At 43.7% G+C, this 288,358-nt stretch overlaps 5 protein-coding genes across 6 annotated transcripts; 2 read left to right on the plus strand and 3 right to left on the minus strand.

The window, feature by feature from the left end:
* Window positions 1-69,211: 69,211 nt before the first annotated feature.
* On the minus strand, window positions 69,212-188,188 carry ARHGEF28 (Rho guanine nucleotide exchange factor 28; the record flags this gene model as incomplete). Its single annotated transcript, XM_082013625.1, has 36 exons — window positions 69,212-69,372; window positions 86,769-87,069; window positions 90,039-90,518; window positions 92,356-92,403; window positions 92,493-92,531; window positions 96,106-96,191; window positions 96,917-97,048; window positions 99,626-99,808; window positions 101,198-101,292; window positions 101,822-102,000; window positions 102,690-102,766; window positions 103,739-103,993; window positions 104,881-104,998; window positions 105,391-105,513; window positions 106,440-106,690; window positions 107,142-107,282; window positions 108,173-108,294; window positions 108,400-108,547; window positions 109,112-109,163; window positions 110,668-110,723; window positions 111,090-111,222; window positions 112,592-112,715; window positions 113,303-113,342; window positions 114,353-114,433; window positions 116,443-116,554; window positions 117,854-117,998; window positions 120,483-120,781; window positions 123,210-123,340; window positions 145,428-145,488; window positions 147,035-147,081; window positions 151,031-151,103; window positions 154,471-154,651; window positions 155,947-156,130; window positions 167,259-167,552; window positions 169,406-169,553; window positions 188,156-188,188. 36 exons carry the CDS (start codon window positions 188,186-188,188, stop codon window positions 69,212-69,214), a joined length of 5,133 nt encoding a protein of 1,710 aa, XP_081869751.1.
* Window positions 188,189-213,408: 25,220 nt separating this feature from the next.
* On the minus strand, window positions 213,409-223,021 carry UTP15 (UTP15 small subunit processome component; the record flags this gene model as incomplete). The annotated part of the gene is made up of 12 exons (XM_082012994.1): window positions 213,409-213,632; window positions 214,169-214,227; window positions 214,739-214,872; window positions 215,076-215,177; window positions 215,370-215,519; window positions 217,831-217,915; window positions 219,058-219,193; window positions 219,826-219,951; window positions 220,776-220,954; window positions 222,026-222,210; window positions 222,295-222,387; window positions 222,932-223,021. The coding sequence occupies 12 exons, from the start codon at window positions 223,019-223,021 to the stop codon at window positions 213,409-213,411; spliced, it is 1,563 nt and encodes a 520-aa protein (XP_081869120.1).
* A 1,318-nt stretch (window positions 223,022-224,339) lies between these two features.
* Window positions 224,340-236,831, plus strand: ANKRA2 (ankyrin repeat family A member 2; the record flags this gene model as incomplete). Its single annotated transcript, XM_082013130.1, has 8 exons — window positions 224,340-224,640; window positions 226,688-226,846; window positions 231,092-231,157; window positions 234,732-234,829; window positions 235,025-235,150; window positions 235,520-235,586; window positions 235,678-235,758; window positions 236,776-236,831. 8 exons carry the CDS (start codon window positions 224,340-224,342, stop codon window positions 236,829-236,831), a joined length of 954 nt encoding a protein of 317 aa, XP_081869256.1.
* Window positions 236,832-251,069: 14,238 nt separating this feature from the next.
* On the minus strand, window positions 251,070-258,184 carry BTF3 (basic transcription factor 3; the record flags this gene model as incomplete). 2 transcript variants are annotated; one of them, XM_082012757.1, is made up of 5 exons in its annotated part: window positions 251,070-251,116; window positions 251,575-251,631; window positions 254,708-254,909; window positions 255,105-255,218; window positions 258,116-258,184. In XM_082012757.1, the coding sequence occupies 5 exons, from the start codon at window positions 258,182-258,184 to the stop codon at window positions 251,070-251,072; spliced, it is 489 nt and encodes a 162-aa protein (XP_081868883.1). The 2 variants fall into 2 exon arrangements, with proteins under 2 accessions (XP_081868883.1, XP_081868884.1); XM_082012758.1 differs by lacking the exon at window positions 251,575-251,631.
* A 10,866-nt stretch (window positions 258,185-269,050) lies between these two features.
* FOXD1 (forkhead box D1) lies at window positions 269,051-270,316 on the plus strand (the record flags this gene model as incomplete). The annotated part of the gene is made up of 1 exon (XM_082013255.1): window positions 269,051-270,316. The coding sequence occupies one exon, from the start codon at window positions 269,051-269,053 to the stop codon at window positions 270,314-270,316; it is 1,266 nt and encodes a 421-aa protein (XP_081869381.1).
* Between the last annotated feature and the right edge of the window lie 18,042 nt (window positions 270,317-288,358).

The following is a 288,358-nucleotide window of genomic DNA, read 5'->3' on the forward strand; positions in this document are numbered from 1 at the left end:
TTTCAAAGACACAAAAGGGAATTGGGTACTTACTTCCTATCCAGTGCCTAAATCTCCTCTGTGCCACTGGAGACCTCTTCTTAGACTAATAACCAATGAACTCTGAAGAACCCATTTCCAGATGTGAAACTGGATTTATGATACTAGAAATTCTCAACAGTGGCAAAGTAGTGAATTTATAGTTCACGTTTGGATGCTTTCAAAAAGGCTCACTTGCTAGTATTTTTTTTGAGGTTTTCCTATTAATCGATATAAAAGTTAAGATGAGGAAAAAATCAAGGACTGACTGGCAGGTGCCCGCAGGTTTGCAGGCATTTGTTTTGGTGACATTTATGAAATGTTAGAGAAGTTGAGTGTTCCCAAAGTGTTCATCCACACTTTGCAGGAAGTCTAAGTCATTTCATCCTACAGAGAAAACGAAAAGAGTCTGTTTCTTTAAATTTTTAATGAGATGTGGCACATGCTGCACCAGGGATTTAAAAGCTAAATACGCTTTGTGACCTGCTTTATATCTCTGTTCTTTGACATCTACAGTAAATAAGTACACTTTAATGCATTATACTTAAATGATATTGTTATTCCTCCTGTTATTTTTTGAGGCAGTGTATCTCAGTCACTGCATACTGGCAGTGTGCAGTTTAGGTAGCTCTAGGGATGCTTCAAAGTTTGGAAGTGAGTAAGCATCAGTGGTGAAATTGCCAAATTGCTTTGTGAGCGGTAGTGGTCTGGCTTTGCCGGAGTAGATACCTTCCAGCTGTACGCTGACTGCAAAGTAACAAGAAATGGCAAGCATTACTGGATAAGAATAACTCCTGGAAGTGACAGATGGGTGGCCTCCCCAAAAGGGATAAGAAGGGAGAATTGCTTCACCTTCTTGGTCCCAGAGCTATGGCATTTCTCTGAAACCTGCAAATTTCTTCCAGGCTGTCTATAATACTACAATGCCAAACCACTAGCAATTCATTACATTCCTACCAGCAAAACCTGGCTCTGGCAACTTAGTACTTTAGTAGCCAATATTAGCTTATTATCCTAAGTAAAACTATTTGTAACAGGTGTGTGCCAGACACATTTCCGATCTAATTAAGAAGTTAAAAAACCAAATAAGGCAAAAGGTGGATTTCGGCTGCCATCCAAAAAAGCATATACATGGATATGTACTTTCAAATGTGAAAAATCTCACTGCTTTCAAAGCACAAACATATGTCCTTCGTATTAGTATTTAGATGACCACTTGACTTACAGTTGTTTTTTATCTCGAGTGTTGTAAAAATGCTTGATCATCTGCCCTAAAATCTTGTATCTTGGAGAGTTCCTGAGTAGACATAAGTAAGCTCCATAACTTCTGCCGTGTGAAGGCTGACGGTGTGCGTGCCTGCATCCGTGCCTCTGGAAGCAGGGTTAGAGAGGGCCACAGGCAGAGCACAGCCTTGCTGGGACATGGCCAGCATGGAGCCTGCCTGCTCAGTGCAACCTGTGGGCAGAGGAGGAAGTGTGAAGCTTCATGAGCTTTACATGAAGGATCATTCCTCACCTTGGAGCTGCTTCATGGCTCCTACTGAGGGTAGCAGTTCCGGGCCAGGCTTACAAAACTAAAAGCTCAGAGTTAAACCCCATATGGGTAGGCACCAAAACAAGTATCCAAAGGACTGTGCAGACCTAAGTGTCACTGCTTCCTCTGGAGACTTACCATGGAGAAGTGTGCAGGCTTATGAAATGGAAAGTGATCATCACTAACCTCCAACATGCTGCTGGAGAGCTTCAGGATCCAGTGCCAGCAACTGAGTTAACCTTCAGAGCAGTACTCGTCTAAGAAAAGAGGTAATATGTAGAGTTGGATTCCTTGTTCATTCTTTTCACTGTGGTACTTTGTACTGAAAATGTTTTTCAAGGAAATTTCAGTTTGTATCTCCTAGGTCTTCTTAAATAGTTTTAGTGATGTCCAGATCTCCGTATCGTAAAGTTCCTGGGGTAGGAATATATCCTCTAATTAGTAAACTTTACCTGTAGCGCAACACTGACCACTCTGGCAGTACTGCAGGCAAGTAGGACTAAAAAGTGCATGGAAAGTGATTAAACAATTTGATCTGAATTCAGAGACAAGCAGAACCTCTCAGCTGCTAGGAAAGAAATACTGGTTCCCACAACTCAGTGTCCCATATCCTTTAGTTAGTCAAAATCCAACTTGCTGCCTTATCAAAAGCTTCTGGTCCTGCTGCCATCACAGAAGTGTTTGTACCCGACATAAATACTTTTCAAACAATGGTTTGTTGTTTCATGTTATACCAAAATATGTGTCCTCTGAGGAAGGCCTCTGCAGTGCAACTGCAGACTGCTGACTGCCATTCCAGTCACCATGCTATGGTTGTTTAAACTGTCTTTAATCTGAACTGTGAGAGTCCTGGAGTACTTGGACTAACAAAAGTTTATTGTCATAATAGCCACTAATTATTTTAAAATAAGCCTCTCTTCACCCAAATAACAGTTAATAATTCCTTATATTCTTCACAGATATTTTATTTCAATCCTTGCTCCTCATGAATCTGGAGCAGCTCCTCTTGTCTCAAGCAAACATATAAGGAAAAACATAAACCTTGATCTTCTAGACATATGGAGAATATCAGATTCACTCCAGTGCACTTATTTTTAATCTTTGTCACTGCCTATATTACAATTTTCAGTTTACAATTTTAAACAATTTTCAAGCAGAAATGCCCCTTAACTTTGGTTAGTAGTTTCACTTTAAAATCAATGACATAATATATCCCTTGGGAAAGAAACCATTTCTGAGAATAAATGAAGGCACAGATTTCTGAATCTTGGAAATAGAACTAAGATCTGCTAAAATGCAAACCAGCTGTTTAAGAAGCTCCTCAGAGGCTTCTAAAAGACAGAAAAGATTTGGCAATTGATCTTCAAGCAAAAGTGTTTAGATTAAAAAATAAGTAACGTTAACAAGACTTTGATGCCTTATTATCTAAAATTAGGCACTTCTTAGCTCACTAATTTCCTCTGGTTTTCATTTCGTGCAATTAACCTGCAGGAAACATACCCAGTGCGTTAGCTAAACACCAACTGGACGACAAGGAATGGATTGAGGTGACACAAATCACAAAAAATACAATTTCTTAAGAGGCCTTGTAAAGGGCAAGAAGTAGCTTTTGTTCTATTCATCCAAATGCATTTGTGCCAGAGCTTTCTGGGTTATGCTAGCAACTGGAAGCTGCCCTTCCAAATCAGTGAGCTTCTGGGTTTTAATCACTTCAAGTAAATGAGCTATTCTAGTTACCAACAGGGAAACAGTTGCCAATCATAGTAGAGAAGAAAGCAGACCCACTGCAGGGCATGAAATTAAATTTTCCAGGTAGTAGCCAGTAATTGATACCACAATGTGACCTTTGCCTAAAGCAGCCAATTTAGAGCGGTATGGAACAGCAACAGGGGCAGGACAGAGTCTGTGACCACCAGCAGACTTGCTCAGCAAAGAAATGACTCTGGCAGTACTCTCCACCTCCTGGCAGGTAGCTCTGTGACTGTAATCTGCATGAAGTGAGACTCACCTGATGCAGACAGCATCCCAAGAATATTTTTATACAGATCTATTTTTAATTTTTTTTATAACATGGCAAAATAAAAGCACAGCAAATTTGCATAAATGTTATTATCTAAATAACAGATATAACATTTATATGTTACAATATATATAATATACATTATATATTTATATTATATAAATAATAGACAAGGAACTGATAATTTTTCTTGATACAGCATATTGTATGTGCCATCAGGTAATGCCAATTTCTTTTCCCAAGCTTATAGCTCAAAAATTAATGAGGAACCTACCTGAGTAATCCTCATTGTACTCCCTTCAGAAATCAAGCATAGCTTCTTCCAGGAGGACTCAGTACAACTCTTAAATTGTCAAAGCCTCTGGACTCTCATTGACTCAATAGCAAGTGAAGGTGTTGATTCCCATGTGAGATTCACACTCAGCCTTGAGCTGTACCCACAAACCAAGCCACCTGCGTAAGGCACACAGCTGGCCCAGCCACCCCATGCAAGAGTAACAGGTATTGATGGAAGGGTATTTATCTCAGCTGCAGGCTCAGGCAGCCTCCGGAGGTTCCCATCTCACGTTCACTATTGCTCAAAGAGAGAATTGAGAGTCACCAAACTCCCCAAATAGGCACCTCAGTTAAATGACCAAAGCAAAGGAGGATCATTCTTGGTCTACCTTATGAAGCCAACAAAAGCTTTTTCCAAGAACTTCAGATGAAGATCTAAACTGTCATCTGCTGCCAATGAAATCAAGAGGAGCTTTGTCACCAACACCACACCGACCAGATCGGGCTACAAAATTGAAAGCCCAAATAAGGGAGTCTTTGTAAAGTGACTATCTTTCACACCTTACAAAATGCAGCAGCTGCTTAAAAATGAGTCCTCATGCCCACGGAACAGAGGGCCTTCTATGGATTTTCTCCAGCACATTTTTCTTCATAAAATTAATAGGACTATATATGTGTTTAAAACCAGAAAGGATTCACCAAACTGGTGCCTGGAACAAGCCCAGTATCACTCGGGCTTCCTCACAAAGCACCGTTTATAGTACTGAATATCAAATCTGCTGCTGACATTTTTACGGCTCTGCTGTAGGAACAGTAATGCATTCTCTCAGGCCACTGGAGTTTGAAGTTGTGCACTGAACAGAAGACTAATAGACCCAAGAAACACTGAAAATGCTATCAGCTGTGAGAAATTAGATATATATCATTTAGAAATGCTTCTCCAACCCCAGTTGTTTCCCAGATTATTTCTTCTTACAAATATGCATCCATAATCAGACATGAAATTCTAGCTATTTGATTAGAAATGCCTCCTGAGTTTGGACTTATTAGAATATAAAACCAAGCACAGAAGCAGGAAGAGATTAAAAAAAAAAATCCCCACACAATTAGATTTAGCTCTCTCAGCCATGTCATTTTATGATTGCAGAAAACTGGAAAGTCACAGCTCCCTATTCAATTTAGATTGCAATCAGATTCTAATTCAGATTTCAATTAATATTCTAATTTTAGGGGAAAAATGACACAATATAAAGAGAAAAATGAGCTGTAGGGACTCTCCATACAGAATTAAATGAAGGTCAAAGTTCAGAAATGCAGGGATGAATAGAAACCCCATGCTGTTCATTATGACCACTGCATACTAGGGAAGGGCAGCTAAGCAGGAGATGTCCTTTTGCCTTTTGCTTGGATCACTGCAAAAATAACTTCCTAACTCTCTCTCACCTTGCCTTCCTGCAAATGAGACCTATAGCTGTCATAATCTTCTTCGACATGCCAGTCATGCTGACAAAGGAAAGACGACACTTGTCTGTCCTGCTGTCGTAGCTTGACCTCACTCTCTGCCTGCTGTCACTGAATTATATTACACTAGCAGTGAGGGCTCAAGTGTCTCTGAACCACAGAAAAAAGAAAAAAATATTTTTCTGCTCCAGGAAAAGGATTAAATGACTTCCTGGCACAGGATATGTGTGACATGTTCCCTTCCACCCCTGCACCCACCCACACGCACACACAGAGACCTTGTTTTCTTCCTGACACTGAGCAAATCCTCTTCTGCCACATCCCCTCCTCCTGGAGGGATGCGCCTTCCCCTGCTGCGGCAGCCCCCAGCACCTCCCCTGCACCCCCTCTCCTTGCAGCCTCTCATTCAGGTGCCTTCTGCACCTACTCTGTTGGCCCAAAACCCTGCAAGGTACCTCAGTTAAATAGCTAAACCCATGGACAAATGGCTACTGACAGCCATCAGCATGTATAATCAAGTAGGCATCTGCTTCTGTTTGGCTTTCAGGTTGGCTGTGGTCCTCTGCTCATTCAGGGACTTCCAGCAGACTATGAAAGCCAACCCATACTGGTAATGGAAGATCAGAGCACTGAGGGACTACGTACAAAGAAATAAACATTTTCCCTGTTTTTAAGAGCAACTTGACAATAGGATATGCCATAGCTAGAATGGGAATTTTGTGTGAAGAAGCTGCTTGAAATTATAACATGGAAAACACCCCAGATACTATACAAAACTGAGATATAAAGCATAGGATAGCTTTTAACCAAGCTTAGTCTTGTTCATGTGTGGTCCTGAAGAAAAAAAAAAAATTGGACATAATTCTCTGCTATTTGCCCTTGAGTATTGATGTTCCTTGTAGAGGAGGATAAAGTACCCCCATGTGGAGGCAATATCAAGATGCTGCCCATCAAGGCACCAAAAGCCAGTGCTTCCCAGCAGGGAGGCAGAGGCCAGGCACTGGGAGACCAGGGCCAGGCTGTGACCAGAAGCACGGGCAGATGCCTGCATCAGAAGCAGAGATGCCGGAGCTCTTGCTTCAACACCTGCTCAGGTGAGGAGGCCATTAGCCCAGCAATGACCCAAGCTGATAAAGCCTTCCAAAAATTAGGGCTTACTGTCTGAACTCTAGAGCTAGTGACCACCGGCCCTGCACAGCCAAGCCCGCGCCGCACCACACTGCTCTGTGCTTCCCAGTGCTCTCCCAACCCGCTCAGGCTTCTCCAGCACCACTCCTGCCATCCTCCCTTTCACAGTGTAGTTGTACCCTGCGCATGACACATTGAAAACCACATTCACATTCTTTTCTTTCCATTTCAGTGACACTTATTCTTGAATAAAAATGGAGCTACAAGCACTTTGCCCCCTTGCAGAAGAATGGTTACGGGGCCCAATGACTGGGAGTGCGCTTTGTGCCTTCACCTCCTCTTACCAGTGCTCCTCTCGCTGCTCCCTTGCTCGCCGTTTTTTTTGTCAAGCCATGAAATTTCAGTGTTAATCCCTATGAGAGGTAAGAACAGACAGCCTGTCTCCTGAATTTACTCATCATCAGCTAGATAACTGCCTCATGAAAAGAAATTCAGCAAGCGTATTATTTCTGTCCTAATGAAGTCCTCTTTTGGATGAGTTAAAGGCAGTACAGCCCCGGCCAGCCTTTGGTCGCCCTGACCTTTTCAAGGTGCCTTGTCGTGAAGATTGGCAGCTAGCCCAGGGCAAAAGAGCTCCGCACAGAGTCAGGCTGAGACCTTGGCGAACCAGGACAATGAGAAGTTCAATAGCCAATAAATAAGACAGCCATCAAAATTAACATTAAGGGTGTCTCATAGGGAACATAATTAATTTTATGATAACACCTATGAACTAATAGTCATTAAGAGATGACATTGCCCTCAAAGCTTTTGGTAAAAGCAATTATCTAGCTGCATGGAGGTTGTTGTTCTGGCTACATCAAACGTTGAGGGAAATAAAGTGTAAAAACACCAGAGTTTCTTTATAAGCAACAATGTAGGCTGTGTAGGTCACAGTTCAATGCCTGTATTTGTGTAGCCATGTGAAGCTTGGTGTTAATTTTTTGAGACCTTCCTCCCTAATCACTTATCTGCAGCACTCAGCAGCTCTCGTTTGGTTCGCTGTTACAAGCTCTATTCTGAGGTAGAAGTTAAATTTTTTTAAAATTGTTGAATAAGGAAGGCTATATTTTAAAAGTATAAGAAATAGGGTTCATTTATCTAGTAATTCTCACTGAAATTAATATCCTATATGAAATGCCATTAATGTCTGTATGTCTGTTATTATTATTTCTTCATATGCATAAATATGCATTAAAAATGTACTTTTGTACCCATACAGCATTTTGTGACAACAAACTACTCTTTTAACCTCAAAGAATGTTCTGATCCACACCAGCCAGAAAAAGTTTAATTTGGACAAAGTCCAGATACGGTTCTGAACTTCACAGCTGTCACAGTTTTCTTCAGCAAGCAAATCCAAAATACCAGGTTTTAAATGCTCTTTCCACACAGTTTCCCCCCACAACAATATGCCTGGATCAGGGTCAGAAATTCCTGAGTTTATGGCTTCAGTTTAATCTTTTTCTATGTCTCTCATTTAGATACAGACCGAAATGGAAAGAAGCGTACAAGGCTTTCTGCTTCTCAAGATGGCAGGGTTCTCACAAATTCAACAATTTCCCTGACATTTTTATTCTAGGATGAAATCCGACAACACAGATTTTGAAGTTTTGACAGGATTAGGCCCTAGTCTCAATTCAGATCTGAGTTCTCAGCTATACCAACCTCGTCTCATTCAACCAAAGTCTCATTCAAATGCTTCCTAATGCTGAAGAGGAACAGAAATGTTTTCCAGACCTACTTTAGGACATTACTCCATTCTATCTCACAGACTTTTACTATGATTTTTATTAATGTTCTAATTTCTTTTTCCAACTCTCTATTTCAGCCATTTCAGAATACCTTCTGAACCTGCTTTGCTGTGAAACCTTAGGAAGGTTTTCTTCTCTCATCATAATGATGGCACAATGGATTTTTTTTTATCTTATTGCTGATTGGAAGTGGCAGATTTTTTTAACGATGTTTTTGTGTTGTGCTGGCCTTCTTAATAGTCTTTTTACCTGATGGGGAACAAAAAGTAGCACAAGGTATGATATTTCAGTTGAGGTGTCCTGATCGGAAAGGACTCAGTTCTGACCTGCAACACATAAAAAAATAAATGGAAACATCAGAAGAAGTGAAAAAGCATTTTGCACTGTTAGAAAATGTTATACCAAAAAATAAGCCTATATCTGGATTTATTAGGATTATAATTCATTGCTTGTGTGTAACTTTTCACAAGAGCATCTGGAAATAGAAAGGGGCTGTATATAGACAGTGCATAGCCTTGAATTCCTAGAATACTGCAAGAAACAAATCTGCAGGGCACCATCTGTACCATTTCTATTGTCATTTTGCTGAGAATCTTGAAAGCAGCCTTTTTTATAAAGAACGACTGTGCTGTTTTAATTACAAGTTTAGAAAAAAAGCCAAAGAGAATTTCTGGCAGCACCCACACTGACAGGAAATTCAATCGTCTTCAAGCACATAAGCCAACGAAGCTGCTGAAACTGAACCCATTTGGAGCAGGACTTTGTTTTGATGTGTGCGAGATGAGCCTGAGGCTGGAGGTGACTGTGTCAAACAGAATGAAAGAGAAGGAGCAGGAGGAGGAGGGTGAGGATGAATAGAGCACCAAAACATGGTTTTTCTGTGAGTGTTTGGTGGGTATTTCCATGCCCAGCCTGCTGCCTCCCTGCTCCTCCTGCATCCGTGCAGAAGCCATTTGCCCCTTGGGCATGATGCCAGCCCTAAGCAGAGTAGCTGGGACTTGCGTGGCAGGAAATCAGCATTTCCTGATGCCCTTTGGGGTAGACCATGCCCACAGGGCTGGCATAAGTTCTCCTCCTTTCCAATCTGTGCCAGCTACTTACAGAGACTGACACTGTAATTTTACTCCCTTTCTGTCTTTCCTCTGCTTGACACATGGTGCACCATCCCCTCAAATTGTTAATCATCAGCACAAATTCCCTCTGGCTTTCTTTGAGTTGTTTGCAAAAAGATCCTGATTTTTTTGATCTAGCTGTGTATTTATTCTTCCTGATCTCATTTGCATTCATGCACATACACACAGGCACATCAATTTTACAACCACTATTAGCATCAGCTTAAGGTGAACTCTGGCAGCCAGACAAAACACAGCCCATTTTGATCTGCCAGGCTTCAATGAGTAGAATCTATTGAACTGAGAGCAGTGACAGCAAGATAACATAACAAATTGGGAACAAAGCCTTTAAGATTATCGGCAACCAACACACTTGGAAAATGACAACGTACAGAAATCCAATTTGCCCTCCTGAGTGGAAGGGGAAACAAAAATCGAAAACAACCAACAACACCAGCTAACTTCCCCATCAGTCAGCTCTTCAGTCCTTTACTTGTATTCAATAATTTGACTCATATATGCAACGTTTCATTTTCTATAGCCATTGTGTTCCTGCTATTGCATTTACCTGCTCTGCTCTCAGTTCTGTGTGGGTTGCTCTTCACAGGTCAAACAAATGGCTGTGAGTTTTTGTTTCTAAAAGAAGAAATGTCTTTTCACTCCAAAAAGATTTCTATCTTGGCTACTGCTGATCATTTTCTTTCCTCACTAATAAAGCAACTACGTAGTTCTTTTTTTCCTGAAAGAGAATGACATCTGAAAGACTATTTGAGCTGAATTAATAATCTTAGCTAGTGGTTCACCGCAAAGTGAGGAAGGCTTTGCACAAACAGGCTCCCCACACACTACTTCCTGCGCAAGAACTGGCAGCAGTGTCCTTCACTGAGTTCCCATAAGCTCTCTGGAAGGGACACAGTTGTGATGACCTGTGGGCAATTCCTGCTGCTACACAACCAGCAAAGTTGGCAGGGGGCAAGAAGGACTGTACCCTGAAATGTAGCTCAGCTGGCACATGCTGCCCCTCTACTCATAGGAAATTTGGAGGAACATTCAATGACACAGTTCTTGTTTTGGATCTTGTAGCCAGAAGCGTTGATGGTGCCATTCTTTTTAGGAAACAGCTGAGCTTCTAGTAATGAAGGAGGTCTGCTGAATATAGCATTTTAAAATATTACTAGTATAACTACACAAAATGAGGCATTGATCCCTCTGCATTTTTCATGTATGGATATTGTGGAAATGCTGTCACTGCAGTCTGAATATTGGTGTCCAGAAAATCATGATTGCAAATCACTGCACAACCGGATCCTAGAAGACCAAGAAAAATGAATAGCTTATGTTTGTGTTCTCTGAATGCACAAATAGTTCCTTGTATTGTAGGGCACAAATACTGCTCTTTACTGGGCCAAAACCAACGAGGTTGCATTTCTGTACCTAAGAAGTATAACCCTTGACCTTTTTCTCTTCTTAGAGCCCAATGCTATTCTGGCTGCCTTCTGCTACTTGCACTTGCGGGTTCTTTTCTTCAGCCTTGAGAGAGCTGAGTTGGCCCTGTAGGGACAGTGATAAATGTGGAATTCAGGTAAGAACAGGCTTCTTTACCTCAGTTGCCCTTTTCCACCCTAAATTGCCTCCACCCTGTCTCAGCCTTCCCTGGAGGAGCAATCAGCCCTCAGCATTGCCACTGACTGGCAGTCCTTGCTATTGCCAGCTCTCATGCCTTCTTTCCCACCTTCTGCTAAAGGCTTTCTTTCCCAAGCTCTTCAAAAGCATAATATTACATGCTTTGCAATTTGGTTTGTATATGTCTTTAATTAAATCTTCCTATTCTGCCGAACTAATCTCACACTTTCTGCACCCTGCAGATTAGTTTGCTGTTCATTTCCACAGTGCTCTGATGAGGCAGGCTCTTCTTCAGGTCTGTGATACTGCTTTCATGGCTAATTTACTTCCCACTGTTAGAATAGGAATTTTATGAATCTACTTGAATTGCAAATCCTCTCCATCATGTTCTTAAGGATTTTCAAACTTCCAAGAAATGAAACTGTTCCTCTTTCTCAATAAATTTCATAAATGTTGCAATTTGCTATAGTGTATTTTACAGTGCGCTTACACAGGAGTATCTGTGGTAGTATGTATTAATAGGACACCCATGATTCTATAATGTTGCAGTATGACCAAAGAATAAGTCTGGGGAAAATGAGGATGGGAGTACGTTCACCTACGTCTTGGATTACTCCTCACAGTTTATAAAACACTTGGTGTCCAGACCGTAACGTCGGTGGGAGCAGAGGGTCAGCTCTGCAGCCAGTGAAAGCAGATGGAACTCAAGCAGTTCCAGTCCTTTTATCTGTGTGCAGTAGCTGGGACTCGCTCACCAGTCAGAAACATTTGGCTTCCTCGGAAAGAGAAAAATCCTGCTCTCAAAGTGTTGCTCCGTGTTGTGTTTTCCAATACAAACAAACAAAAAGGGGGCTGCAAGGTTCAGCCTGAATCCCCGACCTGGCATCGAGCGTGGTTCCACGGTATCGCTGGCCCAGCAGGCTGTGAGACTAAGTGTTACTTAGGGACCAGAATGAGCGGCCAGAGGCAGGAAAAGGTGGGGATCTCTTAAACCAGCTGTAGTGTAGTAAGGAGCTACACCCTGGGTCAGCCCAGGGGAAGCAGTTACACAGAGCAAGTCCTCTGCTATAATAAGCGCTGGTGATTTAGCTCAACTACATCCGGGGACCAGCAGTTGTGATTGCTCTGTAGCACGAGGCAGAGAAGTAGCTCAGATTTGGCCATCCCTTCCAAAAACTGTAACAAAAGTACCTTTTTCCTCACATTTTGCCCATGTGTTTGGGAGTCAATAGGCAACCTCCCCCTGAAAGCTGAGGCTTTTCAGCAAATTGGTGTTTGGATACCGGTCTGAGAAAACAGCCTTTATGGAGCTACAGGCCCCCTTTCTGTTCCTAGACACAGGTGCTCCCCCTCAGAGGTTCCTATTTACAGGCTGAAGTGCTGCTGAAACCATAAAAATTCAAGGGTTCGGTCGCTTTGTTTTCCTGGGGTGAGAACGAGGTGGCAGCTTTTGCAGCCCCATTCTGGCCAATTTTTTCCTGTCAGGGTGCAAACGCCAGCTGAGGTCTGGCACCTTGTTTTATTGTGTGAAGACTGGATAGAGAGATTTCTCAATTAGCTTTAAATTAACTGCCTCTTGTCATTATGAGATCCCTGAGGATGGGTGTGAGGGTGCTCTCAAAAAGGTCGTTAGAGAGCCTGCCTGTGTGTCTACTCTCTGGGCACTCACCAGAGCATGCCTGCCGTTTCTTATCTCCAGGTTTAAAGCTTTAATTAGGAACCTCCTGCATGTCTGGTCTTCACAAGCACCATATGGCACGCAACAGAAAATATGCTCCGTTTTCATTACTGGCAAATCCTAGGAAAGTCATTTGTATTCGTTAGAGGCAGGGACTGGAAGGGCAGAGGATGGGGGTAAAAACTTCCAGAGCATTTCAGAGTGGAAAGAATCCAATGGGAAAATGAAACCTGCATCCAAGCTTTGGTTTGCACTTACAACGTTTATGAACATGAAGTTTTAGGCAAACATTTTCATTGTCAGGACTTCTGCATATGGACTGTACTGCAGCATGCTGGAGCATGACCACATTTACCACTTCCCAAGCCAGAACTGGAAAATATGAGACTTCTTCTTATTTATGGCTTTGCTTTTCAGTGCGCATTGTCACCAAGATTCAACATTTTGTTTCCTCAAATTTCACAGCCACACAAAGGATTTTGTTACAAGCTAGAGCATGTCTGGTTAAATGCAAATCCTAACTGACTGCTGCAATTTTGCAATATCCTGCTTTGAGAAATGTCTGTAACTTTTTCATATTAATACACTCATCTTCCCTTTCTATCACTCTTCTTAGCAGATTGCTAAGCTGTAGATCATAATTCTAAATACTCAACTGTAGCTGCTGAGACACAGCTCTGATTAAGAAATCTGTGAATGAAGAACAGGCACCGCAGTGTCCAAAATCTTGAAAGGCTATCCGAACATGGTTGCCTGTAGTATCTGTCAGTCTAAGAGAGAACAACATTTTCCAAGGCATGTTTTGGAAACATTACAGATGGGGAAACCCACAAACTATTATTTATATTTGTAATGCCTCTTCCTCTGATAGTCTGCTATTGAGATGAACTGCAATTGCTCCAGCCTTGCATGTCACAAAAAATACACCACAATAGGACAAAAATGTATCCCAACCAGAGCTGGCTGCTGGGAGGCCAGATTTATCCATGGCAAGCTCAGAGACAGCAAGCAGCACAATGAAAGAAACCACTCAACAGATCTTTCTTCAGTGCTGCAAATTACACAAGAATAAAATCTGGAGTTTTAACAACTCATTTCTCCTTCAACGAAAGAAGCATGAGTCCAACTAGCAAGGTAAGGAAAATACAAATAGGAGAAGTGACATTTAATGTGTCTGTACCAACTGTAATTTTGAGAGATACATAAAGGGACAGAGCCTTAGGCAAATGAGTAGCACTTGTAAGGAACAGTGGCCAAATACAGACCCAGTTGGATTAGGTTTCTTACTGCAGGAAGTAGTTTAATAGGTGTCTCTTCTTGAGGTTTATATTGGACCGTTATCTCTGCATGGGGCTGGTGAAAACAGCTTTTGGATATGTCAGCTTTCACAAAAAAGTAGCACAAAAGTTCTATTTACATGTAGTCATTTTGCGTGGTACCTGCAGTGCAAATAGAAGTCTTCAGGCTAAACAGTAACTGAGCACCAGTTTCTCTCAACCTGCCTTCTGTCCTTGTGTTTATGCCTGCTTTTTTCTAAAATCAGCTGTAATATTGCTGTAGTGCCATATTTTATGCTGGAACTGGCTGTATTTTCATGATGAAATTATTGTATATAGTAAAGGACTGCAGGATTATTAGCCTAATATATGCTAAAATATTATTAATGTTCAATTTGGTTTGAATTTTGGATGCAAATTCCAGTCAGTGCTTATTCCATGGGAACCGTTGGTCTTAACCCTCAGGGTTTAAATCCCCAGGTGATAAGAAATGCTATATAACCTTTAGCACTGAGGAAACCAAAACACACTGGGCCATTATTCTTTGCGGTTGCACGCAGAGAGGAAGGAGCGACCCTTTTCTCATCCTTCATTTGGTTTCCCGGTATCCCCAGGGGAGGTGTGGGGGGCCACCGCAAGCACACATAAGAATGGCAGCCAAGCCTTAGGTCTCCAAAATTCACCTTCAGCAGCTGCTCACCAAAGCATTTGGAGGGAGGCTTTTCAGAAACTCCCACTGAGAGCAATTGGGAGCTGGTGGGTGCCTGCTCGCTCCGTTGAAAACCCGTCCTTAATTGCAGGCGGTGAATGCTCTGGCAGATCTGCCCCCTTCTCCTCCCCTGTAAACTCTCGTGCTTTTGAACTCTCTGGACACAATTACAGGTCAAAGTCTTTGTGACCAGTCCTGACATTATGGTTTCAATGGTATTTTGCCTGGGGGCATTAACATGTCCTTCTCCCGAGTTGAGCTGAGAGGACCTTTATTAGCTTGTAACTGTTGTTTTGTTAATCTAGTGAATAGCTTTTTAGGAAACAACAGAGAAAATGCTTATTATTAATGAGGAAAGCTTCATCCATTATAAAATACCATGCCTCCAAAGAGATCAGAAAATGATGAAATGGAGAAGGAAATGTTACTTTGCACATACCTATCAGTCTTAATAACTTACCATATCATTAATTTTATCGGATCCTTAGAGAAGGTAAAGGCCAGCATCTCATAGACCCATGGTAAACAGCAGGGACAACAAAATGGTTATCGAAACCAAGTTTTTTGTCACAAAATAACATTCACTGCTGTGTTTGGCTAGAATACTGCTCTGCACAGATAAATTGCTCTGAGTGAAAAGTGGTCAGAGAACTGGATTTTATGTCACCGATACTCTGAGAAGGTGTCTTAATTACTTTTTAAAAGACCTAAAATGTACTAATGTAATCTGAAAAAAAAATTTTTCTTGGAGTGTGAGCCATTTTCATAACTCAAGCAGCACTTGCAGTGCTACTAGCTATTCTAATAGGAAAAAATAAAAGTAAAATTGCCCCTTACCTCCTACCCCAGTATATAATTTTGCACAATAATATCTGATTTATCACACTCTAACATAATGACTCAGATGCATTTCTTTCATACACTATTCTTTTCACCCTCAAGAGAAAGAGGAAGCAATGTACTTGCTGTGCAGGGACCTCTTTCAGTTACAGCCACAGAACAATTAACATTACCTCATTAGCTTTTGTGGTTCCTTGAAAGCAGAAAAATCCAGATTTTTCCTCTCTCCATCTGCCATTATTATTCAGCACAGACGGTTGGGTGAGAAGTAAGTTGCTTTAATTTGAAAAAAATCTTCAGGGCAGAAATCCATGACTGCTAAAATGAATGTCCAGACTAGTCGGCTGCTCCCAAACTGGCTAACTAGGAAGCCAAAATTAATTTGTACGCTAGTAATAAGACAGGGGACTGTTTAATTCTCTCTTTTTTCTTTTTCTTTCTTTTTTTTTCTTTTTTAACAGTGGCACAAGTGGAACACTTGTGTAAAACCCTAGGAGAGAGAAGGCACAGCTTGTAGCACAGATGGCTGGCAGGATGCATCGCACTCCTCCTACCCCTGAATCCTGAGCTACAGACCTTTGGTAGGTGGAAACAAGGGCATGCAGAGTATGCAATAGCCCCAGCTGAAAAGCTGAGATTATGACCCTGTCTATATTTAGGTCATGTATTACAGTGAATCAGGGACCTCTGAGTTTTCTGAACAGCATAGTCTGCCAACACCAGGGCTGAAAGGGGAGGTGTAGCATGTATATATGTCGGCTGAAGGAATGGCCAGGCATCAGCCAGTGCCTGCTGACCATCACAGGAGATGTACGGTATGGCTGTGCTGCACAGAGAGGTGGAACTGTAGCACCTTGGGCCTTCCAGTGCCAGTGCTGATGTACCCTGATGGCAGAAATTACATGTAGCAGACACCGACTCAGTCTTAGGAAGCCCTTCAAGGTATGCTTCTGTATGGGACTTTTGGTTTTATGGCCCTTCAACACATTAAACATCTATGAGGTCACTGTAAATTAAACAATGGAGCATTACTATATATTTTGCCCTCTGTCTCCGTATTTCTTGAATTACACTGAATTCACTCCAAGAAAGGTATAGCAGCACTGTGAGTTAGGAGAACACTCAGCACATACATTCTTAGATAAATTTATTATCAACACTCTCCATGGTCTCAGTGTTAAGTCTTTATGTCATTGACTAGATGTTTTTTCTGGAACATAAAGGAAAATGCTAACACTGTTCCACAAATGAGACACTTCATCACCAGTAAAGTTAATGCCTTTCAAATCTTGGTATGCCACTGGGCACAGCTATTTAAAGTAACCGTTGAATACTCTGGATCCTTCCCTCCAAGCAGGGGGGAATACAGCAAACATCCCAGCAGAATGAATGTCCCCAGTAGAGTAGGGGCCAATACCTAACTCTAAGTGCCAGTTTCTGATGAGGAGTGGTCTCTTTGGGATGCACAGCTTCCCTCCAGCTTACTGTGCTATACTCCTACAAAATCTACCTGAGGAGAAATTCACACCCACCCTGCTCCTCCAGGTGGTCTTTAACCATGATTAATCTTATTTAGGACCTGGTTCAGTAAAGCATATAAGCAACTACTTAATTTAAAGCAGACATGTATGGCCATTGTTTTTAAAGATTTGGAGTAAAAGTCAGCCAAGCAGGTTTAGTGAACATATTCATTTGAAGGGGTAACACAATAGTTATTCCAGAAAAAGTCTGGACAAAGTAAAATGAAAAAGCAAAAAGGTAAAAGTATATCTATTTTTACCTTTTAGAAAGGAATTATATTATTATATTTCTGGAATTAATTTGCAGAATTTTTGAGTAAAGAAAGGCAGCTATTCTCATTGCAGAAGATTAGACTCCCATCTAGCTGAACGTTACTATGGTGACAACTGCTAAAGGAAATATTGTAAGAGATAGCTAGATAATTTTTTAAAAGTGAATAAAAATTAACCTTGCTGGGAGCAGGCATAACTACAGTGACTTAAATAGATTACTCCTGTTTTCAAGGCTGTAAGATTGACCTAGTGAGTGAAAACAGTCAGACTCTGAGTGTCCTCTTGCCGCTCATCCTCCATTACTTGCTGGCTGGCTGAAAGGGTAGGATGTAAAGGAGTGATGTAAAAAATTATCATATAATACATACTAACAAAAAAAAAAGAAGTATGAAAAGCTTTCTCACCCCTACAGTCTGTTAAGCTCTTAAGGATTGCTATAGCCATATTGAGATCCTTCCATGACATTGCTCTTCACACCATACCTTGGGAAATTGCAGCTGAAGTGACTCAAGTGCTCCTTCTGGGTTTTTCCAGACTGCAGCCTTCTGGGTATAGACAGCACCTTTTAACCACCTATCCAGTCACAAGTCTTAAAATTTCTAATAAGTGTAGCAGGAGACTAAGTATCAGTTTCACCAAAGTAGCACAGCTCATGGTTATAGTATTTATTTTGTTTACCCAATTAAAAGTTTGAACGTGAGTAAAAAAGCAGCAACAGCAGCATTGCACTGCATATGACAGAAGATATGCAATTAGTATGTCTCTCTGGAAGCTAAGAGGATATCGGCAATTGCTATCAAAACCAGAATTCACATGGAGATCATTACAATTCAAACAGCTATTTGACCTGACTTTTTAAAAGACCAGAATAAAGTAGCCTGATTGGATTCCCCAGGGAATCTGGTGTTCAGCTGGGAGAGGCTTTAGCTTTGTTAACTGTCTAAGCACTGGCAAGTGTTTAAACTGGAATAATAAGGTTTGAATTCCCAGGGTCAGCAGGCCAATGCAGAAAGTGTATTTTAAAAGAAAAGCATGCTTTATAAAGCTATTAATAAAACTCAGACCCTAAGGTGACATCTGTTCCATTTATTTCAAGAAAAACATTGCAGAGTATCAGCAAATTGCCTTATTTCTTTGTTTGAGTTCATTTGAAAATGTATCTAATTGTAAAAGAGTCCCCAGAGGACTGCCATCAGGTAGAGCAGTCACATGTAATTCTCCTGGGCTCGACTTTGTATAAGAAACCATAACACACATTTCACTGAAACCGAAAACCAAACCTGCTGTATGAGGGTGACAGCCATACGTTCTCACTTTCAGGTAGGTTGGTATTACCAGGCAAAGCAAGCTCTTGTGCAGTCCTAATTTATAAAAAGAACCACCAAGTCTTTTCTATTATTATTTTCCTTTTCTTTCTGTTTTAGTTATGTTAATCCACTAAGTGAGCAGAGCAGTATCACTGGCGATACTCTTTTAGGAGGACATCTCAGTCTGGCAAGAACCATAATTACATGGACATTAAATTTCTTAATTAGCTATGCCTTTTCCTCCTGTGCTTGAAACATTAATCTCTGGCTTGTTTCAATATGAGTTACCCCATACCTTTTTATACAGCAACCTTTGGTCTGATCGTATAGACCCACTGTAAGTCAAAAGCAGCTTTAGGTTACCACGGAGCATGCCTTGTCTTCTTACATGTGCTGTAAATGCCACATGGCTTGTATAAATCAAATAAACTACCGGACATTGTCAGGATTTAGGTTTGTGCTGCTGCTCTCTTTATTCCAGGCTTACAAAGAATATTTCAGCCTCAGGGACTCAGCAGGCAGTTAAAATAAACAGCATTAACAAATCATTACGTATTTGTAATGGAAAGTAAAAGGAAAAATAAATATACATTTTTCATTTTAGAAAACTTTTGTTTAAATTTCCCAACACAGTTTGATACAGCGTGATCCCTTACACCACTCGTGCAGATTTAGCTGCACTGCAGAGACTGTGCAAGTAAGTTAACAACATGCATTTATAACCTGACCTCTATACCAGCCCTCGTGGAAGGCATTAACATGAGAACCCTGCATGTGCGATCTGAGGGTCTGTGCAAGGGAAGATCAGGGAATGTTTTCAGAAGTATCCCATATGTTGCCTGCAGGATCTGTTTTTAAAATAGACATCGGTACCTCTCTCCTGTTAAACTCCATGTAACAAATCACCAGCATATCTTTTCACGTTTACCTAATTCTTTTGGTGACAGTATAAGAACTAAGTACAAGACAGTTCACTTGAACTGGTGTTAATGCAAGTGTTTACCCTGTACTCACACTGTGCAGCTTGAAAGTGTTACCATGTCCAGCCAAAACTTCTGTACAATAATTGATACTACTAACTCTGCAGCAGCAGTGCATCATATGGAACAAACTATGCCTGAAAACACAAATCTAAAATCTTCATTTTGAGTTACTCTGTGAATTTAAAATATTTAAAATTTTTAAATTCTGAGAATTCAAAAAATAAAGGGTTGTTTTTCAAAGCAACCTTGAGCAGTAAATTCCTACTCTAGCAAAAGTGCTGTACAGTGCGTCAAGATAATCCTTTTCCTTGTTTACCCTTTGAAGATAACTTCTACTAATCTTTGAAACGTGTGCAACTTAGGGATTATGATGGTTGCGATGTCTGTGAGACTCCTTGGAGGCTGCAATATTTATCTGCTAGTTGTAACAGTCCTGCAGAAAACTGAATTCAAATACCTAAAGAGTAGGAAGAATTTTGATTGCATTTTTTGGAGGTGAGATGAACTAAATCCAAAGTAGATAAGGAACATGGGCTTTCCACAGTTAACTCACTTTGTATTAATAGTTATTTCTCTTGTAATCAATGGCTAATCCTGCCAGTGACATTCATAACTCATTATCAATAGTTAATTCTTTGGAAAATTGCATGTAGAGGGTCAGCTTTGTTCAGCTATTTTTAAAATCTCTCCCTCTGCGTTTAGTTGATCAAAGTTGCCTCTTGGTTAAGCTCTGTGTAAGAAAGTACAGAATAGCCTCCTCTCATAAAATACAAAACTACTCAGTGCTTCTCCTCCTTGGGGAAACAAACAGCTTATGCCTTCAGAGCAACACCAAGACCAAGGCAAGAGAGATGAACTTGCTTCTGTGTAGTTCCAATACTAACCTCACAGAATCCTCCTCATCTTCCAGAGGCAGGAGAATGGGATGATCTTCAGATGTAGCAGAGCAGAAGCAGAAGGCTCCTACCCTTCCCTTTTGTCATCTCAACCAGAGCCACGAGGAGGTAAAGCGAAGGGCGTTGGCTTGACGTGAAGAGCTATGATTTTCAATCGTTATCTTCAAAGCAGGCAGCATCTCGTCACCTGCTGTTTGTTTTACCTGCCAATTAAGGTAAGACACCTTCACTTTGATGTTTAAGGTTGGCCAGCATCATAGCTTCTTCACGGCGTTGCTCACAGTATGAGGAAATATTTAACTCAAAGCTCTTCAGTGTTTATTAATAGAACAAAGGACAACACACCCATGTCTCACTTCTCCGTGTACCTAAAGCATTACCATGGCATTGCTGACCTGTTAATTGGCTTTTAAACAGTATCGGTCATCTGACTTTGGGGATAGGGAAATGTCACTGCAACTTAGGAGCCATTGCTTCTCACGACCCTATCCCCCGAGCCTAGATGGAAATATTGTCACTTCCAGCACCACAAGAAAATGACCTTTCTGAACTTTTCCAAATACTGACGCAAAATGGAAGAGCCACTAGTAGTTTATCCTTGTGTGTTTTCCAGATGGTACTGCAGCTGCAAGGTTGCAACTGACTTCACAGCACAAACCAGACCACATCCTATGTGATCTGCTGTTATCCCATGTGAGCTGCTGGTTGCTTAGCAGTTTCCCAGGCTGGTCACTTAGACAGCCATATAAGAATTTAGGATGGCAATTTAAAGTGAAAATTTCCAGGTAGATTAGTTATACTACTTAATGGTTGGAGCCTCATTTATACTGGTTTCACCGGAATAGCTGTATACAAATATGGAAACCTTTAATGAAAAACTGGTGTTGTCCCTTAAAGACATGTCCCTACATAGAAATAGGAGCTTACACAGGATCTGTAGCAGAGACATGAGCTCTCACAGGCTCCCACCGGCTTCAGCAATGACATTACTAATGCAGAATTAAATGTCCTTCTGAACTAACTTTTATACGATGCTTTTTCCACTAACCAGGCTATGCCAGGCTATGGCATGGATTTTTGTGTTTAGAGGATACCAAGGGCCAGGAGTGCTCAGGCTTTGGGCATACCAAAGCTTCAGCTGAGGCTAACCCTACAGATGTAAGTCTTCTGCACACATATGCAAAAGTTAATCAATCCTGACCCTACAGAATTAGCTGATTGTTGGAAAATGACAAACACAAGGTAAATCTTTAGGTCCCAGCCTCACCGTGATTGTAACCTTTAGGAAAACAATTATCTACCCTTTCCTGTGTCCCATCTGGGAGAGAGAAATGCCATGTTGCTTTCTGGAATGAGGCCTCAATGAATGTTGTAACCTCTCTAGGAAAGTTTATGCTGGGATATTTACAACCTTGGCATCACTGCAATAACTTTTCTTTTGAAATCTTCAAATTAAAGAAATTGATATTTCATGCCCTTCAGCTGTAAACAGCAGATTTAGAAAATGAGTTGCAGTAGAATAGAATAGCCTGATAGAATGAAATTTACAGATTTGCTACTTCTGCCATATCCTATTAAAATTATCATAATTTGATGTGTTTGACTTGCAATGGTCTTTAAAGAATCAAAACAAGGAGAAGGCACCCCGCTGGGCTCTGCAGTGCTCTCAGGTACAGTGCAAGGGTCTTTGCTGCTCCAAGTGTTCTATAATCTAAGTAATGTTTCAAGAAATAGTATAAATTGTGTTGTTCAAAATAATGGTGGGGAATCGATATTTACTGTATTCTTCCGCAGACAGTGCCTGCAAAGAAAGATTACATTTGATCTGTACTTTCTCCATTGATATTCCCTCACCCTGTTTTTCTACAGTTGCCACTCTCAGATGCTGAACCCTTAAAGGAAGCAGCACAGTTTTCCATGAACCTCAACTCACCTTCTGCATTGTATGACATATTAAGCTCTACCATGAAAAATACTGTTCAAATCTGTCCTGTGTAAAAAATAATGGTAGTACTCAAGTATTTCATATGTGGACATAGCATCTCAGTTTCCAAAGTGCTGCACAAATGTGAGCATGAATGAATCTTTATAATACTTACCAGATAAGTGCAGCAGGTAAATATTGTCACTTATTCAATTATGGAAGTGGAGACAAAGATTTTTACATGTTGTAGCATTAACACAAATGGTCTCCAGCTGGTCCACAGAACCACAGCTCTTGCAGTTTAATGATAAAAATGTCTTGTGACCTTGGTGAAATCCTGATTCCTCATTCAGAAATCTTGGGAAGCACTGACCTGTATAAAATCACACAATACTATGATTTAACACTGTCCTGAAATTTGTGCTGTCTTGTATTGAAGACACTTGACTGTCCTGTTTGGGAGAATGATCTGATTTTAGCCAGAAAAAGTTCAAAGAAAAGACAACCTGTGTCAAATTTCTGTAGTCGGTGCCACAAAGCGATAGCATGGTTCGGTTTTATTGTCTCTGCCCTGTCCCTGATGTGTGAGGACCTCTCCTGGGATCCCTGCAGGACAGGAAGCAGATCTCCCTCACAACGTTTGCTGTGCATTTCCTTATAATACAGGTACAAAAGGACAGATGTTTCACCAAGTGAAAATTGTACCTGAGTCATTAGGAAGAGGAGTTCATTATTACCTCTATAGCAAATCATAGTGGATATCATTAAAATCCCATCTTTACCGGCATGCCTGCAGAGCATCTTGTGTTTTAATTCTAGGAAGAAATCCAACTTCACTGCAAGTAATTTGGATAGTGGATTTTACTTTTTCAATGTCATTCCCTTTGTGAAACTGCCAGTGTTGTCACTGTCACATACTAGCTATGTTTTAACCTTACAGTTAAAAACCAGGTAGCCGTGAGATACCATTCCATGCAAATGGATGGACTGGGAGAAGCAGGACACTCTGAAACTCTCCTCTTTGCCATCAAGGCTCCATGTGGGGGAGATGAAAATTCTGGGTGGGAATGGGCTGACATAACCTTCAGTTTGGCTGAAAGAAACTCTTTTGCTAAAGGCAAAACTTCTCTCACTAGCATGTCAGATCACTAGGCTCATAGCAAGCAAACTTTCTGGGTTGAAAAAAGTATGAAAATCCTGCATAACAAACACTGAGCTCTGCAGATGAACATATTTGTCTAGGAGTCACAATCAGATTGTGGTATTTGACTGTAAGGAGGGAGATGGATACAAAGAGACTGCCTGCCTCGTGGGCAGCTAGTCTTGCCTTTCCTCTAATTTGTTGTTGGATTTTTTTTAACCACATTTTGATCTTCTTTTGAGGGATCATAAATTGCAATGAGAGCCCTCTCACTGGCCTAATATTTTAGGATGGCGACAGCAGGAGTAAGTCAATACATCCTCCTTCAATCATTTATACAGTGCCATGCTTCAAGAAAATGAGACAAAATGACAGCCAACCCCTGCGATCCCTCCTCCTGAGAAGCCCTGCAAGCCAGTGCCCAATTCAATACAACCCATAATTTTTGTTCAGTTTCTCTCTCAACACGAGCTATTGCTTTCTTACTGTGGCTTCTATGAAACAATGCGCTTGGCCAGTAAATAAAGGAAGATCCTTAGCACTGTTCCAGCAGCTCTTTCCCCGATAAAAGACAACACTGATGCACCATGGCGCTGGCAAGCGTGTTTAGCGGTCTCGTTTTCCACACTGTACACTGTCGTTACCATCCCACCGCCTCTTCGGTATTTCTAGGCAACCCACCGCCTCTCGCTAGCTATAAACACTGCAAAACGGGGAAGGCAGAAGCCTCACGACTGGCCGCAGCGGCAGGGCTGTTGGCTGCCCCTTTGTGCGCTGGCTGGTGCTGGGGCTTCCTCAGTCTCCCTGGGTCTGGACCAGGGGTGGCAATGGCACGGACCCACCCTAGCGGCATGCCAGGTGTGTGGGTCAGAACAACTGTTTTGTTTAGCAGTCAGAGAACATAAGGAGATCTACGGCATAATTCAGAGAAAAATGAGCCAGTTTTAGCATGATAACCGCAATCCTACATCACACTACTGGGGTACAATAAAGATCATCATTCTTAATACCTGAAGAGAGCACCACAGAAGCAGATGCTTCAGCTTAAAGAACAATCTCTTCCCCCCAGCAAAGCCCAGGGAAAAAGTGTATTTAAAAAGCTCTTTATGGTCAAATGATTCTTGAAAGGCTATTTTGGCCTGAGCCCGAGAAAACCCTAGAAGAATCTAGAAGATGATCTGATCTATATCCTCTGCCCATGTTGACAGAAAAACTATTTGTGGCGAGTTAAAACAAGGTGCATGTGGTGCTCCCAAGAGCTTTACCAGCATCCTGCGAATGGAGAGGTCCCTCCCCGTGGGGGAACGTCAGCTAGCAGCCCCAGCTCTGCCAAGATGGAGGAGCTCCAGCTGAGGAAACTATTACCTAGTGTTTGCATTGGCCCTCATGGTCTGAAAAGGGAGAGGAGATTGGCATTTAGTTTTCTTGAGTTTCCGGGGAGAAGAAATGACAAAAAAATATGGGCAGGCAGAACAAAGCTCTCCCTCAAATCTCCCAGCTGTCAAATTTGACAGGACGGCTAAGGAAAGGGAGAAGAGCAATCAGGAACCAGCAATCCCTGGAGCAGAGTTATAAAATGTCCAGAAAATGTGCTGTCTTGGCCTGAATTGCTCCTGCTTCCCACAGGAGGTATAAAGGAGGGCAACCTGCCAGGAGCTGTCTGTGCTGGAACAGAGTGGCAGAGGATTCAAGCTTAGGTGATGGTAAGGAGGATGCTAAGGATGGTAAGGAGGTAAGCGATGGGTAAGGAGGTTTCTGACCATCCTAAAGCTGCTGGTTTTCAAACAGGCTGTTCAGACAGCACGGCACCTGACCTTTCCATGCTGAGTCTCAGGCTTTGCTGCTGTGGCTTTGATCCTCCCTCATGTGCTCTCATGCAACACATTTTCTCCAAAATCTACATATGAATAAAATATGAAAAGGTGACCCCCATCTTCACACCCCATTTCTTTGCTTTATGTAGATACTCTGGCACATGTGCAGTGTTTGGTCTGAAAGAATAACCCAGGAGGAAGGAAACAGGAGCTGCAGAGTAATAATACTTGACGTTTCCATAACCCACTGTGCCCATGGCCTTCAAAGTGCACATGAATGAGATTCAGAGATTTGCTGCTACGCATTCACTCTTCTGCCAACCAGCATTATTCTGTCATCAATATACTGCAGGCATCCACCCTCGGCTTTTGTGTGTGTGTGCCTGCATTGAACATCAGCACTCGCTACCCTGGCTATGGCTGTAGTCAAGCCATATTAATGTTTTTTTGCATTATTTATGCAAAACAAACATGTCAGCTCACACAGCATCAACCCCTGAAAAAGGAAATCCCTATGCTTGCCTCCTAGCAGTAGGAAGATCACAACTCTTTGGTGTTTGATTCTGATCTCATACTTGCTCCCTGCTAATGGAATTTCCTTGACTTCAAAGCAGACATGTGAGTGAGATCCTTGTACAGCCCCGTGAGTGTACACTGCTCTCAGGCGGTCACACATACTGGTCCAGCAGAGTAATAATCAGTCCAGGACTGAGTTCTTCCTCTTCTTCCATAGCTGAAATCCCACTGAAGACTTGTTAACAGCAGTGAGTATATGTGAATCCTTCATTTTCCAATGTCTGACGTCACATCAGCACCAGTGGGATTAACCATCCAGGCCCAATCACAGCAAAAAAGTACCATGATGTCAGATTTTAAACATGACCTCAATGCTGTGAGCTTAGTGCTCATTTCTAGTGGTGACCTGGAGGGACAAAAACAAGACAACAGCCTGCAAAGGTCTTAATCATCACATATGAATTGCGGTTTCCAGCTTGGGAACTACGGATCCAGTTAAGCACTATTAGTGCTTATTAAAAAAAAACCAAAAGACACATGAATTAGTAATGACAGGAAAGATTAGAAGCTCCTGCAGGTACCAGCAGAATAAAAAGTGTGCACAATTTTCTTTCTGTGTACATTGTTTACAATGCTGAAAGAAATGGGTCTGCTGAAAGAGCCAGCACTTTCCAAGGGGAATCTTTTATCGCTTTGCCTCAGACCTATGAAAATACACAGGGCCATTAAGGAGATGGATAGGAAAAGCTGGTTTATTACTGCTTTCAGATACTGTTTTCTACACTAAGAGTAGACACATGGCAAATTTTACTTCTTCATGAGGAAGAAGGATGCAAAATATCAATCCAAATCTTTATCAGATACATTATTCTACAAATGAGTGTATGCCTGCATCTAAATATTTGTTCTTAAAAAAAAAAAGCCCTAGCAATAGATGCTGATTAAAATGAGGCATTGCAATATCAGTCTGAGACAACAATCAAGGTCGAGCCTGACAGCTGGAAGTTTCCACAATGAAATTCACACCGACACCATTTGTGTAAAAAGCAGCATGACAGCTACACAGCAAGCTATAGGAAAAGGACAATAAGGGGCATCAGAGACTGATTGTGAGGTTTCAGACTGCCTTCGTGGCCAGATGAGCTTGCGGGCAGCTTTCCAGACCCCACAACATGATATACAAAGACAGAGAAGAGCCCTGTTCCCCAGGGTGAGAAGCTACCTCCCATTTTTTGCAGATAGCCAACAAGCAAGAGCAGCTGATGCACTGCAAGCTCCCACCCTGCCCTGCACTGCAGCGACTTGTTCCCACTCCAAGAGCTACTTCTGACTGCGAACCATAAAACAACGAAGGCTGTTTGCTGACCGCCTGAGCAGCATACCAGCATCTTCATGTCTTTGCCAACCATAAGCAACCATTTGAGTGGAAAGTACAGTTGGGAAGTTGCTCATGGACAGGAGATGACAGGACTCAGCTAGCCAGAGCTCGCCGCATCCTCCACCCAGCCTCTGCCAAGAGCGCTGACAGGTCCCATGGGCTCACTTCCTCCCAAAGCTGGTGGGAGGGGAAACCTTTCCCCAAAGCTTTCAGGGTAGCACTCTCCAGCCATTGTCGCTTGGTGAGCCTCCAGCTTGGGAGATGCACTTGATCTCCTTGAGAGCTGTGTGTTTCTCTGACACCACAGCTGGCACCAAAGTGGGAAAATGAAGAATTGATGTATTTGTTCTGTCTGAAAAGCAGTGGGGAAAATGCATGATATTTGGTTGGGAACAGCCAGCACGGTACTAGCTCCAGTGTTTTCTGCTGGCCTTTCTGAACTGGATTAAGCTAAATGGCAGCAGATCATCAGATCAAACTCTATGCATATTATATAATATGCATAAATATTACATGCATTAAACTATATGCAGATTACATGGCATAGCAGGGAAGCAGCACAGGATCAACACAAGCATTAAAATAGCTATTAGGCTTTTAAATTCCCACTTTCAGCTTTTACACACTAACAGTCCCCTAAACACCTCATGTAGCCAAGCTCATAAACCCAACACATTAAGCAATAGATTTTGTCAGACTTTCCCACTATCCTAAATTATCTAGGTTTGATAAACCCTAATGATATCACTTTCTCCATTTTCCCACAGTGTCTCCTGGTGAGGAAAGGGAAAAACCTTAACTTCCAACTACAATAGTCTTCTCAGCTTTTAAATAAGGTTTCCGCCACCAAAAGAGGTTAGAACTCAGCTTTCTAACATTGCTGCAAAAACGGTCTCCAGAACCACAGTGCACTAAAGGCTCAGCTCTGTGCTGCTACATAGTGAAGTGGGTGCTTTTTTTACACTGAGGACCCCAGAAACCCCAGGGAGTCTGTGTGATACCTCTACAGAGTCTGCAGAAGGCAACTGAGAAAAGTAAGACCATGTCAGCAGGCTAAAATTTGCTACATAGGTGTCTGTGCACTCACTAAAAAAAAACAACCAACAACTGAAAACAACTGGTATAGCACAAATATAAACTACAATGACTTTTTTGCCTTAGTGTGCATGCATCTGGGACTACAATTTTTCCTCCAAAGAGGAAAACAATGCTTCAACATAAGATAGAAAAAAAGGGTGAGGTTTTATTTGTTTGCTCTTTAAGGCTAATAATAATCTACGATCCCTGTGAGAAACGAGTGCCGAATAAACTACTGAGGATCAAGAAGTGTTTGAGTTTTGGTGACACTCCTACTTATTTTGCGGGTTTTCAATGTTTAGAAAACTATGTGTGACCTGTGCCTCAGGGAGACAGAGTATGCTAAGAGGGCATGGACCGGTTACTCGACTGCTGAGAGTTTAGCATGGTGTTGGAGTGGTCCAAGCGGTTTGAGTTGCAATAGCCTAACATTAAACAGGATTCAATACCTTAACAGAGGTAAGATTTGGAAGGAAGAAGAAATGGACACATTTTTGGACACAAGCATTTCACTACAGCTCAGCCTCAGTTCATCCATGGCTACAACGATGTTACCCTTAACCATCATGCAGAGAGCGTGAGCAGGCATCCACCACTGAAAGGGCTGCACCTGCCTTCGAGTTTTCCCATTTTTGGCAGTTTTCCACCTGCCAAAAGTTTTCACCTCTGCCTCCGTTTTCCCCCCCGCGCCGCTACCTCCACCTCCCTCTTCCTGCCCCGCAGCAGTCAGAGGTACGAGCACTCCCCCTCTCCATCAGCACAGCGTCCAACAGTCAGCCCTGCAGTCAGTCTGAAGTGGGCACTGTGTCAGTCAGAGAGTTAAAAATAGAAAGAGGTCTGGTTTGTTTTCCTCAGTGGTCTACAATATCTGTCAAAAATGAAGTGGGTTGTTCTCAGGCTAATGTTTGCTGACCTGTGTTCCTGTACAGGGCAGGTAATCACTGAAACCCATGTTTGCCCTCTTAGCCTACCTATTACAATGAACTGAGCAACTCGTGATAAGGTTGTTATGTATTTTAGAGCAGGTATAAGTTGGGAGATGCAGGAAGGAAAGGACAAGCTGAGTGTTGGCATTCCTGCCTCCCTTTGTTTAAATCCCAGTACAGAGAAGCTACCCATGCAAATACTTCAAAGCATGTCAAGTGTGAGCAGCTACTCAGGGCCAGCTAACGTTGTATTATTACTGAAAGAGTAACAGCACGCCATTAGGCAAAATTCGCGTTGGGTGGTGGGTGGCAGAAAGCCATTACGGGCTTTGTTATTATTTGTTTCTGTTGAACAACTTCACACTTAACCTTACAGCAATATATTATTTCGCCCTAAGATACAAAATGCCCTCAGAGGCAACTGGCACATTTTACTTGTGCTACAGTCCTTTTGACTTTGATGTCCTACTCCCCTCTTCTCTCTGGTGTGTCATTAGACGTGCCCAGCGATAGGGATGTGGTGGAGTGTAATGAAGGGAAAGAAGTGATGAGGATTTGACACTCTTGGACTGTGTAATCTTGCTGTCCAATTCAATGTGCTACCACTTAGTCAAACTTTGATATGATAATTAGCCTCTGGCCCCTTTGTAGCTGTCTCTGCTTAACTCACTGGAGATTTTGAAGATTGGCACTGGTTTCTCCCTCTGTCATTACTGCTGCCACTGCCTGAGTGCTAACTTGCAATCACTGCAGGAGGACTGGGAGAGTCTGGACATGCAGAGTTAAATCAATCCAAAGGTTGTTTGTCTCACATTGAATTCGTCCTGCCATTTGCTATATACAACAAGAAGAGGGTCTCAAATGAGGTAATGCACATGGAAGGCATTGATAATATATTATGACAGGTATAGTAAATTAATTTGGAGACTACTATAAACAGTGTGAGAACATAGATTTTATTGCAGTTTCATGTGTGGAAAGATGGCAAAAATATCTCTTTTCTTAGTAATTTAAGAGACTGTAGTTGCTTCCAAAATACTTTGATGAAAACTTCAGCTTCTTAGACAAGGGAGACTCCACTTGACTGGCCAGAGTCCAGCAGAGCTTTAGCAATTTAAACCAGCTGAAACCATGGCCCGTAATACTGTGTTTACACCCTCAGCCCTGGAGAACATTTAAACAAGACAGATCCAAGTTTCTGCAGCCAGTGGAAAGACTAACATTAATTTCAGGTCTAAACTGAACCATTGGCCAAACTGAGTTGATTTGGTTTAGATGAAACAGAGGCATATATGAAAACAAGTAAAAATTTCAGTTTTGAAAGCACAGATTTCAGAAGGTGAAATGATTACTGAGGCCAGTCAGGCCAAAAAATTGTAGGGTACTTCAGCTGAAAGAGACCTATAATTTATTTTCAATAAAAGCTGCAAGGAGCTCTCTGGAATTCACTTCACAAGGAAAGGAGGAAAACTTACAGGAATAGGATACAGACTGAAAAGAATGGAGAATCGCCTTAGAAAGTCCAGCACAGCATCCATTTGGAAAGGAGGAAAAAGCTAATGAGCAAAGAAAACTTCATTTTGGAAGCCAGGAAGCACAGGGCTGGGGTAAACATTGCCAAAAGTCAAACAGAGCTAGAAGTTTGCAGAGGAAATTAAATAGTAATAATAAAAGGAAATCATAAAAAGTTATTTAGCTATTGAAACACAAAGATTTTAAAGGAGAAAAGAAGCAATGTTTTTATACTGAGAGGATTAGAGCTGGCGTAGGTGTGTGAAAATGCTAAATGAAACTCAGCTTTGGTTTTCTGTAAGAACATTAAAATCCAGAGAAAAGGAGGACAGATATGGGATGAGTGTCAGGAAATTGAAAATACCTCCTCGGGGGAGAAGCAAAACTCTGAGAGCTGGATGTACTCAGCCAGCAGGGAGCAGATCCCTCACCGCAGGATGCCTGGAGACCTGGCAGTCACTCCAAGTAATTTTGTCAAGCCGTGAAAGAGAGGGATCCACATGACTTGAGAACAGTAAATATAGTAACCATAATTAAGAAAGTGAACTTGCATCTAAAGGCACGTTGGCTTGATTGTAATAGTATGCAAGAGTACAGGGCGAATTTTAAAGGAAAGGAATAATTAATGATGTGATGATTAATGAAAAATCAAAGAAAGAACAACAGCCTGGGCCTGCCAGCTGGAGGGTATCAGGCCAGCCTAACACCTTTCCTTGCAAGACAGCTGATTGCTTTAAGGAAGGTAATTGCAGCTGTGTGAACATCAGAGAAGCACTCATGTTATGGAAAATCATTAGTTAAAATGGAGGGAGGGGGAAGGAAAAGCACACAAACTAGCAAGAGAGTAAGAAATGGCTTTAAAGAGAGATGGCAATGGGTGGTGTTGAAGGACAACTTGTAGCATTTCCTAGGGGAACTGGGATACCTTCAACTGTTTCCACCAAGGGCTATGGTTGAAAAAGTAGGTGTGTGCTAATGAAATTTGCTCATTAGCCACTTGCAGGACACAAATTGGCATAGAAAGACATCTGAGCACAGTACAGGTAGAAGCAGAAAACTTGCAAGTCTGGAATAATAGTAGTGTGAAATTTAACACCAATTTCAAAATCATGCCTTTAGTATCTCACAGGAGGGTTTCTGCAGGAGTCTGGGGGTTCACCCAGGGGATTCACTACTGCATTTCTGCAGGAGTCTGAGGAAGTGACAGAGAAAGAGAAAGAACAGAGAATTTTTTTCACTTACAGGGGTTACTATGAGTCACCAGGTTGATATGGCTGTACAAAATGCAAATGTCATTCCAGACTTTCTTAGGGAATGTACTTCTAGTAGATGTAGAGAAGTGTTCACAGCCTGGCACAGCACACTAATCGGTGTTACTTGGAATATCGAGAACAAGACCCGTAACCCACACTCAGGAGAGAGAAATTCATATGGAGGAGGTAAGATGAAAAACCCTGCTCTATGTCAAGAGACTGGGAGAGTTTAACTTGCTTAGCAAATCAAGGGCTCTAATGTGCTTGAAATACTGACATCTTGGTTAAATAGAGTGTATAGTCCGATGTGCATTTTGGGTTCAAAAAACAGGTATCCTTGCACATATGTCTTCCTGGGGATCAACCGTCATCTTCCTGTCCTAATTTCCTCAGAAATCTCTGGGGTGGTGCCAACCTGAGGGAAGGTGTATACCTGATGGTGCCTATCTCCATCTCTAGAAATGCATCTCCTATTTTGTATCTATTGGACTTCCTCACCTATCACACCTTCATCCTAGGAAGGGATGAAGAGACACCTTAAGATAAAAGGATGCAGTAATCAGAAAAGTTGCTTTGAAACCTGTCATCATACCTGGATTTAGGTATCTATCTAAAACATACCCATGTATCTGGGTACAAGTAACCAGAGGCCTGTCTTTCAGAGGGCTAAATGTAGAAGACATGAATCCTACATTAAGGGCTAGTTCCAAGGGTGTCCTTTCTTATTCTAAGAAACTGAGGTAGGGAGTCTTTTACAGAGTTTTTGATGTAATAGCTCAATGGCTAAAGTACTTGTTCAGGCAATGGGTGAGGTGGGCTGAGTACCTTCCTTAGCCTAGAAAGCTCAAACCTGTATTTTTCTACATTTCATAAGCTGTAGGTCAATCTGGGGTATGGACAAAGTCCACCTTTTGTGTTAAAGCCATGCCACTGGGCATCTGAAAACTGAGTATTTGTGAGGCTATGGAGGGAGCAAGCAAGAAGGAATGCAGCTTATTAAGAGGGCTTGACTGAGAGGAAGATAGGAAGGCAGAGCAAACAGCATGAGCCTTGTTCCCTTGAGAAATTGGAATAGAGTGTAAACAAAGGAAAAATCTTGCCCTTTCCTGCAGACAGGAATGCAGCCTGTTGTGTGATCTTTCTTATAAACAGATGATAATTCCTTAGAAGACCTGGAAGAGAAATACATGTGTCCTCATGCATAAGATCACGTGGTGAAATGAGGCTTGGATCACGTCCATCAAAGGACTTACATGTAAAGGCACAAGGCTAGTGAATCCCAGACACACATGGGTGTTGAAATGGGTGCCCATTTAGCCAGTTTATCTGTCCATCATTTGGGTTAGCTCTTTGGAGCTAACAATTCCTCTCACCAGATCAACAGGGGACATCAAGTGGAAGCTAGTTTTCCAGGTGCCCCCATGATCAGCGAAAGGCAACGGGTGGTTCAGCAGTCCGACCTCGTGTGCTCGTCCCACATCAAGGTAGACCAGCCTGCTGTCTTCACAGGTATCTCTGCTGGTTACAAGGAGAGCTGGAAAGCCAGCTTAGATGACACATGCTGTGACTGAGAGCTAACACCAGGTAGGACAAATCACACCATGCAGACCTTAGCACGCAAAGATCCAAGTCATGGGGACTTGGGCTCCTCCACGGTTCAGATGCTTTTGGGAATTGTACCTGGCAAAAGACAGGTTGGAGAATGAAGATCAGCTTGCCTGCAAGAGACTTCAGGCCAAACAGCTGTGGATCAAAGAGTTTAATAGCTCCATTGGCAAAGATGATAGACTTCTGCATGTTCAGCAAACCTAATCTCTTCATTTAACTTAGAAAATTTACAAGCTCTCCTGGCGCAGTTGGTGGAGCTTGTAACCTTTGTGATCAGATGAAGCCAATGGAACATATGTGTTATGAGTGCCAAGTAGTTCAGATGTTCCTTTCCCTCCTTCTTCCTTTAAAACAGCAGAAAAATAAAAGTAAACAACTCCTATTACAATGAAAGAATAGAGCATTCAAATTCCAGGAAATCTCCCAAATCAGAGATCCCACTGCAGAAATAATTCTCTCCCACTTACTTATCTTTCTACTTTCTGTGAGAATTGTTATCATCAACATGTAGTAAGACCACAGAGATTATCATTGTTCTACAGTTGGCAATGTTCACTTCAGGAATATCTTTCCTGTTTCAGGGCTTGATTTCTCAACCTGAATTTTTTCATTAACTTTAATGCTTCACTTTTCATTATCCTCCCATTGGGAAATTACTTGACAAAATAATTAGGAATGCCAGTTTGATGCAGGAGTTCACTTATCACACGCCTACTCATTTTCCTGTTTGCATTTGTGTAACAGGGCTCTGCATGTGTAGATAAACAAAGATGAGTCCTGCACGTCCAGGAAAAAGTCAAGTATAAAGAAAGAAGCAGGTAAGCCAAGCTAACTCCTTACTGCCAAATAATTCTGAGCTCAGACACATTGATGGTTTAGAAGGAGCTGAAGTATGTTAACAAGGCCAGACACAGCACAGAAACAGCAGTCCTGGGGGAACATGCATCTAAAACCAACCTCCTGGGCAGATGTGACCCCTGCACTCAAACATTCCCCACAAGTGAGTCCACTGCCTATGCACACCTCTGGTACAAGCTACCCACAGACAGTCTCTGCAGGCTGCCACTGAGGTGGGGTGGGATGGGATAGGGTGGGAAGCATGGCTGCTCTGGAGACCATTTTCCAAGGCAGTAGAGAGCTTCTGAGTACAGAATTTGACTGAAAAAGGCCCACCTCAAAACACTCCACAGGGAAAAGCAATAGCAAAGAGTCAGCAGTGCTTAAGGGAGAAATCTTGGTACCAGCTTCAGAGGTTTCACACTGTGGGGAATCTGACCCAACACCCAGGCTAGAAAGAGTAGCTATAATCCTTTTTATGTGGACACAGGTGTAGCTGGTATTGCAAAGGTATCATTATAGAATCACAGAATAGTTTGGGTTGGAAGGGACCTTTAAAGGTTATCTAGTCTAACCTCACCTGAGCAGGGACATCTTCAACTAGATCAGGTTGTTCAGAGCCCCATCCAACCTGACCTTGAAGGTTTCCAGGGATGGGGCATCTACCACCTCTATAGGCAACCTGTGCCAGTATTTAATCACCGTCAGTGTGAGAAATTTCTTCCTTATACCTAGTCAACATCTATCCTCTTTTAGTTTAAAACCGTTTATTAGCAAACTCAAAACAAACTAGTTTATCCCTTGTCCTATCACAACAGGTCCTGCTAAAACATTAATTCCCATCTTTCTTTCTAAAATCCCCTTTAAGTACTGAAGGGCCTCCTTCCTATGATAAGGTCTCCCCAGAGACTTCTCTTCTCCAGGCTGAACAACCCCAACTCTCTCAGCCTGTCCCCAGAGAGATGTTCCATCCCTCTGATCATTTTGGTGGCCCTCCTCTGCACCCACTCCAACAGGTCCACATCTTTCCTGTCCTGAGGGCTCCAGAGCTGGATGCAGGACTCCAGGTGAGGTCTCACCAGAGTGGAGTAGAGGGGCAGAATCCCCTCCCTCGACCTGCTGGCCACACTGCTTTGGATGCAGCTCAGGATATGGTTGGCCTTCTGGGCTGTGAGCACACGTTGCCGGCTCTTGTCCAGTTTTTCATCCACCAGAACCCCCAAGTCCTTGTCACCAGGGCTGCTCTCGATCCCTTCATCCCCAAGCCTGTACTGATACTGGGAGTTGCCCCGACCCATGTACAGGACCCTGCACTTGGCCTTGTTGAACCTCATGAGGTTCTCACAGGCCCATTCCTCAAGCTTGTCCAGGTCCCTCTGGATGGCATCCTGTCCCTCAGGCGTGTCAACCACTGAGGTTGGTGTCATCTGCAAACGTGCTGAAGCTGCACTCGATTCCACTGTCTATGTAATTGATGAAGATATTAAACAGTACTGGTCCCAATATGGACCCCTGAAGAACACCACTTGTCATGGATCTCCCTCTGGATATTGAGCCATTGAGCACTATCCTCTGGCTGCAACAGTTCAACCAATTCCTTATTCACCAATCAATCTACTCATCAAATCCTTCTCTCTCCAATGTAGAGAGAAGGATGTTGTGGGGCACCATGTCAAAGGCGTTACAGAAGTCCAGAGAGATGAGATCTGTAACTCTTCCCTTGTCCACTGATGTGGTCATTCCATTCTAGAAGGCCACTAGGTTGGTCAGGCAGGACTTGCCTTTGGTGAAGCCATGTTGGCTGTCTCAAATCACCTCCCTGTTCTCCATGTGCCTTAGCACAGCTTCAAGGAGAATTTATTTCCTGATCTTCCCAGGGACAGAAGGTAGAAGCATCCTTTCATCTCTCCTTCATCTTTTCACCCTGCAATACTTGTGAGGTTGTTTTAAGCAAAAGAGATCTTATGCCCCCTCTGACTCTTGTGCAAGGTGAAGATCTTGCTACATGAACAACACCCTGAAACACCTCTGGTATTTATGACATATTGCTTAACTGAATGGGACCTACGGCCACGGCAGTTTCACAAACATCTGATTTTTTTCAGAAGGGATAGTAACTATTGGCTTCTAGGAGTCAAGATCTGTGAATGTTTTCTGGAAGTGCAAGTGTGACTGTAAGACCATGGTCACAATGAGAAAGGAGCCACAGTCTTAGTGCTGTGACTTTTAGCTTGTGTCTGGGTTTTCTATGCATCAGGAAGGTCAGGCTCTGTGAGACACATTGAGTTCATGACTGAATTAGAGTAATCAAATGGGGATCTAGATCTGCATCATCTTTTCCATGAAGTCCAGAAAACAATTCTAACGAGGATTTTGGTTCAAGTTTGCCTCCAGAAAGCTTGTTCTCTGTCTTTACTTTCTAAACTCAGTTTTGAAGTTATACACATGCACATATGTATTTCTTTTCCACCTTTTTTAAAGAACTGCCATCTTTTCATAACTAAAAATCAGGATGTATGCTTACATTTGATATCTTGCAACTGAAGAGCAGGCAAATTGCTTATTTTTATTACTATTTCACCAATCTCCTAGGAAAGCAAGATCTTACTACCTTTCTCTTGGGCCATATTTCCTGTGAGCTTTTGAGCTCACTGCCAGTTGCAATCACATTTGACAGAGGGACAGAAAGTCTTAATTTCTAGTTTTATTAAAATCAGTAACTACTTAGAAGAGAAGATTAATTTCTTCAGTGAAGGCAAGTTTTCAGGGCATCAATTTCTCCACCAGCCAGCACATCCCACCTGGACGCCAAGCCCCTCAGCTATCTGCTGGTGGGGCACAGCAAGGAGTTGAAAAGGAAGGACTTAGGGTAGATGTGGAGGGAAGAAGCTGGAGCCTCTCTGTCAGGCACTGGTGTTACTGCTCTGAGGTAAGGGTAGGCTGTTTTCATACGCTGCAACTAAGTTTTAGCACATGCCACTCCTTGAATTCAGTAAGAAACATGCAGCAGCCCAGCCACATAGTAAACATGCAAAGAAAGCGGTGTCGCGCTCCCTTCAAAAAGAGTGCTAGTATACCTAAACAGTTCCCAGACACTCTTTCTATTCCACCAGATAAACTCCCATTTATCTTAGAATAAAGAATGTACAAGAATGTACCACTTGGAAGTGATTTTTCTATTTTTGAATTAAGAGGAATTTTGCTGCTTCTGCATCTTCCTGGTTGGTTGGATTCACATAAAAGTGCCCGATTCCTGCGGCTAAACTTGGAATTAACGTATATGCAAGCCAGCAATCTCTCTCTTTTTGATGTATTTCTGCAGTGGAAGAGTAATATAATTCTCATTAGTTCCCCAATTTTAGCTATTTTTAGAATGGAATGTAGTGCACGTGCCTTTTGTGCCCTTCTTTTGAAACAACAAGAGGATGTTGCTGACTGGTAGATCAGCATCAGGTCAAGTCTTTTACAAGCAGTACAACCCAATGTTAGAAAGATCAAAACTACTTTTCAGTTCTTTGTGTGAAAGTGTGTGCATTCACACTTGCTCTTTCTGATTGACAGGCTCAAATCTTTGCTGTTGCTGCTCATGGCAAGTTCTGATATATATCTAGGATCAGCTTTGGCACTACTGTTCTGCCTGTTTCAGCCTGAAGTTATTCTATTCCTCATCATTTGGACCCTGAGCACTTTTGCTCTTAGTGACATGTTGTCCAGTGCAAGCTTCAGTTGTTTTCTGCGAGCAGGAGAGCATTTTTCTGTGGACATGTACAATCCTTCAGCAGAGCCATGGAGGACACCTCACAGCCAGCTGCAGCATTAGCTGCAGTGCCATAATTAATGCTGATGATAGGTACCATCATTAGGCATTGAGCTGCCCTTAGCGGGTGAACCTGCGGGAGGACAGTGCAGTGATCACAGTCACAACGGCACCGTAATCCTAGTCCTCTTTCTGCTGTCTCTCCGCTCTACTACAGTTTCATTATTACTTTTAAATTTCCACCGTACGCAAGTTGGTAGCTCGTTGGGTCTGAATTAGTGATGGCTTACATAACTTACATGACAACTTATTCTGTTCTTAGTAGTGGCTAAAATTCGCCACCTTTGCTCCTAGCCATGTCCTCACATCAGGTCCCAGGCAAAGGCCTTCCTGCAGCACCTCAGGGCACCCAGCACACACGTGTCTGCCTGTTCCCTTACGTGCTGCATCCTGCCAAGCAGGACCATCCACAGTCATGAGTCAGGCCTCAACGTTGTGTCAGAGTGTCCTAAAAAAAACCAGTAATTCCTGGTAATTTTACTCTTAAGGAACTTTTGGGGAGTTACGGCTTGCAACTTGTTTTACAGAAATGTAGGAGGGTTGTTCTTACATCCCTGTGAATCAGGTTGCCCCAACCCAGTGGGAGCCCAAGCATCCCGCTGTTTTCATTGCAGCCTGCTCTGGACCCAGGCTGAAGGCAACTGAGAAGCGCTGAAACGTCCCACGGTGCTTTTTGCTCTGGCCTGATCTGAGAAGGAAGGCAAGTGAGATGATAATCTTTACCAGGGAATGCTAGAGAGAGGATCCTGAGCTATCTATCTGCCAGCTAATGCTGCCGTGGCAACAGTTTAATGGGCAACGGCCTGTACTTGAGTGACTTCAAGAAGAGATGTAATCAACCATTCGCTATCTTTCTTCTTTCCATTAAGTTCAAAGTACTATATAATCACTTCAATTTTCTTCCAGTGGTGATAAGGCTCAAGTATAAACCACAAAGCCTGAACTCTCCGTCATCCTCCACATTTTATCCTGGATTAATCTTCAGCCATCATCAGGTGCTGTCTTTCTGCCTGACCCTGTATGGAAACTGGCCTCCAAGGAGGGTCGAGTGTTCACTTTCATACTCCTCTGTGCTGAAATGCTTTTCCTGGCAAGATTAGAGAAAGCAATCTCTTTTCATTTCAGGCCATCCCAAGTAGATGCTTTATAAAAAATCTACTATAAAGCAATTCTTTTTCTCATTTGCTATAGGTTTGTAGATTGAGACTATGGTCAGGCTATTTTTATATTCACTGTGCCAGGAACAAAGCCCAGTAATTTACTCTGCTTGTAGAAAAAAATTGATTTTTATCTTAAAAAGACATTTGGAGGATATTGTCAAAGACTCCTCTCCCAGTCACTACCTGGTCAGAATCTGCAATATGACTCAGAGCCAGATCCAGTAAAAGCATTTAGGGGTGCAGTTCAATTAAGTGCAGTTTAATTAAGTACAAACTAAGCAAAATTTGCATTATCCCTGCATTTTACATTGAACAGCCATTGATGAAACATAGAAGCAGTGTTGGCAACAGAGGCTGGGGTTTCCCCTTCTGTGAGTCCTCACCACGTGGCCCTTCTCTTGCACACCAGGTGAAGCTCGGCTGGCAGCAGTACCAGCCTCAGGGGAAGGGAGAGTGCCACCGGTTTTCCTATAGCCTAGAGCAGGAGCAACAGCTGGGACAGTCTCCTGAGGTGTGGGAAATGGGAGTTCATACCTCTGTGAAGGATGTACTAAAAGCCTCCCCTCCTGTGTGAATGTCCTTGCCACTTGGCTCTCACCAAGTTTGTCATTTAAAGGTGGGATCACACTTTCAGATGGTTTCTACAATGTGCCTGAAAGCCTGGGGCACCACCGCCTTGCAGGGACTCATTCATATGGTGAATGATGAATTCACACTCTGCCTGCCTGGCCGTTCCTCAGCCCCACCAGGCTGTGGCTGTTGGACCCCACACCTCCTGCCCCCCCAGACCTGAACAAGAGCTGGGGCCATACAGGTGGGCATTGGGGCTTGTCCTTCACCCAGTGACCGGACAAACAAGCACCCGCTGAAGTACACAGCCCATGTCCTCAGCTTGGCAGTGATCCTGCACTGCTTTGAGTGATGCAGCTGTCCCTCCTCTCTTTGCTGCAGTCCATAGGAGGGATTTCCACATCTCTGCATCTCTGATGCAGGTGTTGTGATGCCAAAATGTGGTCCAGCTGCCCTTTTCCCTTGGTGATCTGCTCCACACCGTCTGAACAGTAGCCAGCGTGGAGATGGGTACGTGCAGTGTGCTGCTGCTTTGGCCATTCCATGTCTCCTTGCTTGGGGGGAAATACCTGGATGTCCAAGGCCGTGCCCCCACCTTTGGTGTGGGGGGCCCCACAGAGGAGCTGTCGCAAGCAGCAAGGGGCACACCTTCACTGAGAGTGGGGCAGCAGGGTGCACCCCCCTGCTCTGAAGATCATTGTTGAATGCCAGGACACGGTTATAGCTCCGAAGTGAAATCAGTCATGTGGTAAGTCTCTCCAGCATCCTTGCACAAGTGCGTGCATGCACACACATGCACACTTTACCTGCACAGACACACACCTTTCCTTCTGTGCATGCACAGGTATGATTCAGTACACAGATGGTGAACCCCAGTAGCCAGAGTACTCTCCAAAAATGAAATACAGGTATGTATCCCCATTTCAGTGTCTTCATCATTCAGAGAATGAGGGAGCTTTCAGGTGTGAAACATGACGGGACATGCAGCAAGGACACAGAGTGCTTGCAACATACTTTGGAGCGGTGAAATTAAATATTACAGACAGGGCTGGTAGCTCCACCCATTCTTAAGGTTACCAGACACTTCCCGTGGTAAGACCCTGTCTTCAGCTCCTTATAAAACAAATGTTGACTGCCTGGACTGACATTTACATGTGCCAGATGTTTGCATCAGGTTTCTGCAGTATTGGTTTCTGCAGTAGTAGAAATTGCAGAAAATTGTTATTCAGGCACTTAAAATTACAGAACTAGGGAAGATAATGTTGCTTTGCCTTTGTTAAAAAAATTTTCTTGAGGCCTTTGCTGTGAACATGTCGAGGTGTCCTGTCAGCTTTACAAAAGATTTGACAAGGTGAATAAGATTGCTTTCGCCCTACACATCTGCCTTCTGCTGTGATGTGAAATCATTCCCAAATTTGTCCAGCTTGTAAGTTTAAAAAATCACACCTACTGAGTGGGGACCTTGATTTTATCAATGGAAATCCTGAAGATTATTTACGTAACACCTGCCCTGCACACATCATGCTGTGTTCACACCTGCAGAGTTCATGGGTCCCCTGTCCGTCCACCTTCAGCAGCTGAATGACCAAGTCCAGCAGGGGAACAAAGCTCTCCCTTTTGCCTGGCATGACCAGGGACTCAGAGCCCTGAACACTAGATCCAAGCCAAAAGAAAGCCAATCTCCACCCAGCTGTGCTACACACCTCCCCTCACCCTGCTTGGGACAGAAGGGACCCGATGAGATCAAGGGACCTGATGAGACCAAGGAACCTGCTTCGGCTGAGGCAGGAGCAAGGGATGAGTGTCCACAGGAGTGAAAGGGACTCCAGATCTTGGAGGCACCACATATATGCTTGCTCATCTGGGATCTCACTCACCCGCATCTTAAAAGTACCTTTCTTTGCCCATTCTCTGGGTAGAAGGCCACTGCCTATTTTGCTGATGTTTTAGCATCTTCCTACAGCCCAAACATATTTGTGGGAAGTTTGTAACTATTTGTTCTCATGCCAATGCTGCCTTTTAACAGTGGTTTTCTTGCTTAGGAATATTTTCTTGGCTACATTTGTAGGCTGCAGCAATATTGGTAGACTGAGCAAAGACAGAGCCAGCATGAGGAGCTCAAAGGCAGAGACTGGAGTTTCAGTATGGGGGAAAAGCCCTGACTGCAAAGTGGAGATGAGATGAGTGGCTCAGGGTCTAAGTTCTAAGCTGGAAATGCTCACTGTTTGTCCTCTACTAGCTACAAAAATATTTCATCTTTCACCTAAGGGGACCAAAACAAATCCTAACCCAAAAGCAGTGGACGGTAAGGAAAACCCTTTTGTCATCTGATCAGCAACTACAGCTTAGTACAAACTACATAGTCACAATCTGTTTTTTTCCAACAGCATGCAGTGTGCAAGATAGACCAGCCTCAAGGGTGAAACAAATGTTCTTCCAATAACAACATAAAATGTCTTGCTATAAACAGTCTAAGTACCCCATATACTCAAAAGTAAGTGTCTAAACTTAGGGAATACTTCTGATGCTAATCACTCTGTGCTTCACCTTGCTAGGTCTAAAATGGAGATAATTCTCACCATCATCCTACAGAGCCAGTGGGAGGATATATTCATTATTGTTTGTGAAACATTCAGGCTTCATAATGGTAAGTACCACTGAAAAGCCTATAAAGCAGTTAATAACTTCATCCTCATGGCAGGATTTATAGGGATGAGTAATAAATGAGGTATAAAACCTCATATTAAATAGCAAGGATGGAATAAAACACTGAGTAATTGCTCACTAAGGGGACTCATCTGCCCTGTGCACTTAATGAGGCATAGGCATATTGGAAAATTAATATATTATCTTCTTAAAACTCTCCATGCTGCATAAGGTATGAGAGCAACAGAGTTAAGAGCATACAGGCAGTCTTCATTCTGGCATTTCCTACATTTTGATTAACAGATATAGCAACCTTAATAATGTGCTTTAGCACTCTTACTTGTCCGTGCGTGTGTTGTGATACCAACATAGAGGAAAAAAGCTACCCATGCTTTCATCATATTATTTTTACAGCCTCACCATTGCTGCCCTTTTATTCTTCTGGAAAGCATTACGCAGGGTTGCTGTGTAAGGCAGCTCATGTTTCCAATACAATATCCTGGGTTTAGGCGCTTGTCCCACAAAAAGAAACGTGCCAGGCTGGGTCTCAGCCTGCTCAGCAAAGCAGAGAGGGAGAGCTGCAAAGCTGTAGACTTTATTAAAACCCCCTCACACAAATGAGACATCTGCCCACAATGTATTTTTCAAATGCTTCAAAAAAGGATGAACTGTTAAAATTATCATTTTGCCACCACCCTACTGAGCCAGCAACTTTCCCAACACCAGCCCCCATCTCTGCCCACGGTGGGTTTTCTGGTGGTGACAAAGGCATGTGCGCACCTCAGCTGTGAAACAACTGATTATTTTTCCCCCTGCCTGATTATGGACCTGACATTGGAAATAGGGTTTCTTACCTGGGAAAGACCTTTTCAACTGTTCACTCTGAGTGAAAACCCTACAAAGGAGTGAGTGATGGAGGTATCTGAGCTCTGTTCCCTGCTGCACCCAGGCATGGCAGCACGGATGGGCTCCAATGTCATCTTGCTGGAGCGTGGCATCCCCTCCAGCCTGCACTAGCACAGGCAGGAGCGTGGATCAGGGCTGCAGGAGGGCATGATCTGATGGCTGCTGAGATTTGCAACATGCAGTAAATGTCCTGTAGCTACGTGGTGACTCCTGAGTGTTGGTAATCTCAAGAGAACCACTAAGTTTAAAATAAAAATTAGAAGGGACTATGCAATTTGCCTTTCCATTAATACAAACAGCTTGCATTAGGCATCAAGAAGACCAAAAAGGTAACACTTCATGCATCCATATATACACATACGTACACACAAACATATTTATGTAGGTCTCTGTGTGTTTCACATATAGCACAATAATAGCACGTACCCTGTTTAAGGAGGTGGCATAATGCACCCATACTCATGCAACAGGCCAAGGGCATGCCTGGGTAGAGCAGGCAGGTTCCCTGCTTCCCAGTTCAGGCCTGTCCTCAGGACTATGTTAGTTAGTATCGTGGGAAACCAGCTTGTTAACGATACTGGCAGCCTGCAACTCAAGCAGCCTGCTGTAATTAAATGATGACTGTCTCTGCTGCAAAGAAGGACTGAGAACTTCAGCAGTGCACAAGGAGGAAAATGCTCACCCCCTCGCTAGCACACGCTGGACCTCAGGAGCAATGATGTGGACACGGTTGTCCGAGTACACAACGCTAGCTCAGGTTTCCAAGGCAATATCCGGAGCTTAATGTGCTGATGTCTCAAAATACAGGTCCCAAGCAACCTAGTGCAGTGGTATAGGTTCAGCATTATGTTTAAGGTCATTTTTAATACATCTCCTTTGTGGTTGTTCTTTCCCTTTTTATTTCTTCTTCTGTGCTGGAATAGGTATTTCATGCAGTTTCTTTGTTTCCACTCTGAATTTTATAGTTGTGGCTCCCTTCTTTTTTTTTTTTTTTGTCATTGTTGAGCTTCCTGCTCTGCTGCAACTTATTAAATGATTCTTTTTTTTACAGGGCAGCTTGCATGGTTTCCTCTAACTCTCTCTGGAGATCAGGGTTTCAATAAATACACCTCACATGACTCTTACAGTATTCCTCCTTTTTTGTTTTCTACCCAGGAAATATAGAAAAACAGATCTGGAATCAAAGAACACATCCACAGAGATAAGTAAATGTGGAAAAGAGCCTCATTCCCTCTGGAGCAACAGCATCGCTTCCCAGCAGCTCCTGAGCAGGTCCTTCAGGACCAACATGGGAGATGAGGCATTTATAGCTAGCATCACTCTCTCTCCTTTCTTTATGAGTTACTGGTTGTGGGCACTCATCAGTTTATTTCTGAGCTAGTTCTTTCAGACTTCTCAATAATTTATGTTTCAACAGTGAAAATTGCCATCCGAAGTACCCCCATAAATTCACTAATGACACCTAAGCTTTTGAAAGCTGAGACCGCAAAATCCTCCCAGTGATTCAATTTAATGCCAAACTCCTAACTTCTTGACAGCTTTCTGAGACTTACATCGACAATTTTAATTGTTTAGCCTGGCTGACTGAGCCCTGGATGAGGAAACAAAGCTCCCTTTTAGAGCTGTTCAAAGCTTCGACTGAGGGCTGCTGGTCATACCAGGACGTATTGCAAAGGTGTACGTTTTTATGGGCCTCTCCTCAGTCCTTTTGTATTATCTCCATCTTGGTAAGAAGAGCTAGCCATTGCCAATATAACCTGATTTGGTGTTGTCGCCCTTTCCCTCATGCTCAGACACAGGTGAGGCCATTTTTGGCAGCTGCCAATTCAGATGACAAACCCTCCTTGATACAACACAATGCATCATATCTGCAACACAGAAGTTGTGAGGGAAATAAATCTTTGCCCCAGCTGACTGAATCAGGTGTATGAGAGAGATATATAAGATATGGCAGGCTTCGTATGAGGTCTCCATGCTGCATATTGCATGCAGTGTCTAATAAAATATGAAACATTTAATTACAGTGAGTGATTACTCTCATTTCTTCAGGACCCCTAGAGCTGTGGTACTTTGATGAGGGAAGATTTGAAAAATGATGCATGAGAACAGAAATGATGAAATATACACTGCATGAGAAAAAAACTGCTACCTAAACAAGGGCACTGCAGTACTGTTAAAAGAAACCTCAGAGTTTTGATTAAAAAAAAAGGCCTCTCCTTTAAAAAGAACAGCCTGCTTCTGGACCAAGATACAGCAAATGGCACTGGTTACACTCACAGGCTTGTCTGTGGATTTCAGGATTAAAACAGACTCATTGGTAAAAAACAGTGGGATGTGATCTCTGTGTTTTATCAAAATTATTATTCACTTGGAAGTCTCTTACAAGGCCATGTCACAGTATTATCTCTCTTAAGCCCTGCTTACGTTGGGGTTACAACACAAACATGTGTGAGTTATTGTTCTATCACCTATGAACATATTTTAAAAAGGACTTAAGAGGGACGAAGCTAAACTAACCAACCTGTTTGGCTATTTTGCAGAAGAGCTGCCTCCCTCGTCAGGGCACCAGAAGGTTATGGAGGGCTATGAGCTGGGAAGACCACCTTATGGTCCTTTGCAGAGCATCCATGCTGACATGGCAGCTCTGAGTAGATAGCCACAGGAGGAAGGCCAGGAAAGGGAGTGATGGAGGATGTTAAGGCCATGTTCACCTCTCTCCTTCGGCGAGTTTTGCTTTGGATGAGGAGACCGCTCCCCTCTCTTGCAAGATACCCCTCTAACTGATAACAGCTGCTGACAGCAGCACAGTCTGTTTCTTCACAAGTGACCACTCAACTTGTGCACATTGATCTACTGCTTGGCAACGCAACAGTGTGGCAGGGCAAGAACACAAGCAGCTATAATCGCTATCAAATGCCATTTTGCTTATTTAAAGGGAGTAAAGCTCTGCATGCTCCTGAAGCAGCCACTTTTATAAATGAGACGGGTTATGACTCAGCTTTGCAAGAAATGATGTAGCTATGATGCCCTCTGTCCAAATGTCTTTAATGCTCATCACCGAGTTACTAGGAGATCCAATCCCTGTTTTCCAGAGGGTCTGTGGGTATCTGGGAACTAGCCCATGTCTAAGCACCTGCCTTTTAACCCTGGGGCCTCTGGCATACAACCACAGTGCAACATCTGCCCAGCAGCCCCTTTCCTATTCTCTGTTTCTCAGGTGCAGTCCTGGCTCTTGAGTGTAAGAACATCCACTCCAAAAAGGCTGAACATTCTGTCCTACAAAATATCTTTGTGAAGCCTTGGACAGAGAGGAGCAAGCAGACATGCAGATATAAATAGTCTTTGCAGACACCAGGTAATGACACTGTTGTGTTTCCTTACAAAATAAAACATGAGAGATCAGGTGTCATTAGAAAAAATAGCATACCCCTTAAGTGTAAAATCTGCCAGCCCAGCTACCCTCTCCTCAGAGATCCCTGGGACTCTGACAGAGTCTGACTTCTCCAGCTTAGAATGATACCCTAAGCCAAGTTTGCATGGTTACTAAGTCCACACCTGCATATGTCCTTAGCGTCTCTGGTGTCCATCCCAGTGATAGTTTTTAGGTTGCTTCTCTTTGTCCTGAAGTTCATAATTTTTCATTTTTTCCAGTTCTTCAGACAACAGGAAGGGTCACCGCCACCCAGCTTTGGCAAAAGCACCATCCTGAAGCTCTTCATCATCTGTAGGTGATGACAGTGTTCAGGCCATCACCTCTGCCTTTGTGCAGACATAGCCTAGCTTGCCTGTCCGTGTAGATAACTCACGTAGTGACAAGTACAGCAATTCCCTGGTCAAAAATCTCATTGTACTTGTCAGGATCCACCAGCTGTACAAAGGGGCTCCCCAGATTGCCCCAGCAGTGATGGCATATTAACTGCATTTTTGCCTAAAAGGCCATAGACTCCAGACATGGGTGGGATTTCTTAGCCTGCCTTTTCATTTGCCTCTCAGGTGGGACTTAACATGGCTTAACTGCTATAATGAAAAGGTAAAATAAAAATTAAAAAAAGATAGCACAGCTGTACACCACAGGCAGCTCAACAGCTAGCTGATCAAAAGATGCTATTACAGGAATCTGAATTTGTAGTCTATTATCAGTAAAAAATACTGAAGCCATTGCAATGTTTTTATCAGCTATTTGCATGGGATTTTTTTTTATGAGACTGAAAACATTCATAAAGCATGATCCACAGGATCATATCAGGTGTATCTTTGATTTGTGAATATGTGTCTCAATTTTATTGCACAATTTAAAAAAGACAAAGAGAAAGAATTTAGCTTTAATCTTCCATTAAGGTGAGATATTTTTGCCCATATGCCTGTGAGCATAATATAACACTCTGTAGAGACTAGGCTTTCAGAAATGACTTTCAGTGAAAATACCTTGTCTTTTACACAAACACAAACCACAAACTTTCTCAGTGTGAGTTTGACACACTTCAACTGCATTGTTAGTATTACTCTACAGTTATTTGCTATTTGTGTTATTGTAGCACTTGTAAACTGCAATTCCAAAACAAGAGATATTTGGTGGGCACAGCTAGCACAGACAAGCCTTATCCCAAAGACCTAGCAAGCCAAATATAAAAGCAAGAGACAAGAGACATTGAAATTGGTGCTGGTTACAGAGAAACAAGAAGACAGTGTTGGTCAACATTACACACACTGGTTGTTGCCCACTGGCAACCTAGCACCTGTTATGTCTTTGCAGGATGCCATGGGCAAAAAATGAGTTTTAAAGACATCTAGACACAATTTTAGCTTGGAGTGAAGGAGGTGGTTCTGCAGCACAGATGTAGCTCAGGAAACATTGCAGAGCTGACAGGGTTAAATTTATGTTTCTGGCTAGGACTACTCAGAGATAAGAGGTAGGGACAAACAAGAAGGCAGCCAACAGCAGGCTGTACAGGGTACTGCGGAAAGTTGACAAGGCAGCAGGAGCATCCCCTGAAGGATCTACCTCGCTGGGTAATTAAGAGATGACAAATTACAAAGGAATCAGAGGAGGATATTCTAGTTTCATCACTAGTGTTAAGACATTTTCTTAAAATGAAAAAAATTAGTTTAATTGTCTATGAGGTAGCTTGTTCTGAGAGTGCTCTCCTCCCGCAGCTCGGTGCCAGCAGGCGGTACGATCAGATACTCTCACATCAGTTTCAAGTCAATTACAAAACAGAGAATAACCTACAGAGAGAGGCTGGTTACTTATTTTTAGCATTAATACTTAGACCAGTTAGGATGGCAGAACATACTTACTCTCTAAGAGGGATTTTGCTATGACTTAATCCCAAAACAGAACATCTAAGGTACACACCTACTGGCCACCATGAAATTTTCTTTCTGAGCCTTATAATGCTCCCTTTTCATCCAAACTTTACAAGCTTTGTAAAAACTTATCAACAGATTTCAAGGTGTTGTGATTTTATAATTTGAGATCTTGAGTGCTTGGTATTTGTTAGTCATGGGCTTTGCTGAGCTAAATTTGCCTCACCACAAGGAATGTACATACCCAGACGATTTCCTCCCACCTTTCCATCACACGCCTAGGCAGGCACCCAGTTTTGGGAGATGCTGAATTAGTCATGTGACACTGCCTGTGGCTATTAGGAAATAACTCTCACATCTGTTTTCTTGGCATCAGACAAAAAAATGCACTTACACATCTGAAACCTGGCTCTTAGGAACATTAAAGGTGTGCACAGTTTTTAAATCTAACCACTGCTGTTGAGGCAGCTTTTGATGCTTCTCTCCCTTGGACTTCATGTTCCAGCTGTGTTTTTCCTCTAGTGGAAGGAAGCCTCACTCCTGACACCAGTGCCTGCTCCTATTGAAGTCAGAAGGAAACATGCCATTACCTTGGGCTAGAGTCTCAAAGGGTATAAATCAGCATAACGTCTGTCTCCACTAAATGGGACATAGGCCAATGCACACTGGTTGCAGATCTGCCCTTGCAGGTTCATACATCTGCTCTGCAGTTTGCTGATTTCCCGGATTAAGAATGGGAACACAGGAAGACGCTCTCAGAGGTGATGGGTGCAGTCCTAGCACTGTGTGGCATGACTATATTTACCTTGCAGTGCTAGACAAGCTGCAAGATGCCAGAGAGAAACTGATGTCATGCAGGAGTAAAAATCTGTAGGAACTTGCCAGCTTTCTACTATATCAGAAGTAAGGGCTTGTACTTCTCTTTCAGGTTCATTCACTCCATGACACGCCAATGTTTTAGACTTCAAAGTCTTCCCATTTTTTCTGTGGGGATCAGCAGTTTCTCAGCTCGGGGTGGGATGAGTAATCAAATCTTTGTAAGCATGCTATAGCATTTACAGGGGATATAATTCATACAGAAAAAACATAAATTCGTGGATTTTATTCCTGCGCTTTCTGCAGTCCATACGCAATGAAAAAAGAGAATTAATGTAAAACATCACCAATTTGATGTGACATGTTTTACAGCCAGAGCTCACTCTTCCCAAAAGTGTAAATAACTCCACATGATACAATCAGGTGAACAGATCAGTTATAAATTTCTAAGAATTGCTACTGCAGGCCTAAGCCTTAATGAATGCCCCATGAATGAAGCAAACTCTATAGCTGGCTCCAAACAACTTACTGCCTGCTTCAGTAGCACCTGCAATATCATTTCTAATTTTAAAATACCATGCAATAAGACACTGGAGTAAGTTCATCCAGCACAACTGAGACACACAGTGTGTTGGCCTTTCCCTCAGACCCAATGCTTGGGGTTTTTTTTTCCCTGCTTACTTCATGCCAGCTCTCAGCCTTTGCATTTCCCTCATAACATCCCCTGCTTTTCCACAGCAGTAAGTGCCAGTACTGGCAAGACAGAAAACGTTTCCCTTTGAGTAGCCCTTTTTTCAGCACATTTCCCCAATTCAGGCTGGCCAAGTTGATTCATTTTAAGCACCATATTATGCTGTCCATCCAGTAATCAAATGTGAATAACAGCAAATCTTTGCAGACTTTCTGCTTGCTTTCTTTTTTTTTTCCCTGAAACAGAGTGTGTGTGGTGACAACCGCTAGATTACTTCAGACTGGCCCTAGGAAAACTAAACAGAGTTATGGTAAAGATTCATGTCCTGGGCCCTTACAGTGATTTAACCATATGCAGGGAACTAAACAGAGATTTTTGCCCTAAGCATATATCTCTCCAATTTCTCCTGGGGGGATTACCATTTTCTCCATCTACCCACCTCATCTGAGAGTTCATCTTGCCTGGAAAGAGCTGCTCTGATTCAGTCCCAGCTCCCAAAGTAGCACAGAGAGGGACACTTAATTCCTTAGACTGGAACAAAACTGACCTGGCTTGAGGGCCTGGAAGCTGGTTTGCAAAACCAGAGCCAAACAGACCCCTCAAAGCTTTATCACTCCTTTTCAGGCAATGGCAAAGACCTGGTCCCCATGGAAATGGGAGGCAATGTTTCTGCTGACAACCTGAGGCCACAGTTTTAACCCACTAGCATCAAAGCTGGCCATTCACTTTCTAGGCCAGCAATCGAATACAAACACTAAGCCATTTTGCCATGCTGTCACAAGATGGGGAAAACTGATAAATGGATTTAAAAAGCTCTCACCCATATAGAAAGAAAATGCCAAGGTGTGGGGCAGGCATATACGCTGCAAGGACATGGGTCAGAAAATGTTCAAGCCCTGCCAACACATCCCAGGACTTCTAACTCATCTCCTGGTGTGTGGAAAACCGTTGTTATGGATTGCAGGGAGTTGATTCCTTGAGGAAAAAGACCTCTGAATCATCAAGTGCCCTTCCTAAGGCTCTCACAGGATCTCCTCCACCTCAAGGATATCAAGCAAATCATGCATCAACAAAGAAAGAGTAGCAGAAGAGATGCCCTGAAGGCCCTGTGATCATCAAATTGCAATTAGGATTTTCCAGGATTTTTTAGTCTCTTAAGTTACCCTGGTGAAGAGAGCGAACTGGTGCTAGGCTTCTTTGCTGCCATGGTCCTTGTTTGTAGGGCTGTGCCAAGCCCTGCTTTAGCGAACGGAAACGATTCCACAGGTCAGGGGTCCTGGCCCTGAGCACAAACACAGCCTCACATCCTGGACATCAAGGACCATGAGCTTACTCAGCTCATCCCTGAACCCATGTAGACTTACAGCCCTTGATCTAAGCCTTCCCTCCTGCCTTTCAGCTGAGCTGGAAAAGCCAAGGTCCCCATCTCCTCTCTCCACAGACAGGATTTTTAAGCTGCTTTTCACTTCTTTGTGGCTAGGCTGCTGCAAAGTGCCTGGCACACTCTCCCCTGGACACTCAGTATGCAGCCACAGCTCCAAGTCTGCAAGGCAAAGAAACGTCCAGCTTGCAAATCTGCAAAAGAAGATTGTGGGGATAGGACCCGAACAGGGTGGTTGCCTGTTTGCAGTGCCAGCTCAGAGTTTGGGGGGGTGTAGCGGGTGACGTTAGGGCTTTTTTTGCACCCAGAAACAGCCCCACTGCTGAAAGGGCACAGCCCTGCCCCTCAGTACTGCTTTTCTAGGTATTGGATGGAGACATGCTGCAGCCCTCGACTCAAGCAATTAATCATGTTCCTTAAACATTGTTGACAGAGGCTTGTTTCTCATTAAACCACCTGAAAGCAGATCTACTGACAGTCCCAAGAGGAAAATAAAGAAGAAAGGTATTTGTTTCCAGACATGGTTCAAAGGCAACAAAACTAAGGACTGCTGAAACAGAAACAATTATGGTTAATTTTTTTTCCACAGCCTAAGATAAATTCCCCAAGTGATATCTTACTGAGGGAGGGCAGCACGGCAGAGATACTAGTCTACTATTGCATGTCTTCCACATGGGGTGAGAGGAGGTAGCTTGAGAAATGGCAAATTACTGGGACAAAAATCTCATTCTCAACTCCAGAGATGTAGATGGGCATGAACTCATTGGGGTCAAAGATACAGTTACGGGTTTATACCAGCATAATCAAAACTCTGATCCCACAGCTGCTCGGTGAAATACGGTCAGACAAGCAAATACAGATATGTTTAGAGATAGAGAGATAGAGAGATAGGGAGATAGAGAGATAGATAGATAGAACAATGCATCTGAATTTTCATTCCCCCTCTTTGCCAGCAGGTCCAGCTGACCCAGTGCAATGCTGATCTGAATTAGCAGAGCAGTGAACACTCATAGTCAGAAGTGTCAGCTCTCTTCTGCAAATAACAGGTTAAAGCCCTTGCAGCTGGCGGTGGTACAGGAGGCTTGATGTTGGCTGCAAGCCTGCTTTTTTTTTCTGATTTTTTTGTTTGTTAACCTCTATATAAGTAAAATACACCTGTTTTTGTGAGAGGACACAGCTGCACTTTCTCAGCCTGGACTTTGAATTCATTGTTTCCCAGAGTGTACCTTATCTCTGTGCTTCCTGAAAAATTGCTGCAGTCCGGCATGCCAAAGGGCCAGGCTGTGATCAGGGAGATAGGAGAATCTTGGGAAATCCATATAGAAGAATGCCTGGCTGCTAGCCCTCTGGAACTAGTGGCCTCTGGAACTCCCTTGCTTTTCTAGCATGCAGCACCCACGGCCTCCCCGCAGCCCTGTGCTCGGTAATGGTTGGCTGCATGGCCGTACGATAAATATGACCAGGCCCCAGAGATCGGTCATGGGTGCTGCTGAAAACTTTGTCACTGCTTGGTTTAGTAAAGCAATGCTTCCTCGACTCCCACCCATAAAATGGAAAGGAGCTTCCTTTGCTCCTGCAATTGCACCCAGTTTGGCTCTGCAGCGAGACGTCCAGGTAACCCTGCAACCTGAAGGAGGATTGATCGTACCCACCGTGCCCCTGCAGCAGCGAGCACTGGTGGTGGGAGAAGGGTCGCACGAGGAACGGCCAGGACGAGTCAGGAATGAGGCAGACGCTTCCCTTCCTGCCTGCTGCAGCCACAGAAGACTGAAACCATGAGGTCCCTCATTTCCCTCTAGCACATGGACGGCTGATGACACCCCGTCACTAAACCAGTTTCCCCTCTCTCTCCCTTTCTCACGTTGTTAGTCCACTTGGGCTTGGAGGGGAGAAGTGTGCCACTATGTTGGCCAGACTCTCAACAAATCTTTAAAGTTTGTCATTTGCTTTTGTTTTCCAGATATTATTTCCTGGCTGTCAACAGGGAAACTCACTCTGACACTGGTACTAGAATATCAAAGGAACTGGTGACATTTAAGAAACTGAACAAATGGGTACATCATCCTCAGATGTACAGACACCAGACATGCCCTCCTTAGCTTTCGCTCTTTCCTCTAGCAAGACTGAAATAAAACCCCAACTTTCATGATTAGTGAGCAAAAATATATTGCAAATATGAAATAATACGTCATCTCTGGTCACCGCAGCCCTGACATCCTGCTCTTCATACCAAGGAATATCAGAGGTGATTTGATTTTCCAACAAATATTTTCTAATTGCTCTCAGTCTGTCAGAAAGCTCAATATCTTCTTTCTGCTATTGTTAACTAATAAGCCACATCCATTTCTACAGCCTTTCTTAAACCATCAGCTAAAAACAGTAACTCCACCCAAGTGCTGGAGTCTTTGCTGGCATGCCCTGACCCTCAGCAGCATCTCCCAATGCCCATGTTCTAGCTCCCAGTGTAGAGGGTGCACACTGTGGCAGGAAGAGTCTGAAAAATTTCTCCCCAGAAGCTGTCTTAACACTCAGCATGCAGGATCTGGCATTCCTTCTGCTGCACGGTGCTAGATCCAGCTCTCGTGCTCTGCGTTTCCGAACCAACCCCAGCAGTGGTGGCCAAATGCTTTGACCTCCTTCAGAAAGAAACACCTTGCACACTGCCCAGCTGGTCATCAAATAATACAACTCCATCTCCTTCTGCCAGCTCAGGATGGGAGCTCGGGATCTCCGTGCCGCTCCTTGGAGGCGGATGCTCGCCTCCCTGCGAGCCATGGCTGCAGGCAGCAGTCCCAGGCAGCCCCACCAAGGTCAACGGAAGAAGGACCAAACGCCGCTACCCTCTTTGTCACCCCCGTGGGTGATATGTCGTGTGGTCTGGCAATGGCTTTTGCACCACTAGCCCTTCTGTCTCTGGTAAATAAAGGGACACCTGCACGTCTGGCTGGCACCTTGCCCAAACGCTGACAAGGGCATTTGTCCCGGGACCATTAAAGCCAGTATGAGTCTACCCCTTCATTTCAATGGGTTTCTTAAAAAGCTTAAAGAAAATCCCATGTAACCTCAAGCTACGCATCAGTGCAAGTGAAAGAACTTGAAATTCAATCCTCTGTGTTTTAAAAATAATTAGTAGGATTTAAATGATAAAAAAGAGACACAAATTACTTTGAGTATGTATCATAACCTGTGTGCAAAAATACCTATTAAGATCACAGGCTTTCAGCAGCAAATTCTATGTTAGCTAAGATTTTATTCTGTAGCTTTGATAAACAAATGAAACAATGTGGACTGATGTTTATCATGTTTCAGATCCTCAGTTGCCTTAGGTACTATTTCTAGACAGCATGTGAAGCCAAGGCTTGTGTTCTTCAGTCCAAGAAGAATATTTTAAGAAAAAATATTCCAGCCCATCTCCTGAACCTACCGCCTGCAGAAGATCAGCTAAATTGAAGGTGAAACAAAACAAATAATCCAGAGAAGTAAAACTCCTTTTGGGTGTTATACTTAAGGTAACACGGTAACATATCATCCCCTACAGAGAGCAGTGACTGTAATAAAATCCAGGGTAAAGAACGGTGACCATGAGAACTGTATTGATAGAAAATAACTCTGTGTAATTGCAGAGTATGGAATTTGAAATAAGAGTAGAAGCTTGTCTGTTCACAGCAGTAAATATCTGTCATATGCCTCCTAAGTCAGAATCAGAATGAAGGTGGTGGTAAAACCCAAATGAAACGCCAAGGTTCTAGTAAAGCAATGCAGATAATAAAGCTTTTATATGCTGGTAGATAAGATGGGACAGGACAGATTTGTAATTGTAATTCTCACAAAATCAGAGAGTTATTTAATTGGAAAGAGATCTTTAGAAGTGGCTGTTCCAGGTTCAGCCAGGCTGTTCAGGGTCTTGGCTAGATCTGTTTTGAAAATACCCAAGGATGGAGATGCCACGGCCTCTCCACACAACATGTCCCTGCATGTGTCCCCCACCACGGTGAAGAGCTTTTCTTTTAAACGCAGTGGGAATTCCCCTTGCTGCTATTTGCATCTGCTGCCTCCTGCCCTTCCTTCCCCTGGGCAGCTCCCAGAGAAGTCTGCCTCCATCTTCTCTATATCCCCCGTCAGGCAGCTCAAGGCAGCAGTAAGAGCCCAGCTCAGCTCTCTCTTCCATGGACTAAGCCATCGTGGCTGCCTGAGACTCTCCCTGTACAGTATCCACTCCATCCTCCTCTGGACCCCCAAACTCCAGGTTCCAAAAATTGTCTTGTACTGGGTCCCCAAGCTGGACACAGTAACCATGAAATAACCTCACAAGTACCAAATGGAGGGAAATAACTGCTTCCCTTCACCTGCCGGCTATGCTTTTGGCTAACATGGCTGAATTTGCAGCTCTGACTTCCCCACTGCAAGGATGCATTGCTGACTCAGCTCAACGGGGCCACTGGGGTCCAATCACTCCTTTTCTGAGTCTCCAGGCCCCTTGCATCTGGATCCCCAGATTCCTGCCTCTGCGGCTCTCTAGCATTGCTCCAGCACAGACGCAAGACTTTGAATTTATCTTTGTTGGCAAATACCCTGCCCAGTTTGGTTTCAGGAGGGACAGGAGAAGCCGTATTGAAAGCCTTGCTGAAGAAGTCCAGTCATAAATTCAGTAAGAAGTGCTAGGCAAAGAAATTAAGGCCTAAATACAGAACATGAATGCCTACCCCTGCCCTATTCAATAGTTTTAGTACCAAACAGCTCCTGAGAGAGCCCTGGGATTTTTTGACATGGAAGATGCAAAACACCTTAACAATGTCCAAACTCTATTTCAGCAAGTTAGCTTGGATACCACGAACACTTCAGACACAGCTGTATGGCACTCACTACAGGTCATTTTCCCTGCCAAGGAGTTTAGCACATGTGGGGCTTGAGGTTGTCACAGCTACATTGCGTCTAGTGTCCCAGCTAGTTGATTTATACCTAGCTGAAGGCTCATAATGGTGTTGGCTGGTGTAGGCATATTCCAAGAACCTTTAGATACAAAAGATGATTTCAAGAGTTATCATTTTATTAAGGAAGACAGACAAGCAAGGACCTCAGGGAAAGTAAAGATTAATTTGAAGGCCAGGAAGGAGAACGGTATGTGAAAGTGATCCAATAAGGAATTGTAGGAAGGCTTTCATGTAAATATTATAAAAACATAACAACATTTCACTGTGTATTACTAACAAAAGGAAAAATAGTTCTTGACAGAAAAAGATCAGCCAACAACATGCAAAATCCCAGAGTCAAGAACCATGAGCAAAATGGTATTTGGGCACCTACCTAAAACTGAAAAAGCATCTAAATTGCCATTGAAATCAAATAGCTGGTAACTAAACACATGTATTCAGAAACTGTTGATATAAGGAAAATTTGGAGTAGTGTATTAGGACAACCTCTGGATGAAATTTTTCTACATGTCTAAAGAGATAAGTCTACACATACTTGCAGAAATGGTACACGTTTCATTTGCTTAAAGGTTCAGGATTAGGGGATGGACAGAGCAAATTTACTAGAACTAAATTTACTTGAATTTCATCACATATCTGGGGACACTCCTACTAGATGGTTCATTTAATTTCTGACTTTTCCTATTGACATGGTAGCTGAATCAGTACCTCCGGTCTATTTCAGTCCTTTCTATTTAAAAGGTTATCTATGTTTAATTTAAGCATATTCATTTGATCAAAACCATTCAGCCATTTCCGTTGATTTTTCAACTTTCTCTCAAAGATTTATTTTTTCACATTGTGGATTAGATTGTACTTTTCTTTCTGCAAAGAAGTTTTCTAAATCAAAGAACGAACAAGCAAGCCTCTCATTAACAACAAGAAGAACAGAAATAAATCTAGACTCATTCAAAAAGCAGGCTGTAATCTTTTCTAATTATTTCCATAACCCTAAGGAAGCCACATTTCCCAAAAGAGCATCTGAGATAATCCTTGAATATTAAGAAATGAGCGGAAAATGCAGCAGATTTAGCAGGCAAATTGGAGAGAGAAAGAGAGGATTGAGCACCTGGGAAAGAGACATGCTTCAGCATACATTAGACTGGCTGTTATTTCTCACAATCTGGAAAAAAACATCCATCACTTTTCATTCCTCAGTCACACAGACGATTCAGAGGATTTTATACTACAAATAATTCTATTTTTAAAAAATAAGTGTTTCAAGTACCTGATTGTTACATGAGCAGCAGACTTGGGTATGAAATTTTGCCAAAAGTGCTTAGAAATCAATTTTTTAAAATTGGATCCAGGATGAGAATTGTGCCACAGAAATATTTTATTTAATACCTCTCTTGCCCTCTACCTCTTTAAATGAAAACGCCTAATTTTGTCTTACTACTAGGAGTGGTAGGAGCACATTTTCTAATCAAGAAATGCTAGACACTTGTCTTCTTAAAACATGGAGCTCTCGGGCTTTTGCAAAATCACACTTGGAAACACTGCAAAGACGTTTCCCCCACTGTAGAAAATGTGTGCAGTTCTGAGGAGCTGATTTCTTTTCAATGAAATACTCTAAGAAAACACTGTGAGCACTTTTTGCATTTCTTTTTCAAGCAGCTGCAGTCCTAGTGCAACCAGTTATTCACAAATCAACCACGACTGCTACAGAGTAGTGTATTCCCACTTCCTAAAGGCTCAAAATACCAAGTTCAGGTAATGTTTTTTCCATGGGACAGCTTATGACTGTTTTCCTCCCTCTTGCTTTTGCATGAGGCTTTCAAACTTTTGGGACTGTCCACCTCCCCATGCGAAGGTGGAGGGAGAACAGGAGCAGTGGTGGAAGAGCAGATGCCCACCACCACATTGACCTCCCTCTTTGGAGGGTGCCACCCCTGTGTGTGGTCCCTTATGCCCAATAAACCTCCCTTGCGAAGTTCATGGCACGTGCTGAAGCACCAGTAGAGAACTGGGCATTACTCCCTCACCATTAGGAAAAGAGGAAAGAATTTAGTGCCATCTTAAAGATGTCCAGCCCTGCTACAGCTCATTGAGCACAATCATCAACATCGAAATGATGACTCAGTGCTTCCTTCGAGCTCAGCAGTACCCAACAGACTTCAGTAAAACAGCAAGGAGGCCTGAACTTCACGTATAGGTGCATGTGTATAAGCTAGCCCCTCTCTCTTTGCGTGCATAAATTTATGTATGCATATAAAAGTCCCCAAAAATGATGATATGTTTGATCTTTCTAGACTAACATTAAATGCAATTCTTCAATCTTAATCTATTCCACAGGCGAACCGGGTCTTCTGAACTCCTGAATTTTGTAGGACCAAGGAGGGAAGCTTGTGTCTTTGATTCTGGCTTTTTCGTGTGAATCAGGATGACCCAGCTAGATGCTGATTTTGATAGTCCCTTTTTTCTTTCTTTTTTAATCTGCACCTTTAGCAGGTGTAGAAGCACCACTTTTCACATAGCAATAATTCATTTTACCTGAAAAGCTGTCACACACGAATTAAGGTGGGTATCTCTCTTGTCCCTTGTTTCCCACCCACCCCACCCCCCAATCTTAATGACAAGCAGAAAGTACAAATGACACTACATACTACAGAGCATCTGCTCAGGCCTTAATTAATCCAACCTTCACACAGTCCCCATGGCAACAATGCTCAAAAGACTCCCCTGACTTGGAATATTCAATAGAGCATCTTATTCTACATATTTTATTCAACTTATGGCCACAGAATTACTTCTGTGTTAGTAATGTAGTGTCAGTGTTGATGGGAACAGAACAAGTCCTTGCTCTACTTGACCCCTCCTCATGCATTACCTCATTAAAATGTATAATGGCATTCAAGCTGTCACATTAAAGCAGACACGCTCTTTTTCAAAGCCTAAAAAGAATCCCATTACCACTTTTTTATGTTTAAAAGAAACTCTCAGGCTTCAGAAGATTAATAGGAATATTTTTCAATTCTGCACCTGCAACTCATATCATAAAGGCGATTATGAAAATATCGATAGTAAAAAGGTATTTCCTAGGTGTATTTCCTATCAGCTTAGGCTCCAGGCACATGGAAATGCATGCAGAGAGGGGCTAGCTTATACACATGCACGTGTATGTGAAGTTCAGGCCTCCTTGCTGCTTTACTGAAGTCTCTTGGATACTGCTGAGCTCGAAGGAACCACCGAATCATCATTTCAAACCCCTTTTCCCTCCCTGTGCTCAATGAGCATTTGCTCTGGTGCTGTAGCAGGGTTTGAGGTCTTTAAGATGGCATTTAAGTTCTTTCCTCCTTCCTCTTTGGCAAGATGTGATCCTCATTATTTAAATCTTAATGGAGGTTGGAATAACAGCGGCTGTTACAGGTAATGGAAGAGCTGCTTATTGCAGTTGCTGGGTGGCCAAGGGACTCCCATTCTCTGTTTTCGGCCGCACCTTCTTCAGCTATGTTGAACGAGGGACTGGACTGGATGTCTCCACCACGACGGTGTCAGGCTGCTCTGCCAGCCGGGCAGCAGGACCCCCTGCTTCCCAGGAACGAAAGGCTCATCTCAGTTCCCCAGCCAAGGCAATCCTGATGGCCAAAGGCCAGGAGAAACCATTGCCAACCCCGTCTCTTCCATAGCCAGTGTGGCACTGGGAGGCTGTTTGGATAAAACCCCTTAGGCCAGCCTCAAAGATGGCAGCATGAGCTGTCCCTGCTGTTTTCCACCTCGTACATGCCCAGCAAGCCCCTTCCCCAAGGACAGCTGTGGGAAGGGGCCAGCAGAGGACCCCTGTGCCCGTGAGCCAGGCTCCCTTGGTGGGGCTCAGGCAGGGAGCTGCATGGGGCCAGAATCACACCTGCCAGTTATCAGCCTGTAAACCCAGAAATTATCCCTGTGTAAAGAAACCAAAAAAAACATGACAAGTGACTCAAGAAGCAACCTGGGTATAACAGCAGGTGGGGAGGACACAGGAGCTTCAGACCTTGACTGTGCACCAGTGACAAGTAGATGGAGGGCACGCTGGGCTCGGCAAACCGCTAAGTGTTTGCATCTCGTAGGATGCCATATCTGTCCTCTGGGTATTAAATTACAACTTTAAACACTGACAGCATACAGTGCTGTTGAAAAGAATTATTTTGCTATTGTATGCAGACAACCATGTTGCTCTGAAGGTATGTGCAAATTAAATGTTAATCTGAGTCCAGGGATAATCTAATTATTGCTTCCTTTTGAAGTAAGAGGAACAATATTTACTGAGTAAATTATGGACCTCTAAAGGTAAAACTTGCTTTGAAGATTAAGCAACACACATGTTGTCAGTTATTATAACTATACTTGACCTTGCTGCTTTGTAAAAATTTAAATGAATTTTGAATTTTCACAGAGATGTTGCATTTCAGAAGGCACTACTTCTTATCCCTGCCAAACGCCTTTCCACAGTAGCTGAAATGGCAATGCAACAGAGAACACCAGATATGTGAAAAGCTGCTTGTGTGATGTGTAGTGCACAGCTACTCTGCAATACAGAAGAAACCCCCATTTTAGCATAGAGGGGACACTGGCACCACGGGGAAACCATCCTCACCACCATGGGCCAGGTTTGTGGGCCAGCTCCCCACACACTCACACCTCTGCCCTTGCGGAGAAGAGCCTCGGCTGGACACCTGCTGGGAAGGGCCCAGAGCATCCTGGTTCTGTGGTGCAGGGGTGGTCACAGCAGAGTGGTGGACCTAGAGGCAAGGCCTGGCATCTCCAGGAGAGTTTAGCAGCTCCAGCGGGACCAGACGGTGCAATCTCACACTCCTCCTTTGCCAGTCATGGATCCTTGGTCCATGAAAAGCCTTTCCATGGATGAAGACAATCCTTCCTGCTACCTGGCCGTGAATTCTTGCGCCATATTAAACCCGGTCCATCATATTCAGCTTTACTTTCAGCACTAGAGCTACCCAGTAATTTAATTATACACTAAATCCCAGTTAACAAAACCCACAATCAAATAATAACAAATTGTTATAATAATGTAATTTCATAGAACATCCATATGGATTTTTTTCATCAGTAACTCCCTGAACACTATACAGAAGCAGAGATTTTTGCTATTTCTTGTGCTGCCTATTTCCCCAACCACTTATTTTTGAGTCTGTATCACTTTGTCTGACAGTTCATAATCTGAGTTTGAGAAACGTTGCATTGAAGTGCAGCATTTTGCCTGAGTCTTTCAAGCTAGGATTCAGGTCTGCGTGTTCCAAATATCTGACAGCCTTCGGATCTCTTTTATGTCAGGGCCCATGTCTGTAATTACCCCAGAATCGCTGACAGAAGTTGCAGAAATAATAGGTTGGAAACTTGTGAGCAACATTCAGGGAAATGTTTCTGCTTATCAGAAGGCAATCAGGAAATTAAGTGGTGAGCACTAACTGAATTACGTTTAATTGAAATTATAGATGGAAGGACTGCATTCTGGGGAATTTCAGTTGATGTTCTGAGCTCCAAATTTCCCAGAAGGGAGAATATTTTGAGTTTGGTGTCTGTAAACCATACTCTGTTAGTCATGTTCAGAATATTCAAGAAGCATGTTCGAGTCCGAGCCACCTCATGGGTTTTTTAATTTGTGAGACTCCAATGCAGTCTGGAGGACAAACAGAAGTGACTAATCTCTTACAAATAAATTAAACTGTCTCCCCTCTTTTTGACAGTCTCATGCAATGCAGATACGTTGTCCTTGAAAGTTGTTATCCTGATCTCTTTGAAAAATTATGCTGTAAATCAAATGAGATCAGCTGGAGTCAGAATTAGAAGTGGAACCATTTCTGCTGTGCAAACCCAGATTTCCAGCAAAACATCTGCAGCGCCCGACCCTTTGTCAATAATCACTTTGTGTTGTGAAATACCCTTCAGCGCTCAGCATTCACTTCACACGCCACGAGCAGTTTCCCAGGGCTGGAAGCTTCCTTTCACAGCCTGCACACAACCATTCAACCTCAAGATAGGTACCCGAGGGGTAAAGGCCAGACAGGGGGGTGACCTGACCCACGCAAGGGATCCCCAGGGGCTCCACTGCCCCGCCGTGCAGCAAAGCCGGGTTGAACGTGCAGCCAGCTCCCAGCATGACCTGTGGCATCAGCTTCAGCGGCGTCGAATGGCTTGGTCCTCCCGCACCGAGGTTTTCTGGATTACCAAGCTGACAGCCGCGTACCAGCCCCAGAACTGGAACCCTTTCCTCCACACCCACCGTTCCTGTTAAGGGCCATGTGGAGGAACATGCCTCATAGCTCACCTGCAACATTAGCAAGCACCTGTGGTTTCTCAGGGGGTTCGCTCCCCATCTGTGGGTCAGCCACAAGCAAGTTTTGCCTCCTGTACCCCTCAGTTTCACCTGATGGTAAAAAATTCTGCCATGCCAGACACAGAAAAATATCACCCATGCCCTCTAGTCTGGAGCTTTACATGTTTACTGAGGACTTAAAACTAAAGAAAATTATCTCCTACAGAGAGCCTGGGCCACAACTGGAAGTCTGATGTGCTTTAGACGTGTTCCGCGGCATCCAAGAGCAGCAAAAGGATTTCCTACAGTCTCATGACTTAATGCCCAGACATTTTGCATGGCTGTAGTCTAGATACCAACTGAAAGTCAGCTGAAGCCAGGACGTCATTTCCATGGTGGGATAGCGTCTTCAAACCACCTGGAAGAAGGAAAGGAATCTTACTCACAGATACAGCTATGTGCAAGCTTTTTCTGTCCACAGGGCATCTAGAAGCACTCCCAGATCTCAAAGTAAATGACTGATTTGATGCATGCTTCCAAGGAAGCCACACCTTAGCTTTGGATCCTCAAAGTCTTTCCTTCACCTGCAGTATTGACACTGTCCAGCCTTCATTGATATACAAGCTGTTTTGATATTACTCAAGCATCAGGCACTTGGAAATAATTTTATGAAGTCCATGCCCCCTTGTCAGTTTACCCGGTGGCTGCACACAGGTTTAAAATCAGACCACATCTGCTCGTGTGGGACTCTGCAAAGGAAAGCAACATCAGCAGAGAGGCACTTTCACTCCTTCTGATGTTTTCCTTTTCACTTTGAGTACAAATGATTTGAATACATCACTTCAAAACCTTGCTCCTTGCACATACAGAACACCACACACAGTCAACAGCATCAAAAGCTGGAGAGAGGCCCCAGAGGGTGAGAATGGTTACCCTCCACTGACTGAAAGCAGGAGATGTTCAGTACTATTAAAGCTATTTTTGTCTTCTTGGCTGCCTTTGTATCCGGATTGGCCTTGGTTTGAGGAGTTTATAATTGACCTACAATGGCTTGTTGTAACATTCATTCAGCAATGCTAGGACAACTGTGTGCACGTAGGAAAAGAGGAAATTTTAATTCCAAGTCCGGCATTACTTTAACCAGGAGCAAGACCAATTTCTCATGTTTCTTGCACTACTCAAGAGGAAGACGAGTAGGTCTACAGCTTGACGTGAGCATCCTGAATGAGCTGAACACGGGGAATGCAGGCATGCCGTTTGTTCACTTGCACAGAGGGCAGGAAACTCATGCTGGTCTTGACAAGCCATCTTCAGTTCACGGGATTGTTCCATCCGTGCAGGGTTTTGTTGTTAGCGGTGGTAACCTGGGCTAGCAAAAGGTTCACATCTCTGCATAGCTCCTGTAGGCATGGTTTGGCAGCTTTATAGAAAGCTGATAAGAAAGTTCCCTTGGGTCTGCAAAGCAGCCTCCACAGCAGAAATTCTTTGTTTCAACTTGCATGCTTCACTGTCACTTTCACAAATCGCTGATCCTCACTCCATCTGGCACTGGATTTAAAAATATGGCATCTAACCAGTTGTCAGCTTATCAGTCTAACAAACAATAAGTAGTGTGATAATTACTGACTTTTTTTTCTCCAATAAAAAAGCTTGTGCCATGAAGGAGCCTAGAAAACATCCCATGGTAAGGGTGACTCTTCCTGCTTTCTCTATACCGAGAGTGCCTTTCTCACATTTCTTTTCTCTCCTCGTGGTCTCCACCCAAGGTATTTCAAGACCCAACCTCAGAATCCTCTGGGTCCCACAGACCTCCCTTGTGGCAGAGGCCTTCCATGTAAGGTGTGGGAACATCCCTACCTGAGACTGAGGGAGCAAGAAGAAAAGGAAGAAACTTCTGCATAGCTGATCCCCAGGATAGGAAACGTAGCTCTCTGGGAATTTGGGACCCAACTACTGACCTGGATAGAGTAGCTGCCAACACTGCTCTGCAGTGAAAAACTGCAGTGAAAAACATGGACATTCCCAGATGAGGTACCTGGACCACCAGGCCTGCAAAACACTTGCAAATTCCTCCACAACCCTCTTGGTCTTTGGTGATCTGCTGATACAAGAAGACTAGCAGTCCATTGTCTGATGCACTTTTGCAGAGAAAAGGCTTGTGTTAATGACAACACCTTAGATTAATGCCAGCAAGGTTATCTTTTGAGGTTTTTCCTTTATACCGAAAAAACACTCTGGTTTCACATCAGCCTGAGAAAGGGAGCCTTTATGCAAAATACAAGCCACTGAATTCAGGCCATCCTCACAGTCTTATCCTAGAACCTAGCAGCAAGTGAGACAGGAAAACCTTTTTGGAGGTTAACAGGTAGCTGTCCTTATGACTAAGATTACCAAGAATATTCACAGCTACTTCTGCAGTGCTTCTATGTACAGATCTTTACTCGGGATGAGAAAGCAACAAATACATCCATTTACCTTGGCAAAAGAAAGTTACAAGCGACTGCAATTCCACAAGAAAGAGCAGACATCCAGCCTCTTACCGTATGCTAATACCCCACAACCTATGCTGTTTCTACCTCTGTAATACAAACTGGGCACAGTGAGGGTTTTGGATGTGAAGCACCTAGGTTTGGAATTCTTTTCAAGCGGAATATTCATTAGAAGGTATCCCAGCAGTCACGCTACTTCCCCATTTGTCATCAAACGTGTAAGGAAAACTGCCTCATCTGCAACTCTCCTTTGCTTTCAAAACCCAGTCAGAGCAAGTTGTACACGTTACTTACCACAGCACAGCCTCTTTGCTTTTCTCTGAATGAACACCACCACGAACATGATTTTCCTGGCGTTATGGCACATTACTATAGAATTTGCACCTACTTGATTAAGAAGCAATGAAAAATCTTACTCACTTTTTTAAATTGAATGGGTGGCATATAAATTAATGCAGCCCACAGGGCACTCTAAGTACAATGATTCATGTTCCTTACATGGCAAACATTAACAGATTTTTTTTTAATCACTTCAGTAAACAATCTTTGGGGAGTTTTGCTGAGAGCCTAATCTGTGTTTAATTGGGTCATTTGAAAATTACATGGATGAGCTTTGTGAAAAATCTCTTTAAACTGCAACTAAAAGTGTGTTGTTTACCTTAATACTCAAGCAGCAGCCAAGTGAAGCGTTTGTTCTATTCTGGCCTCACTCTGTAAATGGCTGAATACATAAATCCAAGGTTCTGGATCCAGCCCACTGTACACTTGAGCCCTTCATTAATTCCTTCTTTACCATTTTTATAGTATTGCTGCAAAAAGCTTTCTTGCGAGCTTCCCTTAAAAATCTCTCAAAGTTGTTAGATCTGACAGCTTTACTAGCATACAAAGACATTAAGGAGAAAATGCAGGACAAAGTCTAGGTATTACAGTAAAGAAATCCCCACTTTGTTAAATTATGGAAGAAAGTTAAAAAAAAAAAAAAAAACGAAAACAAAAACAAAGAGAAAGAGAAAGCCCAGCCCGGTGCAGCAGAGATTTGCAGTACAGCGACTGGTCCTTTAATTTAAACATTGAAATGAATGACTAAATTGATTTTAAGATTTTGGAGGCAAGATGCCTTGAGTAGCATGGCAAAAAGAAAACACAATATATGGGATGAGTTAAAAATAATAACAACAGGCCTTGCAAATAAGCCCACTTCAAAATAATGTAATAAAGGTGAGAGAGAGAACTTCTGAATATATTTTTCTAATTAAAAAAGACAACGAATCATTAATATATGCCTGGCAATGATTGAAAATGCAGCCTGCTAAAATGGCTGAGTCTCACTGGGTCTGCATTTAAATTCTTTTAAGCATTAAGAAATGCCTAAGTAATGGACAGAGTTCAGGGGTGCATAATACATCTTGTTACAAAGAGCACCTACCGAGACCGTACTGGCCTATAGTTTAAACATTTTCTACAATTAAAATACCTAAATCTAGAGGCCACCTGTTTCCTGCCTTTGCCTTCCTCCAGTGCCAGAAGTTTTACTGTAAACACAGGTGAGCAAAATAAGATGCTGCCTGATGTTAGGGGACTTGAGGAATTTGCACAACAGCTGAAGTCCTGGCCAGCCGCTTTTCGACTCCCAGCCCTTCAATTAAAACTGATGAGAAGCAGTATCCTCTCCTCCTCTCCCAGTGGCAAGATGCTTACACGGAAATTCCCACACCGGGCTGGGACAGCAGCTATCCATCCAGCAGCTTGGATTTGACAGTAACCAGTACCAGATGTTTCAACGAAGGCATAATAAAATGCAAAGAGAGTAATTGTGGAGAGAACTACTCAGTTTTTCCCAGTTTCCTGCTGGTCCCTGGGCAATGCACGTATCCTGGGACACACTGCATACCAAGAAACTGGTCTGGCTATTCAGAAATTTGCCAAAAAGCTGTCCAGATGGCAACCCTGAATTCATTGCTGACTGGTAAAATAGAGAGGCTGTGGACTGTCCTTACTGTAGGACCCTTAGGAGTGGCTGGATTCCCATTTTGATTCTAGTCTGCAAAATGCAAAGGCGGCAAACATTTCCAGAAATTCTAAAAAGGTTTTTTCTCTTATAAGGAGACATATTAAAGATGCGCTGTCAGGTGAGCAGGAGTCTCGAAGGCTGGATATAGAAACTGGAAGATACATCTGCAGGCCCCGTCTTTCCCTGATGACAGTGGCACACCAATACCAGTTGGGATACACACAACAATACCAGTTGGGAATCAGGTCCTGCTCATCGAGAAGGCCAGTCACTCAGCTGTTAGCCCAAGATACCAGCTGAACAGCTAGCCTGGTAGCCCAGGAAGATGCAACTCAGAAAGCCCTGCTTTTGAATATTCCCAGCAGCACACCAGTCCCCGGAAGAGAATCATCCGCATCAGGAAACCCTTGCAAACAAACATCTATCTAGAACTCTGCCCTCTGCAACGCGAGGCTTAGGGTAAAATGGAAACCCTACGATGCTCGGGGCTTATCCAAATGGGCAGGGACAACCCTGCGCTCCTCTGCCCCGTGAGCTGGGCAGATGTGAGGCAGCTCTGATCCAGGAGCTGTGCAGTGGCATCCCTGCTGCGCCGCTGCCATCAGCCACGCTAAGCGGCACCTGGCCAGTCCGGAGGGCTGCCCGTGCCGGCTCAGGTAGGCACGTCCTTGCTTTTGCCAGCTGATGTGCCTGGACCAAGGCCGGCGTACCTGCAGCAGGGTACAGTGCAAACCAGGCAAGGAGACGATCCTGCCCCCCCTTTTTCAGTTTTCAGAAGTTTTCAGACTTCTTTGGAAGACCTGACAATGAATCAAAGTTACAGTTTTGCAGAAATGCACAGAATATTTATTCAATTCGACAGCGGTATACAAATATTTCTGAAAGTCAAAAAGGCACGAAACAGGTCACATTACTGCCTAATGCACAGATATCCCCTGAACCTGAAAGCAGGAAGCTAGCTGGCTCCTACATGGGAAAGCAGCACAGTTTCAGAAAGGTTCAGTTAACTAAAAGACTACTATTTTTCCCCTTTCTCTTCTTTTGACCAGTGAGATAGTTTTCATCTGGTGAATTTTAATGTATAAGGGCACTTACTGAAACGAGGTACAGTTATAATACAATAACAAACTGATTTACTGCAGGTCTGCACAGAAACTGGCAGTAGTACCAAAATGGTGATAAGCCTTGGGACCTGAACAAACACTTACAATTACGCAGTTACGTTGAGACTATAAAAACATCCTCTTCTGAGCAGTTCCTGAGACAGGGGATAAGGGAAATGACCCGGTAGTTAAGGGTACATATAGCACATTTCAGCGAAGACTACACCATCACTCTTGCATTGCTGTCTTCTCATGTTATACCACAACTGTTAGAAGGTTACTGATCCATACCCTGAAATCTCAAATTAGCAGGCCCATCTCTCTTAGCTTGTCCTTTTAAAAAGAGGACTCAAGAGAAAATCAGCAGTAGATTTCACAGCTCTTGGTTGCATCTTTACAATTCCAAAATGTTATGTCTCCCCTGCTACCCATTGCTTCTTGCAATGCATTTGAAATCATGTCATAAATTAAAGATTATAAAATAAAAAGGCTTCAAAATAACTTAATTGTTATATTTATCATGGGGAAAATCTTGAACTGAATATTAAATACTATCCTTAAAGCCATGTGATCATACCCAGAGCAACTACAGACGTTTAGAGAAGCAAACACAATTATATTTCCAAAGTGCTACTGAGATTAGGAAATAAGCCATCAGAGGTAAACAATCTTCTCCTCTACTCTGCCTCCACCTTCTGCATCCTGCGGGCTCTCAGGCTCATGGGTCAGCAGCAGTGTGTCTACCCGTGGCAGCTGGATGGATCCCTGGTTCGGAATGCTTGTTTGGGGACCCTGGGTCTGTGATGCATTCAGATCTGTAAGGCACAAGAGAAGGACATGTGACAATGCATCTTCTGACATGCCTGTGCCATCATAAAGAGCAAATTCTGACTTTTTCATTAGCACCATCTTCCAGTTTGCTGCATCCATCTAGAAAGGAACACACTGCTGTATTACAAATTATACTACAGCCTGGTGAGAGGTACCTTACCCAAATCTATCAAAATCTATTGAAGTCTGTCCACTGTCATCCAAGGATGATCATTGTCGCTATTTTTACAATAAAAGAAATTTATACCCATACTTCACTAACCAGACACACAATAATGGAAAGGCATAAATGCTGTCAGAGTTGGGCTGGAGGGAAATACACAGCACATAATTAGTACCTTTATTAAATTAATTTTGTAAAATTAATATTAAATTTACATAAAAACGTAAAATGAATACCATTTCCATCATGACAGAGTTTTATTTGCAAGCCTTCCTTTCACAGACGAAAAAGAATCAACTGAGTAAACCCAGTTAAAAGTCTACTTGACTGGCACTTGCAGCCTGTAGCAGATGTATAACCATTCAGCTTCTTCTGCCAAGTTTATCTGTGTTTATTTGCACAAACTAGGTACTCTATTGTTGTCTCAATCCTTCAGGTGTGACGTGGAGATAATACTTGCACCCAAACACTAAGAAATTATTTCACAAGGATCTTAATCTGTTATCTTTCCAATTTTCTCCTGCAAATGCAGAGAATCAAGTACCTGTTTTCTAGCTTTAAGCTCTAAAGGCTTTTGTGATGATCAGTGCATTACTTTAAAACAAACAAACAAACAAAAAACCAAAAAACCTACAGTTGGGTTTTCTCTCTAGTCAGTTTTCTGTACCATTTCAGGCCCTCAGGAACTACACCTTAGTATCTGGGTTTTCTACATCTTTATTTCTGCAAAGCAGTTTTTACCATAAAAACCAGCTGCATACCAAGGAAGCGTCTATCCTTGCACCTAGGGATGAGAGAAGTCCACAATGGACAGGCTGCAATACTTTTTCACTGTACTCTTGGCCCGACCGACCTCTGCTATTGCATCAGGAGGGTTAACTTTTCATTCTTCCCTCTGCAAAAAGGACTCTGCAGGAAGGAGGGAAGCTTGGCACCCCTCCCATCGCATGGGTAACGCCAGAAGCAAGCAAACCCAGCACTGGGGTCCTTTGAGCCTTGGTCATTCATGCGAAGAGCTAAAAAGACATTTCATGCGTGCTCTGGTCCCTACCGCTTCAGACATGTATGGGCACTGAAAATCTACTATAAAGGAGATATTTGCGCTCTTTTTTTTTTTTTTTTTTTTTAACACACCGCGTTGCTCTAACTGGTGGCAATACAAAATGACACCTGCCCACATCTGGCATTCCCCCGACGCACGCGGCTTTCACCAGTCTTGCTCTCCGAGGCAGGAGTTTAAAGCAAAGCACGCTTGCTGGCATCCTGCAAAGCCTCGGCTGCCCGGCTGCTCCCCGCCAGCGGGCGGGTGGAGCGGTGGGAGATGATTATGCGATGGGCATGTGGGAACACATCGTATCGCTGCCGCTGCCTTCAGCACCTTCTACTCTTTTGATATTCGCACAGCTGGGAGGACCAAACAGGCTTTGGGGCTTCAGCTCCCAGCATAAGCCACACATATGTGATACTGGCTGCTGAGACTGCAGGGTCGGTGGCAGGGGCGAGGTATTTATACGCAAGCAGTGCTTGGTCATAGTGGGATGACACAAGATGTTAAGAAAATTAATCCCAAATTCCCTTTCTTTTACTGTTTTACACTGGATTTAAAGGATCAAGTTTCAGCCTTGGTGAAAATCCAGAGTAAGTCTTGATTGCAGGTGAGTTATTTGCAATATGTAACAGCAGGATTTGACTCCCTAACTTACTTGAACAGCCCTGCTTTGTTAAAGATGACTTTTGCATTTATTTCTTCTTGATAGCCAGATTAGAAAAAGATTACAAATTGCAGCAACAGAAGAAACCAGAAATATCCTATGTATCCTATGTCTGCTTTTTTTCAAAGAAACTGGATACTTCAGTTTTATTTATTTATTAAAAAGAGCCCAACTAGTGGAAGGTCCTCAACCTCTAAACACTTACATTTCAGGGTAATTTTACCCACATTAATATTCCTTTTAAGTCCTGTGAGTCTATTCACCCTAACAAAGTTATGTGCATAAGAATACCAGGCAGTAAGCATTTACTTGAAAGATCTGTTTCCAAAGTTTATGAAGTACATAATTGGAGAAGCCTAATTACAAATTTGAAAAAACCCAGAAAAGAAAGAGAAACATCTTACATGTAGTTATTTTCTGCCATCAAAACTAAACAGTAATTGCTTCACCAATTAAAACTGTTTCCAAACAGGTAGCTGTTTCCAAACCATTTCTCATTAACTGTTAAAACTCTAAGCAGCAAGAGCTGAGCAGTGGAAACTGAGTTCTGGAAAAACAAATCAGATTCTGTCACTATAGAAATAAATGATTCATTGCTAGTTTAGCTGCTTGTCTGTTTTTTTGGGGGGGGGGGGGTTGGGTGTTCTTTTTTTTTTTTTTTTTTTAATATTCTGTTTCATCCAGAGAACCTGAACAGCAGGAGAGCACCCAGGAGATGAAAGCCCAGCTGCTTCTGGGGTGACAAGCGGCTTCTCGGGTTGAAAAGGTTCTGCTTAATCCAAGTGAGGAGGGTAGGGGCTGGTTTCGGCTGCGCCGAGGGTGGCACTCAACACAGGCTCTGCCTAATAAAAGCACAATGCGTCCCCGGGCCGACACACTCAGCTTGCCGGCAGGGAGGTGCCTGCTGTCTCCCTGCCCGGTGCCATGCTGGAAGCAGCCGCGCCAGGAGACCAGCTGGTATCGCAGGCGGCAGCGTGATGCGCCTCGAGAGCAGCTGCTCGGGGAGGATGGAAGAACTGCCAGAATTGGTAATAACAGCCTCAGGTGAAGCGAGAGTGGGGAAAGCTGACCGACCCGCCAGCCAGCAGCGGTTCTTGTTACGCAGAGCAGCGGCTGCTGCCAAGAAGCCTCCCCCTGAGCTCCCCGGTCCAGCACGGGGAGACCGGCTGCCCTTGGCCCTAAGCAGAATGGTGGGAGAAATCCTCCTCTTTAAATGCTCTCCAAAAAAAGGGGATCAAACTCCAGAACAGCCTTGAAAGCATCAGCTGCTGCCTACTAAAGAACTCTGAGAGCTGAGAATGCAAAAAAAAAAAAAAAAAGAGAGAGAGAGAGAAAACAAACAAATTATCAGTGCACACAGTGAGGCAGAGGAGGGCTGGCGAAGGGGGCTGCTACCAGAAGGTGACAGCGGGGAAGCTCTCCCATGCTCCCCAGGTAGCCGGGGCACCCACGGGAACCTCCCCAGCCCCTCTCCAGGTCCGTTCTCTGCAGCACTATGACTGACAGTCAGAACTCGGTACGGATCAAGAGACAGCTAAATAAGGACCATTGGCCTTTTATAAGCCTCCTTTGTTGTGACTGTAACAAAATGGGTTTGTATGATTCCTTTTCTTTAAATTCAGCATTTACTTATCTTTTCTTCTGCTCCCCTCCATCCTGCCGAGTGATGCTCGGACTGGCTGTGCTCAGCTCAACAGCGCACCCACCAGACCAGCACCCACAACACCAGCACCCAGCGAACATGCTCCCACTGCCCTTGCCTGCACCCCTCCTGCCTGGGCTGGGCGCTGTCCTCTGAGACAGAGGTTGCTCCTGCACCCCTTGCACAGAAAGGACCAGCGAAGGTGACTGTACCTAGCCACAGCCTTCCTTTTGCTCATGTATGCCGAAGGAAGACAATGTTTCCTTCCTGTTTATATAAGGGCAGAAAATATTCCCAGGTTTCCAAAGCTTTAACAAAGCTGAGCTGTAGCTCAGACCCTTTCACAGGTCTTCTGCGAGACTCCCAGGTCTCCACTCTCTTCCATTTCTGCAGTGACCAAGGGCTGTCAGCATCTCACCACATCCCGGCCCCTGGAGCTTCTGTGCAACTCGTTTATGTGAAACACCCTTTAAATGCTTCTCAGTTATGCAAAATTTATTTCTGCTACAACACTCCTGGTAACTTTTTCCTAAAGAGCCAGAGACAGATGCTCAGCTGCACCGTGTATACCCTAGCCAAAACTGAACAGCAGACCAGAAAAATCCAGTCATTCAATGTTGGACTGGTCAAACTCCCCAGCAAAGAGGGATGTGCTTGAAGCTGGAGGACAGGCATTAGGTGATCTGTGACAGCACTTTGGTATTTTGGGGCTGTGTAGCCTGTTCAGCCCAGAGTGTTACAGTACAGCACAAAATACCACTTATGTCCAGCTTTTCCTGAGCTCATTTCATTAAATCAGGAAAACCCAGGCATTCCCTGTTGTCTCCCCCACCAATTTTCTCAAAAGAAGTTATAGGCTGTTTCTATCAAATTCTGGAAAAAAATCACAAATTGTCTCATGCACATGGACACACGCTGCCAAATCCAACATTAAAAACAAATCCAATGTTCCCCCCACCCCGTTTTCTATGAGTTTTGCTCTGGTACCATGAGGATAGGTATCAGGAAACTGCAGAGACACTCTACTCCCCCAAAATAAAAACACTTTTGTAGGCAACCTAAATATAACAAACTGCAGGCCTGCAGCACGTGAGTCCAGCTTTTACAGGAGTTTGAGGGGATCTCAGTTCTCCAAGTGTGATCTGGGCACCAACTCAGAGAAATGACAGCTCCTGGCTAAAAACATGCTGATGTTGTATGGGAAATGGAAAAAAAAGTGGCATTCTGCATCCTAACTACCATACCCTACCCTTCCTGAAGCACTAAGAGACAGGACCAGTGGCATTGCATAAACTGCTGGGAAGGCGAAGGACAAAGCAATGGCATTGGCAGGAATCTCAGATCAATACACACCAAAACAAACACAGCCCATGCTCGGGGGCGGGAGTGTGGGGGGGTGGTACAAAAGCCAAGTAAACAATTCATTAGTCACACGGATTCTCACCTTCTGTCTGTTGCCATAGGACGTAAGCACTTCCACATCGAATAAATGCCACGGATTTTCTCCTTCACCCCTGCTCTCTCTCCCCCGTGGATCAGAGCTCTTCAGGTAAGCCTGGAGTGCCCACAGTGATGATTACGGGAAGGACAGGAAGACATTATCAAGGCACTGGGAAACACTCCAGGAAGAAAAACCCTCTCAAGTCTCTGCTTTTAATAGAAAACCCTCAATTTTTCTCTGCCAGCTCTGACCCAAATTTCACAGCATCACAGGACAATTCAAGTTGGAAGGGATTCTTAGGAGGCCTATGCTCCAAACTCCTCCTCAAAGCTGGGTCAGCTCTGAGGTCAGGCCAGGATGGATGCTCGGGGGTTTTTCCTTCCCAGCTGTTTAAAAAAAAAAGCTGGGGGGGGGAGGTTTGGGGGGCAACTCACCACACAGATTTTGTAGAAACTGCATATATACACTGAGTTAATCTGCTGTGACTTTCAAAGATCTGTGTCACACGCTGGCCCTTTTTACAAAGTAAAATTTCATTAAATGAAGAGAGGTTTATGCCACTTCTAGCAACAAATATGTTAAAGACTCTCAAAATCATTACTCCTCTGAAAACAAATATACAGAGTTAGGTTTTGGGTTTACCATTTATTTGTAATAACTGGTACCAGTTTTTACACCAAATTCATCTAGACTGACAGCTGACACATCAACTTCAGGTCAAAGCTATTTGAAATGGCAGAGCTCCTCTATTTAATCCCCCCACTGGCACTCATGCATAATGCAAAGCACAAGCAGATACCTAAAACAGTGCTAAGTCTACCAGGTCTTGGATATTCAAAGGAATTCAAGGGTAACAGGCTCCCATTTGCCATTACAGTTCAATAGCAAATGGCAGCCTAACTCCCATGAGCTCCACTGAAAATCCCCACCGGCAAATCCCACTGCACCTCTTTGTCTCTAAAGATGCTTCCAGTGGTTCCCATGCAGATTCATTAGCGACAGCCAATTCCCCAGGGAACTCCGGGCACCTCAGCCTCTCTCCCCTTCCTCCCGGTAGAAAGGTACTACGATTGATCTTGATCGCATTTTTTAGTGCCTACTAAGACTCTCCCGATTTCTGATGGATTTTCCATACCACAGGTTCAGCTGTTTACGGAGCTGATGGTTGGTGGCAGAATGGGAACATCACTCGGCAGCAGTGGACTTGCTGGGGCAGGGCAACCCTTTGCCGGCCGGCGGAAGAGCCAGGACACCGCTGCAGCCGTGCAGGTTCAGACCACTTGATGTAGAAAAATCTTCTAATAAGCTTTGAGGATCTGAGGACAATTCCCAGCAGTTCCACTGGGAGCTGAGATCTCAAATACCATCGAGAAAACGGACCTTCACACCTCAGTAAATCTGTTTTCTAACAGTGGGAACTGAATCTGGTACCAGGTCTCAAAAAAAGCTGGGAAAAATATTTTGACCCTGAAGCTACCAAGAAAAGCAGAGCCTAATGAACTTCTCAGCTGACTGAATAAGGCAGGAAATCAATCTGAGAATTTTAATACTGCTATTCTCTTTTAACCTGCCTAACCCTGTGAAAAAGCAGCAGCTGCTTTTCTTAGGCAAAGAAGCACCTTCATGAATAGGAGGTCTTTTCACAAAAAGCAGATAAGCAATTAGATCATAATAGATCCTATGTCAATTCGTCTCATCAGCTTTTGGTGCCTTTTTTTTCGGTTTCATGACAGAGAATAGCAAGAATTCAAAGTCTATGATGAATAAGGTCTGCAACATAAGTCTTCTTCACGTTTGTACTTCGGATTTTTAATCATGGTAGAATTACTGGAAATGCCATTATTCTGCATGTTTCTGTTCTTTGTTTAGTTGTTGGCTTAGGTAAAACAATGCAATTCAGTTTTCAAGTTTTGCCTCATAATTCTTTAGAGAAGTTTGGTCTAGAAAATTTAGACCAAATTCTTGGCTAAGACAAAAATTACATTTATTCCACCGAAACTGCTTTATCATAAAGGACCATAATGGTTCCAACTAATTTATTTGATACTTGGCTTAAGGCTCCAGGTTTTGGAGTCACATGGTGATGCAGCCGTCTTTTCTTTTATTAAAGCCCAGTAAACACAGTATTTCTAGCATTGGTGTTATCAAAGAAAAGATTTTAAAAACACCTCAAGCTCAGACACTGCCAGTCATACCACTTTAATATCAAGTTCATAGCATGCCCCTAGGTTGAAATAACTTAAAATTTTAACCTACTTACATGGCTACATTATCAGTTGTGTTGGCTTTAAAGCACATGGCTTCTAAACTATTTTTGGCATGCCTTTTTTTTAATGCATATCAATAAGAGAGACTTAAAAATAGGACTGACTTGAAATCATAACTTGTCTCTGCATTAGATACCCACAGTCTCACCTTGGCAGGGCATACCGCCTGCCAGCTGTCTGCTTCTGCTTACTATTAATTTATTTAGGTATGAATTCTCTATTAAGTTGTCTTTGTGCTAAGCTTTGAAGCTTTAGATGGTCAATTACAGACACACACATGGTCCAACAGGTATTCTGCTAACAACGAACACATGTTTTATTGACCTACTTCTTTTCCAGCTCATTAAACACAGCTGCACTCAAATGATCAAGAGAAACTAACCATAAAACCCCAAGAACACCCTTCCTACGAAGGATCACAAGGAACGTGGCCAGCTGCCGGCACGGGGCCACTGCTCCACCCAGCGCAAGCAGCGCGCCCGCGCCGCGCACCGCGCCGGGGCGACTGGCGCGACCGCCGAGAGCGGCGGCAGGGAAGCGTGGGGAAACGCCCGCAGCCTCTGCCTTTGGGTGTTTAGTGCGGGGGTGTCTGGAAGGAAGCTGCAGCGGCTTCCCCCCGCCCTGCCGAAGACGGGTTTGGCCAGCAGGCTGGACTCAAAGCAACCTGCGGCCAGTGGGTAACGCTCCCGCCTGAACGTTTGCTGGAGAAACGGAAATCCCATAAAGTTACGGGCCCAAGCAGCCTTTCCAAAGACTCAGCAGACGATGAAACCAAGTCCCCGTTCCTGCTGCCAGCCAGCACACCTCCACCCCTCTCCCGCCCGCTGTCCCAATTTGCACCCCGCAGGTAAAACTTCAATTGCAGTGAAGCTTCCTCTCCTTCCCTCCCAAAGAGAGTAACAGTTAGCATCAACCCTGAAAAAACAGTGTCTCTGGCACAAGAATTCACTCCCTGTGAAACAAAAGGGGACATTTACACATCAAAACTATTCTTTTGAGCTCTCTGTTACCACAGACAGACATTATTGTGCTGATTAACTTTGCTTCATATTTTATGGATGGTTTTGGTTTGGTTTTCTTTTAAACTGTAATTTCGCTTTGAAATAAACATTAAGTCAAAGACCTTGGCAAACAATTGATTTTGTCCCCAGCTTTTGGCCAGTCCTTCAGATGCAACACAAAGGAGTGTGCTCTGGACTTTGGCAAATATTTTCTTAAGTAGCAGGAGGGCACAACTCTGTTACAAAAGCCAAAAGGTGGAGGTCATAAAACACTCTCAAGTCTTCTCCTAAGTACTTCGGTTTCATGTGGTAGTTTCCTAACAACAGACGAGATCCATCACTTCTTACTCATAAAAGCTGACGAGATAAAAAAATACAAGCAGAGGAATACTGAACCAAAATACAGAATTGCTGCAAAAGCAAAAATTAAGGCAATGCACCTGTTTCAAATCAATTTTTCAGATCAATTACATGCTAATCTTACCCTTCAATAGAAGTTGCTGCTTATTGATTAATGCAGGAAAAAATACGACCTTTACTTTAAGAGTGAGCATCTGAGAAAAGCCACTTATCTGATAGAGTCAGAGATACTTGTTCTCCCCTGAGCACAAAACACAGGGAAATAGTCACTTATTTTTTACTGCAGTTTGACTATTAGCACAGCCATTTTTATACATGTTCAGTCAGGATGGCAAGAAGTACATGTACTGATGTTTGCTTCTTGCAGTCATTAAAAAACAGCAAAAATTGAAAAGTTGCATATTCCAAGTTTTGCATCATAAGCATAGGAAGTTTCAGGGTGTGATCAAATATTTTGAAATGGGTGCCCTTTTTAATTGTTTGCTAAATGCTCTGTGAACAGTGATTGAATATTTTGAAATGGATGCCCTTTTTAATTGTTTGCTAAATGTTCTGTGAACACATAACTGCTGTGAAAACAATTTGCATAAAAGCTAAAGGGAAAACATCAAAGCCAGAAAAAAAGCACAATTATCAAATAAGCATGTGCCTTCATCCCTTCGGCGAAGTGCTTTCCTTGAGCGCATGGAATGTACTTGGGTCCACTTTCCTTTCTTTTGCTCCCACTTCTCTCCACTATGGGCAACACTGGTCTTGCCCTTAAGCCTGATTCATCACCACCTCCTTCTACCTTGCATTTACTACAAGTTTTCTTTGTCTCTAGTCCCACAGCTGCACCTCTGTAGACCCCGGCTCTGCTTTGGTCTGACTCCCTCGGGTGCCTTCCCACCCCCTCGTTTCATCTGCTGCAGCCCTGCACCAGTCCCATCCCACCACTCCGGAGAGCAGGACACTTCCCCACAGTGGAAGAAAAGTGATGCTATGTCTTAAAACACCCTCCTGCATTCATTTTTGCCTTCAGTTCAAAACTGCCTGTGATTAACACAGAAGCCTTTCTTAGTAGGAACTTCATCCCCTTCCCATTGCCAGTATGCTGTAATGGCAAGTTCGTCTGCATAGGAGGAATACATAGCACAGGAGAACTGCTACTGTGCAGTTCTTGCTGTCAGCAACAGCTATCCTGCAATTCTCAACCTCAATTAAAAAAAAAAAAAAGAGAAAAAAAAATCTTTTCATCCTTGCCCAATATAGTAGTTTCCCTATCTGTCATGTATTCTTTATCACTGAATATACTTTTTTTTTTTTGAATATACAATGACTTTAACTTTTAATGACTTTAACTTTGAATATACAATGACTTTTAAAGGCAGAGGGGTTTCTTTGATTTTTCTATGGTGGACCCTCAACAAATACAGCCAAATCACATTTATTTTTGTATCATTTATGTTCCAGCTCTACATCAAACTTCCAAGGGACACTCAAAGAATCTTGGCAGGTGACTGTTGCAAGTTTTCCTATTCGATTAAACTGAAAACAGCTTCCATACCGGCACCAAGGCTCATCCCCTCTACTGCCCCACCAAAAATTTACACCCAACAGAAATTTTTCTATAGCATCTGGGGAGGCAGAACAAGATACGCCATGCAATCTCCTCTAGCAGTTTGGCTACAGCCAATATAATTTATGTGGAAGGCAACTGGGTGCTCCTGTGATGAATGCCAGTAAAAGACAGACAGACAATCTTCCCCAGTTTCTCAATAAATATTTAACAGCAGATGCTGCTGAGAAGGTTTCATATTACTAAGACTTCATTACTTTTACACAACATGCTACAGGCCATTTCCTGGAATATGTAAAGTATTACACTAAATAATTAAAATGAGATTGTACTTTTCAAAATAAGCCAGACAGATACACTCGGTGATTCAGCTACATGATTTTACAGGGTGTGTTTGCATACTCAGTATCTTTCAAAATTTGATCATCCATAAACAGCTTCTCCCAGCCATTAGGATGCATTATTTATTCATACTTGTGCATCTATTTCAGGCTCTAACTCCATTACAAAACGTATACAAAACATTTTTAATGTTCTAAAGCAGGGCACGCAACCAGGTCGCCACCCACAGATCGTATTACCTGAGGAAAACATGGACCTCCCAAGGTATCTTCCTGACATCAAACAACAATTAGCAAGACTCTTGTTTTGTGACTGCTCTTCCTGAGAGATCACCTCTTTTCTTGCAGACTTGCTGCCAAAGTCACAGCTCTGCACAACCCTGAGCTGGAGCTGCTTCACTACAAACCAGCTGTCTGGCAAAAAAAACGCTGCCCAGAGTCTTCTGCTTCACAACGTGTTCCTTTCCCTCCTTCTACTTCCCTGAAACTCACATCTGTTGGAACAATCTTATTTCAGTAAAGAATAAATCTGCATATAAGAGATATGGTCCAAACCATTCCAGTTTCATTGATGCCAGTAATTCCACTGACTTCAAAAACCACTGCACTGAAGTTGCACTGAACTTGCTGGAACTGTAAATATGAGGAAAATGAGAAAGATTTGGCCATCATTCCATTGTTAAGAAGTCTGCAGGCAATGAAACCCTAAGTATGGTGTGCAGATTTACACCAACATCAGTGGTACCTCAAAAGACGGGTATGGACAATCTCTTCACTCCATCACCTTAACCTTCTGCACTATAAAGTTCCCTCCTAATGAATAAGCTCTAAATGAGAAGATATTAGAAAGAATAAAATCAGACAGGCTTTACACAGGAAATTCTGTACTTATATTAGCGTACAAAATAAAACCAGAACATCATTAACTGACTTAATTAAAAGGTTATGTAATACTGCTGCATCTACTGTGGTTATGTTCAGAAATGAGAAGTATCCTGGGATGAGAAAATTAGTAACAGAACTACAAACCTCTAGCACTGCAGAGCTGAAAAGCAAGTGTTACTTGAAATATACAAATTGCGGATGACATATAACGACATATTTTTCACTTTGGTATCACACTGCCATGTGATTTAATCCCTTTTGCCATCTGCTTTAAACAAATGGCAGTGTCATTCCCAAGAGGGAAAAAATACTTCCCCTGTGACTCCTTTCCACCAAGTATCCCACAGACACCGATGTCTTATGGCAGAGCACGAAACTTGGTGTTCTGTGGTATGGAGAAGAGGCAAATTCGCTGTTGTCTGTTGCAGCATTAAAAGTAAGATCTTACTTGTTCTAATAAATCAATGCAATTCTGAACTTGGGAGATAAGGGTGCTGATGTTACTCAACTTCATATTCTTGCATCTTTCCATGTCATTTTATGCTCGTTGTAACTTATGTTGAGAACTGAATGGACTCTGTGCTCAGCTATGCAGCCATCCATGGCAAAAGCAGAAGGGATATGTTGAACACGGAAAGGGCAATTTGTAATTAATTGCCTGTTCTGAATTGCCAAAGACAAAAAATTTAAAGTAGCTCAAAATAACACATCTGCTCAGGAGGCTCCCTGACAAACTGGGAGGTCCACAGTCATGTTATCTTTTACTTTTAAAAGACTTCCCTCCTTCCCCCTTCCAAAGTGAAAGAGCAACAGAAAGAATTCAGGGGCAAACAGTGAAAAAAAAAAAAAGCCACTATTAAAAATATTGTGAAACACACCAGAAAACCTCAAAACAGGCAGAAGATCATCTTCACAATGCCATTCTGCAGGTGGTAGGGGGTTGGCCTGCCACTGGCTACAAAGGACACTTTAAACAGGAGACGTATAAGGTGGTAGGGGGTTGGCCTGCCACTGGCTACAAAGGACACTTTAAACAGGAGACGTATAAGTGTGTGCTGTACAGGGCACAATTACCTTCCAGCTCAGAAGACCAGCAGGTCAGAGGTACTCAGAAGGAGTTCATACAGCAGCAATCATACAGAAATTAACTCACAATGGTCACATGTGCAGAACTGTAATGACTTTTTTTTTGTGGGAGGTAGTCTTTATATATCAGGTTCCAAGTGATGAAAGCGATCTCATTCAACAAAGTCCTCAATATGGGATCCCATTAACCAGCTCCAGCGCTGGCAGTAGTAGCTTATTTGAATAAGGCCTTGAGTTGCTGAGCTCCACCCCTTGCCAAAATTCAGTGCTGACTTGGAACCACAGGGAAACAGCTTGTACCTCGTCAGATGACTTTTTAACACTGTAGTGCAATGCATATTTCACCTGGTTTGTATCACACTTGCATCAGCTTTCCATTTTATACCTCTTCTGACAGCAACAAATTCATTTTACACAAATAGGAGAAAAGAGCCAGGCCCATACAGCACTCTCCTCAAGCTCCCTGATGCAAACATATGCAGGCACTTCTATACCATATCATTAGGCCATAACCAATGTTAAGGTAGCCAAAAAACAATGTGTTGTTCTAAGCCTCATCTCAGGTACCAACTGGGAACTAAAACGAATGAATCTGATCTACAGTTTTAAGAACAGGTTCAATAGCACAATCACCATTAGCACAATCTGCCTTAGGGAATAGGAAGGGAACTTCTTATAAAGAATAAGGAAAAAAACATTAGTTATAGGATACTACACATTGTTTCTGGGTTTTCTGCTTTTTCTATTGCAAATTAAATATTTTACATCCCTAGAAAACATTTTCTTTGATGAAAACCACTATAAATTGATTATTTCACCAAAATCAAACTACCTCATTTGCTTATATGCATATATGTACAAATTTTTAAAAAAATATTAAAATCACATTAGTCAAATAGAGCCCTATTTTTGCTCCCTGGTTTTGCATGTGGCTGTTTATAGAGATCACATGTTTTTCTGTGTTCCTCATAAAGGTTTAAACTATATTTTTCACTACACCATCCATAAAGATCCTTCATGATACCACTGCAAACGATGGGGGAAAAGAACTTCCTACAATCATGTTTCAGTGCAGTTTTCGAGATATATCACTTTTCAACTCTATTCCTGTAGCTACAACACCTGAATAAAAAAAATTAAAGGCAGTACCAGTGAACAATGCTGTTCACTTCAAAGTTTAAAAGAATTAAAATTGTACTGATTCCTGAAATCAAAGAGGTGAACCCATAGGTAAATCCTTAGGCATCACTTCGGCTAGTTAACCTTACGTGTCAATTAAATGCAAGAGTAATTTATTCAATTCTCAGTCTAGTCTGACACAAAACGTATACTTCCCCTGATTCCTAATTAGCCAAATACTTGTCTTCTTTCATGCAGATAATTTCATAACCATTAGTGTAAAGCATTAACACATTTTCCTTTCAATCATATTTTCCTCCTGTTGACCGACACACCTTTTCTAGCGAGTGTACTTGTGCCAGTTTCATCTTTGTGGGAACTTGCCCCAAGGTCTTTAGTAAAGTTCCCTCCCATACACATAAAACAATGATATATAATCATGATGCTAGCTATGTGAATAGACATATGTATTACCTTAAAAAATATGAATGGAAAATTATGCACTGGAGGAATGTAGCCGTTTCCATTTGAGTGTATTTATGAAGCTAGATTGCATAGTATTTAACATATGGTAGAATGCAGCGTGATTAACTCCTTGACAACGTGTTCAGGTGGTGCTTCTCATTAAAAAATTAACGAATTTTTTGACAGACTAGACTTCTTACAGGATGCCTAGTAATTATAGGAAAATTAATCAAAACAAAGAAATTCCTTTTGTGTACACACAAAACTTACTATATACAAGATCTGACCATGTATGTATCTGGTACATGGCTCCAGCAAACTATACTCAGAATTTGTTTCTTAGTTCTACTTTGACTTACCATTTAGAAATGTTTTTTGAAATATGATTATGAGACTTTATACATAGAGCTGGTTCAAAAACGTGGGAAAATGCCAGGAAACATGCATCCACATGAAAATATTAAAAGTTTCAGCTAACTTTCAAATTCTTTCTAGTCTTTCTCTCACTGCATCTCTGTTGGTTTTCCTTCACGGTGATTGGAACCAACTATATCCTGCAGAGGTGTCAGGAAATGGAGGCACAAGGTCAGAGTTCTTCTCAAACTCTGCTGAATTCTCTGGGGAAAAAGCACGGCCAAAAACAACCCAACAAAAAGGAAATCAGCTTCCTTGTATTAAACATTCATACTGCTCAACTTGATTCACACCGCTTAGGAACAAGTGATTTACTTCATTTCCATGTGCAGAGCCACTTGCTGGGGCTTTGGATGCCATCTGTCCTTCAGAGGGAAGTTTAGCGTTCTTCTCATTCCCCACTCCCTGTACAGTGGCTCCTGACACATGACAGAAGCAAGTCTGAATCGTGCAGACTCATGCACTGCATGATGAAAGCATAAAATATTTGTCACCCTCCGAATCACAAATGCGACTGTGGAATGTGATGGGACATCTCTCTGGGGGGAGGCTCCCAGCTCTGCCTGCTCCAGCAACGCGCCGGGGGCTTCGCAGCACCATCTGCACCATCGGATGCTGCGATGATTTGCTGCGCTGCTTTGCCAAAGATGCCTTATGACTCAATCAAGGCAGTAACTGCAGGTTTTACGGACATGACTTAGCCAGAGAAACTTATACTAGCCTGTTACTCTACCTCTTGGGCAGGCTTTGTAGCCAGTGATGGTCCTCAGGCTGCTGGGACCACACCAGTGCCCTGTTACCAGGGCAAGGTAAGAATGTCTACACAAGATACAGTGACAGCAGCTCAACACAAAGCTGGCCCATTGTAGGCGAAGGGCATCTTTACATACAGAAGCTCCAGCAGCTTATCTTAGAATCAGTGCAATTAAACTGGTACAAGCCAGTTTAATTAAACCAGATGCTCTCATGTGGGCTCAATAGAAAGTATCCTGGTTAGCTTGCATCTGAACATTTGCCAGTGCAAGCTAATCCACTTTTGAGAGTCTAAACCCACGTGTATGTTTCTTTTCAAATTTGCACTAGCTTAGCTAACTTATTACTAAAATGACAACTTCAGTCAAACCAGAACAAGTTTCACCAGGCTAATTATTTAGGCATTTTCAGAAATATTAATCTCTTTTACTAATCAGCTTGGTTTGCTGATTGTGGTGATGAGACTAGCCTGCCCTACCTTTGATTATAAAATGGTATTTTGGCAATCTGTGTACCAAGGACTAGTAAGGCTACAATGGATGTCTGCTTAATACATTACAAGGAGTACTGAGGAGCAACTTCCTTAATCAAGGACTTTTTTAGTTGAAAAACTTCAAGAGTTGACCTAAGACAATTGAAAACCATTGTACCTGTGTATGTTTTCAACTTCTGATCCTGCTGCCGCTGGTCTTTGCTGTGACCTGAGCTGCATGCAGCTGGTGTGAGGACAGAAGGCATCCTGCACTGCCAGCTGCAGAAGAATCATAGGATCATAGAATGGTTTGTGTTAGAAAGGACCTTTTAAGGTCATCAAGATCAATCGTCCTGCAATGAGCAGGGACATCTTCAACCAGAGCAGGTTTCTCAGAGCTCTGTCCAAACTGGCCTTGAAGGTTTCCAGGGATGGGGCATCTACCACCTCTCTGGGCAACCTCTGCCAGTGTTTCACCACACTCATCGTGAAAAAGGCCTTCCTTATGTCTAGCCTAAATCTACCCTCTTCTAGTTTAAAACCATTACCCCTTCTCCTATCGCAACAGGCCCTGCTAAAAAGTCTGTCCCCACCTCTTGTGTAATGCCTCTTGAAGTACTACTGGAAGGTTATGATAAGGTCTCCCTGGAGCCTTCTCTTCTGCAGGCTGAACAACCCCAAAATCTCTCAGCCTGTCTTCACAGGAGAGGTGTTCCAGCCCGGGAGCTCGGGCACTACTGCAGTGCTGACTTGCCATGTTTCACCTGAATTTCACAACTGTGCAGCAAAATCACACCAGATTACTTAATCTATCACACCAAAAGCGCACCATTGTCCCATAAGACCTTTAGCTGTTCTGTTTTTTACATGCTGCTTTACAACTCTCAAAATAAGGAAAGAATGAAGACACCAAGTCAGATCAAAACTAGCATTGTGCAACATGAGAAATAAAACCCAGATAGTTTAGACTTTCCCATTAGCATGTTTTTCAGTCCTTCAGGAAATTTTCAGTGCAATGCAGTGTTCAGATAGGTGGCCTCTTCTACTCACTTTGGTAGCCACCATCAATAACTGCTATGCAATCTACATTATCTTTGGGGGTTCTGGTAAAACACAAGAATAAAGAAAGGTAATGCAGCAAGACCTATTTTTACTAACATGGAAACTTATTGTCAAAGATTATATTATCCCTTAGAAGTGATGTAATTTTCTTTCCACAATTACAGAGTCTTTCAAGACACTTTCATTTCATTCTCAATGAAGAAAGAAGAGGGTGGTTGACCACTGATTATCATTTTAAGATGGTAAATCAAAAGCTATTCTAACTAGAAGTCATCAAGTAATGCACATGTGTTCTAAAACAGCCCACAAAATGCACCTGAAACAGCAAGAGTTACTTCATCTTTTTTTAAAAAAATAAAATAAAATAAAAAAGCATTGGGAAAAGATTTGGAGAGAACAACATTCTGAGTATTGTCTTCCAGATAAAAACAGGGGGGTTGTGGGGTTTTTCCCAAAGTTTTCTGTATTTCTGTTCTGATCATTTTCTCACCTACCCTCAACAAGCTTGCAAAGTTTCAATTGTTTTAGCAAAATCTATTGCTTCCAATGCCACCAAGCTGTCTTTATTCCTAGGACTATTCATTCTGAGAGGGGACAAACTGTCCATAATACTTGTTAATTAAATAAAGTGTTAATTACCATTATTAAAAGCATCCTTGTTGCTTTTGCAGGAAAAAGACATCTGCTGGTAAGGACCAGTGGATTTCCACAGTGCACTGGTTAACGCTGGCTGACAAGAAGTGTCCATTTTGAGGTCCATCTGATTTTCACTAGTCCTTGCTGTACCAGAATTTGAGATGTTCAGCCCATACACACCATCCTCATGAACAAGAGAAGAATCTGATCTGTTGACACTGCTTAGAGAAACACACACTACAGCTTCATTTAAGTAGAATGTATTTTCGCTATGTAAGCTGTCCAATTGATTATGTCCCATTATCTGCAGAAGGGGAAAAAAAGACAGAGAAAAGCATTTTCACCTTTGTCCAGCACCAGAATCATAGAATCACAGAATTTCTTGAGTTGGAAGGGACCCATAAAGATCACTGAGTCCAAGTACCTGCTCCTTGCAGGACTACCTAAAACTGATACTACGAGTATCATCCTGAAGAATCCTTTTACCAGGATACATAAAATTAACTGCCAGACAGAATGGGGATTTATAGCAAATAGTCACCTAATTTCCCAGAAGTTAACCTCAAAACATGTTCAGTTGGATGTGTGTTCAGGAATAAACAGCGATAACACAGTACATTTTGTTTTAGTTCCCCTCAAAGCACAGGAAAACTCAGTAATAATTGTGAAATAGCAAATAACAAAAGGCTGACACCTTAGATGCACTGAGCTCTGCAGACTCCTTTCAGGGAGAAATTTTGCCCCACGGCTTGACAAGATACCACTTCACATATGTAAATCTGTGTACACTGCAATCCAAAAAAAACACCCTACCTCAGGTAGATAGGTAATCATAGAGGACAGGACTGCAGCAGTCAAATTAGGGATAGCAAACAGCATTCAGCAAGCAGCCATGGCTCCCAGGGCCTGAAAATGCAACTCCTGCAAAGACTCCCTGCATGCAGGTGTTCATCAAGGCTGAGCTCACAAAAAAAGCAGGAGTAGCAGTGTGAGTTACTGCAATGTTTGGCCATCCAAAACTATCTAGGTTCAGTGTAACGGCAAAAACACCGGGAAGGAAGTACTGGCTGACTGGGAAGCACTCAGCCAGCTCTGCTGCTGCAAGGAGTATGGTAGTGGAAAATGCAGGGCAAAGACTATCCCAAGGCCTGGAAAGCATCCAAAGCCATGTAGTTTACTTGAATAAAAATACAAGTGGTCTTACACATGAAATATTAGATTAGGAACTACTAGTCTTTAACACTCAGCATTTCATTATTTTGCCTCTCCGTCTGTGCAATCCTGGACACCCCTGCATCAGGCTATCATCCTTTCCAACTTCCTCTCCTCAAAAGATTTCAGAAGTCACATCCATTAAGGCTGATGGGCACGTTCAGTTTTGGTTTTATCATCCACTTCTTCAGCACTGTCAAGCAAGTCAAAATTGTACCACAAGCTATGCTAGTAAGAAGCGCCTTCATTGTTTGGGCTGGGCAAGCATATATGGATAAGTCATGTTCACACAATGTTCACAAAAGCTGGATGAAAAGGGGGAGGTCAGAGGCCAATCCTTTGCCCCCACATGCAGGCACAGACTTAGATGCTGAATGGTCACTGCCTGTTATGGGTCAGTTGCCAGCTGAAAAACCAGGGAGGTGATGGCCTGAAGAAAGACTCTATAGATTTTCTTGTGAAATCGAAAACCTGAGGGAAAAAAAAGCTGTCTGGGTCAGTGAGCTTTGCAAAAGCCAGGCAAAATGTTTTGATTTTCAGGTGTTTTAGAGAACAGTAATGGAAATGAAAACCGTAGCAACCAAGGCAGGTCTGGAGGCCAGGTCCCACCAGGCAGGTAGGCACCCAGACAGCTGAGTTCAGAGTCAGCCTCTAACCTTCACCCTCAACAAAAACGTAATCATTTTTAGTATTAAACGCTCAAGCAGCTTCAGAGCTACTTTAAATTGCATCTGCTAATAATGACCATCTCCAAGGAATTACACTGTCAAGGATGGAGCCACACACCAACCTCTTCCCTTAAGGGGCTGCTTGTTTCAGGAAGCAGGGCCTGACACGTGGGGTTCATGGGAGCCTGGCATTTACCACTCTTGGAGCAGCCACTGTTCCTCACTGGAAACAGTGCTCTTGTCCAAGAACAAGGACAGCAGCCAAAGACTTCACCAAAAGCTTTTTACGCCTCAAGTATTACAGTAATTTCACTTTCCTACAAGAGGTAGGAGACACAATGTATCTTGCAAATACAGCAGCAAAGCAGAATAAACGACAGATTCTCACACTCACAATTTCCATCTCCTCAATTTAATATCCATCGGTCTGAGCCTGGCTTCTGTAGGGCACCCAGCTTAAAATCACAGAATGGTTGAGATTGGAAGGGATGTCTGGAGGTCATCTGGTCCAACCCTCTGCTCAAGCAGGACCACAAAGAGCAAGTTTTCCAGGACCATATCCAGACAGCTTTTGAATAGCTCCAAGGATGGAGACTCCACAACCTCTCTGGGCAATCCGTGCCAGTGCTCGGTCACCCTCGCAGGAAAACACTGTTTCCTGATGTTCAGCGGGAACCTCCTGTGTTTCTGTTTGTGCCCATTGCCTCTACTCCTGTTACTGGGCATCACTGAAAAGAGTCTGGCTCCATCATCTTTACACCCTCCATTTAGATATTTATATACATTAATAAGAACCCCCATGAGCCTTTTCCTCTCCAGGCTGAACAGCCTCAACTCTTCTTCATAGCAGAGATGCCCCAGTCCCTCAAACATCTTTGTGGCCCTTCACTGGACTCCCATCCCCTACCTCCACCACCCCCCACACCGTAGCTCTATGACTTTTTTGTACTGGGGAGCCAGAACTGAACACAGTACTCCAGGTGTGGCTGAAGTAGAGGGGAAGGATCACCTCCCTTGACCTACTAGCAATACTTTGCCTAATGCAGCATAGGAGACCATTAGCCTTCTTTGTGGCCATGGCGCATTGTTTGCTTATGTTTAACTTATGTCCACCAGGACCCACTGGTCCTTTTCTGCAAAGCTCCTTTCCAGCTGGGTGGCCTCCACCATATATTGATGCATGGGGTTGTTCCTTTCCAGGGGCAGGACTTGGCACTTCCCCTGGTTAAACTTCATGAGGTTCAAAGCCCTTGGATACGCCTGAACCTCAGCTTCCTATGTGCTCACTAATTACGTTACCAACCAACAAAACCCAGGCATACTAGCCTATTCGTCAAGGCAAGCCTCTCTAGGCCTGCAGTCGAGGATATAATTACGGCGGGGAACCACACACCTCATAGCTCCCTGTGGATGACAACAGGCTGCTTTGCTGACCATGCTTCCAGTGCCAGAGGAGCTTCTTCTGCATTTTCACACTGTCTCTTTCTCTCTCCACCATTTTCTGGCCCTCCTGGAGCCTCTCCAGGCTCTGCTGGTACTCCTGCAGCTGCAGCGCCAGTCCCTGGCGGCTCCTCTCCAGCAGCTCCTCCTGGCATCCGCACTCCCTCTCCCGCTGGCCCAGCCGGCTCTCCCTGGCCCCCTGCTCCCGCTGCCGCTGGTCGCATTCACGCAGCCAGCGCTGCTGCTCTTGCTGAAACTGCTGCTTCAGTTTGTGTATGTTGGCCAGCTCCACCCTTTGTTTTTCCAGATTCCGGTATTTCTCTTGTTCCAGAAGGAGGTTTAGCCGAGAACCATGGCCCCGACCAGTCTTCTCATTCTCTTGCAGGAGTAACCTGTGCAGCTCTCTGTGGCTGTCCTGGATAGCTAGTGCTGCCTAGACACCACAACAAAATCAGACACAAATGTTTAAAGATTAGCATTAATCCATTTCTGCATTTTTACAAAGAAGCATTATATAAAAGTGCTTCAACCTCCCGTAATATCAGCACTTAATGCTTTTTGGGAGGTTATTCTTCATGCAAGTGGAGAAAATTCGGTGTTCATGCCTTTACCAAGAGATGTTTCTAAAAGCACTCAACTATTTCGAGCACTTTTAACACAGCTTCTGGTTTACACTTAGTATTCATATATATTTACGTTACAACTGTGCATACGCACTTCAGTTACAGCTGGGGTCCTGTTCTATCAGAGGATGTTAGGACAAATAGGAAAAAATATTTTTCATGGTTAAAGAAGGCATTAAAGCACTGGGAATGCTACACACAACGAGCTATTCCTAACACAGCTGTGGCTTATATAGATAATACTGTACTGTTTCCAGTACAGCCCACTCCAACCCTACGGCTCTCCCTGCTAACCTGCAACAGCGCAGTCCTAGTAAGATGAGTCCTACAGGCACCTGCCAACATACCCACGTCAACAGGACCACACTGCTACATGCATCTGGCTGAGATACCTGTGCCAGCAGAAATCTGCAGTACAGTAGTGAATTTGGTTTTGATGTTTCAGTAGTTTATTTTACAATGAAGAGCGCTATATTCTGTCCTTCACAAGGATGCCGTGACATTGTTTGCATTAAAGATTGTGACATCCTCCAGTAACACAAAAATAAACAGCTGGGATTAAGAAGAAAGAAAAGCAAGAAAGCCCTAGATCTGCTGAGGCACTTACTGCACAGCCCATCTTCAAGAGCTGACATGGGAATCTACTTCAGCAGACATTCCCAGAGAATTCCCACAGCCCCGTTATCCCATGCCGCCCACCCCAGAAAGAGTTTTTAACTTTATGCAATGTGCAATTCCCACTTTTCTTGGCTCTTCCTCCAGTATTGGGTCAGTTCCAGTGATTTGTAAACAGGGCAAGGACAGCATCCTCTGCTTGTTTCTCTGCACCTACGGTGCCAATTTACGGTCTGAATAATTAAGGCATGATCCCAAGCCTTACTTTAGCTCCCCTCTGGTGTTAAGCTATATGTTTTTCAATTCTTAAAACAATTTGCTTGAATCACAAGCTTTTTCTTTTGCTTTTACATTGCTTCAATCCACTTAGCTTCTAAGCCCAAGGTTTCCAGAATTATTATGAAATATGCTAATGTCAAGAGGTCTAAAAATTAAACATACTCAAATGAAACATGTTAAAATAAAACTATAAACCTGCACCTAAATAAGAAAAAATAAGTTAAAACATTCAAACTTGTCATGAAAGAGGCAAAAGCTTTAGACTAAGGTTCTACAGAACACACACAATAATTAATTGAGATTGAAATATCTCAAATGGGTTGAGTTTGCTACCCAAGTGGCAGAGGCACTGTTTACTAGTAGCCAGGAGAATATTCTAAACAAAATACTAAAATTTTTCCATATTTGGAACTGTAATTTCATAAATCTGTACATGAAATTACATCAGTTCAGTTAGAGACATCATTTTACTTTTTACTTTCCCCCTAAATTTTTACTGTGTACACATCTTTTTGTGAGGGTGGGAGGGGGGGGGTGATCCCCAAGCAAGCAAACATTATTCAGTTCTTAAAAGAAACCTACCACTGATGTACAATAAAAATATATTACATGACTTATACAGCTTATGCAACAGTTGTTAAGAGGTAAATACCCACTGACATAATGTCTAAAAGTAGGGCAAGATGAAAACAAACCTTAAGAAGTAAATTATTACGACTAATTATTCTACAAAGTTATCAGTGGAGTAGTCACCTGTATGCTGTACAAGAGACGGGTTAAGTTCTGGATTGCTTGTATGACCTAGAAAATAAAGCAGAAGGTTTTTCAAAGGTTTGACCACTGTTAACTAAATAGTTATTTAAACCCCAGACAGAATGTAGTAAACTCACCTCTGTCCCTGTAGATCCTGGGAAACTCATACTTCCTCCCTAAAATAAACACATCTTCCTTTAAAAGGTAGTTTTTAACTTTGTATCATCTTTTAACAATTGTATCATCTAGCTAATTTTCTTTTTTTTAAACTAGTGGAGACATTCATATCGCTAATGTATGCAGTGCTGAGTCAAACCTCTTTGTGGGCACATGAAAAAAGACAGAAGCAATAACCTATGAAGACTAATAATTCACCAACACTGGAGTTTCCGTGGAAATCACTAGAGATTCTAAGCACAACTGTAAAAACAAAAATATTTCATCCACAATTTTAATCCTCTCGTGACTAATGCTACACAGAAAAGACAACTCCATTCGTTCTTTGTTTACTTGACAGTTTTCATATACAGTAACCAGACTTCTGTAAATACAGCACAGTGGGTTTAGATTACTTATAGTAGGGTGAAACAGCACGAGACTCTTCAAAAACAGAGATATTAATGTAGCGAGAGGCTAGCAGGAGTCACACTAGCCAGTTACGGCAAGTTACAGCCCCAGGTGCGCTGCGAGGCGCTGAGCGAAGGTGCTCTGTGCTGCAAAACACCAGCACGGCGACCGATTGTCCGCTGCGGCGAGACACTTCACGCTTCCCACCCTGCTCCCTTTTCCTAGGAAGCTTTCTGAATTTATAGGGTGAAGCTACCCATAATCCCTTCAGCATGAAGAACAGCTCCTCTGAGAAAGGCGAGGTGAAATGGTGGGGAAACAGAACACAATCCCTTCTGAGGCTACAATGAAAAGACTTCCTGTGTGATTTTTTTCTCATTCTTTTTTCAGAGGAGCAGAGGAGGGTTTGAGGAATATTTGCTCTCTCTCTGATTCTCTGCTGAGTCTCATTTTCCACCACAGAGAGCAAAGCAGCTGCTCCATTTAGCGGTGATAACTGAAAACGAAGATGAAAAAGGCCCCACAACGCAGCTCAAAGCAGACAAGCCAGGGGGAAAGGGAGCACCAGCGGCAGCGTTTCCTCCACCCCTCCCTCCCTCTCTCATCATCTCCCCTCAGTATTTCCCCACAACCCCTCTCCACATCTTTATGTCCTCCTCCGCTTCTCACCGCACCCATGAGCTGCTTAACTGCTCGGTTCTGCTGTGAGAAGCTGAGGACGTTGCACGGATGCCTCTGTGCAGCCCAAGGACTGACACAAGGGAGCTCTGCTCCCCCCTTGCTAGGCTGCCAAAATGAGCAGTGGGCAAGGAGGAAGAGCAGAGCCAAGAGGGAGAGAGGAGAAGGAGACCCTGGCAGGGCGAGGAAGAGTGAGTGTACAAAGGAGAGGCTGCTTGCTGAACAAGAGTGGGGGTTCTTTCAGGTTTTTGAAGCCCTTTTTAATTTATTAAAGGAGGTGTCCAGGGGGATTGAAGGCTTAGCTGGCTTTGGCATGGCCAAGGGGTAGCAGGTGGCCAGCCCAAGCACCTCTGGTCTCCTCCCTGCAGCACCACTTGAGTGCTGGGGGATGAGCCCAAGGCAGGTTTACCCAAGCTCACCAGGAGGATAGCTGTATTGCAGCTGCACCGCTACAGCTTCAGCACAAGCCCTGTAAGTCCGGGTAGCTCTGAAGTAATATATTCAGCTGTTTAACCTGTGCTGCGGGCCACCATCATCTCCCTGACGCTCTTCCTTAGCACCTTGGTTCAGAGCAACGAGCGGCAGTGGAGATGAGGACGGTCCGATCCCCGGGCAGGTTGTGTGCACAGTGCCTCAGGCAACCCCCTCGAGATGCGATGACAAGGCAGGCGCAGGGGGGACAAGATGGGGACCACCTCCCACCGCTGCCTGCTGGAGACCCCACATGTTGCACAGGCAACGATCTTCCTTCTGATGCTTGGTCAGCATTTAACCCTCGAGCTGGAGACTGTCATTCCATCTGTCCAGCTCCTGGTTTCCCAGGCTAGCTGGTCTGCGCCCGGCGCTGCCACCCCACAACCCCAAGACTGCACAACCAGCCACCGAGGGCAGGCAGAAGAACATACTCCGCCCCTGGAAGCCCTTGTCTTGCCTCTTTTGTTCGCTCGTTCTGCCACCTCCTGGTTAAATCTGATTCTGACATGTGACATGAGTCGCCCGAATAATAGGCCAGACCAGAATAGAAAGTTAGCGGGGAAGAGTTTGCTGCAGACCCCTGTAGTCCAGCTGCAGCTCAAAGCAGGGCTAGCTACAAAGACAGACGGGTTTCCTCAGGCCCTTCTCCAGCCAAATCCGGGAAACCTCCAAGGATGGAGAACCCACAGCCTCTCTGGATAACCTGTTCCTGCTTGATCACCCTCGTGGTGACTTTTTTTCCTTATATACAGTCAGAATTTCCCTTGCTGCAACTTGTAATCTTGAATGCTGATCCTTTTGCTGTGCACTTTTGAGAAAAGCCTGGCTCTGCGTTCTCTATAACCCCAATGGCAATGTTTTCATGTGGAGCTACTGGCCATTTTAATGGGCTAGATCCTGAGCCCCTCTATCCTCTGTTAGGTTATTTTATTTCCCCTCACCTGGCTTCTGTGCTCCCTCTCTTAGATTTTTGTTTTCATCCCATTTTTTCCACATGCACTCTTCTTCCTACTCCCTTCTAACACAGCAGTCTAGTAAGTAAGATGACTTAGAGCTGAAGGTGAGGCAAGGTTAGAGGGAGATTAATGTATTAGCAAGAATCTTCCAGAAATAACTAGAAAAAAACCCCAAGGTTTCAGGCACACAAGCCCTCCTTCAGATCTGATCCAAAGACATTATGCTAACACTAAGTATCTCCTTTTCTAGCAAACTTTGCCTTCCATTTCAAGTCAAGTATTTTCTATTCTTGTCTCTCCCTTTTATTCCTTTCATTGTCCTGCTTCTCCACCTAAGGAGTCCACAATTACAGTTCAGTTTATTTCCACACAGTAATTCATACTGCTCGTACTCTTACACTCTGCTGCTACATTAAATTTGTCATTCCTAATTTTTCCCAGAACTGACTTTTGATTCTGCTTTTTCCCCAGATTTGCTTATGAGTTATAGGACTTTGAAAAATGGGCAGTTTCTCTTCTATTCTCTAATTGCTCCATTTTGTTTTAATTCAAAATTCTGAAGCAAGCTGGTGTAAGACAATCCATCCTATTTGATCTGCTTGCTCTCAGGACAAAGTTCTTCCAATGCACAAGTCTTCCTTGCATTAGCCAAGGACTCTATCATTGCAGAAGACTTTCATCATCCTGTGAACAGGAGGAGGGAGTAGAGGGAATACCACTGTCAGCTCCGTAGACATGGATGTATTGAATATGATGACAGCAGAGAACCAGGCTCTTACGTGGCCCATAAAAGGGGTACAAAAACATTATGGCTGTTATTGCAACCCATCGATCTGTGAACCTTGCAGGAAAAATGTTAGGTGTTTGGCTTGTTTATAATTGCTTTTTTAAAATTCATTATTAATTGCAGTGACCTCTATTAAATGGAATTATTTGGATTTGGGTGAAATGTGCCTATGCCATGCTTTGTGTTTTGGAACTGTCTTTAGATACCCCATAAAAATTTGGGCAGCATTTACATTCCCAGTGCCCAGAGTGCTATGTGCAACACAGGAAGAAACATTGGTTACAATACCTTATCCTCTAGGCTGGCAGCTGCCATTTCCTTTTCAACACTGAGATCAACTTCAGATGATTCTTCAACTTCTTTTATTTCTGTATCTAACAAATAAATCACCCCAAAATGCAAGAGAAAGGTATCAAAGCACATTCTGACTAGAGAAACAAAGGGCACACTTTTACAGCTACTCACAGGATGCTGAAAATAGAGAATTATGGAATTTGAAGTTACATAATGGATTCTAGGCTGAGGAAAACAAATTTGGAAGCCTGGATGGCACAGGTGGGACAATTCAGTTTTCCTACCTTAAAAACTAGTAGAAGTTTCACTTCTGAAAGTTTGAAGGTAAGTATAGCCACATCACTAAAAACGCTCTGCAGCAATGTTTTTTACAGGACTTTATTTCCATTTTTGCTGCAAGAAATCCATGCTATACCTTTTACAGATTAAATTATTGGAATGTCAATCCTGGTTTTCAGGCCTTCTGACAAAAATCAGCCGACTTCAGAAATAGCCTATACTGCAATACAGATCTGCTGTGGTGCTGGGCAACAACGACAAGAAAGCATATGGAGATATGCAAATCTGACTCAATATTGCTGAATGCAGGCATGTGCAACAGAAAAGGTGCAGTGGATGCAAGCCCTTCATCTACTTCAATGAAGTTATATGACAATTTACACTATCTGAGCATTTGCACAAAGAAAACTTTTATTACATTATTTTCTATTTATTCTGCCATAGACTGAGCAAGTTTTCAAAAAAAACAATCCAGTATCAACGATTTTAGCACTCTGAGTATGTAAAAGCATCAAATTTTACTCACCACCAGGAACAGATTCCAGGATGTCACTGGCACTAAATCTGTGCCTCACGCTAAATTCCTCAATATTTTCCTCTGGTGATCTGTCTGTTTCACTCAGTTGTGATGTCGTTACAGCAACATGGAGACTTTCAACTAGAGAGGAAAACATGCAGAATTAAAGAGGGCCCTTAAATAGCTCCCTAATGCATAAATCAATGACACAGAATCATAGAATAATTTAGGTTGTAAGGGACCTCAGGAGGTCATCTAGTCCAACTCCTGACCCAAAGCTGGTCAAACTAAACTTGGTTGCTCAGAGCTTTGCACAGACAAGCTTCTGACATCTCCAAAGATGGAGATTTCACAGCCTCTCTGGGCAACCTGTTCTGGTTTTTGACCACCCTCACGGTTCTTTTCATTGAAGTGGAATTGCCTGTGTTCCAACTTGTGCCTGTTGCCTCTCGTCCTATCACCATGTGCCTCCATGGAAAATCTGGCTTTTTTGTATCCTCCTGTTAGGCAGCTGAGGACAGCAGTGAAAGCCCACCAAGCCTTTTTCTCTCAAGGCTGAACAGACCAACTATCTCAGCCTCTCCTCAGACATCATGTGCTCCAGCCCCCTAGTCCTCCTGATGCCTTTCACTGGATTTGCTCCAGTTTGTCAATGCCTCTCCGGCTCAGGGGAGACCAGCACTAGTCACAGAACTCCAGATCGGACTCACCAGGGATGAGTAGAGGGAGGATCACCTCCCTCAACCTGCTGGCAACTCTTCCTAATGCAGCAGCCTGGGGGGCAGTTGGCTGTCTTTTCCAAAAGGGCACATTGCTGCCTCATGGTCAACCTGCTGTCAAGTAGGACTCCCAGGTCTACTTCTGCAAAGCTATTTTTCTACCCAGTCAGTGTCCAGCCTGTACTGACACATGGGATTACTCCATCCCAGATGCAGAACTGTGCACTTGTCTTTGTAGAACTTCTAGGAGGTTTCTCTTAGCTCATTTTCACAATCTGCAGAAGTCTCTCCAGCACATTGATCACCCTGCCTCATCTGGTGACAGCCATGAATTTGTTAAGAGTGTACTCAATCCCTTAGCTAACTTCATTAATAAATATACTGAACAGTATTGGTCTTGGGATCCACCTCTAAGGGAACCTCCTAATAACATGCTGCCAGCTGGACACTGTATCACTGACCTACTGGATACTACAGCCAGTGCAGACAGTGTTGAAAGCGTTGCAGATGACAAGGTAAACAACATACACTGCTCTCCTCTCATCATAAAACCCATCAGGTTGGTCAGACACAATTTGCCCTTGATGAATCCATGCTGGCTATTCCCAGTCACCTTGTCCTTCATGTTCTTCGAAATGGCTTCCAGGACGATTTGCTCTATCACTGTCTCAGAGACAGTGGTGAGGCTGACTATTTTGTAGTTCCCTATACATTCCTTCTTGAAAAGGGGTGTGATGCTTGCTGCCCTCAAGTCGTCAGGAATCTCTCCTGATCACTGTGATCTTTCAAAGGTGATAGAAAGTGGCATCACAATGACATTGGCCAGCTCCCTGAGCAGCCTTGGATTTATCCTGTCTCATCTCATTGGATTTGTGTATATCCTATTTGCTTAAGCACTCTCTAATTCTATCCTTCTCTACTGTGAGCAATGCTTTATTCCCATAGAGTCTGCTATTAGCAGTATAAGACCTAGTATTTCTGTTCTGGAAAATGATCCCCACAAATTGCCTACAGTGTAAGCAACTGTAAATTCCTTACAGTGTGCCGAAGAGTCATGAAATCCAATACATCATCAACATTAGCATGAGAGAAAGTGAAAATTAGAAGTGGGCAGAATAAGACGTGTAAGTACAGGTTGCCATTTTAGCTAAAATGACGTTTACTATTGCATCACTGACTTACATTCCCTACCCAAGTTTTATCAATTTTATCAATAAAATACCCTCTGACTTCATAATGATGACAGAGACCAACCTTCACTGCTTTATCAGCTGAAATGTGGTTATTAGCCCACAGCTCTCCATCTAGGTGATGCTAAAATCTTGTAGTCCATCTCAAAGAGCATACAGCTCATGCTGGATATGGCTCCATTTACCGGGACTCTTTTCAGATGAGTTTAGCAGGAGTTCAGCTGAACCTCCAGTTAGGCAAGGTATCCACAAATACCATTCCCCTCCTTCCTTCGGAGGAATGCACTGTAGATAGCACAAGGCTGTATCATCTCTATAGCAATTCTACAGCTCCTACAGCAATTCTGGCACGCATTCCTTGGCAGATTTGCCAAGATCAATGCAGTATGGTCTGTATATGACCCTACATGATTCTGATCTGTCGTCAAATCAGCCAAGGTCAGTGAAGATCGGGGACTAGATGCAATATCACACTGCATCCTGTGATCTGCTTCACAGGGCTGCACTGCAAGGAGAAGAGCTAAGGAAATAATCCTCAGGTGCAACCCAAGACCATGTACCTGCCTGCTTACCTATGATGTTATGCACTAAACATACCCCTTATCTTGCAATCTGGCAGGTACTATCTAGTGCACCTGACAAGCATAACCTTGAGAGATTTCTGTTCAATGCCTTTTGCCAAGTTTTGACACTGCCAGTTCTTGAGACTTGACAGAATCACAGCACAAGGAAACACAGCTGTTCTTTGCTACCTTGAAGTATCTGCCCACATGAAGAACCACCAGTCCACTCTTCCCATGCAAACTCACCTTCTCTGAGTGCTGCTGCCAGCAATGAAGCAGCCTGTGGAGTTTCTCCAGAATCAGGTTTGATAAGAAGGTGAGGTTCCACATGAACATCCTCAAACCCACTCATATTTCCCAGCTCTGCATAGATATGCAGCTTCTCTTCCAAATAACTGCAGATCTGCTGGTCCTGGTTAGTCAGTGATTCTGTCAACCAAAATTGAACACTGTATTAGTATTTTTTATCCTGCGGGCAAAGCACATTCCCCATTCACCCTTCTAATCCTTACACCTGTCCTGGTTTCAGCCAGGATAGAGTTGATATTCTTCACAGAAACTAGTGTGAGGCTATGTTTTGGATTTGGCATGAGAAAATGTTGATAACGTGCTGATGTTCTGAGTTGTTGCTGAGCAGTCAAGGACAGTCCAGCTTCTTGTGCTGGCCTGCCAGCAAGAAGGCTGTGGGTGCATGGGAAGCTGGGAGGGGACACGGCCAGGACAGCTGACCCAGGCAGGCCAAAGAGATATTCCATACCATATGACGTCATGTCCCGTACATAAACTGGAGTTGGCCGGGGGGCAGGAATCGCTGCTTGGGGATGGGCTGTCGATCACTGGGTGGTGAGCAATTGCTGTATTGGGCATCACTTGTTCTTGTACATTCCTTTGTCGGTATTTTTATCACTGTTGTTTTCTTCTCTCTTGCTGTCCTATTAAACTGCTTTTATCTCAACCCACGAGTTCTTTCCCCAATTCTCTCTCCCGTCCAACTGTGGGAGCGGGGGAGTGAGCGACCAGCTGCATCGTGCTTAATTGCCGACTGGGGCTAAACCACAACATAGAAATTGCTAACTCAAGTTCGGATTTTTTTTAAGTGGCCAGGAACCAAATTCATCCCATAGTCCATCTTAACAAAAGACCCATGAAGACCATCTGATGAGGTGGCCTTGGCTGCACTCTGGGGCCCTCAGCTACCTCTCATTGCACTTTACAGTGATCAACACTGGAAAAGCACTTGCCTCAGGCACCCAGAAAATGCACTGAGTCAGTGCCTCAACATCAAAGAACAACACCTACTGTCAGTGGAGGATGTCCTTCCTTTGTGGCTCTCTACAGGAAGGACATTGGTGGAACTTCTCTCCTCGCAGAAGTATAACGATGTGGAAGTCAGGTGCAGGGGAACCAAAGAAGCAGAATTTATCCCTATCAGCTACGTGTTCAGATAAAAATAATGGCATCAAAGGAGGAAATGCCATAAACAAGCACAAAGCCACACAATTGCTAAAGATTTGAGGTATTTTCACGACCTGGGAACTATCTGGCCCTGATGCTAATCTGGGAAATTCAGTGTTTATTCTGAGAGCACCTATTTTTCTTTTACTTTTGTACCCATGGTAAAGTAGCAAAATTACCAAGTGTTTGGGAAGAAATGGTTCTCTTTCAATAAACTCACATTAACAATCAGACCACGCCAGTTTTCTCTGCTGTGACCCTGTCTATCGAGCCACTCTGAACCCATCAGCCAGTATGGGCACATTATTCATCCTGAACTCTCAGGCTGCAAGTGGTCTCAGAGTGGCAGGAAAGGTACCCCACCTTGACATTTCTGAATTCTGTATGCTTTGGCCTCAGCGATACGTCTGTCCTCATCAGACTCACTCATTTTTCCTTCTTCTTCTTCCTCTGGACAACTTCAAAAGATGAAAGACAAACAAAGGTGGATAAAGCAATATCTGCATGTCACATACTCATCTTCAGTACAGTGTTGTGTTCATAATAAACAGAACACAACATCAACTAAGCATAAGCTTGGGCCCCATGAGAAGCAATGCTTTCCCTGCCATTCTTAAGCAGCTGACACCAAGATAACAGGCATGATTGGGGATTTCCCCCAGATGTTTGTATGGACACCTGCAGGACTCTGGAAAGCATCCAGTGCCAAAGGTAGAGGTGAGAGAAGCTTACAATGGCTGGTAAGAACTTCTAATGGGGAGCAGGAAGGGTCTGCTGGTTCAGTGGGAAACCAGAATTAACATCAGAAGTCTGGCAGAAGTGATGGTGAGATTTTGGGGTCTGTGAATCCTGAGCTCAGAGGAAAACCCAGCCTCACAGAATGGATCCAACACAAGGCAGAATAAAGAGCATGCTGCCACGAATATCTCACCGATCTCCCGTCTGCTTTGGACTACCAGGATGAAAACCCGAAGTCTTTTCCTGTACCTTTCCACTGCATCTTGAATATGCCTCATCCAGTTGTTACGTTCCTCTTTGGAGTTGGTATGAACCTCATACATCTCAGGCCCTGCAGATGAAGCGCTAATCAGAAACATCCCCCTTTCTTCGTTGGCTACTTCTCTTACTATGAGCCTCTGAAGCGAGATTACAGAAGGCTTCTGGTCCTGGGGGAAACAGTCAGAGCACATGCAAACAATAAATTACTCTCTTATAAAACACCACACTTTTAGACGAGGACGATTTTTTAATTCTAATCCTGGCATAGTCAGACTACATACGTTCTCACCAGGCATAAGAGCCTGCAAGTTTCCAGTATTCAGACATCTTTTTGAACTATTTCTTATAATACATTATAGTATTTATGAACAAGTAAAGCACTGGGTATGTGCTAAAAGGTAAATCCCAGAGGCTCAATGATACTGAGGCACAGTGTTCATATAGTGTTTGTATTTATATAGTTTGGGAACTTCTCTCTATGACCTTTCATACATTTTATGTGTGTTTACTACTACATTTGCAGTTAAAATTACTCTTCTGTTTCATTTTATAGAACCAGACGTTAAAATTAATTTTAGATAATTGAAAGAGCCTGCTCTGCTTCCTGCCTTCATAATTAGATGAGGCATGACACTGAAATAAACATTGTTATTTTCATCTTTCTTCCTAAAATATTATTTAATTTTGAAGATAAATTTAATTTTCCATATACTGGAATATTACTGTTCTGAATACACTACCAGGATTTTAGGAAAAAAAGCATTATGTGGGAATAACCTAGAAAAGGACCTACTTTTTGAGAAATACACAAATAGAAGTGCAATGTGTATATTCAAGTATCTGATAATATACTTACAACAGCTGCAAAGATGTATTTTTGATCTTTTTCTTGTAAGAACAGTAGTAGATCAGTTAGAAGCAGAGCTAAGGTGTCTTAAAATGAGAAAAGGAAAATAATGTTATTTAATTAAAGTTATTACAATTATAGTTAATTTCTTCTTTTATCTTTGGAACGGGAGAGCCCTGATCAATAAATACCCCACAGAATCCTACAGTAAACTAAATAGGAAATATCTGGATTAGCCTATGGTCTACATGAATTAACTGCAAGCCATCACTTTGCATGTCCCTGGAAAGACCACACTTTCTGCTGTCCACCCTCCTGCCACACTGTGCTGGAGCACTGGCCCGGGGGAAGAAGAAATCCTTGCTTCAGTGTCAGTACAGCTTCCCCAGACCACTCACAGGCAACCTGGCAAAGACTATCCCACATAAATTTTGTGTTGCCTGTGCTGTGGCATATACTTACAGCACAGCATTACACTGGTAAAAGTATTTCTGGAATAACGATGAACAGATAGCTTTATAAAGCTGTACAACAAATATTAGTAAGCTCCAAAAAAACCCCAAACCCTACATGTGATTAACATAAAAAATCAAATTCTGAGCTTGCATGTAAAAATTGGGATACAGCCAAATGTGGCTTCAGGTTTTCTTTTCCACTGCAGATGCCCCAGCACCACTAAAGAACAGCACGTGATTTTTCATGCATTATTTTCAGTGGCCAGTACTATGAACAATATAAATATACAAGTCAAAACTCTGTGTTATGGGATGAAACTGCAAACCACAGAACTAACAGGAGGGTACTGGAAGAAGAAATGCAGCTGATGGCTCTGTACGTGAACTTGCCTTCTTACCCAGATGTACAGTGGATTAATCACAAACGATGGCAGCATCTGGAACTACTCTTCTAGCAATTAGTGGCATATTCTCAATACCATTACCTCAGAAATCCATCTTTGAAATACAGCATAATAAAGTATTTTTATTCTTAAAGCAAAAAATCTTCATATGTTATTTGCAAATAAAGAATTAAAGGACTTTACTGCTCCGACGGAATACCTTTGAATCGACCAGTCGCTGTCTTCCAATACACTAAACCTTCATGAAGAAGTATCCTCTCTTTTCTTATCAAGTCTTGCTTCCTAAAAACATGGCCATTTTTCAGCTTTGTGTATGTTTTGTTTTCGGTTCTGCTGAGAATTTCCAGCAGCTTTTGCTTTTTCTCATATTCATTCACTTTCAAATCTACTGCTGCAATCATGTCCTTGATTAGGCGAAGGGCTTTGCAGAGGTCTTTATGTTCTTCTGTTCCTTCTGTATGAAACAAAAAATAAACAACGTGATAGTAGTCATCATATTCAAGAGAAGATAGCATTCCTTTCTTTCTGGGAACAATCAACATGGTGCAAAAGCTTCAACTGATAAATATGTCGTTTTAAGTTGAACCTGGCAGTCAATTTACTAGAAATATTTGAGGCATCTACCTTTGTTTTATTTGCCTATTAAAAGATGACACGTACCTCAGATTTATTCATTAGTCAAAACAACATGTAGCATAGTTTCTGACATATTTATGAATGCTTAGCATTTTAAAAAAATTACTGGCTAAGTAAATCATATAGTATATTACTCTTCTGGGTAGGTAAAAAAAACAAACCCTTGAAACAGGATTGCAAACACAAAGGGTTTGCATTCGGATATGCAGCTTTCTACAACACCCATTTATTGCCCATTTGGGGAGTAATATATGTAAGTTATTAGTATTTCTAAAATGTTCTAAGGAATTCCAGAGGTCATTCAAGCTTTGTTTGAAAAACTGGAGAGTAATTTACGAAATGTTTGCCTAGCCCTACTTACAAAAGACTCCACTGGAATTAATTTCAAAAAAGGTGTAGATGCATGCCTGAATTAGTTCACATCCTCTAGTCAAGATCTTTTCCTAAAAGAAGCATGCTCTTCTGGACTTCTATGGCTTAGCCAGCTGGAATACTGCAAATCGTCACAGCCCACCCTTGACAAAGACTACATACACCGGAGACCCTGCTTAGGAGACATTTGTCCGAACAGTAGATATTTATGTTGCCCTGGTTCATTACAGAGCAGTGAATTTCACCTTTCATTATGCTGTAGCAGTACGTATCCCTTACGTTAGAAAGACACTAGGGTTCCAGACATGAAGCAACACCTTAGCTTTCATTCACCTTTTGAGTACTGCAATATCCTTTCAACCAGAACAGGGTATTTGGTGATTCGCTGGGTGACGAGCAAAATGCACTCAGGGATTCCTCGGCGTCGTGCCAACAGGTTACTATTTCTCAGCTGCACAGATACAAATATATACCTTAAGTAGTAAATGCATATTAAACCACCGATTGACTAATAAGAAATAATATATAAATGCATTAGAATAAGCTAAAACAAAATGCTGGGTTATCTGAACCATCCCCATGGAACAATTGCTGCCCTGAGGGATGAGGTGTACTATAACAGCAACATGTGTGTAATACACTATGGATGCCAAAGTTTTCTAAAATTTTAAAGAAAAATGTAATTTATCAGCTCACTGGTTAAGAAGAAAAAAACTTTGCCATTTTTATTAGCTATTAAAAGTGAGTTACTGAATATAATTTCAATCCTAAATCTAAGTAAAAGCTATGTATCTTTTTCCTGATCGTTTTGTCAATAGTGATCACGTTTCCCCATAAACTTACTTTAATAAAATTCTGGAACTTCTTGTTTTGTTGCAACTCTTTGAAGAGATTAACAGCTTCTTTTTGATGGCTGCAAAACTCTCCGTATATTTTCTTCATTTTAGTTGCATTTTCCTCTGAAAACTGAAGAAATTAGTAAGTGAATTGTGCTCAACGTTGCGCCTAACAGGAAAGTGTACAACTTCAATTAATGCATTTTGTACAAATACGTAACTTTTATGCTACTTCTTTCTCAAGTTCTCTGAATTTCACTAGCATGGCCTGTCACTACAGAATGAAAACAGGCTAGCTGGTTTTAGGAGCAAGAAGAGCAAAGTAGGCTGGAGAGAGCACAAGCAGCCTCCACTACAGTCTTGCCAGTAATAGCTACAACAATTACTGTAACGGTGTTTCCTTCACCTCTTTGCAAACACAATCCCTTTGAGGCTTATTTGCATTTGTCTGATCTCCACGCTGCTTCTAGACAAGGTAACGGTTCAGCTTCTTTATTTCAGTGGTGTGAAAACTGGCTGACTGAAGGTGAAAAGCCACATTCTCTTGATTGCAAGGAACTAACGTGTGACCAGCAAGCAGTTAGTTAACTGTCCTCGGCCACCATAAACATGCTGTGACTACCCCTTCTCTAGTGAGCAGCAAGTCGAGATGCACTGGGACAGATTGCTACAAGAAATGAACAGGTAATTTCTTTTCCATCATCAGTCAATTCTTCACACCTCGGCTCAGCTATTAAAAAAGTGAATCCATTGCTTCCGTTTTTTGCAGCCTGTGGTATGATAGCAGCAGCCTTCTGCTGTGAACAGGACAAAGTTCACCACTTCTCTCACTGCTTGTACCATGTAGGCAGAAGTTCATCCCAAGTTCACACAGTTACCTGTCAGTAATGATTTCTTCTCATTGCTATTTCACCCTGCAGTAATCTGGAGGGGACAGTCTTTGAATTTTATGAGGCAACCATAGCCCTCTTCTTGCCCACAAATTTTTAAAGTCAATAAATGGTTTAATCTGGGAACCTTGCGTATGTAAAGGATTAACACAGCTGATGCCTCTACCTGCTGCACAAGGATGTCTCCAATTCTGCTGATGACAAAATTACGTTCATTCCCCGCCTCACATGATTCCTGCCGTCTCTCCTTCATTCTGCAAAAGAATTGCTTGTGCATCTCCCGTAGCTCATCTAAGCAGGGGAATATTCTGTCCACTGTGCTGTGGTCCAGCTGCAGTTCTTCTTTCATCCCCTTCCTGAATATTTCAGACATAATGAACAGGGTATGGATGTGATGCACTTCTGTTTGCATCAGCTCTGCAAGTATTAAAAAAAACAGCATAGTATAGTAATCAGCAGAACATTTTGCACACCTTCTAAGATAGACTTAGCAACATTCAAATATACAGTCATAATCATTCTTTTCTGTGTGAGCCTCAAACCTCATGGATTGTATCAGTAGGAAGACTTAATTTATCTGTCTCTGGCATGGTTCTCTCAACTGTATTGCACTGAACAAGCTGAGGTTGCAACTGCTTGAGCTGGGGACTGGATGAGGTCCCTTTCAACCTCAACCATTCTGCAAAAAGGGTAGACATGTCTCTGGTAGTCACTACTCTCCATTTCCTTAGCTCTAGGATACATCGTAATTTGTGACAAAAATGTTCTTTGAACCTTCTTATTATTCCGGACATAAAACGTATAGGTTCCCTCTCTCTTTTCTACACCAGATTGTTTTTAAACCTATACAAAGCTTTGAAATACTGACCGAAAATGACATCCTGCCTCCTGATGACATCCTTTTCTTGCTTGCTACAGAACACTGGATCCACAACAAGACTCCAGGACTCTGCCTCAAACTCTTGTGCATCTGTGCGGAGATCAGTCCACTGAGACAAATCCACATCATCTACGACAAAACGCATACCTCATTAACACCAGCATATGAACAGTAAGGGAAGTCCCTTTGCACCTGCAGATCTATGCACATAATAAGAGGAACACATCACAGGGATGACCTTTGGAGAAGGCTTCTGCAAACATTGGCAGTGGCTTTACAGAGAAGTTTGCCAGATGTCAGTATTATTACCAAAGTGTTGAAATGCAAATGTGACAGCGAGGGAGAACAAAAAACCCCACCTTTTTTTTCTCAGATTAAATCCTTTTTACACTTGCTTGGCAAAATTTTTAAAATTTAAAAATAAAACCCAACATTTTCAAAACTAGCTTTGGTGGTGGAGGGGCATTGGCCATTTTGCAGATGTCCAGTGAGAGATATCTGCACCATTCTTTGTGAGCAAATGCCCTTCAGCTTTGAAATTCAGTCTCACACGTAGCTGTAGAAAAAGCCTATTTCTATTCACTTCACAAGGATAATGTAGCCATTGTAGGAGGGCAGTTCACCAGTGAGAGGTAAGATTTTGGGGCTACTGAGGAAATAAGTGATGTAGGTTTACATTTTGCAATGTAGACTGTCAATGGAGATGAGTGCAGAAGAAAAGTATATTGCTGTTCTGGTTCTGCAAGCATGCCAAATACATTTATCCCAGTTATTTTCAAATGGTAACACCACACAAAAATACTCTAAAAGTTATCGAAGAGTTAGTTACAAGGAAGAAAGGAAAAGTTGTATTTTAAGATATATGCGTCTGATCATATCATTTTAATGAGGGACACAATTGTAATTATCAAAAATACGTGCTTTCTTTTAGCAGATGAAGTGGCTTCCTGTGTCAACTAAGGAGTTTTTCTATTTTGCACTTTCCAATACAGGTTTAGAAAATGTGCAGTACTTCTCACCTTCCATCATAAAAGGATCCATCGAAGAAAAGGTCCCTAATGCTTGTAACATCTCTTCAGACCGTGACTTGGACCTCCAGGTGCTGGTCTCGGAGTCTTGTTCAGAAAATGGTGCAGACCTCCTACAGCAGGAAAAAAAAAAAATCCCACATTTATTTAATGGTTTCAATTTTCCTAGAAAGGTTGAATGATGTGTTTAGGATAGTTCCCCGGCAGCTGCCTTCTACCTTTCAAAACTGGCACTGGGGACACTTTTGGACAAGAAGTGGGACTGTTGTGAGGCTTCCCTCCTTCCAGCAGACAGTCCGATAGGCACAGAGGAAGAAGAATGCACTGGGGAGAGCACTGTCTGTGAAACATCTCCAGGCAGGGAATCTGTGAGGCAAACCACAACGCAAAATTCTGACAAACAATGTAGAGTATGTCATCGACAGCACAGTTATATTGTGAAATGCTATCTCGTGTTCATATAGACCTACACTGGGTATCAAGAATGTCCGCTTGCCATGGTACAAGACTGTGATGCTGTCCCACGGAATATAAAGACAAGCCTGTAGGCAAAGAAGAATATCTCCAGTGTGAACATTACTGGTAGGAAAACAACCTCAAATCATACACACTCTAGCATTGCAACCTGAATGCAGGAGACCCAGATATTTGTGCATACGACCAAAAGCACAAGGCAGAACTGTCTACTTTTGATATTCACTTTCACTGAAAACAAAACATAGTAATACTCCCACTCATTTTAGCAGAGGAGGAGTTAATTCAAGAGCCATTTCTTTAAAAAAATCCTACTCATATCGGAGACACACACACTTTCTTACAGATACTTAAATGAGAAACACACAAATGATGTAGTAAAGTTCATATTTTCAGTCCCAGGATTTTTAACCATGGGTTAACTTAGAAGTGCTAGGTTTACTCTTCTTAACTTACTTGTTACACCTGCTTGGGGTTTGTTTTTATTATGGTATCTCTCCTGGGATTTCTGAAAAAAGAATTTTTTGAAATTGCAATGAAAACATAGCTCGTAACAGACTAAATAGTCAAGTAGTAACTCACTGCCACGTATCATCACACAATGGGCTTCAAGAAAATGGTCCTAAATTATGGTCCTAATTTCTACCTATAACCAATAAATCCAAGTTTATTACTTAACAGTAGATAACTATATCCAGAGTAGAATGGTATCATTTGTACTACTACTGAATCTCTTTATTCAAAACCAAGTCACTGAGAGCATTCTACTTTCTCCATATGACTACTGCCTGTGAAGGCTGCAAGAAAAGGCATTCACATTCAGGGCTTTATAGTCAAATAAACTTGAAGCACTTGTGGCAGGGCCCTACCTGAGGAAGCCTGGGTATCACACGCAGAATCAATCCCCCTTCTAAAGTGCACTGTTGCAAAACCTGTAGCAAAAGCCTGCTGTGCTTAAGCATGTATTTCAAGTGAGATGGGTCAGTGAACATTTTCTGCACCTCATTCTTCTTGAGAGGAGCCAAGGGTGGTAGGGGCTCTTGTGTCCTCATGACAGAAAACCCACCAGTCCCAGTAAGTAAAGCTACCACTTCAGCTGTCCTAATGCCCTAAAGTTGCCCAGAAATTTGTGCAAGGCTATAACGCAACAACTATAACCAAAATAAATAAAAACACCTGATTTATGTCCAGTCTAAGGCTGGTTTACCCTGAAGAGTCTCTGTGGAAACATGTTGTCCCTGCAAGTCACCATAATACAAAACTCAGCTACATCAGTAAAACACACTCCACTAATTTGAAAAAAGACCCGTATTGCTGCAGTATACTCCTCTGCAAGTCCCATTTTATTCCATGAGGGCAGAAACCTTACACAACTATTTTTGATAGTGACTTTTTTGTCATGATAACCTCACCATGCCTGTGTTGCTACCTAAAAGGAGACAGTATCCATCAACTCTAGCGCTGATTTTGCCCTGTCTGCAGTGGCAGCTGAGCACTGGGAGTGACTGCCTCTGGAGTCTACTCCTCCAGAGACTTTCCAGAAGACGTCAGACAAACATCTGCCCAAATTGTTACCTAGATGTCGGCCTGCCTGAGGGTAAGGAGATGGACTAGGTCGCCTCCCTAAGCCCCTTCCCTCTCTGCTTTCCATTATTCCAAACACAGGGGATCCTCCTTCCTACACGAGGGAATATCTGTGGTTTTGAGGAGCGTTTCCTTTTAAGCCCTTTCTGTATCCCTCCAGACACACTGTTTTATAATTTGACCTTGCAACTCTTCAAAAATAGAAATATTTCTTTACACTTATTTTTGACCCCCTTCTAAAAACTGTTGTTCAAGCACAGTGCTTGCTCTGCTGCTCACATTAGACGTTTTGACAGCCTCGCAGCCCCTTGCACACAGGCACTGGGTCTGGGCTGGCTGTGTGTACCTTCTTTTTTCCTTCGTGACATTTCTAGACCCCTTGGAAAGCAGGCATGCTGTAGTAAGAACAGTGCAGTATAGGAAGTTACCTTGGTGCACAGAGGAGCAGACTCCTTGCAGCTTTTATGAACAATCATGTTGCAATCTGAAACAGAAGGCGCATTTCAAAGACTGGCACCCAACAGGGTCCCCACAGAAAATGCTACTCTGAGGCTTCACATTTTTCCCTCTTCCATGTCCACTTACTAAAGTGGCCCTTAGATGCTTTGACGTTCCAGCCCCCGGCTAGGAAGGTGTCTTTGCCTATCGTGCTGGGGCTAGGAGATGGTCCCTCCTGAAGTTGTCACCCGCCGTCCTTCCTCCCACTGCCTTGCCAACCTCGGCTCGTTACATAAACCAGGTACATCCAAACCTAGGCAAGGTTTCTTCTTGAAACAAAACACTGAACCAGGATCCCAAAGCAGGAGTAGGAATACTCTAAGGTCACACGTGAAAACCAGCAACTACTTACGGGAGCACTGCAGTGACTCCTTTCCTAGGAGGGCCTTTTCACAGGCCATACATGGGACAACTCCCGAGAAGGTCCCGTTTATGAAATTGTGCCTGTTCAGCTTCTCTTTATCTTTGGTATCTTTATTTTTTGTCTTCATGCCCAACAGCAGAGGCAGGAAAAAAAAGTAAAAAAAGGGACATTAGAAAGGAAGATAAATTAATTCAGTCTTAAGAACACTAAAACAATCCCTTTGAAGAGCAAATTATTCTAAAACATTCATTCCCTAGAAGACTTGTAACAGTACACTATATTATTACATTTAAGTTTGCTGAAGTCCTAAAATGATGCAGGCATTGCTTTCACTGGCAGCTAATCAGGCAAGCATTATCAAGGAAGACTGGCAGAAATACATTCATAAAGCTGCAAAAAGGAAAGGGCTGGGGGGGGGGGGGGGCGGGGCGGGAAATCTACAAACTGTCATTGACTTGCTGCACATACAAACAAATATCAGTGTCTACACCTCCCTAAGGCATACATGCAAACTCGTGCCTCTGCAGTTAAACCTGCAGTTATATAAATTTAGACAACTTGTCTTTAGATCTTAAAAGACATTAGAAATAACCTATTTTTAACGAGTGTTAATGAATTTAATCAATTTGCCTGTTTTTACAGTACGCTGCTTGGTGCGAGTATACTTTTCCCCGAGCAGCCCTGATACTTATTCTTTAGGAGACAGGCTTATGTATGGCTGATGGGCAGGTCATACGTGTTTGCAGCCAGTTCTGTCACTTGTGAAGATACTGCCTCAGCCAACCATCCTCACATCTAGGTACGTTCAGATATCCTGGAGCACTGGAGGGCATACTAGAAAGCCTAAAAAACTGCCAGAAGGCCAGCCGGAAAGATCCTGTAGGCCAAATCCATCTCTCAAGCTGTTAATTGATGCTGTTAATCTAAATTTCAGATGTCTCAAAATTAAACACATATCATGGTATGCATGTTTGACTGTGCAGGCCTCAAGCCTGCAAGTCTTTAACACTAAGCAGTACTTACTCATGCAAGAAGTTCAAATAAGGCAAATTCAACTGATTACATGCCAACACAGAACTCACAGACTCACGTACTTATTGAGAGTAATTGCAAGAACAGGCCCATACTTCTTAATTTTATGTAACAAAGAAAATTATTTCTTAAAGACAATTCATCCATATAAACTTTGGCTAAATCTTCAAATGACATTATTAATAACATCACAAAAATGACAAGGGAAATACTTTATATTGTTCAGCAAAGGCTACTGTTGAAAAGGAAAGCTGTTTTCTAATATGAAGGCTATTTCAGGGTACCCTGCATATGTTTTAAAATTGAAAAATAAAGATAAAAGTTTCTTCCTATTACTTACATGGTTTTGTAACAAAAAACAACTTATCTTTACGTAAAAATTTAGATTCTCATCTATAATTCATTTAATTACAGTGACATAATTACACATAATAATATAGACATAAACCCCGAATTACCTTGCTCTTATTCCGTGTGCTGGTCATTCTGTTCATCAGAAAGCTGAAAGTCCGACTCACTTTACATTTTTCAGACTCGTTTTTTGAGGGTACAATGTATTTATTCCATTCCTCCTCCTGAATCCTAAACCAGAGACCAGTGAAAAAACCTTCATTCCAGTGGTAACAGTCCCTTAAAACAGAGCAGAATCTGGACTTTTGCTTGTTTCACCTAACACTTACAATTACGTTTTATTACGAGCTTAGTCGGTGTTATTAAAAAGACTGCAACCCCTCTTTGTGGGAAGGAGTAATAGGGGCCCAAGGAGTGCTCTGAAGGTGCAACATGTTACAAGCTTGCCCAGCTCACGGTCGGTATCAAAAGCCTCCCTACTTTCACTACGGTGTTTTTGGACCTTCTTCCAGTGGACAGGAGCTCCCGTCGCGAGCAGGGGCACATCCCTACTGTGCAGCTCCCGCAGCGGTGCCCAGCGCATCTCCGCCGCGGGAGGTGCGCGGCGAGGACGGCACGGAGAGCGCCGGGCTGAGCTCAGCACGGGGTTTAGGCATGGCCTTACAGACCCCCTGGGCAGGCAGCACTCCCCGAAACTGCTGCTAAAAACCCCGCTGCGAGGGGTGGCAAGGCTTCTTCCCCGCTCAGCTCCCTAGGTGGCATTCTTGCACAGACCTGCTCCCGCCGCCGCAGAACGCGGGTGCGACAAGTACCCGTACCTTTTCTCTCGGGACTGCTCGGGCAGGCTGTACGCTCGCTCTGCAAGACATAAACAGTTATCGGGCACTCAGACTGCAAGGTCGTCAGGTTTATTTGAAACGCACGACCTCCACCGGGCCGTTAAGCTTGTCATTAAGGGCTTGCAATGTCATTTCAAAGTTAGGAAAGCAAATACATTAGAAGCAGCATTCATGAGGGTAAGACCGCTGCCTGCTAAGCTTTGTTTAGTTGACAGAATCTGCCAGAACTGAGATGGATACCAGTGAAGGCCAGTATCTGCAAACAGTCTTTTTTTAAGAATAACAAAAATGTTTCTTTTGTTTTTCTTAACAACCCAGACTTGAATGATTCACACTTCATTTTGCTTTTTACACAATTTGTTGTAAAATACCTAAATTACATTCTTCTAATATTTGTAATTACCTATCTTATGCAGGTTTATCTACAGTATTAAAAAAATTTAAGTCTCTCTACATAAAGAAGAGTATTACTAGTCTATGTACTGCAGAGGATGTGTAATGTGTTACAAGTTTACATCACAGAAACAATAGAGAGGACTCAAGGGGACACTTTGCAACAAACTGTCTAAAAAGCAAAATAAAAGACAAATAATTCAGTTGGGTTGTTCTGGAAAGAAAAAAAAAAAAAACCACCACAACAAACACAATAGAGACCATACTACCATTTCCAAATTAGAAGCCATTCCATTCTGTAGACCTTTTTTGTAGAGCTACCACAGGTATGGTTCAGAAAGATACTTAAACACCTGCCTAAGTCAAAGCATCAGACGATGCCTTCCCTAGAGTTAGATACAGACTTAAACGTGCTTCGCTGAACTAGCATGTCTTCAGCCAAACACGGACTTCAGGTTAGTGAGAGCTAGAATATTTACCAAAGAAGCAGGGAGACTAAAAGGGCATTTCAGTTAGTTGCCAGGCACAACCTGTGCCTCAGGATGCTTTCAGAAAAAACGAAGGCCATGTACCCATGCGAGATGGAAGACAGCCTCATGCAAAACAGCACCATGGGGTTGGCACTAAGGTACTTACTACAAGGGTGGAGCAGAGACACTGACTTAGAGAGTGAAAGAGCCTGAAGGAGGGATCGACCACTGTTCGTGAGCACACCATCTACAGAGCAGGGACAAATCCTTTACTGGTACAGCCTGGTAATACCTTCTTGAATAAAAGCAGGTAGTTGTTTAAACCTGAGCATACTGAAAAGCTTCCAGCAGAAACGGATGGTGATTTCCCACTTTTTTCTCATACTTTGTGCAAGAAAGACCGTCCTGTTGCCATCCTGCATTCACCTGCTTTGGCTTACGTTTCTTTGCAATGTACAAGGTCAGCTGCGCCTGCCCCACACCACTGCCAGGTGCCAGACACTCTGTTCAACGTTCCTGTCCCCGCAAAATGCTGGCAAGACAAGGGACGAGGCAGGAGATGCTGGTGGCAGGGAAGGGACAGCAGGAACCTCAGCAGACCACCACCCTCCCTCCCAGCAGCACACCGCACCTGCCGTGCGGGCTGCAGAACAGCCCGTCTCCCAGGCATGGACAGGAAAGCATCTCCACCTTCTCCACAAGACAGGTAAAGGACCAGAACCGACTGTCCCAGGAGGAAGGGGAGAGAGAATGAGCAGGACATCACCCAAGACCAGGTCAGGTCAGAGCAGGTAATGGTGTCAGGATGAAGCTTAACGGGCTGACACCAACAATCCCTTGGCTGCAAGGTCAAAGGAATTCTGTTGTAACTTCAACACCACACTGCTGATCTGCCATTCTCTACTTCTGTGACATACTTCCCTCTTCCTTCTGCCTTGTTTTGTCAAAGACTTCTCACCTAATCTGTTGGATACAAACATTTACAAATACATTAAGAGATGGGGAAAAATACAACACAGCTGCGCACCGCAGGCTGCAATACATACTCCTCCTTACCAGGGGACACAAAATCTTACAGTGAATTTAGACAACCACAGACAAGTTATTCACTGCACTGTTTAACACAGTTTCTTAAGGAAAAAAAGATGTCTGCAGTCACTGTATGTCTGCCCATCAGTTTTCTCCATCTCAATCCCCAACAGCTTTTGAATTTGTTAACTGGTTTCAAAGTTAAGTAACATTTCCACAACTTTTGCGTGTTTTCACATTCAGTGTCATAGAATCACAGAACGGTCTGGGTGGAAGGGACCTTCAAAGATCACCTAGTCCAACCCCCCTGCCACGGGCAGGAACATCTTCCACTAGATCAGGTTGCTGAAAGCCTCACCCAACCTAAACTTGAACACTTCCAGTGACAGGGCATCCACAACTGCTCTGGCTGTCCATCCCATCTGGTTCAATCTAACTCACATGTCCTGCCTCTTGCTCAGGACTAGTGGAAAGCTAACAGGAGGGAGAGACAACCTGGAAGTATGGCAACAGACAAGGTTATAGCGACAGAGGTCAGGTCTCTTGAAATGCAAGTGGTTTTTAATTGATGTGATCTGTATGAAAAGCACAGTATTTCATGCTTTGCATGGTTTTCAAATACAACCCACACCCTCACTGCAAAAAGCGTGGGTTTTCTACTAAATACCAAACTACATGTCAAGAAATAAAGCATGTTAGAAACAATTTGTAAAAAATTACAAGCTCTTGGAGCTTTACCTCTGGTTCCACTTGATGGAGAGGGTGGGTTTTGCTCCCCAGCCTGTGGAGATAATAGCCCATTCCTGTTTCAGAGATTCCCCAGGATCTACAAGAAGCTGGGGCCACCTGCCCCGTGTGATGCCTGTTCTGCGTCCTCCTCCTGAGCTTCCTCATGGTCTCTGATGGGCACCCAGTGGGAGGCTGGGGTAATCATCTTCCAGAAAGAAGATTACTGCCCTTGCCTGCTTTACTTTGTCTGACTAATGCTCTCCCAGTTTGTGTGCCCTCACGAGGATCAGCTGCTGTATCACAGGAGGACATGACGGGGCAGTAGGCAGGAGAAGAGCGAGGGACAACGGTAGGGCTACATGAAGGCAGCCAAACTCTGCTTCCATGCATGTTGGCGAGGTCTGTGTACAGGACAGGCCTGAGTAAAGCCATCAGCACTGGGCCTGAAGCAGGCAGGTGTGGGGTGAAGCTGGGCAGGTGCAAAGCCAGAGCACTGACCTTCATTCAAATCCCCAACTGTGAAGTCCCGAGGAATGCGAGGTCTTCCTAATAAACCTTTGGGCGAGGAGCAGGAATAGGAGCGCGACCGAATCCCAGACACTGTGCATTCCTACAATTGCAGAAAATTAAAACTTGTGTCATTTTGAAATGCATCAGAAACAGAAACAAAATAAATCAGAGACAGAATTTCTGAAAGATGGCTGAACACACGCACACATTTTCTTGGCTTCATTAAAGCTTTTAAGTTGAAGTATGATTTTTGACAACTTCATCTGAATTCTCAGGAAGTCTGTCATATTTCCACCATGCTACATTTTTGTGTATTACAGGAAATAATTCGTGGGTGCAAGTTAGACTAAGAGAATGCTTATATTATTCTCCAGTTTGGTGGCAAGCACCATCCAAACAGTGTTGCTGGCCATTATATCTGATGACCAAGCTATCTTCTTTTACCAAGGGAACCATTAACCTTAGTACTTTAATACCTCAAGAACATCTCATATATACTAACACCCTGCCTTGGTAATTATTGATGTCAGAGTTTCCAAAGAAAGGAGTTAGCCTCTTTCTTTCTTCTCTCTGCGTTTTTTTTATTGTGCCTGAAAAGAATTTCTGATCTCCAAATATGTCGATGATAAGGCTTGAAAGGAAACCCCCTGATTTTTGATACATCATTTACATTTCAACAGAGCCAACTCCTGAACTGCTTACCTCATTGTTTTTAAAAGTAGCCCTAACAGAATTCAGTGTTTGTGCTGGACTTTTTTTTTCTCACTTCATGTAATCATTTGCCAAAGGTCAGATAAAGCTCTAAAGTGGCAAGAAGCCTAATAAAATCATGAAGAATCCCTAGGAACAAAAAGTAACTCTATGCAAGTGCCTGAAGATCTCAGAAATGGCACCATGGTCTAATGAAAATGAAGCTAGCCAGGATACTTTAGAAAACCATAATGAAGAGGAGAGATTTGCACTGGTCAATGCACAAAACCCAACTGAATTTCCCCTGAATCTAGCAATTGTTTTAAAACAGGCAGCAGGCTGTTTTATACTTTACAAAGCTGTTACCCTTTCACATAACTACAGCTGGTTAACCATTTCCTCACTAAATATATTTTGGTTAGAAAACCTCAGGTTCAGCGAATCAGCATATTTCCTACGAAACACTTCTGATAAATGATGCTTTTTTTAAAGCTGGAGCGAATCTCCAATGGACCTTTCCCATGGCTGCTGCTGATCCCAGACACAATTGAGGAGCTCCAGCTCCACAACCTTGTGTGTGCTGGTCTCCGGAGGGACTAGCACTGCCAGCTGGGAATGCATTTTTCCCCTTCAGACTCAGATGTTTCTCACATGTTTTCAGTGATATACTTAAAAGGAAAACAATGCAAACCAAGAGTGTATCAAATACCTTGGGCTGCAGACTGGTAGGTACGTCTAATCCATCTCTGCTACAAGCCATGGCTTCTGAAGAGCTGAGGGGAGCATAGTGAACATGGGATCTGTCTGAAACACCTCCACTTCCGCCGTCTACTTCAAGGTCATCGAGACTTGAACTGAAGCATACAACAAAGTCTATAATTACTATGAATTCTAGTTACAATCCATCTCAACCTTAATGCAACATGCAAAGATACTGCTGTATACACTGATCAATGACAACGCAAACCACCATGATTATGTCAGGTGAGTCATGCTCTGAGTACCCTCTCAGGTTTGCAGTCACCTGGTCAAGGTCAGTCACTCTGTACAGGACTCGTCTGACCCAACCCTGTGGATCTGCAGTACAGTCGTGCATCGCCCACGATCACACAGACTCCCACCGCAGTCAGCCGCCTCTGGAGGATGATTTTCAGACCCATGTTCTAAAGACCCCTTAAAAATGTCATGTTTTGTTCCACATATGTACCTGCCTCTCCACATACATGATAAGGGGAACTGAGACAACCAGCTCAGATTTCAGTATTAAGATACATGGGTATATACGGATACTTTGTGGGCATGTGTATTTGAAAGATATGACATGGCTATTCACAGACATCTTTTTTTTACATCTGTGACTTGATGGAGGATGGAAGAGAAAACTAACAAGACAGATGAAGGTGGGCCTGAGACCATTTTTGAGATTCATTCCAAAAGATATAAACTTAAAAACATACAGGACTATAAACAGACTGAGAAAAATCTCTGTCTAAATTAATATCCCAAACACCTAAAGGCTACTTGATTCGGGAGGGTTCCTGAGCGGAAGAGCACAGTAAGGTTTCTCAGCAGTACCAGGATTTCCCGGGATGGATCCCATTAGCTGCAAGAGCAAGTTCATGGTCTCTTCATCAGAGTGACTGGAAGGAACGGTTGACTGCTTGCAATAACATTCCAGCCTTACAACATAAAACTTTCAATTATGTGTGGTATTTCTAAATAGCCAGAGTTCCTACCAGGAATAATAGCACAATAATTCCTTCACACACCACTACAATTCACTTTGTTGAAGGGCAAATCTATCAATACTGTCCAAAACTACTTCCTTGTTACACTTCTGAAGACCTAGACCATCTTTCATAATGTTTCCTAGTAATAGCTCATGTGACATCTCAGAAACAAGGTATTTAACTGCATTATCAGTTACTGTCATATTTTAAAATTGGCAAAGCAATATATGTCTATGTCAATATACAAGCATATATGTTTTACTGGGGGTAACTTACACGGGGAATTTTTCTGACATAAAAAGCCGGTTTGGAGATCTGCTAAGTAACTTGCCACATCATCTCAGATACTTCAGAAAAGGCATTGCTGGGATTACATATTGATAGTCTCATTTTATGTGTAATATTTGGATCACTTATGGTTGACATATTAAGGTCAATCCCATCTCTCTGAAAATTCATATAAGCTCTTACAGCTCACATACAGGGACCTGACTTAGGTCTTAAGAAAGGTGGAAACATCTAAAAATACACAGGAGAAAAATGCTTATGACAGAAAGGCAGAAGAAGACTATTTCTAGTAATCTACATGATACCTCCATAGCTAGCAAAAATAAAAGGTGTGCGAAAGAACAACTCCTAGTCTGACAGTTATTGTCTTATCTGTATTAAGGTTCCTCCTAGTGGACTTTATAGTAGCATAAGAAACTCAAAATTAAGGCAGAGAAAATGTTATTGCCCCTTCAATCAACAACGGACAGACACTACTGCTTCCTTACTGTTTTTACATAGATCTGATGCCATACCTCCAGCTAGTCCAAACACTCTTAAGAGGTGGGAGACAGATTCAGATTTCCTCCTGTACAAGGAGGAACTGATTTCATGCCTCTTCTATCCAGAGAAGCCTGGACAGATGTCTCTTCTTATCCAGAGAAGCAATAAAGCCTTTTTGTAAAGGAAATCTACCAATTATTAAAAACAAAAATTATAAATTCATCTTCAAAGCCCTCTGCATTCCTGAAGCCAACCAGTTCACAACACAACCTAAAGCCATGTGGAGGAGTATCCTCAGACTGCTCTGCTGGCAGCAAACCTGCGTACCAGCAAAAGAGCACAAAAATAGTCTGAACTTATCAGAAACATGAGCTGTACTCTGCACTATGTCTTTTGAGGTAAAAAAATATATGCAAGTAAGGCGGTCCTTCTACAGGCCAGTGCAAAGAATGGAAAGATTCCCAGAGTTCAACAGATTTTGGACTATTTTCTTAATGGAAAATACAACTGAGGAAAACTAGGGTGAAATTCTGGTTTCAGACAAAAATGACACAATGGAAACTCTTACAGTGAACAGCTGATTCTGTTTTTTTTTTAAAGAACACATACAAGAAAAAAGGTATAAAAGTACAAATTTGCACCTTTCATTTGTTAAAAATGTCTTCATACCTATTTTATGAAAACAGATCATTAAGACAATTTAAATATCAGTGATTGAAAACAGTGACTTTACTGCAGTAATAATATTTATTACTCCAGATTCTGCTCCATCTTTTGAAATAAAAGGTCGTCATAAATAATCCTTACTCTGGCCAGATCATCAACTCAATTCCATACCTTCTTTTTTTCACATCAGCATACAGTTGGCCCCGATCCTTAATAAATCCGTGGGTCTTGAATGGAAAGTATGAATCTGCTCCATACAGATCAGAAGGTGAAACAGTATGTCTTAAACCTGCATTTTCTCCATTTTTCATTGACCTTTCATTTTCTTCATTTGGAACATATACATATTGGTCATTCTCCTCAAGGGAGGGTGACGAAGAGCTCTTAGCCATCAGGATTGAGTTGGTGGGATTCAAACATTCACTGCTGACACCATCTCCATGAACATAGTTAGTCTTTAAATCTCCAGCCTACAGAGAAAAAAATGAATGCTGGTAAGAGGCAGTAACAAGATGTATTGTCAGGGAACAAGGATCAGACTAGTTTACCATTTTATTTATGGTTATATGTTTTGCCTTCCCCCACTCCCCCATTGCTTTTTACAGCACATGAATTGAAAGCAAGTTATATGGCTAAGATATTTGAGACCTTGCATTACTTTTTTCCATAAATAGAGTAGCAACGAATTGGTATTTGGAAGTCTAATGGAATTCTCACTCATGTTTATACCTTTTGTTAAATGTATCAATTCATATATTTATAGCTTTGATTAAAAAAATATCCTTAAGTCAAGCAAAAAACATACCACTGTGAGAGACATATGGAGAAGAATTCAAAGACTGTGCAATTTAATTTGGAAAAATCAGCGTACACATCAATGCACTTTTAATTTTCCAGCACAAATTTCCTAAGCTTTGAGATGAAGACACATGACCTGGAACAGAGGTTCTCCAGGGGAGGAAGGGAAAGGAATCTTTATTTTTTGCCATTAAGCAATTATAGACATGAAGAACCCCTTCACTTGCACAAAGACAGGAATGGAGTTTGGAATTATGTCTTCTCAGGTACAGGGGCCAGGATTTAGTCCCTGGTAATAAATAATTCTTTGTGCAGCTGAGGTTGAATTCTCCTGTCAACTCTGCAGAGAATATTAAAATACAGTTTATTGTCAGTCTTTTAGTTAGATGCTACTGTCATCTATTTAGACGCTGAATAATACTGAAAAGTCACATTGCCACTGAAAACACTCAACTTCCAAAAAAAGCCTGTATAAAACCAAGAAGAAAGGAAGCGTCTCCAAAGCCATGGCCTTTCAGATTGCGGACTTCCTCCTCTCCAGCCCCACTTGAGATATGTTTTCATCCCCATTGTAATGATGTTTCTCTTTGTAAAAGACAGAAAGAATTGCTGGCATTTTTACAGCAGCCCGTGTTTGCATTCAAAGATTCGGCACATGCAAGTCTGGAATTACTTTTGTTGCGCTGTGCAGATGAGATGCACGAAGGTAAAATGCTTCTCCCAGGTCTTACACAGCTCTTCCCCCCTTCAAAGTTATTCCTGCTCAGGCAGCAATTCCCCTCCGCACCAGAGGCATCTCCTCCAGCAGCCGCTTCGGCTCCTGCTGCGTGGTGCTTAGCGGGAGAATTTGCCTCCAATCAGCAATTTAACAAATTTGCATGCGGTTAGGTATTGAGCAAAGGTTTGTAATCCAAGTTGAAGGACCCCCCCCAGCAATATACCCAGGCAATATCCACATCCATAACGCTTCTGCAGCTCTGTCCTTCCAACCTTCCAACTATTGTTAAAGTCAGGGGTTCACAGATTGCATATATAGACCCCTGCCAGTTGCTTGCTCCTAGGTCATTATTTCACGCATCTCTCAGTAACCTTAGGTGCATTTTGAGCAGGCTGGCCTCTGTCTGAAACTTCCGCCTCGGTTGTCACAACGAATCGGACCTGCAGTGAACGCTGTGGCTGAAGTGTTTCAGGGAATGGGGAAAAAAAAAGGGGGAAGGGGCAGAATCACACTTGCAAAATCTCAGTCTTCTCCTAACATTATGATCTCATAATTTCTTACTCCTATATTCCAACTTTCACGCCAGGGAGAAGCCACAGCAGGTTACAAATAAAGAAATCACTTCAACCATCACTGAAACACAGCTACGTGCCACCAGAATTTGGCCGCCGCTTAACTACATACAACCGCTATACACAAGAGTTCTACTAGTCCCCCCTGCCCAAGTTATGATATCCGAGTGTGACCATGAAGGAGAGATTTCAGGTGCAACATGGTGATATAAAATATGATTTGGTCTGGACACTGCAGCTCATCTCGAGTGCTGGTGAGAAATATATCAGAAACATGAATACTAAGTCAGGTTCTCTAGTATTAGAATGCTCCATGTCAGTTGTAGGTCATGGACTTCACCTTCTCAGCAGTATCACATTTTTGTTGAGCCTCTAAGCTTAGCTATGAGCTTATAATTAATTTCTAAAATTAGCCAGCATCAGCAAATTCACCTCTTTTGTGAATGTACATAAGAATTCAGAAAATCTGAAGTGCACATAAACAAGTTACATAGTGTTAATGTTTCTTGGAAAGAAGCAATGCCATCTAGCTCACAAACACACAGGGAAGACAGTAAGAGCTGCCTTAGAGTTCTCCCTACAGGCTAGGAAGAATAATTCCTATCATCAACTGAATCTGTTAAAAGAGGCCTCATAAACGAGTTACAAATTACAGCTGAGAAGTGTGAGGTATTACTGTTTTTATTTTAGACCTTTATTAATTGGCCACACACCATTGCTGACAGATCCAGAAGATCCTACTATCACACAAGTAAGTTACTTTAACAGAAGATGATGAAAAAACTCCCAAAAGTTCAAACATAAGCTTACTTGGTCTACTACCATGCAGTTTGCATATACTTCATCACTTCCACTCAGCATGGCAGAAAGTCTGGTTGCAGCAAAGAAAGTAGGTGGAGCCTTGAGTTTCCTGAGAACATCAAGGGTAGAGTGTCTCTGCTCTGGAAAAAAGAAATTGTGGAAGATATGCCATTAAATCTCAAACCGTTTTCTTCTCATGTATATATGCTGTCATAAAAATGGCAAAGTTAAACATTAAGCATCAAATCTTAGGATTACAATTTGAGTAATATTTGTGTGGCGGCCCAAAAATCTGCCCATTTTGTAATTGCCTCACTTGCTGTATGTGCCAAGAAGCCTATAGTTGACAAGCCTCTAAAAGGTACCACAGAATCATTCATGTAACTTAAAAATAAGTGTTCCTGTATCTTGGCTAGCAAAACCTTCTATTTTCCACCTAAGCTAGTACTCTGTAGAGATCTGTAGTTGCAAATGTACATAGGACAAGATTTATGGGCTGGGATTAAATATGCGTGATTCTAGCCTATACATTAAATACCTAACATCTGATACATTATATTAATGGAATACTGTTCAACTGCAGCCAAATAAGGACTCTCCTAAAGCACTCGACCTACTAAAAGCAACATAAATACTAATCTTAAACCAATAAAGCAGATTACTGTTTTTGGAAAAAAAACAGCAACAAAATTGTATTTATAGGGATATAAATAAAACACCACTGATAGTGCCTTTATAGACTGACAGCAATCAATCAAGATTTGACCCATGAACAACGCATTTAGGATGAAGACTGCATCTCATCTGCTTTTGGTACTGAAATGAGAAATTACCAGTTTCACCAGAAATCATTAACAGAAATTCAGAGTTTAGTTTTCAATAGTGTGTCCATGACTGCAAATATGGTAAGAAGCTGCACAGGCTGACCCTTTATTCCATGGCTTTGAGCAGCAGAAAACCTAACCAAGTGCTACAGAAACACTGTCAACCTGCCCTGCAGGCCCACTTCTCTTAAAGCTGCTTATAAATATGAAGAGTATGCACCAATCCAGCACTTGAGCTGGTAGTCAAGGCCTCATATTATCTTCTGATTGTAAAAGGAGCAAAATTTGAGAAAGCAGAAACCAATCTTCTTCTAGGTGGTGTGAGAACAGGCTTAAACAAAAAATCACAAGTTGTAATTTCCTTATTTTATGATGCTGCAAGTCAAACATTGCCACTGGAAGTGAACTGAGGTAGACTACCATAAGAATTATGTGATAGAGAAAGTTACCATACCAAGCAAAATATCCAAAATCAAAACTCTCAATGAACTTAACTCCAGTTTGTCTGTTATTGAAAATTATGCAAAAAATCCTTCTTAGTCTGCATCAGGAATTTATTTTCTGAAAAGGTGAAAAGGAAAAGGTACCACTAAAGACTCTCTCCAGGCTATATTCCTAAAGTAATGTAACTGCTTTTGGTAGATCATATAGCATGGTTTGGGTTGGAAAGGAACTTATTTAAATATCATCTAGTCCAACCCCCCTGCCATGGGCAAGGACATCTTTCTCTAGATCAGGTTGCTCAAAGCCCCATCCAAGATGCCTATTGCCATCAGACTGCAAGAAAAGTTGTAATGAAGAAATAGCACTGGATTAGAAACCACACTTACCAAGGCCTATGGCATTTGTTCCTTTGGGAAAAACAAAACAAAACAAAAAAGCTCACAGATCACTGCCAAAACTGCAATGCTACACCACAGCTTTTATTTAATTTTAAGAGGCTATCTCATAAAGCCCAGGAACAGTAAGCTCTATACTTAGAGAAAACTGGAAATTCTCATTTAGAAATGGCACACTATGAATTATTTGGTTTCTAGTCCTGGCAGGCCTTGTGGGATCTCATACCATTAAAATATCCTTACGCTTCTCATTTTGCTTCTTCCTCCTTCAAGAATTTTAACTGATTTTTGTGACTGCCATCTTGAGAACTGCTAAAGCTACAAACCACTTCCTCACATCTGTCAAGATCCCAAAGCCTTTGTTTATAAATGGTATAAAAGCATTGTTTTCTACAGCAGTTCATCAGAATTTGGCAGCTAAAATCATATGGAAATGTGATTTGGCAAAACTGGCCTTTTCTTGCGGCAAGTAAAGCTGCGAAAGGAATGGTCTTAAACTAACAACCAGGAAGAAAAAAAAAGTCACGCTTTCCATTGCTTCTTGTACGTTTATTATTACCTTCCCCAGCACGCACTCACTCCTGTATGTAAATCCCCTGGGTACAACTGGCAAGGGCGGTATTCGGCCCCAGTGCTAGGCTGCAAAGGTTCAATACATACGCCTGAAAAACAGCCCAGGTGTTAGGGATTCCCAAATCACGGCGTACACCCAAGCCTATGGAGACAGTTTCTTGACTACAGCAACAGTCCCCACTGCTGAGGTCTCTACAGTCAGCTAATGGACTCCACTATGAATTACATGTCCCGAGCCAGGAACAAGAAAATCCCCCTATTCCTTCACATCTTTTACTTACATAGCAACTTTTAACACTGAATTTTACATTATTTTAAAATTCTGTAAAAGACTAACAACCTAAGTAACAATTTCTGAAGAAAACCGCTGCAAATACAAGAAGATGTATCAGAGTATGTTATCTGCAGTGCTTTCCGTCAGTAAATCTGTATTATCACTGACAAATGCCATATGTTCTTCTCGCGATGTTCTGGTCAGTCTGTTGTTAAAGGTGTCTAAATACATATTCATTGGGGCTTTAAATGAACAGACAAAAGGTAGCAGGTTATTTTGGGCTTCATGTTGCAATATGACCCCACTGTACCTCCTTACTCCCACTCTGCCCCCCAGTTTCAAACATGCATGAAAGGACCACTACATCAAACTAACTTTGTAACGAGAGAAGTATTTCAAGACTTTGCTGAACGCAGGGGAGAGCATCATTAATTACACATTGACCGTGCTAGTAACTTATTTCCACTGGACAAGCCTGCATAGTTTAAAAAGTGACAAAACCATCGCAAACGTCCGGATCACACACTGCATGCCTACAGCCCCACTAATTGCCTCCAGCCTCCCTCACTGGCTACAAGTCATCTGGGTCTTATGGGGACCATTAGCAGACCTTCCTCCAGGTTAACGTGGCAGCAGGCAATAGCTTGCTGCACTGGGTACCAGTAGCAATATGCAGCAAAGCTGTCCTTGCCTGGAAGGTGAGAAGTAGCAACAAAACGTATTTTCAAACAAAAACGTCTTGAAAAATCTCCCCCACCCATTCAAAATGCTTATTCTCACCGCAGATGCAAAACTTCAGCACAGCTTATGGGAAGACAGGTAAGAGTGCCAGGGGAAACTGGCACTTCTTGTGGGAGTAAAGGTGCCCCACAGAGTTTTAGCTGTGAAAGTCACTAATGGACTTCAAGATGCTTACTTTGGTAAAAATGACTCAAACACCACAGAGCTGAGTTGCTCTGGTACTGAAACAACGCAGCAAGCACAGCTCACCAAGCTGATCCTCCCGCTAGAACTGAACGTTCTCTGGCTGTACACTGTGCCATGGCCACAGAAGAAGAAAAAAAAAAAGCATGTCTCCTTTAGCAGAGCCTATGGCTCTCTGCCATCTGCCTGGTAAACAGTCGAGAAAGATGTATGCGTTATTTAGATGTAGGTGAACAAAAGGCACAGGGCTGGAAAGCACAATCTCCAAACATGGATAAAATAAAAGACCTTGACCAATGAATAACGAGGCACAAGTTCTCTACATCTTCTCCCATGTTGTCATCAAAGTTATACAGCAAAGGCTGCTCGTTTTACCAGGCACAAAAGTTTATAAAAATACTTCAACTTTAAAAAAAAACCCCACAATCATCACAGCAATAATTCAAAACATGCTTTATGCTGGCGTATGAAAATGTATAGCCTTGAATGACCTGTGTCGGAAAATGGCAAGAACATAACACTGACTTTTTTTCCACAAAAATCAAAACTTAAATTGTTCTATGAGACAGCACACAGCAGAAGATGAAATACATCAATGTGAGCAAGCTGAGAGCCAGGAAAAAAAATTACAAATTCCCTTCTCTAGATACAATGAATAGTTTTCAGACAGCTCATCACATTTACCCCCAGCAATCTGAGCAGGGGTTAATGTTTCACTGAAGTAACAGAGCTATGAAGTCAGCGAAAAATGCAGGCAGTTAAGTGCATGGATCACACAGGACTGCCGAAATACTCCTGTAAATGCAGAAGCGGTCACCTGAATTTGGAGAAAGAAGTCCACACATTCTTGGTGAGGGGCTGACCAAAGTGACATGCATGTCTAATGTGTGGTCCACATCTAATGGGGCATCTGTATCCCCAATTCAGGTGTCTTAGTGCTTCATTCAGACACTGCAACTACTCATGAATGCAAAATTAAGCAAGTACGTAAGAATAGCGTTACACAGAGGGTAAAGCAAGGTAGGCTTTGAAGTGCTCCTATCGTAAAGACAAACATTTAACTGTTCTAAATCTATAGAGTAGAAACCAAAGCATTGCGTTTCCTATATACTGCGTGGAGGGGATCAGGCATCTGGGTGCTAGAAATCAGACCATCATGTTCAAGATGTGATCCTAAAGTAGCCACTGAGAAACACTGAGGACAAAGGCACTCATCAACTGACTTTGATCTTTGTCACCTAAACGTGAGACGTGAGAAAGCATCCCTTTCCAACTTGGGATTCACAGCCCTGACTTCCCTCCCCGGAGCAGGCACCTTGCCTACTATACAAATAAATATTCAAACACAAATAAGTTGCTATTTCATTTTATACAACAGTACAACAGATAAAGTACTTTCCCAAGACACGGGATGCTTGGTTTCAATTCCCACCTCTGCCCAAGTGGCCTCGGCACGTGACTCCCACCTCCCCGCAGAGTGGGACAGGCTTGTCAGAGACAGGTATCCTCAGCACCCCTGAAGGTTGTTTTAATGCCTCCAAAAAGGCTCTGAGAGTCACTGCACTGTCCTGCAGGCAAGGAACAAAATGTGGACCCCCTCCCCAGCCCAACCACTAAAACACAGTCGTGTTCACATGCTCTTTGGAGCCTAATTAACCTTCAATCATGCCGTGCACAGGCAGCCGCAGCAGGAGGGAAGGAGCCTGCAAGGCACGGCCCCAAAGGTGCGCAGGCTGCCCTTGGCTCCTGCCAGCCCCCCGGAGTTCAGGGGGACGGACAGGGCTCCACCACCTAGGCTGAGAGCAGGGACAAAACCTGGCCTTGGGACACGCAGGGAACCTAAAATCTGGGAATGCTGATGGGTATGTTGCGAAGTGGAGTGGGTGAGACTTTCCGCTTTGGACTCTGCCAGTGGAGGTTTGCGGAGCTCCCCTTGCCTCCGGGGGGAGCAACCCCAGAGCAGGACACCAGCAGCCTGCTGTTTCGGAGGGGAAGGGAGGAGGTTGACATTTCATCGCCCAGATCAGCTGGAGCACCCAGCGCAGGTACCCAACGATGACCTCATGACTTTTGGGGTGGGGAGGAAGAATCCCGCTCCGCTTCCCATCGGGCACTACAGGTGCCCGAGACCTGAGCTCCCGCAGGAGGGAGAGGCACCCGTGAGGTATGTGCCCCACACCTGCACGCCAGGACCAACTGTCCCGGTTCAGGTACTAACAGAAAAAACAAAAACACACAGATCGCGAGCGTAGATCCTGAGCCTGCTGTCCCCTTGCAGAGGTGCTTCTCCCACCCCGTCGACAGCCAGAATTTCAATTCCCCAAGCACAACTGAATCCTAGGATTTTACCACTAGAACATGTACAGGCACTCAAGAGCATGTTCTTGCTCCGACAACCCCACATACATGGTCAGCTGTGCACACAAAGCCACATGTGCTGGTATGCTATTAACAGGGATGGGAAACAAGACGCAATACTGTAACATGCGAACACCAGATCTGCATACAGTGCTTTACAACAGGGGAAGTATTAAAAAAAAAAAAAGAGGCTGTCTAAAGATAAAATAAATAATAGCAGCATTAGTGCTACGAAGGATGAGTGTGCAGCTACAGCATTTACAGATAGAAAGAGTCCTCATGAGAGATGGAAAGAACACACACCATGCAACTTGCAACCCATTTCATCTTCTTTGCAAAATGCATGTTCCTCCATACGCATTGCAGAAACTCCTATGCACTTGGGAAATACTAGATTTCCCCATGAATAAAAGTAAAAAGTTCATAAAGTGTTCTGCACGTTAAAATGTGCATTCTGTACACATTTTTTACTCTAAAACTAGGTCAAAGTCTCAGTCTGTGTAAACATGATTCTCCTGGCTCATTGACTTTAATGACACTGATGGATCTTACTGCTCTTACTTGTTTTTTAATCCCTTTCTGAAACACACAAAAGCAATTTTATGCAAGGAAGCACAAATTAAATTTTTTGCCATTCTTTCTCTTCATTTCTTTGCTTTAAGATGTAGTAAAAATTTATCTGTCCTCATTAAAGCTTTCAATGAGAGCTCTTCCTAACATAAACGTGCTGGTCAGTGCCTTTCAACCTCCTTAAAAACCCCTTTATCATACTGACAACATTTATAATGCTTACCTCCCAAAGACTTTTCCACAAAGGAGGGCAGTGTCTAACTGTGCAAAGACAGTATCTGACCCTGCCACCAAAGACAGTAACTGACCCTTTTGCTTTCTTTCACAGAAAGCAAAAAAGATCTCCCGCTTCATTCTGGTAAGATTTTTGTACATAATATAAAAAAAAAAAAAAAAATCCTGTTAGCTGTTGAGGCATATTTGAATTACCAAATTCTCTCTGAATGAAAACAACTGTAACCAGCAGAGCTTTCTGCAGCCGCTGCCGTGCTGTGCAGCTCCCAGGGCACCAGAGCTTCTCAGTGAGAGCTACTCATGCAACCAGAAGGTAAAAAAAAGCTCTAAGAGAGTAAAGAAATAAAAACTACTTTAAAGAACAGTACATAATGTGGAGAAAACACTTTCTTCTTGCTTAACAAATTCCAACACCATTATCTACAAAAGCATAACTAACAGTGAGGTAGAGTTTCAAGAGAAAACAAAAGCATGCGAGCTGTTCATAGCTACCTGCACACAACCAGACAATGAAAAGGAGGCAGAGCTATCAAGCAAGAGTCACTTAAAAGACGACAGCTTTTTCTACCTGGTTTGGATGCCCTTCTTCGAATCCTCATTTTAGGCAACGAAGGCCAAGAGTAATTAAAAGGTGAATCAGAGTCTGAGTCCATTTTTGTGCTAAATAAACAGAAAGCAGATTCCCAAAGTTGCACTTTGTTGTTCTCAACAGCAAGTCAAGTCTAAGAGTGATGTAAAATAAAGGAATGGACAAAGAAGGATCAAATTGCCCACTAAACACAGGGGAGGGAGAAGCTGCAAATGTTTGCTCTCTTCAGGCGTCCAGGCATGTAGACAGATCAGGCTGCAAATATTAAGGCAGAAGCAAGGAGGTTAAAGTATGAGAGCTTCGAGTGGAGCTGTTGCATCGTGGTCCAGAGCTATTTGAAAGGTCACTGTGTGCCGATGAATCATTAACTCACCTTTCCATTTTGATGTAAATGAAAACAATAGGAGCCAAGTAAGGAATGAGAAAATACATCTCAAAAGTAAACAAACTATTGCAAGCTTTTTCAAAGCTTTGTTTCAATGTTAAAAGTGGGGTTTACAAGGACTCTCAAATTAAGGACAGGCAAAATGCTGGAATTAAAGAAGCCAACGGTTAACAGTAAGCTAAGAGCACAAATCAATCTGCTGGACTCTATATTACTGCAGAGCAATACCTCTTCTCTCAGTATTTACAACTTTGGCAGACCTCGGGATGCTGCAGCTGGAAAAGTAGCGATAACCCACTCAAAATCTGTCACTCCCATCTTTCTAGCTCAAATGAGCTTAAAGCTTAAGTGTTATAAAGAAAGATTACACTATCATTAGAGGAGCTCTTTTATAATATTTAGTCTGAATAGTATTTTCTCCTTCACACAGTCACCAAGTTAGACAGTGAATCATAAGGATTTTGTAGAGCTGGCACCTTTACAGCTCTGGTTTAACCTCACGGCAATGCACAATACAGCTAGTGACTAATTTACAACAAATCCTCCATTCTTACACAGTCTCCCTGAACAACTCATAGGCAATTAGTATTCAGTAGGAACTCATTACCCCTTCCCCCAACATCTTTACACTACACAAACTACATTTTTTTTAAACAAGCTCAAATGTGGCTATACAAGAGCTAATACAAAAATAACATGTCCACTGTTTCTTAACCAGCTCCACCAAACATTTCTTTTAGTTACTCCACAATGTATGTGTTTTTGTATTCCACATAAAGGAGGAGAGGCAATGTGGATCAGCTTAAATGTCAGTTTTTGGAAGATGATGACATTTGAGCTTGTTAACATTCCTTACTTCACTTCAATTATTTTTCGGGCTGCTGAGGTCTGCAGCGCTACTTCTGTATTATGTTTCAAGTGATTCCTCAATCCGCATTTCAGTCGGCGATAACAACGTATTTGTTGAAAGAAAATAATGCAATTCAAATGCAAATTTAATTCAAAACCCATTAGAAAAATATCTATCACGTTTTCAGGGATAAAATAATTATTATACAAGCACTTCATAAAGTGCACAAATTACATAAAACACAGTTGAAACACATCATTGTTCTGCCCTTCCCTTAACTGAAGTTCTGCCAGCTTTGTTAGGCCTGAAAAGAATAATTCGCCCCAGACGCTGGAAGCCTTAGACTTTCACTTTAAATATTAGGCACTCCCATAGACTTTGTTTGATTTATACATATAATTAACAGCCCCGGGGAATTACAACAGACAAAGGATGACTGAAAATACAGAGAGGATATAAATCCACGCTTTAAGCACCCACTACAAAATATCTCCACTCCCCGGAATGTCAGGTTCAAATTGCACTGATAAATCCCCTGGGCATTCAGGAATGCAGGCACTGACGTACACCTTCCCACCTGCACACCATCCAGGGCACTCGCCGGCCTCCCATCGTGGCCGCAGTTTGAGAGAAAAGGAAAGGACGCGGCATATTTGTTGCACAACTTGTTCACTCAGGAAATGTCTTCCCAACTGCTCCAACACAGAAGATTTCCCCTCTGCGCAGCAGTTTTCCCTACCCAAGTGCACCGTCTCGCTCATCGGATGTATTTAATGCCAACTGGAATAAAAGTCTTAATTTCAGACATGTACAAAAGGCAGCGTTCCATGGGCGAACAGCAGTTTACATTTAGAGAGAGAGCTGTATGTTTTACCCCAGCTTTAAAATTTCTCGCCTTTCAATTTTAGCAGTCGTTCCTTTGTTCTACTTTATGAGAAACGTCAAATTTTGCTTACTTCTGTGGTATCTCCATTTGTGAATCTTTTCTCTAAATTGACCAATTCTGGCTTTTTTCACTTATACATTCCACTAAAATACACTTACTCGCTCCCATCGGTCTTCCTGGACTTCTGTTTAGCCCAGGAAGGGATAACTAGAACTGAACAAAACACTCACAATGCAGAAATGCAGCCGATGTATTTAATGGCATTAAAATATTTTACATGCCGAGACATTTGCTTTCCTGAATGACCTTTGTACGCTGCATAAATGTTTTCATGGGCTGCTCAGTTATTGCCTGCTCCCTCCCTTAAACTAGCAGCATTCATTCAGAACCTTCTAACACAAATGAGTAATTAAAGATTGTTAAATAATTTTTCAACAGCAGCCCTATTACAGAACACTCAGAATCCAGCTGCTAAACTTCTGCGGTGATAAAAACCTGATCATTTACTCCTGCCATTTATCCTCTAATTCTTGGACAAGTTCTTAGGCTTTTCACCTGCTTACTGCAATCTCCCCTGAACAGGATCTTGCACAGTAATTTGTCAATGGTGGTCTAAAAGCGCAGATAAATTATCAACCTTAACTGCTATTTCTTAAGGTTAATTGAATATCACTCACGTTATTTGCTCTGCTTGGGCCTTGTGAAAATTTTTTTTTTCCTAGTTTGTAAAACTCCTTTATGCAGCCATGAAAGACTTCACGCTGCTTTTTGCCACAAAGAACAGCTTTGCCTTATAGTCTTCTGTATTAAATAGAAGAAGAATATTTTTCTTCCCTGTTCTCACACTTTGTGGGATGATTCAACCCACTTTTCACCTGCCACTCTTTTTTCCGAAGCGGTGGCATTTGCATGCAGCTAGCACAGAGACCTGGCAGCTTAAGAGATAAAAAGTGCTTTCTAGCTGGAAAATATTAACCTTACTTTCCACCGAAAAAATGTTTTCAATTATGTATACCAAGGTATAGATGTGAAGATAAAGAACAAATGGGGTTTTTGCGTGCATTACCTAAGGCTAATGGTTTTGATAAATAACGTAATGCCTTAAATTCTTTCACTCAATGCTTGCCAAAGCACATCCGTACGATATAAATGTTTTTCAGAGATACTACGGTCTATTGTCTATTGTCTGATCGTTCCCGCGGCTCGTGGCAAGACGGAAGGAAGCAGAGGAATGTCACCAGCATCCGCAGTCTCCATAGAACAGCACTGTCGCCTCCCCGGCGCACTCAGAGGACAGCCCCGTGGTGGTGAGCGGGTGGGCTCCCTCTCCCCAAACACTCCTAAACCATGGGCTGACAGCTCTCTCTCTCGGGCAGACCAGAAGGAGACAACAGCCCTGAGCCCAGTGCCCCCTCCCCAGAGAGTGAAGGGATGCACACGGGATGGAAAGCAGGGCTACTGACCCCAGAAACAGGGCTGGGGAGGGTCGCTGTTGGACACAGGTGAGGTGAGAGCTGCCTGAACAATGATTCTGCCAAAAATGCCCTGCCTAGCTTGCTCTGGGCAGAGTCTCCCCTGACATTAAGGATGAAATTGATTCCCCCACCTTTCTTCTGCCCCAGGACCAGCAGAGCCTGCAATCATTTCCCAAAGCTGCAGAAAAAGCTCTGACAAGGAAAGATGGTGTGGAAAGGGCTAGGTGATCTTCTCCACCAGCCCCTGTGACCCACGGGCACACGTGGCTTTCCTACCTTCCTCATTCTGTTGTCTTCATTGTTTACAGCACATCTTCCCACAGAGGATCAGAAAATGTACCTGGACAAAATACCTGCATTGCCCTACATTAGACGTAACAATCATGCTGAAAACTCAGCAAACGTGAATTAAAGACATTTAAATTAAAAGCAAATGCTACCAGCCAGATCCTACACACCAAGCACCCTCCAAACTCCAACGCTCTTGCCGCCTGCCCGCAATGATGACGCGATGGCTGTGCAGACTGCTGTCAGCAACCGCCTCACGGGTCTTGCAAGATGCCTTGTCACACGCATTATTTCTACCACCTCTCTTCTCTACCAAAGACCTTGGTCTTTCTTACGAAAGTTTGTACTGGAATAGTGGGAAAAACTTTGCCACATCACTATTCTCCCCCTCTCCCTTTCCCAAATCACAGGGGAAACACTGAAAAACACAGAAGCAAACATAGATCCTTACGATCTTGGCAGATGACCTCCCACATTTGTTTTTACGATCTTCCTTATTGCTATATTTCTAATGGGTGATTCATGCACTTAGTTTGGGGAACCAGCCCCTTTATTTCCCTATTTTGTGAACAGAGACCCGTTGAGGCCTCCCACAAGTAGCACGAGAGTTGGGGATTTAAACTTGTTCAGCAGCAGACCTCAGAAGGCCCAGGCAGGCAGTCACTGCCCATCATCGCTGCCCAACGTATGACAGCATTCGGTGGATCCCGCCTCTCTCGCTAGCGCGCCACGGCAGGCTCCCCATCCCGCGTCAGCCGGAGCGGGACCGGGCTGGGAAGGGCAGGGAGCAGGCAGGTGAAGGAGGAACAAGGGATTTTCTTGCACTGCACACTTTCTATCGAAAACACGCCTGCTTTCCACCCTTTCAACCCCGATGAGGCTGCAGGTTTCAACAGTCTGGAAGATGGTTAGCGTTCAGCATGGCAGAGCCTCTTCCTCCCACAACCAGTTTAAGGTGGCAGATTTTGCTCTCCCAGAAAAGCGTGGTCGTGGGTGAATTCAGCTATGAAACCTAGGCACGTTCCAACATGAGAGTAAATAGCACTGACCTCCCCAGCCCCCAAACCTCCCGCTCACACCTCCCCTCATGCAGGTCTTCTCCACTCTTCCAGTCAAACAGATGATGAAGAAACCCACGCACACTGGAGACCCCTTTTCTGTAATGAAAATCTCCTATAGATGCTGTGTAGACAGATACCAGATATATTAATGACAAATACAAAATAACGATACGGGACTATAAACTTGGGTCAATTTTTCCTTGACTTATTTGTGCAGTTTCTTGGACACTGGCCTGGAATGAACAGAACAGCTGCCGCCTTCACAGACACCCTGCTGAGAGCTGCAGGCCACCTTACCCACCTCCGAAAATGCTGTTTTACACAGACTCCCGAGTTCACAGAAACACTCTGCAGTCACCGCAGGCTGCAAGAGAGGCAGAGTCAATTTGTGTGTGCCACTTTCTGGACTGCTTTAAGCTAGACTGCCAGTCCAAGTGGTTTTATGCTCCATTGCATTTACTTCCATGTGGATCTATCCTTTTACCAGCTCCAGACAGGGCACATGGAATCACACTGTTGCTGCAAACCATCCAGACTGAGAGGAGACCGTGCCACCTAAATTTATACCTAACTCATGACTATTCCCCTACAATAATATCTCTAATTACAATGTGAATTATGAAATTATTTTTTCAGGCTGTTCTTTTATTGTTTTCTTTGAAACCAGGGTGACAACTACAATTAGAACAGCTGTAAATGAGTAAGACTTTCATGCTAAACGTATCATGTTTGTGATATTCAATGAATGATGCATTATTCTACAAAAAGCTATTAGCAATACTTACCTTTTTTGAAAAGCAACTGTTTGTAAGTGGTGTTTTAGGAAAAACAACGAGAAAAAATCTTGTTTCTTTGATAAACTAAATGAGCAATGTACCTTCAAAAATTTAGGAGAAACAGCTTTGCATAAACTATGCTAGTACTGCAAGATCCTTGGAGAATACCCACAAGATTGGGATGAAGAAGGGCTCAGAGTTTTTACAAAACTGAAGCAAAAACATGACCTCTGCGCAATTCTGACTCAATGTAGCCCCAAAGAGCCAGTGGGCATGCACACTGCATTATCACTGGCTTTGTCCTGAACTCTTCGTGTTGTCCAGCTCACTGTCCCACTGCAGGATTTCAGTGTTCCTCTGACTCAGACCTTTCTGATGTCTGGTTCATGACTGACTGCAGTTTGGTTTTTTTTTCCTCTTTTAATCGCACCATTCACCTGATGTGGTTTAGGATAACGAGCTCAGTTTAGGATAACAAGCTCATTAATACTACTTTCACATGACAGCGGTCGGTATGCCCTAACTCTTGAAACACCCACTAAGCACTTCCAACAAAGTACATAAAGAGATAATTTGCCTAAATGCTCTCCTTGTCCAGTATCTATTCACATCAAAAGACTAGCTGGGATATGCAGTACACATGCAGATGGAAAGCTCATCACTTTTTGTCCCGTACCCTGATGAAAAGCTCCCTTGAGTTTATTTGCAAAAGCTTGAGAACTAAAGGCTAGAGTCATTAAAAAATCTCTTCCTGGTTTCAGCTCCAGAGAGGCCTGTGTGAGCCCCAGCAACATGAAGAGCACACATGGCCTCACATGAAAGCAAACCCAAGTTTGACTTGGACCTTGCTCCTACTGAAGTTTCGCCAATGACTTGGTTGTTGAGTCTACACTTACACTGGCAGCCTGCACCACCAAAAAGTTCACCAAAGACCCATCTCATTAAAAATCCAATTTTCCATGTTTCAGGGAAGACTTCAAGGGAAGGGCTGCCTCTCAAGGAGGAGGAAAGCTGAGAAATCTGTTCATGTGTGCACTTTCAAGACTACAACTGTTTCCTTCAGAATATATTTCTGGATTATATTTCACATTTAAAGAGTAACTTGACATTAGATATATCCCAGATTGTTTATTTATGTTAGCATGAAATGAGACCGGGCAGAAGACGGGCAAAATTGCTTATTTAAACATCAGGGAAAAAAAAGCCTCTTTTTGAAGGAGTATTTTGTTGAGCAAATTTGTTTTGGATTTTAGGGAGAGGAGGAGGACAAGTTCTGGGAAGCCAGACAGCATATGTTTGTAACTTGTTCATTTTTCTTTCTGTCTTCCTTTTGAGGTTAACTTGAATTATAATGTCTCAGAAAATCAAGAGTGGAGGAAACTCCAAGAAACAAGAACAAGCTTGTTTTAGTCCCTAATGCTGCTTCTTCCAGATTTCTCCATGGCTTTTTAGTTAAGCTCAGTTCAGGCTTACATCCCAGGAAGATTTTACTTCCCACACCTTCTGTAGCTCTCAACTATTCTGCAATCTTCAATATTTAGTTTTTTTATAGACACTAAACAAATGAGAATATGTTTTATCTACTGAAATAAACTACTGCCATGTTTATATGTTGTTTAAAGGTTGCTTCTGGCAGAACTCTGACAGATCAACCCCAAATTAAGCCCTTCTTCGGCAAGGTGCAAGGAACCATGCAAAGATTTTACAGAAGTAGAAGCAGCAACATAAAGATCTCTGAAAGCTGCAGCAAAAAAGGGCAGAGTGCAATTGCCACAGTCATTAGCTGCGGCAATAACTCTGCCGTTTTCTTCAGCTATTATTTTTCTCTGCAGTTTTCAGACCACCTACCTTTCAACTAAAAATGAGTTTTTAAAAAAGCCTCCTTTACCACAAACTGACCTTCCAGAACTTCTTCAGCACAACCAGTCTGAGTATTTGCACATCTCCAATCTTCCAATTAATGCAGTGCCTTTCTCACCTCACTCTGTATGGTCCTCCTTGTTTCAGGAGAAAAACTGAGACACAGGGAAAAGATAAGTGACATGCCCAAGGTCCTACCATAAATTCGTTAAGGAGAGAAATCAAAGCAAAGTTTTGGAGCTCCCGGACTAGAGATGGTACAGCTGGATCACCCAACCTCTCTCAAAGCATACAAAAGGGAAACACAGGATCGAAAGCTGCCAGGAAAAGATAAAAGCAACCACAAACAGAAAAGATCTTCATAGCCTTAATGACAGGGCTCTTGTAACTGTCTCAAATAGGCAACACTTAACATGTAACTTTCACTTTTAGCTATCAATAACCATAAAATTATTTCCTGTAGTTCCAATGTCAAAACAGGCACATGCCTCAAAACACTTATGAATGCAAACATTCTGCACACCAAAAACCAAAAGCAAACAAACACTAAAAATGGAGTGAAAGATGTGACCGCAGTAAGTAGAAAGACTAATCATTTTACAGATATAACAAAAACTGCGCAAAGGCAGGACTCCAGGCAGCAGGATCATGCTTTTTTCTGTCTTAAAAAACACACCTTTTTAAGTCTTACCAACTACGGTAAGGAAATCTAATTTAAAAAGAACAAAACAGCAACACTGAAACCAGATTTTTCTGCAGATTACAGTGCAGCCCTACCGGTTTACACAGAGAAGAAGATCATTATGTTCTGTTCCTTAAACTGATCTGTGGTTAAACTGGGATTTCTGTGGAACCATGAATATCAACAGGCAGACTCTACTAAAAATGTTTTGTAGCTGCCTAGTCACATACAGCGAACTGCCAAAAATTTGGCATCAGTATTTTTATCTCTTGAAGTGCAAAACGTGGCTTGCAGAACTGTTTCACCTCCGGCAGAGCAAACAGAATAGATTAGACAGACATGACTAGGTCATTGGCACTGTAACTAGGCGAGCAGGAAAAATATTTTGATAAATTAACATCATCCTGCCTTCCTGAAGTTTAGGGTGAAGGGAAAGCTATATTTCCTTGGAAGAAAAACTGGGGGTTAGATTTTTCTTATTGGAAAAAGGAAACTTTTGCAGCTTTATAAATGGCCTTGTGAACATCCTCTTTCCCAACCAGCTATGAAAAACAGGAAGGAATTATAAATGTTTAAAAACACATGCCCAGCTAACACTGTCACATGCCCAACAGTAACTGGATTCAGCTGTCACCTCCTAGAGTCTCTCCCAAAATGTACAGGGTTGCTGACTTTGAGGATGACAATGCCTGGCAATAATACATATGCTTAATATTGAAAGGAAAAAAAAAAATCCTTTTTTTGTTGCTTTCCATTTTGTTTCTTCCATTCACTCTCCCCAACTGGACATTGTTTTTGTCTCTCAATCTTTCCAGTGTGTTTCTTTCAATGAAAATAAAAGGTCTTTTTTTTCTTTTGTAAACACAAAACAGATCTCAAACAATTTCGAGGGGAGACAAAAACAGGGGGAAGAAGATTGGCAGGTGTGACTAGCACTGAACTCAGGAGTTTGTACAAAAAACCCTGTTCAGCCTCATCTAGCATCCTGTTGTGCCCCGCAGTTTACTCCTATTCCTTCAATTCTTGAATATGGCAAACCCCAAAACCATTGTCTGTAGTTCATGTGGCTTCTTATTGGCCCATCCCCACCCTGACATTCACAGAGGTGGGATCCCAGGGGCTCTCCAGTAATCCTGGAGGACAAGAAGCCTCTTGCACAAAAAATTGAACTGCACTTCTCAAAACTGAAGTACAAGACTCAAATGGTGCGTAAGGCAGTCAGGTACCAACCCAAAGTTGGAGAGTTGGTACCCTTTTAGCATCCTACCAACTGTTGTGAGTACCCCTGCAAAGATACTCTCAAAACTTTGTTGGGTGTGGGGAAAGAGCCAGAACAGTCACTATGCTTGAAAGGGAAGTCTGGGGAAGAAAAAAGAGAGCAGGAACAGCAGAGCCCTTTCAGGAGCCACCGCTTCTTTAAAGGTCCCTTCCAACCCAAATCATTCCATAACAAGATTGATTTTTGGTAAAGGTTTCTAAAAGCAAGGACCAGGTGGCCAAGAAGGCCAACAGCATCCTGTCCTGTATCAGGAATAGTGTGGCCAGCAGGAGTAGGGAAGTGATTGTGCCCCTGTACTCGGCAGTGGTGAGGCCACACTTCGAATCCTGTGTTCAGTTTTGGGGCCCTCACTACAAGAAGGACATTGAGTTGCTGGAGCATGTCCAGAGAAGGGCAATGGAGCTGGTGAGGGGTCTGGAGTACAATTCATATGAGGAGCAGCTGAGGGAACTGGGGTTGTTTAGTCTGGAGAAGAGGAGGCTGAGGGGAGACCTTATTGCTCTCTACAACTACCTGAAAGGGGGTTGTGGCGAGGTGGGTGTCAGTTGTTGAGAGAAGCCGCTGCCCGAGCACACACACACCAGTCACGGAGTCGCACACGCAGCACCCAAGACTTTACCTGCTGGGACTGGAGACCCTTTGCAGCGGGCGACTCCAGGGAGTCAACGGGTGCCCCTTTCGACTCCTCCCGCACACGTACACTCACTGTCGGGCACCTCCTTTTCCCTCAGGCACGACCTGAGGTTTCCCGAAGCAGAACCTCCGACACAACGCAGTAAAATGCTGAAGAACAGCTTGAGCTGGATGCTGCCAGAGAGCAACCCTGAACAAAAGAATCTCTGGGCAATTATACCCTTACAGTCTAAGTTCCCCTTCCCCCCTATTGGTTCGGTCCAATAGTAGTATTTGGGTCTGGGGTCTCCTTGTTCCTCATTGGATCTTTTCTCTGACTCCAGGCAGGCCCTTCCTTTTCTTATCTAGAGGAGGCAGCTTCTGCTGATGAATATGGCCATCTTATCTTTCTAGTTTACACTGGTTTCAGGGTCTTCCCTCAGAACGACAGAATAGTTTGGGTTGGAAGGGACCTCTAAAGGTCATCCAGTCCAACCCCACTGCAATAAGCAGGGACATCTTCAACTACATCAGGTTGCTCAGAGCCCCATCCAACCTGACCTTGAAGGTTTCCAGGGATGGGGCATCCACCACCTCTCTGGGAAACCTCTGCCGGTGTTTTACCGCCCTCAGTGTGAAAAATTCCTTCTTTCTATCTAGTCAAAATCTACCCTCTTTTAGTTTAAAACCATTATCCCTTGTCCTATTGCAACAGGGCCTGCTAAAAGGTTTGTCCCGTCTTTTTTTTAAGCTCCCTTTCAGTACTGAAAGGCTGCAATAAGGTCTCCCAGGAGCCTACTCTTCTCCAGGCTGAACAACCCCAACTCTCTCAGCCCGTCCTCATAGGTGTTCCATCCCTCTGATCTTTTTGGTGGCCCTCCTCTGCACCCACTCCAACAGGTCCATGTCTTTCCTGTGCTGAGGGCTCCAGAGCTGGACGCAGGACTCCAGGGGGGTCTCACCAGAGTGGGGAAGAGAGGCAGAATCACCTCCCTCAACCTGCTGGCCACACTGCTTTGGATGCAGCTCAGGATAGTCTGGTTGGCCTTCTGGACTCTGAGCGCACATTGCCGGCTCATGCCCAGCTTTTCATCCACCAGTGCCCCCAAGTCCTTCTCAGCAGGGCTGCTCTCAATCCCTTCATCCCCCAGCCTGTGTTGGTGCCAGAGGTTGCCCCCACCCAGGTGCAGGACCCTGTACTTGGCCTTGTTGAACCTCATGAGGTTCACACAGGACCAGAGCTTGTCCATGGCATTGGACATCCTGTCCCTCAGGCATGTCAGCCACACCACTCAGCTTGGTGTCGTCTGCAAACTTGCTGAGGGTGCACTCGATCCCACTGACTACAGGGTGGGATCTGAAGATATTAAACAGTACTGGTCCAATACAGACAACTGAGGGACACTACTTGTCACCAGTCCCCATCTGGACATTAAGCCATTGACCACTACCCTCTGGCTGTGACCATCCAACCAATTCCTCATCCACTGAACAGTCGACCCATCAAATCCATCTCTCTCCAATTTAGAGAGGAGGATGTTGTGAGGGACCGTGTCAAAGGCCTTGACAGATGACTCTTCCCTTCTCCACTGATATAGTCACTCCACCATAGAAGGCCACTAGGTTGATCAGGCAGGACTCACCCTTGGGGAAGCCATGCTGGCTGTCTCAAATCACCTCCCCTGTCCTCCATGTGCCTTAGCATAGCTTCCAGGAGGGTCTGTTCCCTGATCCTCCCAGGCGCAGATGTGAGGTTGACAGGTCGGTAGTTCCCAGGGTCCTCCTTTCTGCCCTTTTTAAAAATGGGTGTAATGTTTCCTTTTTCCAGTCTGCAGGGACTCGACCTGACTGCCAGGACTTTTCAAATATCATGGAGAGTGGCTTGGCTACTACATCAGCCAGTTCTCTCAGGACTGACATAACTAAGTAAGAATTCAGTGTAAGTTCAACAGTATCTCGGTGAAAGTTCACAGCTTGCAGCCTAAGGCTTTGTACTAACTCTATACAATGGATTCCGTTTGAACCAGGAAGTGACTACTATAACATCGGTCTCTTCTCCCAGGTAACAAGCAACAGGACAAGAGGAAATGGCCTCAAGTTCTATCAGGGAAGTTTTAGATTGGATATTAGGAAAAATTTCTTCACTGAAGGGTTGTCAAGCACCAGAACAGGCTGCCCAGTGAAGTGGTTGAGTCATCATCCCTGGAGGTATTTAAGATATGTGTAGATGAAGTACTTAGGGACATGGTTTAGTGGTGGACTTATTACGTTAATGGTTGGCCTTGATCTTAAAGGTCTTTTCCAGCCTAAACAATTTTATGATTCTATGTGCAAAAAGAAGTGAGAAAAGTGGGGGAATTTGTACCCATTCAAAGAGCATTCACGTTCTCACTCTTAGAAGTCCTCTTTCATTTAGGCATCCAACTTCCTAGTGAGATTCCAGAGTTTGCTCATTTCTATTCATTCTTCTTCACTCAAACCCCCTTAGCTGTTTTCCCTCTTCCTCTCCCCTACTGACAACCATTTCCATTTCTCTCCTTATCCCCCGTTGCGTGCTTTTCCTGCCAAAAAAATCGCCATTTAACAACGTTGCCAAGCAAACAATTTTTTAAAAAGTAGATTAAAACAATCCAGGGTACTAAAACTATGCTATTTAGCAATATGGTTATATGAATCAGGTTAGAACATACACTGATTTTTATATTCAAATAAACCAATAAATCCAGCTTAAGTCAAATTATAAAGTTCTGGTTGTCACCAAACTATTCCCGTCCCTCCCCACTTCCACCTTTTATCACACACCCAAAGCCCACTCACTCCCCAGCCTGCCCCTCAGCCCCATCAGATCTCACACACAGTGCTGCCTGGAAATGCTCCAGACCCTGCTGAGGTCAATGGCAAAATCCCATCGGATGTCTATGTTACAAGCGTTTCAGCCAAGTGGGAGATGGGCAAGGAGAGCCCATGGTGCAGCCAGCAGCAAGTCCATGCTCCAGTCCTTACACAGGGCAAGTTATGGTGACTTACTTCTAAAACAAGCAGAACTGATTTCACTACAGCTTCTCCACAAACAAGTCAACTTTTTAAATGTACTACAAGGTAGTTAGAATTTAGGGAAGAGAGAGAGGGTTGGTTCTTTTTCAGATAAGAGGTAGAACAGGGAATTTTTCTTAGTTTAGTATAAGCTGAGCCTGTGCTTAGGACAAAAGGTATGTATATACGTGTGTGTATGTACGGATATATGTATATCTACACATTTATATCCATATTTATAATTTTACTTTATACATACATACGATACCTACGAAAATATATTTAAATCAAACTAAAAGCATCTAAATCTTCTTCCAAGTTGTATGCAAATTCACCTTTTTTTTTTTTTTAAGCCAAAAGCTCATCTACAAATCTACACTCTACCACTCCTAAGTAATAGTATGAACCATGGCCAAAGTCACTTCCTTGTTCCTTGAAGAGGACCCAGTATCTGCTGCAGCTGCCCATCCATGCACCAGAGCAGAGCAGAGACTGAGCTGGTCTGAAGCCAAAGGGCCTAGCTCCTGTTCCAGCTGTTACAAGCAGCACTGTGCAAATGATGCCTTAGAAGGAAAAGGCATTTCAGAGGTAAGAAAAAGAAATACCAACTGTAATTTCAGGGTGGAGAACTTCCACTCTGTCAGCTTGTAAGCTACCTTATGTTCCCTCCAGATGGTATAACTGGAGCGGAGACTGCAGCAGATGTGGCTTCAGATTAGCAAACCATAGTCACTCCCCAATGGCTCCACACCATCCTATGCTGAGATGCAGTCCAATACTTCGATCTTGCTTCACAAAACAGATTTGATCATATGGGCACTAACATCTCATGTATGTGCACTGCATTTTTGTACAAGGTAAGTACTGATAAAGCTGCCCTATGCTCAAAAGCACTAAAGTCAGAATAGCTGTGAATACTAACATTTTGGCTACTACTCCATATTCCCTTATGCAGCTCCCATATTCCTTGGATGGGAGAGTGAGACAAGCATGATTAAACGGTTGAAATACAGGCATTTGGCATAACAATGACTAGAAAAATAGATAACTAGATGTTGATTTTAATGAGAGATTATTACAATAATCTGCCAGCTTCTTCTTTTACAACACTGTCTCTGAGTTTACATCAGCTCATTTCCCTGTAACATATACCATCGCCATTCATGCACGTATTTCCCCTCCCTTGCCACACACACCGAGTGACCCTTCATTTTGCAGTCACCAAAGTTTGCATAGGGACTGTCTGAATGCCACCATCTGGGCTGCTCTTTCTGAGCTCAGCACTGGACCACAGGCAAGTGATGCCAGCCTGGCGCTCTCCGCCTGGCACAGCGGCTCCCACTGCCACAGCTTAGTTACTCGTTGTCTTTTTCTGCCCTGCTGTGCTTTGCATGAGACCATGTTCACCCATTGTTCTTGGAGCTTTCCCCAAACTTGAAAATATTCACCTTTCCATTTGAGTTTCAGTCTCTAAATGTACCGTCTAGTGCAACTGGTTATATTGTCCTACCAGTCCCACAGCTCACCGCTGCGGCATCTAAACATTTCTACAGGTATCATTTCATCTTCAGTCACATATGTTGGCTCTATCAGAAATTATTTTCAAGAATGTTGTTCCTACAACAGTTAATATACTACTGAAAAATCCTAGGGTATCATAATACTTTTGGATATACCACCAATCTATACTAGAGACACTTTAAAAGAGATTCCCTCTCTGACATAGATGTAACTGATTGATCTTTTGCCAAGCTAGGTTGCAATGTCAATGACCTTCACCTCTTTTAAAGAAACTGCCTTGTGTGTATTTGGCATCACAGTTTTTGGGAAGTCAAAATGATTAATTATTTCTTACCTATATCCAACAGGGCATGATCTTCATTTTCTTTAGGAGGAACCACAGAGTCTCGGAAAACCTAGAAACAGAAAGCTTGAGCTATATCTTTGAAGACAAATAGTTGCATTTGTGCTTAATTGCAAGCTGTGTTATAGGCTTTCAGAATCCAGTTCAAATACTATCAAGCAGCAGTCATTTCATTTTAACCATTTTAATAAATGCAACAGATACAGCATGCCACTCCCAGACTAAGACATGCACATGAACCCTAAGGACTTGAACTCCTACATTACATACTTGAACTCGAACATTATCAAAGAAGACACCAAACCATAGCTCACTTTCCCTGCAAACTCCAGTTTTCAGCCTGCTCTTCTCTTACAAAGTTTAACTGTGCCCTAAGTAGCCAACATACAGTGTTTTGGAGGAAAGAGCAATATACTTTTAAGATGCCTCCTTCTGTAATGCCCAAGCTGTTCACACCTGTAGAAATATCATAAGTCAGTTCATTCTTTATAGAGTCAACTATGGCCTTTCTGCTAGGTCAAAACAAGAGACAGTCAATATGGTACCAGAACATTTTTCCCCCAGCAAGAGTCACGAGCTGCAACACTCTGCCCCAACATACATTTTCAACATAGACTCCCAAGTGCATTCATACTGCAGAGATATAATTCTGAGATGACATAGATTACAATAGCAACATGTGAATCCCAAACAATTGACAATCTTCTGCACAGCTGTCAATTAAAAAAAAAAACTGAAGAGGTAATCACTTTTATAATAATAACCTAATAAAAGAGGCAGTCCAACAACATTCCACTAAATTCAAATGTTATTTAAAAAAATCAATAGTCACCAGCTAGTGAGAAAATATCATTTTTACCACATTTGCCAGATTTTATCAGACTTTGTTCTGTCAACCTAAATCATTATTTTAGCTTCTTACCCAGTTGAGCTAATAGTCGAGCTCCTGCTTTAAAAGGTGACAAAAAACCCACAAAGATTTTCTGGTTTTATAAAGAGATACATATAAATAAAAAGAAAAATATAGACTAGAGACCAAATACAACTGACTAACCATAAAGGGACTTCTCACCAATATTGGTCCCCCACAAAAGCTGTTAAGATACCTTCATGTAGGAGACAGTAGGAACTGCCATATTTTTGACATCAAGCATTTTTCCAGTTAAGTCCACTTAAGGACTCACTGTGACCCACAAGGTCTCTCTCGGAGACTAACTCCTCAGGTATAATGAATCATGCCACCTCAGGGCTGAAGCTTGTGTGAGACAGGCTGTGCTTCCCCGATTGGCAGCTGAGCTGCAAGCTCCCTGAAGGCACTAAGGCTCACCATACACACAAGAGATTTCTGGTCCAAAAGCAGAGCTTGCTTCTCCAACCCAGCTTTCCGGCCCACAACCACATAACAGGTTCCTTCAAATAATAATCACCTACACACGTAATTATTCCCATCAGATAGGAATGGGCAGGAAATATTCCTTGGCAGGCATTAGTCACCTTTTTTATTTGTTATCTCTGGGACATGCTCAGATAGCCAAGCAGAGGTTGCTGCTACTCAACCTAAACCAAGCTTAGCTATGTGTATAAGAAGAAATCTGTACCTTAGTATCATCCTGGGACAATTCATCAGATGCCAAGTTCACAGGACCTGTAAAAGTAAAGATTCCTGCCTTTAATAACAAGCAAATTCAGTTTGGATCTGCTTTGGTTTCTGCTGCTGGTCTCTCTTTTCGAAAAGGAGGGGGGGACAAGGAGCAGGCAAACAGGCAGGCGAGCCAGAACAATGAACATGGGCAGCCCATGCATCTCCCCACAGCGCCATTCCCATGGGCAGCGTGCGAGCTGGATGCACAACAAGTGCTATGTTACTGTGACAGTGATGTTCAGGCTAGGCAAGCACCACGATTTGTCAGCCAGCTGCTGATTAACCCCCACATGCTCAGAAAATCATCAGTTGTAGCGCCGTGCGTCACACCAACTCTGCAGAGCAGCTGGGCTCTGCCTTTCTTTTGCAGGGGTTTCATGCATTTTCTGAAGTTAGACTTTGTATTTTCACCCCAAAAAGTAAAAAAATAACTCCATTTCTGTCACACCGTTGTTTTGGGTTTTTTTACAGTTTCTTCCCAGGGCTGTGGGGAAGGACACAGCACATGCAAAACAAGGACCACACTTTGGCAAGTTTTGCCCAAATGCAGCCTCAAGGACTACTGTGAAAAACAAGCAAAGAGGAGTAGTTTGGCTACAAGAATGCAAATGAGCACCAGCATAACCCAGGCTTCCAGGAACATTAGTAAGTATATTTTAAATAATAATAATTATATAGCCAGCATTTTGCTGGTAAATATGTTTCATTTTATATTGAATCTTTCAACTCAAGGCTCACCTCTGTTCTCAGATACACATATCCCTCTCCATTCTCCAGCTCCAGCAAATAGTTAAACGAAGTATGACTCAGCAGCCAGTATGGGATGGTTTGGGTTACTGCCTAGAGGAATGTGGGATTTTGGGACCTCTGTCCCTTCTTGCACAAAGTCTATACCCAAGTTTTAAAAAAAGAGCTATATCAGTATATCGTTTGAAAAACAACTCAAAGACAACTGCCTGTTATCTAAGTCTAGCACAATCCCCAGCAACAATGACCTGACCTAACCTGACCACCTTCTGCGATGAACTTCTGGAGACACCATTATGGGCCCACTGCAATCGGTGTGCCTGTGGTCCCTGACCTCAGCAGTGCCCTCAGATGCTGGCAGGAGTCAGGAGTGGGTCCATGCTGATCAGTATCTTGATCATTTATTTTTAATTAATCCACATTCTTTAATTAACCTTCTGCAGCAATCACATATATACCTTCCCTTGCAACACAGCGCAATCACAGAGCACAAAAGTACTAGTGCCGCCAAACAAAGCATCCCAGGCATCCAGGCATCACCTTACAGCCAGAAGGAACAGACTATTTATTCTGTAACTGTAACTGCAGAAACTTTAAAAACTTAAGTGGCAAGATATTTTTAACAGTCTTGCTATGCAATTGGCATTATTATTATTCAGTTTCACAATTTTCAGAAATAAAAACTGTTTGCCCTATATAGAAGCAAATAGCTTATCCTCCAGGTAACAGCATTCAGTCAACTCATGGGCATGGAATTTCAAGGTCAGAAAACAGAAAAAAAGCACAAACTCCCGAATTAGCCAAAATACCATCTATTTCACTTTTTGTTCTGCATGCTCACTGGATAACATATCACTTGATGTATTTGAACTTAACTAAGTTGCTATGGGAGATTCACTGCTAGGCTCATAGCATCACCTTACACTGACCCACTGTCTTCATAAGATTGCATTTCACAAGAAGCAACATACTGCTATAGCAACCTCTACGCAATAATAGCTCATGGCTTCTGATAGCACTGTGTTTAAAAGGTCTGTTGATCTTGACATTAGGCCCACTCAGAAGTGAGTAGTTACTACTTCTTGCAATGGCAGCAGTTTTAAAATCTGAGGGGAATCATTTCATGACACAAATGCGCCAAATTAATGTCCTGAGCTTAGCAGCCACTTTATAAAGGAGCTCACTTAATACTAACTGAGAGTGTAGTAAAAAGTACTCTGTCAATGATTTCATATCATTTTTGCTTGTAGCAGCAACAATTTGAACTCAATCTTGAAAAAGTTCTTTTGGTCTCCTGAATGCTGGCGACCAGAGAGTGTAAGACAGGCTACTAGTCACCAGTAATGTTCATTCACGATTTTTCAGGATCTGGATTTGGTGGTGATTAGTGAAAAAGGCCAAAAAAAGAAGTCTCATTTATAGAAATTGATAACCAATGACAATATCAAAACACAAGAAGACTAAAAAACTTTGCAGCTCGTCAGCATACAAAGAATAGTTGCAGGCTCGTCATGTCTACAAGTAGATAACTGCAAGCGTGATTACTACAATTTGTTTGTATAGGTCCTGGATACTACCAAAATGTGGCATTCTTTTCTTGCTGTTGAACTGAAATGAGGGTTTTTTTTAAAAAAACAGGCACAAAATAACTCTGATGCATAAAGGCATACACAAAAGTGTATAGTTTCCATTGAAAACACAAATAGGTAGGTATGCCCATGCCAATTTCTATACCAAGTATCTTTGGTATAGAGAAGACGAGAAGCTTTACAACCGGAATCCAAAATGAGACTAGACAGCCTGAACTGGCGATTGTCTTGCTGGGCAACCAGTATCTTCTGATGTCCATTATCTGCTTGTCCCAAGTCAGTCTGAATTAAAACTGCTTTTAGTGAGAAATATCAAAGTAATCATCACCTAGAGGCTGTATTGTGCGAGCTACTGCCACATATAGTGCTACCAGTCCAGGCCATTCACCTTCTGTCCCCGAGGAGCAGCATAAAGATCACGCTGGTCACAGTACAGCACTCATGACTACCCAGAGTCAATGCATTTGCACACTGCGTCACCAAAGTCATTCACAAGCCTTGTACGGCAAATTGCTGCTTACATTTACAATTACAGATGCATAGTTCGCAACTGCTAACAACTCCTTATCATTTCTCTGCAAATCTGGCTTCTAATGGCAGAATACTTGTTGCCTGAATGCCACTGGAGAGGTTGGCTATACAACTCCTTTTCCAGCACTAGCAATGGCAGCCTACCATGTTCAAACATGAGCTACAGGACGACGGTCTCCCCGTTTTATCCATTCACTTAAAGCTACTAGTTGATGCCACCTGGAACTGCAGTCCCTCAGTCTGGTCCTGATCCAGTCGGCAGTTTCCTGCTGCCCTTCGCAGAGCTGCCTCCAGCACAGCCGCTGAGCAAGACCGAGCCTCTCCCAGCGCTCAGTTTTGAGCTTGCTGCCTCATCCAAATATACAGCACCAGCCACATAAGCAAATGGCCAACTGATAAAAACTTTTAGTTAATTCCTAACCATCATACATAAATGCCCAAAGTGCCATACTTCTGATGCTGAAGAATAACCTTTTTTTGTGATTTTCTTTTGAGGTCTAAGAGATTCTTGCTCCAAGGTACACAGGGATATACTTTAGTAATGAAAAAGCGTTCTCATCAGCAAGAACAGTCCCACAATCCTCACAGAGGTAAACTGCTCACCAAAATATTGAATATCTAATTGAAACACATGGGAATTTTGCCACATTAAGATGTCTGGGCTGGATCCCAAAACTATTCATACAAAACATTACTCTGCTCCTATCTTCATTAACTTGAGTTATTTGGCTTTACTGGAATTTGCATGCTGGAGCCTTCATTCAGTTAAACACTGCCCTCCCCTGGAACCTTCTGACATTCTTCTGGCTCTTAAAATAAAATTAGTTAAGGCTTTTCCAGTCACTATAAAAGCCATAATATTTGGTGAACAGTTTCAGTCTGACATTGGAAAACCAGTTCTCTGTAGGGAGTATCACAATCTATACACCTCTGAGTGTATGACTTGCATATTCCACTGTTGTCTACTTACAGGTCTGTAATGTCATACAAAACGTGATCTTCTTGAATAAATAAATAGTGTATGAATCTGTGTCAACTTTCCAGAGCTTTTAAGGACTGCAACATTATGGAATAAAAAACTGTACCTTCTACAGAGCTTGTTGTACTGCAGGGCATTTTTGCACCTTCCACTGTCTCAACTTGGTTTGAATTAATACTCTATAAAAAAAAAAAAATCAAAATTACAGTAACTGTATTTGATGCCCATGACTTTTATCTTAAAACTCAAAAACAGTATCAAAGACTAGCAAAAAAATGTGTTATAAGCAATACTAAAATGACTGATAGAGATTCAACTGAGTTTTTTATCAGTTACCCTCCAGAGGAAACCAGCAGCAATTCCTCAAGAGGGAAACCCGTAAAATATTTTCAACTACAGAAATTACCTCCTGCTTACAACACACAAGTGATCTGAAAGATCAGATTTAACATTTGTACTTCATTGTTTATAACTTCCTTCTCTATGAGAAAAGTAGCACAGCAGCTTAGCACAACAGCTCTGTTCAGAAGTCTAGTTAGCCTTGAAAGCATCCATATAAAGCAAGCGATTTTGATGGACAGGCAACACACAGAGCCTAAGCCAGGACTAAACACTAACTGCATGGTAAACCCAGCCTGGAAGGCAGGAGCCGCTCCCTCCTCACATCCGTGGCCCCTGGCCAGGCTGACCTCTCCCTCAGATACACACACTAACTGTATCACTCCTGCTCAAAAGGAAGAGGGGGCTAAGATCCAGTCCCTTATTTTAGCAATTACCTTCAAAGATTATAAGCAAAGGGGGTGGAGGACAGAGCGTCTCCTTTTGCGTAGTTTCATCTACAACTCTCCTTCTAGTCTTTCCCTCTAGTTAAGTTGCCTGTGTATTCATCATCTACCAGAACAGCAAACAGAGAAAACGGACGGTAACCTGAATACAAAAAAAAAAAATCAGGGATGACTCTGGGCTGAATATTGCAGCCAAACTGATTTGAAAGCCATGCAGCTGTCAAGCTAGGTATATCCCCCACCTCGGTGAGGCTACTTGCATTTTTCTCTGCTCATCTGTTGGTGTGTAAGACCCTTTCCTATTCCCACACCTACCAGGTAGAAATAAGTCAACTCCTCCTTCAGAAACTACTGTATCTGTCCAACACCAGGCAACAAAATTACTTAAATTACCAGTAATTATCTTAAGCGTTTGGGATTATTATCCTGGTGTGGCCTTGCCTTTATTTTATTACTATGACACCATTTCACATGTGTCCATTAGTCCCCAGATTTCTTTTCCTCTTGCAGAAGACCTCTCCCCTGCACTGGCTGTGCTGCCTCCAGCAACGGAGACAGCCAAACAGATCACCTCCACACGCTGCTCAGGGCTCTGCTGGAGGTGCACGATGAACCACGTGGCCTCACTGATGGGCACTGCTACCACCACAGCGATTTCTGCCCCAGGGAGGTTGCACAGAGTTCAAGCAATTCCACGCTCTTCTTCGTCAACTTCAGAAATCTCTCCTCTGTATTGCCTAGCACAGCCACAAAACCTGTGGGTTTACACATTTTGAACTGCAGAGCCCCTGAAGGTTTCCAGTGAAGGCATGGGTCCCATATGGGTAACTCCAGCTTACCGACAGCTTCTTTGTTTTAACTTTTCTATTAGTCTTTTAGACTTGTAAGGAATAGTCAAGGGACTGAAAGAACCCACAGACCACGGACTGAAGAACATACTTGAGAAAGGTTGGGATTTTCTTGCATGAATAAATGCAAAAATAGTTTGTGCTACTCCCCAAGTCATCCATTTCACACACACAAATCCAGCGCTTGCATGCCAACATAACTGAGACAAGCTCCTTCTCTTTAGTGCATGTCTTTCTGACCTAAGCTTAAAAGAGCAATGTCGTTATTTATGCAGTCTCAAGATACAATAAACTAGATGTACAGTCTTAGTCTGCTGTAGATGAGCTGAATACTCCAGTACAGCAATAAATTCTACCCCTATTTTAAAAAGACTATATATGGTGAAATCTCTAATGTCCACCTTATGCTTTGGACCCAACTAAGGGCTGCAAGTCCTTGTTTTGCAACAGAAAGAAAATTAATTTTACCTTACCTTTTTGACAATAACACATTGTCTAAACATGACATGTGATCATCCCCCCATAGACTTCAGGATGATATCTGGTGTATAGGAAATGAACTAAATATGTGATCTTCCCAATTATTCTGGCTTATTTCTACTTTATTAAAAGTAGTGCAACACTAATGCTGGGCAAAGGTGGGAATAAGGTCCCCACAACGAAGGATCTAGACTGCTGCAACTAGAGGAATGAGCAAAAGGGAAACCCGCAAGTGAAGGGCAGTAGGCTTTTTCCTGAAAATACCAAGAACAGAATTTTGCAGCCTTTAACAGTCTTGGTCTCTGAGTGCTATACAAACATCTAACATACCACACTCTCTTTTTTCCATTTCAAAGACTGAAAGAAGAACAAGGATTTGATGAGTGCAAGAAAAAGCCAATGACATAAATAACAATGCATTCTTCATTACAGGCTTGGTTTTGCTATTGGGTTTACTATTGTTTCCATTCAAAAGCCACACACAAATTCTAGGTATTCTGCAAGCTACAAACACAGAATAATTTCTTTGTTTTGGAATAAATCAAAATCTCAGCAGAGTAGTTACACAAAATTACACATAAGGACTATGCAACACATCACACCTTAAGGTTTCATCTTAAACGTAACAGGTGGATCACATTCTAAGTTAAAAAAGAAACAAGCAGAATGCAATAAAGATAACTGAAGGAAAATCAGTGCACAAATAAGAAAACCTGAAGTTAAGCATGGAAAAGAAAAGCTGAATTTTAAGACCAGAAAAAGAGAAAAACCTATTTTTAGTGTGGTTTTAATTCACTAGTTTTATACAGTCATGCAGTCTCAATCTAAAAACATAAGTAAGCACCTTCATTGCTATTAAAGAACTTGTGCTTTCAAGTGTTCTCCTCCTTACTTTACTGATATTGAGAGATGTCCTGAAGAATATCACAGCAGTGCTCCTGATACCTTACAGTAAAATAAAACCCACTACACCATAACTAAACTCTACAGCAAAAATCTGTACTCTGTATTTCTGCTGTAAATAATAGACTGGGATTGGCTCTTGGTAAAGGCTCTCGGGCATTACACTACTAGACAAAATAATGGAACTAAAGTATTTCAAAGTACCCATGTGAATACAATGGCAATGCAATTAAAGACACGGAGGTTTCAGGGAAAGATATTCAATGTAGCATCCACAACGTTTCAAAACAACTTGGGAGGTAAAGAAGGCTTTTCTGAAGTTTTATCCTCCAGCTTCATACATACAATGTGCTATACTTACACAAAGTAGAAGCCCAGAACAGAAATCCTGAGGTTAGGCTGGCTATTAGTGACACAGGCAGCTTAAACTAAAATGCTACTCAAGAAAAACAAATCCAGCCTGAAGGGTCTATAGCTGGAAATTATCAAAGGAAATCTGTGACAACGCCCTGAGCTAGATAGGTACCCACCTGGTAAAGAAGAGGTCTGTCCCAGAAGTATTTTCTGAAGAGCTTAATGTCTGACTCCAGCAAGTGCTGCGCAGTGTGGCTAAATGTCAGCGTCAGAGCTCCTGATGAATGAACAAACTGCACGCAAGCACCCTCGCTGATCTCCGCTCTTGAAATGTCAAGCGAGTGACTGCCCTGCAAACTGGAACGACACGCTCTTTAAACCAAAGCAGATGCTCTGCACACAGGTAGAAGGAAAACACAACCGCAGCGGGCTTCCTGCTCGCCTGCGGCACGACCCTTCAGGATCCCAATGCACCCACTGCAAAACCGGAGGCAGAAAGTCTGAAACATCCACCGAAAACACAGCTGGGCAAACAAATACTTACCAATGGCTCCATTCAGGCCCAAGAACACAGTGCTACTTCTAGCCATCAGCAGGGAAAAAACAATGTCAGCTCTAGATGGTTACTCACTGGTAAAATAAGCCAGAAAGAGCAAGCTGTGACAATACCTGTTTCTCCTTATTGCTGTAAATTAGCAATAGTACCTTTTCCTGTTAATGTTGCCATATACAGCAGTAGGACACGACTGGCAGCTAGCAGGTTTGTTATCCCACAACAGTGAAAAACAGAAAGCATCTCAAAGGAGTACAGCATTATTTGGATATTACAAACAAATGAGATACTCATAACATAACGTACTGTACCAGTGTCGTTAAGGGGTTTTTGCTTTTTTTTCCAAACTAAAGTACAGATAAGTCTTACATAAACTGTACACTGCATGGAGCCAGAACCAAAAGAGCCACATACCAAAATAAAAATGCAACCCAATTCTGGCATATTTCTATTTGCAAAGAAAAGTCAAAAGTGACAAGAGGCATCTGATGCTGAACTTTTGGTACCCCAAGATACACACATACCACACAGCTCCTCAGGTCCATACAGAGGAAACTCCAGACAGCTGAAATGTGCCAGAAAGCACTTGTCCTTTAAGTCATTTGTCAGTGTGGCAGCTCTCTGGCAAAAACAGTCATAGCTGTAGCACTGGCTTTGCTACTGATTCTCCCTTATTCGTTCAAATCTGAGCTTTACAGAGGTCACAAAGTCTGCTAAGGTTTTGTGAAAAGTCGGGTCCTATGGTTCTGTTTCTATCTAAATATTTCTATACATATGTTAAGGGATGTCTTTACTTGTTGGTAATGTGTAGGGATTCAGATTGCTATAGTGCTGGGAGAGGTACCTGATGGTGCAGATGCAGTGACCTCTGTTACTCAATTGACTATTAATTGACCTGTGAATGTAACGAAGGACACATGCCATAAGCTTCCTCTAATTGTAAATACAAGTTTATCATTTAAAAGGGTAATAATGGCAAATTGCAACAGAAACCAACATAAAATAGGCAACTCCTTTGATAATAATAACAGTAGTCCCCATAGCCCTTAACTGATAGGAAGTTTTTCAGAGTAAGCAGCAAGCAAACCCTCATACTCACTTTGTGAAGACCTCAACAAGTTTGGAGTGCCCGTTTTGTAAAGCCAAATCTAATGGTGTTGCTCCATCCTCATTAGGTAACACTAATGCTGATGGTCCCCCAGGCTGGGCTGCTAAGAACTGGGAAAGCTTAACCAAGCCCAATTTCATCACAAGGTGGAGAAGAGTTTCTTTATGTTTAGGCTCTGAAAAAACACAGCAAACAAACAAAATCATCATCAAAATCCAGCATTTTATTTGCTAGGAAGCATTAAAAGAAACTTGCTATAGTCTGCAGAAATACGAGAGCTCAGGGTCAGACCTACAAAAGAACTCCAGCAGAATCCATCTTTCACTGAAATCAACACAATTAGATACTTAGTTGCATCTGTGGAGCTAAATTAGGCTATCCAAATACCATCTGATTTCAGCAAAGAAAACAGTTTGAATTAACTAAATCTCAGTATTTCTTTCTTTGCCTATAGGATAGCATTCAGCACAAGAGATGCCCCAATATAACTGCTGAAGATAGTTAAGTGGCAATTTTCCAGCTGCTTTGCATTGCCTCAGCAACACGAAACATCTGACAGCATGACCAAGTATCTAAATTAATTTAAAAAAAAAAGGGGGGGGTGTGATTTTTGAAGGCAGGCTGCTTATCAGCATGGTAAGAGATCCTTAGCAGTCCTGCAAGCCATAAGCTAACACATATGTGGGTAAAATATACCGGATAATTCTTGTGTCTCTCTTCAGAACGGTGACCTCACCTGCCAATACTTCCTCTCCACTTTTTAGCACATAATCATCAGGCTCAATGGGATGAAGCTTAAAATAAAAGAGTCCACAACAACTTAGCCACTAGATGCTGATTCTCCATTCAAGCCCTTCCCTGGCCTTTAATCAAAGAAGGGTTTATCTGTCCACATATGTTCTCAAACACAAAGCCACTGCAACCTAAAGGCAATAAATAAAATTAATCTCAAGTGTCACTCCTATTCAGTTTAAGTACTCCACCTGAAAGTGTTAGGAATATTTATTTTATAGAATCATTAAAAAAAAAAAAAACCTTGAAGCATCCTCAAGAGGTCTCTAGTCCACTCCTTAAGGCAGGATGAGCTCAAGCTAAATCAATCCTGACAAATGTTTGTCTCATCTGTTCTGAAAACCTTCCAATGACAAGAGGTTTTCGTAACCCCCATAGGCAATCTACATAAGGGATAATTTCACCCTCACAGTTACAATGATTTGAAATTACTAACCTAGCTCACCCTTTCTCGGTATAAGCCTGCTGCTTCTAGTCGCATCCAAAAGGGGCATAAAAAACACTTCATTCCTTTCTCTTCACAGCTTCCTTTTACATAATTGAAGGCTGCTGCCACACCTCAGCTGAGTACTTCCTCTCTGGACATCTTAACAGGAGAGTTGCCTCCTGCAAAGCTGGACCTTTCGGAATGTCCTATCAGAGCTGGGTGCCAAAAGCATTAGCCCTCTGACAATGTTGGATTTGAAGTGTTACAATATTAAAAAACCCTCTATCTCCCCATCTCATAGAGCCAGAATGGCAAGGAACCTAAAGAACTTACCCTGCTGCTCCACAGGGAAAATTACTGCGGGATCTCCACCAGTGATCAGCTTTTGCTCTGAATATTTGATGGCAACCCACCCAAGACTTTTTACCTTTCTGTCTCAAGTGGAATCAAAACTTTCAGACAGAGTCAAATCCCAGAAAACCAGGTCAAACTTCCTTCAGTAAATGAAACAAATTCCAGACATCACATTAAAAGGGAGCTTCAGGACACAGTCTGTAGCACTGTAACAGGCAGCAAACCTACATGTAGTGTCTGAAACCTTTATTTCACTGCAGTTCTAACAGAAGCAGACACATTAACAAGATGCAGGGGGGATTCTTTAAACCAGGATATCACTAAACATGTACACAATATGTACCTAAGTATTTCTAGAACACACATGTAAAATGTCACATGTCATTATTTAAAAAAATAATCTTCAAACTTCCCTCTTACTTGTGGCTATGGCTAGTCAACACGAGAGCTGGTGCATTAGCCTGTCCATGCTTCTTCTCAAGGTTTTGGGCAATAAAATTGTTTCTTGGTCTCCTCGTTTCAGATTCTAGGCAAAAACGTGTCCAGCTGGACAGAGGATCTGCTGCAAGATCCTAGGCCACAGAGGAAAGTAGTGAACCACAGGTTTTTTTCCTCAAAGGTCTGCAAAATATTTCTCATTTCAGTCTTTGGAGACAACGATCATTGCTGCATTTTAGTTACCAACATTAACGGTATGAATTACAGTGTTTACATACCTATTAAGTGAGACAGCATATATGTTTCAAAGTTTTCAAGTATATGCAACCTTTAAGTCCACTGACTCCAACTGAAGCATTTGCAGAACTGCTTTGCTAAACAGTAGAATGGCCTGGGTCAGTAGGGACCTTTAAAGATCACCTAGTCCAATCCCCCTGCCATAAGCAGTGACATCTTTCCCCAGATCAGCTTGCCCAAAGCCCCGTCCAACCTGACTTTGAACATTTCCAGTAATGGGATATCTACAACTTCTCTGGGCAACCTGTTCGAATGACTCACCACCTTCATCATAAAAAATTTCTTCCTTATATCCAATCTAAATACATCCTCTTTCAGTTTAAAACCATTGACCCTTGTTCTGTTGCTACAGGCCCTGGTAAAAAGTCTTTCTCTGTCTCTCTTGTAAGCCCTCTTTATATATTGAAAGGCTGCAAAAACATCTTCCCAGAGCCTTCTCTTCTCCAGGGCCATAGGAGAGGTGTTCCAGGCCACTGGTAATTTTCATGGCCCTCCTCTGGACCTGCTCCAACAGGTCCATGTCTTTGTGCTGGGGACCCCAGAGCTGCATGCAGTACTGCAGGTGGGGTCTCACATGGGCAAAACTCATTCAGTGGGTGGCTGGCTAAAGGCAGCCCATAGGGAATACAGACGCGTGAGGATCTGACTCCAACCTACAGCTTCACAGCCCAACCAAGCACTACTCATCAAACACTTTGGTCTGCCTGGATCTGAGACCTTCTATGGAGGAACGTTTAAATGAGCAGGGCTCAGGCTTCCCAAAGCCTGTCCAGAGGTAGTGGAAACGATGGCCGGTGTGCCACTTCAAAAATGGAAGACCTCAGATGAACTTCCTCCTCAGCCAGATGGAATTTGAACCCACACACATCTTCATATTTCCTCTGATTACCCATCTCGTGGGTGTACACCCCGGCCCCCTCCATTGCAGAGTTATTGAAAATGGGTCACGGTGCAGATGGAAACCCAAGGGATGCAGGGCAGAAGACCAAGAAAGCAGCAGACTGACTATAACGGAACAATCAGCTGGGAGACGACTCTGCTATTTGGACATGGATGCATTTCTCATTATACTGTCACCAGATGTAAAAAATGATGCTGGGAGCCTGGGCATCCACTTGCTCAGAGAACGCCCTAACCATTCAGACGCAGTACAACAATGCATGCCAATATCTTCCGCTTCCCTGGCTATGTTTCTTAACAGAGACTGATAACACCATCTGTGCTTTTCACTGGCCCCAGTGCTATTTCTGTACTTCAGAGTCTCCCCTGAAAGGCCTTTAGCAGACTCAAGGCTATGCCACCAGTCTGGACCCCAGCAGAGCACAGTCAGATGCCAGGCACGAGCACTCCCTTTTCTGGCATGTTTTTATGTATACCGGGGATTTTGAGCTTAGATGCCCAGGAGACGCTATGGTCCAAAACATAGCCCCTGAACAAACATTATGTATTTCCAGGTTAAAATGTTCACTAAAAAATGAGCTTTCAGAATTGCTCCTTGTACTCCTGGAGTACTTTTAACTCTGCTAAAGTCCCACTTCAGACATCAAAGTGGGTTCTTTGGGTATTTCCAACGAGACCATTTTTTCTATATATAGTGCTAATAAGCAGTCAGCACCTAAGTCCATCTAATTAAAACACATGCAAATATATGAACTTGTATTAAGCACACTAAGCATCTGATTAGATACTAACCCCACCACAACCATCAGATTAAAAACACAGAAACAAACAGGCAAACTTTACTCCGAACTTCATCCTCTGATGAAAACTTTGGCCTGGGGACACTAGGTTTCAACATATATTGTAACACTGTAAAAAAGCCCAGATAAACTTGCTCTGGGCACGGTAAGATTAGGACTTTCCTGCTCAGCAAAAAGGGAAGCCTTAGGAAACCTTCCCTAATGAGGGATAGCCTTCTCTCTGCTCTGACACTGTGGCAAATAAAGTTACTCTTCTGGCAGCCACATCTTAAAAACAATGCAGTATGAATAAGCCTGCTACAAAAGAACCTAGTTTTAAAAATAACTAGTGAACAGAAAATAATTTTTGTGGTCTTAAAATGCCATCTACAATAGTAACTTCTATTGTCTCACCACAAATATTCCAGTAACTAATTTTCATCTGGCCAACCTAACAACCTTCATCTAACCTTAAACCAACTTTGTTCATGGCTAGCTTGAATGCATATGGCAGCAGAACCATCCAGCAGCTCCACTGGTTTGCACCCCTGATGCACTTAGGTAGAAACTAGCACTCGCATTCCCCCCATCCTTCACCTCTATAGACTACGTGTTTGCTGGGCTACTCTCCTCTTACTACTCCCACCTGGTTTGCCCAGGAGTGAGCAGAACCTGACAACATAAAGAAATTACTAATAGCTTCATGGTAACAAAAATCTGAAATACAAGTTGTAAAGTCAGAAGGATAAACGGAAAGGTAAATGTGTTCTTTCAATACAAGGAAAGTATTTTTCGCCACAAGGCTGGTCAAACACTCAGATAGGTCACCGAGAGGTTACAAACTGTCCATCCTTGGAGGTGCTCAAAACCTGACCCAACTTTGAAGCTAGCCCTGCTCCAAGTGGAGGGTAGGACCAGGCCACCCCCAGGGACCCCTTCCATCCAAATTCTGCTGTGGTTCTATTCCAAGATCAGCAGTATCAAAGCAAAAAAAAAAAACCAAGACATGATGACTGATAGTAAGCTTTTTAAACAGAGCTGCCTAAAAAGAAAAGATTTGCACTAGAAAAAAGGTAAAGTTCTGAGACAACTGAGGTTTAGTATTTTTTTCTCTTAAGAACAATTTCCAGTTTCAATTCTCCTTTTTCACCACCTTCTCTTGTATCTCCTCACTGTGACAGAACAAATGGCATTTTCCCACACTTTTCAATTTCTTGAGGAAGATTTCAAATGTGACAAAATGGAGGGGGGGAAACCAACCAACCAACCAACAAAACAAACAAAAAAACAAACAAAAAAGAAAATTTAAAAAACTATGTTATGAAAAAACATAATGAATTCAACTGCATTCAGCAGCAAACAGGAATAAAATAGTGAAAAAATTAAAACACAAGGCTTCTTCAACATACTCACATTTAAATGGTATAAAATACCATTTTCCATCAACACACAAAACCGACAATTCCTAAGATTTGAAAGACGCACTGCTGGCTGATTCACACAAGGTCAGCTACTGCAAGGCAGGTGGTGCTGTAAAAGATATGCACTATCAGGATGTTGTTTTGCATTGCATCCCAATTCTCCAGGCAAAACGCTCTGAGTTACACAGAGCTGAGCCAAACAGAGTCTGTTTTAAACATTAAATAAATCCTTTTGTTCTTCCTTGTACCTGAATCCCTTCCTATGTCCAAAACAATAAACTAAAAACAAATATTTCTCTCTGACAGAAATGACTAAGCCCCTTCTGGGCTATGAATCTCACTCATTTCCTGGAAGGAGACTAAAAGCCTCAAGACTTGCAACTTGAAAAGCAGAGGGAGACATCAAAACTGGCTAACAAATTCCAGTTTTTCCTGGCTTCGTACTTTTATGCATTACTGTTCATTTTTTCATTTTTCCATTAGGTACGAGATTGTTTATAAAGCCGTCTTCAGTGCACCCCGCTGCTGCGAAAACACACACAAGTGGTTTCGTGAATAGACAGTGGCCGCGATGCATGAAGTCAGGTACTTTGACAGTCCATCTGACCATCTCAGGCTGCCGTGACATCTCCCTTTTCCACTTACCGAACATCTGGAACACACCGCTCTTAGTTCCCCTATTCATCATACCTTTACCAACTAACACCTGGAGGCTGGCATCAATGCTGCAGAAGAAAAGGAGGAGAAGGGAGAAGGTTAACCTCCATCACAAAGGTGGACTTCTTAAGGAGTCTTGCCCCAGCAGCAAGGAGGGTTAGAGAAGGCTCCCATGTGGTAAAGGCTGTGCATAGTGCCACCACCTACACCATCAGGTGAAGTTTCAGTTGACTTTACTGCTTGGGTGACCCCAACAAAGATGCAAAACACTACAGGAGATGGTTTCTGTTAGCAGAGGGATATTCCTCATAATTTGCTACTGCAGCTAAACACTCCCTCCAGCTGTTTGGTTTAAGACACTTGTTTATCGAGCGCCTCCAGACCCCTCAACACCAGGCAGGGGACACCTTCTCAGCCAGGTGCAGAAAAGGGCTCTCCAGCCCAGTGCCGACCCAAGGTTGGGGTCTGGGTCAGACCATAACTTCATACCTGGTCTCTCCAGCCGCAGAGTAGGCTCCTGAGCCCCACTACTCATATGTTGCGTTAAATAGGCAACTTAATCTCTTGTATCTCCTACAGTATTTGCTATACTGACACTCCACATACCAGCATCTCCCCCAAGTGCTCGGGTCTTTTCCCAAAAAGCCCCTTCGTGGTCAGGGGGATCTCAAAAGTTTCCTCTCTGCTATTATTACCCCTGAGCAGAGACGAGGATCATACACTTGCTGGGGACCCTCAGGTTGAAGCATGCTTGCCAATATATTGCTTCATGCCGCAGGTTTCTTGGTCAGCAGCAGGCCCTGGAAAACACTCCTCTGCTTCCCAAAACCCAGGCTAGCATCCTCCTCCCTCTGCCCCATGCAGTTTCCAAAGGGGCAAAGATTTGTCTGTTTCTCTAACCCCCCGAATTATCTGACCAAAAAAATATTACCTCTCCTCACACATCTCACCACACCTAGAAATATGTAGCCACTGTTCCCAGTGTTGCCCTAATTCCATGAAGGAGAACGAGCACTTTGCTCCCTCTCCCTTTCCTTCTGCAGGAAAAAAGCTATATACAATTCCAACTGAGGAAAAGACAAGGACAGAATTTTCTTTAATTTAGATCAAAAATATGACATGCATCAGCCAGCTTTGAACTGGTGCAACTTAGCAGGACTGTGTCTAAAACCAAGTGGAAACAGTAACAGGATTTACAAAGAAAAGGGCAGGGAGAGGGCAGAGAAGTAGAAAATGCCACAGAAAGTGGCAGAGCGTTGCCCAAAGGCAGACTACAAAACAGCAAGGTTGGGTACTTCAGTTCAGAAGACCTATTCCTAGAAAAGAATTATGAAGCGTTTCTGAAATCAAGTGGAACTTGTCTTTCTTTATGAAAGGGAACTAAACAAGTATAGACACTGTTCCCTTCCCTATGAGCCACAATGAATTTTCATAATTCAGGCTGTAATTTTATTAGTATAGCCTTAATGTAATGTTATTAGTATAGCCTTAAACCTAAAGGAGCACCCTTCCTCTTGAAAATAACTGTAAACAGTGGCAAAGCCAGCAGCAACTGTTCTTGTTTGATTACCAACACAGTTAAGTCGCCCAGACAACCTGAGCTCACCCTCCCAGCAATGCCCTTAAAACAACCAGAAAGCGAGATGCCCTCAGTCTCCTGTATGTAAGGCAGACTCCTTGCAAGGTCCACACTCCTGTGCTCCCGCTCCCCCTCCGACGGCCAAGGGATGCAAGCCTGCATGTGTCAAGGACAAAAAGTTACAGTGAAGATGCCAAACCTGTGTCTAAAAGACTGCCCTGACCTGATGGTACTAAGAGAGGAAAGGTTGCTTGGAAGCATTTTTCTCCTCCAGATTAAACCACTCCATCTTTCTTTCTTTTTTTTTTTTTGTGAACTGTGGGAAGATTCTCTTTTTTTTTTTTTAGTAGCTCTAACAAGTTATTTGACTTAATGTTTAATACTGATTATCTCCATAAATTGAATAATCCAATTTTCAGAAGGAAAATATCCTTTATGAATGTGCAATCAACAAGAAAATCAGCTTCTCCCTCCTCCCTGCAGCTTCTTCCCCTTTCTTCAAACCCACTAACAAATAAACGTCTAAGCATAGCACCTCTGTTGGGTCCCCAGTTTCCTCTAGCAGCAAACCAGGTGCCAGGTGATCTCAACATCTGACCAGTTTGTGTGAGTGAGCAGCTCCTGACATGGTTGTCACACAGGCACTTACTACAAGTGAGGATTACTGAAAGGTTTGTGCTTTCTTGTTTCTTTTGTTGAACTTTAAATAATGTGGCTAACAAGTCCTGACCTGTGCAACTGCACTAAATTCCTGAATTATTTGCAATGCTCCCTGGACAATCCAGGCTGCCGCTTTATCCAATCTTTTTATACCTTATAAAGGAAATACAAACGCTTTTTCCAAATACCAAAACTCCTATGAATAAATTATTTTCCTATCTTTCCATCAACCCATATTTCTCTAAATCCTCATAAAAATGAATGAGGTCCAAAAACACCAGATGGTGCAATAATTTTCTCCAATGTGCAATAATGCCACTCAAAAGTAATTTTCTTCCAGTAAAAATAACCCAGCAGCTCTGAAAACTGACAGAATTTCACAAGCACGAGGTCCTAACTAGTGATGGATGGTAGCACGTCTTTCCCGACACTGATAAGAAAAGGAACATCCTGACACTGTCAAGTTTCAAAAGACCATCAGACCTTTGGGGCAAGGAGTTGCAGGGACAGCAGATAGGGAAAGAAGGTCTCATCCTCTTTCTAAATCCTCATAAATTCCCTGTTTCTCATCCATTTTGATCTTTTGGAGTGTGGGAAGGAAACAGAGTGCTGGAACAACCCTTGATCACTTCATGGTGGAAGATTAACCTTTTCTGTCTCTTCTCAACTGTGCTGAGATCTGAAGCGCTCCTGCAGCAGTCCATCCCCTTCTCCCTCCCTCTCCTTCCCCTGCACACACAGAGCTCCCCCAGGCACATGCAACCCTCATCTGGGCTTGGCCTCTTCGCTTTGGGAACAAAAACACAGTAATGGGGACAGCAAGCACGAGGAAGCAACATGAGTCAGTGCCTCTCAGAGTCAGGTGAAAGGAGAACATGGCTGTAAGAAGAATCAAAACTGTATGTTCAGAAAGGAGAGAAGGAGCCAAAGAAAAATTATACAACCTGCTTAGAGGATACCAAAACAGATGTCAGGCCCAGTCCAAGCCTGGACCTTAGAGAGAGACAAAGGGAATGCCTGACCTCCCTTGGGTTGAAGGAGAAGCTGTCCAAGAAGCGTTCAGGAGACCCCACTCAACAAGGGTGGCCACAAAGCACTGCCCAGGCAGGACTGCACTGAGAGCTCCTCACTGTGCGTGAGCATTGCTACCAGGATCAGTTTTTGTTTTATACAGAAAGAAGGGGAAAGATCCCAGCTTCATTTAAGAGCAATGACTGGGGTACAAAAGATGTCACCTCTTCAGTGCAACGGTGCCCATGAGGCAACCTCTAATACAGCCTGCTCAAGACATGCTCGTCTAACATTTCAAATGTTCACTGAGACTTTGTATAGCGACTGGAGCACATACCCCTGCTTTTCCACTGTATTCAAATTTTGTTTATGCATAGTATTAAATCTGAAAAGTGAACAAAGCATAAAAAAGACATAGAAACAAAAAAATACAAGTCCTGTAAAAGTCTCATAAGGGCAACATACTCTTTTCCATATAAATGTTGCAGTACACCTGAAAATTAACAAGTAGCATAATTAAAAATTAAACAGTTTTGCTATTTGCATTGCAGCTGCCCTGGCGGAGCTTAGTCTGATACCAGCTGAGCTGATCGCCAACCCTCCAGACCCACAACACACCCAGCATAAACTTCCCCATTTTTCAAGCAAGCAGGTACCCAGCTGGCTTTGCCCAAGCATTTCTCAGTATCTCTGGTATCCTGCTGATGCTTCTGGGCTGGGCTTCAACTGGTTTTGATGAAAAGCTTAGCCAAGACTGTGAACAAAACTACAGCTGATTTCTTCAGGCTTTGAATCAAGGTCTTCATTGCTAAGATCCAACAGCTGTTCCAGCAGTTGAGTAATGTGAACAAATATTTACTACACACCAAAATGAAACAAGTAACGGTTTTTTTTTTTCCTCCTGTCTAGCCAATATTTGAATGAGACTTGGTATTTGTTTTTATATCTCTTGAAAGAGCTGTTTACAACAGACAGGCAAAAAACATCTTTCTCCTGAAGAAGGCAGTAGCAGATTTCAAGCTATCTGTCATTAAGAATTAGAAAGATTTAAGATGGGAAAAAAGGCCTCACCCAAAGAAATGGGCTAAGTGCTGTGTTTTTACTTCCCAAAAGCTTGCATGAATCTCTCTTTCAGTTTGGCTCATATGGAAACTGCCTGTCCTCCAATTTTTAGCAATTTAAAGTACTAAAAGGAAAATGGCCAAAAGTACCAAATTTTCAATGGAAAACATGTGAAGCCATCAGGTTTAACACTGTTTCTAACCTCAGCTATAAATCAGCTGGGTCTGCAAAAAAAATTATACTCTTCAGCAAAAGCTAACTACAGTTTTCTGTTTGCAGTGAAACCTGAAACCAGGAAAATTTCACCTGATTTTGTTACAAAAATTTTCAATAGCATACCCTAATGTAAACTTTCATGTATATTTTCATCCCACTTCCTCTACAGTTTAAAAAAAAAGCCACAAAACTTGTTTAATGATATTCTTCCCAAAGAATGATCATAAATAAAGCATAAACACTGACAGAACTGTGACAAATTTATGTTTACTCTGTACATCAGAATGCCTACAGTAACACATTCCTCCGCTTTATGACTGTCTCCTTTTTGTCTGTGTAATTAAAATATCTCACTTCGCTGGAATCATGGCAGCAATACTTCACTGCTACAATTCTTGGTTTTTTTAAACAGACAGCTCTTTAATCTTGCAAAGACAGAGTCTATTTATAAATAAAGAACTGCATTCACAGTGAGTCAAGGCACAAAAAGCTTCTGGAGAGACTGAGTTACAATAACCATTATTATCCTTTTTAAACCTCTGGGCACAAACCAAATCTCTGATTACCCCTCTCATACTTGAAAAATTTTTCATCTTAACCACAAAATAAAGCACAAGGGTTGAGAACCTGGGATAAAACAGTGAGATACTCTGCTCTGAACTGTGCACCAAACCACTGTTAAAAGCTTTCCAACTTAAAATAAACCTTACCACCTTCTGAGCAGCTTCCAAGGATGTTCCAGGTCGATGGCAATTCTTCATGAGCAACAGCCATCATCAAATCATTATCCAGGGACTGCAGATCTTTTATCCTTAGCCCAAACTTATCCAGCAACATCTTGTGACTAGTGGCAGTGACACATTCTGCATGATTGACCAGAAAGTGAGACAACTTGCAAGACAGATTCTCTCTGTAAGTGACAGGACAGCTGCCGAGGACCACAGGTGAGTATCCCCTTGTGTACATTAACACAGAGACAGAAACTGCTTCTTGGCATCCATGGCCTGTAATTATAATGTAAATTAATCATTAGCATTACCTATGTTAAGAAAATACATTATTTTTTCCTCATTCCCCCCTGCCTCTAAGAGCTGTGACTACTGATTCAGAATTATTTTATTCTTCCCTCTAATTACATCTATTTGTCGTAGAGCATCCACCAACCATTTCTGGTGATGAACTTGGATTTGACTAGATGGAACTGCCAGTACTCCCAATTATACTGACATAATTAATTCTAGAACCAGTCTTTCTAGGTGAAGGTTCTTTAACCACAATGGAAAGAAGAGGTAACCACATCAGGATGAAATCCCACAAATCAAAAGCCTGAAGGCCGTTGGATAAGCATGAAGAAAAACAAGACACTCATGAAAAGAATGGCAGAGTGTGCTGCAACACAAACTCTGAGTAATGTACCTATTTATTAACATCCATTTTGTACCTACCCAGTGTCTCCATGTAGGCCAAAACCCAGAAGCTTTTAACTAATGCATGCTTCATGCTTTTGGCAGACTTGATTAAACGCTTTATCAAATCTCTAACTTACATCTGGGACTCTCACAGTCCAAGGAAGTTTGTCTCTCAAACCTCTTAAGCACTTCATGCACTCCTTCTCCTCCTTTGCCATTTAAGTGGGAGTGGATGTCATACGTCTAAAAGAGGTGCAAGCTGTACCTCTCACTGGAGACCTAACCATGACATACCATGGGTGCAAATCTAAATTTTCCAAACTATCCCTGAATAACTACAAGCATATAAGCAACCTAGTAACTGCAGAAGGAAGTATGTACTTACCACATCTGCAATTGTTTTTAGAGTCCTTTGCACCTCCTTATGTTTAATTTGGCCTCTATGAAACAACACGAACATCAGCAGGGCTATATTTTAACCTCACACTTTATTTTGATCTGTTCGTGGCTTCTGCTGGGAACAGGCAGAGGATTAAGTGTTGCCTGTAACCTCCCGTTTTTATTCCTAGACCAGAAGCAATCACTTAATAGTGCCATTTCAGGCCTCTCACAAAAAAAAAAAAGAAAAAAAAAAGACTTTGCTACCCTAGAATAAGCCTAGCATTGCACTTTCTCCAGCTGTAATCCATGACAATCATTTACCATTTACAGGCTCAAATGAGCCACCTAACTGCAGCAAACTTTCCCTTTTTATATTCAGCAGTTATTTTCAGACTCTTTAGAAAACAAGAACAAATAACAAGCAGATCCTACTGCACAGGTACATGACGTCTATAGCCACCTACTCACACAAATGGTAAGGCCACGAAGCACACAACAAAGGTGACAACCAGGGTTTATGTTACACCCATGAGGGGGACAATGCCGGTTGGGAGGCAACACAAATCCTCCCTGTCTGCAGCGAGGCAGACCTGGAACGGTTTCCCCGACACCTCTGTGCTGTGTACAGCTCCAGCAGAGCTCCAAGCATCGCACACCTCCACCACGAGGGCCGTGGAAGCCGGGCTGGCTGCTGCACCCAGGGAAGGCTCAGACAAAAATGGCTTTTGCAGGTTAGGGTGCCCGGAGGCGAACAGTTGTGGCATAGAATTAATTCACATGAAAAAGGCCAACCCTGAAGATTGCACTTCAATGCACGCCCAACTATGCAAGCCCAGGAGCGCTGTCTACGCTCGACGCTGTGTTGGTGTAGATTGCTACGAAAGGCAGGACTACCTATGGTCAGTCAATCTCAGTCTGAATCTTGAAGGCCACCATTCAATTCCTGCATGTCCTCCAATACAGAGCCATAAAACAGAGTTATACTAAATAGTCCAGCTATGCCCAGTGTTGAAATGGGGTGTGGTATAGCAAAGAGATGAAGAACGTAAACAGGAGTTCACGCTCACCTGGAACAATGGACCGAAGACCGTTGTCACTAACTCGCTCAGCAAACATGATGTGCCTCTTCAATGACCCATCGTAAACGAAGTAAAACTCCGCGTCCTCTGGGAGGTAAATGTTCTTGTCAAATTTTGCATGTATAGTCACTTGTCCCTGAAAAATGAAAGTGCTTTCAGAAACGTCCAGTAAATTTCTCATCTGAAACAAACCCATTGATATATACTTCAGATGCAAATTTATTATAACCTTTCCAACTCTGCTATACAGAGGCTGTGATCCAACGACAAATCTGCAGTTTTCTACTTCCACTTAGAAAATAACACTGGGTTTATGCCTGCACAAGCTAAGGTGATTTAAAAAAAAGCCTTTTAAATAATGTCTTTCAACTAATTCCTCTCCTTCTGACCCAGAAAAATGTAACTGACTTTTTATTTAAAATGCATCAGAATAAGCGACTCGGTGAATGCAAATATTCTGCTATTTACAAAAAGCATGGTTTGTGTTAAAAAAAACTTTAAAAATTCAAAGGTGCTTGAAATAATCTTAGACTCAGTTTACAAAACAAAAGCACTGATGTAATTCTACAACTGACTATGCTGGTTTCAAAGAACACCAGTTCCCAGATATCTGCCCATTGGCTTCTTTATAGTAAATAGAAAGCAACCAGCCAAGAAAAATCTGTCATACAATAGCTTCAAAAAAGAACAGGAAAGGGATCTGAGAAGCAGCAAACAATAAGAAACGTCTGACATGTCTGAGGGAGGAAATTTAGATGAAGTTGCATTTCCTGGACGAGGAGGACAGCGTGCTCCACCATGGCCGCTGGCTGCCACGGTTGTTCTAAGTGAGACAGAACTGCCCCAACACCTGGCAGAAATGGTGTTTTCTGGAAAAGAAAGAATATTCTGCGGAAGAAAACCTCAGCCGTCCGCACTTCCAGACGACACCCGCCCTGCCTTGCTTCGGAGCAGTCACCACAGCACCGACTCCACCATCTCCATAAACAAGAGCGGTACAAACCTGCACCAGCGCACGACGCGCTAGCACAGAAACAGCCGAAAAATAGCTGAAAAAAGTAGCTGAAAACCGTGGCGAAGCCCCTGGCTGTCCCGACAGGCGCCGGGCCCGCTCCCCTGCCCATCAGACAGCACGCAGGCGCTTCGCTGCCGCCAGACTGCTGCCACCCCCCCGCCACCACGTCTTGGCCTGCCTCCCCCAAGGGCTCCTTTCTCCTCACTGGTAACAATGCAAATCCTGCATCTGTGTTCCTCTGAAACACGGGCAGGTCTATGGCACTCGGGGCGAAGAAACAAAGGCCAGTTTCAGGCACAAAATCTTCCTTAGAAAGGACTGTTCCTGTAAGGACATATGTAAACAACATTAGGAGTCCCGTGTAGAAAGCAAACGTGCCTGTCATCCCCGCACGCGGATGACGCACCTCTTTTCAGTAGCCTGAAGTGTTATTATCACCACCGTGTGTTTTCTCCTATTTCTATTTGGGTTTTGCACTGTTATACCCCGAACTTTTTTTTATTGTTGTTGTTGTTGATGTTGTTTTATCTTTTTTGAAATCTTTTTATGTGAGCTGTGAATAGCCCTTTTTCTCTGTTGAGTAACACTACAGATGGCTATTTTGGGGAGACAGGAACAGGGTAAGCCACTGAAGACACTCCCCAGACTGCTCCAGTGGGTGCTTAGCTGACGGCAGCCTGATGCACAGGAGCTCAGCAGAATTTCTCCCACAAGGGCACTTGTGGCCACAACTCCCAAACTACCTCTATAGCCTCTGCAGCCCTAAGGCTGAGGAACTACATAGCCAGACAGCTTTCGCAGTTTTCTTTGAACTATGTGAAACAAGGGAGATATTTTGTGGCAATATTTCTCATTTCATAAGCCTACTCTTGGGGGGGTAAAAAAAAAAAAAATCAAGCTCAAATTGTAGCCTTCGGCTTATACGGCTCCTTTTTTAAAAATGTTAATTTAGACTCAGTAAGGATAGAGGAAAGTCTTAAACTGACCATACTGCATAATGTACAGGCAGGACGGAGAATTTCACAACTGCTTGTCTTATAATACGTGAAGCAAAAAAGCAAGAGGGGAAAAGATGGAGGGGAAAGCTCATGTGTTTATGCTCTCATAACAAGCAGGTTTTTCATAACCCACTTCTAATAATCCTCCAGAAGAAGAAACTGCTGCTAATTCAAGCAAAGATTTTACAGAGGCAAGGCAAATTGGCAGCTAGCTTGTATCTGGCCAAACAATTAAGTGATTCATTTGGAAAATCCCACACTATCCAAAAAGCAGGTTAAATGCTGTGTTACTAGAGAGGAATCAAAGATAACACAGAAAGTAAGTTTTGCAGGAGAATATTAAGCTACACCTTTTTTGATGCTGGATAGTTACCACACCTGGCATCAGAAACAGTTATTTCACAAAGGACAAGCTCCTGTCAGCATCTCCAGCACTTCCTATTTGCCATCGCATCCATCCTGTCTTTAGATGTTCTCATTTCATGTTGCTGAATTCCACCATCTTCCTTGCTGCCACTACTAAAACATGCATCAGTCTGCTGTTCAGGCCACCACAAATGCCTTTTTCTCTAGCTTCGAAGTACCCCTTTTCTTCTCATCTACTCCTCTCCAAAATACCCTTGGTTCAATTATGTCATGTCCCCTTCTCACCAGCTGAATATCTTTTACAGTTGCATCCTCCTGCTGTTGGAGTTCACCCCTACACGTCCATCCCTTCCTGCCCCTCCACTGCTTTGCACAACACTTGTCTCACCCAGCCATGCCCCATGCCAGCCGTGCTGCTGCTGGCCCTCTCACGGGCCAACTCCTCTTCCACCATCCATCAGCCCTTCTGCCCACCTCGGCCTCTCCTCTGAGCTACAGCCTTCATCCTGGCTTCAGACCTACACATGGCAGAGCCCACCTTAACCTGTGTCTGGGAAGGCTTACTTGCTGTACTTTGGAGACACTTCAGTACCAACCTCCATGGAAGCTTTCGTCTTCTTAAGGTAAAATATGCTAGCTACCCTTTGGAAAAAGACATGAAAAAAATAAAATCTCTTGTGAGAAAGGGAACGTATGGCTGTTAAGAATTTATCTAACAATACATTTAAACCTGAATATTGAGGCATCTCTTCCTTCAGCACAGTATTCCCTTAGCGCAGAATTACATCTATTTAATGCCAGGTTTGAATGTAAAGCAATACTTCCAATAGAAGCGTCAGGGATCTATATGCTGCTGTAGAAATGGAATTCACAGGACAGAGTGAAACCAGGAAGAAGAACCTCATACTATGTTTGGTCAATTCCTTTCCTACATTTGCAAAATCTTTTTTTTTTTAGATTTTAATATAATTATTGTACAGTTAATATAGGTATTAGACAATACGTTGCATATGTAGCATACATATAATCTACACCCTTTTATATATGTACTAATAAAAAAAAGATGCTGTAATGCAACTAGACAATATCACAAACAAATGTGACTGATGGAGATGGCTGCACCCACAACCCATTTGCACTGCTGGCACAAATGTGTTTATTTGGCAGACCGACCTTTCCCACCCTAAAGATCACTTGCACTTCCGTCCAAACGTTGCTGGCAGAGGCCCGTTCATTACACACATGAAAACAGAACTACCACCGAGCTCCGAGAACACCTTTACTGCTGCCATGGGAGGTGTTCCCGTGTATGTCTATGCACACATCAAGGGTGCTCTCCCGCTCCTTCTCGCAGCTGTGAAGTGAGCTGCAGTGAGGCAGCACTGTAATTAGCACGCTGTTCATTTCCTCCGTGTGAAGCCAACTTTGTTACAGGAACTATTTAATTACTATTTTTTTTCTTCAAACAAAGACTGCCTGCAGTCCGTTCTAGAAAACTCCTAGGTAGAAAAATACTCGGAGAAAGTGACGCATGTTGGGAGCCTCCTCCAGACCTTGCAGCTGGAAAAGGCAGAAGGCTTCATCCAGCTCCCAAGCCAGACCAAAATGCAACCTTTCAGAGAGGAGAAGGAGGAAAAGAAGAGGGAAAAGTCTGCCAGCTTAGTTCTTTGCAGAGTTATTTGCACTCTGCTTTTGGACGTATGACCTTGCCGTTAGCTGCATTTAAATGCCAACCACTCAAGGGCATTGACTTTACCATACTATCAGCTCTGCACACAGGCAAGCCACCATTTTATTGAGAGTTGCCATTCTTACTAGCAACAACTTTACCTTTCTTCCACAACTTTGATGAACACATTGAAGAGCTTTGGACCAAAAAAAAGGATGATACAGCCCAGCATTTGTCACATGAAGGTCTGGGGAAGAGACTGGTGCAGAGAACTTTACTAGAAGAGAACAAAATGAAAAAAAAACCCACCAAACTTAGGGTGTCCCAGGTCATATAAAAAGAGCCTGGAAAGACTAACACGCAAAATGTTGAAAAATACATACACCGTAAATAAAACACAATTTCAGTGCCACAACTACTTTGGTCAAACCCTGGAACGGGCTCCCTGGAGCAGTGGTTGATGCCCCAAGCCTGTCGTGTTTAAGGGGCATTTGGACGATGCCCTTAACAACATGCTTTAACTTCTGGTCAGCCCTGAATTGCTCAGGCAGTTGGACTAGATGATCGTTGTAGGTCCCTTCCAACTGAAATAGTTTGGTCTAGTCCAGCCTACTTTGGATTATTATGTTTTGTAGCAATTGTTAAAGCTTAGTGTCAGAAAAGTGCAACACAGCTTCAGAAACGTGTACCAACTTGATCTCTATCAGCTTCTTCGCACACACAAAATAAGCTCACCTAGGCAGAAACCCAGAAGCCGTACATTAGCACTTTAAGAAAAGGGCTTATTTTATTGGCTTGAATCTGAGGGATAATTTATATCTTTCCATTATAGCCATTCCCTGCAGAGGCATTTATTTCCCGGCTCCCTCAGGCAAGGCCAGCCCAGCCCAGGCAGCAGGTCGCAGCAGGAATTACCTGAACAGATCTTTCCTCTGCCGACAAATGAACTAGGAGAGCGACAGAAGTGGGAGCAATTCCAGATCCATCCTCCTCCTCCTTCCCTAGCAAGGCACACAGGAAGGAGGGAAGTGGGCTGGATCTTGCAGCGAGATTCAGGAACATATCCCTCCACCAAAGCAATGCTTCTCTGCTTCACAAGGCTTTCCCAGAGCTTTTTGGGAGATGCCACCTCTCTTGTAACAGAGCTGCTTCTTGGCACAGCCCGAGTGCTCAGTCCAGGCCCTCAATGAAAACATACATCCACTAGACTAGTACAACAACAAAATAGTGTAGGTAAACAACAGTGAAATACATTTCCAGGAGTTCCATGAGAAATTCACACTCACAGAAAACACTTGTTCAGCACCACTCTCACCACACCTGGGAAAACCACTTCTCCACTGCCTCCCACCCCATTCCTCAAGGCAGAAAACACCTGCTCAAGTCTGCAAAAACCCGCTGATGCTGACCTCTCACTAAAGCATGAAGAGACTGCAATTACAGTTACCAGCATTTAAAAGTAGGTAACTAAGCCCTAATTCACGTATCAGTACAAAAGAGCAAAAACAACAGAAATAAATTAAGGTACATGCTCTACTTGAAATGGGGACACTGTGCTACCACACAGCAGTATTTGTTCTAAGCTTGTTCCAACACTGAAGCTGGAAACACATCCCAACTGGCATACTTCTTCTGCATTTCTACATATGGAATCAGTTTAGGCTCCGCACGTATCTTCCAGGTACCAAAACCCAAACTAGAGAAGTCACACGGGCGTCTCACCTTTGGAAAAGCAGCAAAGTGGCCTGAATACAGGGTAGCTGTGAGAGCATGGACCCAGAGGACTTTGCTGGGCCAGATTCCTGACAGTTGCTACACGTCCTAATGACAATATTTTCACAAGTTCATTTGTCTAACGACAGTTCAACCTCTCTCCCACTCTTCCCTCTCCCTAACAAGCTTATTTATAGCCTCATGAAGTTGGAAAAATGTAACAGGGAGTTACAGGTTTATTTCTATGTGTAGGTAGGCTTAAGCATGCTTCTCAGGGTCCATGTGGACCTCAGATAGTTCAATCACCATTTAATCAAAGCAAGGGGAAGGATGTGCTACTTCATCACCTCGGCAATAAACACAAACCCTCATCACAGCTCGTTTCTCAGGTAGGTGCTGGGGAATATCCTTGCCCTCAGGTTCACACAGTGCTGATTCTGATCAGCTTGTAGAGGAAGCAAATTTTGACATCAAAGGACACTAAATAAGACCACCCAGCCATGATCTTACTTAGATTTACAACGGAGTGGTAAAAACAAGTACTCAACTCTACCGAACCACCACAGAGACACACAGGAACTGAAGATCCCTCAAACACCATCCAGGCTTGTAACATCAGAGAACTTCAGGCAGCCACATCAACATCTCTGACTGCAAAAAGATACCAGAAATTGTACAGAAGAAAAAGAGCATGGGAAAAACCTTTGGTCCATTAAATCCAGGAGAAGTTTTGCCATCGATTTAATAAGAGCCAAGATTACCATTGCAATCCTTGAAATAAATAAAAAACAAAAAAGCATGCAGGAGGATTCGGGACAGGAGGCTGCAGCTACAAGAGTGTCATGGTTTAGCCCCAGCCAGCAACTAAACATCGTGTAGCTGCTCACTCATCCCCTGCCCCACTGGGACGGGGAGAGAATCAGAAAAAAAATCTCGTGGGTTGAGATAAAAACAGTTTAATAGGACAGCAAAGAAAAGGAAGATGATGATGATGATGATGATAGTAATAATAATAATATAGCTAGATTTACGGTTAGACTTGATGATCTTAAAGGTCTTTTCCAGCCTCAATGATTCTATGATTCTGTGAATATTCAAAACCAAGTGATGCACCACGCAACAGCCCGTCCCCCGGCAGTGGTTCCCGCCCCCCGGCCAACTCCAGTTTATCGACTGAGCGTGAGGTTACATGGTGGGGAATATCCCTTTGGCCAGGCTGGGTCAGCTGTCCTGGCTGTGCCCCCTCCCGGCTTCTTGTCCACCTCCCCACTGGCAGAGCACGGGGAGCTGAGAAGTCCTTGGCTGAGTATAAGCACTACAGCTACTCGGCAACAACCAAAAACATCAGCGTGTTATCAACGTTATTCTCATACTAAGTCCAAAACACAGCATTGTACTAGCTATTAGAAAGAAAATCAACTCTATCCCAGCTGAAACCAGGTCAGGGGGCATTAAGAGAGACCCTGACCAAACTCTAAATGCATTAAATCTGAGCAAGCGTTGGGCAGCTTTGGCGTCTCTGGGATCCATAAAGGAAAGCATACCTTTGATTACCAGTGAAAACACTGCCCTGGCACCAGCACCAAGGAGAGGATTAGGAAGGTTTGTGTTTTTAACAGGATTTATAGATCTATGCACTCTTTCAATGTAACCAAACAGGTTTTTCAGACATACGTTTTCCTTTGGTTTCTCTCGGGTGCTCGAGAGCTGGCTGGGTCAGGCACGCCGCAGCGGGGTCCCCCGAGCCCCACGTCCTGGGCAGGAAGCAGCAAAGACCAGACTCCTCACTGCCGCGGGAGAAGAGCTCCCACCTCCAGCTCCGACCCTCTTCTGCGTCCCAGCGAGGGGTTGGGGCAGGCTCCCCGCGAGGAGAAGGGGGGACAGGAGGTAGCAAACCCCCACAGCTGAGGCGCGGTGGCACCCAGGCAGGCAGGACAAAGGCGAAGGGGTGACCGCGGCACTGCCAGTGTGCCTGACCCCTCCTCTGCTGCAAGTCACCCCGTGCCCTAATAAATAACTGGCCCTTAACCTGAATCCAGTTTCTTCCGCTTTGAATTAACTTAGGCAACACCATCTTCTTCACCAGCAACCTGCCCCAGCAAAAAGAGGCGCAATGCAAAAAGACCTTCAGTGGGCTTGCAGATCCAGTGCTGGCAAACACTTAAACTTCAGTGACTGGTCCCTATCCTTGCATACACAGCCTGGATAAACCTATTTTCCCAATAGACTTTTACCATAAAAACAATACATTCTGAAGTATGCTAAAAACGTCTTTGCCGAACTGTATAAGCGACCCAGTATCTTGAGAAATCATGTATTACCCAGCATTTTCAAGGATATTATCTGTAAATACAATGGTACAAACAGACATCATGTTTGTAATTACATGCTCTGAGAAAAATACGTATGTGCAGGGGGTAAAGAAAATGGCTTCTTGGTTCCCAAAATGCAGGTCCCAACACCTCAAAGTAAAAGCGAATCCCCAAGTTTTGCTAGCAATAATGGGTCTGTTTTCCTCTAGGTAAGCCACTAGTGGCCACTAGCCACTACAACTTAACACAAGTATTTCTTCACTTTTCAGAAGAGTCACTTCAGAAAATCTTTATATTTTAAGGTGAATTGTTTAAACATATTTCACTTGTGCTTGGACAAGAACAGTGGCAAGATATTTTCCCTGAGCAGCCGTACAGTTTTAATGACAACTGCAACTTAGCTGCAACTACGAATAATCCTACAGGAAAGATGCTAAAAAAGCAGTACGGAAATTGTAAATAAACACAAAGCAACTATACTCAATTATTAATAACAAGGACAAAGTTATAAACATGCCTTTCTAGTGTTCAGCGATATTTTTATAACATCCACCAGACTCTTCTTGTCGACAGACTGTAGTAAACGTTGTCATGGACTTGTTTAAGAAAGCATGTGCCCTGTTTGAATGGAATGCAAGGGGATTCAAGGCTGAACACACAATGGGAACAGCTATTACACCCAGGGAAGGAAAGGAGCAACAAACTGAAAAACAAAACAGGAGATAAAAGATGAACATTTCTTTATAAGCATTAACTTTCTAACTATATAGCTAATAATATCTTAAACGAAAAGCCTGTTGATGACTTTGGAGTGGGATTTTTTGTTTTTATTTGAAGAGCAGTGATGAAAGGTTGTGTTTTATTTTGTTGGGTTTTAATAGGAGATCACCCTTAAACCTTGTGGGATTTCAGTCAGGCTTATTGCAGTATTCCTCTCTTGGTGACAAACTGAAGTACACCTGCTGTATTGGGAGTTTCTGAAATCGCATACACTGGCATTTTCCCAAAGCTGATGCCTCAAAGTAAGTTACACCTTCTGCCTCCTCACTAGCCTCAGCACAGGCTCACTCTCTTCACAGCGACAGGCAGAAGAACAAGTCTCTTGTTGAGAACTGGAAGATTTGGCCTCAGGAAGAGGAACCAGAATCCAAAAGAATTTCAGAATCCAAAAGGATTGGAAAAAAAACCAAAACACATGCATCTAAAATACTGCTTATTTACTGCAAAACCAAATACAATTCCTCTAAAAAGGTATTCCTCTAAAGAAACCCAGTAACAGGTAATGACACGTATATGTCTGCAAGTCTCTATGCTGTTCTGCACTGTTAAATTGCCTCTAACGTTATTCAGTTTAAAAGGAAACATGTATTAGACTTACTGATGCATTTTATTCAGTGCACATGCAATATGCCCTGATGCTTCCCAGGTCCTTATTTTCTATATTATCACCTTACCACAAAAAAAATCGCCCTCCTCAGTCCTGTTTCTACTGTTGCACCTTCTCAGTCAGGTCTTTGCTTTTTGTTTAGCTTCTGTCAGCTCTTCCAGTTTGCATTGCTTTCATCACTGCTACAAAGCACAACCCCCTAAAAGATGTCTTAAAGCTGTGTTTAGTACATCATCAAATTGTGACAACAGGTAAGGTAGAGAAAAGATTTCAGTCTCGCACATGGCAAAGTAATCAATACTTGTGGAGAATGGGGTATCTTCTAATTCTGGAACTGCTGGACAGAAAAAAAAATAGCCTGCACACCTTTATCAGAAAGAAGGGGCGGGGTGGGAGAGAGAGAAAAAGAAGGAAATAAAAATCTTTTCAAGCATTACACAGTGCCAAAACATGTATTAACATTCTTCCTGGTCTGTCGTTAAAAATATCATTCAGTGTTTTGCTGTCAATGGCAACACAATTTATGTTGGTGCATAAAATCATAGAGAGGAATTACGAAGCTTGGGAATGATCTGTCCACATACACTGGTCAGAAAACTTTTGCAGTGACGCATAGTAATAGAAAATGAACATCCATTCTGACATGTAACTGTTAACTAAAAATAAAAGTGTTACCTCTTCCAGTTGACTTGATTTAAAATATATAAATCAGATTATTTATTATTCTCATGTCCTGTGTGACATCAGGGCTCTACTGTTGCAGACACCATACAAATACACACAAGCACAAATTCCCTGCCCAGAAAAATCCCAATCTAAGGACTGAACAGGAAAACAAAAAATGGAGGAAAAATAATACACCATGGGAGCAAAAATTACCTGACTGCTGAGGGTCATGCTTTGAAGTACCCACTCTTTTTCTTCTTATCTTTTAAAATAGATCTCATTCTTTCACATGTATTTCCTCGGTCTCACTCTGGCAGCAAGTCTGCATCCGAACACAGGCCAGCCGATGCACACTTTTCTGTGTGCCCCCATGCCAACCACCCACAACAGACCAGGCTCCCACAGGGCTCAACAACAAAACACTCACGACGCCAGCCAGCGCTGGGTCAGGCGAGCGAACACAGCTCTGTGCATTAGCAAACGCACGCTGGAAGCCCAACACACACTTACATTTTAAACAATATTTCTCTTCTGTGTTTTGAAATCACTGCCTAAACAAGACAGCGGTTTCAGCCTGGTGGAACGCACAGACTGGCCCAGGATATGGCCAACCCTACCGCAACTGCAAAGAACAGGAAAGCACAGGATGGTCAAGTCAGGCTAGAAACTAGCTTTTTTCCATAAAGTGCTGTCTAGAAGAGACTGAACACATGTCAAGAGCAGAAAATCCAAAAGCTGTATCCCACCATGGAAAACTCCATCCCTTTCCACCCCTCTTCCCACCTCAACTTAGTTCAGCATAGAGGAACTGGGAAGGCACGCAGCTTGGCAAGGTGCCAACTGCTCACTTTGGGATCAGTATGCAAGTCCTACGGCCACTTCCTACTCAGATCATGCAAAAGCATGCTGTAATCAGTTTGAACTTCACTTCAATCATTTAAAAAACAGGATAACATTGTTGAATTATTTTTGTTAATTCTGTTTCCCAATTCTCATGCATATGAAACCCATGCATTTGTGAAGAAGGTAATAATTACACCTCATTTGTCCCTCTAGCTCTAACAAATAATGTACTTTAGGAAAAAACATTTGGAATTGCTTCGTGCCAAAAAAATATGATTCACAACTTTTTAACTGTCTCACTGCCATGGCTGAACCCCAGAGGCAGCTAAGCAACATGCAGCAGCTCACTTACTGCTCCCCGCTCTGCAGTGGGATGGGGGAGAAAAATGGGAAAAAAAAAGGTAAAACACATGGTTTCAGATAAAGACAGTTTAATAGGACAGCAAGGGAAGAGAAGAAAACAATAACAATAAAAGAATATACAAAGCAACTGATGCACAGTACAGTTGCTCACAACCCACTGACAAATGCCCCTCCAGTTCCCAAGCCACGGTGCCCCATCCAACTCCCCCCAGTTTCTATATTGGGCATGATGTCATATGGTATGGAATACGCCTTTGGCCAGTTTGGGGCAGCTGTCCTGGCTGTGCCCCCTCACAGCTTCTCGCTGGCAGGGCATGAGAAGCCAAAAAGTCCTTGACTAATGTAAGCACTACTTGGCAACAACTAAAACATCACTGTGTTATCAACATTATTCTCACACTAAATCCAAAACACAGCACTACACCAGCTACTAGGAAGAAAATTAACTCTATCCCAGCTGAAACCAGGACATTCACCAAGTGTTTTCAGAGTCCCTCTGCCTACGGACCTCTGAATATTTTCCAGCTCAAATTATTCCCAGACACACTGCTAGAGTACAAATAAAAGCCTGTTTATTTAATCACCTTTTGCATGGGTCTTAGTGCAGAACCGAAAGTTTCAGAGGCATTCAGGATTGTGCAAATATCAGACAGCACTTCAGCATTGCCTTCAGCTGGAGCAACACCAACCAACACAGAGCACTTTGGAAAACTCTCACCTTTGAGGTAAAAACAGCCCAGACAACTAGCGGTTGCTGCCAGAGTACCAAATTAAGACAATCCCTAGATATGCATTAAAATTCTCTTTTCAAATTGAACTTTCTACAACCCTTTTCTTTCTGAACTTTTCAAGAGGACTTTGACTCCTAATCTGAAACATTTGCCTTTAATTTCCCCCCCTGTAGAACAGCCATGCATATTCCGAATGTGGCCTGGAAGCAGTTTATGCACATGTCCATTAGGAAACTCTGTAATTATTTTTCCCTTTCCATGCCACTGCTGTCGAGTGTGCAGACGATACAACAGCACCAGGGCTAATTCAACGGAGGAGCATGAAAGCCAGCAGTGGGGCAAGGCAGGACGGCCCATGGCAGCTGGCTGGACAGAGCTCCCTTGCTTCATTCCTTGGCCAGTGCCTACTGGCTTATGTCTTTTTTTACTGGATAATTCAATGAGCTTATCTGTGAACTAAAACATTTTAGAATCAATTCTGTTTCACCATGTTTCTAACCTATAGAAATCCAGGTAGTTACATTGTCCATCACTACAGCAGGTTTTGTTTTGAAGAACCTTAAAAATCAGTCCAGGAATTTGCTGGTGTTGTCTGCGCCCCTTTGGTAAGAAATCTGTGCCTTATTTCACTTTTTCCTCTCTGTTCCTTACTCAAATACCTTTTATGTCCAAGGTACCTGTGAATAAGCAGTCGCGTTTTCAGCTGGGTCCCAGGGAATTATGCCAGCTCATCCTGGAGGAACCACAAGATCACAGAGAAAGAAAATAATGAAGGTGCTAATAAACTTGGCTGTAGCCCAGGTGTTTGCCCAAAAACACCTAGAGGGAGGGTATATCCTTTGAAAAAGTAACAAAAGACCAAGAGAACTTAAAAAATATTACTTTGCGACATAAGGAAATAAAACAGCATGGATCCAAGGGACAGTTAACTAAGGCTGTAATGCAGACATGCCTTTGTAGGGGTAGGCTACAAGTATATTGCATGTGATAAAAAAAAAGTTATCAGACTGCTTTGCCCACACCAGTATTTAATTTCCAATCTTGCACTCCTATTGCCTCTTAAGAGAGAGAGACAACTTCTTGGGCCAGCAATTCATGTGAAGGCAGCAGGGCAGTTACACCGTCACCTCAACTTGCCCAGAGCAGGTCCACCTGGAAGGCCATCCACGGCCACCAGACCGCACTCACTCCTCCTCCTTTGCTGCTACTGAGGCTGAGGTCCCGCAGTGCAAGGGTGAAGGGAAATGCTGGTGTGGATGGGCCCAGGTTTGCACATGCGTATGAACCAGCGTATGAATTCAGGACACTGCCTTCAGTGCTCCAAACCCTCATGGGAACAGCCCTTGGCCTCGGTACCTCCTGTTCACTGCAGCTCGAGGGGACAAAGGTTGAGACATGGTTCCTCTGGCTCCCATTTACTCTCAGAGGAGAGATGGCTGTGAATGCAGGCTCAATGCACCTCCCTCTCTCTGCCTCCGTCCAAAGCAGCTGCACTTCTTTCTTCGTAACCGTAAATGAGATGGGAATGAGAAACCTCATTTAGCTCCCCTGATGGGACAAGCTGCATTAGAAGCAAAAGCAAAGCAAGTTGCTGCGTGCACACTGTTCATCATACAGACATATTTAACTTCTAAACAGGTTATAGAGGAAGGATGCCGCCACCTCCTAGCATCCTAGGTTAGGATCTGAGAAACCTGGATGGGAGCGCGTTTCACCACACCTTTCTTATATTTTAGGCACGTTGCTGCACTTACATCACCTCAGACCTCCTTTGTAAATGAAGTTAAACAGTATCTCCTGACTCCAAAAGAGCATCGTGAGGAGTGGTGCACTACAAAGATCACCAGGAGATGACATGATTACAGCAATGGAAAACATAGGCTCCTAAATTAGAGAGCATTAAGGCAACATCACATCGCCCGGAGCATATCGCCAACCCAAACAAATAGCTAGACAAACAAAGAACAGGCATTACCATTCAAACTCCGTAAAGACCACTAAGAGGAAACATGCTGGACAGAAAAAAGTCGGAGAAAAAGAAACTGTAGAAAATTTGACACGCTTGGCACCCTGCAGACGCAGCCCAGGCAAAGATCGTTGCCGAGCTTATCCAAGGTGGGAGAGTCTCCAGGCACCCAGATGCTCTGTGGCTGCAGAGCAGCCCAGTGCTACATCCTACTCTCAGCTCTCCCCAACGCAGCCAGAGGAAAACCTGCTGAACCCTCACCACTTGGAGGAATACTTCAGTACATCAGTATTAAACAGCGGCACATACACTTCACCGAAGAAGCTGTAACAGTGTCAGAAGCAAAACCCAACCCCAAACAAGGACAAACCAGCAGCGACACTTAGGAGGGACAGACTTGGTGTAGCCGAATACAAGAGAAGTTAATTAAGCTTTGACCTCGAACACTTCCAGCAAACTCCAGTGGTTATAGGCAGGAGCATGCGATACCTTAGGAAAGTGCATTTCGAGAATAGTAAGCAGTGTACGGTACAGGACCAAGTGGAAGTTTTATCTTCCAGGAGGTTTTGAGTCCTGAAACTGACAGCCCGTGTTTCTGCCTCTTCCTGGGGAATTTCCAAATTTGGAAAGACCAAATCCACACAACCTTCAGCATCACCTCCCTGGGAGATGAGGCCCCTCTGATGTCTACAGGGAACTGCTGTGGATATCCTCCATGGCTCAGCATCTCTTTATTTATCTCTGCTGCTCCCATGGGAAACATTCATGAGGCTCTCAGCAGAGAATGATTTACAAACTTCTGAGATCACTAATTTTCTGCCCTTGAGAGCTGACTACTCCCACGGTATGTTCGCCCCATGGCAGCAAGATATTTCTTTGCCAATGTCAAAGATCAATGTTTGTAATAATTTCTTTAAAACAAACCAAGGAAAAAAAAACCCAAAAACAGTCATGTACCATTAAATAAGAAGGAAGGATGTCGCATGAGAGAGATTTGTTTTTCCACATCAGAAACTGCTTTCAATAGGAGGAACAACTGTCATACATAAATTCTTTAATATCTGAAAAGTGCTTCATCAAATATTTTGCTTTTGATCTTGCACAGATAGTCTTTTTTTCCATCTACTGTGAAACCAGTGGCTGCCTGAAGACAGCACATTCTTACTCCATATACTGTGTTTAAGTACACTATGAAATGAAGATTCAGCTTGCTGCTCTCCCTTACAGAAAGAACTGCTTAAATATAATTTTACTGGTATCAGTTAAAAAAGCATAATTTAGGAGGGCAAAAGCTATTTAAATTCAAGTCCTACTTACTTAAACAATGTATTATTAGCATCGAAAAAAGAGACAACATGTATAATGTTTCAGTTTATCCTTGGCTAGTCAATCCTGAAAATTAGACTGGCTTATAAGAAGGAATTTTATGATGTGGTTAACAGTATTTTGCTGTCTAGAAGCCGGAAACAGGGTCCTTGAAATTGACTGAAAAGCATGTGCTTCAAATATTTAATTTTCTGTTTCATTACCATTTATTTTTTAAACCATGACATTTATGTGTGTTGTAATTAGATTTTAATCTTATTGCTGCCACAAAAATTACATATAAAGAGAACTGTATCAAAATAATGCATTTTAGAAATGGAGTAATTTCATAGAGTATTTTTAAATTATATTTCACAAAAATTATATTAACCAGCAAGGTCCTTGAGCCTTCTGAATGCATTCCCTCTTATGTAACAAAAAAAGAAATGACTGTCACTCAGACGACCAGATTACGCATACTATTTTAGATTTGCAAAAAAAATCAGTACTGATGAAGTGTGACAGTTTGAAGTAAAAGCCCTGTATGGATGCATCCTCCAGCTGTGTAACAGCTGCTCACATACAGCAAGTCAAAGTACCTTGCATATAATCTTTAAAAATGTGTTATCATAAAGACAGAACTGCAACTACTCTCAGATAATTTGACATGAAGTACAAGCCTCTCGGACAGACATTCTTGGAATAAAAACAGTGTAAAATCCACTTGATACAGATGCTTGATATAGGACAAGAACACATCAGGCAAATACCTGAATTCACTGCAGTGCAAATATTTGCCATGTCCCCTCAGTATTCCCAAGAGATACTTTCTCTTACGCTTAGGATGCTTATAAGGAAGATTCAACAGATTTTAGACAAGCTCAGCTAGCCAGAGAACTGCTTAATGAAAACTGTCCAAGGAACTGCACAATCAGAAAGGACTTTCACATCTAATTTAAATGCTGATTCGATTGTGTTCTCCAGCAAAGTCATGCAAATAAAGCAGGACCAGTTGGAAGGCGTTTCCAGAACTGATGAAGTAATTGGACCCAACTAAGAGAAAAGAAATGCCTTGACTCAAGGACGTTTTCAAGATGGACAGACCTCTCTGAGCCTCCCAGACACACTAAGAAGTCCTCAGATTAGGAACAATATTGTGACAGGCAAGATTGTGAAGCTGCAACACTTTCAGACACTAGCTCACCAAAGCAACTACATCAACCTCAGATGATCACTATAAGGTCTGCCAAGACCTCTCCAAGTTTTAGATGGGGGTTGCGAGACAACCTTGAACCTTTCTTAGTCACCTTAGGGTGTTCACATCACCCCTTCCCATTCCCCACAGAAGCCCTGAAAGCTTGCATACCCTCGTTCCACATACACGCACACTCACCTACACAAAATGCAGGAGGCTCTTAAAAAACGACCACAGTTCCAGTTTCTGGGAAACTCACCCCAGATGCTCCCGCCGCAAGCCTCTTGAAGTCCATGTTTCACTGCTATCCTCAGTCTTGGTAGGACACTGGGGACCCAGAGGAAAGACACCACCTCCACCTGCTCCCCCACAAGAAAACAAGTTGGTGACCGCCTAACAGCAATCCAAACCACTCTCACCAGGTTTCTAGCAAGTTAGGAGACCCCTCTGGGATTTACCCACCCGGGTTGGTGAGAGGTTGCAGACCACAGCCAGCAAGTTACCAAAGCTCAGATCCACTACAGGCTCTCGCCTGTGCACAGGTCAGGGCAAATGTTCCCAACCAAAATCACATTCTCACAACCATCACTCTGCAAGTGACTAATACACCCCAAGCTTCCTCTGCCTCCACCTGATGCGTCCCTAGTTCGTAAGAGATGTATCAATGTTAGTCCTCAAATGCGCAGCTTTGTACCATGCACGCCCGTACTAAATGGAGTAAATAAAAGGTGGGAAAATTCATTCTTCCCACATAATAACTGAATTCTCCTCAGTACTAACAAACATCTCCCAATATTATGGCATCCCCAGTTTTACGCAGATTTCACAGGCCTACGTCTGGCTGTCAGGGCTATAATCAAAACGTTAAACTGAACTGACCTTACTTATGATCCTCAAGGAGTATCACTTGCAGTATCTTTCTCTCTCCCCTACTAACTGTTCCTGCAGTATCCATATACCCTTATCTCTTTATATTAATCTCCACCTTCTTTATCTTCCATAAGAATTTCCTGTGAGACACAGTATCAAATGTTTTATTTTCAACAACTTGGATTAAGCCCATTGCACTGCCCTTCTCCAAGTGGTCAGTTATCTTATCGTGGGAAGATACCAGATCAGTCTGATGGAGCTGCCTATGATAAAACCATATTGACTTTTATCTATTAGCACCATGTCCTTGATTATCCTTTTTGTCAAAATTTGTTTTAAAACCTTGCACCACACAACCAACATCACATGAGCAGGCCTCACAAATCTCCCCCCTCGCTGTCATCTTTAAAGATACTGCATCTAATTTTTGCAAGCCTGAGGTTCCCACTCCCAAGCTGACAAACACATTGAAAACTCATGCTGGTGCATTAGCAATCTTACGTTCCTCCAGTACTCCAGAGTACAGATTGTTTGTACTTCTCCATTTCCATCCCCGTCTCATCACAATAAGCAGGTAATTGTTTTGTTTCTGTCTTTGTTTCACCTTTTACCACCCTTTTGGAAGCCATTCAGTGCTCTCCCACTACCTTCCTAGACACCAACATTCATGTACCCCTGCTACTACCATTTCATTGCAAACCATGGCAGAACAAGCCAAAAAAGACAACCATGGTTTATTAATAATAATCACTAGATTGCCCAAGTTTCAATCTTCATCCTCACATCCCACTTAAGGCACCAAGTAAATTAAGTTTATCTAATGCATGTCCTCACTCCTGTTACTACCTGTTTTTGAACTCTGAGTTCACCTATTTTAAGCAATCACTCCAGGTTTTGCAGAAAAAATTCCCTTTGATTACAAACTTCAGCTTACTCATTTTTTGACATAACATATAATTCCCTGCTTTGAGGAAGTGGTGATAATGGTAATTTGGAATTTTATAGGGAAAAAGCAGACGTAAATTGTGGGAAAGAGAGAATGAGTGCTGTCTCTTCACAGGCCGTAATTCTGCTTTTGAAAATTGCAATTGAGACTACTGAAGGAGAAGAAAATAATGATCATAAAGGGGAAATAATTTTAAACTTACTTCGGAGAACTGAGCCACAGTACTGAAAACCATCAGCCCCACACATGCCTGCATCAGACAGCAACATTGAACAGCCTGTAGTCTCAGACAACCAGAGAATGGTTTTTGGTTTCATTCACCCTGCTTTTGAATGAGTCCTTACCCAAAAGAAAAAGACTCTCTGGGCAGAAGCCTAGTGTTGTAGAACTTACATAAAGAGGTACTTCAGCGCAGCTCAACTCCATTGTCACAGCATCTAGAAACAGAATAAACGAGTGAAATTATTACACACCCATCAGGAGGCATTGATATCACTATGCCCCATTCATGTCTGCAAACTAAGTCGACATCTTTCAGAATTAGGAAAAAAAAGGATATTAAGCTTATCAACTAAGTTGCCCCAAATTTCCCCAGAATGAGGAAATGCTGATGTAATCGTCCATGTAAGGCTGGAGGAGGGGTGGCCGGTCTTAGTTAACATGCTGTGTGCTTTTCACACAATAGACACAGAAAACAAAACAGGTCAGGCTGAGCCCAGGCGCTGAGACATTTGTAGTTGCAGCAAATGAAGTAGTGGAAATTGCAGCATTTCTCATCTCTGGAGGCAAAAAATGGAATTTGACCTCAAGAGGTAGTTGTAACAACTTTTGCTGCACCCCAATATCCCAAGTGTGTGGTGCTGGTTTTTTAGCAACTTCATAGAAGATATCCCCAAGGCAGGTCTCCTTAACTACCCTAAACAGCAAGCTACTGACACAAGTCATCACTGGAATTACTATAATTACAGTCATCATAGCAACTCTGATTTCTATTCTTATATTTCAAACTCACTACATCCTCAAAATCATACTCTAAAAATAATATTCCTGTCAAATGAGAAAGGCATACCAGAAGCAACTCCACATCTTTAGAACAGCAAGGTGGGATCAACAACTGCACACAAGTCGTCTTCTACTTGCTGAAACAGGCTACAAAAAAAAAGAGAGTCTGTCTTAAGAGGAGGCTGCCGCAGCTCAGATGTGGCCTTGTTTTTACAGCTGAACGCTTTCCAAGAACAACACAGTTGTGCAGCTCATTGCTTGTTAATGCATAGGTACAGCCTGCTATGAGTCAGATAGGATTTGAGAAGCTCCCTGGCTACAAACTGCAGAAACTAAATGCACAGCTTCAATCAAAACCAAAACCAAAAACCACCCACCCCAGCACACACTCCTTTTAAAAAACAAGTTTGTTAACACCCATCTCCTGGTGCTCATCAATTCATCCATATTCACAAGCACCTACATTCTTGCTGTTTGAAATCAGTATGATTTTAGAACAGAAGGCAAAACCCTTTACAAAATCACTGGCCACAAATATTCATAAAAAAATAGAAAAAAACTTCCATATTGTAAAAAAAGTGTATCAAGGCAAACTTTGTAAGAAAAGTGTATCAAGGCAAACACTAATCCAGCCAGCCTAGTCAGCAGCAAGACTCAGACAGGAGTTTCTTATTTTCTGCGGAAGGAGGAGGTATCCCACAGCTGACTCCAAGGCGTCTCGCTTTGACAGACAGAGACAAAGCTCTGCAGTTTCCAGCAACAGCATCCTGAACCCAACCTTAAGAGCAGCAGCATGGGAAGCGCAGTCCTGTTTGTACAGAAGAGAACAGGGTTACAAGAGAAATTAAGAAACCGTAACATTAATCCCACAAGGAGTATATTAAGGTGGAGCTTTTCACAAGCATCACCTTACAGAACAGAAGCAGCACATTAACTTCTATCCCAGACCTGTCACCAGCTCACAATTACTGCCACACACAGATTACGTATATACAGGGCATCACTTCATGGTTGGCCGAAATGAGAGACATGCCACCCAGCTGTTCTACACTATTGTTCTATTCTGCTGCATAAAATCTCTTCACCTGCAATGGTTCTCCCTCTACAAAGGAACACATCCGAACTAAACTCTACCATCTCTTCTGCAAGAAAATGTGAGCACATTCAAATCATTATGCCATGCCAACAGAACAAGACCTATTCCTGGTTACTTCTGTTATATGACTATCTTGACCTCCAGAGCCTCAAGAGACATATCTCAACACCTGCCCCCTCTGCAAGGATAAGAAAGGTGGGCATCCAGTCTAATCTACCTATTCTACTGCAGGTGTGCACAAGAAGGCATAAAGCCCTTCCTTTGGGGAATTGTCATTGCACCACCAGTACAATAAACTTCTTTTGTATTTGATAATACAAACACAACTCATTGGAGAGATGATGCCATCCCAATTTCAGTTCCCTTCATCCTTTGCTTGCGCCACACTCTGGATCCCCTGGGAGCTTGTGCATCCGGGAATGCTAAGTACCTAGCTCAGTACGGATCCTGAGTGGGTAAATAAGCTGAAAATTTAGCTCATCTGAAGCAATCAATGTTTTCCATACAGCACTGGCTAGAACCATGTTGAGATGCAACCAGTACTTTCAACAAGTGCTCCACTGACAAACCAGCTTATAATAGTTGTTTCCCGGACACAAAGGTGCACCTAATGGTACTCTCTCTGCTTCCTGCAGAAGAACCAACAAATGTCAACACGCAGCACTATGCAGCCTCTTCTGCTCTTCTCACACTCTCAAGAGCGCTGGTTGTTTAGAAAAAAAGTTTTTCATGAATGGCTCACGTCTTTCCTCCATCTGGGGCTTACAGTAACTCAGCTTGGCTGCTGGAAGTGGCTGGGAGGGGCAGGAAGAAGAAGAGGATGCACATAGGGAGGAAATACTCAGCTCTGGCTATGGAGCAGCTCTTGTGCAACCTCCTTTTCAGAGCAAGGGACTGAAGGAGACACTGCACCCTACCGCTCGCCTCCTCTGTACGGCAAAGAACTGCTCAGCTCCCCAAAAAGCAGCATCCACAGTGCCCAAGAGGTGTCATGTAGACAACCACTCTCAGGTGCTGAAGAGCGGTCCTACTCCGCACAGCAAGGGGAGGGTTGAGCTGCCTGACATCATGAATACACATCATTTCACAGGGCAACACCTGATCTCTTCTGCTGACATCTGTGCCTCTGACACAGAAACCAGCAGGATGGGCATCTAACAGACAAACAGGTCCAGTTTCAGGCATTGCCCACGAATATTGAGCTCACGCCAATGTCAGCCACAGCAGGATTCATCTCTGCACAAAAAAAAAAACCAAAACACACAGAACTTTTCAGTATCCAGTTCAGCAGTAAATTTAATGGAAGCATTTTTTGTCATGTACTGCAGACTGGAGAGACTTGCAGCATGAATGTCAGCCAATTACAGGTAAATGTACAAAAAAGAACAAAAAATCTTGAAAATTATTTTATTTAACTAACTTTTTTTTCAATCTACAATCTCCCCTTAAACCTAGTGCCAAATGCTATTGCCAGTCTCCTGACCAGGTCAAGTTATTGAGATGAACATCATCAAGTATTTTGGGTTTTATCAAAGATGCAAGACATTTCAATAATCCCTCCAACACTTTTCCTCACCTAACATTTCACTTATTGGTTGCCAACTGTGGGCAACCAATATCCAATTTCTTTCAACATTACAAATTTTAGCATTTTATAGCATAGTTCCCCCAAATATCAAGACATGTTAGAAGGACCACAATAAGGAAATAAACCGATGGAAAATAGAAACATCAGATACTGTTAATTGCATTTTAATGGAAAAGATATCAGTTATCAAACTTTCTACTCTGTACACACCAAAAATTAGATAAGGGAAAGCATTATCTAAATCTCAGCAGAAAGGCACTTCTACTGGCTGACAAGGTGACCCTTCAGCCAACACTGTGACTACTATTTGGTTGTCCTAGCACCTACTGCATATCATCAGCATTTTCCTGAACACAAAAGGACACTTCCTGATCCTACAACAACCTGGCTTACAACTCACGATTTGACTTTCTCCTCTTCCCTGTAAACAAAGCATATATCTGTGGAAGAAGGACACAGAGAAAGTGAAGAAAGGACTCTGGCTTTGATGCTGCTCTGTGATACAGCAACCACTCATGTGGAATTCACTTAACTGAGGGCTCTGCTGCTGCTGTAATGAGCCTCCATGGCTTATTAAGCAGCACCAGACCACAGTTTGTGCAAGTCTTGCAAACAGCTGCAAAGTATAAGCAGTGGTACAAAATATATATTTCATATTTCTCTTCCAGGTATCAGTTCCAAGATAACAAAACACAAGGTCTTTGGACCCTGGTCCCTATATTCTCCTTTCAGACCATAATCCCACATCTCTGTGCCTCAGACCACTACTGCTGTTTCATAAACTGTAAAGCAACTGACTGAACATCAAAACTGCCAAGCTATGTAAGTAAACCCCCAGTGATGCTTCACAGGTGCCCTGGAATTCAATTCTTCCTTTGCTATTTATATTTCTTTTTGGTGATGGTCACATTGAAGTTCATGTCTATAAAACTCTAAGAATTACAGTCTTATTACCACGATCAAGACAAGCACATTAAATCTTTATTTCTGGATCAACTGGAGCAACAGGAAAGCAGGGTGCGTCCCACCCAGAGGCCACTGGAAAGTAGGCAGGAATCCCCAGAGCATCATTGCTGATGCTTTAAAAAATAGCATCGTTGTCTAAGCAAAATGCCTTGCGCATTGTAGAAATCTATCCACTGGATAAATGTGTTACACATCACTATTATCATCGTTTTATCATTTTTTACCATGTAAGTGTCCGTAGGAGGTAGGTGCTACATCAACCCACATGACAGCTTCTAAGATGGATAAAAATTATTGTACATACTGTCTTCATACTTCTCAGATCTTAATACTCTTCAAAAACAGTGAGATTCTAGCATGGTGCCCACAGACCAGCCAGTTGCCATTAATGATGTTCATCCCACTGCTTCCTCTGAACAAGGGCAGCAACTGAACCAAACTGTATGTTTGAGTTGACAGATTCCATCTCAGCTACGTTACGTATGTGACACCTAAAGGCTTGCTCACAGCTTCCCAAGCACCAGGAACTACGCTGCGCAGCAATCAGGTCTACCGTGGGACCGAACGTTCTTTTATGTGCGGATCCTTGCTCTGGACCTGATTAAAAGATCTTGACAGAATTAAATGAAAGGAAAAAAAGAGCAAGCTGAAAATACACACATAATAAACACTACACTCCTAGTGTCAGAATTCTACACCTTTACAGCCAAGGTTTTTGACATAATCCTTCATTTTTACACTTGGCTCTCCTGAACGTCTACAGCATGAGGGATAGGGAGGGGACAAATCAAAACCCGCAGCTAGCAGTTTCACAAGCACATTCATTTACTGCCTTCTAACAGTATTCAAACTGAGAGGTAAAATATACCCTTGCCTATTAAATTTATAATGAATCAGCTTGCACTAGTGTTGATTACTTCACCACACATTAGTTGCTCTTGCAGCAAGCGAACAGAAGAAATGCAGCTAAACGCCTTTTAAAATAGCTCCCTTTTCAACAATTTGAGACAAAAAGAAACTTAAATCTTCCTCCAAAAAACATCACCGTCCACTCATGGCTATCGTATTTCTTGTTAAGGCCACAGCCATTTTGTGCTCCTTAGCAGGGCAAATACTTAAAGAGACTCCAAAAAAGGGTCACATTTTTTAACCTTTTAAAAATAGATTTGGGTTTTAAAACATAAAAACAACTCTAGAAAAATGCCTCTCAGACAGAAGCCTGCTCCTGAGGTTGGCAAAATGTATTCTTTATGCATTCCTGTATTAACATTCTTAATGTGACATTCTCATTTCAACTAAAAATAAAATGGGGCTCTAGATTTTAGAAACCTTAGGAATGTGGAACATGGGTTATACGTTACTGAAAGATAAAAATAAAAACAAATGTATATGTAAAGTCACTAAAACAAAATAACATCTGTTTAATACCATTGCCAGACACCTGTCTCACCTGCCTTATTCCTTTTAACGCCCATTTTGACAGAGATGGTAGCTTTCTGATGATTTTTTTTTTTTAATGACTTTTAGAATTTCCCACTCCCTAGTTTGGGCACTGTGAAGCCATGAGACCAGAGAAAAGGCAAACTCTTTAACGAGTTCATATAGCACAGTTGTACAGTTTACTGACAATCTAGCAAAGAAGCGGACCAGAAACATTTGGTTCTACAAATGCACTCAAATGCATGCTCCAGTGCTATCTGTGACAATTCATCATCACTCAGGCTTCACCATCCACCAAACTGCTGTAACTAACAAACAAAGTTATAATAAATAACAAAGATATATTGTGTGTTTAATGACACTTCTGTACTTTGCATTCCACTTCATGAACAGCTAGAAAAGCAAACAAACCCTACAGCCTTTAAGAGCAAGAAACAAATTTTCAATGCCAAAAGTCATTAGCTAATAATTCTGATATTCATAAAAGCAGCTTCCATTGAGAAGGACGACTATTCCACCTCACAGCCCTCTTCTAATTACTTATGTAGTTTAGCAGTACCCACTTGTCTTAATGATGCTGAGGTCTGAAAGATACATCTCACACAGCTCAACTAGTCAGTAGGAAAATCTGTAAATTTTTGAGAATTTCATAGTTTTTGACAAATTTCAGCAGACAACATTGAGTAAAATTCCAAAAACATTCCTAAGACGGGGAATGAGAAGATGCTACAGATGTAGTAATATTCAAGCTAATAGAAAAGAGAAAAAAAAAAGGAGTGCTCCAGACAAAAAGTATGAAAACTCCTGGTGCAAAGATTTCTGTAGCTTCAATACTTGGGCACAAACATGCATGGTGATACAAATCCCACTTGCAGCACCTTAGCACCTGAAAGATTTATTTGCAGAAGGCACAAAGAATGTATGTTCCTGCCCTGTGATTACCGTATCCCCTATGTATAAACGGGAAACCAAGATATGCAGGTGCCGACTGACAGATATGTGGCCATGCAGAGTGCATGGTTTTTGGCTGGCAAAGTAAAAAATTGGAACTGGATCTTCTGAGTCACTAGATTAGTCATAGGCTATCCTTCCTATATCCTGGTGCAAATTCTCGTTCAACATGTTATTCAGATCAAAAGAATGTCGGGCCATTTGACACACCATACCCTTCTGAAACAGACCCACAAAGGAACTATTCTCGGGGGAGACAATGGGAACTTCTCCTGAATTAACAGCAGCAGTTTCAGTTCAAGAAAAGGAATACTCCTCCTTGATATTACGTAACAAAATGTTGGCAGAAATGTCTAATTTACAAGTCAACAGAGAAGGCCAGATGAGTTTCCTGGTAGGTTATTATTAAGACACATCTATACGATCACTTTCTTTGTTGCACTCAATATTCAAACACCACTTTGGAAAAAAGAAAGCATTTAAGTACTCAAATCTTTTCACCATTCCGAAGTCACAGAATACAGTTCATTTTTTACCTATGTGGAAAAATCCCTCCTACTCAACTGCCTTCTGAAATCCTGTTTCCACAAAGTGTGGCAGAGAGCAAATTATCCCTACAAAATTTAAAAATTGTGTCAACTGTTAGGCTTTCTATTGCATTCGTGTGCCTCTCATTGACTTAGAAGAACCACCTCCATTTTTGTATAGGACCAAATACAGAGGCAGAATTAAGTCCGTAAAAACAAAGAAGGATTTCAGAACCTTTCTTCCGAAGAAGAATCACTGTAAGGGGTGAAAATTTGCACAACTCTAAGCTGCCCACACCAGTGTCCCATCAAAATGCTACCAAGAATTGCTTCGAAAGTTGTTTCTTGGAATTTCACCATTAGAAAAGTTTTAATTTCCTTTACATTTTTCCGTTGTTAAAGAAGCTGAATTAAGTTAAAAACTTCTTTTGCTCTGGCTGAGAAAGGCAAGCACTTCCGTGATTAAATCCAAACCGCTTGTCCACTTAGGGACAAAAAAAACCCCCAAAAAACCAAAAAAACCCACGAGCGGCTCTTACGGCAAAATAGTGAATGAACAAGAAAAATAAAAATATACCTAATAAAAAAATCCTCCCTCTCCCCACTTTTGGCACTTTGGACGGTAACTGACAGCCCACGGGAAACGTTTTCCCCGGACACGAGCGGCGCCAGGACCGCGTCTCAGCCGGCACCGGCTTCATCACCATCATCACCATCACCATCGCCATCGCCACCGCCACCCACCACGGCGCCGCTCACCACCACCACCGCGCCGCCGCCGCTCGCCGGGGCTTGACGCCGCGCCACGCAGAAGGCAGCGGACAATCCGCCGCCGCCGCCAGCCTAGCGGCCCCGGCGTCCGCCCGTCCGTCCCGCGGGGCCGGGGGCTGCCGGGTAGCAGGTGCCGCGGGCCGGACTCCCCCGGTCCGCCCCGACGGCAGCGGCCGCCTTACCTAACGCGGGACGTCCCGGACGAGGCTCTGACGGCCCGGCTGCGCTGCCGGGGGAGGCGGCGGCGCAGCAGAGCTGCCGCCGGGGCCGCGCCTGCGGGAGCCCGCCGGGGTGCGCCCGGCCCCGCGGATGCACCGCCCCCACGCTCCGGCAGCTCGCCGCGCTGCGATGGCCCCGGGCAAGGGCAGGCTGGTGCACGGCTCCCGGCGGGCGGCCCGTCCCCGCCGGGGACGAGGGGCAGCTACGGGTGGCTGCCCGCCTCCACCGGCAGCCGGTACCCAGGCTTGCTCGACGGGGCGGGCTGGAAGGCGGGAGCCCTGCGCGGCCCCGGACTCCGGGAGGGGCAGCACCGGCCCCCAGCGACTTTCAGTGGGGAGCGCTGCCCTCTCCCGGCCGAGCGCGGCTGCAGGCCGCAGGGAAGGGGGCAGCTCCCGGCACCTCCGCTCCGCAGCCGGAGCCCGCCCCTCCCGCGGCCCCCGCGGGGCTCTGCCCGCGGGTTATCGCGCCGCTGCCCGGTCGCGCCTGGCAGGTGCCACGCGGCAGAGTGCTTTGGTCCGCGACAGACCACACCATCTTCTGGCGTTTCAGCGGCTACAGCTACACAACACTTAACTTGAGCTGTCGTTACAATCACCTGACAACGCTGACTCCCTAAGCCTATTCAGACAATCTGTTTCACTAAGGACAGTAGAGCACTGAAGACGTCGTGTTGAGTACCAGATTGGGGGGTAGGGATTTCTGAAGCTCCCTGCCACTGCACCGTAACTTAATTCATCTCCTGTTTGCTGTAGATGGACAGCATAGTTTCTTCTTAACAGCGGCATTCTGGCACAAGGCTGTGGGGATGAAAAAGTTCACCCAAGTGCTGTAAGCAATGGATGAAAGAATTAGCGTTTTACCATGAAGGCTGGAACACTATGAAGGTGCATATTTCGTTAGTATCCCAAATACATGGGAAACAGAGGAGAATAAAGGTAATCAGAGAAAGATAAAACATCAGAGAGCTGGACCTGTTTAGTCCAGAATTAGAGATTAGGTAGAGTCCAAGGATTAGTTTATTGAGCAATGCTACCATTTTGAAATTGACTACGCCAATAGTAAAAAAAGTTATTCCAGTTCTCTAAAGAGTATTATATGAGATGAAAGTGTGGTCTGTTGCCACACCTTTTTGCCATCCTGTACTCTTTTCCCATACCCACAAGGATACTTGCAGGTCCTGACTTTTAAACTGAAAAGCACTTACAATGTGAATCGTAAACACATTAACTTCAATAATCTGTGTTGACAGTTTGAAAAAATTGTACATAGGAAACAGCAACACAATTCAGACTGACATTTTCCTTAGCTGATATTTGAAGGCTTACGTGTTGCACGTTCGACTAAGAGAAAAGCTGGAGCCAACCTGGTACCCTAGTTACAATCTGACTCACGTTTCATAATCAAAAATTCAAGCTGCTCAGTTATTGTCTTCTTACAAGATGTGCTTAATGCAATTAAACCCCTCTAATTCACTTACTTTCACCCATCTAAATGCATGATAGTTTCATCAGCATTTTTTAAAAGGAAGTATATTAAACTGCTGCAAGATGCCAGTGAAACCCCATCACCACTCCTTGCATTCAGCAAGAGTTTCATGGCTTTACATAGTGTGTGTCCATCTTGAAAATTTGAAACTTGTCATAGTTTTGCCTTGGGTGGCTTATCACTCTGTGCAGAGTACAAGGAAGCAGGGACTTTCTGTGTCATACTTGTCAGAACAAGTCCACAACTCGGAGATTGCAAAGGTAATACAGCCGCTGGCTGCAGTGCCATCAGGACTTAGGAAAGTTAAACTTGCAAGGAGGAAAAATAAGAGATAAAGGGTGATGGGGTGCAGCCAGGTTACGGGTGGCTCGCAGCCATCTTACAGCATCTTTCCTCTACATGCAGCCCCAGCATACTTTACTGGAAGCACACGTAAGGATTGCTTTACTTCAGTTGCTATATTCACTTACCATTGAATATAGCAAGCTACACAACTGCATATTGTCCAAGAAAAGAAGACAAGCATAAGTGCATCTTTAGCAGCTGGAGACCCTCAGGATTTCAATTCTAAATTTTCCTAATTCAAAGAGTTACAAAAATAACTAGTTAAGAGTTGTAATTTAATTTACATGATTTCCATCACCATGTAGTATTACTCTAAGACACTGACTTAGACCTCAATTCCAGAGGGAACCACCTCTTGCATCTCCATCATGCAAACGAGGATTTAGGTAAGCTTTTTGTATGTGTTGGGACTATGCATGCAATATGACAAGTAAGTTTTGCTAGACTACATTCAAATAGGAAAAAAAAAGAAACCCACCCACCATAACACATGCATTTCAGGGCCTGTCTTTGGATCACATAGAACTTACTGGCATCAAAGTAATGACTTGCCCAGGACTTACATGCCACTGACTAATGTTTACTCAATTTTTCATGATGCACAGAATGGTTTCTGCTGGAATACATCCGCTATTAAATACAGCTTAAAGCAAAGAATGTGTGATCTGCCAACTACTACCCTTAATTATTAAGAATTGAAATACTTGGATGAAGGCTTAGCTTTCAACACACACATGCAAAAAGTAATGTTACATAATGGAGCACATAATAGGGAAAGAGGCAGTGAGGTAGTTTCTTGAGCTTACTAATATTACTAGTCCTTACTTAGCACTTACTTACTGCTCCTCCTCCTACTCCTTCTCCTCTTCTTTTCACCTCCCCCGGCCCCCCAAGTGACACAGCTTGGAGAAACTTCTCCAAGTGAACTTCTGAAATCACACTCAATAAATGCTTACTAAAATAAGAAAAATGCTGAAATAATCCTTGCCTGCTCAAGGCAAGGTGAAGTGAAGACCAAAGGTGGTGCTAGAATTTGTGGTACAGTAAGCTCCAAAAAGCAAAGTAAGTCTCATTGAAGACATTAAAAAAAAAAAAGACAAGCCACTTTAAGTCATCTTCCATCACAATGTGTCACTGTAGCTAAAAATATCTACGTAAATAAGGATTAAAATCACAACTTACACTTAAATCTTTTTACAACACAGTCTTTTGACATTTGCTATATGTCTTTTCCTACATTTTTAAAGGGGATTGTAAACGAAGAAGTATTGAAAATTATATATAGGGGGCTTTTTGTTCCTTTAGTTTTACCTGTATTTCAAGTGTTAAATGTGTGTGGTGATCACTGAAAATTTTCTTTGTAGCTACGAAACTTCTATTTTAAATCATAAGCTGCAATATCCTATGAAATCTGATGGTTTTCCATAAAACCTCCAACCTCCTTGTTTTGCAGTATTTCAGTAGTTTAGGTTACAGGCTCCAACCATGGAAAGTCACTGAAAGGTAGACTGTGGTTGGCTAGAGCACCCTGAAAATGTTTCAGCTCAGCGTTGCAATGGTAACCTTTGCACAAACCCTGAGCTCAAGTAAGTATGCAAATAAAAACCAGGTATTTGGCAAAATTTGCTTGTGTTGCACAAGCATTGTTGGAGCCATTACAAACCCCCTCTTGTTGCCTTTTAAATTGAGAGATAGGAAAGAGTCTGAAGACTCACGATGGCTATTTGCTGGCAAGAGCAATGCCAAATTCACCATCCAGATGACTTCTGCAGTGTAAGGAGGTTGCTTTGTCTGGGTGGGGTCAGAAAATTTTTTTTAATCTATGAAGAGGTACTTTTTATTTCTTTGCTTTCCTGTTTTCTTTTAAGTAAGGGATGTCTTAAACCTGCTTTAATGTGCTCAAAACTTTTCCTGACACAGCCCAGTCTTTCACACTCCGTCAACTCATGAGACTTGAAACCTAAAGCAGAAATCCTTGGCAGAAGGTTAAATGATCAGAAAGCATCAAGAAACCTATTCTGCATCAAAACCTCAGATTTTAGGTTGTGTAATGTTTCCATGTATTGTTGTAAGCACATGAACTGATTTATGTTGTCTCAACTCCAGAATTCCATCAGTGATTAAAGAAAAGTGACAACTCTGTAAGTATGAACCTTTTTCATTTGAGGAGGGCTGGAGTAAGCACATGCCTTGAGACAGTAATAGAATTGAAACAACTCCCCTGCGATGGCTCGTGCACTAAGGTTTGGGGGGGAAGTCAGCCCGGTACATACACAGCAAGAATATTTCCATCTTGGTTTATATCCTCCTCTTTCCCAGCACTTACTACCGCATCAATCAATCATAAATTGCTTGCTTTATTAGCCACTTCAGTATTACACCTCCACAGCACTGCTCATTCCCCTCACATTTTATTGTTTTTTTCTATCAAATTCTTTATGCTTTGTATAGCACCCTCTTAGCAACTGTTATTACCAGCGCATCTTCACAAATAACGTACTTCTGAGTATCACTCAGCCCCTTCCACTAAAGGTTAGTGATGCACAATGCCAAAACTACTCAGGACCATGAATATTTTCTGCAACAAAAAAACTAAGTACAAATTTTGCATTCAAATCTCATATTTTATCTTATTCGGTGAGACAAGTTTAATATATATATATATTTATTATATCAAGTAAACTTCAAAAACCTAACCCAAGCTGTCATATTTCATATGATGTTGACAGTCTGATGGGAGCGGTGGTAAAGACAACCTGCTTAGAAGGGGAAAAACACTGAATAGAAGATGTCTGCTGAAATACTGACCGCCAGCCTGGGAACAAGAACATCCTTGAGGAGCACATCTTTGAAGTGCAGGTGGGCACCAAGAAACTGGAGACATCCTGAGATACCTTCAATATGCACAAAAACAAGGCAATGTAACCACAACTTATGATCTGCAAAGTTGAAAATAGTCTGAAAAAACAGGAAAAAATCCTGAGAAAGTAGGAATTGGTAACTGCTGTTGGCTGTTCTAACTGGAAGACCAGGAAAACAGCCTGCAAAAATAAAAATTGGTCCAAGAAAATAGAAAACATCATTATCTACTGGCTGTTCCACGTGGTGGCATCCTATGCTCCCTTACAACTCTGCAATACAAAAATTACTCACTTTTTACCCAAAATGAAGCCTCTCCCTGTGAGAACTTCCCATGCATGCACCTCTTCTGTGAGATGTCCTAGACAGATCAGACCCTTGCTGTGGACCCATGGCTGCCTCCAAACTCCATGACACATCATCTTTGAAGCAAGACATTGCCTGTTGTCAGTTGGTCCCTTTTGGGATCGGTTTCATTGGCCCAAATTCTGTGATCATTTTATATGTGTGCTTATAAGTAATTAATCATAAGTATATGCGCTACTTCACTAGTGGCAATTTTGTAATAGCCTGTAATACTGCAATATATACTTGCTCTGTTATTGATTGCTATTAATATTCATTTCTGTGACTGTTGAAATGTTTATTTGCTTTCACCATAGTAATTTTGTAGAAACTTGTAATATCTATCTACTTACCTCACTAACCATAAATATACTTGTTTTGTTAGTGGTGGTTTGTTGTAATCTGTAAAACAGTAAAAAAAATTAGGAAATAAAGCTTCCATGTGCTCGGGTATTAAGGAATTCTGCAAACCCACCATTGCAATCGCTTGCACCCACAGGACACATAACACTTTCGGGTTGTGACACACCCCGAAGTTTCACTGGTCGCTTGGGCTCCAGGTGAATGCCCCTTTCCATGTGATCACCAAAAAGTTTCACTTGCAATGAGTCATGTCCTCATTCACCTGGAAGTTAGCCTTTAAATTGTGTAAGACAGTGAACATACACAATCTATAAAAAAGCCACCTGGCTATCCCTGACTTCATCACTGAAATTCCTAATGGGTTATCAAGCAGCAGGTGCAGCTAATAATGTTAAATAGGAGAGCAAGCACACTCCATTCCGCATCCTATTCATCGTTCTGTATGCAGGTGTCTAAACTTACTGCATTAAAATGAAAAGCTTCTGGTATTTTATAATGGGTAAAAGATCAGGAGCACAGGTACTGTTTTCCTCAATCCCTTCAGTGGCAGGGAGGAACACTGAAAGGAACAGGAAAACACACCTGGTTAACACGTGGCTCAGGGGCTGGTGTCGTTGGCAGAATTTGGGGAGTTTTGACCATGGGGAGGTTTACATGGCACTGGGCCTGCTGGCAGCAGATGGAGTTCAGCTATCTCCAACGGGGAAGAGGATTCTCACTCATGAGCTGGCAGGGCTCATCGAGAGGGCTTTAAACAAGGTTCGAAGGGGGAAGGGGATAAAACCAGGATCACTAGAGATAAGCTTAGGGGTGGCGTGTCAGTGTTAGGGGTGAAATCAATAGCCCAGCTCAAGTGCCTCTACACCAATGCACGCAGCATGGACAGCAAACAGGAGGAGCTGGAAGCCATTGTGCAGCGGGACAGCTATGATGTAGTTGCCGTCACAGAAACATGGTGGGATGACTCTCATGACTGGAGTGCTGCAATGGATGGCTATAAGCTCTTCCGAAGGGATAGGCAAGGAAGGAGACGCGGTGGGGTGGCTCTGTATGTTAGGGAATGTTTCCACTGTATAGAGCTCAATGATAGTGATGACAAGGTCAAGCGCTTATGGCTAAGGATGGGGTGGAAGGCCAACAAGGCAGATATCCTGCTGGGAGTCTGTTATAGACCACCCAACCAGGATGAAGAAGCAGACGAAACATTTTACAAGCAGCTGGCAGAAGTCTCACAATCTCTAGCCCTTGTTCTCGTGGGGGACTTCAGCTTAAGGTATAACACAGCAGAGAGGAAACAGTCTAGGAGGTTCCTGGAGTGTGTGGAGGGTAACTCCCTGACACAGCTGGTGAGTGAGCCCACCAGGGGAAGTACCTTGCTTGACCTGCTGTTTACGAACAGGGTAGGACTGGTGGGAGATGTGTTGGTTGGAGGCCGTCTTGGGCTTAGTGACCACAACATGACAGAATTCTCAATTCTTGGTGAAGTAAGGAGGAGGGGTCAGCAAAACCACTACCATGGACTTCCAGAGGGCAGAATTTGGCCTGTTTGGGACACTATTTGAGAGAGTCCCTTGGGAGACACTCCTGAAGGACAAAGGAAGGCTGGACAGTCTTCAAGAAGGGAATCTTAAAGGCCCAGGAGCAGGCGGTGCCCATGTGCTATAAGAGCTGGAGGGGAAAGCAACCAGCCTGGCTGAACAGGGAGATTTTGCTGGGACTCAGGGAAAAAAAAAGAGTTTATCACCTCTAGAAGAAGGGGCAGGCAACTCAAGAAGAGTACAAGGATCTTGTTAGGTCACGCAAAGAGAAAATTAGAAAGGCAAAAGCCCAGCTAGAACTCAATCTGACCACAGTTGTAAGGGATAACAAAAAATGTTTTTACAAGTATATTAACAACAAGAAGAGAGCCAAGGAGAATCTCCATCCTTTATTGGATGTGGGGAGGAATATTGTCACCAAGGATGAGGAAATAGCTGAGGTACTTAAGGCCTTCTTTGCCTCAGTCTTTAATAGCCAGATCAAGTATCCTCAGGGTATTCAGCCCCCTGAGCTGGAAGACAGGGATGGAGAGCAGAATAAACCCCCCATAATCCAGGAAGAAGCAGTTAAGGACCTGCTGCACCACCTGGACACCCACAAGTCTATGGGGCCTGATGGGATACACCCAAGAGCACTGAGGGAGCTGTTGGAGGAGCTTGCCAAGCCACCCTCCATCATTTATCAACAGTCCTGGTTAACAGGGGAGGTCCCAGACGACCGGAGGCTGCCAGTGTGACACCCATCTACAAGAAGGGCCGGAAGGAGGATCCTGGAACTACAGGCCTGTCAGCCTGACCTCAGTACCAGGGAAGATTATGAAGCGGTTCATCTTGAGAATGCTCACAGGGCATGTGCAGGACAACCAAGGGATCAGGCCCAGCCAGCATGGGTTCATGAAAGGCAGGTCCTGCTTGACCAACCTGACCTCCTTCTAGGACCAGGTGACTGGCCTAATGGATGAGGGGAAGGCTGTGGATGTTGTCTACCTGAACTTTATTAAAGCTTTTGACAGCATCTCCCACAATATTCTCCTGGAGAAACTGATGGCTCATGGCTTAGACAGGTGTACTCTTCACCAAGTAAAAAAACTGGCTGGACATTCGAGGCCAGAGATTGTGGTAAACTGAGTTAAATGCAGTTGGTGGCCAGTCACAAGTGGTGTTCCCCAGGGCTCAGTTTTGGGGCCGGTCTTCTTTAGTATCTTTATCAATAATCTGGATGAGGGGATCGAGTACTCCCTCAGTAAATTTGCAGATGACACGAAGCTGGGCTGGAGCATTGCTCTGCTTGAGGGCAGGCAGGCTCTGCAGAGGGATCTGGACAGGGGCTGAGATTGACTGCATGCGGTTTAACAAGGCCAAGTGCCGGGTCCTGCACTTGGGTCACAACAACCCCGTGCAACACTACAGGCTTGGGGAGGAGTGCCTGAAGAGCTGCCCAGCAGAAAAGCACCTGGGGTGCTGGCTGACGGCCAGCTGAACATGAGCCAGCAGTGTGCCCAGGTGGGGAAGAAGACCAACAGCATCCTGGCCTGTATCAGAAATAGCGTGGCCAACAGGAGTAGGGAAGCGATCGTGCTCCTGTAGTCGGCACTGGTGAGGCTGCACCTTGAATACAGTGTTCAGTTTTGGGCCCCTCACTACAAGAAGGACATTGAGTTGCTGGAGTGTGTCCAGAGAAGGGCAATGAAGCTGGTGAGGGGTCTGGAGAACAAGTATTACGAGGAGTATCTGAGGGAACTGGGGTTGCTGAGTCTGGAGGAGGCTGAGGGGAGACCTTATCGCTCTCTACAACTACCTGAAAGGACGTGGATGTCGGTCTCTTCTCCCAAGCAATAGGACCTCAAGTTGCGCCGGGGAGGTTTAGATTGGATATTAAGAAAAACGTCTTTACTGAGAGAGTGGTCAGTCATTGGAAGAGGCTGCCCAGGGAAGTGGTGGAATCACTATCACTGGAAGTGTTCAAAAAACATGTAGACGTGACAATTCAGGCCATGGTTTAGTGGGCTTGGTGGTGTTGGGTTGACGGTTGGACTTGATGATCTTAGAGGTCCTTTCCCACCTTAATGATTCTGTGATTGTATAAGCATGGGGTTGTGAAATGACTTTTCAAATGGTCACTCAATAGTCCCACATTACTTGACAGCAAGCAAATACACTTTATGACACTGTTATACAAGTTGCAGATAGTGATGGCCAACAATGAGAAAGTGTTCCATTTAGGAAGGAGAAAAGTATTTCCCATTATTTTAATTTACACAGAACACTATAATAAATTTTGTAACCATGTAAGAACAACTGTGTCTATTAAATAAAACTATTTCAATTTCAGAAGCCTTCCACGACCAAACATGAAGTCTTTAAATGGAATCAGTTCAACTACAGTTCAACAAGAACATATCTAAGATATAATAAGGTACAAAATAATTTTTTGACAGAAGTACAGAGAAAGATAGGAATAGTACCTGAAATTCAATACTTGATCAATCCAGCCCTCCCAGCAGCAGAGCTAATCATCCTCTATTTTCACTTCATTTGATAGTGAAAGATATGCAGGAAAGAATAGAAGTGTGCATAACAGTTTCTTCGTAAGTCCAGCTTTAGCATCTTTCCGTCAATTCAGATGGTGATGCAACAAACCTACCAGATCCTAAGTTCCTTTTGCAGCTGGGGAAACAGCATCATAATTCACAAAATAGTTGAGGTTTGAGAGCTCATCTAGTAGCCATCCTTCCCCTCCACTCCCACACATTCAACTCCCTGAACAGAAAGGCAAAGATGGGGTTGACAGTTTAATACCCCCATGGTTTATGTTAGCACTCCACTCCCTCTGCCAAATGAAATGTGCAACTACTGCCTCTCACCCACACTGGAAGAAGCATCCTCTTTTACTCAGTGTATACTAGTGACACAAACCCAAGAATTACTCATGCAGAGAGGAGCAAAATCAGCTGGGTGCAACTGCTGACAAGACCACGTTTTGCCTTCCAAAGAACAGAAGGCGTTAGCATGACTTCCCAGAGAGAGCACGCAAGGAAGTCAGTTCTCCAGAACTCCATTCCAGACCTTGTTCTGGTCCAGCTAGTTAAATCTGAAGGAGTCATATCCAGAACCACAGTCTGACCGCATGTTTGTCTTCAGTAAGTCTTAACAAGGTAATGAGGTTGGTTGAATCCTGCCATCAGTTGTCTGAATGCAAATATAAAGTACACACACAATATGTGGTCACACTCAAACTGCTGAGTTTTTTCATAGAGTCATAGAATATCTCAAGTTGGAAGGGACCCATAATGACCATCGAGTCCAACTCCCTGCTCCTCCCAGGACTACCTAAAACTAAACCATATGATAAAGAGCATCGTCCAGATGCTCCTTGAACTCTGACAGGCTTGTTGGCGTGATCACTTCCCTGGGGAGACTGTTCCAGCAACCAACCACCCTCATAGAGAAGGACCTTTTCCTAATGTCCATTCTGAACTCCCCCGTGATACAGCTTCATTCCATTTCCTTGTGCCCTATCACTGGTCACCAGAGAAAGGAGATCAGCATCTCCCCCTCTGCTGACCGCCTTGAGGAAATTGTAGGCCACAATGAGGTCACCCCTCAGCCTTCTCTTCTCCAAGCTGAGCAAACCAAGTGACCTCAGCTGCTTATCCTAAGTCTCGCCCTGAGACCTTTCACCATCTTGGTTGCCCTCCTCTGGACACACTAATAGTTTGATGTGCTTCTCATATTGAGGCGCCCAAACCTGCACACAGTACTCAAGGTGGGATCGCACCAGTGTGGTGTAGAATGGGACAATCGCCTCCCTCGACCGGCCGCCTATGCTGTGCTCAATGCACCCCAGGACATGGCTGACCCTTTTAGCTGCCTGGGCACACTATTGATTCGTTTTCAACTTGCCATCAATCCAAATCCCCAGATCTCTTTCTGTGGGGCTGCTCTCCAGCCTCTCATCCCCCAGTTTGTTTGTATAACCACAGTTACCCCATCTGAGCTGGAAAATTCAGTACTTGGTCTTGTTAAATTTCATACAACTGGTGATTTCCAAGCTCTCTAGTCTATCCAGATCTCTCTGTAAGGCCTCTCTACCCTCAGGGGAGTCCATAGCTCCTCCTAGTTTAGTATTGTCAGCAAACTTAATGTACATTCAATTCCTGCATCCAGATCATTTATAAAAACATTGAAGAGAACTGACCCTCAAATTGAGCCCTCGGGAACCCAACTGATGCCTGGCCTGATTTAACCCCATTAACTGTAACTCTTTGAGCCTGATCCGTCAGCCAGACAACTGGACTTGTCTAGCTGTATGCTGGACAGTTGATCCAGGATACTGTGAGACAGTATCAAAGCCTTTGCTAAAATACAAAAGTACCACATCTACTGGCCTCCCTTGGTCAACTAGACAGGTGACCTTGTCATAAAAGGAAATGAAGCTGGTTAAAGCAGGGCTTTCCCCTTGTGAACCTGTGTTGGCTATGACCAATTGTGGCGCACCAATATGCGGTTTCTGTCTTAAAGATTTCACGGTTCCAAGGAACCCACACCTTTTTTTGGTACAACAGCTTGAACAGGTCTTGATATAGAGTGGACCCCAGAGAAGACCAAGATACCGGTTTCCCACAGAGCAGAGATACAGTGCAGGCACAAGGACCTGTTCCTGCAGAGCAGAGATACAGTGCAGGTGCAATGACTGGTTCCTGCAGAGCAGAGATACCGTGAGAGGAGACACCAAGGCCTGCAGATGTGCTGTTGCCTGTTGCATATGCACAAAGTTTCTTGGAATCAGCCTGTTGCATATGCACAAAGTTTCTTGGAATCAGCCTGTTGCATATGCACAAAGTTTCTTGGAATACGGACATTGTGGGACTCTGACTGTATAAAAATGACACCATCAGAAGCAAAAAGGGGGACCCCCACCACCAAGGAACATCAAGAGGACCAATGGGACACCGCTGGATCCATGGGTGGCGATATCTTCTTTGCGCTCGCGCACTCTCCCTTCCCCCCCCCCCCTTTGTCAAAGTATAAAAGACACGTTGCACAGGACTTGTTTGTTTAGTTAATCAAGAGAATCTTACGGACTGAATTGCAAGAAAATGGACAGGTGTTTGGCGACAGAAGCGAAATGGGCTAAGGTTCTCCCACCAAATCGGACTGACGGGACACCGCAGCTCCATGGTGGTAGCTACTGCAACTAATTCTTTCTTTCCTTCCTTTCTCTTTCTCTTGCATTTGTGAACCTGTTGTCAGGCAAATAAAGTTACCTGATGCTGGACTCCGTTTTGAGTCTTAATTCTGTTTTGGAGAATACGAACAAAACCTCGCTCCGGTCTATGACCGGCATGCGACACCAATGACTGCATTGTTTCTCAAGAGTTTTTCAGTAACTCCCAGAATAACCTTCTCCATAATTTTACCAGGCACTGAAGTGAGACTGACAGGCCAATAATTACCAGAGTCTTCCTTCTTTGCCTTCTTGAAAACTGGGACAACATTTGCCAGCTTCCAGCTGACTGTGACCTGTCCAGACTCCCAAGACTGTTGAAAAACAGTGGAGAGAGGTTGTGCAATGACATCCACCAGCTCTTTCAGTACCCTCTGATAAATCCCACCAGGCTCCATACATTTATGCACATCTAGCTGGAGGAGCACATCCCAAACAAGTTCAGGGTTGGCTGGGAGTTTATTATACCCCGCAGTTACAGCATTCCAACACAGGGCTCCAGGGGTCCCAGGGCCAAGATCAGTGTTCAAGACAGAGGCGAAGAAAGCATTAGACGTCTGCACTCTGTCTCTATATCCCTATTTGTGAGGTGACCAGCCTCAACAAGCAATGGACCAATGTTATCTCTGATTCTCCTTCTTATAAGCTTGTATCAGTTTCTCATTTTTTAAACACTCTACATAGCTCAGTCATAATACTAGATGATAAACATTTCAGTATTTTCTATTTTCTCATCATTAGTTACTCAGCTTTGAAAAACTCAAGCAATACAATACAGTAAATTCTGGCAGCATGGTCTTCAAAGTGGATCTGTTGAAATGCAAAGGTATTTACCCTCAAGAAGTTAGAACATGTAAGTGATCTAGCAATAAAAGTTTCACACATTAACAGAACTAGTCCAGGGCAAAAAAGATATCAGTGTCCCTCCTGAGAAATGCTCAGTTGAAATCTTGATAAAAATCAACCAAGTGACCAACCAGCTCATCTCTCCCTTTCTCCCATGTAATTCAGGTGGATGAACACAGGAAAGAGAAGTCTTCAACTTACCATTGTTTTTGAAACCCAGTCTACTTCTGGATGCATTCAGAGATGCCTCTTTTCTGGCAACCCTCCATGCTAACCATGCTCCTGAGCCGTAACAATATTTGGGGGTAGGGAGGTGCCCCCTCTTTCCAATACACAGCTGCAAAAATGCTTCCTATGAAAAGGATGTCAAAAAATAACAGACATGCTTTTCTTCTGTAACTATCTGCTCTGGGAGAAGATAATTCATTAACAATATTTCAAAGACAAATCAACATGGCAATTCCCAAATGAAGTCAAGGGAGATGCTGTGTGCAATAAATCCCCACTTTTCTATATGAGCAGAATATATAGAATAAACTATAAAGAATATCCTTTCCCCAAACAGGACACCCAGCATTACATCTCCAATCCAATGCACAATTAACTATTTTAACTATTTCAGTTCATGACATTCCATCTGAATGCTTCAAAATATTAGATGCTGGGGCATAAGGTAATTTCACTGATGGCAAAACAATTACATTTTCACACAAATAAATTAAATTTTCACCTGTAAACCAAAAATATGCATGCCAACCAAGAGTCTATTAAAAGCCAAAATTTGAAGTTTTGTATTAATATTATAATTTTAAAAAATCAGAACATGAACAACAGGAACCACAGTGGTAATAACAGCATCTTATTCTGGCTCCTCTGTAATGTCACTACGTAGATACTGAAGAAAAACTTGCATAATGAAAAAAAAGTATCTTACTAAATGGAAAAATAAGCAGTATTAATTTTTGTAACAGACAAGACCAGAGATACAACAAACAGACAAGTTTGGCAAGCAGACTAGGTGTCACTTGAACAAAGACTAGGTTTCAACACAGAAGCAGTGTATCCAGTAGAACTCAAAATTCAACTGGCTCCTTCTACTCAAGTAGCAGAAAATCAGTTGGCCAGTCAGATAAAAGGCTTAAAATCTAATTTTAGTAGTCTTGTTAGTAATTAAGATCTTAAATAGTATTTGTTTTTCCATGTTTTTAACATATTTCCATTTGTGTAGATGGTACTTAACACTGCTTCCAGCTCTAACTTGGCAAACTCACTTGGTAGAAAAATATGAATGGTAAACATCATAATAAATCCAACTACCGTAAGATCATAGAATCACAGAATAGTTTGGGTTGAAGGGACCTTTAAAGGTCATCCAGTCCCAGACCCTTGCAATAAGCAGGGACACCTTCAAGTACATCAGGTTGCTCAGAGCCCCGTCCAACCTGACCTTGAAGGTTTCCAGGGATGGGGCATCTACCACCTTCCTGGGCAACCTGTGCCAGTGTTTCACCACCCTCAGTGTGAAAAATTTCTTCCTTCTATCTAGTCTAAAACTACCCTTTTAATTTAAAACCGTTACCCCTTGTCCTAACACAACAGGTCCTGCTAAAAAGTCTGTCCCCATCTTTCTTATAAGCCCCCTTTAAGTACTGGCAGGCTGCAATAAGGTCTCATTGGAGCCTTCTCTTCTCCAGGATGAACAACCCCAACTCTCTCAGCCTGTCCTCATAGGTGTTCCATGCCTCTGATCATTTCTGTGGCCCTCCTCTGGACCCACTCCAACAGGTCCATGTCTTTCCTGTGCTGAGGGCCCCAGAGCCGGACACAGGACTCCAGGTGGGGTCTCACCAGAGCAGAGGGGCAGAACCACCTCCCTCAACCTGCTGGCCACGCTGCTTTAGATGCGGCCCAGGATAGTTGGCCTTCTATGCTGTGAGTGCACGTTGCCAGCTCATGTCCAGCTTTTCATCCACCAGGACTCCCAAGTCCTTCTTGGCAAAGAGAAGTCCTTCAGGGCTGCCCTCAATCCCTTCATCCCCCAGCCTGTACTGGTGCCAGGCATTGCCACCACCCAGGTGCAGGACCCTGCACTTGGCCTTGTTGAACCTCATGAGGTTCACACAGGCCCATTTCTCAAGCTTGTCCAGGTACCTCTGGGTGGCATCCGGTCACTCAGGTATGTCAACTGTACCACTCCGCTTGGTGTCATCTGCAAACTTGCTGAGGGTGCATTTGATCCAACTGTCTATGTCATTGATGAAAATATTAACACAGTGCTGGTCCCAAGACGGACCCCTGAGGGACACCACTTGTCTCCACCTGCAGATCACTAGCCACTGACCACTACCCTCTGGCTGTGACCATCCAACGAATTCCTCATCCACCTAACAGCCTATCCATCAAATTCATACCTCTCCAATTTAGATCAAACTGTTACGATTAAAATCTATTTCAATCTAACTTCTTCCTATGATTCTGCTAGCCACACATCCAACTTCAAGGTACTACAATGGATACATACTTTAGACATTAATATTGTCAGTAAGAACAAAGAATATGTTTGATGTCAAGGTTAGTGGTTTTCAAGCCACTAGGCTGCCAGGAGAAATGTCCACCTTCAACTCCAAGCACTGCTGAAAGGTCATGGAATAAGGAGGCTCCAGGAGAAAACTCATTTTGTGTGAAGTCTCCTAAGGGATACTGTCTGATTAAGTCACACAGTTAAAAGTAGCACACATTTCCTAAAAGACAAAAGACAGTTCAGGTCTATTAGCAGAAATAGAATAAAAATAGTAAAGTAAGCAGGAAAGAAGTTTAAAGTTTGGATGAACATGCTCCTTATTATTACCTATTATAATCCTAAGCCTTCAAAACCAGCAGATCACCATAGCCAGGAATGTATGTTGCTCACATAGTTAATTTAAGGGCAGACCAGATACTACTCCACACTTTTCAGTCAAAGATTGTTAAGATTTTAGGTAGAACTTGCAAAATTGTTCAAGTTATTTCCCACTGATACTCACCTTTCACCACCACACCTGAGAAAATTCCTTTTGCAGGAAATTCATATTATATCTCAAATTCCAGGCCTGGAGGAAAATGCAAGTCACAGAGAACAGGTAAAGTACAAAGTTCTGCCCTACAGATGTAGGGCACACAGCCTTTGGCACACCCATCTTTCTGAAGTACACCACCCTTCTCCAGCACTGCTTGGAAGTTAAAATACACCGTTACCAGTATGTATTGGAATACTGGGGTAACAACATAGACTCAAATTGCATCTGTAAATTGAAAGTGATAGAATTACACAAAAATTGTGTTCTTTTACTGAACTGAGGGTTTTCACAGTGGTGTGCAGTTTACTTACTACATTTATTTACTTTGAATTAATTTCCCTTTAGAAATAAGTATTATCTATTTTCTAGAGAAATATAATTCATAAATGTATTTGCACTCTTCAAAAAATGAAACTAACAGATTTTTCAATATAGATTACCACATCTTATATTGCACTAAACAAAGCAAAACAAAAAATAACATGCACTTGTTTTCTTAAGTAATTTTGCTGTTTCCTGTGAATTCATGGAAGTCTGAAATGGAGATGAAGCAAGCAGAGAAAACACAGTGTAGTCAAGTTTTATCAAATGCACACATGGTTTTATTCCCATGGCCAAGTATGTGAAATGGGATATTAACCTTAAATAAGGACAATGACACATTAGAATTAGACAAACCTCAATTATTTTCTGGTAAATAAAAATTGAAAATTGTTGACTGTTTCTCTGAATCAAATAATGACTTAGTATGTGACGCACAAAACGCTCTTTAAAAGAAGCTACATAACTTTGGAATAAAACTTTAAAATTCAATTGTTTGAAAAATATTGCATGGAAAATCTTAAAAACATCTTTCTTTCTCGGTCCTCAGTAATTCAGCCTATTCAAAAACAGTTTGGAAGACAAAGCTTCAACATAGAGGGGCTTATTTTGAAAGTCACTATTATTAAAAAGTTACAAGAACAGATCATGTATTTGAAGTCCACATTATTTTTGTGACAATTTGTTGTGATGGCTGTCAGTCAGTTATTCATATTTGTTTCAATGGTCACTGTAAGACCATTACTTTTGTTCTCTTCTAGATAAGTAGCTCTTTTCTTAGTAAAAGTAGCAAACAGTGTATCCATCATTCCCAAAACTTCTAGTAGCTCCTCTTGATAGTCAATCTCTTTTCCTATGGCTGCCTGAAGTTTCAAGAATTGTTTATCAACAATCGCTGACTGCCCAACCACAGGCTGATAAATATCTGTGAAGAAAAAAGTCACTTAAGAATCCACACATCTATAAAAACGTGAAAATTATATTAGCTAGTTAAGAGGCGCATTTAAGGAGTCTGACACAAGTCTGACATTGTGGACATACACGACAACTTCAGCGGTGTTCTGAAAACAGTATTAATTATTGGTATGTACTCACAGTAACATTAAGTCAAACTAACAAAACCAGAAACTTTTACTACCTCAAATACTATTTTTATCTCATTGGAGAAGCAGAATTCACTTGTACTATATAAGTATAGAAACATGAAGTATTAAAGATACTTGGAGACCATGAGGAGCTTCCTGCAGCTAGTGCAAATCATATACTGATTGTGGTCAAAGTATCTGGCAATAGCACTTTTTTGGATCGTTCTCTTGACGCTCAGTTCATACTTATAAACTAATCCATAGAGGTTAGTTTGTAAGTTTTTATGAGGTTTTGGTTTCTTAAAAATGTAGCACTTTTTATCTTATTTCCAAACTACCTATATGGCTTTTGAGAATTTTTTAGTGTTGTACTTACCAGTGATCATATCTGCAACAGTCACCAGTACAGCAGTAAATCTAGGTTCAATCACACGCCTGCAAAATTAGAAGACATCCTAATCTTACCGGTTTTGCCAACGGCATTCCTCCCATCAACAAGCAGCTTTCTCATACAGGCATACAGACAACTTTTTCTTCATGAAGAGACATCACGGAACAGCAGTCAGAGATGCAAGTCAAAAAAGCTACATGCAGTGTTTACCCTTCTCCTTTCAGGAAGGCAGTGGGGGTTAGAGGACCAGCAAAAGCCTCAGGTTAATGAAGTCATAAATTCCATTGAGAACACAGAAAATAAGGGACTAAGGATAAAATGGCTGACGAAGTAAAATATACTCTCTTATACTATCAGCAAAATTTCTTTGTGCTAACAGGTAAACTAGTTCAGTACTATGAGTGAAATCCCAGACCCTGATATCAGAAAGCAGAAGGCATGTGAGATTTCAACGGTACCAGTATTCCACACACAATCTGTTGAGACGCTATGGCAAAAGCTATTAAGAAGTACAGGTCTCAAAATAGTCAGAAAGAACTCAGGTTAAAATAATACCTTGCCACAAAGGTAAGAAGGAGATTAATTTGCTTCTCGTCTCGGCCTGCAAGCGCACTCCTCAGTGTTCCTCTGCGATGTAGCTCCTGCATGACTGCAACCGTAACTTCAGGAGTATGAAGCCTGACAGGTGTCTGGACATATGTAAGAAGAGTTTAGTACCAAAGCAACATCTTTACACACAAAACCAGGTTGATATCCGGAAAACCAAAACAGAACCCACACAAGTTTGATTCATTTCTAGTTACACACTGAAATAAAATTAGTTTGACATACAGAAGAAATCCAGATCGGATCACAGCACACAACTATGATGAGACAAAAAACAATGCCTTACCTCCAGTACTGCATCAAGGGCCTTGGAAGACTGAAAGCTCTTGAGCAGCTTGTCGTATTTCCTCAAAACACGTTTTACAGGTTTACTGACACTGAAATCTTCCTAGAATTGAAAGACGAGCTCAGAATAAGCAGACACCCACACAATGGTCAGATATATTACCAGGAACAAGCTTACGTGTCTTTGTATCTCCCCTTTCTTCAACTTAGCACACACCAGAAAAAAAAAAAAGGAAAAAAAAAAAAAAGACCTTTTGCAGAGTGCTTCAGCATACATTTTCTCACCCCCCTATACCTGTTTTGGCATGTAAGTTCTTCCTTTCACATAGGTTCTATATGCTGGTTGTTTTTTCTTTTGAGACTTTTCTTTCCTTTCTTCAGGTTTTCTGTGTTTAACATTTAGTACCCCATTGGTCATGCCTACAACTATGGTTTCATCTTCAGGCTAAAATGAAGAAATCACAGAGTTAGGAACCTAGTGTTTTATTTGATGATGCATGCTTTACCATGCAGATTTTTTAATTTTTATCCTTCATGATATGGCTCTAGTCACAGTACTGCAGAATAAATTAAGCTGGAAGGCACCTCTGTGAGGTCCCATGGTCAAATACCTGGTTCAAAACAGTGACAGCTCCAACATTATGATCATAAGCACCACTATCCATCCAATAAACATGTAAGAAATACCTGGAGGGATTACAGCCTGACTAGTGAACCAAGCTCAAATATGCATTAACATCCTTCTGTAAGTATAATCTATGACAGGTTTGTTTTTTTTTTTTTAGTGGCGTACAACTGCCTTTGGCTATTACATGCCATACAGCAGATATGAATACCAGCTACGAGAAAGCTATCATGGAACAGCAGGATTTTGAGAAACAAGTGAAAGTTGTTCAAAATACCAGTCACTAGTATAAATTTCACCTACATAACAAAGATTGCATGTATTTGATGCTAAAGGTTAAAATTTTAAATGATGCACTGGGGAAAAGCACTGACTTCACATATAAAATAGTGAGTTATGACCTGTTACTATTAACAGATAATTCTATAAAAACAGTAAACATCAGCTGAATGCTCAACTGCTGATAAGAAAAATAAAAACAAATAAAAAGTGTTAGGAATTACTACGGAAGAAATTGAAACTATAAAGTCATTATGCCACTGAATAAATCCATTGTTTACCCACATCTTAAATCCTATGTGAGTCATTCTCAAAAAAACAGTAGCAGATTCAGAATAAAGGAATCAAAAAACCCCAAGGAGAATTAAAGATTGGTCTGATTTAAGACAGAACTCTTCAGCATAGGAAAAAAAGATACTGAGGAGGGATATGATAAAAGCTTACAGAATTATGACCAGTATCGATGGAGATCAGCTGATCAATGTCTTGTTTAGGGGCATCAAATGAAGCTAATGAAGGTTCAAATGGAACAAAAGGAGACAATTCCACACACAAGCAGCAGAAATGTGGAACGCCTTGTCAAGGAACCCAGTAAAGGAGTAAAGGTTAAAAGTTTGTCCAAGCTCAAGGAAAGACTGAGCAGGTTTACGTAAAAGAAATCCTTTGAATCACACAGGAACTACACTCTGATGCTAATCTCTCATCTGAAAATGAGTTTAGAGTTTGGGAGAGTATCAGGAAACTTATCAGACACACTCACCCTGGTTTTAGTTTTCCATATGCACCAACCTATGGCTATAGTTGGAAGCTGTGTCTGGAATTAGACCAGCCTTTGGTTTGTCCCAGTAGACCCAGTCTTATGTTCTCACATAACCATTTAAAAGTTGAGGGTTTTAATCAACAGGAAACAAAAGACTGTTTCAAAAGATACATACACAGCTCTAGTTATGCAAAACTACAGGTATTGCAGGTATTTTGCAGCTGCTGTAGAGGCTTAAAGAGTATGGGGTTTTTTTGTTTCTGTACTCATCACTTCAAGCAAAATAATTCAAAATTCATTTAGTTCTAGCTCCTTAGGGAACAAGGTAGGAAATGAAGAAAGGAAGACACCCCTCCACACACATCTTCCCCTAGGTTCCAGAAGAGCAGGACAATAGTAAAGCAGCAAAGATCCCTCACAGTCCCTTTTACATGTCCTCCAGAGGCTACATAAGAGTGTGACTACATGAGGACAGCATTTAAAAAGTGGCACTAGCCTCCAAACTTCTGGCCAGCACGTTACTTACCCATTGGAAGTCAAAAGTTTCAGTGAAATGAGTCTTTGTTTTCCGTTTCCAAGACAAAACGACACATGCCTTGGCAGACAAGTTTGTTTATGCTCATACCTCATGCCCTCTCCCCTTTTCTTCCTCAGACCAACCTGACACCAACAATTTTTAAGACAAGTTCACCCTAGTCTATATTTCTCAACAAACGAACTACATTTTTTTTTCTTTTATCACTGCCACACAAGAGGACTCATAGGGTTTCTGAAAGGCAAGAGATGAGTACAATCTTCTTGAAGTCAAAGGACTTCCCTTCTAAACTGAATACTTTCCCTACGATATATACGGTCCTTGATAAATACACAATTTTGTACAGATTAATCAGGTAACATCTGGTATCCAAATGTATTATGTTTAAAACTTCTTAAAACATTTTTTACTCAGGAGGAATGCATTCAGTCATCCTACTTTGCATGTAAAGCATTCCTCTGAAACACCCAGTAGCAATGAAAGCAAAAATTTATTACTTCAGTGACTTAAAAGATGTCAGTAATTACCTTGCCTAGAAAGATTTCCAATGTACTTACCGACAATGCAAGACTGAGGATGGATGTTGCATAGTTAAAGCTGTGGACTACTTTGTAGGAAGTAGTACTGTAAATCTTCACATGCCTATATGGAAAAGTAATGATTAAAACCTTGTTACTAATGCCCTATTGTAGACACTTTACAGGAATTTCATCACTCCCACCTTCTAAAGATCATTTAAGGAAACGGAGTATTTATACGAAGCATTTTTCAGACTACCACTGAGCTTCTTGGTTATTACCTCTCCTGCAACAGAAGGATTCTGTTAAAAGATACACAAAAGGACTATCCTTACCCAAAAAAGATGAAAATGGGGCAAGAACAGAAGAAGAAATTGAAGGTAGATATGGTGAATATCTGACTTCTGCAATGCTTATTAGGAAGCACTAAGACAGCATTTCTTCTAATTTCTTCTTAAATTTTAAATGTAAGATCTATTGACCATTTCTGAAAGTAGATACTCCTGTATCCTGCTTCTGTTTAAATATTTCTTACCTTCAAACAAATCATTAACAAACGGAAAAACAGAACATTATCTTACAACAAGTATGAACTTTAGTTTTGTGAGCACTGAATGACAAATAGCTGCACAGCTAGCGTAATCCTTCAGTTTATGCTTTGCAATCATAAAGTTGGAGGAAGCCTAGGAAGTACAGGAGGGAGGGAGGGAGGGAACAGACCACTGTCATTTCAGACCACTTCATACTTCCAATGTCTCAGAGGCAATAGATTTAGTACCGATACTCAGCAACTCAACCCAAACAAACAAACAAGCAAGCAAGCAAGGAGGAAATATTTCCCCGGTGCACACTGTGTACAAAAAGCAACAGCAGAGACACAAAAACCAGGCTATTTAAAGGTGAATGATAATACACTTGTCAGTTATTTAAACTGTATTGAAGTTAAGAATAGTTACTTTACAGAGACTGCAAAGGTCACTTTAGAGATTCAGAAAAATTAATGCTTATTCAGAAGTTTCCCACTTGCATTCCCAAATGGCACACGCAGCCCTTACTGACATTCAGGCTAAGAGAAGGAAAAGGTTAATGTATATCACAGTATGTACCTTGTCCCCAAGACATGTTTTCCAATAAGTTACATCTGTAACAGTTAAAAGTGTTTAAGCCCCAAAAAACATGCAGAGATTCACACTGACGTATAATAACTTTCAAAGGAAAAAAGTCCTAAAGAATTTATATCACAACAAAACCACAAAATATACTAACCTGTCCAAGGATCCTGACAATAACCTTTCTCCAGAGCTGTTCAGGCATAAGCAAGTTACAGTTTTATGGTGATTTTTAAGTGAAACTAGTAATTGTCCACCTTTCAGTACATCCCAAACTTTGACATATCGACCTCCTGTAAGAAGGAAGCACACAAGTTTAACATACGTATACATTTACGCTTCTCTGAAGAAGTTTTCGGAGTCATACATCGCCTCCTTTGTAACAGTTTTCTGTACCTACTCACTGCCCCCATCCGTTACAACCATCTCCTGGGACAGGACACTACCAGCCTGCTCTTTTTTAGAGCTGCTTATTCTGCAGCCTGCCTATTCCGCAGGCACAGCTGAATGATTCAACATGCTCCTTACCAAAAATACTCTAGATACCACTGGGTTACAGGACTTCTGATGCAATGGCAAGAAGATACTAAAAAACCTTGTCATTAACAGACAGATATATCCCCATCTTTCCAAAACTTCTTAAGCATGTTCATTCCTTCACTTTAGCACCAGGCTAACTAAAGTTTGTATCTTGTGATTAAAAGTGTCTCCTCTTTTTTGGACCAACTACATGAAAATCAAATCAAAAAGACCCCCACCTTCACCCTCCAGATCAACACAGATTCCTAAAGAAGGTCTTTGAGAAATCCATCTGTTAGGCCACTTACCACTTCGTTACAAAATGAAAACACCACACAAAAAAAAAGCAGCTGAAGTATTTCTCAAATTAGTGCCACAGAAAAGAAATTTGATTTTATTGAAGTACCTGCAGATACTAGAAGCCCACCAGAAGGGAACAGAAGCACACTCTCCACAGGCTGGCCATGTTCTATTGTCATGACACTACTTTTGGTTCGTGCATCAAATAGTTTCACAGTGTGATCATAGGAACCTGCGAACAACACCATAAATAGCTTCAGTTTCATCATTTCAATTATTTCGGAGGAGGGGTGGGGGGAGGGTGGGGGTGGAAACCACACAGCCACATCCTACAATCTAAAGGAGCTCCTGCCAAACAGAGATTAAATCATACACTCAGAACACCTTGTGCTTTACCTTGGTTAACTTACAGCCTTCAGGTAACATAAGTCTTCCAATTGTAGCCAACATGTCAGGCCTCAAAAGTAATTTAAGTCTTAATTTTATTTATATACAAAAAACTTGATTAATGGATGGTAAATATCAGGCAAACTAGGAAAACCTTCTCTCTTGTGCCTCCTGAAGTAAGGAATACTATTTTTTTCATGGCAATTTACCACAGAATAGAAAGCTACTGCTAGGAAAACCAAAAGCAACTGGTTTCAAATAACTCCTCACACAACCTTTCATTTTTGAGTCTGCCAGTTTTGGGCTGTACAAACTACAATGGAACTAGGGTCCTCCGGAAAGCTGATAAAACATTTCAGTCAATCCCAGCTAAAGGATATGTTCACAGGATTTTCTTACAGCTTTCAAAGGCCAGTCAAAACCGTCCTGTTAACCCTAACAGGTTAAAGCAAAAAGACGTTAAAAATCAGCTCGCTCAGAGTTTCCCTACAAACATCAGTGTCAAGCTTAAGAAGCAAGCAAAAAGGAAACAAAGTAGACACTGAGTAGGAAGACAGATACTCCATGTTTAAAATACAATAAACAAGATCCTACTGTATCAAAAACTACCTTTCTGCTTTTTTCTTCAATTCAATCCAAAAGAAGCATACATAAAAAAGAAAGTCAAACCTGTTATAAAGACATCTGCATTCACTTTACTTGCACAGCCACATCTCACATAGTCAGCATGTTCATTGTATGAGATGATTTCTGTAGCACTTGGAATATCCCACAGACTGGATGAATAATCATCACCACCAGAAAATACTCGGTATTTATCAGACAGGAAGCCCACTACATGAACAGCTCTAGAAACCAAAGTCCACAATATCCAAAGTTAAAATATATACTTGTTTCTAGAATGGTTAATCTGTATGAAGAGCTTATTAACGTATTCTCTCTAACTTAAAAGTGCAAAGTATTTATTGCTGGAAGTTAACAAACCCTCACTTTAGAGGTTAAACACACTTTGGTTTTTATACTTTCAGCCAGAAAGCTCATTCAAAAGCTGCATTTGTTACTTACTTCGAGGTCTGTGTACTAGCACTGTCCTTTAGAAAAACTTTATAATAGTGAGTTTTATGTATGACTGGGTTGGACACTCTTCTTGTCCTTTAAAATCACTATTTAATTACTACTATTATCATCGTAACATCCCAACAGAGAATACCTTTGACAGAAAACACAGACACCCTAATCTTATTACAGCTGCTAACCTAGTGGTTAGGATATAAGGTAATACCCAACCTACAACTACAGACCTCAAACAGAAACATTTTCAAGATCTGCCTGTGTGCTTTCCTGTGAAAGGGCATATGTTGCTGTTGTTCTAGATAGATAAAATACGCATTAGTCTTGCATAGCACAGAAATCTGTCTAATCTAAGCATTACCATAGTCTTCTCCTCACTGGTACGTCAGAACTCCTCTTCTAACTCCTTCCCCAACCCCACCCCACCATCATGCACTTTCTGTGTTTTGTTTCTTTAAGGGATCCCTGGTCTTCCTGGCATATTTCTTCACTGGTTTGGTTTTTTTTTTAGCCACTTTTTAGAACTCTTCTCCTGCCATCACCAAATGAAACATGCTTACCAGCACCACGTAGTTACAAGACTATGTCTACACAACGTGTTAATGGACACCTAACTGCATTGGAAAATATATTTATCCTTCCATGTACTCAATTCATACCTAAGACTTTTTTAAGAAGACACTCCAATTCTGAATTAAATTTTAAAATCTACTTTTCAGTAAAAATCTATGTGGGACAGTTGCAAGCAACATAGATTAGTATTAAATTTTCAGCAACATGCAAAGCAGACATATGTAAATACACCGAATAAGCTTATGCACACAAAGAAAAAAACAACCCTGTCTTACTTAGTATGACCATCAAATTGTCTCAGCGGTGCTTTTCCATTAATGTCAAAGAGGCGAATGCTACCTTCCTCGCTGCCAGCAACAAGCAGATTGCCATCATCTCTGTATGTGGCACAATAAGCAGCATCTTTGAAGCGAGAAAATGTTTTGACTGGTTCTTGAGAGTAACGACCATAAATGTGGATCTATCAAAATAAGAAGACATTAAGTTTGCTCATATGATACCAACTGAAGGACAAGAGCATAAAAACCTCAGAAAAGCCACTTACCCTTGAGGAAGCTGTGACAGCATAGTTATATGGAGGAACCGGGGAGAAGTCAATTTTATTTACTGCACCAAATTCCTTTATCTGAACAGGTGTCTAAAACAGTTGCAATAAAGATCATTAAATGTGCATAAGCACACCGTAAAAAATTAAAACAAAAGCAAAATAAAACCTATCCTTCCCACAGTGAGCCCAAAATCCCATTTAGAGCCAAGTTATTCTCTAAATACCATCCTACTGAGTTTCTCTTCTGCCAGGCTACTTCTGCTCTTCCAAATTTTTTCCAGTTCACACATTACAGCTGACCCATAAATTATGTATTTTGAGGAAAAACCAACCCTATTCACTCATGCAAATTCAAAAATATTTTAATTACTCGCAAGAAAGTGGTAAAAACAACAAAAAAAATTTCTAGGACAATAACTACGTCTGTTGGGCCGATGTGGGGCACAAGTCAGCCTAATTTCCTGGAAAGCCACTTAATAAGTTTTAGGGCAATATTAAAAAACCGCTTCTAAACGAAAGCTGCAAGAGTGACTAGAAAACGCACGGACCAGCGCGCAGACCCCGCGCCAGCCACCGACTCACTCGGGCCGGCCCGCTGCACCCAGCCCCCGCGCCGCAGCGGGCTGCCTCCTACCTTGTAGCCCCGCCAGTACACCGTGTCCTGCGTGACCCTCTCCCCGAGCTTGGGGAACGTCTGAACCACCACCGGCTTGTACGTGGCCATGGCCGAGCGGGAGCAGGGGCCGCCAGGCCCGGCGAAGGCTTGCGCAGCGCCTCCTCACGCAGCGGCGGCCGCCGCCGCCACGCCGCGCTGCCGCCGGCGTGCCCGACTAGGCGGGGGGCTCTCCAAAGGGCCGGACCGATCCGCGCCGCCCCAAGGCCACGCTGCGCCCCGCCGCCGTTATGGCGAGCCCCACGCCTACCTCGAGGAGAGGCAACGCGCACACGTGGGCGTACCTCATCAGGGAGCGACGCTCCCTAGCCAATCGCCATGGCGGCGATGGAGCGTCACTTCCGTTCTGTCGCTGACGGGACGGAAAGGCGTCACTTCCCTCTCCCCGTCAGCGGACTGAACAGTGGTGCCGAGGTGAGGTGGGGCTGCTGGGAGCGCAGCCGCGGGCTGCTCATGTTGGAGGGGTTCCCGGGCGGTGGATGCTCCGCAGCGCCCGTGGGGGGGTTGCTGCTGCTCCTTGCCTTCGGGCTTTCCGTCGCGGAGCCGGCGGCCTGCAGTGCGGGCCTGGAGGGCGCCAGGGAGTGCCCGGGGCCACTCCGCCTGCCAGGCGCTGCTGCGGAGCCCGGCCTGTTGTTAGGCTTCCCGCGGTGCTGCCAAAAAGCCACGGGTATTCTGGAGTGTTTTGCTGTCGTCAGTCTACAAGGGGATTTATCGTTTTTCTACGCGTACGGTAGAAGCCATTTATTTCACTCAGGTTAATAAAAGGGCTTGGAGTCATAAAGGGACATGAGCAAACTGATCTGGCTGAAGATGACCCTGCTCATTGCAGGGGGGGTGGGCTAGATGACCTTTAAAGGTCCCTTCCAACCCAAACTATTCTATGATTCTATGACACACAGTCACTTTAACTTTTCCTTCAAGTCTAATGTTTTTGGGCAATGCAGTCATCCTTTCCTTGTAGCTTGTTCCTGTCTTGATATAAATGTGGTTGGTTGTGGTGGCTTTTGTATTGCAACCAGACTAATATTCTGGAATGTCACTTAGACAAAACTCCTCCTGGCTTCTTTACAGAATTTGGCTTAAATAAGCATGTGATAAAATTTAAGTGGAGCATTTAGTCAATAGCCTGTGGCAGCAGTAAGATTGACATTTCACCAAGGTTTTGACTGTCAAAACCAAATGTCATAAGCTTAAATAAAAACAAGTTTGGTGTATTCTCAGGCATTATTCAGCAGCATGTTGTTAATCCATGTCACATGTCTTCAGCTGCAGGTTGTTCAGACATCTGGATCTCTTCATATACAGCTTGGTTGGCCAGAACTCCTCTGCAATAGAAATTATGAAGAAGCATTTTGCATAGAACTTTTACATGACTGAGGCCATGGCATCTTCAACAAACTTAGATGCTGGAGCCCAGTTAATTGTAGAAGAATGTCCCACTAGCTACAGCCTTCCGCCCATGCCGGACATTAAAGTGGAGCATCAGCTTGACTCTAGCACAGAGGAAGGCCCAGCTCAGAGTGTCGCCATGGGAATGAAATTCATTTTGCCCAATAGATTTGATATGAATGTCTGCTCACGATTTGTGAAATCTTTGAATGAGGAGGACAGTAAAAATATTCAAGACCAAGTTAACTCTGACCTTGAAGTGGCATCTGTCTTATTTAAAGGTTGAATTTTATGGTGCAGATTGTTATGTGTGGAGTGTGTCATTCTGTTAAGCTGTTGGGTTTTTTTAAAAAGGGCTCAGCCTTATATGTGTGTTAATCATTAATAGTTTTCTAAGAATTGTTCCCCTAACATTTTTATTATATGCTTAATGGATTATTAATTTAAAATTAATTGCCCCCAAGATTTTTCTTTCATCACATTTTAATTTTTTTTTAACTGACAAAGTAGTGCCGCAAAAGTCTCTAGTGTAATTCTATATGAATTGATGCTGACTATGAAGACAAGCTTACTTCATTTGTGCAGCGTGTCCTACAACATGCTGCACATTGTTGAATGTGTGTGTCTTTCTTTTCAGAACACTACTGAAGGTGAAGACACTATATGATCATTTAAACTTCAGTAGCTTTCTGCAGCAGATTTTATCTTTTCACTAGTACAATGACAAAGCAACATAGGTCATGCGGCTGACTTTGTTTTATCAATATGGCTGTACAAAGACTGTAGCTGTTGTAGTGCTTGGCTCGCCAATTCAGCTTCACACTACTTGAAAGCAAATGTTGCTGCAATTCTGGATCCCTGCAGCTAATCTCCAGCCATTGCTGGGCAGCTTCATCAGAACTGATCGATGCGTTTTCATGGCTGAGCGTATTGATGGACAGCAGAATTAGGACTTCTGTCTATTTCCCTGTAACAATTGTGGTTTCCAGTGCTGGCTGTAGTATTTCAGAATGTTACTAATGTATGTTTTCATGAGGTTGAATTTGACCCATTTCCTATAACAAATACAAACACAGACCTGTTGCGGATTTTGATTATTTCTCTGATTTGTATTGTTTGGCTGCAGTTCAGCCATTGTAATTTTCCAACTTTTTTGATTTGCAGGCCCTAAGTGCTTACTAGTGGAGCTGCAGACCTGAACGGCAAATTCAGACCCATCAGTGATAGGGTTGTTTTTCTTAGGTAACATTTATGAACCCCTTAGAAGTAGTCCTGCGGATCCAGGGACCGCAGGTCAAAAATAATTCGGTCACATCAGCTGTAGCTATTTGATTGGCAAACAAAATATAATTTCATGTTCATCCTGTTACCCTCTACTTTTAATTGGTTCTCTCTCCCAATTTCCCAAGTTTATGTTCATGAAGTTCTCTATGGTATGATTTCAGTGTGCATGCTAATTAGCTTCCGGTTATTAATTATTAGTGCACACTGATGTCAAATCAATTTAGCCAATAATGGAGTTTAATCCTTCATTATGTTTTCCCAGTATTTAGTCAGCTTCTTAAAAAGTATTTGGCTTCTCAGCTACTTCTCAAAACTTACTGCTGAGAATTAGAAGCCAAGGTAACATAATTATTTTGTAATAAAGTGCTGTTAGATTCTAATAGAAAGCTAGAAGAGTTAGTACAAATTAACACAGCAGCACTGAGTGACTTTTTGAATGCCAAGTGGTGACTTGCTGTTGCATTTTATGTAAGTTAGTGTGGAATATCTCTCTTCCTGCTGGATAAGGCAATTCATAAGGCATTCATAATGCAGTTACACTTTTATCCAACAGGAGTGGCAAAAAGTCCATGTAAAGAAAATTGGTGAAAGTCATCTCTACTCATGTATCGGACTCGTTAGAGAGTGGGTAAAGGGATGACCTGACTACATGGCTGACCAGAGCTGCATCATGTTACTGCACTGGAGAGTGTTAGTAAGGGTATGACAGGCTAAGTGGAGCCATCCTACCTGATAAATCCATGCCAGGCGTGTTGAAAATCTGGACGAAGGCTTACCTCATTTAGACACCAACTTGTCTCTGAGTGACATTATGCCATACTGAACCTGTGGGGTAGCAACATTGTGTTACGCCAGAAATTATAAACAGTCCTTTATTCAATTGTCATAATACACAGTGGAAAAAGCACGTCACAAAGCTTATGTAACACAGTTTTTAAAGATCTTGTGATACTGGTGCTTTCTAGTTTGACTTAGAATCTCTGGCTTCCTTTTAATGCTCTTACTAGTTCTAAAATCCTGTCTGTTTTTCTCTGTTCAACGTAGCTGAATGCAACATCCACACTTCTCCTTCCCCTGGTATCCAAGTAAGACACGTTTATACTCCATCAACTACTAAGCATTTCTCACCAATAAAACAATCAACTACCCTAACTAACAAACACAGAGGAAATGAAGTCTCTACAACACCTCTGCTTGTAAACTGTAAGTATACTTCTGCCTTACTGTTAATAATTATTTTGGGAACTGTATGCTAGATGCTTAACAAATTTTTCTGATCTTTTTCTTTGGTGTTGTAATGAACATTTTAATATAGGAAGAAAACATTGAGATAGTCTTGTAACTGATTACACTTGTAACCAGGTGTAATTTCACGTGGTTCCAACCATAAAATAGTAACCCACCTGCTGCATTGAATTAATGACTGAACCGTATTTTCCAGAAAAGATCCAATTCTTGATTTAAAAAATATAATTATTTTTCTGATCCTTTCTGAGCGTTAATGTGCTTCAGATACTTGTTTTCAGAACTTCTGCATCTTGTAAAATTTATTAAAATTAGATGATTGGTAAGTGCTACAGACTACTGCAAATGTCATTATTGTAACAGATCTTGAAAGTTTGGGGTTATCTTATTCTTAATTCTCAAGCATTTTCTTTATAAACTAAATCTCTTTAATTTACTTAATCTATAATTTTTTTCCTCTATAAATTATAAGTCATAGAATCATAGAATGGTTTGGGTTGGAAGAGACCTTAAAGATCCTCTAGTCCCAATCCCCTTGCCATGGGCAGGGACACCTTCCATTAAACCAGGTTGCTCAGAGCCCCATCCCACCTGGCCCTGAACACTTTTCCAGAGATGGGGCATCCACAACTTCTCTGGGCAACCTGTGTCAGTGTTTCACCAGCCTCATAGTGAAGAATTTCTTTTTTAAATCTGATCTAAATTTACCCTCATTCAGTTTAAAGCCATTACCCCTTGTCCTATCACTACAGGCTGTCCCCATCTTTCTTATACTCCCCCTTGAAGTACTGGAAAGCTGCAGTAAGGTTTCCCCGGAGCCGCCTTTTCCCCAGGCTGAACAACCCCAACTCTCTCAGCCTGTCTTTATAGGTGTTCCAGCCCTCTTATCATTTTGGTGGTCCTCCTTTGGACCCTATCCAACATGTCTATGTCTTTCCTGTGCTGAGGGCTCCAGAGCTGGACGCAGGACTCCAGGTAGGGTCTCACCAGAGCAGAGTAGAGAGGCAAAATCACCTCCCTCAACCTGCTGGCCATGCTGCTTTTGGTGCAGCCCAGGACAGAGTTGGCTTTCTGGGCTGCAAGCACGCGTTGCCAGGTCATGTTGAGCGTCTCATCAACCAGTACCCCCAAGCCCTTCTTAGGGTTGCTCTCAATCCCTTCATCCCCCAGCCTGTATTGTGCTTGGGATTGCCCCAACCCATGTGCAGGACCTTGCACTTGGTCTTGTTGAACTTTGTAAGGTTCACACGGGCCCACCTCTCAAGCCTGTCAAGGTCCCTCTGGATGGGCATCCCTTCCCTCCAGCATGTTGACCATACCACACCACACAGCTTGGTGGTGTTGGCAGACTTGCTGAGGGTGCACTAAATCCCACTGTCCATGTCATTGACAAAGATGTTAAACAGCACCGGTCCCAATACCCACCCCTGAGGAACACCACCTGTTACTGCTCTCCACTTGGATGCCAAGCCATTGACCACAATTCTTGGAGTGCGACCATCCAGCCAATTCCTTATCCACTGAGTGGTCCACCTGTCAAATCCATGTCTGTCCAATTTAGACATAAGGATGTCATGTGAGACAGTGTCAAATGCTTTATTAAGTCCAGGTTGATGACGTCAGTTGCTCTTCCTTTACCTACCAAAGCTGTAACCCTGTCGTAGAAGGCTACCAAATTTGTCAGGCACAGCTTGCCCTTAGTGAAGCCATGTTGGCTGTCACCAGTCACCTCCTTAGTTTCCGTGTGCCTTAAGTATAGTTTCGAGGACGATCTGCTCCATGATCTGGCCAGGCACAGAGGTGAGACTGACTGGCCTGTAGATGCCCGGGTCTTCCTTTTTTCCCTTTTTAAAAATGGGGGTTATATTTCCCTTTTTCCAGTCAGTGTGGACTTCACTGGACGGCTATGACTTCTCAAGTATGATGGATAGTGGCTTAGCAACTTCATCCACCAGCTCCCTCAGGACCCACAGATCATCAGGTCCCATGGACTTGTGCACCTTCAGGTTCCTTAGATGGTCTTGAACCTCATCTTCTCCTGCAGTGGGTGGTTTTTCATTCTCCTAGTCCCTGCCTTTGCCTTCTGCTACTTGGGAGGTGTGGCTTGAGCATTTGCCAGTGAAGACTGAGGCAAAAATGTCGTTGAGTACCTCAGCCTTCTCCATAACCTGGGTAACTGTGTTTCCTGTTTCCTTCTGGAGAAGGCCCACATTTTCCCTAGTCTTCCTTTTATCACTGATGTAGCTGTAGAAGCTTTTCTTCTTGCCCTTGACGTCCCTGGTCTGATTTAATTCTATCAGGGCTTGATAGAATTCTATCTTGAACTCCACCATTTCATGGTTACTGTAGGGAAGGCTGCCCTTGAGCTTCACATTCCCAACGAGCCCCTCTTTGTTGGTGAGAACAAGGCCACCATAGCACCTGTCCTCTACCACTTGGAGAGGGAAGTTATCAACACATTCCAGGAACCTTATGCTTATGCCCTGGTGTGCTATTCCTCCAGCAGATATCAGGGTGGTTGAAGTCCCCTGTCGTGGTTTAGCCCCAGCCAGCAACTAAGCACCACGCAGCCGCTCGCTCACTCCCCCATGGTGGCACGGGGGAGAGAATCGGAAGAGTAAAAGTGAGGAAACTCATGGTTTGAGATAAAGACAGTTTAATAAGTAAAGCAAAAGCCACGCACGCAAGCAAAGCAAAACAAGGAATTTGTTCACCACTCCCCATGGGCAGGCAGGTGTTCAGCCATCTCCAGGGAAGCAGGGCTCCGTCACGCGTAATGGTTTCTTGGGAAGACAGACGCCATAACTCCGAACGTCCCTCCACCCCTTCCTTCTTCTTTGTCCCAGCTTTATATACTGAGCATGACGTTATATGGTATGGAATATCTCTTTGGCCAGCCTGGGTCAGCTGTCCCAGCTATGTCCCCTCCCAGCTTCCCGTGCACCCCCAGCCTGCTCGCTGCAGGCCAGCACGAGAAGCTGGACTGTCCTTGACTACTTAGCAACAACTCAAAACATCAGCACCTTATCAACATTTTCTCATCCCAAATCCAAAACATAGCCTCACGCTAGCTTCTATGAAGAAAATTAACTCTACCCTGGCTGAAACCAGGACATCCCCCATGGGGACCAGGGCTTATGATCGTGGGCTGCTGCTGTCTGTCTTTAGAGGGCCTCATTGGCTCAGTCTTCCTGGTCAGATGGCCTGTAACAGGCTCCACTATAATGTCACCTGTTCCTGACCCCTGCTTTAATCCTGACCCACAAGCTCTGGATCAGCTCCTTATCCCCAGGCAGAGCTTCATGCACTCCAGCTGGTCATTGACATAGAGTGCAATGCCCCCTCCTCATCTCCCCTGCCTGTCCTTCCTAAAGAGCCTGTATCCTTCCATTCCAATGCTCCAGTCATAGCAGCCATCCCACCATGTCTCCTTGATGCCAATAATACCATAGCCCTGCAGGTGTGCACACATCTCTAACTCCTCTTAGTTATTCCCCATGCTATATGTGTTTGCATAGAGGCCTTTAAGTTGAGCCCCCGATGAAACTGACTTACTGGCTGGAGTGTCTAGAATTAAAAAGCTGCTTGCATGGGAAAAATTAATCTGGAGCTGCAACATAGGCCTTTGAACAAAATATGCAAAAAAAAATATTTTTTTTCTGAAAAAAAAATCAAACTTTCATGTAGTGACTAGAAGGAGGACAGTGAACATGTACATATTACATAATCATTAGCTAATTTTATTATATAGTGTGGATAATGTGTTATGTATTCCCTCCTGAGCACCTTTCAGACCTTTCCCAAGTTGTAATCATCAAAACCATGTGCCTGTGCAGAGTTTACTGTGGGATCAGAGGTTTTTTTCTTCATAATCTCTTAAGAATTATTAGGTTTTTAATGCTGCGTATTTTTTATTAAAAATAAAAATTAAAAAACCCACAATCTTTTTCTTCCCCTGTTGATGTCATGTTGTGTATACTTTTGTAATATATGATGTATTCCACATTGCAGTGAGTGAGAGTCATGCTACAGGCTTTACTGAGCAGCATGACAAGTCTCCTGATGGCATGTGATGTCTTAGATGCCATTTGTCAAATCCAAATTCTGTACTGCTCAGGCCTATGGACATGTTATATCCAGCTCCAAACAGAGCAGAAGGAAAACTGGTGTGTGTAACATACGCTTGTGCTTCCCTTTTTGCAGCTTTATCAGTTCATCAGCTGGCTGCTCAGGGAGAAATGTTGTATCTGGCCACACGTATTGAACAAGGTGAGACAGAGGGAGGTTAAATGCCCTCCTTTTTTTCCTTCGGGCATTTATACCCTGTTGTGCTTGACTTTTTCCCTAAAGCTGTATTTAGAAAAATCCTCAGTTCTGGTATAAATTGAAGGATATTTGAAGTATCTGTTCTTTGCGGATATGGGCTATTGTTTCACATCAATCTTTTATGCACTCATTGCTATGATTTCAATTTTAAATTAAACATTAGTGTGAAGAGGAGTTTGTCATGGTTTAACCCCAGCCAGCAACTAAGCACCACACAGCTGCTCACTCATTGCCCCCCAGTGGGACGTGGGAAAGAACTGGAAGGGCAAGAGTGAGAAAACTTGTGGGTTGAGATAAAGACAGTTTATTAGGTAAAGCAAAAGCCACGCACGCAAGCAAAACAAAACAAGGAATTCATTCACTGCTTCCCATGGGGAGGCAGGTGTTCAGCCACCTGCAGGAAAGCAGGGCTCCATCACGCTTAACAGTCACTTGGGAAGATGAAACGCCATAACTCTGAATGTCCCCCCCCCGCCCTTCCTTCTTGCCCCAGCTTTATATACTGAGCATGACATCATATGGTAGGGAATATCCCTTTGGCCAGCATGGGTCAGCTGTCCCAGCTGTGTCCCTGCCCAGCTTCCTGTGCACTCCTAGCCTTCTTTGTAGTCCTTGACTGTTATTTTACACATTACCAACATTATTTGCATCCCAAATCCAAAACATAGCCTCATACTAGCTTCTATGAAGAAAATTAACTCTATCCCAGCTGAAACCAGGACAAATATCATTCCCTTAGTCTATGGACCACCCCTGTAAAATGTCTTTAAAATGTCCACAAAATCTCCGTTGAGTTCACTTAGTCCATGACTTTGGGCTCCATCTGTTAAGGTGATCATTCGGAACGGGAGAGGTGGTGTGTTGCGTGGAATTACTGGGCTCCAAAGCCAGCTCAGGGCAGGTCACTGCTGCACTCGCACTGCTTCGTGTAAAGTTTGTCCTCCAGTTGTTCGGGTGGTTCCTGCTATAGCAATTCCTATAACATGCAACTCAAATCCCAGGTTACAACAATTTAAAGGTATTTCCATTACAGTCTCCACCCCTGGCACCTTTGGACCAGGTTAAAGAGTTTAACATTGCAGTGAACTGCTCCCCTTGCTCCTAGCCTAGGGAGGAGCAACAAGGAGTTCCTGCTCTGCCATTGGCTTATCCATGGCCACATGCTTTGAGGTGCTCCAGCATGACCTCATGCACAGCTACTGATGCTTCAAGGTGTATACCTGCTGCAGCACAGACTTATCCACAGCCACAGTCACTTCAAGGTGTACTTTCTGAAGTGTGGACTTATTGTTGGGCCACAGTCCCTTCAGAGACCTAGCTGCTGCAGCACAGACATAATTGTGGGCACAGACGCTTTGAGATGCACCTGCTCTGGCACAGGTTTATTCACAGCCACAGACACTTTGGGATATCCTGCTCCCACATGAACTCACCCACACATCACAGTCCCTTCGACACAAGTTCACACTGGACTCAAGCCTGTCCAATACAGCAGCACAGAAACAGCAGCGATGCCCTGGCCATCTGCCAGCCCAGGCCCATTGCCATTGCTGCTACCAGAATGTTCCCAGGCACATACAAAGGAAACACTACAGCAGCACAGCAAGCAGTGAAAAGCAAAAAGCAGCCACTAACGAGCACTAGACTCTAATACAGTAAGGCAAGCAAGACCCATGGCAAGCGCAGGAGCCTGCCAATTAATAGCTAAACAGCAATAACAGCTTATAAATTCCAGTAGCACATTTACAAGCAAATCTCTTCTTGCCTCAAACCCTTTGAGCCTCACATTGAGCACCAAAAAGAATTGTCATGGTTTAACCCCAGCCAGCATCTAAGCACCACGCAGCTGCTTGCTCAATCCCCCGTGGTGAGATGGGGGAGAGAACTGGAATGGTAAAAGTGAGAAAGCTCATGGGTTGAGATAAAGGCAGTTTAATAGGCAAAGCAAAAGCCACGCATGCTACCAAAGCAAAACAAGGGATTCACTCACCACTTCCCATGGGCAGGCAGATATTCAGCCATTTCCAGGAAAGCAGGGCTCCACCACGCATAACCGTTACTTGGGAAGACAGATGCCGTAACTCCAAGCGTCCCCCTTTTCCTTCTTCTTCCCCCAGATTTATATGCTGAGCATGACATCATATGGCGTGGAATATCCCTTTGGCCAGTCTGGGTCAGCTGTCCTGCCTGTGCCCCCTCCCAGCTCCCCGTGCACCCCCAGCCCTCTCGCTGGCAGGCCAGCATGAGAAGCTGAATGGTCCTTGGCTGCTTAACAGCAACTGAAAACATCAGTATGTTATGAACATTATTTGCATCCCAAATCCAAAACATAAGCTCATACTAGCTTCTATGAAGAAAATTAACTTCAACCCAGCTGAAACCAGGATAGGTAAATCCATTCCTCCCCCTTCTCCCCAGCTATGTAGGTAACCCATGGAAATGAGGAGGGAGAATTCGTTAGTTTCTATCAGAAAAGTTTTGTTCTTTTAATTATCTTTGTAATTTAAAACACATTTCTATGAATGGTGGCTTTCCAATTCTATTTAACCAATGAACATACAGAGCTATATGTTGGTAATTTAAGCCATGGCTCACACCTGCAAAATAATAGTGCTGCTTATTCTGAGTTGTGTGATAGTCTTCAGTGTGACATTTGTGTGTCCATAATACGTAAACAAAATTTCAACTCTACGTAACATATTGAACTGAAGGCTGTTAATAGTATATTCTTATTGTATTATTGCTAATCAGCCATGCTTTCAATGCATCTTTGCTGAAATGTTTACTGGAAAGCAGGTAATGAGTCACCAAGTCTATATATTTTGTAATGAGCCATGTACAGGGAAAGCAAATTGATTCTGGAGTGTCAGTAACAGTTAAAAATGCATATTATGGTGCTGTGATAAGCATGGGATTTTTTAAAGTAGTTAGATACTAAAAAAATTCCAACTCAACTATTTCAGTCAGCCAATTACGAAAAAAGTTCTTTTTCCTTCTTCCAGCAGCACTAGAAGTAGACCTTAATTGTTTCCACAAAATACCCTGTGGATTACATAAACTTTTGGGGGAATGGAGCTATACTATCTATATTGCTTTACAAGCTAATTTTTTGCAAGATTGTGTGTCTCTCTCTATTGAAAAAAACACTTTCAACAGTATAATACAGAGTGTACCTCTATTTTTCAAGCAGCCCTTCTCTTCTTTCCAAAGATAAAGCCCAGATTACAGACAACTCATAACATTTCTGAGTAAAAACAGAGCTTGATCTATAGAGCTTAAAAAAAAATAAACTCAAATCTTAAATTTTACTTTGGTCATTTGGGTGTGTTTTTCTTTCGTTGACAAAGATATTTGCACTACCATTGGGACAGAATTTTGTTTTTAAAGTTAAGATGAGAATGACTTGTAGGACACACTGGTACCTCAGTCCATTCACCATGGATATGTCAATATTTCACCAGCTCATACAGTGCATTACTGAAAGGGATTACTAATTTGCATATTTTTCTTTAAACAGAAAATGTAATCAATCATAAGGATGAAGAAGGATTTACCCCTCTGATGTGGGCTGCAGCTCATGGGCAGATAGCAGTAGTGGAATTTCTCCTCCAGAATGTAAGGAAAAAAACACACTTCATTTTAAATTTCTTTACTTACTTTTTAGTTCAGTTTGCTTTCCTGAGCTTGTCGATGCTGCTATACACTTAAAAGTTGAAGTTCTTAAAGTTATGTGTAAAACCTCACATTTTAAAAAAGCATGGTTAATTTGATTTATTATTGTTGTTGTTGTTGTTGTTATTATTATGTCAGGGTGCAGATCCTCAGATTTTGGGGAAAGGGCGAGAAAGTGCCCTCTCACTGGCTTGCAGTAAAGGATACACAGATATTGTCAAAATGCTGCTCGACTGTGGAGTTGACGTCAATGAGTATGACTGGGTAAGACTCTAGCTGAATTTATGTCAGATAGTACTTTGGTCAGAACTTTTAGAAGGGCACAGCACTGGCTTGAGTTTGAAAATTTTTCTACTTCTGAAATATCTGAGAGTTTCAAAACTTCCATAGGACAGGAGAAGTTGGCCCTACTAGTAGAAAATGAGACTAATGCTGAGTCCTTGTAGAAGGGTGAGCTTACAGTCTAAACAGTAGACAAAAAAGATGAAGTTGTGAAGAATGAATACAGAACCTAATTTTTATAACACCTGTGAAGTCTCTTACTGATACATAGAAGTATACTGGTGTGTTAAGGAATTGTAGTTGCAGACTGCTCAATCATTAAGTGTCTAAGGCTTTTCCCTGCTTTTGCAGAATGGTGGCACACCTCTGCTATACGCAGTACATGGGAACCATGTGAAATGTGTAAAAATTCTCCTTGGTAAGCAGACTGTCCAAACTGAATTATCAGTAATAATGTACTATCAGTTCTCATTGTCAGAAATACAAGTTTCTTTTCCTATTTTACATAGAAAGTGGTGCTGATCCAACTATTGAAACAGATGCTGGCTATAATTCCATGGATTTAGCTGTAGCGTTGGGCTATCGGAGTGGTAAGTATTGCAAATGTAAATTCTTCGATTTTTACTTTTACTGTTCCTTGTTTATGTAGCTGCTGTAATGGCCTAGAAGAGGTTTAGCAGCTGTAAGAAGATCCCTGACCTAGAAGTCTTAATACACCTAAATGTCCCAGACCAAAATGGGTAGGAGCTTCCGTCTCAGAAAGCCAGGTACCTAGTAGGAAAATGTCACACAAATAATGGTGCATAGGGCTGATGCAGCCATGATCCAGACGAGGGGAGCTGAGCTGCTCTTCGACCCTGTACAAAGGAGTATGTGGGGCCCTGGACAATGATAAGAGGCCTGTAGCCCTCCTGAACCCCTCAGCCTGGCATGATGTGATGTACTTTACAAAACCTTCTTCCCCTGTCAGACTAGCTCTAGCTGTAGTTGGAGGCAGACAGTAATAGTGCCAGGATCAGTGAATTAGGCTACCTTACATGGTTCTGGAAAACAGAGGCAAAGAAGGGACTCTTCATTGTTTTTCCCTCATGCTGCCTTCATTTTGAAAGCTGTGAAATGTCTGCCGTTACAGAAAAGAACTCAATCCAGAAATAAGCCCAGCACTACACATGTAGCTTCTCCAAGCAGAGCCTTGTGCTTATTGGGGGGGCAGTAACTTCACAGATGTCTAGGTATAGGACTACTTCAAGAGTTCACTCTCAAAACATTACATGGAAGTAGCTTCTAATAACCGATTTTGCCCACTTTCCATTTATAGGCTTAGAAATTTCCTTCTGTATGCTATCTGCCTATTCAAACCACAGAACAGAGCATCACCTCCAAAAATCATCATTTGCCTTACTGAGCGTATTGGTTTTGCATTATATGGGGCTTTTTTTTTCCTAAAGGGATGCAAACTCTCTTCTCAGAGTGAATTTATTCCTGTCTGTTTTTTATTAAATGATTGTACAGGGCAAGCTGGCATCTGCCAGGAAAAAACAGTACAACCCTAAAGATGAGGAAAAAAAATTAAACAGTGACTAACCTGATTTTTTTGTCTGCTTTAGTTCAACAGGTTATTGAGTCTCATTTATTAAGGCTACTTCAAAATATAAAGGAATAATGGTTGGCTCTTCTGCAGGTGTCAGTTCTTGGCTTGGAGATTTGAACTGCTTTTTAGCCGTGTAATCAGTGGCCAGGGTTTGTTGTTTTGTAACTCTATGTCAGTTTACTTGCTGTTTTTAGTTCAGCTTTTTGATATGCTTCCTCTTCTTTCATTGTTGTTCATAGAAATATGCGATGTCATACTTTTCTTAAATACATTTGATATAATTTAAGAAGTCAGTTTTCGTGCATGAAGAACTTTGTAAATAAAACAAATTGACTATCTAAACGTTTACAGAGTGCAGTGGGTGGCACTGTGCCAAGTGTCCTACTTGATTACATCATTGATACACAGTCGTACAAAGAAATTTGTCTAGATACTGAGATATATCACCATAGAAGATAGATGTCTCTACTGTTAATAACACCAAACTGTGCACCACGTGTGATTGTTTTCAAGATCCCCAGTTCGTATTACTGTGTCAGCTTTTGCCTTTGCCTGATTTTTAACAAGTTGGTAATAAATTGAAGGATTTTGATGTTGGTAGCACCTGCCTGATTTCTTTCCACCTGCCTCTGCCTTCCTATTGTAGTCCTGAAACAACTAGGCCAGAGTGTCCTAGGTAGAAATTTTTCTGGACTAAGAAAGCCTAACTGCAAGTGCAGAATTCCTAGCTCCTAAATATCCTTCCTGCAGTGGCTGAAAGCAGACATCAGCTGTAGGGCAAGAGAAGCCAGAGCCTACTGCATTCCAGCCTTCTTCAGCTGAAGTATGGTACTTTGGATCATAGAATATCTCAAGTTGGAAGGGACCCATAATGACCATCGAGTCCAACTCCCTGCTCCTCCCAGGGCTACCTAAAACTAAACGATGTGATGAAGAGCATCATCCAGATACTCCTTGAACTCTGACAGGCTTGTTGCTGTGACCACTTCCCTGGGGAGACTGTTCTAGCCACCCTTACAGAGAAGAACCTTTTCCTAATGCCCATTCTGAACCCTGCCATGATGCACCTTCATTCCATTTCTTCATATCCTATCATTGGTCACCAGAGAGAGGAGATCAGCACCTCCCCCTCCACTGCCCCCCTTGAGGAAGTTGTAGGCCACAATGAGGTCACCCCTCAGCCTTCTCTTCTCCAAGCTGAGCAAACCAAGTGACCTCAGCTGCTTATCCTAAGTCTTGCCCTGAGACCTTTCACCATCTTGGTCACTCTTGTCTGGACACTCTCTAATAGTTTGATGTGTCATATTGAGGCTCCCAAACCTGCACATAGTACTCACCTCCCTTGACCTGTGCTGTGCTCGATGCACGCCAGGACATGGTCGAGCCTTTTGACTGCTAGGGCACACTGCTGACTCCTATTCAACTTGCCATCAAACCCCCAGATTTCTTTCCGTGGGGCTGCTATCCAGCCTCTCGTCCCCCACTTTGGGGGGGATGTCACAGTGTGTCTGTTTAGTTACAAACTGCAGTTATGATTTTGAAATTGGTTAAAAAATAGACTATTCAGAAGCTTTTCCCCCGATAGTACATTTGGATCCCCCATGCAGAGCTGTCGTGTTTCTATGAGCATTTCTCCTTTGTGTCCACTAGAGGTCTGGCATCTATTTGCATACATACACCCCTAATACCCGCCTTTCTTCCCCAGTCTGCAGTTTGCTCTCCACCTACAGTTCGCAAGACATAAGTGGACCCAGGTAAGTTTAATTTTTCTATTTGAAAACCATTGCATACACAAAGGAAATCAATACTATTTAAAGTACATGCACTGTGACCCTGACCAATGGTACTGGAAGGCTGGGGGAATAATCCAGCCAAGTTCTTTGGGTCACAGCCAGAGAAATAATGAATTCAAAATGCTAACTTGGTAATTTCAAAGAGACTGAATATACAGTAGGGGAAAAACAGGAAAAATTCCAAATCTACATGGATTAAACCTGAATTTGTAGCCAAACTTCTCGCCAACTCTGCACTGAAACACTGCAGTGTATAAAATGTGTAGATCAGGTCAGAATTAATCTCCGAAAGGTTGTTTGTGTGACAGCCATTCTGGAGATCCATTTCTTTCATGAAGCTGAAATCTGAAATGGAATGAACTTTAAGGGAGGTGAAGCAAGAAAATGTAGCTGATCTTGCAGCTGCTGGTGAAATTCTTGCTGCATTTAAATGAGTATTATCTGTCTCCCAGGCTTTAACGCTTACATTTTTATGTAGGGTTTACACCAGTTTTACTGTTACCATGCATGATTAAATCAGATGAAAGAAACTGTAAATCTGACATGCCTTGGAAGCAAGGAAGGGAAATTGTTTCATAATCAAAACTAGAAAAATGTCTTAAGTACTTTAAAATAATATGAAGTTGCATAATACTGAGATGTAATGGCCATTGTAAAAACAAATGTTGAACTTCCATGTTTGTTGAAAAACAATGCAAAAAATGCAAACTGTTTTCTTGAAATATTGTAACAAGCCACTTCTGATTAATTTTTAAGATATGGGAAGATAGAAAAATAGAGGAATAGAGGAACAGATTAAGACAGCAAACTGTAAAATTTCTTCCATCTTGCTGTAGAATTTCAAGCAATTGTCAAATAGTCATCACCACATGTCCCACAAAAGCAAGTACAAAGGTGAAGATGGTCACCTTTCAGAAGCTGTTTCCTGCATTAGGAGCGTAACATTACACTGCTAAGCCAATGAACATGGAATTGAAGTTTTCTGTGGCTTTTGCTGAGGGCTCTGCAGGAAACAGCCAGCTGTATTTCATAAGCTATGATTCAGACAACCTGAGGAAAACTTGAAGAGTTATCAAACTGGGCACAGAGAATCTATGCAAAGAAAAAAGCACTTTACTCACTGGAAAAAAAAAATCACTATCAAGAAAGCACCAACAACTGTTGATTATGCAATATTAACAGCATGCTTCATTCCACATACTTTGTGTTTCTGAGGCACAATGATGATTTTTTTTCCTCTGTGTAAATATATCTCAGCATTCAGTTTTCCTTGTTTATAGTGGTAAAAATTTTAAAGCCCCTGATTCAGCATTGATAAGCATTTTTCAATGTCAGGCTGCTGGTTTTGTTTTGGTGAACGATTTCTGTAGCCTCTGATGGCAGCGAGAAGACACTAGGAGTTACCTTTGAACCACACCCACAGGTCTGAAGGCAGGAGTGTTTCCTTGCCATAGCATGCCAGAAGACCAGATGAGTTTGAAAATTCTGCAAAATCTTAACTCCAATTTGATTCTCCCCAAACCTTCTAAGAAAAGCTCTCACCCATTTCTTACAGAATGTTATGTTTTACATTTGAACTTGAATGACAGCATACTGTATTTCAGAGCATTAGCAAACACGTTGCTTTTCCTGATTAAATTATTTTTGCCAAATTCAGTGTGCAGCATATAATCACAGATGTCATGAACACTGTCTCACAAAGCAGATTGCCTAGCACAGTTTCATGTAGTAAGAACAGCCAAATGCTTCAGAGCTGCACAGTCTTTGTCTCATTCTTTCACGTTTGACTTTGCAGGGTGTTCTGGTCTATTTAATGGAGTACACAACAACTGAACTCTAGGCTGCAACGCAGCAGGTACGACATTTGTCAGAATTAACATTCTTTTATGGCTAGTACTGGCTGCAATTGCTTAGAAACCTTACGGTGCAAGACAGACAGGCTTTATTTGACTGGCAGGGAAGTAAAAGAAAGCTAAAGAAGCAAGCAGCTCTGTTAGAGGGAAATTATATAGGTGTGAAATAATCCTACCAAGAAAACAAAATTTGACACATCCACTTACTAACTGCTCAAAGAAATTCTGCTTTCTCAGTTAGGCAATGGCTGAGATAGAAACTGAACCAAAGAAAATGAAGAATAACCATAAATAGTTAATATTTGTTTGAAGGAAGTTAAGATGCTTCTGTAAAGCTATTCTTAAAGGAACTCAAACCAGTAGCCCCTGCTCCCAACCCCTGGTAATGCAGTTAGCAGAACTAACGCCTTTTTATAAGGCAAGCAGCCATTCTCTGTGACTGAGCGGGTCACGTATCCCTTCCCTTGCCCCTCGTTATCAGGCCCTGAAGGTCCTGTGCACAAGTAGACGAACCAGATTTCTTGTTCCACTCTCTACTGGCCTGAAGGTTCCCGGGCACCGGGCCGATTAGTCGCTTCCTCTCCAGCCTTCAAGGTCGCAGGCACCCGGCCAGCCAGGTGCTCTTGATGACCTCGCCACAGGACAGGAAAGTGTGACAGCACCCAGCGCACTGTCCATAAAACCAAGCAGTTACAAGTCCTAAGGGGGAACCTGGACCAGAACTGCTGCTGGACAGTGAGGCCAGGACCCCCGGGTGGCCAGGGACACCTCCACCATCATCTGCTTCCTCTGAGGACTGAGGGAGTGACTCGTATTCTTTTACATGATTTTTGAGCCTAGACTACGATTGTCATATTGATACAGCAAACCATGCAGTAAAATCTGACCCGATCTGCAGAGGGTCCAGGTGATTAAAAATCTTAAGTTAGTATCTAGGTGATTAGAAATTATGAATTAACCTGTATTATAAATTCTGTATTATGCTATTTATAAATTATACTACGTTGATTCTGCTTGGAGAAATCATGTGTGTGCCATTCTAATCATAAATTCAGTGCTATACCAATCATAATATTCTGTTAGGAAAAAAAGCAACTTTAACTACAACTTAGTGCCATCATCATTCTGCAAGGATCCCTAAAAGAACCTGTCTGTCCCCTCAGTGTCAGGTGACAGAAACATAACTCGAACTGTATACATTTCCATCCAGACAGGATTCAGTCAAGTGAGGATTTAATCGTGTACAATGTTAGCATTACTACTTGCATGTAAATTTGATGAGCTCTTTGTAACACTCTTCTCTGTCTGTTCTGGTTTTCCCTGGGGCTGTTACTAGTTCCACTCTGTTGCCGCCTTTGTTCATCTGTCTTGTACTCTGAATTCCGCACTTGTATTTCTGAGACAGTTGGAAAAAGCAGCAGACCTTCCCATCAGACCTTCCCAGGGTAAAGCCTCATCTCCCTGTAGCCTCCAGTGGGTTTTTCCTTGGTACAAAAAAATAAAATATCAGTATCCTACAACTCCTCATGCTACACAGGGAGCTGGTGCTGACAGCAGGGAGCCAAGGAATGGAAGATAGGGCCTCTGCTCTCTACGTATTTTCCAAGGTCCATGCAAGGTGACCCCAGTTCCCCACTGTGGCACCAGAGGCAAACTGTGCCTGGGCCATGATGTGAGGTTTCCCCCGTGGCACTTTTTTTTCATCGAATTCAGCAGTTGGCATCCCAATGGTATGCCTGCAGAAAGAAATACTATTACTCAGCTCCAAGGAGATGGCAATCAGCCACTGAACCTTATTTTTACTTGGCTGAGAAACAACATAGACAAACTTCTACTTATGGCATGCACTAATTTTGGATTTCCAAAGCTGTTTTACCGTCCCTTGGTCCTACATTCTTCCAGTAACCTTTAAGCAAACTTGAAGCTCACTTCTTTAAACCCTGATGATGCTACTTAACTCGCAGCCTTAAGAGACCCCTGTAAACTAAGGCCAGAACTACTACTTACTTTCACAACTGTTTTATAAACAGTACTTGGTACAAAAAGTTCCTAAGTAGAGCAACCATGGAAGTTTATCCTAATTCTAGGTAACTTGTTCCGCCTAAGCAGTTCATACTCACAGCTCTAGATAATCCCTAGCATGAATCAGATGCAACTCCATAATCTCATGATATTGTAAAGGATAAGGGATAGAAAAAAGGAGAAAGACTGTATTTACCGGGATGATAGACTAAAATCTGTTCTGCGTTTTTCACTAGGAAGCTGATTGTTAGGGGCATTCCAGCAGTTTTTCCTGAACACTGTGGACCAGACTTTTTTTCCTTTACAACAACAGTATAAATCACTGGAGTGCAGACACAGCCCATCACTAGAATGATCATCATTAGTATTGTTATAGCAGTTCTGCTTGCATGCACCTCCTGCTGCGCAGCACATAACGCTTTCAGGAAGTACACTGCTCTGTCTGGCAATGAATGTATAACTGGGTGAATTAAGAATCCAGTCACTTGGAACTTTGAAGATCAAAGATAGTTAGGGGTTAGTCCTAGGAATGACGTCTGAATAGATCTTTCTGTTGAGGTTGATTTGTCACCAAATTAAGCTAGCAACTCTCCAGGCACACAGGACTGTAAAGCATGTCAGTCAATCTTCAGTAGATGAGCAGTGACGAAGCCAACCATGCACACAGAAAGCAGCAGGGAAGGTTGCAGAGCCCAACAGGAAGGGAGATGTAAACTGGGCACAGCAATGATCCCAACAGCTGTGGTCCGCACTGTCCAGCTCATCCTTTTCCTGCAGAAGAAAACCTAAGTAATCTCTGAATAATCCTCTGGAAAAAAAATCCTGACCTGCATTGTGGGAATATTGTTTTGATTCATTATGTAAAGCAACTGCACATGTTCCGCTTTTAGCACTGAAATCAAAACATGGCAAGTACAGCCACATGACACGCTTTCCACAGCCCCCAAGTTTTTCTAGCACATCAGCATTTCTATTTCATAAATAGAAAATACAGCTCACAGGACAGTATCATTTGTAGGACACAAATTCTAGTATGTATCACTTGCAAATATTTCAGGAGGACCTATCATACCATGCAACGGCTTGACTCAACCTTTCCATATTATTGTCAGCTGGAGGACACTGGATGATGTGCAATGAGCAGGCAAACTTGATGTGCCAGCACCTAGCCAGGGTTCTAGCACAGCTGAACAGCGGGCAACCTCTGGCTAAACCCTATAAATCCCTGCACCCTGCATTTGTAGCCATTAGGCTACACCTAGATTATCTTCAGTGTTGTAACCTAGAGGACTCAAAACACAGCTGCTTCTGAAAATGCACCACAAAAACAGCCTGCCTAGCTATTCTGCATCTGTGGTGTAATGTGTGTCACGAGTACAGGGTAAGATCACAGGCGTTAACACCACTGCCATTGTCTCCAAAAAGGCTTTTGTTTAGAAGCATTATGCTTTTCTGCTCACATAAAATATGAAGGTTTCAAGAAGATCCACAGCCTCACAGAAAATATACTGGTGCATCCTTGAAGGCTCAAGTCCCCCTTGGAATTTAAAGCCTGCTGACATATATTTGACAAACTACCGTATTTCCTGATGAACCCAGGGACCTACACAGATGGGACATAATTGAAAAAGCAAAAGTAAAAACAATTCCAGGTTTTGAAACAAATAATTGCCCTTAATTTTCAAGGCACAAATAATTAAAAAAGGACAATGCTAAAATATGAGGAACGAGCAGAATGGGCATAGAGGGTCTATTCTACAAATGTGAGACGGCTGACACTAAAGCAAAATGACAATCCATCTAGTCTACAGCTCCTGACAGAAGTCAGCCTAGACACCAGTGTATACGTGCACGAGGTCACATCTAAGCAAGTCTGAATTTTGTATGCTGGTGCAAGAAAATGACTCAGTGAATCCTGAGACCTGTAGGCTACTCCAGCTTCTACAAACAGTAGAAAACACACAAAAAAAAAATCTTAAAGATCATCTCCCTGGGGTAGGAATTACTGGAGCATGAAATGCTGCAGATGTACATGAGGATTGTTTATCCAAATGCTGCCCCCAACATATGCTAAAGGCAAACCCCAGCTGCATGAGCTGGCTATGCTGGTTTCATGTTGTTTAGGAACTTCCCTAAACCAGAAGCAACTGCACCACCTCCCGATTCCTAAGTGGTGCAAAGCAGCCCGAAGGGAAATAAATGAATTTTCACATTAACCCCTCCCTACTGCTTTGGATGCCAACTGTCCCAGGGACAAAAAACTTGTAACAGACACCTCAAATCAATAAGCCTGCCACAACTGTTCATTTTTTTTCACTTCATCTCATTTTTGGTTTAGGTATGAATGCTACAAACACTCACAGTCACATTACCTTTACAGGATCAAGAGCCTTGAGGCAGTAGCTGTCTCTCACCATATGTTTACGTAAGACTCGTGCCTGGTGCGGGCAGATGAATCCCCCAACTAGAACACAACAAAGTGTGAGCTGACTGACCTGTACAGGTGAAGCCAAAGAATGGCCTCAGCAATGCCTCAGCCAACTGTACCCTGGGCTGCATCCAAAGCAGCGTGGCCAGCATGTCGAGGGAGGCAATTCTGCCCCTCTGCTCTGCTCTGGTGAGACCTCACCTGGAGTCCTGCATCCAGCTCTGGAGCCCTCAGCACAGGAGAGACATGGACCTGTTGGAGCCTGTCCAGAGGAGGGCCACCAAAAGGATCAGAGGGATGGAACAGCTCTGCTGTGAGGACAGGCTGAGAGAGTTGGGGTTGTTCAGCCTGGAGAAGGCTTCGGGGAGACCTTATTGCAGCCTTCCAGTACTTAAAGGGGGCTTATACGAAAGATGGGGACCAGGGCCTGTTGCGATAGGACAAGGGGTAACAGTTTTAAACTAAAAGAGGGTAGATTTCGACTAGATGTAAGGAAGAAATTTTTCATGGTGAGTGTGGTGAAACACTGGCACAGGTTGCCCAGAGAGGTGGTAGAGGCCCCATCCCTGGAAACCTTCAAGGTCAAGCTGGACAGAGCTCTGAGCAACCTGATCTAGTTGAAGATGTCCCCCCTCCCTGCAGGGAGGCTGGACTAGATGACCTGTAAAGATCCTTCCCAACCCAAACTATTCTATGATTCTATGTTAGAAATCAGCACAAATGCAGAAGTTCTTAAAATGCAGTTGATCATAATAAATATTGTAAAATGGTTCCTACCCACTCAAGTCTGCTCAACTATGTATCACAGCCACGTTGCTCACATACGTGGCTCTGATGACCCATTATAGCTTTTAACTCCTGCTAGTCCTGCAGAGGCAACAGTATTGAAGAGACAATCACCACATGCGTTACCAACATCATTCTACTGTGACTGCCAGTTACACTCGAAAGATGTGTAATGCCACAGATGTCAAACACTAATGTCACAGATCTAGCATTGATTTTGGCCCATACAACCATCTTTACATTATCTTTGTCCTGCACAGTCACAACTTAAGAGTGCAAGAAGCCCTCCTGGATCTCAGCTGGGTCCTCAAAGGTGGCAGTCTTACTTATGCATAGTTATTAGGAACTCGCTGCAAAACAGCAGCCCACAAAATGCTACTGCTGAGACACCCTGAAGCCATACTCTGTTACCTCTGCAATTGCCTGATACAGTTGCTGGAAATAACAGGAAAGCACAGCAGAACTAGTTACAGTTCTTGGACCTGTGGCTTAAACCCAGAGCTCCTACTGTTTCACTAGATACTTCCAACACCTTCAAATTTTATTGCTTAATCTTATTGCAACATTTTAAACCCAGTGGTAATAAACAGGTGCAAATATTTGCCACGAGTTATATGTTGGTTGTGAAGCAGGAGATTGCTCAGGTGTACACGGCTGAAGTTTTTGATGTTCCAGCACAAGGTCGCTAGTAACTAACTCAGTTGCAGCTCCATGAACAACTGCAGCAGTCTCCAACCAAAGAAAGCAAGACCTGTTCAACTCAACTTCAGGATCCTTCTCAAAACTCGGGAGAGTAGGGCAACAACCCACATCTATATTTTTTACAATACCCAGAAAGACGCCCAAAAACCAGTACTCATACTTAACAGAAATGTGGAATAGGGATTTCAGGTACAGCAGATACTTCCACCATTATCCACCAATATCCTGCATAGCACATCAAATGCCCTACTGTGTGTGGAAAGTGTTGCAAACGTTGCTTATTGGCTATCAAAAGTAAAAGCACTGCTGCATGATCAAACTGACTTTCAACCAGCCCAGAATCTGAATAGCAGCAAGAGGTCCTAAAATTCTGCCTTTTGCCTATATAAGAAATAATAGACATATACAATAAAAATAATGGTTAGTGCTTACATCATTACAACACTAATTAACCTCTGATTTGCTCAGTTTCATTAGTAATGCAAAAGGTTGGGCTGAACTCATCTGTAAAAGTATTATTAATCCGTGCACTACACAAACGTTCCTAATATGGCTTTTTCATTGCCAGGATACCTTCACTGCAATGTAAAGGCAATACACAAGCCGCATCTATTAAATCTATTTCTCATGAAAAAAACACCATAGCAAGACAGTACAGTAAAAGTATTATGTAAGCTGTCTTCCTTCTAGTCAGTAACATTATTCTCTAACAATAATCCAGGCAGAATATTAACACAGCAACGGAAGACTTTCATCATGAGACTGCAAGTAGCTTACGCTACCAAGAAACCACAGCTTAAAGTTGATTAGAATACACAGAAATAGATATACTCCTGGTTCTCAGAGATTCTAGATGCATCCACTTTTATCCATATTTAAAGTTACCAAGCTTGACTCACAGTCAAACTAAACACGATACCCCCTCATGCTACAGACTCTTCACCTTAGTTAAGTAAGCTTGGCTCAGCTGCACTGTCAGCTCCTTTCCTGTAAAAAAGACTTCCTCCCAGAGTTCAGTCTCTGTTACAGGCCAGGATCATTCAACTATCACATCCAGTGGAAAACATTTTCAGCAACTCTCACAAATTGCTGGATTTGCAGCTGAAACTCTAGATCTGAAAAGGAACAAGGAATAGTTTAGAAAAATCAGGAACCACATTGCATATATTTCTTTAAGCCCAAAACATGTTGAGTACTTGTTAATATTTTAAAATATCTACCTGTAAAATCTCTCTTCTTTACACACACCACCATCTTGCCAGTCACTTAAGGCTGTAGTCACCAACACAGACTTCCTGGCAGGCTTTCCCAACTGTGCTGAATATTAACTCTCTAGTTTCCTAACTTGTTCAAACCCATTATCACAAAGAGGATGATCAACCAGCTTCCATGTTCTGGCTTCTCAATTACTGCCCCCACCTCCCTTGAAAAATACTAACTTCCTCCCACTCACCTCCCACTGCTTGTAACTTTCACACACACAAGCTTTTTTCCTTTTTTCCATTGTTATGATCACACCTTGTTTTTCTTTTAATTCTTCCACTGCCTCTGACAACAAATACAAGCTATTCTCTTCATTTGAAGTGTCCTTTGTTACTCTATCTGTACCACAGTGTGACATTTAAGTTTTCAGCAGAGAAAGGAAACCACTTTAGGGAAGGTGAAACAGCTATATGATTTTCCACACATAAAGTACATTATTAGCACAAAATTCCACAGAAGTAGGTGGAAGCTACATGAACTTCCCCCACAACCCCAGCAAATCAACATAATAAAATAACGAACTATTTATTTGGTATTTGAGATACTGAGCTGTGAACACTTTAAACAAACACAAGTGATCTTCCTTGGTCACATACATTAAATGTGCACTACTAATCATGAGAAATTCTCACTGGGAACATTTCCTAAGGGACAAAACCTCAAACTCAAAACACTTCAAAAAAAGAAAAAAATCCAATCTGTAGGTGCTTTCCAGGGCTTTAAAAGTGTTATTTTAAGACCATAGTAAAGAGCTTTTTATATATGCACACACACACTCGCTTAATAAAATACACAGTTTCACCATCTTCCAAAAGGATTTTAATTGGGTTTTTTTTATTAGAATATACCAATTTTAAACAAGAGCAAAGCCCTTAAGGCATGAGATTAACAGCTATGAAGATATTTCTAAAAACCTGTTGCAAAAATTATTTTTAAAAAATCTCAGTACTACCCACTACTGCATTGGAGTCAAGCTGTTAGAAAGCTTCATGTGACAGATCCAGAACATTCCCTTAGCTTTCTGAAGATAAAAAGCTCAAACAAACCTTTGTTTCAATAGCAATTGCAGGCATCTGTTTCTGTTTCTCCATTGTCCAAGATTCTGGAATGGAGATACGAAGCTATTTTCCTTGAGCAAGACTACAGATGTAATCTGTAATACATAATTACAGTATGGTTACATAGAAGTTCAAGCTAATGAGAAACATCAATAGAACTATTTTCAGTTTCTAGCAGTTAATGACAGACTAAGAAAACCATAACCAGACTCCTTACTAAGGGAAAATAATCACAACATTGAGTCCAGGACTGAGCATGTAGGTGTTAGACATGAGGACTACTATAAACTGCCAACAAAAGAACTACTTCCAGTTAGAATCTGCTACAATCAAGAACACATTTCAATCCTATCGTGATCCTCAGTCACAGTTTGGGGGTGCTGAGATATGCCAGTATTTCCTGATTGGGAGCATACCTAGCAGGTGGACTTCCACAGACATGTCACATGGGTGCTTATTATCAGGTTAGCATTCTTTTGCATTTCAAAGATAATTTTAAAAAAGAAGATCCTTGCTAAGCACCAAGCACCAGGTATGTCTGTTAGCAGGGAAAAGGCTAACACTGCCTAGATCATCTAAACACACTAATTCATTTCATGAGACAGAAACCAGTATGAAACATTTCATAAACAAGGGCTACAGTGGCTTAAAGTATTTCTAAGGACTTACATATTTGAGTCACAGAATGGGCAACACATTTATCAATTTCTCAAAAAAATCAGCATGCATTTATTGATCTGACAGGTCACAGGAAGTATGGTAAACAACTCCATAGAATTTGGTTTTCACCTTTTACAGGGCAATTAGCTTAAAGTCATCATCCTCGTTTCAAAACTCAAGTTTGCATAGTTTAGTTTTTCTACCTTATTGCCACATTTCAGTGAATGCGCTTTTTAATTTCAATTAATTATATGCTAAAAGTGTAATTTACTGATAAAATACTTGCAAATTGAGACAAGTAAACTGAAGTTGTTAATGTACATTCTTGCACGTGACTTCAGCCATGTCACGCTCACATCAGACTGCTGTCTTACCTCAAGCCACAGGAGTTGCACAGCTTGAACAAGTTCCTCCACTGTTTCCCAACAGCAATCACATCGTGACAAACATGCCTGGCAAGTCAGACACAGCCCCACCTTCTCCCATGGCTATAGCAAAGTTTTACCCTGAATCTTATCCTGCACAAATCAGGATGAACTTCCACTTCCAGAAGTATTTACTCTAGAGACAACTTTAGAAGGCTGGTAGTCGAGTGCTCTTCTATCCTAGCTTAGCTTCTGTTACAGAAGCTATCTGATCTATCAGTAACACCAAACACTCCCAGACATGAAGTTTCGCTCTCACCCCTGGAAGCCCCATCTATGCAAAGGTCAAGACTGAAATTTTAGAAGTTTTCCTTCTACCCAAAAAAGAAATTCTCTTTTTCTCTGGAACACACAAAAGCCATAGAAAACACAGATTCCTGAAACATCCAAATACAACTATTAGTTAATAGATCTGAAGATGCTAAATACAGACTTAATTAAAAGCCATTATCAATTCCATTAAGGCTTTTTCCCCCTTCATTCTTCACATACTTCATTCCCCCACATAACTGAGATTTTCAGATAAGCAAAATTAATATACTGGGAAAGTATTATTTGACTCATTAAATAGTTACACCCTGGAAATACCTATTAAACACTCCCTGAAGATGAAAATGTAACGTTACTATTTAGTTTCCCCCAGGATGCCAACAGCTTGCCACAGTTCTTCAAGGCTAGGCAAAGTTCTCTCTCAACCTGCACATTTTACATTGTATTAAACCACCAATAATTATTTCTAGAATAAGATCTATTTCTTAAATTCAGATTACAAAGTGACTTAAAGCATATGCAGCTCTGACCTGCAAACACTGGGAATTTACCAATCAAGTCTAAAATGCTCCGTTATGCACAGAATTTTTTTAGAAGCCACTTCTCTTAGAAGCCACTAACACAGCAAAAGGAAGACGCTCTGCAGAAAAGCAAGACCTTTTATGATTGTTTAATATTTATGGCCAATTTTTTCACCCTGCTTTTCTGACAAGAAGCCACACCAGAAAGTTTACTTTATATTTTTATTGTATGCCAAAGTTCATTAAAGATGAGGGTTTGCTTCTATACAAGTTACTCAAAAATTGTGTCTAGGCAAAGATTATTAGCAATCCGACTTATTTCAAAGCATAGGTTTGTTCAATCAGGCCACAAAAATAGTATTGTGTTCAAGCAGTAACTAAAGAGCTGCAAGTTCAAGGAGTTTCCAAATATCACAGATCTTGAGATGTCATCAGGAAATAAAAATTAAATCCAAGCAGTCACAATATAAAATAGCAGCTCCGTATAGCTTTTTCAAGTTTTAACTTTATTCAGAAAGTGACACTCAGTTCAGTTTGCCTCATTCTTTGAAGCTTCATCGAAGTTTTCAACAAGATCTAGAAAGAGAAGGATGCTAAAATTAAAAGTTTGACCTACTTCTGCTTTGCCAGATGTTTTGGTTTGGGTTTTTTTCCCCCCAAAGTTCTACTTCATATCAAGTGCTTATAACATAAAAAAACTTTCAGCTTATAAAATACAGACCAAATAACTTTTAAGATCTTCATGGTTCATTCTTCTTGCTCAACCAAGTAAGTTTCAGATGGCTCATTATAAAGCACAATTTAACATTCACGATAATGCGCATTTAACTTCACTATACCGACAACAGGGCAAAGTGATACTGAGAAGGTAGTTTCTTCCCAACTGTCTTCTGAAAACAATGAAATAATCTGCCCACAGGAATTCTGCGACAGTGAGTGACTAGTCAATACTCTTACCATCCTTGGCCCAACCTTACACTACACATTATCTCTCGGCAAAATTCACTTTTCTTCCATTGCATGGTTGTTCTTACCTGGAACTTCATCATCATCATCTTCACCAGTAGCAAGTGGTGCTTTTCCATCCACAGCTGCAAGAGCAAATAGTTCAAAAACATCAGTCAAGCTCACTATAGACATTTTTATTAGTTGTTTTGCTTTGTGTTTTTTAAAAACATTACTGGTCTGAGGTAAACTGCAGCGCTTTATCCAGTTCCCCTGCTGAATAAAGATCTTCAACTTACCAAGGAAGTTCACATTCCCTTTATTACTGAAAATGCTCAAACAGCCCAGCAGGGAAATGCTAAACCAGTTTACTAGTCACCATCTTCTATCTAAGTATACCGAGTGCCTTGCACAGTAATCACTTTCAGTCACAAGTGCAGAGACCAATTTTACCATTTCCCCTTAAAAGCAGCTTTGTTAACAGCCTACTCAGTGCTTCTTAAGGTTTACCTATTTTACACCAGCAAGTTTTAACAAAAAGAAAGGCCTGCCTTTTCCTAATGATCTGATGATCCTAGGCCTTCAGTGAAAACTCGGGTGTAATTGTGAATCTGCAGGCAGACACACATGATGAGACAGACAGATATTATCGTTCCCTGGCAAAGTCAGAGGTATACGGAACTGGATGCACAATTTTACACTTAGGTGGTCAAGGTAACCATATATTCTGGTCCACATCTCTGCCAAGTCAGTAACTTCTTAACCATTCCAATTGTATTTACCAGAGCTAGTGAGACTTAACCATGTCCACTGTAGCAGACCAGTGAGCATCTATGAAACTGCAGCAGTATAATGCTAAGAATAGGTATCTTGGGTCCCTGGGTGCCTGTGCCACTACTTTCACTGCTATTCTTAGCTGTACTACCAAGGGTAAGCTGTCTCATACTCTCTACCACCTCAGTTTTATCCGAATTAATACTTCTCGGTTTTCAAGAAAAGCATGAAGAAAGAGATGGATTCATACTAGACCTGTACCTGGATTTATAGAGAACCAAACCCAATGGATGCATAAGCTTTGGTCTGAAAGGGCTTGGGACAAGATCACCACTAACCTTTCTTTTGTTTTTTAACAGCAGAATGCTATTACAGCTTAAGTGCACCTTGGTGTCAAATAGGACATTTTAAAAGCAAACCATGTTATTTCCTCCTCAATTGTCTGCATTCTCTCTCATCCGCAAGACCAGACTAAGTTTACTTTACCACCTGCAAATGCAATCATCACAGACACTTCACTCTTCGATGTCAGGCTTCCAAATCCAGCAGACAATGCTGAATGGAAAGTTTTGTGCAACTACTCTGGCATCCACCCAAAGTGGAAAGGAATAGCTATTTACTAGATCATACAAAGCAAGCACTTTAAACAAGCTTCCCTAATATTAAAACTACACAATTTAGCTTACCCAGAATAGACCCACCTTGTAATGAGAAGAGTGATCTTAGGGGATCATTTTAAATCCTTCAAGTGTTTTTTTTCTTTCAAGACCTACTACTACCACAAGGAAGCCACACAGGTGACATTAGGAAGGAAGGACCTGAGGTCCATGGGGAAAGAAGCAGTTCACCCCACCTCCTCAAGAATACTTTTAGGAGGACTTTTTTCAGTGGAAGCTTGACAGGAGGGAAGCATCATCAACTTTAGGAATAGAAATAAGAGTCCTTCTTGATGGCAGGAAAGCACAGGAAGAAAAAAATGTAACACTCATTTAGAACTACCAGAAACTGGACACAATGATAGACTTCTCCCATTTTTCTCTGTATTTAGGATGTTACACACCTTGGAAGGTATGGCTTAAGATATTTCAGAAAAGTAGGAAGACCTAACATGCAGGACACAGGGAATGTTCAGTGTCAACAAGCCTGTCTTTCAGTCCTCACCCTGTAGCAGCAGCACTTTTTCCAAACACCACATACTTATGTCCCTCTTGCACTTCTCTCCACAGTTTTAGGAAGAACAAGTGTTCATGTTCTTTTAGTAATTTAAGGTTGGATGTTGTGTTTTAGCCCCAGCCAGCAATTAAGCACCACACAGCTGCTTGCTCACTCCCTGCAGTGGGATGCGGGAGAGAATCAGAAGGGTAAAACTCATGGGTTGACATAAAGACAGTTTAACAGGTAAAGCAAAAGCCATGCACACAAGCAAAGCAAACCAAGGGATTCATTCACCACTTCCCATCAGTAGACAGGCGTTCAGCCATCTCCAGGAAAGCAGGGCTCCATCACACACAACAGTTACTCAGGAAGACAAACATCATAATTCAAAACACCCTCCCCTTCCTTCTTCTTTCCCTCAGCTTCCTATGCTGAGGATGACATCCTATGGTATGGAATACCCCTTTGGTCAGTTGGGGTCAGCTGTCCCAGCTGTGTCCCCTCCCAGCTTCTTGTGCACACCCAGCCCTCCCACTGGTGGGGTCGTGCGAGAAGCCAAAATGGCCTTGACTCTGCAAGCACTGCTCAGCAATAACAAAAGCATCCCTGTGTTATCAACACTGTTTTCAGTACAGATCCAAAACATAGCCTCATACTAGCTACTATGAAAAAAAGATTAACCCAGCCAAAACCAGCACAATGGATAGGAAGTTGGGGTATCTAGCTTAATGCTCATGCCAGTCCTATTCTCTACACTGTTCTACACACACAGAAATGGTAACATACTTCCTTACAAATACTGTGTAATTCCCTCCTGGCCATCAAAAAGCCCATGCAAGAAATACCTTCACAACACCTGAGCAGCAGCAGAGCCATTGCAAGATGTCTGTCCTCAAGTCCCTCTCCCCATTACTCATGTTTCCATTCAAAATGTCAGAACAGACATACTCAAAAATTTATCTTTCTTTAAAACCTAACTCTTCCAGAGAAACTCATCTTCCTAGCTTTAACTAACGAGGTATGTCAAAATATAGTAGCCACATCAAGAAGTAAACGACCATAAAATCAAGTCTGGCTACAGCTTTCCAGGCCTAGATCAGGTGCCATCTGCTGACAGGTGCCTCTGCTTTATTCAGTTACGCTCGCCATTGGATTTGAACTATAAATAAGATCCAAGAGATCCATTTCTTTACAAGCATTTTATAATACGCCTGCAGACAGCAAGAGTGCGCTGGATTTCACTGCTGCTATACAAATACTGCCAGCATGAAATGCATTCAAGTTTCAACTTACGTTGTTTGGGTAGAGCTTCTGCCAATCTCCTCAGGCTGGTCAGACTGTCAGCTCCAAGCTGATTTAAGATGCTAGGAAGCATTTCTGTCAGCTGCTTTGTCTCAGCATGGCCGGTGACAGTGAAAGTATTAGCAGCCAGAGATGCCTGAACTTTAGGGTTATTGAAGTGAATGACTGTTCCTTGGTTGGTAAACATGTTTACCTGCAAGAAAAAAATTCAGCGTTTGAAGCATTTTAGCAAGATTTTTCAAGTTAACAGGAAATTTGAGTTCTTAAAGCTCAATAAAGACCTACTAATAATTTACAGACAAGTTTATGATGTTACTTACCAGGCAATTGATCTTGATACATTTTATATTTCTATATAGAAAAGTATTTTTTCCTTTCAAGCAATTACCTCTTCAATTCCAGAAATATTGTTGACTCCCAGCTTCTTCAAAGAAAACTGAAGTTTCTTGTCATCTGCTGTAGCTGTTCTGTGGACAACCTTCTTCTTTCTGCGGGCAGTACCCTTTGCAAAAAAAAAAAAGTTACAAATTAATACTTAAGCAGTTCTTCACAAACTCTAATCCTCAGGGCCATATAACTACTTCGTAGCCATATACAAATCAACTTAAAATACAAAGTTCTATTTCTGTGTCCCAGTGCACACAACCCCACTGCTCCAACTGCACTGCAGCTGTTTTTGCCTTGCTGTAACGCAAGCTTTGCGTGTCTGTGAGAAGCGTGACATTTTAGGAAGCAATGCACCAGAGAACATTTATGCCACAATTCTTACAGGGATTCTGCAGCATCTTAGAAAAGAAAAATTGCAAGTTTACCCTTATCTGTTATCATAGGCATAAAACTGAAGCATGAGCACAGTTTTAGGTAATTTCTGAAGCTTATGAGTTTTTCCTTAGATTATCTTTCCTAAATTGTGGCCATTTTTTTTGTAATAGTGAGAGCCCATAAAGTTATCAACACATCATTAACAAATGAATATAAGAAAACTCAGAATACTCCATTTTTATTCCAAATAGACATCTCCCATCTGATGGACTTACACATATGTATTTAAAGAACACTTATTTTCCCAAAATGTTTTATAAATATGTTTTTAAAAATACTTCTACATATTATCCCAGACCACCCCTGTTTAAAAAGCAAAACAAGCAAAGGTTAAGCTCTCCTACAGACACAGAGCTCTAGATTTCTCCAGGGAAAAAACTGTCCCATATTAGAAGACATCTATACCTAGAAAAACCAGCAGAAAGTGTCATTCTGTACTTCCTTACACAATCATAAGGCTTCAGGAAAATCTGACATAAAATGTCCAGGAACAGGTGAAACTAATGTCCTTTTCGACACATAATCTCAGTCCTTCTACTCCAGTTGCCCATCTGCCACATGCTAGCAATAAAAGAATGTGTTGCTGCCCAGCTGTATAAATGACTGCAATACCTTTTGAGTTAACTGGTAGAAGTTAGAAAACTGGCTGGACACTAACACCTCTAACATAATCCAGTTGCAAACAACAAGCAATGTTAATGACAAATTCACATGAAACTAACACTTGGAAGACTACAGCTCAGAAGTTTAGTCATTTGTCTAGAAAGCTTGATATTCATTCCCTGCTACTGTCAGGTTAGTGCACACAGCAATTTGAAAACTACTAAGAAATAGAAATGGTTTTATTTTAGTACCTTGGCTACCCAGGAATTGAACTATGTAAGGTATACGTTAAGTCTCTTTGGACAAAAGAGCTCTCAATAAATTTCAAAAAACAATGTCATGAACCAAAGGCTATGTAGGAACATGTACCTCCTTTTTACCCATATTAAACATGGATATCAAACTTCAGACAACCTGAGTTTAGTTTAAACGAAAAGCTGCTGCTTTCATCTCCACAGATTTAAGCTTCTAAAGATCTCAGGTTTTTACTAAGCAAATTCTACCCCGATCATGCTGAGACACACTGTTCACACCCCTTTACCTCTATATTAAAGAGGAGTGAGTAGAGCAGACCACCAATGCAATACTACAGACTCATCTGCCACTCCTCTAAAAAGGTTTGGAAGAGTCATCACATTTAGCTGTAGCGATATTCTACACAAAAAAATCTCAAATTTCACATAACAAAGTACTACAGTAGCCCTCTACCTAAACATAATATTCAGATTATTTGTAAGATCTGCAGCTTTGCAACGTCATTAAAATCTTCCAGCAGAGGCTGTGTGCAATCTTTTCTCACAAGGAGAAGTGACTCTTCGCCCTTTTGTCTCCTCCACACCCACCTCAACTTATATGGTGACAATGCCATGAAGAATCCCGGTAATAATCTCCAGTTATAAAACAAATTTTAAAAGTCAAGTTCAGGCATTCAAAGTATTTCACAGGCCAATTTTAAAACTGAATGATAGAATCACCAGCATATTCTAAGCTTTGCTTAATGTTTCTAAAAGACTTACATTGACCAGAAAGCTGCAAGAGCTACAATATGAATGCACGCTCTTATGTGACAAACATTAAAAGCTTCTACAGTCAATACAGACATGCTGGTAACACACACACAATCATCGGTACAGTACAGCAGTTCTCTGCTTACCTAGTAACCCACAGAAAGAATATGCAAAAATGACCAAGCCAGTTAATTACTACATTAACCCTGCCTTAAAGCTGCCTAAATCACCAGCTAAAGGCAAAAAAAATTCCACACGGGAATGAAAGTTCCTGGAAACTCTGTTCTGTTGAATAGCTTGTATTCTAAAATATTGTGTGTATACTTCCTCAGGTACAGAAAAATTACTAAAATTCTTGCCTTAAAACTGACACAACAATTAAAATGTTTACTAGCATATGACTATACTCAACATATTTTTAATTTTCAGATTGTAAGTAATCACACAGCTACATATATCCTGATGTTGCAACAAAATAAAAAGGTCTTCTGAGGACGTTAGTCTACAATTACAAAAGTGTGACAAGTACAGAATTTGCAACTTCATCCTAAAAGGCACAAAAAAAATCAGTCATGGGCATCTTAAATATTTGTGACAAGAGTTTGGAACACAACCCTCTATAATGTGCCATGAAAACTATACCTGAGCTCAATTGCTGTAAGGTCTGCTCACTTGAAATCCTACATGCCTTCTAAAACAGCCCACACAAGAGCATAGGCTACAAGTTTGCTGCAATATTTTATAACAAACCCGAGCAGAAAACGCTAGAGGTTCAGCTACGACATGCCGTTTCTACCGAACTGACTCTAGAGACCCCTGCAGCAGCACAGCTTCCGCTGAGGACAGACGAGCCAAGCTAAGTGTACTTCGGGCTGCTCCCCACCCGTTTTCAGGGCCCCTCGTGCTAGGTCTGGTGTGCGTGTAGGGCCACGCAGTCCCGAGGGCAGGGTGGGGAGGCGGCTCCTACCTTACCACCGATGCGCACTTGGGCCTGCAGCTTGGCGAGCTTCTCTTGGTTCATGATTGTTTCTTTCATCTGCGGAAGCAACAAGAGCGCCCACGGAAGGCGGGTCAGGCAGCACCCGCCAGGGTGGGCGCAAGGGGCTCCGCGGCTACTCCTCACCACACACCCTCCCCGGCAGGGGGGCGCTCCAGCCCCGCCACCGGGGCGGGAAGAGGTCTGCTCGCGCGCAGCGCCGCTGCGGCGGGGCGAGGCTCCCCTCCGGCCCAGTCCGTAACCGCCTTCGCTGCCCCAGACCACCACCACCACCACTACCACTACCACTACCACCACCACCACCACCACTACTACCACCACCACTGCCGCCGCCGACGACTAGTCTGTAGCCCTCGGCGGCGAAACAACCTCCTCCCAGCAAACCCCCGCCGCCTCCTCGCTACCTTCCCGGAGCAGCGGTGGCAGCGTCGGAACGGAGGGAAAGGTGAGAGCCGCAAGCAGGACCGATGGCAGCACGCGGAGAAGAGCGAGATGGCGGCCGGAAGGAAGGCACAGCGCCCCGCACGACGCATGCGCTGCTGCCCGGGCCGACAGGGGGCGCCCTTCCGCGGAAGCGGGGCGGAGCACAGTCTTGTCGGATGGGGGCACTGCCGCCGCGACGGTTGGCTAGTGCGGCCGACCCGGGATGTGAGGTGAGGTCCGGCCCCTCCCCCGCCCCGGCCCCGCCCCACGCCCCCGCCCCGCCCCTCCGGCCCCGCCCCCAGGTTCCTCCTCACCGGGTGGGGCGCGGCCTCTCGCTCCGTTCCGGCGCGGCACCGCTTGCCGCCTCGCCGGCGGCCCTCCCTGCCACGGACGGGTCCATCCCCGACCTGACATTATCTATATAATTTTTTGTCTTCCTGGAAAACGTGTAAGCGTTGTGTTTCCTTTCTTGCTTGTGTAACGCAAACCTCCTCCCTGTGTCCGCATCTTTTCTTCTCCCAGCACAGCTTCCCCTGCGCATCACCCTTCCCCGCGCGCTCCGTCTCGGGCCGGACTGCACGCCTCGGGTCCCGCGACGTGGCTTTTCAGGTGAAACTCCCCTCGGCCCTGCCGCCCTCGTCAAAGCCAAACCGCCCAGGCCTTTTCCTTTTTGCAAGGCTACCTGTCACCGCCGTCCAGGTGGCAGTTCTTGTCTCCTTTTACTTTCCTTCCATCTCGGGTGTTTTTCGCTTTGGCTTTGCAGCCTGTTGGATGTTACCGGGCACCCGTGCGCAACTGCTTTCTGCTCGCCATTGAAAGCGCTCTGCTTGCACTCCCTGGTTCTCCCAAAGCTTTTCTCCTGTAGCAGTATTTTGCATCACTAAGGTGTTAGTGTGTCCTTTTCCTGTGCTGTCAGTCCTTTGTGTAATCTGAATCCTGTTCTGAGAACCAAATGCACACTTCCAGGGCCCTAACTCAAGCTGCTGCTGCTGCATTTCAGTATTTGTAAACCCTGTTGCTCAGCCTGTGTTCCTCAGGGCAGACATCATCCACAGACTACAATTTTGGTCCTCCGCGGCTTTACTAATGTGTTTCAGTTTGCTCTCTCTGAGGAGGCTGGTGGGACTAACCTCGTGGTTATCATGAACTCACACGTCTGGTTCCAGTGACCGATCTCGCCATGCAGAAAGCTAACCAGTCTTTGCAGGGTCTGGACCTGTGTTGCATAGCAGGGTGCAGGAGCAGATTTATGGGGGCGGAAGCCTGGTATTCCCATCAGTGCTACACATGCTCACCGAGTGATTCAAGAGAGGACAAGCTGTGTTGCTCTGTGTTCCTGCTCCCATTGTCACCACAACCCAACCCAATGGGCCTCCTGGCATCAGTAGAAGTACTAGTACCTTGCCATCTCATCCTGTATTTTAATGCCATTTAAACCAGTTCTTCTCTGGAATATCAGCAATAAACTATTCCCTTTGTTCTTGTTTCTGTAAAGCTATGTCAGTAATTAATTTAACCTTCTTTACTGATTAGTGTTAAGGCTCCTATGTTAGTAATTCCCTGAGCCAAGACTTTGCCAAGGTAGTGCTTTTCATGTGTGTGTAGATTTTATTTGCTCTTATGATATCACTTCACTACACCAGAGCCAAGTACGAATTTGTACAGAAGATTTTGGTTGCTGTTACAATTCAGACACTTGTAACTAGTGAAAATGAACGATAAACCCAAAATTACTCCATCTACTGGTGATAGAAGGTCTCAAGGAGGTGATGATTCAAGAGGTCTGCTGAAGACCAACCTATGCCTCCCAGCAGACTAACATCCCAGACAAAAATTAGAGGATGATCAAACAGATATAAAGGATGGGAGGAGGACCTGCAGAAGTTTGGTCTAGTGTGCCTGTAAAATTGGAACGGTGAATCAGTTTGCTCAGAAAAGAATGAGGAGGGGAAAAAAAGCCTGTATTACTGTATCTGAACTGGCAAACCCAGTATCTAATTCAGAAGGAAAGGAACAAAACAGATTTGGGGAAAGGGGAGATCTGGGGAGGTATTTGGGGACAACATCTGAACTAAGAAGAAAGTTAATAAATTTATTGCAAGATGAAAGTGGCAATGTACCTGCAGCAAAAGGGAATAGAGCCACAATGGAAAAAAACACAAAAAACCCTGAATCACTGTGGGCTATTGAAAGTAAAAGAAATAAATATTTCAGCTTCAGATTTATCACAGTCTGCCATCAATATATAAGAAGGATTTCAGAATTACTGGGCCAACTGATGATTACAAACATGCAAAATGTTTTAATAGGCTGAAATACTGAAGTGAAAATGAGTCACAGAAAGATTATTCCAAGATAGAAGCTGTAGAAAGTGCTGTCCCAGCTGTCAGCCTGGGATTAACTGGGCTGGAGGTATGATCTCATACTCCCTCAAGTGATATTTCGAAGACAAATTATGCTGAAAACCACATCACTGAGTTGTATCAGGAATCAACTGAAGCAGTTCAAGAACTGCAGTTCAAGGGACTCCGTAAGATTTGGTTAAATTTCCTGGATCAAACAGCAGACCTTCAAAAAACAAACTTTACATCAGAGAAAAAGTATTTTAGAATGCTAAAATAGTATTGGCTTGCTTTCTCCGGTCCTTTTTGTGTAATTGCATAATGGGAAACATAAACCTAAACTTGGATTTAGTTGTAGCTGAAGAATTTCTGTTGAGAAATGAAACAGATCCAAAGCCTGTAGCACTGAAACAGAGCCTGAATTCAGTAAGCATCTTTTCAGTTCTGAAAAAGGTGAAAGTTTGAATCTCAAACCCATCAAAGAATATACATTGCTAAAGCCAAGTTCATTAGCTGCACAGAAGAAGCACAGGAGTGGAAAAAGACCACTAAAATGGTTACTCAGGAAAATTGTCTCCTAAATTATGTGGAAGTTTGAAGGCAGAAGAATAACAACATTTGCTGTCAAAATGCCAGTGGACAAGTTCTCCTGAAAGACATGTGCTGCATACGTAATAACAGCGTATGTTGAGAAGAGGCATTAAGTTAGTATCATATTCAGGAAACAAATCACAGGTTGTGAACATAAGTGGTCAGGCTAAAGTGAAGTAATATTTGTCCTGATTGCCAGTGACCACAAAGAACACATATTCAATGTGTTTTCAGGCAGTGAAGTAAATCTGTTTGATATTCAAAATCTCATTAGGAAACATTTGTTGAAAAGTGCTGTGTTCAGCACTCAAGAAAGCAGAAGTGTAGGGCCCATCAGCAGGCAATAGTAGTGTTATCATTCCTAATGTAGATGCTCCAGGACATATGGGGAAAAGTGCTAAGTTATTTGGAAAAATATGCATATATGTTAGTAATTTAATGGAGGAAAGTAGCGGGATGATGGGGTACAGGAGCCAAAGTGCTCTGAGAGAGATGAATGGAAAAGAAACCATCTCCGAAAGTCTAGACATAAGACTCGCTGAAGAATTCTTAACTTTTTAAGAGATACTAAATGTATAAACATTGAACGGGAGCCCAAGAAGATTGAACTTAAGTGCAGTGCTGTTTTCATCTTATATATTACAGTCTTGTACCACGTGCCAGTGAGTTGTATGGAGTAACCCGTAATATCAGTGTCAAGGAAGAGAGAGTGCTCCTCAGCAGTGTCCTTTCTCAACATGCCTGTAACAAACTCAGCAACACAAAATACCTGGGCTTCAAGCCACATCACAAGCCTTTCATGAGCTGTGGGATGCCTCCCTCTGTTTATGACATCCTGCAGAGGCCAACAAGAGAGTAGCCAGAGAAGTGCTACATGAAGAATCCCCTGCCTTCACTGAACATGGTTCAAACAGGCTTTGCCAAATACTTGGGAGTTCATGTTAATTGGACTGGTAAAGGCTCGCCTCGGAAGGCTTTTCTTTTAATCTTAGTTAACAGTGAAGACCTTGCCAGGGAATAGGTGAAAGTCAGAAATCACCATATTCCTCACTGGCTGTGTGTGAAAAAGATGCTACCTTAAATTTATGCACAGTTGTCAGCAATGCAAACAAACAGATTATTTAGACCTGCTATACACAGAATTCAAGAGAACGTGATCATTTAAGTCATGATCACAGAAATGTTCTGAACCCTGCTAAGGCAATTAGTTACAAGCCAGAAATGTGGTTGGCATAACTTAAATCAGCATAGTCCCACCCAAGGATGGCACATCTAGCCTAGGATGAATCGGGACTAAATTTGCCTCGTTTTAAATTTGTAGCTGTCAATGTGCCACCTCTGACTAATGTCTTGGCAGCTGTGAAGGTGCGATTCATTCTGGGTTTTGCCTTTGGCTTTCTAGGCCTCCTGGTCCAGCTTGGTGCTCGGCGGGAGGTAAGCGCAGGTGCCCAGAGGTGGGGAAGCTGGGCAGGATGAGGGCCTTCATCCTTCTGCAGCAGCTAACTGTTATTTCTGCTCAAGCCTTGGCAGGAACCCACCACCCACTTAGTTTTAGACAGAAAAATCAATCTTCTCTATCCTTGATCACAGTATAGCTTATCCCCAAGGATTTCTAAGTGTATGAAGAGCGTATCTGCCAATACTCACTGCATTTAGGAATGGGTGCATACTCCTTTGGGGCTTACTTGCATCGCTACAGAATTAAATGGAAACTATCGCAAATATCTGAGACATTAATTATGGGGTTTCCCTCCCAATTTGCCAGAGCTTGTCTACAACAAAGAATTCAGGGCTTATGTGGAGAATGCTAGAAAGGTTTTCAATAGTCATCGAAGTCACTATATCAAATGTAATCTAAAAAAACATCATTTGTTCTTGTGACAAGTACCCTGCTATATCAGCTCAGATGGCCAGTGCTCCATTTTGAAAATCAGATATCCCTCCACTGGAATTGGGAATAGACGCTGGCTTAAAAGAGTAGGAATAGTAAGTTGAGATGAAAACTCGAAAAGCAAATTTAGGCATCTCATGCTGTTCTGGAGTATTATTACAATAATAATAATAATCAGCCTGAGCTGAACAAGAAAAGGTGGAGAGGATGGCAAGGATTGTCAGGGGTACAGAATTACTTCTGTGCTAATCCTCTACTTACGAAGCAGAACCCCTCAGCCTGAAAAAGAGCTGACCAATGAAAAAAATTGTGGTAAAATCTACAAAGTCATGAACAGCAGGGAGAGGGTGGTTAACAACAGTTGTTGCTTGCCTCTTCTAGTACAAGAATGAGAGCGCATCGGATTAAATGAGCAGGTGACTGGCTTAAAGCAAACAAAAAGAGGCGCTTCACACCGCACAAGGTTAGAGCTGGGGAACATTTCACTGCAGAAAATGTTCAGTGTCAATATACATGATTTCAAAAAGCGACTGGACAAATTCACAGAAGAAATTCCATCACAGGCTATTAAATTCAGATGTTATCTCTGGCTTAAAAAAGAAGAACAAACTAAAGCCTAGAATTCTGGCAGCTAGGCATCAATTTTACACACTTGTCCTGTTCCTATATTCTTCTCTAAACATCTGGTATTGGCTGATGTTGAAGTTAGCTTATGCTGCCAGATAGGTCTTGGTCTAACCTGGTATAAACTCTGCTTGTGTTCTGTTAGATGAGAAATGCAGAAGGGTCCTGAGAACATTTAATCACATCTTATAGAAATCAGAGGCCAAAAATGCCTTGAAGGAAGTGACTTTCACCTGTCAGAGCAAATGGATCTGCCCTGCAAGTATTACAGAATGAAGGGGAAAAAGAAAAAAGAAAAAGAAAAAAAACAAAAACAAGAAGAAACGAGAAGAAAAAACAAAGTTTGAAAAGCTGGTGGGTGGAGTGGGGGAGTTGGGTCATCTCCAAGGGTGGCAAACTCTTTTTCAGCAGTAGGCATGGCAGGAAGCCCCAGATTTTCCTTCAACCTTCTTCAGCTTTTCAGGTGACTGCTGCAACCCCTCACACCAATGCATTGGTTTTTGGCCTGGTCACATGGACCCGGTTTGTAATCCCAGCCTCTGCAGAAGGCTTAAGGGAAGTGCTACCTTCCCGCAAAACTACACAGCAAGGGAAGAGGGGAATAAACCTACAAAACAGTGGAGCTAAAATGATGGTCACTGGGCAATGGAAGCCACAGCTATCGGTGGAACAGACACCACCATCCTGTTGCACAGTCATTGCTAGAAGATTTTTTCTTCCCACGACACAAGCAGCTCAGTATCCAGCCCAGTCTTTGGCCGAAGGAGCTACATTAGCAGAAAGTGTGAAGTATTCAGGAAATGGTTTTATTTCCATAACAGAAAGTCCAGTTCTGCAGGTAAGACCCCAATCTGGGTGTGGAGACGTACCAGGCCACGCCAAAAGAAGTGCTGCTTTTGGTGTTGGAGTCTTGCAAGATGCAGCAAGCCTAGGGCAGGCTCTTCAGCTCCAGCATGTGTCACTGGTGGCCAGGCTCTATCCCACTTTCCAGAGGCTGCACCTAATCAAACACTCAACAAATCACCCAGGGGTGCGCACTGCCAGCAGGCAGCTGACCTGTGGGGAGCTGGAGAAGGCTCTGGCATCCTCCTGGCATAGTCAGGAAAATCCAGAGCACTTCAGCCAGTGTGCCAGTGTGGCTGCATGAAAGTGCCCCAAACCATGCCCAGGGTGCTCTTTGATTTTGAATGAGGGGCCAGAAAAGGTCTGTAGGCTCATCTATCCCCTGTCCCAACATGGGCTCCTGGGTGCTCTGCTCAGGCACAGGCTCCCCGGCTGTAGGAAGGGGGTGTGGCCCGGGATGCTGTGGGGTTCCCAAAGGGTGCTGTCCCCCAGAACCCACCAAGAGGAGGTGATGGTGGGTCCACCCAGTCTGGCTGCTGCCCAGTGTCCCTGGAGGTACCATCTGAGCCAGGATGCTCTGGATCTCTGGGGCTCTCCAGCCAGCTCCACCTGCAGAGAGCTGCCAAAACACCTAGTCACTTCTCAGGTTTGGATCTGACGGATGAGGCTTGAGGGGGGGAAGCCCCTGTCGTCAGAGTCGTGGACACCAGGGGCCCAGCTGTGTGACTGGGGAGGGTCACTGGCTCGGGTGAAGAGCAGGAGCCAGCAGGACTGCTTGTATGGATTACCAGAGTGCTTTGAATGATACATGCACTACACTGATAAAATGTGGGGTGTTCTGTATATGCACGCAGGAATTGCATGTGTAACATATAATTAAATTTTATAATGAATACTAATAAGTCCAAGCAATAATAAAAAAATAAACCCTACCTACATTTCATCTGTATTTCAGATCTCGCTTCTCTGCTGGTCTTATTTCAGGTACATGTTATGTTACATCATTCACAACCGGCAAGAGATCATGGAAGACAGCCCCGAGGTCCTGGGCCCGGGGTGACCTCTTCACGAGTGGGTGTGCAGCCCATGAGGGGGGCATCCCCCTCCCTCGAGGAGGACTGCGGGGTGGCAGAGCCCCGGGCGAGGGTGTGGGAAGGTGGCTGGGGAAGTTCCGGCCTTCCCTTGATGTGTGCGTGCGTGGTTCTCAGGTCCCCCCAAAACGCTGCTTTTCCTTAGGGTCTCAGAAATCCCTCCCGGGAGGGGGGGGTCCTGCCCTGTCCCTGCCCATCCTGGAGGCTACTTTCGGCGGAGGGCCACGCCGGGCACCCTGCCCCAGCAGACGGCGTCGCGGAGGCGGCCGGTCCGCCTCCGCCCGGCTCTCCTCGCCGGTAGGTGGCATCCCGCGCCCGCGCAGCGCGCCCCCGGGAGCGGAGCGGCGCGGAGCGGGGGACAGGGCAACCCCTGCGGCCCTGGGGGTGGTGGGGCTCCCGTCTGGGGAAGCGCCGCTCATGGCTGCGCCGCCGCTGCCCGCCTGCCTTCTTTTCCTTCATGCCCTTTTGAGAAGGCACCTGCCGGGTCGGGACGGGGACGAGCGGAAGGTGCACAAAGATGTGTCGCCATCTCTGGGGGCTGCAATAACGCCAGCTCCTAGTTGCCCGCACTGGGGGCTGACTCAGCTGCCCCTCAGAAAGCAAGCCCCCCGCCTCGCCCCACTCCGCGACCGACGAGTGCTTTCAGTATTACCCCGGTCTAACAGGGGGGTCCCCAGCCACACCCCCCTCCCCGCCCCGAGGCCACCCCGGCCGGCCACGTCCAGGCGTGCCCGGGCCCCAGCTACCGAAAAGCCGCTGGTGCAATACGCTCCGTGAAAAGCCAGTGCGTCCTGCGTGGGTGTTAGGAGGAGATCGCGGCTAGACCCGGCTCTTCTGGTTCTGCTTTGTCGCTACGGTGGTTCTCCCCCAAGGTTTTTTAAACGCCACCGTTCTCCCCATTTAAAAGCGTGGGTTTTGTTTTTCAAACGGCTTTAAAGTTTCAGGCACATCAGAAAGTACCAAGAGAAGAGGAAGAATAAAAGGGACAAAAAGGGAATAAAAAGGAAAAATACTTTGTCTTTCTAACGAGGAGAAACCTCTCAGAGAGGAAAAGTCCTCTTTCTGCCTTCCTTTCAGTGACTTACCCTAGGACACCAAAACTAATTCAAAGAGGCATTTTACTTCCTATGAACTGTAAATTTCAGGTAACATTATCAATCTTTCTATAGGAAAAAAATAGTAGTCAATTACTGGGTATGGGGGCTCTTTTTTCTTTTTTTTTTTTTTTTCCTCTTTTGTAACTTTTGGTGGTATTCTCCTGCAGGCGCCTTAGTAGTGAACAAAATGTAAATAGGATTATTTGGAAATAGTAGAAAGGATTATGCTGTAAATCCATGCAACTGGGTTTGAAACAGGGTGGCTTGAAGCTTTGGATTAGGACGATATATCGAAAACGCATTTCAAGAAAATGGTGTGTGCGAACTGTTTGAGCGGCGAGATTTGAGCAGTAAGGACGACAGGCATCAGTCCGCCCTTCTCACCGACGGTTTCTGCCGGAGCACAAAATGCTCTCCCACTCCTCCCATCCCAATCGGGTCCTGATCGTGGGTTATCCTGCCAGAACCGGGAGTGATGGGAATTTTCAAAGCTTTCCTTTTTAATAGCACGGTGATTGCATTTATGACCATGTTTGGGGGCTCTTTCCCCCCTGCCATCCCTCGCATAAAGGGTGTCCCCGCTCTATGTATCACCTGAAGCTGGGAACCGTGGGACTTAATTAAGAAGCGATCCTTTGTGTCGCTTTCTCAGGAGTGTTGCTCCTTCTCTTAGAGCAGAGTTCGCATTTTACAGGCCGGTGAATTGTTTTCCTTTGCATTCGAAAGAGGTGACGCTAATTCTCTGTTAGTGTTTCCCATAATGGAGGGAGCTGCCTCTCTCCCGTTAAAAACAATAGCCCTACAAATAAACCGTGAGATTGGCGTTACGCTTTGGAGGCGGTTCTCTGAGAGCTTGCGAGGTCGACATCGAGAGATATTTGATTTCACTCTTAAATGAACTAAACTCTGGAGTGGGAAGAGGAAGGAAGGGGGAGAGATGTCTCTAAACCATCCCGCGGACAGAAGTCTCAAGTTTATTAACTCACCACCTCCCTCTCCGGCCTGATTTTTTTTTTGTTGTTGTTGTTGTTGTTTTTGTTCTTCTCCCCCTTCTTCCAAAGGGAAGCAGAACCCCGTCCCTGGGGGCAGCCCAGGAAGACGCAGATCTCCCGGCACCCTCTGGACGGCTCCTGGGAAGACTCTCCAGGACTTTGGGACAGACTTGCACTTTTTTCTCTTTTTTCTTTTTTTTTCCCCGGGGGGAGGTGTGTCTTTATTTCCCCCCTTTTCCACTAAAGACGGCCCCGCGGCCCCACAGAGCCCCTCCTGGCCGGACGAGGGCGGGGGGCCGGGGCGGGCAGCGAGGCGTCCCGCGTGGGGTGGGGTGGCTGGAGGGGGGAGGGGGACGGGACACGGCGCCGCCCGGGGCCGCCGCTCGCCCCGCCGCGTTCTGACGCTGGGAGCCATGTGATGGCCCCCCTCGCTATAAGGCGGGGAGGAAGGCCGCCCTCTCTGGGACTCGGCCCCAGCCTTTTCACCATCTTTCCGAAGGCCCGGCAAGCCGCCCCCTCCGCCCTCCCTCCTCGCCAGCCTCCTCCCCTCTCCTCCTCCCAGGACTAGGCGCGCTCCCTCCTGCCCCGCATCCATTAATGTCTGGGGGCTGAGGTGAGGAGAAAGAAGGGGGAACCGACTTGCAGGCGCGGCGGCAGAGACCCCCCCCGACCCCAAACCCTGACCCCAACCCAAAAAAGACCCCAAAAACTGAAAGACCCCCAAAAAAGGGGAAGGGGGAAAAAAGAGAGAGAGAATCCAAAAAAGCAGCAAAAAATACCCCGAAACAAAACCCAAACCAGCCGCCGCCGCCTCCGCGGCGGGAGCGCTCCCGCGGCGGCGGCGGCGCTGGGGGCCGGCGCGGCTGGGAGCGGCCCGCCTGCCTGCGGCGGCGGCGGCGGCGGGGCGGCTCTCTGCGGAGCGGGCCGGGGGCCTGGCGGCGGCGGGGAGGGCGCCTGCCCGCCCGCCGCGCCGCGCCGGCCGCCGCCGATGCGCTGCCCCGCCGCCGCGCCATGACCCTGAGCTCGGAGATGTCCGAGGCGTCGGCGCTGGCTGAGGAGACCGACATCGATGTGGTGGGCGAGGAGGACGACGAGGAGGACGACGAGGAGCCGCAGCCCCGCCGCCGCCGCTCCTACGCCGAGGACGAGGAGGAGGAGGAGGAGGAAGAGGACGAGGAGGATGTGGGCGACCTCCACGACGACGCCCTGCTGCCGCGGTCACCCGTGCGCGGCGGAGGCGGAGGCGGCGGAGGCGGCGGCGGCGGCGGGGCGGGCGGCGGGGAAGGTGGCGGCAGCTCTCGGCCTCCCTCGCGGGGCGGCCCGCAGAAGGCGGCGGCGGGCGGCGGCGGCGGGGCGGGCGGAGGCAGCGGCGGCGGCGGGGCGGGCGGCGGCGGCAGCAAGAATAGCCTGGTGAAGCCGCCTTACTCCTACATCGCCCTCATCACCATGGCCATCCTGCAGAGCCCCAAGAAGCGGCTGACGCTGAGCGAGATCTGCGAGTTCATCAGCGGGCGCTTCCCCTACTACCGGGAGAAGTTCCCCGCCTGGCAGAACAGCATCCGCCACAACCTCTCCCTCAACGACTGCTTCGTCAAAATCCCCCGGGAGCCCGGCAACCCGGGCAAGGGCAACTACTGGACGCTGGACCCGGAGTCTGCCGACATGTTCGACAACGGGAGCTTCCTGCGCCGCCGAAAGCGCTTCAAGCGGCAGCAGCTGCCGGCGCCCGAGCTGCTGCTGCGCGCCGTGGACCCCGCCGTCTTCCTCCCGCAGCCCCCGCCCCAGCCCCCGCAGCAGCCGCCTTGCGCCTATGGACCCTACGGCTGCGGCTACGGCCTCCAGCTCCAGCCCTATCACCCCCACTCCGCCCTCTTCGCCTTCCACCACCCCTCCCCGCCGCCCCGCCAGCCCCCTGCCGCCCCCGGCAGCGCCCCCGGCGCGGCGCTGCCCCCCGCCGCCGCCGCCGCCGCGCCGGGCCCCTTGCTGCCGGCGGCCGAGCTGGCACGGACGCCCTTCGGCTACGCGCACCCGCTGGGCCCGGCGCTGGCGGCCTCGCTGCACGCCGCCAAGCCCGGCAGCGGCGCGGCGCTGGCCCGCTCGCCCTTCTCCATCGAGAGCATCATCGGGGGGGGGGCCGGCCCCGGCAGCAGCTGCGCCTCGCAGTCGGCCGCGGCGCCGGGGCTGGCCCGCTCGCTGGGGAGCGCCGGGGGCGGCCTGCCCCCCGCCACAGCCCTGCCCGCCGCCCCCGGCTTCGCGGCCCGGATCTCTAACTGTTAAGGGTTTGGGAGTCTTTCCGAAGGTAGGATCTGCGGTATCTCCTTTCTCTGCCGCTCGGATGCCCGGCGGACGCCGCCCGGAGGGGCTGCTGGCTTTGCGTGGGGATGTTACGCGGTGGGGCTCGGGAGGCGTCCGCCCAGGCCGGCGGGCCGCCCGGGACCTCTGTGTTTGCAAAGCCAGGTCTAGATGCTGCACGGGCAGCCGGTTCATACTATCGGAAAGTTACTCGCTACTCCTTAAAAAGAAAAAAAAAAAAAAAAAAAAAAAGTAAATGGTGATAAATAACGTCTCTAAACCGTTGAAGTTCAGAGATTCTCAGGTCTAGGAGCTTGAAAACAGTAATGTACAGGAAAAAAAAGGCTTGAGGGAGGACAGCAAAGCAATACTTTTTCATTTTAGTACACTTGTCTCATGTACTTTTATAAAAGAAAAGAAAAAATTAACATGTTTACACAGAAGAAAGTCAAGATTATCGTTTCTTATTTTAACCTGTGTTTTGTATTATAATAGACTTACGGAGTTTTTTATTTTGTACTTTATGCGTATTCTTTACAAGGAATATTGTTAAAAATTACTGGCAAGTATTATTGTACCATTTTAATGTAAAATTTTTACACATTTTCAAAAATAAAATTTTTAATTTTCAAAAAAAAAAAAAAACCCAAAAATAAACCCAGAGACCAAAGGAGCCCAGCCAAACAATTGGCTTCGGACCCTTCCCTTCTCCCTTCTTTGGGACATTGATTTTTTTTTCTTTCTTGGGGATTAATAGCACAATAGCCAAGAAAATTTACTGCTTAAAATTTATTATGTCTGGATTTGACGGCGAAGAAGAAGATCAGAATATAATCTTTGCAGTCAAACCATTGTTAACCCTAGCAGAGAGTGAAAGACACAAAAAAAAAAAAAAAACCGAGCAAGGACAAAAGGGGATAAATAGAAACAGGTCTCTCTCGCGGGAGTAAAGCCCAGTTCTGTAAGGCACCAATCAGGGGATTGATTAGAAAGCTGGTTTTAAACTGTTTTTATACTTTCGAGTGTGTTCTAAATCGCGACTGCATCACAGTTTGGTTTCCAAGAGGCCCAAAGGAAAATACTACTAATAATGATCATGTACTGAACTTCAGAGAGATTTGTCCTAGACTCTTACGTTTCTGCGACGATAATAGGGACATGTGTTTCTACTTTTCAATACAAATAATATAAAATAATGAGCATTGGAATATCCTCGTGTGACGAGCTGATTAACTGCATGAACTATTGAAGTAAGGATACGTACGTGTACGAAACAAACCGTGAAAGCAGCTTTTCTGATTCTGAACTCTCGTCTTAACCCGTACAAGGTCGATAAATACCTATTTCATAGACTAAAATTGCTTTTTAACCAAAAAGCCCGCCTCAAATATTCGGAGCCTAGGCATGAAAAGAGAATCGCAGGTTTTAAGAGGAGGCGTGCGGTTGCGTGTGGTGGACCAGGAACACGCGTTTTTCAAATCACGGAGGCGCTTTTCAAGTACAACTGTATTTATAACAATTCAGTAGATACAGGGATAAATTATGTGCATTTTCGTACAAAAAAGGGGGAGGGGAAGGCGAGATGCCTTTTAGTGCTCTTTGGAGTGCGGAGGGGAAGGTTGTGTGGTTACATGCTTTTTACACATCGAAGTACCTCGTCGCCTCAGTTCTAAGTATTCTCGTGGATAGGAAAATGATGCTTTTTTTGTTTTGTTTGTATCAATGCTGGGTTAAATTCGTGGTTTTCAGTAAGTGGAAGGACTGGACGTGAGCTCTCTGCTGGCCTCTATTTGCAGTCCGCAACTGGCGGGCCCCTTTGGCTGTCCCGGATCCCTTAGAGGACGAGGATGTAGAGTCTCGTTTAATTTCTAAAACTAAAGGGAAAAGATCGCAGCGGCACCGCGTACGGGCCCTTCGCGGAAAGCGCATCCTTTTCACCGGGGACGGCTTAACTCGCTTTCCCCGGGCCCGGCCGGGGAGATGCGCCGGGCCGCCGCGCCGGTCCAGCGCCGGGTACCGAGCTCGGAGATGCGGCCAAAACCGAGCAGGGAAAGGTTTTGCGAAGGAGAAGGCGGCTGTAGCCGTGAGCGCGGCGGCCCCGGGCGTCCTGCGGGGGCAAGCTGCTGCGGTCGGTCCGGCTTCTGGCTGCGGGAGCGGCGGCCCTGGGGTGAGAGGCCGTGTGGGTTCTTGGGGTTGTCCCCGAGCCGTTCGGGTGGGGAGGGCAGGTTCCGACAACCCGGTATTTGTTTCTCCCGGCTTTCCGGCAGCACACCCGGGGGAGCCCGGCGTCCTCCCCTGCGCGGAGGCCGGCCCGGCTGTGCCCGCCGCCCTTCCCTCGAGTCTCTTCAGGGGAAAGCCGCCCTCAGAGGCATACGGCAAGGGAGCAACTCGTCCACTTGTTCCTTCCATGCTTTATGCCGGTCGTCTGCATCCCGTGAGAATAGGGCCTTCACCTGGGAGTTGCTAGGGAAGCTGGCAGAAACAAATCGCCATAAGCGGTTAAGCGGTGTAGCTTTTTTTTTTTTTTTTTTTTTTAGCGGTGAGGAAAGGCGGTCGGGGAAGGGGGCTGTCGTGCTGGGGGAAGACCCCTTCGCTTGTTTTCTCCGAGTCTGCGGGTAAGCCGCCCGGTCGCAGCCCCGGGGCCCGGTGGTCCCTGTTCCCCGCGTCGCTGGGCTGCGCTGCGCGGTGGATGGCGGCGGCGGAGCCGGAGCAGGTGCCGCCAGAAAATGCGCCGGCCCCGCAGCCCTTTGATGGCCCATTCGCATGCAAATGGCCCGTCGTGCCCCCCCCCCCCCCCCCCCGCCCCTTCCCGTCTTTCCAGGAGAACAGAAGGGACGTGTAGTCCTCGCCGGGACGGAGACCGGACGAAGAATTCCTCCGAAATAGGCTGGGCCTTAATAAACAAGCTGATGGGACAAACAGGATGGTGTCGCCTCCTTTTCCTCCTCCCAGCTACAAAATGTGGATTCATTAACCCGTCTCCTTTTCTCATCATATCCCCGTCGGGCTGAGAGAGGAATTACTGGAGCTGAATTGGGAGGGGACGGCTCTATATGGGGGCTAATGTTTCAATCAGTTCCTCCAGAAGGACCACACAAAAAGAAACTTTTTAGTTTATGGTGCTATTATGCACAGTTTTAATCTAGGGATAGATTTAGCCAAATGTTATCTATTGGGAATTTAATGAAGCCCTTATGCATTCAATCGCTTTTTATGCCACACACAGTGTCTCTATCCAGAAACGTTTCCTTCCACATATTTCTTTGTTTCTGTTGGGTGATTTATATATTTTTAATTAGTTTTTTTTTAATTATTTCTTTTCAAGCATCTTGTATAACGTTCCTCTCAGGCAGTACTGTGTTAGGTCCCTTCCCACATCCCCTATAAAAGAAGTTTCCCCTTCCCTCCCCCGTTTCGAAGCTGATTCATTTGCACGTCCGCACGCTGCGCCCTTCCCGCCGGAGCGCTCCCCACGCCTTCTGCAGAGGGGCCCGACACCGCCCCGGCCCTGCCCGCACCGATATGGGCTGCGGCGGGCAGCGCAGCCCGGGGCTCCGGCCGGGCCGCGGGGCCCCTGTGTCGGTCTTCTCCCAAACCTTCCCCATCTGCAGCTCCTTCGGGACATACATTCGCTCGTGGTTATTTTTCCGGTGCAGCGAGAGGCACCCCTGAGGGCAGCGGGGTGTCGGATGGTGCACACCACACCACACCCACCCCTGCCCGTGCAGGCTGGTTTCAAGTACCCAGGGCCAACCCCGTTCCCGAGTCCGGAGGGTGAAGGCGGGGGAGGGCTCACCTGCTCTGCGCTGCTCCTTTTCTTACAGCGCTGGTGGCCAGGGCAGAGCGCACGGTGGCCCCCGCCGAGACTGAGGCCTGTGCGAGGGATCTGTCGGAAAGTGGGTCTGGTTTAATAGTCCCTTGGCACGGCCCGGAGGCCCCGCTCCGTATGTAATACTTTCCCTCATTACTTACAGTAAGTACTTCAGTAGTCTCTGATAATATTGTATTTGACAGAAATCATGGAAATTATGATCGTGGCCAAATGCTCCCTGCGCTGGGACTTGCTAACCAAAGCAGATCCGTTTCTCAGCTTGTTACCGGCGGCTCTCCTATCCGCAGCGAGGTTTCGCCTGCTCCCCGTTCGGCGCGGCGCCGGGCCGGCACACACCGGCGGGACCCGGGGACCGGCCGGCGGGGACCGGCCACCATGGGTCGCAGCCGGGCGCCTCCCTGGCAGGTAGGTGCCCGCTCGCCCCTCGACTCGGCCAACCCTCACCCGGCAACCCCCGGGTGGCCTGCCGCAGGTGACTGCAGGGCTCCTCCACCCGTTTCCCTAAGTCCTCTCCCCTCCGCAACCCCCCGCCGTGAGAGCCACGTCGAGCAGCCGCCGTGGGCCCTCCGCTCGCTGCGCCTTCCTGCCCTGCAAAGCACGGCTGAGCTAGGGAGGCAAGATTCATGCACAAGTGCGTGTATGTACGCGTGTGCCGGAAAACGGCACTCCCGGGGGGGAGCGAGCTGCTTTCGGAGCCATGCTGCGGCAGCAAATGTCCTCGTTGCCTCTCTGCGCAGATGGGTGACCATCGATTTGGGGGGAGGCGGAGACCTGCAGGCAAGGCCTAAATCGGTAAACCCTTTATTCCTGCTTTTCTCTTGCAGACGAGCGCCGTGCCCCTCCGCAGGTCCCCGCCCGGAGGGGCCATGCGGGATGCCGGCCCCGCAGCCCCGCCGGCCCCCTCCCCGCCGCCCGACGCGACCCGAAAAAGGAGAGGCAGAGGCTGCGGGATTTGCGGGGGGGGGGGGGCACGACTCAGGAACCCGCGCTGCAAAACGGGTGGCACGGCTGGCTGTGCGCGGCTGCGCAGCGGGGCAGAGCCTCCGCGGCCGCGGCGGTACTCCGCAGCCGAGCCCACCCGTAGGAGCGGGGAGGTACCCGGCGGCGTCTCGGCAAGGAATCACGACGGGAACCCGGCGGAAGATGCGCCTCGTACGAAGGTGTGCCTTCAGTGCAGGGCTCCGGCTCTGCGGGCCAGAGGAGAGAGGTCTCTCCTCGGAGCAAAGACCCACTAGCTAGGCCCCGGAGCGCCCGGAAAGTAGTAAAATATATGGACTGGACTGTACGTAAGACTTCTAAATTTTTTTTTTTAAGACGCAGTGTCTAGCCAATTTCAGAAACGATAGCGCTGAGCTGAATTCAGAGGGAAAGTTGTTTTGTTTTTTTAAATCAAAATAATTAAACTTGCCCTTTCTCCAAACCACAAGAGACCCGTTGAATTGATTCTAAGTTTCCCTTTCGTTGATGGAGCAAAACGGCATGCAGAAGTCTGTGGGGCCCCATATTTAGATGATAAATTATACAATTTATGTTGGAAGCAAAAGGATAAATAGAGATTTCAGTTGTTGCGTTAATTCGTTGTCTGAGACTGGGAAAGCCTTATCCACAGTTAATCCGAAGGTATTTCTCTCCCCTCCGCGGAACAGAAAACCGTCTGCGTCCATCGAAACGCGTGCGTAGGTTCAGGCGTGCGTGCCCGGGACGCGGTGCTGCCACCCACCCGCGCCCACGGCCTTGTAGCACTGCGGTGGTCGCTCCGGCAAATGCCTGTGCTTTGGAAAGTTCTTGTTAAAACCCGGGAATGTGGCTCTTCCCACTGCGGTGAACGTAGGTCTGCTTCTCAACTTTCATTACGGGAGAGAATATGCACACCTATATACATGAAATACGTTAAATACACACAATCAAGATAAATGGGGTGTCTTACTCGCGTTTTCTTTTCGTAAAATAAACACTGTCACGTCTGCTTATTCAGCAACCACTAGACGAAACTGATAGCTTTCTAATACACGTGTACACAGTGGACTTCCACCTGTGAGCTGCACGAAGGGAAAGGAAGGCAGTCTCTCCGGATCAATAGTTCAGGACTAAAGGAGCCATTGGTGAAAAGAAAAATAAAAATTTGTACAGCACAGAGCAAGGAGGGGCAGGTATGTCAGGTGACCGGCTTGCCCGAAAGTGGACGGGGTCGGAAATTACGGACCGTGGAAAATAATTCGCACTATTCATTCCATCCTGCCTCTGATTGCACAACACCCACCCACCCTCGGCCTGAGGCAGCTCGGTGGGTTCTGTCAAACATCCTCCCCGCCTTCTTGGATGTCCTGAACTTGTCTTTCTCCGTGCAGACGGCGCTGCGTGTGGGGCAGCACATGTGCGTGTGCCCTCGGGCTGCCCCGCAAGCGCTCGGCAGCCGGCGGACCCGCTAGTACCGAATCGCAGAACCCCTCCCCGCGGCCTGCCGCTTGGCTGGGAGAAGCCAAAGGGCGGCCCTTCTCTGGAAATTAACCTCTTTAGATCCCTTTCAGCACTAACTCCCCTCGCGATGGCTCTTCCCCGCGTGTTTCAGACATCTGCCGACTGGGACACGTTTTTTGGGGGAGACCCCGGGCCAGCCCGCCGGTGAGGCAGATCCCCGACCCGCGCACCGGAGCGGAGCTACTGACAAAGCGACATGGATGTCTGGTTTTAAACCGACTTCCTTCCTCTCCAGCCTCCTCCCCACCCAGAAGAAGCCCGCAACAACTTGCCGACACACGGGCAAGCCAAGCCCAGTGCTCTCACAAGGGCTTTTGAACCCAGTCCCGCAGCTGCTGCTGCGCCTGCGAGACGGCGCGGTTCACTCGGGGGAGCGGCACAAATCTCCGCGGCCGCGCCGGGGCAGAGGTGGGGGAGCTCTGAGGGGAGCCCGGCTGGAGGGGCCCGGCAGCTCCATGCCTCCTCCCGGCCTCAGGTACGCTGCCGTCCTACGCCGGCCGCCGGCGGAGCGGACCACAGCCGCCGTCGGGAGAGCGCCCTGGGTTGGTAACCCCGCCCCGACACGGACAACCCGTGGTCCTGCCCTCGGCACCCACGCGGGGCGTTTGGAGACACCGTGGGGCGCTGGGGGTTGGGCGGGGAGCCCGGTGCCGGCGCTATAAATCCCTCGGCAATTGAGTTCTGCACCTTTGATTTGAAAAATCGGATTCCTTGAGTGGAAACAGTTGACAGGAACCTAAAAGGATTAGCTGCATTCCACACAGGATCATTTTTACTGGTAACATTTTGAAACGATTGATCCCTTCCAGACCATAAACAATGTCCAGAAAAATGATCTAACGAGACTTCCATTGTTTCCTTTTGTCTACGAATCCCCTTTCGCCAGCAGTTTGATTAGGGACTTTGACAGGCTGGGTCTTAATTCCACCCCCACCCACCACCCCCTTTTCCCGAGCGAAATATTGCATTTGAAATCGCTCACAACTTGGTCCGTAACCCCAACCTGCGAGCAAGTGCGGGAAAAGGCAGGCAGCGGGGAAGCAGCAAGGAGGGCGGGCGGGAAGGGGAGCGCGGCCCGGGGGGTGCAGAAATGAGAGGTGGGGGCCTTTTCCCCCCGGCATGCTTCTCTTGCGGGCTTTTGTGCCGGCCTGGCGGAAGAAGGTGAAAGGGAAAGCCCACGAGTGTACACGCTCGCCCGAGCCGTGGCCAGGAGACGACCCCACGCGCGTCCCGGTTCCCCCTCGTGGCCCGGAGGGACTCGCGACCCGCCGGCCCTGCCTTGTCCCCCCCTTGCCCTCCCCGTCCCGCCTGCGGGCAGGAGACTTACCAGGGCGACATTAGCGGGGGGCGAGGCGGCCCTGCCCTGCCGCGCTGGCCGACCGGCTTTTCCTCTGTTTTGACACCTGCGCGCACTGCCCCACGCTCCTCTCCCCCATTTGTCGCCCCCATTAAAGGTTCATCCTTCCTCACGCCACCCGCACTGCTTCCCTCCGCACCTTCCTCCGTCCGAGGAGGCGGTGGTGGGCTGGAATGTAGGGCGGAGACCCTCCTCAGCGCCCCCCCCCCCGCCTGCCCTGCGCCCCGGCCAGACCCCTATCACGCATCCCTGCACAAACGCAGCCTCGACGGGGGCTCCGCGGATCCCCGCTCCCCTGCCACAGCCTGGGCGGCGATGGGCCGAGGTGGGGACCTGGGAGGCAAGCCGCTTCTCGGCGCCTTCTCCTTTCTCTTCCTTTCCCCTCCACGCGTGTGTGACCGCGGGGCCCAGCGTCCCAGCGGCGAGCCGGGGCGGCCGGAGCGGTGCCCCGACGGCGCGGCTCGAGCCGGGGCTCTGCCGTGCGGCAGGGAGCGCTCCCCCGGGCTGGGACGGCAAACAGCCAAACCCATGGGGGGAAACCCGTCCGGGAAAAGCACCTCAGTTATGTGTCCCCCTCAATTGAGACACAGAAGCTCCTGCCCCTCGGATTCCTCGGGACTTGTCCTTCGTGTCAGGCTCCGGGATTCTCCTTCTTTCCCCTCTTTCTTCTCTTTCCCCCCCCCCCCCCCCTTTATTTCCTTTTCTCCCACAGAGAATAAGCTGTCCCCCGGCGCAGATTGGCAGCATTGAGCATCTTCCTAACTTAACTCTGTCTTCCTTGCTTCTATCAATCCACCTTTCTAATTAGACTAATTAGAAGATATGTGGAGTGTTGCTGGGTCCATAGACTAAACTGCTTAGGGCTTGTGAAAGGAAGGCTGAATGCCCGCCATGGGAGGTGGCCATTCAGGGGGACGGTAACAGTTGCTACATTTATCTCCTGCCATTGAAAAGAGCTCTGCTTAAAGCTCGATTAAAATGTTTGGAAACTAATGCCACCCCGGATCCCTCTCTAATTAGAGAGCCTGGATAGATCATCCTGAGTAGTCAAAAGAAACTCCTTCCCGGGCTTGGCTTTTCTGTTCATCAGGATTTCTTCGCTCCACCACCACCCCGCCCCCACCTAGAGAAGAGGGGAAAAAAAAAAAAAAAAGAGGGGGGGGCGGAGAGAAACAGATAACGCGGCTATAAAAACGGAGAGCAGAAAAATGGCGCTAGGCCGAAGTCTTCCTCTCCAAGCGTTGTTACGTTCGGCCCCGGCTTGCCTGCTCGCAGGCCCAGGCTCGTCGCCCTCGAGGTTCCTCGGGAGCCGGGATGCTCCCGGCGACAGGCGAGGGGGGCTGGATGGGGCCCCCCAGATCCCGCTCCGTGACCTTCTGCCAGGACCTGGCCCTCCTCCCCTCGCCCAGCCACCCCCGCGGTGCCTTGCGCAGGTGCGGAGCCCGGCGCCCGCCTCCCCGCTTTGCCTTGTCGCCGTGCCGCGCCGGCCTGGGTCGGAAAGCACCGGCGGGGTAAAAAATAAAAATTGGGGGCGGAGGACGGATGGGGAAAGGTCACCTTCCGGGAGGAGGAGAGCAGCTCCTGCTCCCAGAACGCTGCCTAAGGGAAGCCCGGGAGGAACGGGGCCGCCGGCGGGGGGGTGACGGAAGGGAGGCTGGGACTCTCCCCGCGGGGTGCCCTGTGTCTCCAGCTCGGAGCCGGGAACACCTCCGCGCCCCCAAAGAGGCACACAGGCGCCTGCATCTCCAGCAGCAGCTCAGAGCCGGGTTTCTCGCCGCCCGCCCCACCAGGGACGTGGGCGGGGGCGCGGGCAGCCCTCGGGGCGCCCCGTTCCCGGGGGCCCAGCCCCGGCGGAGCACTGCGGTGTCTGGGCGCCTCGTCAATCTGCGGCGCTGCTGCTTCCCCGTATGATAGAGGGATTTTTGTCCTCATACCGCCAATAAAAGACTGGTGCTGACGGGGGAAGGGAGGAGGAAAATGTTCTCTTCGTTAACACCAGCCTGCGACACCCATAATGCTTTAATTTACGGGCTAGATATGACCAAAAGTGCCTCAAAGAAGCTCGCACTCACGACTTGGCAGGCGACGAGCCACCGACAGCCGGGGCCGAGCACTACGCTCAACCGGGGGGTCCTGCCCCCCTCGCGCCGGCAAACAAGGGCGGAGGATCGCCTGTGGCCCCCTCGGTGTGCGTGCAGATGGCGTGCGGATTTCGCCCAGGGGTACTTGGCGATTGGCAGCGCACCACGTGTCAGCAGAGTGGAGTGAAGTTGGGGTGTTCGGGGGTTTTTAATTTTCTTTTTTTTTAAGAACGAGCCGATGGGCCCTTCTGGAGAAATAGTCGTACCTGCCCGGGGGAAGTATCTGTGTCCCATTCTCCCTGCCTTCTCTCTGGACAGGCCCCTCTGAGCCATCGGCAGGTGGCATCCCGTGGGAGAAAAGACCTGCGGGAGTGGCAAATGAAAACCAAGTGGCATCTTCCCTTTTCTCCCCATCTTCCAGAATCACTTCCTCCACAAACACTCTGCCAGGGAGGCGAATGGGGGAAAATTGGGAGGGTCTGCTCCTCTCCACCCCAGCGAGCAAGGGGAAGGACGGGCTCTGGGCCTGGTCCCCAGGCGTGTGGGGAGTGCGGTGGCCTCCACCGTGTCCCAGTGCCTCGTCCTCTGCCCGCGGCCGGGCGGGGTGCTTGCTCACGCCTAATCCCAGCGAACTCCACAGGACGAGTCCGAAGGACAAAACCGAGCAAATATTATTTCCCTTAGGGACATAGAATCTACTTTCTTCTTCCCCCCTCAAGAGCGAGCCCAGCTCAGCGGACAGATCTCCTCGGCAGCAGAGAGCCCATGTCTCCATTAAACGCTCCCGGAGGATGTCAACCCTGCTCCGCTGAGGTCCGAGGGGCGAAGGGCACCCCCGGGACCCACCTCGGGCAGGGAGGAGGGATTGCCCCAGACTTTGTCCTGGCTTGCTGGGCCAGGCCGCTGAGGATGTGAGGAAGGAGGCCACCCCCTCCGAAAAGGCGAGCTTGTCGCTTATCCCTGCTCATGGGCTGTACCCCTGCCCGCACCCCTCCAGCACAGACAGCTTCTGGGGCCCTTCACCGCGAAACGCAGCTCCGGAGGTGCCCAAGAGACAGTCAGGAGAGGGTGCCCGGCCTGCAAGCATCAAAGGACAGCATGAGCGGTAGTTGAGAGTTTGCTAGGTTTTACTCAGATTTAGAGTTTTCTTAATTTTAGAGAGTGCAGGATCTTCCCAGGGTGAGTATCTGCATTTCTGCCACCCCGGGAGAAGCCCTGATGCTGGTGACCTTTCTCCTTCAGAAAAGATGTAGATGAAGGCTGAGGATGCTCCCTGTCCAGACCCAGGGGCAGCTGCAGCTGCGTGCCTGGTAGTCCATCGCAATCAGCAGGTGGCTGAGCTGTTTGTCTACATTTTACATGTTTCACATTGTTTTCCTTGTGGGCGTTATAAAGGCAAGTTTCCTTGTTAGCACTGGGAATTTTTTTTTCTTTTTAAAATCCAAATGGGGAATTTCTGCAACCCCATAACATGGAGTCAGAGCTCCAGATGGAGCAGGTTTTTAGCCGAAACTGTGCCCCGGCACCGATCTGATCCCTGTTCCACTCCTGCGAGTCCTGGTCGCACCCTTGCTCCGGGAGTCACTTGTGCAGTTGTGCTGCCATTCACCCAGGGCTGGGCAGGAAGGCAAAGAGGTGGGGGTTTGAGGTTGATGTTTTGGGGGCACAGGAGGCTGAGGGTGGGAGGAGAATATGGGTTAAGCCTCTCTGAAATCAGTGAAAATCCCACGCAGGGGGGGTGCAGGGTCAGAGCCGTCCCGCGGCCGCCGAATTTCATCCCCGGGGAAGTGGGAACTCTCCGTGATGGACCGCGCTGTGGGCTCTTTTTTTTTTTTTTTTTTTTTTTTTCCCCTACCAGGTGCTCCTTATAGAAGCAGGCCAGAAAGTGGCCGGGCAGCGGGTTGATGCAGGAGGCCCCGCCCCCCCAACCCCCCGCCGTGGGCCCCGGGGCCGCTGCTGCGGTGAAAGTGGGGCGCGGAGGGTCAGGGGCTTTACTAAGGGGAGTTTCGGAGGGACGGAGATTTGCCCAAGCGAGGGGTTTTGCCTCGGAAATACGTGTCCGAAAACACGCACTCCTCGCCGTCTCCCGCCAAAGTACCCTTGTGATCTGGCCATCTTCAACCAGCCAGAGCAACGGCTTTCCCCAGATGTTGATGGCAGAAAAGGATAAAAGGGGAATTAAAATAAATATTTGTCCTTCAGGAATGGAAGTTATTAAATTAACACCCCAAAGTTTGCGCGATCCAACGAGTTTTGTCAAACATTATTTTTTAAGAAGAAAGATCAAAATATGTGAAGTTCTGCCGTTGGCCAGTGCAGTGGAGCGTAAGAAAAACCTATTAACGTACATCATCGAGCCACGCAAGCCACTGCTGGACACGTACAACAGAAGGTAAATAGATTATTTTGTTTAACAATGCTGACAGCTCGTACGGAGCAGAATTGGAGAGATCTAAATATTAATAGATCCATTCAAGTGGAGCAAAAGTTACAAATCATTAGCTGAAGAAAGTTGGCTTCCAGCCCACATTCTATAGGGGCGTGAGGGAAGCGTGGTAACTGTGCTGTTGCCGGCTACAAAAGGGCAATTTTTGTATATAATTTATTTAGATGAAGTGTGCAGAATGTTTTTATTTGTTCTACTTCTAGCTGTCTCACCTCTGTGTGAACTCCCCAAACCCAGATCTACTCCAAATACTTCTGCTCCCCCTTCTGCACACTTCCCTCCAACGTGTTTGCTTTGGCAACTTTCATGTTCTTGCAAACAATTCTTCCAAAGATATCAATCACTCTTGCACCCAAAGAGAAATACTGTACACTCAATGCGATGACAAAATGAAGCATGTTTGAAGCAAACCATGTGTTCCAGTGTGCCAGGGATTATGTTATTTGTTCAAGGAACATGTTCGGAATATTTTAGGCTTCTGTTACTCCCGTGATAGTAAATTTTATTGTCTGCCTTTGGGATTTATTATTTCGGAGACAACCCAAATACCTCTTTACACGGGGAGAGCTTCTAAAGTAGAAAGCCTACTCCGCGTCGCGCTGGGGGGAATTTATTGGCCCGGGGTATTTATTTTCCAATGCCGTTTGCCCTACGAGACGTGCAGAAACCGCGGCAAGTGCTCCCGGGCCTGGTGCCGACAGCGCGGCGGGAGTGCCCCGCCTGCTCCCACGCGTGCCCGCCCCGCCCCATGCATGCCCCACGGCGGCCGAGGGAGCTGGGGCCGCGGCCCCCCGCCACGCAAGCCCTCTGCCCCCGGCGGGTAAAGCCGAGGGCGGCGGGACCCGCCTGCAGCGGCCGTGGGGAGCCCGCGGAGCCGGCGGCAGGTAGAAGCCCCACGGGCGATGCCTGCGGGGAGGCCCGGGAGAGTTGCAGCGGCGCCCGGCTGGTGCGTGGGTCCGCAGCCTCTACGCGCGGCAGGCGGGGATGACCTCCTGCCCCGCCTCCTGCGAAATCCTAATTTCACATCTTGATCTTGCGGGTGGATTTGGGCTTGTTTGTTGTTTTTTTTTTTTTTCTCCCCACCGGCACCCGCTGTGGAGCGGCACGGAGAAGCCGTCGTCGCTGTGTGTTTGACCCTTCCGTGAGTGCTGGCCTGACGGGGACCTTCCCCGTCCGCGCAGCCCCCCCGGCCGCCGCTGCAGCAGTGCCAGCGCAGGCGGGAGCTCAGGCTGCTTTGAAGGCGGCTGGAGCTTCCCTGATGGCTGGAAAGCCAGCCTGGTATCTTCACGCAACCCTGCCACGCTTCTGGCCTCCGAAAAGACCGGGCCGTCGGAAATAACGGGTCTGCTGGTCAGACGTCATTAAACTATCGCGATATTGCATGAGCCAGTACAGGCGCCAACTCATTTTCCTGATTTGGCATTCCTGACCGAAATGAAAGTGATAGTGCCCTGCTCCAAAAGAAGCAGAGATGCCCGGGAGCAGAGCTGCCGAGTGAGGGGTTCCCGGGTTTCTGATCAGGCGCCCATTCCAAGCGAAGAATATGACACATTTCCACGAAAATCTTTCTTAAACTTCCTCTCGCAAGACTCTCACTTGGGCTGCGGTCAGGCTGTACAGTGATTGCTTCAAACGGAATAGCTCTGACTGGGGAGCTCTTTTCAGGGAAAGAAAACATGTTATTAAAGCCATAAAGAGGGTTTTGTTGGCTTGAACTGTCAGAGTGTTGCCCCCCTCCCCCCCCCCCCGGTGTGCCATGTCCGTCTGATGGGGACAGAGCAGGCCTTCTCGGGACAAGAGCAGTGGCATGGCTGAGACCTCCTCTTCCTCTCGAGGGGGACAGGACTGCTTTCCCAGGGTACCTCAGAGCGTTAAATGTCCACCCTAGGTGGAAAAGGGCTTCTCACGCTGCAGGACAGTGCTAGTCCAGGGGTACTGTCCGCGCGACGCTCCCCAATGAAATAACTCTTTGTGAAAGATTTAAATGGTGAAAGTAGAGTGGGAGCAGTTGGGTACCGCAAACTTTTTACTTTGTACACACTTTTTTTTTTTCTGGTAAAATCTTCAGATGTGTGTGTGCGTGCTGGCCCTGCAAGAGTAAGCTGGGAGGGAAATCCTGGTCTGAAACAGTTGACACCTTCCCCACAAACACCTCAGCCCAAGGACACTCAATGTTCAGTGTTCAGTGCATTTTACTGGCGTGTTAGGCTGCTTTCCGCAGTGAACGTAAGGCACAAGCCCTTCTCAAGGTGATGGAAAATCTCTTCCATCAGTACAGGTAAAAGTGAATGACAAGAGTGCCAGCACATAAACTAGCGCATGGTTTAGGTTCCGACCAATTTCTTCACCATTACTAAAAAAACACACTGAGAAAACTACATGCAAGGTTGTAAAACAAACAAACAAACAATTCCCCCAGGCCGACCAGACAAACAAAAGGCAAAAATGCTATAATAACAAAAGTTTTGCAGAGGACAGTAACCTACTGCAGGTGTCCTGAAAGGGCAGGAAACCTGAAAGGAGGTTCTTTTGGCGCCGAGCTCGTTTGCTTGGAGGTAGCTGGCAAATCATAGAATATCTGGGTTAGAAGGGACCTTTAAAGGTCATCTAGTCCACCCCCCCTGCAGTGAGCAGGAACGTTTTCAACTACACCAGATTGCTCAGAGCCCCGTCCAACCTGACCTTGAAGGGTTCCAGGGATGGGGCATCTACCACCTCTCCGGGGAACCTGTGCCAGTGCTTCATCAACCACATCATGAAAAATTTCTTCCTTACATATATACCCTCTTTCATTTTAAAACCATTACCCTTGTCCTGTTGCAACAGGGTCTGCTAAAAGGTCTGTCCCCATCTTTCCTATAAGCCCCCTTTAAGCACTGGAAGGCTGCAATAAGGTCTCCCCAGAGCCTTCTCTTCTCCAGGCTGAACCACCCCAACCCTCTCAGCCTGTCCTCACAGCAGAGGTGTTCCATCTCTCTGAAGCCTGACCCCAGTCCGGAGGTGAGACACGCAGGGTTACCACCGCCTCCCACTTGCTGCCGCTAGCGAAGGAGAAACAAGGGAAAAGGTGCCCGTGCTTGCTGCTGGAAGGGCGGCCGGAGCCGGCCCGCCCGGCCGCGGGAAAGCGGCTCCTCCTGCTCCCGGCCCTGCCGCCGACAACACTTTAAAGAACAGGCTTGGCCGCTGTGCTTTAAATACGGCAAGGGTGGGGACACCACGGGGCTGCGTGGCTGTTCTTGTTTTCTGGGTAGGACGAGGGGATGTATCTGTTCGTGGGACATTTTTCCTCTCGAGCAATGCTGAGCTTCCTTTGGCTCTGAAGGACGCATGGCGAAGCACGCCGGAAAATGGAAAGAGATTTGTTCTTGTGACAGTTCGTTTCATCTACCAGAGAATGACTGAAATCCAGAGACGAGGCAGAATAATCTCAACCACATTTGGTTTTATAGTAAATTAATACTGCAGTCTATATAGTTGAACGGGAAGTCGAAAGCCAAACCAAAACCCTTGTCAAAATAAATACTCATCAGCAAATATTTTGATTATTTAAAAATGCTTTAATAAGTGTCTAGCATTTCAAAAGAAAATTAAAAAAACGATGAGAGAGAAGCGGAGAGTCAGCCCGAGCGCCACATGCCTCCTCGCAGCTCATCCCCGAGAGAGAGACGAGACGCTGATTAGTCTGCATTGTGTGGGGCTATAGGAATAGACTCGTAAAGTTTTATTTGCTATTATCTCGTTTAGCGGCTCGCACCACGCTCCAAACCTCCCGCTGGGTTTGAGGCTCTGCATCGGGAAGGGCGCAGATTAAAACCGAGGTCCCGAAAACATCTCGGGGCTTCCCAAAACGGCGAAGATGCCCCTGTGTGCGGAGCCATGGGGGATTTGGGGTGCCGCCGGAGTGCTGGGGGGTCTGGGGCCGTGCCGCTACCCCTGCCCCCGGGGCGAAGAAGCAGCAGGCCTGCCCCCGCCGTGCCCCCGGCCCCGCCGGCCGCGGCACCGGCTCTCTCCCTGCTGGGGCTGCTCTCGACAGCCCCGAGACTTCTGAAGTCTTCTGGTCCGCAGGGCTGGAAGCTTTGAAATGTCCAAAGCTGGCACGGTGTACGAACTGAAACCTTTACAAACTTATTTCCCTTAAAGTCTTCATTAACTACCCCCAAGGACCATGGCTGCTGCTGCTGCTTCTGCTCTTGCACGGTGGTGGTCTGGCACCTCCACGAAGCACACATGCTAAACAGATTAACATGCTTCGGCTGACCCATACTTCACAAACCGGGGATAGAGTTTCTCCAGCTCCATGTGGAAATTAACCTATATGTAGCAATGGTCAGCTGCAAAGAGGGAGTTCCCAAGCAATCTAAACAACCTACAATTCTTTGTTACTTTTGGCCTTTCCCTCCCTTTCCATGGCTAAATATTTATTAAATTAGGAAATAAAAGGGGGGAAAAAAAGAAAAAAAACAGGAAAACAAAAGCAAACCCCTTCTTCCTTCCCCTTGGTTCCTTTTGCCCTTTTGCTGGGCACAGACCTGCAAGAGCTTTCTGCGCCGGTTCTTTCTTGTTTGTTGTTTTAGAAACGCAGGGTTTCTTTTAGAAAAGGCTAAACTCTCCGTTGCAGGGCTTATTAAATGTTCTTGAAGTGCAGGTTAAACGCACAGGTTTGGGAGTGTTTTCTGTATTGGAAAGACTTCAGTGGCTAGTGTCCTCCCCTCCCGCCATTTACATTTGAAAGCACCCTGAGAGAGAGCCGTTTGCAGACAGCCGGGGAAGGAGTTTCCAGCATGCTAATCCCACCACTTTCCCTGTAACAGCCTCTTCGCCTTGTGCCTTTGCGAGATCGATCCTACACCCTCGCCCCTCGGCTGCAAGCTCCAGGTGTCAGAGACGGTAAGAACAAATACAAGTAACTGTTGGCTTGTGTCACACGGGGCTGTCACGGTAATAAACACATGGCTTCTCCTCCAGGAATTCCTAATCCTCCCTGTGTGGCTCTAGCCCTGTGGATAATATCATTACAGGACTAAACAAATAAACAGTCTATCCGAATCAAGCAGGAGGCACTGGGGACCGCAGTTCCTCTCTGCAAAGATGATACAAGTAAATTTACACTCAGGGCTTGGAGAGGGTCCAGTGGCTATGAATAGCTGCTCAGTTCTACCACACCGGCTCTGGGCTGGGAAATGGTGCTGACCCTCCTGCTCTGTATTTGCTGCAATCAATGTGAGCTATTCAGGGCTGTGTTTTCCTTACTATCCTCTGCTGGGAACATCAAGGACCAGTAACACTTTTATGAACCCGGGCTCAGGGAAGACGCTTTTACTATAAAGTTAGAGTATTAAACTCAGTGACATGAATGAGAGGTTAACGTGCTTCTGCCAAGCACGAGTTGGGCTCTCTCATGCGATTTCCTGTTGTTCCGGCTGCTGTCCTGTGTTTGATAAATTTGCTCATGTACTGGGATGCATAGACACATTTTCCCTTGTCCTATTAAAAATAATATTAAAATAAAGACAAATCCAGCTGCAATCAAGATCCTACACAACCAAGATATTTTAATAGCACTCTATAAATTCCCATCTCAAGTTGCAATAACTAACTTGAATGGCATAGTGGGAACATTAGCATTTATATCTGCCCCGTCCCCCTAAAAACTACATATATCACACTTATCTGTATGAATATGGCTCCATGTCATAGAAATTAAAAATACCTGGACATTTAGCACCCTCACCCCTTGCAAATGTCAATTAATACATTCTATTTCAATGCAGATGGTTTTCTATACACTTTTAAAAAGATTTAGTTATCTACAGTGCTGTGCTTTCAGAAGGCA

This window comes from Phaethon aethereus (assembly GCF_964289735.1).
Source record: "Phaethon aethereus genome assembly, chromosome: Z".
Taxonomy (NCBI): domain Eukaryota; kingdom Metazoa; phylum Chordata; class Aves; order Phaethontiformes; family Phaethontidae; genus Phaethon; species Phaethon aethereus.